Genomic DNA, 288,358 nt, shown 5'->3' with positions numbered 1-288,358 from the left:
GCTTGTACAGAAGAGGAATTCTCAAATGCTTTCTTCCACTTTTCTCGCACACTTGTTTCCTTTTTTCACTGTGGTCAACACAGAGTAGCTGTCTTATAAACAATAACCCAAATCAGCTGCAGATGTTCACCTCTGATAATGTCTTTACATTGCACACGTTTCCTGTCAGGACATGTTGTCTTTCTCACCACAGTTATAGTTGGTAGGATTGATACTCTGAGTGGCTAAAAATTTGTTTTGCATCCTCTTCTGAACTCTCCAGTCTTGGAGGATCACCTCTTGAATACATCCTTGCTACTACTCTTTCCAATATCTCCTTTCAACTTTAGGAGTGCTCATTCACAAGTGGTCTCTGGGTCTATCTCCTGCACTGCGGTTTCTGCAGCCCAAGACCTTCCCCTATCTGATCGACCTTTCCCAGGTGGACTGGCTGTCCTTCTCCACTCCTGAGCCTTATGGTCGTGGCTTGCCTATCTTAGTGGAGGATGCAATGTAGCTTGAAGACAGTGCTGCTGCAGCACACCCAAAAAACAGTGAAAGGAAAGCTGTACTAGCTCCGGGATGCCAAGGACTCCTCTGCAGGGGCTTGAATCCAGTGCTGGACCTGACTACTACTGCCTTGCAAAGACCAGTGCCACTTCAGGAGGTAAGGGTTGCGGCTGGTGCACGGTTCTCTGTGAAGAGGAAGAGAGAGTAAGGTGTTTGGTCTGAACTTGGTGTGCATGGAAGCAGCAAAGGGGAGGAAGTGCCTGGGGATTGGGTTGGAAGTGAGCCCACAGGGACAGGAGAAGTTTCCCCAAGTGCTATATGAAGAGTCAGCCACTGGCAGCATCACCAGCCTCGTGTGAGCTGTATGGTGGATGGATCTCAGGGACCACAGACACCTAACAAGCAGCGATGCTTACTACAGATGGCAGCTGTGTTCCTGATGTGCATTCACTGTTGGGAGAGGCCAGCATTGCTTCAAAAGAAGCAGAGATTTGAGTACTGAGGGAAAGAGAAGAATGAATTAAATAAATCAATGGCAGGCTGTGTCTCTACTAGTGAAGATGCCAGAGGCTGCCAAAGGGTGTCCCTGGGCAAGGAGACTCAGGCCTCTAAGTCATTCAGTTATCACAATATACCTGGCCCCACTTCAGGCTAAGGCTAGGACCAATCAATGACCACTCCTAATAGGAAGTTTGTGGACACCCATCCTGTTTTGGAAGGTGAGATGGTTTAATAATGTGAATATGGGCTTCAGTGCCTGAGAATGGTTTTAGTCACACTTAATTCACTAGCAAAATTGTAGCATTAGAGGTTGGTAAAGTTTCTGACACCTAAAGCAAACCGATCCTGGCCAAACTGCCTAAGAAATGAGAAATTCTGGGCATGGGGTTATTGAGCCAATCTACTGCATTGAGTGATAACTTGACTTGTTTGGCTCCTACCTTGTAATCACCCCAAGCCTGTATTTACCACCTTTGCCATGTACTGCCACAGCCTGCCTTTGTTTTTCTGACCAGCTGTGCCAAATACAGCTGTGGCATTTCTCAGCAGCCAAAGGGTGCAGTGTAGCAAGCGCTCATAGCCTAGGCACACCACTGGAATGCACTGGAATGCACAGCCCATGTTTGCAACCCAGCACTGGAACCTGCCCCTCTCATGCAACCCAGCAGAGACCTGGTTGCATCAGCTAAAGTGCCAGATGCATCCTCCATTGTGTCATCCCATGCTTACACTGAAGAAGTCAAAGTTTTCATTAGCACTGTTAGAGAGACACCAGCGGTCTGTGGTAGGTCAGTCCTTTCTTCTCCCTTGGCCAGCTCTCAGGGGAAGGACTGTCAGTGATGACAGGCACAGGACAGTCTCACTACACAAGAAAGCAGGGGAAAGTGTGGAGCTTGAAATGTTAGGAACATCCGGCCACACAGGGTCTTTTCAGGAGAGTCTGGTCTGAGATGACCCATAGTGAACAAGGTCTTTACCAAAATCCCCTTGTAAAAGGGGGCCAGCTGAGATGCACTGCCAGGTGTGGAAGTTTGAATGGGTGTTACAGCTTCTGGGTCAGATTTTGCTGCAATGATTTCTGGATGACAGGCATTATAGTAGAAGCACCAGTTGCTTCAGTGTAATTACCTGGGCTGTGAGCATAGGCTCCAGTAAGCACAGACTCCATAGGCTCAAGGTAAGGGAAGCTTGTGCTTCAGTTAGCCTCTATTCAAGACAAATCAATTAAATGCACAAAGAAGTCAAAATATATGCCTAAGATCCATTGAAATTGAATCCCATGCTTTAAATGATTTCTTGATCCTGCTTAGTCCAGTTGCTGTTTCAATTATTACCTCATGAAATCATTCTCTCCATACTAAGCTAGAATTACAGCCCTGTAATTTAGGGACCAGACTTTACACCTGAATGCCTAAAAATATCAAAATAGCTATTATAAACCGAAGTTATACAACTTGACTTTGCACCTCCGCTACACATAGTGAAGGAACAACAGGGAAAAAAATGAAGAAAAAATTATTAGGAGAGATGTTTGCCCTCCAGCTGGACTATGTTCTTGTAAAAGCAATTATCTGCGTCAAAGTGATCTAAACAGAGCAATCAGCAAAGGAAATTAAAACTGTCATTCTTTGACATAGAATACCACTTGATAAGAATGCAGAACAGCTGTAAGCTGGATGAGCCACCCAATACTTAATTTTTCATGTCCTTTTTACAGACTTCACAATAGTATTACTAGCCTATGGCTCTTGTCTGGCAATTAAATGGTTAGCGCTGGTAAATGATTTCTGCCATCTAAAAATGTATTTTTCATATTATCTTGAAAAACAGGATAAACTGTAACTGGTAACTGCTTTTGGAACGTGAATCGCCTTCTAAGTATTCTGAGAAAAGGAAATGCAATTTCCAGGCCCTAGTCCTAGAAAAGCAAAAACCGAAACAAACTCACTTGTGTATTATGTGCATGTTTTTAGAGATTAAGCTTTGTGCATTATTCTTTCCACTTCATCTAGAAATATAAGTTAAAGTATACTTTAAAAATGAAATGAAAAAAAAAAAGACAAAACCCCTCCAAGCAATTAAGTCAAACCCTATTCTCATTTTGGCCTGTCTGCTTACATAGTTTTAGAAAAGAAGATCTTGGCATGTGAAGAAGCTAAAGTTTTCCCATTTTAAAATGCTTTCTTTCTTCCATTTTCAGTATCCTTTCAGGCAAGTTTACAAGAACTATTTCCAACTTTCTTAGAGTTGCTAAAACACATTCCTCTGCCCCTCACCCCACAAAAAACCCCCACTTCATGCCCTGCATTGAATGGATCTTACCTTGACAAACATTTTCATTGCCTTCTCCTTCAGACTTGAAGATGCAAATAACATACAGGAGCCATGGTGCAAGTCGGGTAAGGAAATGCTCTCTTTGCTACTGCTCCAAAATGGAAAGAAAAATACCCTTCCCATCCCTTAGGACAAAATGGCAGTGCGAGTGCAGGCTGCTGCACCAGCCCGGGTACCGGTGCTGCCGAAGGGGATGTCAGGGGAGGATTCTGCCTAGAGATGGGCAGAGTGAGAGGATTCTCACCTCTTTTTTTTCCCCCTCCACTTGAGACTCCTCAGAAAAACTCACCACCTTTCTACTCTATTTCCCAGTCTCCTAAGGAAGGGAACTAAATTAGCTAATGCCATTTGTCCACGTCTGTTCTGTACTGCAGCATAAATCCAACCAGGAGGGTACAATAGCAACGTTACCAACCTCACACCATCACAGCATCACAGAGAGCAAGAGTCTTAATATATAATAAATATTTGTTTCTTCCTAAATTTGCTTTACTGGGTTTGAGCCTCTGAGGCATATTTAGCTGTTTTTCAAACTCTTATCTGTCAACACAAGGCTTGACAACTGCTTTATTGTTATTATTATTGTTATTATTATTATATGTGAAAGTCCAGTCCACCTTAAGGATTCTGAGGAGAATATGGCTCTTACAACGGTACCACTCATACTGGAACTCTTACTAAAGTACTGGGAGCTCATGAGTCTCTGAAGTGAATGAGGCTGTAAAGGAATGATTGCCCTCAGCATGATTGTAGTCATTCTCCCTGAAGATAAATTGCCTAAGGAGGAAAATACAAGGCAGCTAGATTTGCTATTGTATTTCAATATAAAATATGCATGGAACATTACTGGCACAGCAAAGTTAAACACCCTGTCAACCATAAGGACCTCAGTCCACCCTTCAACTGAGGAAACATCTTTGCTGGCATCAGTCTAGTATAGCTGGGGTTTGCTCCATAAAATCTCAAATGTTTCTTTTCTCTTTCTGCCATTTACAGTACTAATGCATTAATGAAAGTCATAACTTTCAAGAATTGAAAATTTCTGAAGAAAAGTATAATTCTGCTTCTTGGCTGCATTCAGAGTCTTCTGTGGTGTGAGGGAATCTGGGATTCCCCATTCAGTAATGTTCATAGTGTGTTTGGGAATTAGTAAATGAGTAGGGAGAGATTTTCAAAAGAATAGATAACAGCAATGGGGCTGTCTCCCATGGGTGTTACAACTGCTCTTGATTGAATTTCTGAAGCCAGGGTGCTTCCTTTGCTCTTCTCCAGTCAGCTGCCCAGGCTGATGTGGTGGTCCTGGCGGTAAGAGCCCTGGTCTCCTTGGGCATTCTCCTAGGCATAACCTCATAAATGTCACAGATGAGGAGGTGAGAGACCCGCCCAAGAGTGTAGGTGATCTGCCCTTAGGAGGAGACCAGGAGCTGACTGGGAGCCTAAACTCACCAGGGTTTGTCCTTTTTACACCTGAGCATTATGGCTTGCTGCTTTGCTGTTGTGCCCTTCCGCCTCTGTCCTTCCCCCATGGGACCACAAACTTGTTCTCTGGGCACTGCTACCATGCTTAGGAAAGACCTCGAAGGATTGACCCTCACTTCAAATTATGCAATAAAAGACTAGAGCTCTTTGGGACATCTGGTATAACTTCATCTTCTTGTCACCTTGTTACAGCCCAGAAGCCTCTGAGATGATTTGTCAGTCTTTTCTTCCAGCCTGGCACATTTTTCAGAGTTTATAAACAGCCACTTTCATCAGTGAGCCTGTCATGATATACTATATCATGAGAAGAACTACATAGGGACATTAATTTCAAACTACCTATCAAACAAAAGTCTGTGTAGAGATTCTCAAATTTTTTTTATGTCTCCTTGGTATTTTCTTGCAGTTTGTTTTGAGGTTTTGGAGATCAGTGTTGTACCTTTGGACCAAAGCAAAGGAATGGCAATGCAAGTGAGTCAGTAGACTGGTGAATAATCTTCTAAGTTTTTTCTTAGACTGAATTTTGATGTGCATTCAACCTAACAGATAGCCCCAACAAACAGAAACATGTGGTGAGATATGGATTTCAGCTGCAACAATTTCCAGATCTGGTTCATGCCTGTGCTGCTGATGGAGAGGGGGCAAAAGAAAGGGGGAAGAAGATGAACAGGGATGGGAATAAGCAATGTGGGACTGGAGGGGTTATTGCTATCTTTTTGTTCTGGCATAGGCCCTTTCTTAACATGTGGTAAGCTATAGCCTCTGTTTTAGTTAGCACTGAAGAAAGGGCTACTTTTCAGAGAGGACTCCTAAGAGGTGAAGATATGGGCAGCTTTGAGCTTGCGTGCACAGCTGTCCCCAGGAGAGACACCAGTGAAGTCATGGTGGTCCTTGGATGACCTCTGGCAGCCTGGGTTGGAAACTGTGCTGCTCAGGCAGGACAGAAACCAGGGCCTGAGCCAGAAGCCTGACCTAGCTACATCTGTGAGTGTGCAGTCATGCCTAATGATTGCAAAGTTGAATTTAACTCACTCCTATAATTTCAGCTGTGAGGACTGGTGAGGCTTCCCACAGCCGGTTTCTTGGCTCATCCTCTGGCAGTGGCCCAACACCAACAGTGTATTCTAACACGTCGCCAGGGTTTGTCAGCAGAAATTTAGGGAGAAAAACCCACCAGCTTTGCTCATTTTAATCTTTCAGAAGACGTTAGAGTGCTGAGCAATGAGGCTTAAAAGAGAAGAACAGCAAGAAGGAAAGAGTGATTGTTCACCATGACTGATGAAAATAACACTGCATATCCCAGCTTGAGTTTCATGGACTTGTAGTAAATCCATTAATCCATCCAGTAAAGAAAAAAACTCACAGTTTTGCATATTGCAGTATTTCAAATTCATGAAAGCATCATTTTGTCTTCACCAAATTCTACTTTGTCATGCTGTCTGCCACACAAATGACCCAGAAACACCATTAATTACCCAGGTCTCTGTGGTGACCAGGTCATGTAATCACACCTGCCTCCACTGTCACCATGTATCGCCTTTCCCTTGTCTGCTATTTAATCTTATTTAGGTTTTATTTAGGCTGTTTTACTCAGGTTCCCTTTCCTATTGACCTGGTGCCTATTGTCTGTATCTTGGGTTTTAAAATCTTGGGGGGGAAGTCAGCTTCCCAGTGAGTTATAGACTGCCACTGACCATGAGATTTACTTCTGGCTGGGGTCTCCAGACCGTCATGTAACATGTAAATAGTGAAAAGAAAAACACTATGTAGGTCCATCTGAAGGGAAAATTAACATTTCCTGAAAGCTGAGCAGGATAGCCTAAAAGTCTGAAAAACTCCGTTAACTCATGTTCTAAGTTAGTACTCAGGTACAATTCATTGATCTGCAGCACCACTGGAAGTAAATCAGACAGGAGGAAACAATTGGATAACATCCTACCCTCGCAATGTGTTTCTTGGGGATGAGACTTACTCCTATCTTCTTTTGACTCCATGAGATGAAAGGTCAAATTAGGTGACCATCTTGGAAACACACATCATTGCTCCAGTGCCTTTGTGGCGGTTCTCAGAAAAGCTAACACATGATTTTTTAGAAGGTATATCCTTTTTTCTGAGGGATCTTCCCCTAAAACCACCACTGAGTATAGAGTTGTGGTACTATGAGGTTTCCTTCCTCACATTTTTTTTTCTGTAGAAAAGCTGGTGATCCAGGTCTGTGTTACTATGAATTTAGACTACTGTACATGTTGGAGGGCTCATCTGTGTTTCACCATCCTGTTCTTCTACGATCGCACCACAGGAGCTACCACAGAAAGTGCCAAAAAGCACTTCATAAAAAGGGGAATAATGTAATCTGTACCATTTCTGCTGTGCAGTCTAAATCTCTACTGATCTTTATAAATGATCACCTTATTCCCAGATGCTCAATTGTTAAATGAAGGCTGGAAGGAAGGGTGAAGGTAGCAACCCAAATCCCAGTTTTCCCTGACTCACTGCTCTGTCCTGGCCATGTCCTCCAGCTGCTTCCAAGCAAGTAATGTTTTCTGCTGAGTCACAGTATTACAAGGCATTTTCCCCCTTGTGATTAATCCCTTCTTTAAACCAGAGAAGGAACAGCAAACCTGCTTCTGATTTCTGCTCTCTCCTGCCCTGGGGAAAGTGCCCAGGTCATGAAAAATGTGGATTCTCCTCTGTTTTGTATCACCTCCCCCTTTCTCTTGGCTTCTGCTCACACCCAGCCTTATTTCTGGGGTATGGGAACCACCACAGCTGCCTTAGTTATAACCTCCAGTTATCCCACTTACTATCCATCTTATTAACCAACTTCTGCTAGAGGATGGCTGTAAGTGCTTTTTATGGGGATTTTATTTGGTGTGAACTGCTGTGGTAGCAAAGTGCTTGTAGTACTTCTGGTGCCTTTGCTCCTCTTACTGTATGTTGCAACAGTGTGCACAGCCAGTTTCCACACACCGTCACATGTTAAATCACTCTTGACATCAGCGGATAAGTTTTCCAGAGCCTGCAGCCCAGCCCCTACCAAGCTGGGATAGGAATACGGGTCCTGAGCCGCATTCTCTCACTCAAGTGTTATGAAACACTTTGGACTTGTAACATCTCTGGGCTGACATCACTTCATCTGCAGAGCAAGGCCACTGAGGTGCGCACTGACCTCCAGAGGCATGGAGCTAGAGGCATCTATTTTCAGCAATAGCAAACAGTATGTGCTGAGTATGAGCAGGTCAGACTCAAAAGCAAACCATGAGGCTCAAACCCTGCTTTTAATAAACTGGGTGCCAAAATGGAGCAGTGATTTATGTTTCTATTTATCACATGTTTTAGAGAGAAAAGTGTTGGGGTTTTATTTTTTTGGAGCTAAGATTCTGTGGAAAACCTATCCAGTGAAATCTGTGTGCTTGCCCGTAATAAGATAACATAGTTAATGTCGCAGGACACCAGCATGCATCAGGCACCTGAAGGCACCACAACTTGGCCAAACATTGCAGTCTCGAGGTCTGTGTTTGTGGAAGGTGTTGTCACTTCTGCAGCCAGAGGGGGAAGGCAAAGTTACTTTCAGTTAGAGACTTGTGGCCAGGACTTGATTAAAAGTTAAAAAAATGCAGTACAAGTGGAAAATCATAGTTATTGAAAAATAAGCATTCATAAACACATTGGAGAGCCATCAAAATTTAGCTGTACTTGAAACACAATCCCTGATTTCCTCTGTACAAAGCTGGTGTCACAACAGCTCTTTTGTCATATTTATGCCATCCCCCCGCTCTCCCCAGCCGGCTGATCTTGACACAAGGAACAGCTGTCACAACACTGCTGCAAACAGAAGGTTAGGATGCATGGATGTCTGAGTGTGAGCTGAATCTACTGTATCTGAGGGCTGCAGTAAAGTTAGCTGGTCAGGAAATGGGGGGGAATGTGAATGAAATTTGGCAATTGTTGTTGTGAAATTTCCAAATATCCTAAACATGGACAGAAGAAGAAAGAGATCTGATTTTTTTAAACTTTTTTTTTTTCTTTCAGATTAGACCACCCTTGCCAAACATTGGACGTCAGAGAATCACAGAATCATTTAGGTTGGAAAAGACCTTTAGGATCATCAAGTCCAACCATCAACCTAGCCCTGCCGAGTCCACCACTAAACCATGTCCCTAAGCACCACATCCATCTACATGTCTTTTAAATACCTCCAGGGATGGTCACTCGACCATTTCCTTGGGCAGCCTGTTCCAATGCTTGATAACCTTTTTGGTGAAGAAAATTTTCCTAATATCCAATATAAGCCTCCCCTGGTGCAACTTGAGGCTGTTTCCTCTCGCCCTATTGCTTGTTACTTGGGAGAAGAGACTGACACCCACCTCACTACAACCCTCTCTCAGGTAGTTGTAGAGACTGATAAGGTCTCCACTGAGCTTCCTTTACTCCAGGCTAAACAACCCCAGTTCCCTCAGCCGCTCCTCATAAGACTTGTGCTCTAGACCCTTCACCAGCTTCGTTGTTCTTCTTTGAACATGCTCCAGGACCTCGATGTGTTTCTTGTAGTGAGGGGCCCAAAACAGAACACAGTATTCAAGGGGTGGCCTCACCAGTGCTGAGTACAGGGGGACAATCACTTCTCTAGTCCTGTTGGCCACACTATTTCTGACGCAAGCCAGGACACTATTGGCCTTCTTGTCCATCTGGGCACACTGCTGGCTTGTATTCAGCCGGCTGTCAACAACACCCCCAGGTCCTTTTCCACCAGGCGGCTTTCCAGCCACTCTTCCCCAAGCCTGTAGTGTTGCATGGGGTTGTTGTGACCCAAGTGCAGGACCTTGCAGTCCTGCCAATTGTTGAAGCTCATTCAATTGTCCTCAGCCCATCTATCCAGCCTGTCCAGCTCCCTCTGTAGAGTCTTTCTGCCCTCAAGCAGATCAACACTCCTGCCCAACTTGGTGTTATCTGCAAACTTACTGAGGGTGCACTCAATCCCCTTGTCCAGATCATTGATAAAGGTATTAAACAGAACTGGCCCCAATACTGAGCTCTGGGGGACACCACTTGTGACTGGCTGCCAATAACTTCAAGAGGCAATAACTTCAAAGCAATGAACTACTGTAAGATGTCATTGGAAGAGGTATGCTGAACGAACAGAAGTTCCCTGGGCAGTCTGATGTTGCAGCAAGATGTGATGCCACTGCAGAAGCTCATGGAGCTCTGTTCAAAGTGCTTCTGCTGTTTTCACATCCTGTTACATTTCAGGAAACCTTGCGCAGTCTCCCTGAAAATGAACAAAGTAGTTTCATTCTCATTACTTTGCAGATGTCCCTGTTTGGTTTCATTTCGGAGGAAAAAGAGAGGGTGAAGGGCCATCCCATGACCAGAAACCAGATGTACCTGCTGAGAACAAAACAGAGAAGTCACAAGCCTTGCAGCTGGCTGAAATGCTGGTGGCACTTACCGTATCTCCAGTGAAGCCAGTGAAGAGAAAAAAGGGAATGTTATCCCCTTATGTTCCTTCCCAGTTTCCTAAGCTCTATGATCTGATCTTTCACAGGCTGACAATGACTCACTGAATAACTGATCCAAAGGTGTTCAGCGCCTCTTGAGAGCCATGGCTAGTCAGTATAACAGAAGGGGAAACAGAACAGCTAAAGGGAAAATGCAAGACAGGATGGCAGTGACTTCTTTCAGAGTGAGGGCAAGAGCCGTTGTTCAAAGCTTTCCAGGATTGTGTAGGGTCCTTTCCCGCTTTCTTTTTCTATGAAGGAGACTGTGATGAACTGGAGTTCCTCCTGTGTGTGAAGAAACAGCAATGCCTGGTTGACTGTGTGGCTCCTAGCTGTAGCAATATTACAATAATTAATCAAACGGGTCGTCCCTAGTAGATTAACTACAGTCATTCCCTTCATTGTACAGGCAGGGAATTAAAAATGCAAACTGTCTTGTCCGAAAATACCTAATGAATTAGCATCAAAGCCCACACGAAAATCCTTGAGACCAAATGCTAATTTCAAATGCCCACATTACCAACTATATACATCTTCAAAAGTATTTAACCGATGTTTTGCATGCACCCATCTTTACCGATAATTCAAGCCATGTGACAATTTAAATTTATATGTCTAATGTTAGAATTAAAGGTAAAACCTCTCAGGCCTGGAGGTTAATCATGAAATGCAATGAACCTGAACCCAAGGGGTAATTCGCTGCCTGTTTTGTAGAGATGGTGTTTCAATGACCAGAGATTCTTAAAGAAATAACCATACTCTTGATGCTTCATCTGCTGAATGAGAATATGACGATTTTGCCCTGGTAACATAGGCTAAGAGAGATCCCATGCAGCTCTAATCAGAAAAGCAGCAGAGCACATTGCAATTACATAGCAGGTTTTTCCCAGTGTCACCCAGAACGGGACTCATTACAATTGGACTCTTTACAAAAACACTCTTCTTAATATTCACAACACTATTATAATTGACCAACAGATGTTTGGAGTTTAAACACATATTCATTAAGATTGTGATATGCATTTTGTCAGAGCAGTAAACATTATGGTCCACTCTTCCAGCTTCAGGGTTTGCTATGAGACACACTTGCTCTCTATAGTTTTTGAAAGGTACTGAGCTTTGTGAATTTTCCCTGTTAACATCAACTGTATCTCAAACAAGTGGGGTTTTAATAAGTTTCCAGGTCTTGCAGGCTAGAACAGAAGTGGAGATGGCACTCTCTGAAAGAAATTACAGGAGTTACAGTTGGAAGATGGTTAGCCTATATTGTAGTTCACAGACAACATCACATTCCTCTCTACAGTTGTGTATTCAGAAGTCTGTCAGTGCAAGTCTAATCTTTATTTTTTTTTAATCAGGTCATAGACACTAGCCAAAACTGGACAAGACCCTACAAGTGTTTTGGGTTTGTTTGGAAGAACATGGAACATGGCTGTGTCCTGTGAGCGTGAATGATTGCTTCATCCCAGTATCACTTCTTCCAGCCTCCATCTTATCTCCTTACCACGAACCATGCTATGTAACCACAGATTTTCAGACTGGTTTTGGGGCTTTGGGCCTTTCAGCAAGGAAAGTTGTTTTATTTCTTTGTCTTTTCCCCGAAGCTGTCATCTTTCCTAATTTCCTCGTACATCCAGGAGTGCCTCGCATCAGCACTGGCTGGCCTCGTGTCACACTGCTGGTCTTTGCTGATGAAACGTTAACATTTCTGTCCTTATGGATAATTCTCACTGAGGAAATCTGGCTGCTTCTTCTTCTTGGCCAACAACAAGGGTTAACTGAAAAATAAATTTGGTAAAGCTTATTCTGGGGCAAGAGGGCTGGGAAGGTGCTGGTTCCCCAGCACTGGGCAGTGGTGTGAAACTCCCCTAGTTCTCATGTCAGTTTGGTGACACTCACCAGGGTTTTGACAGCTCTGCGTACACCAGCAGCAAAAATTTCTGAGTGAAACTGGCCTGGCTCACTGCCATCTCTTAGGCTGTTGCTGCTGTTGCTGGATTTCCTTGGAGCCAGTGAGATCACAGCCCCTAAATGCTGCAGCTTCCCAGCAGTATTCTGGAGGAAAGGACCCGGTCACCAAGTCTTTTATAATGTTTGGCTTAATATCAATTGAAATGAAAACCAAATTACGTACACCAACATTCCCCCTGAAATAGGATGACCTTTTCCCACAGTGCTCCAAAAGCTGTGTGTCGTTGTTACATCTCCCTTTGACCACTGTGTGTGTTTTTCAGCAGTGATGGGCATTATGTCTCAGTGTCCTTAAGAGTATCCTGTACACACAGCTTGGGTATAGCTCTTGCTTTTTACCTGTTCTGACTCTGAAATAAAATTGTGCAGAATTCAATGCACAAAAAATGGTAGCTGTCCTGTAGAGATCTAGGTTTTGTATTAGATTTATTATGTCAAAGAACAGAACTCTGGCATCCTGGACTCCTGTTTTGAAAAGCTTCCAGTGAATCCTACCTCTCAGAAATCATGTTTTCATTAGCTCCCTAAATTATTTTGGAGTCACCGTCTTAGGAAAGACTTTCTCACTCCACTATTCCAGAAATGGTGCCTTCAAATACGCTTCTGGAAATGATGATCTAGCAGAAGCATTATGTTACTGGGTCACTGGACTCCCCCACAACAAGCAAGTCTTTTCATTTCTGAATGTGTTATGGTGTTTCTCTAGAATAAATCATCCTCATGTATTTCTACTCAATGTTGTGGACATTAAGATAGCTGGGTAGTTTTGGCACACAGAAAGCAGGTGGGTATTTCTGTGAGCAGATAGGAAGTAAGTTGCTCCATTAGAGTTGTAGTGGAGCAAATCATGCACCAAGGCAGCACAGGGTCTGGAAAAGCTCCCAGGCATTCCTAGTGTCCTCATCCCATGTAAGTCGCAGTTACAGAGACAAGAAAATCTCCCTAATAATGTTTGCTGGTTACCTTAGTCCCTTCCCATGTGCACTGTCTTTTTTCCAACCTTCTTTTTCTTGTGTAGCAGAATCAATTTGCAGCAAATAGTGTCTCTTTGATTGTCAGAGGTTTACAGGGGCAGTAGATATTTTGATCTTTCTCTTTGATTTAATACCTTTCCCTGGGTTTTACCCCACTGGGTAGTACTGCCAGCAGGGGAGATACATGTGTGCGAATGTGTTTGTCCTTTTTGGCTGGTTCATCACAATATTTTGGCTTCTAATCAGGCTGAATAATACAGTTGTATTCTGACTCTTTATTTTTATTCTCTCTTTTATTACCCTGAACACTGATGTAACTGTGACATAACTTTGTGTGTTAAGCTACCTGTTGTTCTGCCGTGATTCATGTGCTAACGGGTGTTCTGTTCGGACCGCGCTGGCTGTGTCAGGCTGTGAAGTCAGCTGTGAGCTATTTACCAGGAACGGCTTAATGCGCTTCTAAAGGATCTGCATGTACTATCTATTAGCAGCCTGACTCACCCATTTCTTTGGCAAAAAAACCCTAACTCCATGGCTTTTGGAAAAGACACACTTGAAAAATGTCTCCTCTCTTTAACAGAAGAAGCAGCAAAATTCATCAACAGTTGGTGTTGCCAAACTATTCCATTACTATGAGATAAAATAGTACAAGGATCACGCTTGGGCTGATTGTGGAAAAAATTATGACAATAGAATAAAACACATTTGCAACATGGAATACAGTTTTAATCACCTACAAGTATGCTGCATGTGTGCCTGTTCTGGAAAGGGAGTTCAGCATTCTTTGCTGAAGAACACTCTACTCTGTGGGCAGGCCAGGAGACGACCAGACTGATCCTCTTTGATCTCTACTTAACATGGGTAAAAAGCCCCCAGTTCTTTGCCTTCAAGGCACTGGGAGAGGAGGTTACTGGAAACTGAAGGCAGTAACAAAAGTATCCCACCAGGACCCCATACTGGTGATTTTTGCAGTAAATGTAGTGCCGGAGGTCATCGTATTTTGAAGTAGCTCTCTTGAGCATCTTCTGGCAGTATATTCATGGTAGCTCAAGGTTCAGTATAAAGTGCAAGACTTTCGTAGAGAGCTCTGGGGAGTTAATTGAGTACTTATTCTAAACTCAGTATTGCCATGATTATTTTAAAAGCTTAGGTATAGCAGGATGTAAGTATCTAAAATATCGACCTTACCTTGTTGGATTTAAGGTCTGACTCTTGTCCTATATCTTACGGTTAAAAAAAGCTGTTAGAACAGAACGGCAATACTGTATGTAGTCTTTCCATTGAGCGGGGAATAGAGAAGCACATGACAAACAGTTAATCTTTGGTACTAACAATATTTTGTGTTGATATTCATGGACAAAATAAAGGGATATGAAATGCACTGAAGACTAAACTGTCTGTGGAAGACTGCCATGCAGAAAGGCTACCAAGACCAGCAGTCATCTTCACATATAGCCTCCACAGGTTTAATTCATTCCTCTGCTACAGAGCTGAGCAAATGGTCCTTGCAAGCAGTTCAGTCTGAGTTTCCCCACCAAATGTGTGTATTTCTTCCAGAATGTATGGCTCATCCTACATCTCCTGGGAGGACAGGGGAGCTCTCTGGAGGACAGCCACAAGATACTCCCACGACTGCTCTCTGTGGGCTTTGCAATGCCTCTGCCCCGAGAGGAGGGCACAGGGAGCGGGGGGAGGTGGCAGCAATGGGGCTGGGGTGAGGGGGGAAAGCTGAAGAAGATGGAAGTAGATGAAGGGCGTGGGGTTACAGGTCCAGTTTGGAGAAACAGTAATGTACCTGCAAGGTGTTGAGTCTCTTAGCTGTACCAGAGTTGTACTAGGTAGACTTTTAGGACCATCTGGAGTACAAGGAATGTAAAATGGTCTCTGATATAATGCGAAAACAACTATCCCCAAATGAGTTACTTGGTTTGAAAAATTACTTATTATTTGGCAGTGGAAAACTGCTTGGAAGAAAACTTTTTAAAAAAATAGTTTATCAGTCTCTCATAATATTTTGTATTTCTTAGGAATGGCGTGGGTTTTTTGGATCAACAGAGTAGGATTTTTAAAATAGCAACATAGACTCCTACTACCTTTCTAAGTTAATCAGTAGTTTTATGCCAGGATGAATTCTTTTTATCAAACTTATATGAGGTCCTCTCTGGCTGCTCAGTGGTAAATGCCTAGGAAGTCCTAAGAATAAAGAAAATTTCCTGAGTCATATTTAAATAGCAGAACTAACTGTCGACAAAGTGATTGAAACATTTTTCTTACCTTAAGATATTTATGAGTTATTTTTACTCTTTTACCTTGCACAATATTGCTGTAAAACCTGCCTAGCAATTTTTTAGAAAACATCCTGGTTTTACAAATGTGCTTTAAACATCTTGTGAATTCTCTGGCTGCTAATTTTGATGAGTAAGATGCATACATCTGGCCCTTAGTCTTTGTGCAAAGTCCTGCTTTGTAGTTCAGCATAAGGTTCAGTGTTTAATAGACTTCTTATTCCTCCTTCTGTTCCAACTCACAAAAATCCTATGCTGACTCTTGAATAAGATGCCCTGGCTGATATACCATATTAAGGAGGTGAGATACTGTATATAGGAAATGCAACCTCCAGTTTATGTTTCAAAAAAGGATTTGTGTGCTTGCTAAGGTTTGTATATTAATAGCCAGTTTAGGTATATTGTAATGATCTTGAGTTTAATCCCTAAAAGTATTACGAGCTGTGCTCTGACTGTATTAAGGAAATGATTTTGGAAGCAACAGACAAAGAAGGGGCGAATTCAGCTGTTATTTGAGAAAGTGTAGTAGCTGGTTAGTCTGGGAAGTTATGCAGACATTGGCTTAAGATAGACATGACGGCTGTGAATTGTAGTGTTTTTTACCTACGTTCTCACATGAGGGCATGCGTTATTGGGCTTGTTCATCAAATTGTAAAATTAATAGCTTGCGCAATCCATGTAATTTGTTCCTTTTAAATTCCTTCCCTTCAAGTCTTGATGATAGTGTGTTCCAGTAAACCAACAGCAGAGCTTTTTTTTCCTTCCTGGTATTTGTCTGAAGCTTCAAATAATGTTATTTTAGCCCTTACAAATTGAGAGCAACCAATAGTAGTTGGACACATCTCTCGTTTCAAAGTTGGCAGACGACCCTGTGAAATCCCACACACGTACCTCTGCCAAGTGGAGCGGGAAAACAAAATGAGGGAAGGAAAGCCACCACTATACTGTACAGCCAGTTGGCGGGAGGTGCGTCAGCAGAATGACTCTCACTTGACACAGTCAAGTAGGAGACTGTGGGGGGCCACGTACAAATAATTAAGTTTATTTCTCCTCAGGGCTTTATTCACTGCTGGAAATTATATGTGAAATGGAAGAAGCAGATTAGGAACGAGGTCTGAGGGGACATTGTTTGAAAGTCTGCTCATACTGTAACCACCTTCACAGGAAGAGAGGTCCCCAGAGATTGATTTGCTTCTGCAGAACAGTCTTGACCCTTTTAAAAACAATAAAACAATGTTGAAAATTTTTTTTCTTGTATCTTCTTGTTTGGGTTTAGTCCTCAGAGCATTTTAAAATGTTATCTTCCCTGAAGTATTTTATAATAATTTAGGTACTGATTATACACTGCATATTAAGGATACAGCAGCTGTCCTCCAAGGTTTAAGATGTAAAATGAAGGTGTTCAAAATGACCCCCTCCCAACTGAACCCTAAACAAAATATTGAGAGACATGCTTAGTTCAAAATGAAAAATAAATGAAAGATTTTAGTTTGAAGAACTTGTAGACACATTAATTCCTGTAAGTGCTCAAAGGCTTTTTTTCCTTGGCACTGGAATTTACCACCAGTAGGGAAGGACTCAGGCATAGTTCCTTTTGTTACCTTCTGTACTACAGAAAGTGAACCACTGGCAATGTCTTGGTTGCCATAAGAAGCCCCTGCAGGCCACTGATAATCACTGGGCTTTAAAAGCTAAATCAAGTGGTGGTTTTCGTTTTCCAGATACCTAAAGCCGAAGTCATTGCAGTATTCAGCATCTTAGCAAAGAAACTGTGATATCTGAAGGAATGGAGACAGTACCAGAGGGGAGGAAGACCTGATTTCTTTGCCATTAATTCATTTGTGTAGCTGAAGCTGTCTTGAAATAATTTTATTTCACAAATGAGGCAACTTTTGTGAATGAAATATTTTATGAAAAATGTCACTATTTTTTTACCCAATCTATGGATAGCCTCAGGAAAAACTCTTTGCCTTCAGTTTCCCATGGGAATAATATTAATGCCATCTTTTCCCTCAGATAAATTCATATTTTTGAGGCTTTATAAGGCTGTGGTAGAAATCCTGTTGCAGTTAGCAGCTCTCCACCATTCCTGGAGTAGAAAACTTCAGGAAAGACACAGATAGTGATAGGTGAGAGAGGGATTATCTGTTGAAAAAGAGTGAAAGTGCTGAGCAACTGTCTCTTCTCCTGAGCAGCACTCATCCTGGTCTCTGCATGAGGTGAGAATCCCCTGGAGAAAATAGTTTATGTTCCTGGAAGTAAAGGCAGTCTCACTCCGTACAAACCCAGGAGGAGCCAGCGTGACCCAGGCCTGCTAATGTGCTTCTAAGTAAGCAATGTCCCTCTAACCCACTTACCTTTAAGTGGTGTGTAATATTCATCATGGAGAGTAGCCATGGACTTGAAGTGGATGAACCTTTATAGCATCTCTACAAAACACTTTTTAAAGGGCACATACGCATTCATTTTGCTTGAAGAATCAAAGTCCCTTTACCAGTAAAGAAAATGCTTTAAAAACAGCTGGAAGCTCTTTTTTTTAAAAAAAAAAAAAAGAATGAGTAATATTGGTTTCCATATCCTTTTTAATGAATATGGAAAAACTGATACTTCTGTTCAAATATATCCTCTTTTTTTTCATTTCCTACCTTAAGTCTCTGGAGCAGGTTGGCCAAGGTTTTCCCCATCTGGTAGAGTATCTCTTGGATGTCTCTGAGACCTGGCTTTGCAAGGTCTCGTGCTGAAGGGGCAGAGATGTTGATTCTTTGGCCAAGATCCTTCTGCTCTTCTTTGAGCGCAAAAGTGAACCAGCTAGTGAAGCTGAAAAGTTGGTAAACCGAAAATTGTAAAAGGAGAAGCAATCTAGCTAAAAAAGTCATAGTTGCTCAACTTTCACTTTGCAGTGTCAGTGTTTAGTTCTCTACTTACCTTCTCATCATTGTGGATTTTCGTAGAGCAAACAGGCCCTAAAATTCTACTTTGGTGACTCCTTTCCTTCCAAAATAAAACTAAAATTTTGGAGAGCAAATTATTAAGAAATTAATATGTATACTGTTCTTGTCATAGTATGTTACATATAATTGAAAAACTCCTTAGCAAAAATCAGTTTATTTTTCAAGCTCTCTTCACGATTTTTATTAGTAATGACAATGCAGCATAGACATTTAACTGTCAACATTTTCTTTAAAAAAGAAAATCACTATACATCATCAGTGGGGTGAAGGCAGATCCCATACTCTTTGGATGGATGACACCAAGGTAGTCTGCCTAATGGCATGGGATTACTCCACCTGGTTTATGTGCACTTTAAATCTGCTCTCATTAAAAGTCAGTGTCATGGTAAAATGAGAAAAATAAACAGTAAAATACAGTGATTATTTCTGCTGTTCTTCTCTTAAACATATGACATCAAAGTAAGGGGAAGTAGGAAGTGCCCCACATTAGTCAATCTTGTAGCTCAACAAAAGCTTTATCCTATTGCAATAGGAAAGCTGCAAACTTCCTTTAACCACAATGTGATTTGCTAAATGCTTGTGCTCTTACCACATACAAATGAACGGTATTGCAAAAGGTAGGACAGAAATTCTGAAAGATGGATATCCTGTTTCACTTGGGGCAAGGAAAAACATGCTCATATAAGAAAATGAAAACAGGTTATGTGGTAATGGATTCTGCAATTACTTCAAGAAAGCAACAGTGAACTAAAACCACAAGTTAGCCTAAAAAAAAAGAGTCTCTGCTTAGTGTTTTGTTTTTGTCAGAGCTCTTATTTTAATATTATTTTAAAAAATGCACAGTACCTTGTTGCATAATTAATTGCTGATCAGTTATACTGATTTGACAGACTATTCTAGCTGTCTCTAAGACTCTCCTACTCAAAATTGGATTTCTTTCCAAGAACTTCCACTGTCTTAAGCTTTATGATTTTTTAATTGTCTGAAACATTTGGTCACAAAACTTTGTTTTAAAGTGCTTTTTGCTCTATTTTGAACAATGGCATGATCCATTGAAATAAGTTTTCTAGTCTGGTGAAAATACGACTTTTTCAATTGCCCTTCTGAGACATGATTTTGGTGGATCAGCCTTTGTTAGAGGAACAATCTGCCTGCATCAGTGCAAAAATGGTACCCATTGTGGATGTGAAGCACGTGCAGGTACTGGAGACAGTGTGTGCTGGTGCTGAAGAATTTCTCTGTGCAGCAGATTCACGATGCTGGGACCCTGTTCCTTTGCTGTTTCTGATGCCTGACCTGCACTGTGTGTGTGCTATGACTATGTTATCTGCACCAAGCTTTTGCAGGATCTCTTTCTGGTGCCCTTGCCCTGGTTGAGCTCTGCTGCTATGGGACCACAACACCAGCAGAGATGCAGAATGGACACACCACTGGAAACACTCTATTTTCCAGGTCTTTTGTGATCAGATTTAGAATTTCATGGTAACAGTGGGCTGTGCTGGTCTAGCTTGCTGTTCATACTCTTAAAGTTGCACCAACACTCATACAGTGACAAAATCTACAATAGAAAATAATGTTTATATACCAATTAGAAGGAAACTGGACATTGTTTAAAAACACAGAGCTAATGATGGCTGTTCAGAGTATCTATTTATGCTAGATAGATAAGAAGGAAAACTTCACTATTGGTACAGACATAAAGCTAGACTATGTTAGCCAGTGACTTCTGCATCCAGGACTGTGAAATATAATCTTAAAATGAATTATTCTGCACTAAATATCTGTTGGAGTTCTGGAATGTCTTGTAGTGTTAAATGTAATGCAATATAATGTTAAATACCATATTTTTTTCAGTCTGTGGATGGCTAGTGAACACAGCCATGCTTTGAATGTGGATTAGTTATGTGCATGCATTTAATGAGATGTGCCCTAGTTTTTACTTGTCTGTAGTGGACAGGGCTGGAAAATGTGGAAGACAACAGAGCTTGTGCAACATAATGGATGGATGACGTTGAATTGGGAAAGAGATGCTGAGACAGAGGGAACAAGAATAGAAGTTTGTCTAGCTCAGGATCTGGAGATATCTGCCTGTGCCTTTACTGTGTCCAGCTGTGGCGGAGGACGTGAAGAGCTGGGGAGCAGAGGTACCGACATCCTTTTTGACAATGTCTAGGGCATCACCAAGCCCGTTTTCTACTGCTTGGCCCACCTGTGGCAGTGTACAGTGCACTTTGCACATCACGAGGCTCATTGGTTGCTGAAGGTTATTGCATTGCTTATTTTGAACTTTCTGCTTGTTATTCACCTTCTAGACGCCCCTACCCCCTGAGCTTGTACTAGAAGAGGCAATGTTTCACCCTTTTTGTACCATGTGTGGCCTTATAGACCTTTGAAAAATCCCTTCTCAGCCATGGCTTTCCCAGGCAGAAGAGTCCTAGCCTTTTTAATAATTTCTTATTTAGAAGCTATTCCATACAGCTGATTGTCCCCGTTAGTCCTTGCTGTATTCTTTTTCAGTTATTTTACCTCCTTTTCAAGGTGGAATTCTATGAAAGTATTCAAAATGCAGAAGCACTCTAATTGATGGCATAATGGTGGTTTCTGTCATATGCTTTCCAACAATTAATTTGACTGTTTATGCAGTGCCACTGGACATTCAATGGATGTTTCCACAGAACTTTCTGTTATAGCTCCAAGTTCTTATTGCCAAGCAATAATATTTAGTTCAGAGGTCATCACCCTGTTTGTGAAGTTAGGATTTTTATTTTCATGTGCACCACAGTCACATATATCTACTGAGGACTGCTTCTGCAGTTCCTCATACTTAGCCTGCATCTTTACTACCCTGAAAAAGTTAGTGTACATGAAATACAAGAAATTCTCTACTTAGAGCAATAGTCTGCCTAGTTTGTTGTTCTGTCTCCAACAGGGAAAATAGGTGATGCCATTTCATTGCCCTGTCAATTCCTTATTTATGGGCTATTGGCCCTGAATTTGCCTAATCTTTTTCCAAACCTGTTGATACTCTCTTGCCTCAGCAATTTCTCATGGGTACAATTTCCAGAGTGTCACTACTTCCATCATAAAGAAATAGAATAGTGTCATCAGCGGACATCACTACTTCAGTAGTCAGCCTTTTTCACACAATATGGGAATATATTAGACAGTACAGGCTCTAACACAAGCCTGTAGGATTTGGTTGGTGATTTTCCTCCACTGTGAAAAAGACTGGTTATTCTTATATGTGGTTTTTTTGTCTTCTAATCCTTGCTTAGCCATGCAAAGTCCTTCACTCTTATCCCATAGAAACTGTTCCCTTAAAAGCCAATGTCAAATGCTCTTTGGACATCAGAGTGGACTATATCAGCTGGATCCACCTAGTTAGTCTACATACTTGTAGACTTCTTCAAAGAACTCCAATAGATTTGTGAAACATAACTTTCCATTTGGAAAAGCTTTGCTGAGTCATTTTCAGTACATCATATGCATTGGTTTTCACCATTTATTGAACTGTTTCTTTTCTACCAGTTTCCCTGAAATGTGAGTGCTAGGCCTTAGCCTAACATAGCTCCAACTACTGTGGCTTTGAGGGAGTACATGGTAGTATATACACATAGTACTATATACATATATATGCACACTAAAACACATGTATTTTTATATATTTTTTATATGAAGCATACAACATAACAACAACATAGTGTATACTATTATATTATCATAAATTATGTGTTATAATAATTTTTATACATATAAAAAAATATATGTATTTTAACAAACTTTTTTCCCTTCCTACTGTAACCACATATGGGAATGACATGAATGGCATTTTTATGAAACTTTTCATGGATTTATGAAAGTTCTACTGGAACTGGGGATTCCCCTAAACATCAGACAACAACAACAGCCTACATCAGATCTCAGTAAAACCCACTGAAGAATTTGCATATAGTTGTAGAGGAAGGAATAGTACAGTGCAACAAGTATGACTCCAATGGCACTTCCATCATCACAATATCATTTTTTCCATGACTCATTAAAAAAACCCAAAGGGCCTCTTTTTAACCATACTACTATTAAACATTCATGGAGTTGAAGCAGCTGTTTGCTTCAGACATTGGGAACAGAAAGGCCTGTGTTTAAGGCATGCTGTGGCATTGGTGAGGGGCACAGATGGATCACGCAGTACATCAACCCTTCCTGGCTAGCAGATGTCCCCAGGAGTAGTGGTGTCCGGCCAGAGGCAATCAGGCTACAGAGACCTCCAGGTTTTTTTGGAGCTGGTGCCAGCACAGAGCCTGTCCCCAGCTCACAGCAGAAACCAAAGGGAGTGCCTGTTTGCTGTGGTTCTAGAATATTAAGGACATGCATAGATGGTCTCAGAAGGATCCAAGACCATGGACTTTGTGAGGAAGAACATTTTGATGCTAAAAGTGCTTACATGAGTAGTCACAAGAGCCTGTCTAGGAATCAGAGGTTCAGTCATAGCACTGAGCCTTGCTTGAGTCATGTCTGAGCTTTGCAGGAAATGGTGTGCATGCGTTCCATTTTAGATATAGCCTGATTATTTTTGTACTGCAAAGTACTATATGCAGGAAACACTTTTCTTTGATAAGTTCCTCATTTATAAAACTAAGTATGACTTTATTTACATTCCATTGTAATTTCCCCCTTTTCTTACTTAAATCGTTTGCCACTTTGTTATATTTTGGCTTTTACATTTATGAATGTAAAAGAAATATACCACCTGAAAGTAAAAGAAGTATTATGCAGAGGAACCTGTTTTCTGTGTCTTAGAGGACATTGAAGCCATTACGTAAGAAACTATAGCCTTTACATTTTGAAAGACATTGCGGCTTGTGAAGGAAAATATTTCATCACACTTAAGGAGTTGAGAAGTGTTAGTACATGAATAAGAAAAATAGTGTCTAGACATTACTTGTGTTTTTTCTCAGTGCAGTTAACCATTAACATAATTTGTTGTGTTTTATGTAATGAATGAAGATCCCATTCTTTTAGTAAAGGGGCCATCCAATTTTAATGCCCAGATATGCCCTTTACAAAGGCACTTCTTGCCTCCTCTTTTAACAAGTGGCTCCACTAAGCTGCTGCAAGTCTAATGTGAATCTGCATTGGCACTAGAAGAACAAGTTAACTGATTTAATGCATTGTTTATCTCCATCAGTTATGGATCTGAGGTACATTGGTGAGTTTTTTAGACTAGATATTTTAGACTAGATATTAGAAAGTATTTCTTTACAGAACAGGTAGTCAGGCGTTGGAATGGGCTGCCCAGGGAGGTGGTGGAGTCCCCATCCCTGGAGGTGTTTAAGAGTCAGGTTGACATAGCGCTGAGGGATATGGTGTAGTTGGGATCTGTCAGCACTAGGTTAACGGTTGGACTAGATGATCTTCAAGGTTCTTTCCAACCTAGATGATTCTGTGATTCTGTGAGTTTTAGAAATAGACCTGGGAAAGCATCAGGACTTAGTGCAAAGCTATCCACAACAAAGAGGAACTCTGCACTTGCGGGGTCCCAGCTGGGCTCATTCCCATGAGTGACTCCTTTGCTCAGCAGTGGACCCCAAAGGAACTATCCCCTCTGTTACTCCGAAGATATTCCCACTGAAGTGCACTCCTGTCTTCAGGTGGCAAAATATTTAAGGTTGATTCATGCATTTCATTGAAAGAGAGACTATGCTTTCCTTGAGCCTAGCTGTATTGGACTGAAAGAAGACTGTCCTGATGCTTTCCTCCTGGATCCAGCCAACATTGCCTCCTGCTCTGCTCTGCTGCTCAGATAAACGCAACAAAAAGAAAACTGGCAGAAGTAGTTTACTACTTTAAATAAAAAATAAAACCTCACAAGACCTTCAAGGGGAAACACAGAAACAGCTATACTGCAGGACTGGGATGCCTCGTCTAATCCAGTTTAGGAGTGTATAGTAAAATTTCTGGGATGGTCTATGGAAGCTGGCCTAGACAAAGCATAGATGAAGTCTTTCAACATATTTATGTTGTGCAAAGGAAACACTGTGCCTTGAAAAAGTTCTTGAGACCCAGAGCTTGGGATCTTGCCCTTCCCATATCCCCAGAACCAGGCATCTCATCAAGGAGGTCAGGTTAGCTAGCCATGATTTGCCTTTGAACAATCTATGCTGACTGCTCACAGTTATCTTTGTTAGCTTCATGTGGCTGGAAATGATTTCCAGAAGGATTTGCTCTATAACCTTCCCTGGACCTAAGACAAAACTGATTGACCTGCATTTCCTTAGGTTGTCCTTCTTGAAGACAGCTGTGATGTGTTTTTTCTAAACATCAGGAATCTCCCCCAATCACAATGACTTTTCAAAGATGACAGAGAGATGCTGCACAATAACTGCCTCAGGACTTTCAAGTGCATCTCATCTGGTCCTGTGGACTTGTGTCTATCCAATTGGCTCCAGTACTCCTTAACGGTATCTTCTCAACTGTGAGCAACTCCTCACTTTGTCAGGGCCCTGAGTGCACTAATAGGCTATAATTGCCTTGTCTGGTCTCACCTGGGACCTCCACCCACAGATCATGGGGCCAGGAGCTCTCTAAAGCTCAGTCCCAGACTATGAGTCCCTTCCTGAGCTATATTGCAGCTGTGGGAGCTGTTTCCTGGTGGTTATGAGTCACTATTTGGTTTTCCTGGGTTGACCTTGGATCTGACTTGTTACCTTTACCTGATGATCGCTGGATGGTTGATGGGACCTGTTGCTGTCGCTGCTCCTGCTCAGGGGCTGTGGGACCATGCCCCAGTGGTAAGATCCCTGCCTGTGCTGTCCTTACCCTTGGCTCACCCTCCCTGGTAGAGCAGCCCTCCCCTTGCTGTCTCCTGACATGGTCCTGCAGATTAGGCTAGCAGGATCAGGGAAATGGGAGACCAGATGGTAGACCTTACTGTTGAAATCGAAGGCCAGAAAAAAAAGCATTGAGTATTTCAGCCTACTCCATGATTTTTATCACTAGGCTCCCTGCCATACTACACAGCAGGACTGTGTCTTCCTTAGATTTCATTTTGCTTCTAGTGTACTTACAGAAGTCCTTCTTGCTGACCAACATGACCTCTACATGTCCCAACCTAGCTGAGATTTGACCTTCCTAGCTTCGCTCCCACAAATTCAAGCAAAGTTTCTATATTCCTCTTGTATCTGCTTCTACCTTCTGTGTACTTTCATTTTGCATTTGAGCTCAGCCAGGAGCTGTCTGACTCTTCCATGGTCCCCTTCTCCCACATTTGGTTCCTGCGTATCAGCATGGGCTTTAATTAGTTCAGAACTCCCCTCAACTCTCATCAAGGTTAATTGAGAGCTTTTGAGGCATTTCTGTGCAATCCAGATTTGTTTCCAGGCTTTCCTATAAAGTAGATGTCCCTTGCTGAGCAGAAAGTGGAACATTTGAGACATCAGTTCATTGTAAAAGATATCATGAGGCAGTTAAGGAACTAGTGGTGGACAGAAATATGAATGCAAAATCATAGTATGTACTTTCAGTGTGAATCTTATGGTTAAAATGCTAGTCTTGCCCAGTGTTGTCTCTTCTGATCTGCAAGCAGAGCTGCAACGTGTGGTCTTATATGCAGGGACTATTGTAATTTTTCAGTAGTTTCAGTCTACTCATCCTCTAACACAAACCAATTGGCTGCTAGCCATAGTGCCAGTCCCTGTCATGCTGTTGTGGGCTGGGATAGCTCTCTGGGGGACAGCTGAGGGTGACAGGAGCTTGAGCAGGGTTGTATGGATCCCTGTTGCCTTCCTCTGCATGTGGTGGTGGTGGATACTTGGGATGCAGCTGTGCAGTGGCTCCTCTGCATGCCAAGCACTTGCTGCAGAGCAAGGGCTTCAAACCCTCTTCTCCCAGGTAGCGACCTGCTACCTGGTACAGCTGCTGTAGCTCACCCCTGGGTGTTAGAGCAGCAGCTGCTCACTCTTTGCTGGCCCTGCCTGTGGACTGCAGCAGGTAGTGTTAACAAGCGCGCTGTCAAAAGCTTGTTAAATACTGTTAACTGATGAAGCAGCTGGCTTGGTGATCCTTGGTAGCTTTATGTAGATCCTAACCCATAGTCATAATTTTATATGAACCTTTATGGGAGGAGCCTTAACTGGTAGAAAGGTATGAGGTGACATTGATTTCCTGCCCATCTCCTGTTGCAGTGGAGACCCCCCAGTTCTGAACACACTGAGCCTGACACAGTCTTTGTTTTCAGGGAAAAAACCCCATATTGTACCAATATATATACCACCACATCTTGTCAACAAGAAATTCTTTGACATCAGAGAAAAGTACTGGTTACAGAAAACACAAACCCTTTCATGGCATGGGAGTGACAGCAGCACAGGGTGCGCTCAGCTTTTTTCAGAGGACTGGGAAAATGCCTGATTTCACACATTTGCTTTATACCAGCTTATGGGCATGGTGCAGAGTAGTGACTCTCATGTCCACACAATGATGTTATCAGGGTTTGCTGAACAATGCCTCAGGTGTCAGTTAGGTAGAAATGGAATACTAAGAAGTTGTATCAGGCCAAATTTGTGCGCACATGATAGATGATAAAGCAACTGGGAATAAGGACAAAATAGCCCTAATTTCACAGAAATAATGTTAAAAAGATGTTTCAGTTTGCCCGTGGTGAATTCCATGAAAATATTTTTCATTTGGTATTAGCCCAGTTTGTGTGAAAAACAGCTAATTAAAGAAAAAATAAAGGATGAAAAAACTTCTAATAATCTATTAAGAAACCTCTCGGGGTTTAAAGAGGTAATATGTACTTAATGGAGGGGCTAAAAATACAGCTGCATGTAATTATGACAGGAAAAAATTCCCAAAGTTCATCTGCAGAGCTTCCCCAACATGGTAGTCAGTACAGTATCCTTAGGGAGATGGAGGAGAGCAGGTTTTACATTACATACTTCACATGCCTTCTGACAGGACTGTTCCAGCCCCACTCCTCATGGGACCATAGACTCGCTTTTAACCCCAGCTATCCAGGTAAGAGGATCCATCTATCAGTCCCTGAGCAGCTGGCTAATGCAGCCAGCATTTCCACTTACTGTCAGCATCAACTCTCCACGGCAGCTGCTTTCCAGCCCCACCATATCTGAAGCTCCAGGCTTTTTGTCTTTTCCCAGCCCTGAAGCTTGGTGGTACCATAGTCAAAGTGCCCAGCATTTGTCAGAGGAGCAGTCTTTCAATTATTTGGACACTTGTTTTTTGAAGTACTTTTCTTATACCTCTAGCTATAGTATTTTCTTCATTATAAAAATCTTGAAGTCACTTTAGTTCTCATTTTAAGCTTCGATAATATTTTTTTTAATCATAGAATGGTTTGGGTTGGAAGGGGCCTTAAAGATCATCTAGTCCCAACCCCCCTGCCATGGGCAGGGACACCTTCCACTAGACCAGGTTGCTCAAAGCCCCGTCCAACCTGGCCTTGAACACTGCCAGGGAGGGGGCAGCCACAGCTTCTCTGGGCAACCTGTTCCAGTGTCTCACCACCCTCACAGTGAAGAATTTCTTCCTTACACCTAACCTAAATCTGCCCTCTTTCAGTTTAAAACGGTTACCCCTTGTCCTGTCACTACCCTCCCTGATACAGAGTCCCTCCCCATCTTTCCTGTAGCCCCCTTTAAGTACTGGAAGGTCGCTATAAGGCCTCCCCAGAGCCTTCTCTTCTCCAGGCTCAACAACCCCAACTCTCTCAGCCTGTCCTCACAGGGGAGGTGCTCCAGCCCCCTGATCATTTGTGGCCTCCTCTGGACCCGCTCGAGCAGGTCCGTGTCCTCCTTACGCCGGGGGCCCCAGAGCTGGACGCAGCGCTCCAGAACACCTCCGGGCCTGCGGAGCTGCACCGCTCTGCGCCCCGCTGCCGGCCAGGCTGGAACGAGGGCGGGCTGTGGCCGGGCCAAAGGTGCTTCCCCCTCACCCGCCTCTTCCACCGGGCTCCCCGCGTTCGGGACAGGCCGCGGGGTCGGGCAGAGCCGGGGAGCAGCGGGCGCTAGGTGGAGCCCGCCGGCCGCCATCCCGGCCCCGCCGCGCCCCGCCGCCGCCATCCCCCCGGCCCCGCCGCCGGAGGCGGTGCCTCCCCATCCAGCGCTCCGTACGGCAACGCACAGGGCTCGCCGTGGGAAAACGGACCGTGGGAGCGTCCCCTGCCTTCTAGAGCCTTGTGAGCTTATTTGTCCGCCAGCCGAAGGGATTCGAAGAGAAGGTGAAGCTTACTTTAATTAAAACCTGAGCGAGCCACCTATTGCTAAAAGTAAACAAGGGTAATAAACATTTAGGTTTCAAGAAGGCAGGTAGTGAGGTTATGGTAAGGAGATAGAAATCTAAATAGTTATAAATAATACTTAAACAGTATTATTTAAGTACTAATCACTATTTAAAACACCAGCCCACAATGACCAAAATTTTCACGAGTGTCTGATGTATTGAGTTACTCATCCAAACATATCCTCAGGCTTTGATTTGCCACAGGATGACTGTTCAGTGGTTTATAATCATTTGGTCTCCTTAAAGTATTTAAGGTCAGAAACCAGAATCACACATGTCATCAGAGCAGGTTATCCAAGGCGATATGGACCAGCTCTGGTCCCATACTGAAACACAAACAGCCTCGGGAAATGTTTCTCTTGAAAGATGTGATCCGGTCACAAAATCTAGGCCAAACCTTTATAGAACATTAGCTAATAGGATAGGGAAGAGGAGTTAAAGGGGGTTGCAAGAAACCTTCTGGATTAATTCAAAACCATTTTTTGTCCATTTCTCTTCCAGTGAATGGGATATAAGTGTCAGAGGAGGGGAAAAACCTAGGAAGATTCACTTGACAGAATGCCAGGTAGACTATATTAATAGAGACCAATACAAAGGTATTGAATGCCAATTAAATTAAGCAGAGATAAATTCAAAGTTACAGTGTTTTCAGCTATGGCCTTTGGTCAAATGCTGAATCATTTATGATCAGAGTCGGTGCTTTATTTGGCTGAGCGCCCTCTGAGGTGCTGAGCTCCCTGCTTTACCTTCAGCTAGAAGTTACTGGAGCTGGTGGAGGGAAAGAAAAGACATTCAAGTAATATCATATTAAAAAATTCTCTATAAAATACTACTTCTATGTTAAAATTAAAATTGAAAACTTCAAAAACATTGAAAATGCTATTGGAAATGTATCTGGATTGTTCTTTTGGGTGGCTGGTTGGCATCATCCTGTTTGATTGTTTGCCTTAAACACCAGAGGAGTCTTTGGCAGTGCTTGATGACAAGTGTATTCTGGTGGCAGCTTCTAGTCCAGAGGGAAAATTCGGCCACTCAAGCTACAAATCCAACTTGGTATTGCAGGAAATCCTAATTTCTCATTTTCTATAGTCAAAACTTTGTTTTTTATTAAAAAGCTTGGGATTTTGTTTTGGTTTTGTGTTTTTTGTTTTTTTAAATTGTGCTTTGGAATGTTGCCTGACTTTTTTAAGTGAATAGACAATAATTTCCTAGAAATAGTAGAAATTTCTCATAAAAATGTAAAGCCTTTCAACTACCCATGAAAAAAAGTTTTAACAAAATTTCTGGCTACCTCTGGGATTTGCTCCCTTATTTACATAGATAATTCTATACAAACTCAAGGGGAAACATGAATTTACCATATTTTTAAAAGCAGCTAAAACTGGAACAAAGTGCATAGGTATGTTAATAATACAGATGATGTGTTTGGATTTAAATTTACAGAGTGCAAAACAACTATCCAATTATTTGACATTATGGCTAAATTAATACATAAAAAAAGAAGTAATTGTTACCTCTGGAAAATTGGCTAGGAGTGTGCAAAACAGATAGCAAAGCTGGAAAGGAGGCTGCAGGTCCTTGGGTGATCCAGGGCAAGGCTCCATTGCTATCATGACTAATAGAGCTATAAGGCGACTGTTACAGACTGTAGCTGATCCATTGGTTCCAGATATGCTCAACAATTGGTATGTAGATATGCTAATTTACAGTATATTACTCAAACTAAAGGATGTTTTTACGCTTCACTAATAGTTCCAAAAGGTTATTATATTTGAGTTAGCAGAAAAGACAAAGACAGACCCTAAGTGGTGGAGAAGCTTTATTTTTATGTAATTTTTTGATTATTCTTGAACAATTCTGCATTAATTCAAAATAGTTTATAATCCACCAGGACCAGATTTGAATACCACACGTGCCAAGGCAAAAACATTGTGGTGGAACACAAGCCAGTGAGCAAGCCAGATTAGGCAGAAACTATGCGATGATGATAGAAAAGAAATTAAGGTAGGTTGGAAAGCAGAAGTGAGCTGTGGATAGGGATTTAAGGAGATGTGTTAACTGGCAATTTGCAATTGTAGCATGTGAAATGCCAGAACGTAACATTATAATGTAATGTTACATAGTATACAAATCAGTTCATGTATTATATTACAGATTATAATTATGCAACATTATGATACCAATTTTATGCATTATAATATTTTGTAATATTGCTGTAATTATATAATTGCAGCAAATTATAATGTTACGTATTACACTAATACATATGTGATTAAGAGCCTAAAGCATACGGAGCAATTCTGCAAAATTCTGGTTTTCCTTCCTGGTGGGCTTCTTGGAGTATTTGGGTGATTCCCCAAGTGAGGGGACCAAAACCAGTATATTGTCACTTCACCATCTTGCAGTTCTCACTTGGTTTTCAGCTTCTGCTTATCTCTGGCTACATTTAGCACTAGATGTACATAAAAGAATCATCTGCAGCTGCCAGTTAATGCTTTCAGTGGTAAAGCCTCACACTTGTAATATTTACAGTCCTGAGTTCACACCACAAGGCTGGCTCTAGGGTGGCTGAAATGGCAGGAGGAACTAGATGCATGTTGTTCGTCTGTCCCCATTCTTCTGCATAGCTGGTAAACCCTCAGCTGTCGGCTCCCAGCAAGCCTCCTGCTAAGGAAGGTATGCTTTGCTCCAGGCACTTAGAATGCATGTATCATTTTTACTGCATGCCTTACATGCAAAGTTGTTATTATTTAAATCTAAGATGACTTATTAGTAAGATTGTTCAATAAACACTGCTGCATAATTCATTGTGTACACTGGGAGCTTTTAAGTCTAATGTGCAACATAATGTACTGTGTGCCTTCAGTGGAATACAAACAAATACAGGCAGTTGTTCTCATTTTCAGTAGTGTTGTCCAAGTCATTAAAACATTACTGTTATTGTTATCCTAAGTTCTTTGCTCCCAGTCCATGTGGTTTCCCACCTGCAGTCCCCTGCTGGGGTCTCAAATTCCTGGAGAAAATGCAGGTGGAAGTTTTCAGCCTTCAGAAACGCTTCTTCAGTGCTTCGTGGTAGGGATGAGGTCCTTGGCCAGATCCTGCTAATGTGTTCACTCCCCACATTCATCATTGACATAATTTGCTTATCATAATGGACCCTGAAGGTTATATGTTGGGCTACTTCAGGGAAGTGTTCAATTTTTAAAAAAAAATTTCTTACGTAAATTGTGAGCTGCCCCCCACATAATAAATTACTTGGGGATTGTTTCAGTTGGGAAAGCAGACATTTCTGCTTTCTCCATGTTTTTGATGTTCCTTCAGATAATTTAATTCTTAAAGGTCAGAGTTTCCAAGGATGTGTGATTAGTGCTAGAACTCATTCTGATGCTGAGAAGATAATATTAAGAGTAGATTAAGATTTAGGTCAGCTGTGTTACTGATGGTCACTGTGAAACGATAAGAAGTTGTCAAATTCCCAGGACAGAAACTCCAAGGACCATGTTCAGGAAACTTAAACTCTACTAACTCTGTGAACCTAGTATTTCCTATCAGCTAGATGCCTCTGTCCTTGGATCAAAGTAAAAAAGCAATGAAAATATGAGAACAAGGTCCCTATGGGCTTCCTCTGGGGAAGCAGAACTCAGAACTGCCAAACTCTGTGAACTGTGTTTAAACCAAGAAAGCTATTAAGATAATCCAGGCACCCCCATGGAGAATTCCTCTGGAATAACCTTCTGGTTCATGGCTTGTTCGATTTCTTCTGGCTGAGTTTTGACGTTTCTTTGACAAGTTTTGGAGAGCTGCATCTAGCCTTGTTTGGCTGATGATAGAGAGTGCTAAAGCCAGGGACCCTGGGGGAGTGCCAGGGAGGTGAAAAGGGTCAAACTGTGAACGACCCTTGTTAGTTCTGCCTCTACACAGCGAGTGCACATAAAGGAAGAGGAAAGATTGTGTCTGAAGAGATGAAAACTAACATAATTTGTGAAGGGAATCCGTGTCTGAACTATATGTCACTCTTGCTTTCTAGTCTCAGATATGTCCTATAGCTTCTGCCAACATACTTCCAGTCTTAAGATGTAGGTACTGCTAGGTGAAATTGCTTGGCAGATGTTGCATTTCTGACTGACTGCTGTGTTTATGGTCATGCATCCTGCAGGTTGCTACTGCTGTGGAATTCACCTGTGTGAGACAAGCAATGAAGAGAACAAATTCTTTCAGGATGCCATGAAAACCAAACTGTAAATGGGATTGGAAAAACATCTTTAGAACACTGGGATTTTGCAGTAAAGTTTATAAAAAGTCTGGTCATGGAAAACCGAGACTTAACTTTGATTAGAATTAAATGAGCAATTTCATGCTGGTGGGGGATAGGCAATTGTTATTAATTATTCATTTGATCCATTTCAGAGTGCTTTGATCCTTGCAGAAGCAGAGTTGCAGTAGTGAGGCCTTAGCCATCTATGCATTGGATATTTATGATATTCTGTTGTGTTGGGTAGTTCTGGTTGCACTACTGAATACTGATTTCTTAGGGGTGTTGCTGCTTCAACTGCATCCAGGAAAAGAGATCCAGACTGCAGTCCTTTGTCTCTTGGTTCAATTTCCTTGATTACCTCTCTTCACCTTTCAGAACAGTAATGCACTGATGATGCTTTGGCTGAATGACTCTTATTTGAAACCTGTCTTTATTATTTTGTTGTTAAAGAACCTGAGCAGTTGTTGCGTCAAAACCTGGCAATCTTGCATCACAGTCAGCAGCAATAGCCACAAGGCAATCCAGCAGTTCCCATGACCTTATCCAAAATGTGTGATTTGTTTAACACTGTAGTCATGCAAGCAGGCAGGTATAGAAGGACTATGTACAGTCTTCCACCGCAGTCACGATGTGAACTCCCACAGAACTTCTTCAGCAGTTCATAAATGAAGATGATCTCCTGGACCATGTTACCTCCTTTCCATCGAATGCAGTTGTTGGAAGGAGCTGTCAGATTTGTGCATGAGATTAATACTCAGTGACAACAGTCTGGCCACAGGACTGGAAAGACTGATGCCAGGATGATGGGAACTCACAAATAAAATAAAAAAAAATTCATGGAAATGTCAAACACTGAACTGACACACAGGTTCTCTATTTCTCACATGAGGAGCCAGCCCATGGAGCTTGCTACCTGGGTGGGACAACCAAATTCAGACTGGTTTCCCATTCTCTGAACATCTCTTTCTACTCCTAAAGACAGTATCTTGCCTCCTCTCATTTCTTTCACCTCCCTAAAATTTTCTTATTACTTGCTGTTGGGAAGACAGATAGAAAAAAAAAAAAGTGCTGAATTAAGATAAAGGAAATACTGCTGTGAATATTGGAGACGTTGCTGACATTTGTTTATTTTAATTTATTCTTTTTAAAATAAGATCCCCCAATTTCAGGGAAGAAATCAAGATGGCTGAATGTAACATTAATAACATACAACAGGACCACTGTCTTCATTGGAACTACATGTGCTGGGTTGTGGAGTTTCCAACATGCCTGGATTCTCCAGAGCTGAAATGTCCTCATTAAGCTACTCTTTTGAAAAGGTAGCTCATGGCCTGTTCGTAGTCACTCCATGATGGAAGAAGGTAGATTTAGATTAGATATAAGGAAGAAATTCTTTACTGTGAGGGTGGTGAGACAGTGGAACAGGTTGCCCAGGGAAGTTGTGGCTGCCCCCTCCCTGGCAGTGTTCAAGGCCAGGTTGGACGGGGCTTTGAGCAACCTGGTCTAGTGGAAGGTGTCCCTGCCCATGGCAGGGGGGTTGGAACTAGATGATCTTTAAGGTCGCTTTCAACCCAAACCATTCTGTGATGACAAAAACAAGCAGGCTTCCCTGTCTGGTGCTCTTCAGCAATGGGTTTTCATCAGGCCTTTATGTAATGATGGTATCTTAAGTGTTAAAATCTCCTCTGCGGTATGTATATGCTTTCTTCTAATATTGACCACGGAGAAAAAAAGATGCAGACTTTGGAGGAAGAGTTAATATTTTTCTTAAACTGGTGGGTGGAGTTGAGAGAATTGAGAGAAGGTTTCAGGCTGTTACACAAATGGTTCTTAATCTTGATGGCATCCATGAGAGGAAGGAAAGATGAGAGCGGCACAGAGAACAACACAGAATTGGAGCCTGCAGTGGAAACAGAGACTGCTCTCTTTGATGAACAAAAAGGGACAAGGTGCTCCAAAAGCAAAAAGCCAGATTCAGATGCTGTTGTTTTGGATGGAGGAATGTACTGGTTATGGGAATGAGTGTTTTAGTTTTCAGCTGGATCAGTTTTTCAACCTAGTCCACTGCAAACGGTAGTGCTGACAGCAGAGAGGCAACAGCAGCATCCAGGAGCAGGAGAGTCCAACTCTCCTTTCGTGGCCACACCAGCTTATGTCAGCCTCCAAGGAGCTTGTGAGCCTGTGACTGCATGCTTTTGATGGTCACATGCAAGCTAACCCTGTATTAAGTGTTGCATATACTATGCCAAGTCATTTTAGTATCTAAAAGTATATGATGGCCAGCCCTCTACCCAATTTTAACAGTGTAATTATAACTTCAACAAGGTAGTAGTTGAAATAGGCTATGAAAAGAATTGTTTAGCTTTATTTTCTAAATTTCTTCTTGACCTCTTATGTAGAGGGGGAAATCACTTTAATCTGGTATTGTTTTTTACAAGTGTAAAGGTGTCTGAGAAGCTGAGAAAAGAAAATACTCATTTTCTCCCTATGCTCTGATAAACATAATTTGGAGGTCAAACCTGGCCATAAGACCTGGCTGACATTTTCTGCCTGCCTCAGAAAATGCAAAATAGCAGTTCAGGATTTGTTACTTTTTTTTTTTTTTTTTTTTTTTTTTCTTTGGAAGCAAGTTCTGTAGAAACCTTGAGAAACATCCATTATTCTATTTTGGAGGGACAGGAAGAATTGTTGCAGTCAGAAAAAATGATGCAGGGACCTTCAGGAATATCCTACCTTCTCTGCACTTTTCGTGCATTTCATGCATTTGTATGTTAATTGTTACTTATTATGCTCCTTTTCTTATAACAGCATTTCCTACTGAATTTGTTCCACACTATAGAAGTTATTTAGCTCATAACCACAGGTTTTAGGGATGCTTTTAGAGATCATTAGCCTATACTAATGACTGCTTTCAAGGTAAACATAAAATTCTTGTAGTTGGCTTTGGGGAGTCCATTATAGAGAGGTTTTCTGCTTAACATAGGTGTTCTTTGTTTTAATAACCAGGGCAGGCTGATCTTATAAGAGTCTGGTATTTTTTTGTTGTTGGAGGATTTTTAAACCACAATTCTTGTATCATTCATTAGTCACTTGAGGTGACATTAGAATAAATTAATATTAAAGTATTTAAATGTAGAATGAAGAGTTTGAAAAGTTACAGAGATTGATCACCAGAGATGCTTCATTAGTTGTGGCTCTCCATGTTGCCAGGCTGAGGTACTTCTCTTTCACCTCATTAGCAATTTTTTTCTTTAATGCTGACTGGACTGTATTCAGGCTGTGTGTATTTAATAACGGCTCCTATTGACAGCCTGATTTGCATGTGCAAACTGGAATACTCTTCACCTGCAAACTACAGCAATCTAGAATTTTACAAAAATAAAATCTTCAGGTGGCTTGATTTTCTCCTTGACAGAAGTTTACATTTTCAGGAGATTTCAAGGTGTGTTGGTGACATTGTTCATCCCAATCAAGAAAAGAGGCTTTGCAAAAAATCAGATTTTTGTAGTTAGCGTAAAATTCAGGAATAGTGGCACTAACTTGCTAACAAGGCCAAATTTTTTAGCCTTCTTTGATGTCAGCCTCATCTCATGTGCAGAGAGAGAAAGCTTCTTGGCTTCCCAAGAAGCTTGGCCCATCCTGAATCAGTAGTCCATCACATAGCAAGCCCACCTTGTTCACAGCTCTGAGGCTGGGCAGAGAAATCCCTCCTCTCCTGGGGATGTGCTCCAGTCCTGGAGCAGTCTGCAGTGGTGGAGCTGGGGCAGGGAATGGGTGCTGATGGTTCAGCAGATGGCTGAAAGTCCTTAATCCCAGTAATAATACTAACACAGCCACATGGTCTGGAGCTGTAGGAGAAGCCATTTTTCTAATGGTAGGCAATATCCAGAGTTTAGCTGGGGATAAAAAAGACAAGCTTTCAAGCAGTTAAGCCCTTTGCCATGTGCAGTGTTGAGGAAGACCCATGTAGCTATTCTGATCCCTTTACATGTTGACAAGTACAGATCAATCATGTCAGATACAAATGATTGTGCTTTTTGTGCTGGAATCTTGTCCACCAGCTAAATTAGGCAATGTTTGTGCTGTAGATGGCTGTCAGAAATGGGTGAGATTTGGTGCAGACCATGAAGGGAAGCACCTGTCTCCTGGGATGTGCAAGCAGGACAGGCATTTTGGCATCAGCACAAGTGGAGCAAGAGAGTCCCGGGGGACCATGCTTTCAGGACTAGTCTCACCTAAGTCAGAGACCAGCAGAAGGGGACAGAGGAGAACCGAAGACCCTCGGCAGTGGGCTGAGAGCTGCAGAGGGCAGGGGGGTGTCACGACAGAGGTGACAGCTATCCTGCAGTGTAGCAGGGAGTGCAGTGTGTTCACCCTGCAAATGTTGCTCTTAGAGAGCTTGGAGTTTCCCTTTATTCTCAATTTAGGACTACAGATGTGAATCTGAGCCTGGCTTTCTTCCCAAAAGGCTGTTTGTAGGGGTTTTCCTCTGGAAAATCTTCTGCTTCCCCCTGTTAATCCTTCCTGGCCCAGGGCCTGCAGGCATGATGCAATGCAACCTTTCTGGGGCACTGGGGCTAAATCTGCCAGGTCTACAGCTGTAAACCTAAGTACAGGACCACAAAATACAGCAGCTAGCAAATGGTGGAGGAGGTGGGGCAGAAAAAAGTGTCTGCCACTTCCAGTCAAGGCCACCCAGAGCTTCCCTGGATCTGGCCTGGCAAAGCCATTTGCACTCGACCGTCTCTCACTGACAGGCAGACAGAGGTGGTGCAGGAGGCAATGGTGGCTCCTCTGCCTTGGGGAGGTAAAACAGGCACACAGATGTAACTTTGCACTTCTCTGCCTCTGTTTCTTGTGGTTTTGGGCCAGTTTTAGTTTGTGATTGCATGTGATGCTGGCTTAATTTTCATTCCTTAAGTGCTTTTAAAAAATTAAAGTTATGAAAAATACACCTACCTGGGTTTTCTGCTAGGAATTGTCACTGCCATTATAATTATACCATATTTGCCCTCTTTAAATCCTTCATGGACAAGCTTCATGGTTTTGCATTTGCAGCTGTGCCATGTTAATGCAAAGACAGCTTGAAAATGAACCCAGTGGGTTCAATGCAGGCAGAAGACTGAGTGACTTTTGTTGATGCATAGGTCTCAAAGGGATGTAGGTGTCAGTGAATGGGCCTGATTTTTATTGCGTGGGCCCTGCAGGGTTTGTGATACGATAACACACAGCGCATGCTGCAACTGAGGCCCGTTTTAGCTTTTGCTTGATGTGAGATATTGAGGATGTTCAAATCCATAAACAAGACAGCACAACACATGTCCTTGAAACGTTCACAAAACATTCCCATGGCCTTTCTAGTGTCCTGGAAAGTGTGATGTGCAGCTGGGGCAAACACGACAGGTCAGGGAAGTTAGTAGGTTAGTGGTTTGCATGGTATGAAGGTTTAAGACGGAGGGGAAGGCTCCCTTCTCTGCTTCCAAGCATGTGGTCTCAGATGTCAGGCTGTGGGGAAATAAACCTTCCTGGGAAGTGAATTCTCATGGGGAAAGTCTTCTGCTCCACAAAGCTCCCCAGTCTAAGGGGAACAGAGCCGAGGCTTTGGTGCTAGCTACTGCCTAAAAAATATACAGTTTGATGCTGTCTCGGTGGACTCTATCACCCAGACATTAAAAAAACATTTTAAAATGAGCTTTAACTTCTGTTTTCCTCTCCCGTTCCTCACTGGAGAAAGATTCCTATTCCCAGGCATCAATTAAGCACATGCAGAATTATCTGGGGGATTAGTGAACACAGAGAGACCAGCAGGATTTCGAGAAGACGCCCACGGGAGGAGAAGGACTGCTGAGATGAACGTTTCCAGGAGATGGATTATGTAAAACTTTTTGCTTTTGTGAGGGAAATGTAGCCCCAGTTGCACAGGAGTGGTGGTGGAGATCACAAGAGTAGGGGGACTGAACCTTGGTTCAAACTGCGCAGCCAAAAGAAAGCTCGCTGACAGGGAGGAGGGAGTTTTCAGATCCTTGCAGCACCATCAAGTCTTCACATATGTTCCCTATCAACCCCCTGCATGAACAGTATGTGGTCAATACACTCTGCATGCACTTAGCTATCTTTGGTACTCAGCAAGCTAATTTGATTGAAATACTCTGCTTTTCCCCACTCCTGCGGCATAGAAAAGGCTTTTTATCCCTTAAATGTGACAATAACAAATTTTGGAGCCATCTCCTATGTGCCATTTCTGTGCCATGGTTTTATCAAAGGCTCATGGGTAACATTTGCTTGGGAGGTTAAAAAAATTGGCAGCGCATTACTGACTAATTGCATTATTTAAACTGGTGAAACAAAGAAGTTCAAATTCAAAGCTGAGGGACTCTCAAAGAGCTGCAGGTGTTTCCCTCTGACTTCTGTTTTGTTTCTTTTTTAAATTTATGCTGGCTGGCAGAACTAGTATCTATAGAATATAAATCCGGTTGGTTCCTACCTTCTTCTGCTCCCTCTACCCCACCCTGTACTGTGTTTATCACAGCTTTTCACAGGTCCATTGCACTGTGCCCATGTTTCCTCAGCTGGGCACTGCTGCTGACCCAAGTCCAGCAGGGCAGAACATGCTGTTAAAGGGAAGGAAGACCCTCTTTCTGCCTCTTCTTGAGAAGTGCATCTGAAGCATATTGCTATCTTCTTCTTGTCTTTAACTGAAATGTTGAAAGCGTTTGGGAATTTTTATGCAATGTCTGTTTAAAAGCTTTGGTGCCTTATTCCACGATTTCTGTTGAGAAATGTGAGAGGGCTTCCCAGTTCCTCAGGACTGGGACTGTATCCTGCCAGCATTTCTAGGGAGTGTGGCAAAAAAACTCAAGCATGCTGTAGGACATAGAAAAGCAAGAGCATGAGGCTCGTTGCAAGAAGGTTGCAGAAGAGGAGTGAACATATGTGCTGAGCTGCTCCACCTCACCCTGAGAGGAACATTAAGCAGAGCTCCCACTGGAGTGACAGGAATACTTTTAACAGGTACTTAGGCAGAGTCAGGTGCTTGTTAGTGGGGTTATTATCTGTCATAAGAGGTGTCAGAAAAGTTAATGTATTTTACTGCGGGGAGGTAAATGATAGCTACTCTGAGCAACATACCCTTCTATCTGCAGAGAGTACCTTACCTATTTGTAGTAATTTGCTTTCTCTGTTAAAGATTATACATACAATGTTGGGATTGAATACTAAACTAGTTGCTTTCTGGGTTAGAAAAATGAAGTGTTGGCATTACAGATAACTAACTACTTCAGCCACAAGAAAACCTGGAAATATTTCATTTGTCTCATGCTGATGTTGTGAATGTAATGCTTTCTTCTTGACTGGAATGGGCCCAATCTTGTCTAATGATTGGCTAAATCTACAGGACATCTCAGAGAGGCTGCGGCTCAGCTTGAGCCAGGGTTGATTGTGGGGGAATTTAGCTGCCTTCCTGTGTGAACACAACACTAAAAACATCTCTGTGATTGCTGAAGGAGCATCAGCCAAGAGGAGCACATGGAAAGGTGATCGACAAGGATTGCCAGTAGTGCCTGGAAATCAGTGTGCATAGGGATGGCACTGGGGCTCTGAAGCATAGGGAAGGCTTGAGTCTCTTCATAACGTTTTTTTCCTGTGCAAATTAGTATTTTTTTTTTTTTCTTTTCAAGTAAAGAAGTTTAGGAAAGAAAAAAACAATAGCAGAAGAAACTTGCCTAACTTTTCTTTCTTTCCCTTTTTCTCCTAAATGTGAGAATGCTGCATTCTGGGCCATTCCTAGGGTTTCTAGGTTTCATCTCATCCAAGACAATTTGAGCACAGATGATGAAGCTGATTTTATCTAAATTCTTCATGAGATTTTAATGTATTTTGTTATTGCTTGTTTTGCTGTCAATATAATTTTTAAAACCATACTGAAGGAAAATAATTGCTTTTATCACTTGGTCAAAATGTCGGTTGAGGTTGTGAGAACTTTGTCCGAATAAGTCCTAAAGGATCATGGCTGTACACTGTAAGTGCTTTGGATCAAACAACAGTTGCTTAAACTGTCTATGGTTTTTGTTGTAAGATGAGTTTCTATTTTTAATCACAGACCTGACCTGGAATTAGGGATCTCTGAACCTTGGGGCTACTTCCACCTGAACCTCTAGGCTGAGAAGGGCCTCTGTAACCATTGCACTACCACGGGACATAGATCAACCTTTCAACCTCAGGCTTACAGGGCATTAATTTATAGTGGCATTGGCACTGCTGGAGACATGTCAGCTTGGGAGCTGGACTCTGCTTTCAGGTCCTCTGTCCATGGGAAAGAGTGTGCTCTCTTCTTCCACTGTAAGCAGGTTAATGTATCTGTTTTAACTGATTTATAGTTTAATTATTAATATTTTCTGTTTCCTATTGTTACTTTTCCAGTAACACAGGTAAAGCCTGGGCATTGTGCAGAAAGCATTCAGCTGGGAATCTGCACAAGGTCACTAAGTGTGTTTGCATGTGCTTTTAAAGGAATTAGAGCTAAACTGAGCTCTGTATGTGGAAAACAAAGTGGAAAATGTGTATTCTGCAGTGTTCTTTTCCCAGAACAGTATCTTTTTAACAGCAAACAACAAAGGGCGCAGACATGGTTACTTTGTGAGCATGCAGAGGATGTGATATTGCTATTTTCTCATCGTGCAAAGAAAACAATCAGTGCTGCCCATCAGACCCTCCGGTATGGGCTCAACATTTGCTGGTATCCCTGGGCAGCCCCCAGCCACCCTTGTCTGCTGCTGGAAGCTTGACCTGTGCATTCTCGTGCAGGGCCAGAGTCAGCCCAAGGCACGGAGAAAGCAAGCAGTTCTCTGGGGCTGCCAAGGGCAGTTCTGCACTTGCATCTTGCTGCAAGAAGGGTAGATCTGGGAGAGAAAGGCTAGCTTTTTTTACCCATGTTTCAGAAGTGCTCAAGGGCTGGGGTGTTTTGGTAGCTAGGCTAGCCACTGCCTTCCTACAAGATGTGTGTTGCCAAATACCAATGGCTCTCCTCTTTGCACAGAAGCAGCACAACTTTTTTGGCTATTTGCTTTATTGTTTTACTGAGGATAGATGTCACATACCGAGTATGGTGACATCCACAGCTCTTCCTTTTTTCTTGTCCCTGATTATCTTCTTGTGAAAACTCCAGGAAATCAAACCATACAGTAATTAAACCCGTGCTAAAGTTTAAATGAAAGTGTTTAACCCTATTTGAATGTACTATTCTAAATTTTATGGAGCTAACTCCTTATTTGGGAAGGAAACTTACTGGGTTTTGGTGAAGCAAATGATAAATTTTCTGGACTTTTTGACTGTGTAACAATAGCAGGGACCTGGATCCTGGATCACATAAAGCAAGTAAATCTAGGAAAACATTTTCACCACAGTTTTGATGGTTCTAATACCTACTAGACCTATTTGGTTAAACTGTATTTAAAAATACATTTATCACAACTTGCTTATCAAGATGCATGTCACATGCATCGTCATGCTGATCAGCCTGAAATGGAGCAGTTTCTCAGCTGATAATCTGCTGTGCCACAAGAAGGGCAGGTTAGAAGTCAAGACTCCAGGGATTAAATTGTGGTCCCCTTGAAATCGATAGGCATCTTGCCAATCACTTTGGATTCTGCTCTGTTTTGCTGTTTCACATGGATTCTGTTCTTGATTCTTATCAGCGACTTGCTGTGGGACTTCAAGTTATTTAACTCTTCTAGTCTTTTACTTTCTCCAACAGTATTTCACAACCCTTTGTATTATATAAACACAGTAAGAACAACATGTAAAGACATTAGATATACTATTAAAAACATTAAGATGACCAAACATTCCTCTGCGATCACTCTCCTGACACACTGTTTTCCTGTTCAGTATTATGGGTAGGAAAGGCCAAAGGTATTTCCTGCATTGAGAAATATAATTTGCGTAGGAGAATATTTTCCATTCTGTGGGTTATTTTCTGAACTCTTCTCTCCACAGGTTGTGTCGGCAAACTCCTTTTGAGGTCAGCAGCAAGGCTGTGTGAGTAGAGCCTAAGGACTTCATTTGGCACTTGGTGCACATAGCAGGATGCTGATGGAAAAGGTGCGCAGACCAAGCTCTATAGCAATACGTTTTCTCCAGGCATTGTAGGACACAGCAAGCAATGCTAGCCATGTTGTTCCCTAGGAACTGAAAATCTCATTTCTTTCTCCAGTTGTACTTCTTACATCTAAGACAATCTACCTGCTGCCTGCTGTGGAAAGGAGCATCCCCTTTGTCTTTCACACCATCTTTGGCTGCAAGTCATACTGCTTCCCTAGCCAGGCACCTAGTGATCATGCCCTTGCTTGGTAAATTGGTTGGTGTGATGGAAAATGGAACCATGAAAACAGATGAGGAGGTGGTGGAGAGCAGGACCATCCCAGCGGAGCATGACGTTAACTGTGACATGAAATCATGCTCCCAGCATTATCGTAAAATTCAGCTTCTATTTTTCAAGGTACTTGTGTGCCTGAAATTGAAGGAAGCTGAGCGCTTGAATACCTTTGGCTACATCTACGCTGCTAGAGGCATCTGCCCCCAGGAGCAATCCCTCTTCCCAGGTGAAGGCACGTAAAGTGGCTCATGTCCAGAGAACAGCACCAGGGGACATCTCTGGGCCTTGCATGGTCATCGGGACGAGCAAGAAAAATGGACCATGTTCTGGCCATCCCAAGCGGATGCTGTTCAGGTAATGGATGAGCTCTTTCTCTCCAGAACAAGATAGCCTTGGCCATCTTCTCTCTTAAGAATAGTCACCTCAGTGTGGTGTCCCCTGAAGTGAGCCTGGGCATTGCCTGGGAGGCACAACTGGGCCAGGGGAGCCTGTTGAAAATTGGGCAGTGCTTAAGTTCATGTCCTGGCCCTGTTTAGCTCCCTAGTATCTGTGTTCCGTTCATGACCTAAGATGTCATTATTCTGCAGTACCTTTGCAGTTCAGAGTGCCTGAGTGAGTGCTGCATTGCAGCCTGCCAGATGCTGCTCTGGTAGCATGACACCAGGCTTCTGTATCCTGTGAAGTGGCAAATGGGCATCTGTGGGGTGTTTTCAGGTTGTGAAGCTTGCTAAGGTAGGTCGGAAGATTGATAGAAGAGGGAGCCACCAAATTTGTAATGGTTTCTTTCTTGCTTTCAGACCATGGGATGATTACTGTCAGCCAGACTGAGCCAGCTTTTGATGTATTTATGGGGTGTGGGTGATCAGGGCATCAGGAGCTAGGAAAATACATTATTTGCAGCATAGGTGCCCCTAGCTTTGTGTTGGTGGGTCTTTCTGTGCCCTGGGATCCTGGAATGGATGGAAAGTGCTGTGTAAGTGCAACACAACAAGGGGTGAGGGCAGCAGGACTGTGGGGGGAGGGAACTTGCTCTGCATGTTGCTGGAAGGTCCCAGGGCTGCCCGAGGTCAGCTGCTAGCACATCTGACCCATTTGGCTCTCTTTGTTTAAACTGAGTGAGAGCAGCAGCAGTGCCTCCCTCTCTGCCAGGCCCTGCAGGTGCTGCTCCATAACCTGAAGGGGAGAAAGAAGTGCACATTTACGGAAAGTCCTTTTCCCTCCCTTTCCTTTCCCTTTTAAGGCTCTTCGCCAAGCTGTGTGATTCTTATCTGGTCTCTGCAGAGCCTTTAAGTGAGGTCATTCAGGAAGTTTAATCCTGTACAATTGTCACTACATCCTTGGCTGTGCATTGTACTAGGGCCCAGCCCACTACCACAATGCATCTTACGACAGCTGAACATCTGTTTAAAAACTGATTGCCAAGAAGAAGTACTTGCTAAGCCTAGTTTTCCCTCTGGCTGTATGCATGCAGTTCAACACAATATTGTGTGACAGTGTTAAGAGAAAAAACAGAATTTTCCTCTTGGGATCAACTGATAAAGCGAAGTAAAATTATCTGGGAAATGCCATTTCTGAAATACCAGTGGCAAAGAAAGGGGCTGGCCTATGTGTGTCCCACTCAGCTTATTTCCCAGGCTGGCACCATCCAGGGCACTGGGTTGTAACCAGACACTGTGTGACATGGGATTTTTTGGAATGCTGGGGTGGATTCACTGGAGGCTTCAGTCCCCAACCACTACTGCTTCCCTTCCATGGTCGTGGGACCTTGCACACTCCCAAGGGTGTGCGCTCTTCCACTCCTTACCCTCTTGGACTGCAATGAAGGACGATGCATTTCTGCTGCTCCTGAGAGTGGGGGATGCTACACACATGTGTACACACACAGAGAAGTGTACACACACACACAAACACAACAAAAAGTCTTAGTTCTTCCCAGCCTCCCAGGACAGACTTTAAAAAAATGATACTCTGGAAGAAGAAGAAAAGAAGAAAGAGAATGATAATGAAGGGGGGGAATTGCAAGTCCTTTGCAGGGGAGAAAGAGAACAATAGCTGCTGGGAGAGGCAAGGGAGCAGGGGATGGGGGCATGAGCAGAAATATGGGTCAAGCAACACCCAAGGCCATAGGGGCAGAGTAAAGATGATGGGGCATGAAGAAGGCACAGTGTCAGGATGTGCATTTATCTGACAGAATAGTAAAGTATCCTTGGAGTCTTTTAATCTGTCATCTTCCTTTATTTGCTCCTATCCATCTGAGTTTCCTCCAAACATCTTAGTGGTGCAAGAATATGAAGAAGCCTAGGAAAAAATCCTACAAGGAGTTGCTTTTTGTAATGGTAGGCAAGTATTTGGGCCTGAAATGGCGCAGCTTGTGTTTCAGGGAGAAGCAAAACTCATCCCTGCTCCTGCAGGCAGGAGACCTAATGTGCTCAACCCAGAGCCAGCTCACCTGGGATAACCACTCTTGTTCAAGAAAGGTGGAGGTGGGCTGGTGTGGCCCCTCCTCCCCCACATGCAGCTGTGCCACACCGACCCTGCTGGCCCCTGGCCCCTCACTGGCAGGGTGGGCTGCTGCGGCTTGCCTAGGAGGGATCTGACATGAAAATTGTCTAATTTGGCATCTGTGATGAATAATGGATGGGGAGAGTTAACATAGTAAAAAAAAGACTTTTTGAGTCTCCTGAGGTAATAATCCATGCTTCCAATTTCCTGAATGGTCCCGCCTTTTGGTTCAGTAATGAAATCTATTTTTCATAGTTTGGCTTTTTGAGTTATCTGATTGGTTTCACTCTTTGCATTTGTTTAAAAAAAAAAAAAAAAGCTTTCTTTGAGGTTTTGCAGAATGATTGTGCAGTTGGATGGACAGAGGTGTGCATTTACATGTATGCAGAGCCTTCAGGATTATTAATCCTGGGATACTCAGACTTAACTCCATACAGGGCCAATCTCTTATTCTGGAATCAGCAGTACAGTTTATCTTGAAATAAGTTCCTCTTTCTCTGATTGTCCTTTCTTAGGGTTATTAAAGAGGAGAATTTAAAATTAGCAACATATACTAATTAATTTAATTTTCTTAATTTATGCACTTGTCTTGCAAATACAGACAAGCTCTAAGCAGTAAACAGTTGACATAAGCTGCACTATATAAAGGTATTTTCTATAATTATGATGAGATAATATATATAATTATATATATATAAAATTATTTGTGTCATCTCTGAAGAACTGAGATCTGTACTGACTTCACACACACAGAAAGATGCCTGCCATGCGTTGTCTGAACAGAAATGTCGGGGGGCTGAGCTCTCCAAATGTTGTCTGTGTGCAGATGTTAAATGGATGGCTTAGGTGGTGTCCCTAGATGAATTGTCTCTCTACAGCATAGAGGCATAATTGTGTGGCCAGGGACCACTACTGGTGATGTGATGTTTGCTGGCAGGAGGTATCTGTCTGTTCCTACCCTTACAGAACCTCTCTGGAGGACAAAACCAAACCCAAAGCCCTCTAGGGATGCCTCACTTATTTTGGGCTTTAGACATCCTGCTTTATAGGTATACTGGAGAGTTTGACACTCAGCTTTTTGTCTAAGAAACATGTGAAGGCAAACTTAAAGAAGGGTATAAATACTAAGGAGGACTAGAGATGATATCTAACATTATTTTTCCAGGAGGATTTATATTTATTGATGGCTTTTCTAGCCAGCATTTTCCTACCTCAACACAACCCTCTCAAGTACGCTTATGGGACTGCATGGGTTGCATTTTAGGGTGTTTATCTGTCTTATCTTTTGACATTGGCACAGATGTGTCTAACTCTGATTTTTGTGCAGAACCATTAGGAGCCAGCATAGTCTGGGTACACATCTTTCATAGCGTAATAACTCCCCTGTTGTCAATACTGCTATTCTATAGTACTTCTGTCATTTTCATGTTTTTGTGTCTCAGAGCTGCCTGAGCTTGCTTCTCTCTCAGAGTATCTTATACTGTTTTATTGCTTGTGTGGAAATCGTAGGCAAGGGAGAACTGCTTTCTGTGGGTGTAATATACCTCTTGCTTGTATAGGAAAAGTTTTTCTCTGCTTTGGAGTAGAATCTAAAGTCAAGAGGGGAGTCAGCAGATAGTAAAAGCAGCATTTTCAAAGTTTGAAGGCCAAATTCTGTCCTGATCTTACACCCTGTCTTTATTCAGATCTCACAGTTGAAGCCGAAGGGGATTGTACTGGCACAGTCAAATACAGAATATGCCCCACTACCCCTGAAATAAAAGCTGGCACTGATATACACTAATTAATCCAATAGTGCTTTTATTTAATGAGGTCTGAGTACCAGCATGCTAACAGAAGAAGCCTATTCTCTAAGTGCTGCTCTCCGAAGAATACCAACTTTTAAGTGCTACACACAATAGTATTTTATGGGTTACTGTTTTTCTCTTACAGTGCTGTAGGGTTTTCACATAGCAACGTGCTGGAGAACCAGCTTTACCTTGTATTGTGTTAGGTGCCATGACGCAGTTTGCTAGTACTTGACATTTCCATTTAAATGATGTTTATAACTCCACGAATTCTTACAGAAGTGGAAAAAAGAAAGAAGTAACTAAGAAAACCATCAGTATTAGGAAAAGGTATCCTGCCTCTTGTCTCAGAATGGCTGTTTGCTGCAGTGTGTTGGATGTCTTAGCATAGTGGCTCTAACGCTTGAAATACAGCTAGATTTAGCTGAGCTTTGGCTTCAGGCTAAATCTTTTGTCCTTCCTGGATGGTGCCTAGGCCTTTGAGGTTTGTTCCTCTCCCTGGCACACAGCCCTCACCTGACACGGAGAACATTTCCCGCCCCCCCCCCCCCGAGGTTGTCTGCACCGCTTTGGCGCTCAACAACCTTATCGCACCAACTGCCAGCGTCTGAACAATCCTTGGTCCTGGTGAGAACGATGTAGCTGTCTGGGGGTGGGGGGGAAACAACCATGGCCATGGTGGGGAGCCTGCCAGCATCTGTCCGACCTGGGGGTTGGCTTCACATCCTGCTCCAGGCAATGGTTTCACAGCTGGGTGAGGGGCAGACACGCCTCACACCGCAGGAAAGGTGGCTTGGTAGGCATCCGTTTTTACGGATTGCTCAGAGTCACATTTTTATCTGCGCACACAGAGCTGTGGTTATCGGCCGTCGCTTCCAAATAACTTGGGAACAAGACAGATTGGAGGCTTTCACCAGACAAGTTAAATCGTGCATCGGATCGGTTGGGTTTCTGCTCATTTAACAGCCGAGGTTTGGTTTATGGGGTTGCAGTGCCACTGATACACCTTGTGATTTATAGTCACAAAAGACCACTGAACCACTAAGCTGCTTAAAAGCTTTATAAATGTGTAATATGGGGAAGATTGATTAAAAATATGTGTCTGGATGCAAGTGGCATCACATACTGTGATTGTATATTAGCTAATTATAGTTTATTTCTCCTAGACCCTCATATAATGAATTCTCTAGCAGGCTTCTTTCTGGTATATCAAATGTCTTGTCAGGTCTTGTTTTGGCTTGAGCAATTATGTTTTCATATGTTCATATGTTTTAGTGTTTGTCCCAAGTGCCTTAGCACCACTGTTTACAGGATGCAACAGGTCCTACTTTTTCTCCCTAATCCCTACTCCTTTTTGCTTGCTTTATGATAAATATGTACTGACTAAAGGTGGCTGATTAACAGTAACATATACCAGAAATTTCTGCTTACCTATATTATACTTACTGCCCCTGAACTGCACCACTGTCAGGATCCCCAAACTGCTCTTTGTATGTTCTCAAGGCCATAACTCAAAGCAGAGACAAGGAGAGAAAGGGTTTTCTGTCCATTCCCCTCTTCTCTGAATTGTCCAGTTTGGGTGTGTGTGTGTGTCAGGAGTGGACCCATGGATCAAAGATGTCAGTGCTGGGGCCCCTGCACCTCTGCTGTATGCAATTTGCCCCTTCACTCCAAAGCAGGGTTAGTCTGGTTCTTCAGATGAATGCTTCAGTCATTCATTTGGACTTTTGCATTCCCAGCAAGTCTTAAAGTACATTTTCCTCTCTGCACACCTGGCTAAGTTTCCTCTGAAAGCAACCTAGTCCATGCCCACCAAAGCCCCCCTCCCCCCAAACACCACTGAAATGTGCCCCACCAGTATAAGTGTGGGGCTGCATGGCTGCTTTTCGCTACAGCCACAGCCTGAAACACAGACAGGCAGATGCAGCCAAGGGAGCCTAAATGATACTGGGTTTATACTAAATATAAGCAGTGGATTTTGTCAGGCTGAAGATAAAGCTGGCCTGAAACCACCAACCCATTTCTAGAGGACTAACTTCCACATCTCCCAACTAGCCAGGCTGTCCTTTCCCTTCTTGTAAAGGCTTCTTTATTGAGTGTGAAGTGCATGTATTAGGAATACGGGATTTCTGAGCCAGCTGAGCTGGCTTCTTGCATGTACTGGAGAGCTGTGCCTCCTGCTTCTTCAAACCATGGGGCCAGCCCCTGTCCACAGGGCAGTGTTTCCCTTGTGAACACACCTTTCCTTTTGTGCAGGATGGTGTGTTGCGTGCAAAAATTGCCTAAACCACTTAGCAGAAACACAGCAGCTTCTCTGCCACTGGGGGCTTGTGGGTCTTTCATCATCTCTGTGTTGGTGGCCTTGAGAAGTCTTAAGACAGCCCCAGTCTTACACTCCATGACGGAGGCATGACCTGCCCTGGGAAGGAAATAATCACACAGTCTGCTCTGCCCTTGTCCGGTTTGGAGACAAAGATGTCACTTCACTACAAAAGCGAAGAGGAAGAGGAAGGGTGACTGACCTCACCCAGCTGCAGAGAGCACAAAGGGGACAGAACTGTTGGGGATGAGCTCAGCTGCTCTGGGAACTTCCCTTCCCTGGCCTTTCTGAAGTCGTCATTGGTATCTCCAACCAACCAAGCAATCTTCTGTCTGACGCCTCCTGTCTGTATCAACTCACCCGCTGAGTCTGACCCAGTTCTCTCTCGCTCTCCTGGCACAGCCTTCCCTTGGCAGTGGGACACCCGGACCCATGCAGTGTACCTCCCAGGCTCCCTCTCCACCACTACTCTTCCATGTTGTGGCACAGGCCATCTTTGCTGCCTGCCCCTGTGCACACCAGCCTTTGCTTCACCTGCTGGTGTTCTGCCCAGGTACAGTTCAGGGTCTCTCCTTGGGTAGCAGTCTTGGATATGACTAAGTCTTGAGCTAGTCATGAATCTGTCCACCTGTTTTTCATTGGAAGGTGGAAGCTGTCTGGTGTAAGGTATAACACAGTCTGTGTCACACATACATTACTGCGGATAAGACAATTCCCGAAGAATCCAGATGTTCTGTGACTTTTTTTTTTTTTTTACTACAAAGTAATGAATGAAAACTAGGTTTATAACATTTAATTTTTAAGAACTTCCAATCTCCTTTGTTGTAGGAAAAAAATAAATTTAAAGGCTTGGTTTTGGCAAAAATAATATCAGAATACTGCATTCTACATCCAAAGGAATTAGAAACCACTAACAGGTGAGCTACAGACACATGTATGTGATTTGGTTGTGACAGAGAGCATCCCTTTGGATATTTGCTGCCTATTTTATTCCCATGGATTTTCCTATTTCCTTGGTTCTGTTAACCTCCCAGGGTGTGTGAATGTTGGCAGGCTATCAGGTGTGTAAATACCAGAAGATGAGATCAGTGTTAACTGGGGAAACCAGGAGTGGGAGGTGAAATAATTTTTTTTTTTTTCCTACAGTAGTGAAAAGGCTTTAGTCTTATTTTACTAATTAGCTTAGCTAATTAGAGACTGGTTTCGGTTTGTCCTGCTTGTGCATTAGTCATCTGATGGGAATAAGAGTAGACAGCCCAGGGAGCAGAAAGTCTTATCAAATTCTTTTACAATATCTCAATTGTCCTGTCTTTAACACACAGCATGCAAAAAGGTGCAACAGCAAATCTGTGATGAAGAAGTATGGTCAGTGATGTAAGACTCAGCAGTCATTTGCAAATTGCAGTTACCAAATCTTTGGTAGTAGAGGGTTTGGCTTCAGTAAATACTAAAATAAATTCAGGTACAGCTTCCAAGGTATTTTTATACTGTGAGATCAGCTACCATAACTTACAATGTTACAGCTGGTTTCTTTTTCTCTTCCTCCATCCCTTCCTTACCGTGGAGGAAAATTCTTTTTGAAGTCTTAGGACACGGTACTTCAAAGCAAAATTATAACCTTAAACATAAAGTTCCTGCAACTTGAATATCCCTGCGTCTTCTCAAGGTGACAAATTCTAATGCTATCATCACTAAGAAGATGATAAAAAATAATAATGAGCTGTCAGTCTCATCAGCTTTTTTAGAGGAGTGATGAGATAAATTGCAGAGTGAAGCAGTTAAAAGTTTGATTAAAAATGCATTTATTACCTTTTTGAAATCAATGCATGTTCCAGCAATGTTCCCCAATAGGCAGTGTGCTTTGAACAGAGCACTCTGCTGATAGATTTCTAAACCTACTGAAATGGAATTTAAATGTGAATATGCACGTGTCAAGCTCCAATAGGTGACTCTAGTAGCTAGAAAGAAATTGGTAAAGTTTATCCTCAAACACCACAAAAAACCCTAATATGTATTTTCCCAAATACTAGTCCAGACACTCTGAGTGGTCTGGTTGAGCATAAATAAGGTGAGGCTTCATCCTCTCCTAAGAGGTGGTGGAGGAAGTTAACACAAGTATTGTAATTCGTTCATCAGCAAAGTACATACAAAAATATTTGGAGTATAAGAATCCTTTTTTAAGCTAAACCTATTGCTATTAATAAGTGTGTTGAGGCTGCTGTTTCACTCTTTTTATTTCCATTCCAGCTTCTCCGTTTGGATTGTGTCAAAAGATGAAATTTTATATAGCCTTTCTCCTGGCCCCTTCTATCTCTCCTTCACCTCACCTAACCTTCATGTAAGAATAGATACACTGGACACCAGAAAGCTTGTATTTTACTTCCAATTTCATTTAATCCTATGCTTGATGATGTTGAAAATTCACAGAACCTCTAGAGATCTCTTGGGTTCCAGGCTCTACGTTTACAGTTTGCATGAAAGTAAAACTGCATGGGAAATACTCGGGAAAATGTATTTTCTCTGCTATAGAAAATACCTTTCCCTGATAGCTGTAGAATCCTTGATTAGTCTTTGTCTTTCACATCCTTTTTTAGGGATGTTATCTGTGCCTGGGTGGTGTATTTGTAGCAGGCTCCAGTGAGTGATTTATTTCCTACTGACTGTCAAAGAGGAAGGGTTGTATCAAGATGCTGATTGCTGAACTGTCCTGATTGCTTCGTTACTGGCATTCTGGAGGGAGCTGGGAGAGGAAGCCTGGGTACTGGTAGCCTCAGGATTGACACTCTCTAAACAAGCTGAAAAAGATGGGGGAGGGGGAAGAGAGAGGGATTTTCTTGCAGTGGATAGGAATTGGGCAGTTCCCCTGGCAACAAACTGCTGTTGAAGGCGAGTTTGCATCATGTGAAGGGTCCATGTCCTTGAGACCGGGAGGCCAGAACTTGCTCCCAGCTCTGTCCCCAGACCAAGCTGTGCAATGCTAGTGAAAGGCTTGGAGGACACACAAAGCAGAAACGTCCCTCTCAAGTTCTGCTCTCTCCGACCAACCACATCCATACCTATTTTTTGCCAGCCAGAAGACTGTAGGCATGGTATTATAGCTCAGGAGACCACAGTGGAAAGTTCAGGTTGCAATTGCCTCCATGGTGCTTCACCCTGGAGGTGTTTAGCGCTAATGAGCCTTTGGGTGCTGCAAAATATCTCTAGAGGACTAAGTGTCCCTGTTACCCAGGAAAAGGCTATTACCTGTGTAAGAGGCATGGCTGGGGCCTCGTTGCAATACTGCAGGTGGGGAGAGGGAATGGTTTTGTGGGGCCTGAGGACTGTGCCAACACAAATTGTGCCCACTGAAGGATGAGGAGAGCTTCCCTGTTTATCGCCAGCCTGGATGAGTGCATGGGGTATTTTACCTGCCATCTGCTGAACGTGGGAATCTCTATTCCATCAGCTCTGTGATCACACGCTGGTGGCTTAAAATCTGTTTCCCCATGTAAGGCAGAGTTTCTCCTCAGCACGCATGGTCTGGGAATAAAAAAGCAGCCAGATACCAATTTTATTCATTACTTCTATGCAAATTAACTACACAAATTTGTGGACACTCTCCAGGGCTAAATTCTTGAGCTAAACCCAGCCAGCTTGGGGGACCAGGGAATGTGTGGGCAGGGCTAAGCATGGGGTCAGAAGACAAGATCTCCTTCTCAGGTCTGGGGAGGTGGGAGAAGAGCTAACAAGTGTAACGATGGTGGAATCGTTCCCACGACGTGGGCAGCCGTGGAGGGAAGAGGAGCCTGCTGGGCTTTCAATACCTATTTTGGGAACTGGCTGTAATTTCAACTGCCTTCAGCACAGCCCAGGCTCCTGTCTTGAACGATCTGTTCCTTCACAACGGGAGGAAGGGATTGCTCTGCCTGCTATAAAAAATGATATGTGGTGCAAAGTTTTTTGGAGGTAGCATATTAATTAGAGACAATGACAATGGATGAATTGGTTTTAAAATGAAAGTGGCAGATGTAGGTGTAATTATTTCTCCCTTTTCTTTGATGTGAAGATATTTAAATGTACATCTTGTACAACTAGAACTGACCTGGGGTCATTCAGATGAGGGTTGCTAATGTAATGCTGTCTCTTTTAAGTCTAGCAATAACTGTAGTGACAGAGCTGTGGCTGAGCATCAGCATTCCCTCTCTAAACATGCCTGTTTTCAGGTATTTATGTAACTGCTGCTGAAATTTCCTCCTGATTGGTTGATGCTTGTCAGACCTATTGAAATCATTTCAGCAAATCAGGAGAAAAAATGTTCTCTGTTGCCTAGAATGGAAAAGTCTTTTTAAGTTTTGGTGTTTTTTTTTTTTTGTTTGGTTTTTTTTTTTTTTAAGAGGAAAACTGCAAATTGTTATAATTGAAGAGGTTACCCAGAGAAGCTATGGAATCTCTGTCACTGGAGGTGACAAGGAAACCTCAACAGGAGGCTGTCTAGGTGCCTCCCAGGGTCCCGTCCAGCCTCAGTGGTTCTGTGATTCTACAAACTGTGAACCTTGGCAATGTGATGGCAATGTGCTTTCAAAAACTTGTTTTAAAAATACAGCACTGGCGATAGTAATGCCTGCTCAAGATTGGCAATATGTCAAATGCTTAAAGTGAGAAGGGATATTTATTTGCAACCTCCTTACCATGTTGAAAGGAGCTGGGTTTTGATTGCAGTGCTGTACATCTGTCAAAGAAATCCCACCACATTGTTTAAGTTAGTAAATAGTGCATGTGTACATTGCAGTACAATTCTACAATACATATTCATAAAGCATGCTCTTAGTCAAGTAATGTTCCTTTAGGCATTATCTGAACTTATACTGACGTGATAAGCTGCTCTGTGATGCTGTGGATCTACGGATCTACCTCTCCCCATCCCTCCAGCAGAGCCTGCAGAGCGCCACAGAAATGGCTAGGAAATTTTCTCAATGGACAAAGTTCTACTTTTTCAGAAGAATTATGTCCATGTTTGCCAGGATTCAATTTGTCAAAACAGTAGTAAACACTAAATGACATGGTGTCTATTCACTATTTAGTATGCAGAGGGAGAGAGTGAAAACCATGCACACAATATGAGAAGGCTGTTGTGCAAGCCTTGTACATGGATGCATATGTACCAAGTGTCAATGCTGAGGTTAGTGGTTTGGCTCAGTGGACCTTCAGGTTCAGGCTACCTCATCTCCCTCTCAAACACTTTCCTTCCAGAGTGATGTTTGACTGTCCACTAGGAATGAGTTGTGTGGAGGAAAAGTTCGTGTTTCTCTGTGCCCATGTTCCCATTGTAAGGTATCCTACTGCTTTTTTGGCTCCAGCTTCTTTGGGAAGGTGTTGTCTTTCTAGTGGTGGCTGCTGCTTGCTAGTGATTGCTGCCGAAACAGTTGCTCTCCAAGCACCCCTGCAACCAAGATTTCATTTTCATGCATGTTCCTGCCATGTCTGCCCGCTGAGCAGCCAGTTAGAGCATCAGCAAAAGTGTGTGAATGCCAGTGCTGCAATATTCAGTTGCCTGCATGAAATAAAGCAATAATTCTGAATATATGAACCTTCTCCCACGGTTTACTTGATACAGCCTCAGTATTGGGTCAGTTCTGCTGTTGTTGCCTTCTAACGTGATTCTGTGCCATGTGAAATTATGCAGTCAGGACCACAGAGTATTATGTCAGCAGCACTTACATGCAAGACCGGGTCCAAACTAAACTGTAAAAATTGTCTTCCATTTCTTCGCTTCCTCTTTCACATGCCTTTCCCACCACAACTACTTCTTGTGTGTACCTTCACTAGGACAGGCAATGTGCTATTCTAATATTTCTTTATTCTATTCTGGTTTTTATACCACCCACATCAGTATGGTGTCTAACTATCACATACAGATTTGAAGGGAGAACATAGAAAAAAATGAGAAAAACAGCCCTGCTAATTAACATTCCTCTAGTGATGGAAGGGAGCGAAGGGAGAGAAATTGTTCTGTTAGCATTTAATTTTTGAGAAGCACTCAGTATAAAGGTTTTGGGAGGAACTTTCTAAATACTTTGCTTAATAAAGCGGCAATTATGTGAAAATGAGAATAGACAATGATTGCAGAGACAATGGAATGTGATTTCTGGAAAAAAAAACCCCAATCCACTATGCAAACTCAAGCCTGCTTATGTTAAAGACAGAATGGCATCGATGCAGCATTGATAAACTACACTCAAGGAAAGTAAAATACTAGGTAATGGCCCGCTGCCAGTCACTGTAGATTAAAAGATACCTTTTTGTTGTCTTTTGAAGTTGGAACAGAATGAAAGATGTTTTACTGAACAAGATTATAGGAAAGGACATTCCAGATAGTGAGCCCTTAATCTGGTAGATATGGAAATCAAAAGATGTGTGTGGGGGGCTACCCATCTATCTGCCTATATGTATGGTAGTCATTACTCAGCTGTGCAGTTGGAGTCTGGGGTAAATTAGCATGAGAAGATGAGAATGGAAGATGACTGTGGGAAGCAGCTATGGCATGTAGCTTCCCAACGTTATGTGGCAGTTCTTTGTTGTTAATTTTCAGAGAACGAAATGAGATTTTTTTCAGTGATTGTGTAGAAACTATGTAGACAAGATTAAAACAAATTGTAATTCAAGATATTTAGTGCCATTTCTAACAGCTTTTCTTTTGTCTTATTGTAATGTTCCAAATAAACACAGACCAAGAGAAAACATTTTCTCTCATTACAAACTTCTCCTACAATTATCAGTAGCAAAACAAATACTTCATTTCAGTAGCACCTAGAAAGCATGAATGAACTGTGATCTTAACTCTGTACTTCAGTACAAGCCTTCACAAGAACATCCAGTACTGATACACATTACCAGTTGCTTCTGAACAGAGAGAAACAGGCTGAAATAAAATAGGATACAGAATGTACAAAGACAGCACAGGAAGAAATGTAGCATACTGCAACATGATGTTGGAAATATTTTTATCATAGCTGTACATCTAGTTCTCAAAAAAAAAAAAAAACAACAACCCTCTAGTGCATTTTTTCCTTAAATTTGTATTTAAAAAACTGATTAGATTCAATGACTCCTGGTTCAGACTGAAGAAACTGGAAGAGAAAAACCAGCATACATAAAAGAATATGGGGTATTACCTTTTCAGTTTTAATAAATTCATGGGCAGCTTCAAGAAGCAATGATGAAAAATTATTCTAAGCGCAATTTATATCTCATATCTGCTGCCAGGTAAAAACAAATCAACAACTGAGACACTAAAATATGCTAGGTTAAAGTATAAGGAAATGAGGGCTTTTCCCTGCTCTACCCATCAGTCTATAATTGGAGTTTATACCTAAATAATACAATGGAGGGTGCATTAGAGGTAGCATGGGTTATTTATAAAACTCAGAAACATGTAGGGAAGGATTCCACCCTGGAAGTGTATAGTAAAGCAAGATCTGACTGAACAGAGCCAGGCTTGCCTGCACAGAGATAAAAACAAATATTTGGCCGATGGTACTGCAGCTTTTGTATTATTAAACATACCTACCATTTGGGGAGAAAAATATCTCTTTTCCATGTTGGAGTAGTCTGTTCTTCCTAGGGAATCCAGCTGAGTTTACTTCAATGTCTGCCTTGGATCTTGTTAGGGCAGATTTTTCTGTTACTATTGTTTGCAGCAAGCATGGGACGTTATGTTGTGGAGGGGGTAGAGGTATCCTTTGAAGCCTCCTTTTTTGTTGTTTTTAGGCTTGAGGGGGTTGCTTTGAAGGCTGGTGCTAATATATCTGTGAGCATGCACCATTGTGAGCTTCATTGATCTGAGTTAGTCTTGCCTGGGCTATATGAATGTCAACAACTTAAGAAAAGAATGAAGCAATTCTTTCAACCTTCAGATGTCTGCACAAGGGTTAGGAATTGCAGAGATGCCTCCTATGGTATAGAGGATATTGTGCAAGAGGGAGAATTTGGGGAAACAAGGTAATACTCATATATCCTCTGCCTCGTGGTTAGTGGGGGCTTGTGCAGGCAACAAATTGGCTAGAGAGAAGCAAGAGAGCTGAATAAGAAAGGAGCATGCCTGACATCAGAGAATCCACTTCTCTATGGCTGGGCAGATTGGTGCATGTCCATGAACTATCTCATGTCAAAATCCCTGTGTGTCCTCAAGCCATGACAGGAGTACACTGGAGGGCTGAGGGGATGCTGAGAGGCATTCATCTGAGGAAGACAGTCCTACCTTTCCAGGGGGACTTCCACGTGCTGCCTGTGGGAGAGTGCTGGCGTGCAGCTGTGTCCCTGGGCAACCCAGCAACATTGACCTTGGCCACCCTTGCTGGCTTACTTCCCACCTTGGCTTGAGGTTTGGATTGCTTAACTATCCCCATGCTACCACTTGCCTGCTGCAGGATGGGTGACATTGCAGGTCGGGTGACATTGCAGGTCAAGTGACATAGCGTGGGCATAAGAACTATGCAGGGACTATGTATAGAGGCCTTATGAATCTCAAGAGCTACATGTTTTCTACCCTTACAGGACTGTAGGGACCTTCAGGTCTTGTGGTCCATGAGGAGACAGCATAAAGGCACCAACATCAATTCTCTTTCTCTTCTGCAGTTCATCTGCTCCATATCTAGCCCAAATAGCAGGTGCAGCATGGAGCACTGTGCCCTAACTGCAGAATTATTTCCTTCTGCCATTAAAAGAAATTTTAATGCACAGCAAGCTCCATTGAAGTGCAAGTGAAGGGCCCATTTCATAAAAGATTTAGACACTGTCTCTGTGCATACTTTTGATTTGTACAGCAGGGAGCTTGCACTTGGGAAGAAAAAGGGGTGGGGGGAGGACTTTGCATTAAATGACAGCTTTTTTTCTTATCCATTTTGCATTCAAAAGCCCAAATATATTTTTTCTCTCGCTAGCCTTGATTTATGACCTTATAAAAATGAGATAGAATCAGCCCAGAAAGAAACAAAGGTTAGGTCTTCCCAGAGCCTGAAGCCTTTGTGTAAGTCCCTAAAGAACAGCTGTGCAAATTACATTTGCTGCTATCAGATAAAGTGGAGACAGAGAGCAGTTTTTCTAGCAGGATCTGGACAAGATTCCATTTTATTTTGTCATTTTGAATGCAGGTTTGATTTTGTTTGCTGGTAATCACAGCCTTTAATGTTACCTTGCTAAAAATGGCTATTGCAGGAGAACTCACATCGATATGATATCAGTACAGGCAGAAAGAGAAACATCCTGTTTATGTGAATGTCCCTAACAAAAGGAGTCAAGATCTAAACAGATAGAAGAGAATGCCAGTAACCATGAAACAAACTACGTGCCAGATGTTAGTCATGTTGCTTAGAGCACGATGAGAAGTTGATCAGATATTATGTTGATGAGCACAGCTTATGAACCTGTAGAGAAGGGAAGTAATAGTTGTCATTTGCATGATTAAAGGCTTGTCTAGTACTTCTACATTAAATCGTAAATAATTTAATTTTACCTGATTGTATGAATTAAAAGGTTACATTTTAAGGCATTCACTTTCCTTTCTTTACAAATGTATATAAAGCATTTTAAAGTAGAAATTAGTTTTATATTATAGATGAAGAGAGTCACAGAATCACCAAAAAAAATAAGTTGGAAGGGACTTATGGAGGTCATCTGGTCCTAGCCCCTGCTCAGAGCAGGGCCAGGTTCAAAGTTACATCGAATTGCTCAGACCCTTGTCTAGTTAATTTTGAGTATATCTATGGAGACCATTGTTTAACTACCTTCACAGTGTAATTGTTTTCCTTCCATCCAGTCAGAATTTCTCATTATGAAACTTGTGTCTGTTGACTCTTGTCCCTTCACTGCACCTCTGAAAAGAGGCTGACCCCATCTTCTCTGTAATCTCCCAAAGGCCCTGGCAGGCTGATGTTAGGTGTGCCTTGAAGCCACCTCTCTTCTAGGCATAACAAGCCCAGTTCCCTCAGCCTTGCCTCACTGGGCAAGTGCTTCAGCCCTAAATGTCTTGGTGGCCCTCTGCTGAGCTCACTCCATTTTTTTATCTCACTTCTGTTCTGGGGGATGTAAAACTGGATACAGTGGCTTCACAAACACCAGGGAGAAAAACGGTTTCATTTCACATGCTGACTATATTGGTTTGCTCTGTGCATTTGCTGAGGGTGTACTCCATCCCACCATCCAGGTTGCTGCTGATCTTTAACAGTGCCAGCACTGGTATTGCCATTCTTAACCAGATGCTAATTATACTGACTGTTGAACCCAATAGTCCAGCTTCTCACCCATCTTGTATTAGTTATTTCTGAAGTATGCATAAATTCTGCTACTGCTTCTCTCTCCTGTGATGGAGCAGAATATTCAGGACTTGCAGAATTTAACCAGCTGTCTGAATAAAATCAAATTCTGATTATTCAACCTGCTTTCCTTTTTGAGACTCTTTTTAGAAAGTAGCTGTATTTTATTTGTCTTGTTTAAATCTCCTTTGGATTTCCAGAAATCTTTGAGGAAGCAGAGTGTGGGAAGGACTAAGGCCTAAAGTGAAGGGACTGAAACCAAGACCAGCAAAGTATGGATCTGTACAGGGACAAGACCTGTATTGTCACAAATATATTTATAGCTAGCAGACGCTATAAGCACTCTCACTAGACGCTCTATACAGTTTCACTGTTTGACTAAGGAAGGAGACATTTCCCTGCAGAAGTACATGCTTTTATTCAAATAAAAAGTTTTCACAGAAGCCTTTGGATTTTGCTAAAACTTTTGATCAGGTTGAAAAGAATCACCTGACTTTGCTTGTTTTATCAATATTAGGCATATTTTTCAATAGTATCAAATAACCTTCTTCACTAAATGAGTAAGTAAGCATTATTTTGGCTTGTATTAAAGGATGCTAGAAACAGTAGCAGTGTTATTGTAATAAAATCACAGCGTATCTATTTGATAAACAGGTAGTGTAGTCGAAATGAAATAATTTTACAATGTGAACCCCAAATTAAAAAAAACCAGTGTTTCATGGGAGATTTTGAAATGTCAGTTTTCTGTTTCAGGTAGGTTTGTAACTTTCTGAAACCACTGAGAGCTGAGGTGGACCACATACTTCCAATATTCACAGTTCCTGACATGAGATTTCATGTTTTGGCCAGCCCAAAGAGGTGAAGGTACCTTATGCCTCATTGCTTGAAGCAGCATTGGTGGGTAGTTCTTAATCCCTGTGTTTTTCTGTACCGTAATCTGATAATAATGAACAGTTCTTCTGGGTCTTTATTGCCTGACATGTAACAGTGGAAGCTTCCGAGGTATACTAAGGTGACAGTTAAGCCTGTCCTAAGATGTGGTGAGGACTGTAAGTTGTAATAGCCACATTGCATCCTATTGACTACAGGCACCTTCATGGTGGTTTAAACTAACATATTTTACTTTGCAGTTGGGGCATGCTAAGAACATGCACGTGGTCAATTACTGTAATTCAGCTGATGGACTGCCTGTGCCACAGTTGTTTTTAACCTAGTACCTCTATCCATACCATTTTTTATATAAAGCTTTGCACTGGATAGCCTTTAAAAAGAAATGGTTGTAATGGAGATTAATTGATGTCAATGACATAATCCAGGTTGATGTGTATATAAAAGGCAGGGTGTTCATATGTTCTGTAGACAGTTTATAGGGGCAGTAATGGGTAGACTGCTCAATGATTTGGAGATACCACTGTAAAAGATACTTTCTTAATACCATTGTAAACATGTATAGAGATATACATAGGGAGTTTACATAAAGGGACATGCCAAAAAAAGTCAAGTAAGAGTAAACAAAATTTAACACACTTTCAAGGCGCTCGTGTTGTGTGAGTGCATCTGTGCACTATCAGTGTGTTCATTGAACATTTTTCTCAGAAACTTCAGCCTCAAGAGCAAAGGTAAGGTGACATTGTAGTACAACATGCTTTTCTAAATGTCTGTCAATGGGGGGTTAGATTTTAACTCTTCTCCCTATTGAGACTCTGCTGAATATGAAACGGTTTCTGGCTGGGCTGTTTAAAAGATGCATAAGGAGAGTCAGATTCGTGTTGGTGATTCATTTGTAAAACTTCAGGTGAGGGAGACAAGGAGCTGTGAAGAATTTCCAGCAGGAAAGTGTATGTGAAGGGGTTAGAAAAGTATTTCCTATATTGACCAAAGCCATCTTCATGGCTGAGTGTAAAAAATGCAGCCGTCACCCTGCACCGACTCCCGCACTGGCGTTTTACTACTGCCCCTACATTCACTAGAGCAGGCAAATGCAGAACACTGTAAACTGGGTCTTTGAAAGTCAGGATGTAGAATTCAGTCCTTCAGAAAGCAAAACACCATCAACAAAAGACAGTGATTGTGCTTTACGCCACCTGGGCGTAGAGAGAGAACACAATCATTCAGAAAGCCAAGTCAGCCCCACATGGTTCTGCTCCTGATTTTGCTAGTGAGATGTGAAACTGAAACAGTTGTGTTGTTGCTGATACAGAGGAAAAGCAAGTAGTCCACCTGTGATGACCTTGAAGGCCTGCCTCTGCTCCTGAGATAATTCTGTCCAGCCTGTTGTTTCTTCTCCTGAGTCTCATGCTGGGATAAAACAGGAGAGTGACAAGGGTGGGGTACAAGGGGACACAGCCATTGCAGCAGTGAGGGAGTCTCAGCGGCTTTTGAATACCTCCTGGCCCCTGCCTACACCAGCGCAAGTCAGTGTTGCGCTTCTATGAGAAGAAAGCAGCGGAGAGCAGCCTGTAGAGTTGCCCCAAAGTTGTACAGCATTGGATATGATGGAGAATGACTATTAAGAAGAACGCAGACTGAGTTTTATGACTGATGGAGTAGTCACTGAAGTCAATAGATGGTGAACATGAGGCAAATCCTTTGTAACGCGAAGTTTTGCCATGGGACAGTAGACAAGAAATGAAGCATAGGTGGGGGTGGTTTGTTTTTATCCAGCACTCCTGGTTATATGTTTACACCTTTTCAGAAATGAAAAAGAAACTCCAGTAAAAGCAAATCAAACAAACCCACTTGAACCCTTTGCCCTGGAGGACATGTTGGCAGAGAATCGGGGAAGAGGGTTGAGATGCTTCCAGATGTTCCAGGAAACGAGCAATACTCAGGAAATCAGAGAAGCTAGAATCACTCGCAGGGATGCATGCCAGAGACAAAAGCATTGTTATAACAGCTGAAATCTGTTTCTACAGGCCCCATTGAGCAGGGCATAAGTATGTACTTAAGCCTATCCCAAGCCAGCAAGGCGCAGAAATGTGGGCTGAAGTTCCAGCTGTGCTGCTGATTGCGTGTTGCAGTAGTATGATTCTCACTACATCCACAAACAGATTTGCTCTGCTTCAGCATTTCTTTGCTATGTCAGAAGTAATTATGTGAATGTGACAAACCTGAACTGGAACATGGCTTTAGGTTATCTTAAACTAACAAAGGCAAAGATAGATATTTACACTGCCTGATTCTATGCATCTATTTAGGTGCTCTAAGCCATGTGTTAGTATCCATATCTTTTCCTTTGGACATGCAGGGAAGTTGGGCTCTCAGGCTTATGTGTTCTGAATCACATTTTAATTAGATGACTAAAATGCTTGTTATACATATCTTTCAAAAAAGCAAAGTTTTAACCGTGAGCATGATTAAGTGTTGGAATCAATTTCAAAAGTAATTTCAATTTGTCATCACTTGCTGTCTTTGAGCTGAGCATGGATGTTTGTAAATATATATGTTCCTCCCTGCTTGTGTGGGGTTCTTGTGCTGCAACTCTATTGCACGTTCTGGCAATGTACTGAGCAAATTGAGTCAGGTCCATGGTGCGTTTTACCGTGCGTTCCTCCTGAGGGAAGAACGGTGTACAACAGGGTGACTTCTTGTGGTAGTAAGTTTGGCATGCCTGTGATAGCCTACATTTCTGAGAAGATACCTGGTAGTATTTTACCATAATTGCAGTTTTCTGCCAACATATACTGCATGCTAAAGTCAGATGATGGATTATCAAAACATGATTTACTAAAACCAGATTATAATCTACCAGGGACAAGTTTCCTAGCCATCCAGGAATGACTGTTAGATGATGCTCTGCAAGGTCTTGATTTCAGAAAGGTGATAAAAGTGACTTCCCAAGTAATAGCTTGGAACTTAAGTCCTGGTTTTCTAACTGCTGTATCTAGTGATTGCTTGTAGATGTTGAAGAAGAGCTGTGTGAAAGTTTCTGGTAAATCTGCAGTTTTCTCTCATTACTTTTTGAGTCCCCTGCTGCAGAAGGAGCTCAGATCACTTCAGATTGTTACCCTGGACCTTGCCTCTCTTCTCAGGAAAAGGAACTGAGTCCCTGAGACAGCTTCAAATGCTTTAGGCCGTTCCAGGAGTGTGAGAAAGAATGTTTACTGTCTAGCCGCTGACTAGAGGAGATTTTGCGTATACTAAAATGGTTTCACATTCAAGTCCTGGATCTGAATATAGACATTAAGCTTCAGTTATATAAGGCTACACCTCATCTTTGGTTATTTTATTTGTGAGCTTGCTTAGGAATAGAGTGGAGAAGTGTTGACCATAGTCAATAGCAGGCTGTTACCCATCCATCTGGCACACTTTGCATGCCAAATTGTGTCTTTGAGAAGACACTTTTCCTGTGGATTCCATGTGAGCTGTTTTTGTCAAGTGGTACATGCTTAACATGATGGAGAAAAAGCAACTGTTGTATTCAAAGGTTTTGGTTCATGCCCTCTCCTCAGCATGTAAAACTTTGTGCTGGTTGAAAGTAATGGGCCTGGGAGCCCTGATGGACTGCTGGGTATGGTGGTGTCCTTTTATGGACCCTTGCATTTCTAGTGCTTGCCTGATCGTGAGATCTATCTGCTCAAAACTGATTAAATCATCTGTGAATCACAGGAAGACTTGGGGTGAGATTTGGCAGCATCAGTGGAGGGAGGTGGGCAGAAAGGTTTTGTGGGAGTGTGGGACAGCCTCATTTTTTATTTTCTGCCACTTGGCACTCACATTTCATGCCTCTGATAGGGGAAAACATGCGGTGCCAGAAAGCTAGGGAGGCGTATGTAGATGGTAGGAAGACAGAGCCATATGGTAGTCAGTGTGCTGATAGTCAGGGGTGTCAGTGGTAATGCCCCACAAGCCCCTCATGATTTCCTTCAGGGAAGAAGACATTTGCATTTTAGCAAACCTCTGTGGTTGCTGAAGTCTTTTGGCCAAGAGAGAGGCTTTAGACTTACAGCTGGTGTCCTAATGAAATCATGGTTGTGATGCCCATAATTTTGATATCTGGGCTGGTGAGCAGCATCTGCCTAGCTACTTGACCAGAGATTATCTGTGACAGTCCTAAAGACGAAAGAGGGAAGAACTTGGCAGTTTTACTCCAGCAGTGTCACAACAGTGTTGTTGAAACTGGATGAACTGCCTGAATTATTTCACTATCTTCAAAATATCAGTGACTCCTTTTATGCACGCTGGAGTCTGTGGCAGTGTGTAAACAGGTGATTTTACTCCACCCTTCCTTTGCTGCTCCTCTCCTCCATTGTGCCTACCTGCTGGAAAACGCAGTGAATCCAAACGGTGTCCTCAGACTAAGTGCTGTTTATTCATCCGTAGCAACACAGCCTTCAGAGAACAAGTTAAACAACAAATGGCCTGTTTGTATATGGCTTACCTTAGTGTTTTCCCTGTAACTTAGGTAGGACAAAGGTTTCAGACATGGAGTCTGTCTTGCGGATCCTACCAAATAGTTTTACAGGCAAGTATATATCATTTTTTTGTGATGTAACAAAAGATAAATCCTGTTTGTTTAATTAAGGCACGTAGTTGATATCCAAGACAATGAACATGTAGGGCATCTATGGTATATGTTTACATGAGAGGTTTGTTAACTTTGGGTGATGTTATGCAAACACCTTTTTTTTTGGCATAAACAAGCCAACAACTGATATACTGATAAACAGCCAATCACAGGTACTGTGTAATGTATATGAAATCAATACAACTCTTGTTAGATATAACAAACTTATTTGCATATGGATTTTATTATGGAGCACTCAGTGACAGGGAATTAGTGGCAGTGGATTTTGGACTTTGCGAAGAAAAAAATATATAAATACACTAGCAGTATAGATGGGTTCTGCTCTTAAAAATCTGTGCAGCTTTTGGTAAGAACTGAATGACTGCGGAGCAGGCCTATAAAGTCCACTTTTAAAATTCCTTGCACTGTATGTGATCAATCTGCATTGCCAAGGATAATGTAAATGTTTCCTCCTGGTTTAGTTACATTTTATGCCCATTTTACAGAAGTGTGAGCAAAAACCCTGTGCAAAATTTAGGTGCCTGCAGTGCAGCTGCCTAGATTTGAGCTGCTTGCCTTAAATCACTTTATAGTCAGTGGATGTTAAATGTCATTTGTAAGACATGCTTTATCCAAAACACAGTGTTTGAATCCAAACCTACAAACTCCTGTTTCTCTCCATTGACAGGAAAGGGGGCCTGGTTGATCTGTTCACGTGTAGATACACTGTAGATAAACAAAACCCAAAGGTGATGAATCAGTATGAGGAACGGGTTCCGTTCCATTTTTCTCCATTTTGAAATGCATTTATTTGGTCTTTAATGAGATCCGATGTTCTTCAAAGTTCTCAAACAGAATAAGAAGTTCTCAGCTGTTCTCCAAGTTGGCTCAGCTTTGTCAGTGGAGCTCACAGGACAAATTGTCTGATTTTACATGACCCATTTAGTTTTAGTAATTTCTTATTCAGACAGCATTCTCACTTGCCAAAATAGAATGTTTCATGAATTACTTAATCAGTAATCAGTACTTACTGGCTGGCATCTTCACTGAAGGCTGATAGGAAGATGTTCTTGGTTGGTAATACAGGCCTAATATAAGCTTGGAGGGACTCACTATACTTCATCCTATTTTTATCAGCTTTCTCCAGCCACTTACGTTCCTTTTTTCCCAGGTGCCTTTTATGAGCTTGTTGAAAAACCATGGGGAGTGGGACACTTAAACCTTTGAAAGATTCACAACAGGTATTTACTCTCTCATTTTCTAACAAGTCAGAAGAGCCAAACAATACTAGAAATTGAGTCACTGCAAACCAGTAAGAGTAGCTTACTAGTCCATAGTTTATTATTACAAGAAAGCTACCTAGGTCTTAATTAAACAGCAAATTGGTCAAATGCAGTTTGGCAAGAATTGGGAAGCAGAAACTAAAAGATATAATTAAATGTTTTTCTGTTTTCTTCTTTAATGTCTCTTAGGGTTTTTTTTTAAGAATTGCTCCTGAGGACAATGTTTAGAAATAAGTGTCTAGCTGTAAACATCTGACTGTGTTGAGGCAGTCACATATAAGGTTGGGGCAATAATATATGTCTTAATTATTACCTTAAAGGTTTGACTGTTAATTACAATGTGGGATGCTGGGCTGGCTTTCAAGTTATATTCTTCACAAATTGTATTGCAAATGAATAAAAATACTGGAAGAAAAGGGAAGAATTGCTATTGTCTAACCACAACAGTCTAGGCAGGCTGCCATAAGAGTATTATTGAAGCTCTAATTCAAAAATTAGTCTCAGCTACAAATGTATTAGTTTAGCCAAGTCCTCTAGTTGGCAGAATGTCTTAAATTTCCTTTGATACATGCTGTTGTTTGGGCTGTTAGCTTAATACATCATTAGATAGTTTAGAAATTGCTTGTCCATAAGTTAATATGTTCAATATCAACTTGTTAATTAGATTGGTTTGGTATTTTGTTAGAAATAGCTTAACCTTTATGTGACTTTATAATTTTATTTCATTACAGTTACAGCTATAACATTGTTTACAATGGTAGCGTATCCAAGTATCAGAAAACACTGTAAATGTCTTGCAGACAAAGTACAAAAAAGGTCTTTTTCCAGGGCTTCAGTGAGAGGGAACAGTTTTTTCTCATGGGTAAGGAGAATTTGTCTTACATCTTTCTCATGCACAGGTCCAGAAAAATGCTGTGTGTTTACTGTGACTCTCCTCTGCCCTGTCATACGTGGCTGCTGATGTGGCTTGTCAGGGGACTGCACTATAGGTGTCTTGTTTTACAATTCTGGCTGCTCCCAGATAGCCTAAACACATTTCAGACAGCTAAATGCATGCACACCCCAGAACTAGTACTATTCTCCTATAGAAGTACACCTAGCAAGATCAAAAATCATAAACATTTTCAGCCTCTGTAGCCAAGGTTCTCACTGAAACCCCCCTCTCTTTAAAAACCAACACCATAATCTTACTTGGATGGTCTTAATTGGACCCATCAGTTTACATCCTAGGGCAAAATGGTTTGCTTTCCCAGTTTCTTTAACTCCCCAACTCCTGTTGCCTTTCAGAAGTCTCCAGGAGTGTCCATAAGCAGTTAGAGGAGGCTGAAGGAGGAAGAGATTGGGGCAGGCAGGACACAGCCAATTTCTTCTTTTCTCTAGTTGTGCTGGATATCCCGGCACAGGGAGAACTGTTTTGGTCAGCCACCTCTCCTTCCCCACCCCTGCCCCTGCTATCTAGTACTTTCTTGAATAGGTCATTACAAAAATAATGACAAGATAACTTTGATCATGTTTTCCCACAGCCCCTTTGAACAGTTGTCCCACAGGTCAAATAAACAGTCAGGAATCCCAGGAGGGCTGTTGAAGTGAGACTTGAGGGCTCATCAAGCTGTAACTCTGGACACAGAGCTGAAAATGCCCTTGTGTGGGTCCATTCAAAAGTCATTTACTAGACCACAGGTACATGCTTGCTGCAAGAGCACTTGGCCTTCCAGCACTGGCAGATGTGGAAGACAATATCTCTCCCTGGCCTGTGGCTTATGCCAGCAGCCTTGCTGGAGTGAGTCCTCCCTGCTCTACCACCACCCAAATGGAAAGGACAAAGCCACCTGGATTTGTCCACAGCCTTATTACCTCTGCTGGTGCTAGTCTGGCTGTACTTGACTACCTCTACCAGGAGGAAATGTTATCCTTAACAAAACCAGAGAAACCTATCTATCTAGTCACTGCTGCAAACCTACACCATCCCTTGTACAGTGGAGAGTGGAGACTCTCTTCTGAACCTGCGATCGGTCACAATTTTCTCTTCCAGTCCTCTGCCTTGCTGTTTCTGTTCAACAGCTGTGGTGCTCTTATTCAGCGGGAAAAATCAGGCACATTTAAAACAAAACAAAAACCAGAACACAACACAAACAAACCAAATTAAAGAAAATGTTTTAAAGAATTTTATTACTCTTAAGATGTTGTGAAATGGTTTCATGTTTAAAATGGTAATATTATTTCTGGCAATCGATCTCATGCTATTCTTTTGTTGATTTTTCCAACCTCTCAAGAAACTGGAATGAAAATATTTTACTGATGTTACTATCCCTGGGAAAAGCTTGTCAACATGGATCCAGGTTTATGCTGAAAACTCAAAATATTTGGCATGTGGTTTTGTATTTTCCCTTCATCAAAGAGATTATGTGAGGCTAAGGTCTGTTCACATGGACGCAGCGAGAGATACTGACACTGTACTTAAAGCAAAAGGCAACCTTGCATATATGTGTGCACATATATGCACATATCTCTTTGCAAATGATAATATAAGAAAGTCATTACTGTTGCATTATGGTAGCTCGCTCATATGAAAGCTGAGTGGACACTCTAGGGATGTATATGCTATAGGAACATGTCTCTCACTTCTGTAGTGGTTCTGTGAGCAGGGGGATCAATGAAGCCTGATTTTCTATGGATTTGTGTCTTGAGGTTGAGACCTTATCTGGACTTTCTAAGGTCTCATATGAAATGATGCACTTTTTACCTCAGTGAAGCATTAACCGCAGCTCTTAACTGGCTGCTTACTTTCAGAATACTTTTAAGGACTTAATAGTTTTTGGATTTCAATACCTCTGTCAAATGTGCTTGATGAGCTTAAGTGTTTGAAGATTCACAGAGAGGTCTCAGACGTACAAAGAGGCAGCACAGTGTCTTAAACCCAGTTTCTACTAAACCAGGCTAAAGCATCCTCACACTTGTACATATGGAGAAGAAACATAAAATATGAATTAAAACAGAAAACAGGAATTTAAACATAAATACAGAATTTAATGGCCAAGGAAGAAAAGATAAATATGCAGATTAACCATGAATCACACAGGGGAGATTTTCCATTAACTTTCAGTGAGAATTTAGCACCTAATTACAATTTGTCTCTTTCAAAATCTCCTACACAATCTCCTCTGGAAATGTATGTAAGGCTTCTCACAGTGAACATTTAAAAAAACCTAAAAATCATGCATATGCCCATGTGCCTGGAGGCAAAACAACTAGAATTTTGGTTGCAGCTGTCAGAAAAACTTCCCGATTCCATGGGTCCATTTATGTGTTTCTTTTAAAATTTTTAATTAAAAGATATTGATTTGTCATTTTGAGATTTCTGTGCTCAATAAAAAAAAAAAAAGAAATACTGAACAAACTCCATTGAGGATCTTATTGGCTTTGGAGTTTAATTTTGGCCTGTAAGAGAAAGAGCAATAGCTCAATGACAACATTGTTTTGACAGAAAAGGGCAGACATGAGAGCTTTAAGAGTTTTAATTTCCCTGAGGGGTCATAAGGTCCCTTGCTTCCAAGTATGTTAAAAAGACAAATCAAACTGAAGAGTTGAGTCAGGTTCATTAGCTCTGGCAAATCACAATTACCACAGCGAATACATTCTTTCTTGGGTTTGTATTAAAGCGAAAGTTTTGCTACTCACCAAACAATGCTGTATTTACATTAGATTTGCCATTGTCATCACGGCCCAGTGATTCTTAAAAAGGACCAAATGCCAAAAGGAAATGTGAAAGGAGATCCATTTAGGATTACAAACACCACCCTGCACACCCCCTTCCACCCTTCCTCTGACCAGTGTCATAACTCTGGTTCAAACAACCTCAGCAACAAACCCAGCGGCTCAGGATGCTCCCGAGCTCTCTCATCTTTGAGTGCTGAAGAGTCAATAGCAGAGACCACGTCCCGATTCCCTGGGTGAATTGTGGGCAGGACATGGGCTGAGCAGCCATTTATAGAAGCCTGGAAGAGGCGCTGGGGGCAGAGGGGCAGGTGGTTGTTTGTGCGATGCAGTGGGGGAAAGGGTCAGACGCTGAAGCGAAGAGGTTCACAGACTGTCAAGAGAAAACTGAGGGTTGAATTAATAGAGGCAGCTTCAGGCTTTCCAGATATAAGTCACATAAATTGTGAAACTATTCGTACATCTCCTTTATCTTTCACCTCTTCCCTCTTTTTTGTAGTTATTCTCCTGTTCTGCTGTCTTTCAAGTCACGCCCTGCACTGATCTCCTGCTTCCTCATCCCCTGTTCCCATTTTGGTATCTTTTGGTTGCTGAGTGTATGTTACATTTTGCAGGCCTTTCACATCTTGGAAATGCTGCGAGCAGTGCTTCTGAGCTTAAGTCACTGGATATTTGGTTTATGTGATGACATGGTACTAAACCAGCTGGAAATTTTTCTTTCAAAAAAAAAAAAAAGACTTCAGAAACTAAATCAATGATTTAAAAAAAAATTTATGCATGACCCACATACATGCCCCTGATGTATATGGCTCTGATAATCAATTTATGCTGTTTATATCCACAGTAAGTTGGTGATATCCACATTTAAAATGCAACTGAGATCTCACTCTTCGATCAGGTGGAAGGGAGCTAACAACTCAAAAGCCTGAAGCAAGTTACTCAGCTGAAAAGTGGATCCCTAGCAGCTCTGAGGGTGAACAGTTTGGTTTTTTTGAAGCTGGATGAACCGATGAAGAATTGCCAAAGCAGAAGAAGGTTAGAGGTGCCCAGACTTCTACAGGGTATCTCCAGTCCACATAGTGGTGCCTGAACGGTCACCTGCCACACTCACACTGTGGGTCAAGTGGTGAGGGGCATGCATGACCCTTCTTGGGACTGGGAAATGCGCCCTGAAACTCCTGTGAGGCACCGAAGCGGCAGGATGGTGCAAAGCCTTCCCCAGCCCTTCTCTTTTACAGGGTCATTGCACGTAGTGTGTTTAAAGCCAGAAATAAAAATTGGCCAGGCCAGGCTACCCCTTGTCAGGAGCTTGAGAGCTGGCAGGGTCTCAGAGCATGACACAGGCAGTCTGTGATTCACATGCATTGGGCCTGGAGTAATATTTGGCAAATTAAAGTTTGTAGAATACGATTGTCTTGAGAGCACGGGATGAGTCCCACAGAAGGAGACTCATCCGGATGTGGTACGGGGAGGTGCAAAGCTCGCCTCCCCCTGCACGAAAGAAGCAAAAGCAAAAACCTGCACGCTTGCTTTCTGAAGATATGGGAAGAAGAAAACCGACTCAGTTTCTGAAAGGGTAGAAAAGCATCGCCTCCTCCATCCCTACTCTGGCAGGACTGCCTGGGGAAGGGGAAGTGATGTTTGGTTGGTTGTACAGCGGGTGTTGTTGCTTTGGAAAAAACTTGTCTTCTTTTCAATGCCTCCTGCCAGGTCAGGGAGAGCAAATATTCAAAAAGGACTGCTGCAAGCAGCTGGCTCGGGATCACTGCCTGTTTCCTCACATCTGGCTCCTGCACCCCAGCACTCCGCAGTTCTATCCCTGTACTACCTATCTTCACGCAGGTGAGAACCGAAGTGGCATCTATTGATTATTCCTACAGAGTCAAGAACTCCTATAACTTTAAGCCTAAAATGAGTGTTTATTATGCTTTGTCAGGAAATGTCTGATTCCAGATAATTCTTTTTTTTTGCAATGATCTACTTAAACACATACAGACATGAAACAACTTGTATTGTTTTTACTGCAGTTCTTTTGATTGTGCTACACCATGAAAGAAAAACAAACACATTCAAAAAAAGCAGACGCTCCCAGGCCCCACATCTGTAAAGTTGCAGTAGAGTTGCTTAGGTCTCCAGACTCCATCCTGTATCCATTTAAACATACAGGTTTCTATATTTATATGAAGTCTCTTGCAAGCAAGAGAACAAAACCTTATCCAGACTTGACTCTGGGAAGTATATGCAAACCTAGATTTCTTGGTAGACGCACCAGAGAAAGTATCTTCTTGGTTTTGCTATATATCAGACCAAATTAAAAATGTTTAATCTGGAAAACTGGAAGTTCCCCAGTGCCTGCACATGGTCAGTGGATCTTTTTGTGTTACTGCTGGTGCTTGCAAAGGGCAGGAAATCCGCAGTCAGCCAGGGGCCAAACCTGCTGAGAATAGGAACCCTGTTCCCTCAGAGCCCTGCACTCCCTTCAGTGACAGTTCACTGAAAGCAAGATCCTCTGAACACAACATTTTGGGTGCAACACACTGTTTTGTTTTTTTTAAATGAAACTGTTTTGCCAAATGCTTCCTGACCAGATCTAGTTTTGCTCTCCCCCCCTCCCCACCCTTTTATGTGAGGAAAAAGAACAGGTATCAGACTCATTCACCAAGCTAAACTTTCTGTGACTTAACAAAAAAAGCAATATAATATTTAATTTTAAACAATTCCTGTCATGATCTTTCCCAAAACTGGAATGAGCCAAACTAGAAATAGAAAGACCTAAGTACTATCTAATCCATTTTCCTGACAACTGTTAGTCCAAATTATGTTATCCGTCAGCTGATTATTTTTAAATGGACTGCAGACCATATTTATTTCTCTTTCGACACTGTTTACAAGTTATACTTCTCTCGCTCAGTTAAAAAACAAACAAGAAATTCTGAGCACTGGAATAATTTTACCGTTTCTTAACATATTCAAATTACTTCTGGTTATACCCCAATCTATCACATTAACTCACACTTTATTGAGTTGTCTTACTGCTATTTGTATTGTAGCAGCACCTAAAGACTTGGACAAAGAACATGGTTCTTTTGTGAAGCCCGTACACTAAGGATCCATTATTCTTTTGGGTGCAGATACACCTCTCCTCATAATTACATCCTGAGCTGTGACAAAGTGGCTGCCAGGCAACACAGCTGTCAAAACCACATCGAAGGGCAGTTGGAGAGCACAAATCAAGTGAAATAATAGAAATGTTTGGGACACGAGGCATTGCACAGAGCAGCCAGTGCACTTCGTGCTCCTCATGCCTGATTACGCAGCGTGGCCTTGGCTAAAGCATCTTTAAGGCATAGTCCCACTTGCCCTTGTAAAAGGGCTGGCATTGATGTTGCCAGTTGGGGCTCGCAGATCTCCCTGGTGTTTTGGGGTTGACGGGTCTGCAGCACACTTTTCATCTAAGTTAGGGCTGTCACATGCCTGTCCCTTTTCTGTCTTTTGTGTCAGCAAAAGGCATCATATGATGGGCTGTATCACTCTACTAAAATAGCTGATTTTTTTTTCACACTTACCCTTTCAGATTTGGCTCATGTCATGGGCAATGATTATTAGTACCAGCAGGAAGAAGGTGGTGGCAGGATGTGGCTGGAGCAAGACCCCGTCCTTTTCACTGGTACCTGGGTTGGCCTGGTTTGCACCGCTCATGAAGTCATGCGCACAGGATGCAGTTAAGCTGGTTTAATGACAGACGGCTGCTGAATGGAGCAGTTCTGCTTTCCCTCACTTCTAGCTTTCTGCCTTCCTTGATCCTGCGGCTGTGTGGTCACAAGGTGGATCAATTCAGCTGTCTGGCCAATGGAAAATTCATTATTTTCTGAGGTGTTATTTTTCTACCAGATCAATCAGCTGACTAGAGTCAGATGGTTACCAGATCCCGTGTAAGGGATGCGAAGGGAGTGCACAGCTGTGGGTTGCAGGCAGGAGCAGCAGTCTGCTGTCAGGTCAGCACAGCAGAAAGGCCAGACTACTGCTGCTGCATTCAGGTGACAGATAACCCAGTGTCACACTGATGCTGGAAGGGGCCATTCTGTGTTTTGGTACCCTGACACAGGTTGGGCACATCTGCCATCTTCTTTCCACTATGGGTACCTCTGTGATCCCAGCAAGCTGGTTTAGGGAGCACATCAGTGAGAAAAAAACTATTTTTTTTTTTTTTTAAGGTTAGTTTCATGGTTAAGACAGTTTCCTGCAGGGCCAGAGGAGTACTAGGGTCAGTCCCTGAAAGCAGTGGGACGTCATGGCTGGGACAGGGTGACAGCTTTCCATAACGTGTCTGTGAGATTGGCTTGACTACAACAATGTCATTTACTGAGACATTCAGGTACTGGTGAATTCAGCCAGGAAGAGCAGGTCACCCTTATGTGTAGCTCTGAGGCAGAAGATGTATGTAAGGGGAGCCCCACCTTCCATTCAGTTCTCCGATCTAAATCGACAAGAATAGAGTCTAGCAGAAAGAAAGCAACAACTGTACCACTGAGGTAGAAAAGGCAGACTCCGGAGATTAAACAAAGCCCCTATAATTCAAGGTACTGAATTCTGGACAAGTGTCCTGAATGTATTTTTCTTCCTTATACAAAGAATAAAGGAACTGGTTTCTGGCATCGAGTGTTCCCTTCCAGGGATTACCTGAATGGCTGGAAGCAAGTCGTTCGCCTGGGATGAACGGCTCAGTTTCTCCAGTATCAATGCCGACATGGAGGGCAAAGCACCTCACTAGTCAAGAATCCACTGGGAAGGGAGCGGGGAAGACCTTCACTCCTTGCAGCCCTAAATAAGCCCTGGGGACCATAGGGTGAGTCGGGCAGTTGGGGACCCCGGGAGGCCTCCAGCCCAGGCAGGCTCGGCTCTGGGATCTCACCCCGCTGCCGGGGCTTCCTCCAGCCCGGCCTTGACAGCCTCCAGGAGGGAGCCGAGCCCGCCCAGCCCCTGGAAGAGCTTGAACCCCTCGCCTGAACCGAGCGGGCTGGCCACTCTCACCCGTGTCCGTCGCCCCTCCCCCCCCCCACCGGTGGGTCCGGGATCTGTGCTGGTCGCAGGCCAGCGGGCAGAGGTGGGGACACGTCGCGGGCGGCGGTCCCCGAGCGCAAAGGAGTTAACAGGACTTTCTGCCTCTTCCCGCCCGCGCCTCCTCCACCCTCCTCATTACCTGCACTTTATCACTGCCGGAGCGGCGGCGCGGGGCGGGAGAGGCGGAGGGGCCGGCGGGGCTTCCTGCGCCGCCCGGGGCTGCTCGTGGGGGCGGCCAGGGGAAGGTGTGCGAGTGCCTGCCTGCCTCCTGCCTGCCTCCTGCCTGCCTGTGGGTGGGAGCGGGGCTGGGGCGACGCGAGGGGAAGGCGGGCGAGCGGGTCTGCGCGCCGCAGCCCGGCAGGGATGCGGCATGGCCGTGGGCTCCGTGAAGATGCCGTCGCCGGGTGAGGGCGCGGAGCTGGCCCGCAGCTGGAGCCCCGGCGGCGGCGGAGCTGCCCACGACCCGCCGCCAGTGCAGCTGCGGCAGAAGCTGCGGGAGCTACCGGCGCTGCTGCGGAGCGGGCTGACGCTGCGGAGGAAGAGCGCTGCCGCCGCCGGCCGGGTGAGTAGTAAAGCAGCCGCCGGACCGGGGCAGTGCCCCCGCCGCCCGCCCGCCGGGGCCGCCCCCCGCCCTGCCCTTCGGGCAGGGCGGGCAGGGCGGGAGGCGGCCCCGGCGGGCGGGCGGAGGTGCCCGGGGCAGGCGGGGCGGCGCCCCCAGTGCCCCCGGCCGGGCCGCGATGAGGACCGGGCCGCGGACTCCCGGTGGTGGCCCTCGGCGGGAGGCCGCGGGGCAGGAGGGCTCGGCCAGCTCTGATCAAAAAAATGAAATATCAGTCTGGGGGAATGCGCGGCCCTGGCCCGACCCCCTGGTGCTTCCTGTGGCTCATCTCTTCCCTCCTTTTCCCTTCAGTGGGGACAGAACTCGCGTGGGCCAGCGCACGCAGTCGCCTGACGGGAGATGCTGCGCGGGTGCTTGTGCAAACGCGTGTTGAAGCAGTTGGACCTCAACGTGCCCCGAGCTTTTGAAGCCAGAGTGCCTTTCTGGGCACGCTCGGCCCCCAATCTCTCGCGCCTCCAGAGACTGAGGCCGTGGGGTCAGGTGGGCGTCGTGGAAATCCCTAGCCAAATTTCACTCGAGTTTACCCGTTCTTGGAAAGGCCAAATGCAGCCTGACACTGCCGCAGGTGGGAACTGCGGTGCTGGGCGGTCACTCGTGAAATCTCCCAGCGGTGACTGGAGCTGTATCACCGGGGTGGGATTGCCGTCAGGTCACAGCAAACCTACCTTGCAGGCCAAAACTGGACTGCAACCCACCATCTGAGTAGTCGAAACGAAGGGGTTGGGTTTAGCTGCATGGGGTTGGGTTTGTCTACGTGGGGGGGGGAATCAAGTGAGCTGCAGTGTGGTTTTGGTGCTCTGATAAATGCCTGTGCAGGGAGGTGGTGGGGAGAAGTCAGCGTGGTGTGTATTTGTACCCCCATCAACTTTGCAGTACTTTACCCATGTAAATAAATGCTTTCTCTGCATGGGGAAGTTGTTGTGAAATATAGTGGGGTGTGAATTTAAAACGAAACTTCCTGGGTGAATGCTTTGTTCTTAGAAGATATACGTGCAAGGAAGATAAATAGGATTAAGGTAGTATATAAATTTACAGCAGAACACCTACTTCTGAGTAATATTTTTATTCAGATTCCTGTTCTAGATTAATTTCTTTCCTCGAGTGAGTGTAACAGACTAATAAAGGCTAGTCTGTATGGAGATGCCTAATGATTTTTATTGTTCAGGTGATACAGTAATCCACATGATAAGTGTCCATATGAACACAGAGCTAAGGGGATTCAGCTAATTTTAAGTAGTCATGTCTTGCTCTGCCCTAACAAGATGTTTATGACAGATATCTTCCTTCCAATGCAGATGAGACCTTTTCTGAATTGAGTTTAGTTTGTTCTACTTTAAAAGCATATTACCAGAGAAGTGGAGTAAGTGTCCAGTGAGGAGGTAAGAAGCAGTGCAGAACCACAGCTGGTGACAGTGTCCTTTTGCAGGCAGGTCTGAAATTCTGTTTTAGCACCACATATTAATGATGTGTCAGGGAGACGGCATGCAGAGCAGGCTCAGGTTTATCCTCATGGTTATTCCTCACCGCTACTGAAAGAATTTAACAAGTGAGCAGTACAACAGTTACTCTGTAAATATTTGGAGTGGGTGAGTTAACACCCTGGTAAGAAGCCTGAGTAGCTCCGGGGTTGTGCAGCTCCTCAGATGTGTTTGCTGACGCCTGGTCCCGTCTTGCTTCATACAGTCCCAGCTGAGGCTCTGCCTGTCTTTGCTGATGTGCTGCGTTACGGACCAGCAAACACAGCATGACAGATTTAGTGGTGGTGTCATCTGCGGCTTCGCTTCCCAGTACCCTGTGGGTCATCTTGCAAAGTTTTTCTTGAACAGTCTATCCTGGTAGGAAGAAGGCTGGAGGGAGGATGGTGAGTTTGTAAGGCAGTCTGGAGTCAACCCAGCAGATCTTGGATCAGTGAGTGACGCTGTGTGGAGATGCTGTACGGCTCCAGCAGGACCTTCTGGCCGATGCCTTGCTCCTGTGTGGAGAATGGGACTGCTGTGCTCTGCCGTCTCTGGGTTTGAAGGGATTCTCCTGCAGCTGGAATTATTCAGCAACACAGGTGCCTAGTGGGGTGTCGTGAGGCGCAGGTAGTGCTAGGAGTCCAGTAGTGATGTTAATGTCACTTGTTTCCTTTGGAAGCAAAGCGGACACTGGGGGTGTATGGAGTGTCTCTTCCACACGTGCGATTCTCCAGGGAGCCGTATAGCTCTGTTAGCAGAGCCCCTTGTTGATGCCTGTCTGCTCTGGGCATGTGCCTTTTCGCCCCAGAAATGAAATTTTAGGGGCATGAGACTTCTCACATATTTCTATTTAATGTGGAGAATAACTTCAACCCTGGAAATGACAGTATTTGTGAGCGGGGAGGGATATGTTAGAATAATAAAATGCAGCATTTTTTTTGTACTTTCCCTTTTAAACATGACTCTTAAAAGTCTTACAGTAAGGTTGGAGAAAGGTTGAGTAGCATAAATATGAAACAAAGTTTCCTTTTTTTCACCTCAACAAAATATTTCAGGTTAATTCAAAGTTCATTTTTGAAGGGTTTTGTTTGCTTATGAAATCTCCATTCCCTCTATCCCTTTGAAAAAAAATTAAAATTTAGTCCCATCTTCCTCTCCAGTGACTTTTTCTTTGTGCTTTTTTGTTTGTTCAGATGCCAAGCTGAGTCTTATTTGTCCAGCTGGTTTCATCAGGAATGTTGCTCACTTAGGTGAGCTGTTTTCAAGTAAATGCTGACCAGCTGAAATTCTGGCTTGTTTAATTTCCTAGAAAAATATTATTACCCCTGAGCAGGGGGTCTGCCTCTGATGCTGACTTGCTGAGGGACCGCCTGCAGTGCAGTTTGCTTCCTCATCAATAAAGCAGGGATAATCTGCATGTGTTCATGCTTGGGGACTATGGATTATAAAATATAATGGAAATATTATGGGTGCTAAAATTGTTTTAAGGATGTACTTCACTGCATGCTGTTCAAATACTTCCTGTGGCGTGGGGGGGAAGGAAAGCATTGCATAGTAGAGGGTAGTATACCAAAAAAAAAATTTAATACATTTTGCAGACTGATATGGAATGGAATAAATTTTTTTAAATCTGTTTGGGCCTCTTGGTCCTTTGCACTAGACTGTCTGAAAATTGTGACCAGAGATGGGGATAATTGAAAATGTAATGTAACTAAATAAACATTTCCCTCTCAGTTCAGTGAACTCAAAAACTGGAGTACAAGTGGGTATTTTTGACTTTCTGTGTTGGGATACATCTGATTTTAATACACGTGAAGAATTTAGAGGTGGAAAACCACCTTGTATAATAGCTGCAGTAGCCATCCTACTTGCATGTTTGTGTGCTGTGGAACCACCAATACACTCTACTGCTTCAGTCACTGAGATAAAACTAGTCTCCGGTTCCTTGGCTAGGGAAGCCCAATGCTTTTTTTAAAGCTTCTGAAATTTGAGCTGGATGGAGGCCTTGTCCCTGACAGTGCTTTTTCTTGAATTCGGTCTTAGGGCAGGTGCAGCACAGATGTCTGAGACAGCTCTGGGCGTTAGGCTGCAGTTAGACTGCACAGTGAGGTGCAAGGTGTGGGTTTTTACTCCTCATCCTCTGCTTGGTGCTTCTTTGTTTCTGCTGGATAAAACAGCGGAAAATGATCCAATCTTTTGCTGTGCTGGTTCTGTGTGTGAGAGAGCTTGTGCAGAGGCAGAGGAGGGATCTGTTGCGGTGGGTCACTGTGCCCTGTGGAACTGTTCCCCTCTGCCATGTGCTTTCTCAAAATCTTTGAACAGTGGGACCCTTCTGTTTCCCAGTTTGCTTCCTTGAGGTATGTGTTAAGTGTACATGTAGTAAGCATGAGTATTTCAGTTATGAACTGTCTTTGCTCTTCTTCCTGGTGCTTGCCAAAGATGTCTTCTCCTCCTCTTTTTCTTGTAATTAGTGATGAAATACAGGTCCTTGCCCCCTGGAAGCACCAGGAGCATCAGTGGTGAGGTCCTGCAGGCACATCAGTGGAGCAGTCGCTACATCATGCCAAAAATCCTTTTCCCCACGCTCCACTGGACTCTTAATGGAGCTAATGCCGCTCCCAAGTGCCTCCTGAGAGAGCAGGGAAGCACTCAGAAGTCAGAGAAGGAATTACCTTGCGCACACAGAGAGACACACAGACATTTTTAATGACCTCTTCTGCTTTCTAGATTCACATTTACACACAAGCAAAATACTGTTGTTATATGTGAGCATGGATGTTGCTCTTTGTCACAGTAGTGGAGCTGGAAAATCCTTTGGACATCATGGTGTCAAACCCCATTACTCTGATATTGTGAAAGATCTTGCTGGCCTGTACAAACCTTCACCATGGGACATGCCTTTTGGCTTGCTGGAAGTTGAAGAAGTACCATGACTGTTTTATCTTCTGAGACCCTGTAATGACTTTTGTGAGGTTCCTAGAGGTCTTCCGCCTGGCAAATATTCTCAGACTCTTCACCTTAGCTCTGTTTTGAGCGACAACTTTGCTGTATGTGTATGTCAGGGTGTAAACTGGCTGTACGGTAACAGGTTGAAAACAAACCACAGGAATTATGGTATGGATGCTAAAAGTTTACATGAGTTCAGGGTGAGTCTGGAGAAGTTCATGGAAGAGAAATGTTTTGAACATACATAATCCTCATCAGGCACAGAAGGTTCCCGAGCTGAAAATAGCTGGAAGGTTGGAGCGTATTAGAGATATCTATCATATTTTCTGGCACTGGCAGTTGTCATGCTGTTGGAGACAACTCTTCTTTGGCAATGGAAAAAAAAATCAAATTATATTCAATCTGTTTTAATTAAATGAAGTATCCAAACCTCTCAACCTACATTTTGCTAAACTTTTATTCATCTCTTATAAGAAGCTTTCAGTTGCTTATGTCATTCAAGTTACTTTTCTCTAATCACTTCATCCTGTGACTGGGGAAACCATAGTGTCGTAGATGAGGTTTTCACAGGACATTAGATATTCCCTGATGGAAACTCTCAGAATTTCTAGTCCTTCTTTCCATGGCCACATTATGGTGGTAGTTGATAGTTACGTTTTCATTGACCCAAACATATAGATCTGTCTTGTACTCAGGTAATCTTCCCACCAACAACTGACATTTATAGCAGTCCATATCCTTGTTGGCAGCTCCTCATCTCAGTAATGCCTCAATGACCTTGTATTTCATGCTGCTGAATTACACTCTTTTTATAATATTTCAGTTCTCACAGTCACCTAATCTTCCTGTACACCATTCTGTTTACATTTGATTTGCCAATGCCTCCAATTTTGTGCCATCAACACATTTCATTAGCAACTTTATACTCATTTGACCAGTGTTGTTAATGAGAAGAAGAGTAAAAATCAGTAGAACAATAGCTCTTGTTACCTATGTTTATATATACTATAGAGGCTTTAATTTTGGAGTTTCTCCCGCATTACAAAGATGCGGTGTTGTAGTGTGTAGATGCTGTACTGGCTGAAATCAGCGCACAAAAATACTGGATTGGCTCAGTGAATCGAAAGTTCTGCTGTCAGAAGTATTATCAAAGTAGGCTGATTGATATTTGTGACATTTTGCTTTAAAGCCTGCCATAGAGGTTCTACTCAGTAACTTAACACCCCCATCACTTTGGCAGTTATTATGTGACTAAAAATAGTCGTGGCAAGTAGTCTTGAATTTTTCCTATTGTAATCAAGCTTATTATGTATTCCTGCTAAATGTATTTGATTAAGATAATTGCCTTTCACACTATCCTTTAACTTGTCAGGTCTGTGACTGGTGATACATGAAATGTTGAGTAATGAGAAAAATAGCTTAGCGACACTGACCACGGTAGCTGATGGGGAATTTCAGTCTCTTGTGTTTATTTGCATAATAATTTGTTTCATACTCAGTGTTCAGTGAATTACTAAATTGAGAATACTTCTTAATTAGGCCATGTGTTATGACATCTAAGAAATTATGCCTGGGTTTGATTAACTACAGTTGAATGAAATGGAAGGCAAACCCACTTTTCTGCCCTAGGAAGTAACCTAATAAATTCTGCAGAGTGCAATGTTATTTTTCTCCCTGAGGCTGGGGATTAGTCTGGTTGCCAGGATGATGCCCACTGCCTGCGGTCTTACACTGGCCCTGGATGTGAGGCTGGCAATGCCTGGGCTGACATCTCAGCTGCTTTCCAGCATCCCTGGGAAGGTCTGGGTGCCAGTGCATGGGGAAGAGGTGCCATCATGTGGCTCATGCTCATGGAAGTTGCATAAAATTGACATCGACCCCTTGACACCAGAAAAATGCAGCAGCTTGCTCTAAGCTATGGGACAGGTTCTGTTTACTTTCTTTGCTTTGGCCAGAGCATATCCTGGTAAGTCCCTCTTTGGCCCGAAGTTTACTGCTATAAAACACGGTCTTATCTTTAACCCTTTGCCCACATTGCAAATCAAGCTCAAGCTGAAAACGCCTTGAATCAATTTTGCCCATGCTCAGTCTTTAAGTGCTGCCTTTCTTGTGTTAGTAGTAACACCTTCAGTTAGGGACTCTGAAACAAAATATCAATCAGCTCTGCATGTTTTTGTAAATCTGGTTGAACAAGGATCTTGCTACTTTCACTTTTGGTTTTGCTCCTGTTTCAAAGGGACATAGCCAGCAGATCCTCAGATGTGGTGCTGCCCTGCGTGGCTTGGAAACCTATCAAGGAAATCTATGTAGGAAATAGGATCAACTCCATTGGAATGAAAAGGAATGTATATATTTGCAAAATTTCTGCTAGTGTTGCATCTTAATTAACGGCTCGATTTAAATGTGAGCTGATTGTCCCCTTAGTTATATATTTAAAGGGAAATAAAATTCACTTTGTGCAATTGTATACTTTAATTTGCTTGGTTGCAAACCTGCATTATTGGTTAATTCACGCTAGATTTCCCAGCCGCCAGGATGAATGAACAACACCGCACTGTACGATTATGACAAACTCCGTTAAGGTTTGTATTCAGCTATTGTTACTCGTATGGCCCCAGTGGTTTGAATTCCATTTGTGCCGTGAGGAAATTGCAAAACAAGCTGTGCATTTTTATGCTGATGAAAATGCTGAAAATAGACTGCGATAGCTTTTTTAAAAGGGGAAAAGAAAAAAAAGGTCAGCAGAATATGCTGTCTTTTCAACCTAACTCACAGAAAGCCATTGTAATAAAACAGTTTTATCCTTAATATATAACAATTAAAGTAATACTTCACATATGGGAAAGGAAGGTGCTTGTTCTTTATACTTATACTATGTAACTATATACTATATAACTTGCTTATTCAGTTATAGCGGAAGTGCTCCTGTTCACCGGTGGTTTCTGACCTCGCCTCAGGCGGGTGCTGGGTGTAACAGCCAGCGTATGAAGCGATGGGGTTCAGTACACAGACTTTTGGTCCGGCTCTGTGGAACTGCTTAAGGCCCTAGATGGGTCTCGTCACATTTCTGTGCCCGATCACCGGGCACCCAGATGCTGTAGGTCTGGTCACACAGTCGCCTCCCTGCGATGTGAGCCGTCTTCTATCAGATGTTCATATTAATGCTTAGAAAAGGAGCCTTAGCATTGGTTGGGGCTCAGTATGGTGCTTTACAACTGAAAATAAAATGGGACACCTCTTAACTCTAGGCAAAGCAGGAGCGCCCTGTTCTCTGTAGTCTCTCAGGGCTGGCTTAGCTGGCCCATCCATACATTGCTCTGCTCTTTGTGCACAAACTCCTAAACCATTTTTTCCCCAAATCAGGTTGCCTTGCAGATCCTGTAGAGTTCACATGCAAGGATCCACTTCAGTGGAATATTTTAGGTTGGTTTTTAGTATGTGCTGTATAAACTTTATCCATGACACCTTTTGATTTAAACATTTTTCATTATATTTGTGCTTTTGGCAAAAGTTTAAGGGTAAAAATGAAGTCATCGGCGCTCTAAAGTTAAAAGCTGTGGAAGCAGGATCTGAATATTTTCAAGTTCCAGGTATAAAAGGCAGCAGCTATTCATAATTGTCACTAGCTCTTTTATCTCGGTTAACTTACGGTTTGGCTTGGGTTAGTCTGACCTTGTAAAATGATCTACTTATGGCTGTTGTACTAAGCTAGGGTCAACTATTAATATTTAAATCCTACAGTATACAGTTTTCTCTGATGAATTCCTTTTTCACAAGATATTTTCCTGGAGAGGACACAGCAGGCTAACTGATTAAAAGTCAATATACTTTTTATAGTGCAAAAAGAAAATATTCTGCTGATTGAGGGGGAAAAAATGCTTCACTCTATATAAATACCAGTAGAGCTGTATTCATAGCATCAGTAAGGATTTTTTGCCTTCAATTTTAGAACTGAATTAACCCATTAGAGCTTAAAATACTACACGATTTCTAGTTTGCCTTTCTTAAAAGATTGATTGTGAGGAATGCAACTTTCTTTTTTTCCTTGATTTGGGGGGGCTGCCTTTCTTTTCTTGCTTCTTGAACCTTACACCTAAGTCTTTATATGCCTGAGACACACATATGGGATACATGAGCTAGAGCAATAAGGAAAGAAGTAGTTCAGAGCCTCTCCAGAAGTTTTGTTGCTTAATTATGGAGTGGGTTATATATGTGTGCGCTTTGTGATCCACTGGTAGCTTCTCCTGCAGCTGACCCTTCTGAGCATCTCTGCAGGTTGTGTGTCAGCATCATCACTGGGACTATGGAACAAGCCGCACCAAGCAAGGGGCAGTGGCTGCTTGCAGTGATACCACTGATGAAAGAAATGTATGTCAAACCATGCCCTTCATGATGCAGTAGATGGGATGCAGCCTGCAGGTCAGTATTGAGGAGCAGTGAACCAGAAGATGTGCTGCATTTTGGATTAAAAAAACCTAAAAAACCCTGACAGAAGATTGAGGTCCAGACCACTCATGAGCATCAAGAATTTATGATGTGCTTGGGGGAGGGGAAGGGAGGGAGGGAGACCAGGTGTTTGGGTTTTGTTTATTTATTTTTTTTAAATAATAAGCATTTAATTGTGGTTTTCTGGCCAAGTTTTGGCTGAGAGAATTAGACCCAGTGATCCTAAAACACTTTGTAATTTCAGATGGATGTGGTAATCATTTGCTGTCATAGACTGCTACTGCACTGTTAAGCAGATGCTCCATTTCATCCCATAGGTGAATGCACTTCAGCGATGCATGAATTGATTTTGAAAATATGGAAAGAAGGGGAGAAAAACAATGCACATGCATGGTTAGCTCTGAAAGTCGCAAAGCTGTTGTTTACTGGATGGCTGAAGGAGCGAGCTAAAAGGATCCCTTAGATCCGGTCTGGGTCCCAGCTTGTGTACAATCCAGTGCTTTGTTGCAGTTTGTCATTTCTGCAGTGCCTGAAGCCTCTTGGCAGCAAAAGCAAATCTGGGGGTGTGGCTGCGAGTCTGCTGCTGAATCTGTGTTGTAGGATGAACTGAGATTTGTGGTGTTTGTTAAGGAAGGCCAAACTCATGGGAGATGCAAGTCCTAAAGGAACCAAAGCAGAATCTACTAGTTAGCTGCCAAAGAAGAAAAGTGAGGATGCAGCATATCCCAGGCTTAAGTGTGTTTTGGTTTAAGAAGGATAAACTGTAATATCTGTCCATGATAGCACTGATTTGTGCACGGGAATTCTTTAAAGTAGTCTTCCTCAGCATTTTGTTGGAAAAAATTAGTTAAGAAACAAAATATAATAATCCTACTAGATTTAATTGTTATAAACAGTTTTGAAAACTCAACCAGAATTTGACTTCTATTCGCAAAGAATGGCATAATCGTGTCCAAAAATGGAACTTTGATACTTCAAAAACTTACATACACCATGCTTGCCCTCTTAAAGCTGTACTCTGTCAGCTTGAAGAGTGTTTACAAATAATTAAAAGACCTGTTCTCTTTATTCCTCAGTATCCACATGTATGAAAGAGATTGATAAAACTGGTCAGCCTGTTAGAGCATAGTCATTCATAAATAGTGTCTTTGTAATTGTCTTTGACAGCAAGTGCTGGAACAAAATACATAAAATGCAAAAAAATAATAATGCTAGTTAAATGAATACCTCTTTATTTACATTTTTTTATTGTGTTGAAGGATACAAAGAGGAACATTCAGCAGATATTTAATTTCTTGTTTTATCTCATTAAACAGACAGTCCCAAAACAAACGAGTTTCAGATTAGTTTTACCAAAGCTATTTATCTAATTATGGCTTTCACTGCACTTGAATGAATGGCTGCAAATCAATAGGTCTCTTAGGTTGCCAGGAGGTGCGTTAAAACTGGTGAGTCTCCAAGCTGAATAGCAGGAGTGATGTCTCTTGTTTTTTTTTCCATTGAGATGTCTGTCCTCAGTTCATATAGTGTATGCATAACCTGAGAATTTATCTGAAGCCCTGATTAAAAAGTCCTATTTTTGAGTTGATCATTTGCAATTCAATGTGGCAATAAATATTTACATTATACTGGTAGAGATTTTGCTAAAAAAATCCCAAATCAATTATTTCAGAGGAAACTAGTATAGATAAAAAACCATGTTGTAGTGGGTCAAGATGATAGCTCATCTAGTCCTGTATCCATGAGTTTTAACATTAATCTAACAGGTAAGAGTTTTAGCTACAAATGTAAAGTTTCTTGTGTTTTCAAGAGAGTTGTATAGTCTGCCTCCCACATTGGCTTTTTCTGGTTCCAGATAGCCAGAGGTGCTTACACTCTGATGCTTGGGGATTGTTACCATTAACCATTCTAGTTACAGCTTTTCATGTTATGCATATACAAATCCAGCCTTTTAATGAATCTGGCTAGTATTTTGGCTTCAGATCATCTTGAAACTCGCGTTTACAGATCTTCTGTGTGGGGTTTGGTGATAATGACTTTACAGGGAAGGAAATATACATTTTGTTTTATTTTGTTAATGAAAGCATTTCTTTTTGATCAGTTTTGAATATCCCACCTTTAATTTTAGTGACTAGTCTGTTGTTCCTATGAGGCAGGACACTTCCAACTTCTGTACAGCTTGTTTTTATATATACTTTTCTATAGTTGTCTTTTAAACCAAGCAATCCCAGTCTCTCTAGATGACTCTTCCCATGCTGTAATCATTTTTGTTACCTTGTTTTGAACTCTGTCTCATTCTGCAATGTCCCTTTGAACTTGTGATGGCTTGTGCTGAATGTAATATTCTAGATGAGACTGTACCACTGATTAATATAAATCATGCAATTTCCTCCCTCTCTCCATCATGTAGGCTTTTCATCCTAACAATTTGCTATCTTTTTAGAGTTCCTGGTGGCACAGATTAGTTCTTCACTGAAATGTCTTCATAGCCATTCAGATTGCTTTCTTTAAGTTGATATAGTTAATTTAAAACCATATAAGTTGTCAGCATTTTTTTCCTTCCATGGGCATTACTTTGCATTTTATTTGGATAAACATAATTTAACATGGAGTTGTCCACTCATCTACCTTAACTAGGTCCATCTGAAGTTGTCTATAGACTTCCGACTGTGACTAACCAAAATCATATAAGCAACATTTGCTTATCTTGATGCTGACATCACAAGTATGTTTTGTTAAACAGCGTTCAGCCTAGAGTGTAACATTGGGGCATCTTTGTATTTTCCTTTTCTTAATGAAAACAGCCTGCTTAATCCTGTTCTTGTCCTTCATTACTTCACAATTGCTTGATCAACTGAAGTATTTTGTCTTCCTAGGAAAGACTGCTTTAGCTTCTTTTGAGGACTTTTGTGTGTTAGGGTGCGTCTATACGATCTCTGTTGAAGCTGGAGGTACAACTGTAGAGTGTTACTGTGTAGATGGTCTCTGAACATACAAGAAAATCAGCTATATTATGTCAGTCTTGACCTTGTTACAACATACTATGTCAAAGGCTTTCCAGTTCTTGTAAGGAATGTAAGAATATTTATGACTCGTGAAGCTCCTGTTCGGTGGGTGGACAACTGTCTGGAAGGCTCTACACAGACTAGTAACCAGCAACTTTGTCAAATAATCTCTGAGCCAGGCTCTGCAAGAGTATCTCTTGGGTCTGCTACTATCAGTATTTTCTTTAAAAACTGTAGAGAATATGCTGTTAAAAGTAGCTACCTTTCCAATACATCAAAGAAGAAAGAGGGGAATAGTGTCTTTTGTTCTCTCTCTTTTTTTAAAAAAAAATATTTCTGCTTAGGCTGTATGGCAAAATTGCTACTAAGAACAAAGCTATCTAACAGGTAAATCACTGAAGATTTTTGAAGAATGTCACGTTATAGACAGGTGTTCTCTAATTTTGTAACACTCTTTATTAGAAACAGACACAAAATGTCCCTGTAGTGGACTTTTGCATTTAAGCACAAAAGTGTAGCTAACAGAGGAACACTGCTATTAAATCAAAGTAGGAGAAATGATGGCAGGGTGGTGGGAGTGGATAAGGAAACATTGCATTCTTTCATTCTGAAAATAAAAATAATTCCAAAGAAGCTATCCAGAGACAATAATAATTTATTTTTATAAACCTGGGTTAAAAACTGTCCCCTGTCACTGAAGAGCTAATGGTAAATTTTGTGAGACTTCCAAAACTGGAAACCTGATTTTTATTTTTTTTTAATTTGAGCTAAGCAAGAAAACAGACTGTATCTTTATTCCTTGCTTTAGCAGTTCTTGGTGTTATCTGACTTTTAGAAACAAAGCTAAATACTGAGGGTCTGTGAGTCATCTTCTTTTCAGCCTGAGCCAACTCGAGTTTCAGTGGATGTATGCTTGTTTCTTTATACTGTGACTTTTTCCCTCCTAAGTTAGTCATTGTTATCTCTTGGCACAAGCGGAGAAGTTAAAAACGTCAACAAGCATGAGGCACGCTAAAAACATGCAAACAAACCTCCCATGTAATCTTCCAAACCCCAGAGCATTCCCGTTCCCATTACTTTGTTGTTCATGAACCCATCTGATCTTTTGATTGTATCCTGGTGGAGGGAGCAGGGAGGTGAATTCCAAGGCAAGTGTTTACAGACCAGGAATGGTGTCCTGGAGGCTCTCTCCAGTTAACTTCTGCTGGTGTGTCCAGTGCCCACAACAGACATTATGGCAATGCATAGAGAAAAGGCAGCAAATAGATTAGAGGTGGAAAAAACCTTTTGTTAATCTTTTTGCAAGCTTTGCTTTTTTGAAGTCTCTGTGCGTGTATCTACATACCAAGAAGGTGCTGAAACTCTGTTTAATTGGGCTACAGTTACTTTTGGCACTTGAGACGTGACCATATAGATAGGTTATCCCCTAGGCTTAGACTGGCTTAGGTGAAATTGGTGAAGCCTGTGTGGTTTGTGATGGTGGTTCCACTGAGACAAGGACTGGTTTGAAGTCATCTCTAAAAAACTGGTGTGGGAAAGGATGGAGCAGTGAGCACGTTGATCATGGTGAGAATCAACGGTTCTTGAAGACAGTGTATCTCAAAATGAAGGTCTCTTGCAGTAAGTGGTGATTTGCCATCAATCTGCTCTAGTGCCAGAGTTTAACCAACAGCTCAGGTGTTCTTGCTGCAGAATGAACTATCGAGCTGGACAGGCTTTTGAGATTGTCACAGCAGAGGGGCTGGAAGAGTCTGAACAGGTTTTACCTACTTTGTTAGTGCATCCAGGCTGGCCCAGGCTTCCCTGGTGAATTGATGAGGGCAGACTCAACATCACAGCAGACATTAGGATGTCACCAGCATCTTAGTTTTTGTCAGTGTTTATAGAAACAGAGGTAGAGCGTCTCTGCTATTCTCTCACATATCAGTCACTGTGGTGGGGAATACTGCAGTATATTAATCTTTTGGATCATTTTGCTTCCCTGATTTCAGTCTAAATTCTCTAACAAATTAGCATCTTCCATGGGCATATTGCTTGAACCAACTTTTAAAGACAGCAGTTCCCCATCTCTCCCCCCTCTCTTCTCTCTCTCCCACCTCCTGCTTTGCGTAGGTCAGAAAACATTTGTTGACTTAAAATGATATTTAGTAGTGACTTTTAAATCTGGGTGGGCTGGTAACCAGGATACAGTGGGCAAGTGGAAGGAAGATAACAGCATATTGAAGCTATCCATGTTGCAAGCATTGGCTATGATGCAGAGTATTAAAGAGGAAGAAGGTTAATTCTCTTTTCCCCTAGATCTGAAAAAATGTGGTCAGTCTTTACCTCTGGCCCTTTTATTTCCATGGGACAAAGCACCCCTTCAAGGATCTTGGGGTGAAGACTCAGTCTGGTGAATCAGAAGAAGGTGGCTCAGTTCTGTGTTGCTGCTTTATTTTACATGGATACGTAAAGGAGGATCCTGGGAGAGCCCTGGTCAGTGGTGTGTGTGGTAGGGCAAGGAGGATGCAGCTCCAAGTAGCACAGGGAACGTGTGAGCTGCTGCTTAGTCTGGTGGTCAGAAACTCCTCAAATGCACTTTTTCCTTGCACTGGCTGCCAGGCCTGATTGTCTTCAGGTGGTGGAAATGTGACCCTGTAGAAAGGCAGCGATGTGTGAGTCCTTTCCTCTGATTGTACTACGGCACCAGCAGACTGTTCTGCTGGCTCTTTGAGGTTGCTTTGTTCAGGATATGCTCAACTATACTTTGGCTGTGAGTAATGCAGAGGCTATTCTACTCTTCTTTTATATGCCCCGGTTCACACAACTGATAAGAGTCCTTATGTTCACATTGTGTCCTTCAGCTTCTCTCTTACATGTTCTAATGAGTATTTCTTTAAAAATAGTTATAGTGCCACCACCGCTGTCTTCGGTGAGGGATGAGGTACTCTTCTGGGTTGTTCTTTCATATTCTGCAGGCGCAGGCTGTGGTTACTGCCTCATGTATGTTTTGAAACAGCCTTAAAAAGGTCACCCACAACTTTCAAGCCAACAGACTTCTGTTTTAAAGCAAAAGCTTATAATCAGTTGAGTAGGGAGGCTGATTAATAGAGTTTCACTGGACTGTGCCAACTACAGTTAAACCCTTATCATGATCTTCTGATACGTATTTTCTGGACTATCCCCATATCTGGTAGACATCTGGCCTGTTCTGTAGTGAGATAAGTAACCCCCAAACAGTTGCTCTGGAGGAGTAATCTGCCTTACAGCACCTGATGTACAGAGATCTTGTTGAAATCGTAGAGAATTCAATCTCTGTCAAGAGACACATCTTACACAGGCATGTATGTTCAACTTCACAACATACAATTCACCTCAGATCCCTGCAGTGCTGTAGTATTATGGACTTCTTTTTTTCCACTGCACACATTTTTCATGCTAATTTAGACTCTGGCACTCTTTTTTTTTTTTTTACTTATGCTTTTGAATATGGGAATAAGATTGACTAGGATATAGACATCATATGGTGGGGCTTCTGTTGGGATGCAAAACTAGATAATAGTTGCAAATGCAATTAAAGGTTAATTAATTCAGATAATTTGATCAGATGTAAAAATAGAAAAATCTTCTAATCCTTTGACTTTCAGATGGTGAGGTTTTTTTTCTGTTTAAGGAATAGTACCTTTCTTGTAAAGGAAAAAAAAAAGGTGCCTTTTTAATTGTTTAAAGGCCTCCTAATGCTTATAAGGAATGAAACAAAGGAATAGGAACTTCATGTTTTAAATACCAGGTCTAGTTTTGCTGGAGGGTTTTTTTCTGAGGGCTGGGAAATTACCAGAATTAATGACCTCCTGTGGGACAAGAGACTGACATGGGACAAATTGAAGGAAGATTTATTTATTTCTTTGTTTAGTTAGTTAGGCTGCTTAAAATCTTTTTTCCATATATACTTTCTCCACAGAAAGTTTAGTGCAACACAGTTCAATACTTCCTTTTTTCTATGATTTGAGTGGGGTATCATCACAGAGGGCAATAGTCTCACAAGAGTAGCTTGTCAAATTTTGTGGCTTTTTTCTTAAACTGAGTTTGGTTGAACATCTGTATTCTAAGCCTGAGGAGAGGTGCAGGGATCACCTGTGCAGGCCTTGTCTATTCTCGCCTATGCTGTCTTGAAAATAAATGATGAATGCAGAGAACCCTCATAAGGACCAGTTCGATTCATGATATTTTCAAATGTCTCTTGTTGGAGCAAGGTCCTACCCTTCAAAACTGTAGATCAAAATGAGAAAACTCCCTGGTACCAGCTGGAAAATCTCAAGAAATAAAGAAACCCACAGCCCTCAGAGAGGGATCGAGCTTCCACAGCAGTAGGAAGAAAGACATGTAGACTTAACTGAGTTTAGAGTGAGTAAATTTACAGCGCGTAAATTCAGAACAATGCAGCATAGACATGATGTGACATATCCATGTGCCTTAGTAATATCAAATGTGCGCAAACAATTGTTATATGTATAAAGAATGAAAATGAAGATATATATCAGAAGAAAGGCGGGTAATTAAAATTAAGGGTAAAGAATATCAGTAAGGAAATCTGCCTCTTTAGGGTGGAAGTCTTGCCTAACTTCAAAGACTGTGTTCTTTTCTTGAACCTATGTTCATGAAGAAGGTTACTATCTATAGATGCCTGAATTGTTTCTGTGACCTTATGGGGGTGCTGAGCACATCTTTTGCTTTCTTAATAGCATCATCTGCATGTGTCATTTATATTATTTGGTTATGATCTTATCGTACTAAGTAAAACTTGTAGCTGTTAGGTGCTTGGCACTAGAGCTGTTTTTCCATGTCTAAAAATTTACAAGACTCATCTGTGTCTTGCATCTATGGTACTTTCTGATTCTGTAACTTCTCAGTTTAGTGAATGCTAAATTTACCTAAGCTGCTTTTAGTGTTTGTTTGTATATGCTAAACTCCTGTTCACGTACTAATCCTATTCCATATCTAATGGTTACTGCACACCACTTCCCATGTTACTCTATGTGCTAAGTAATCAGGATTGAATGATAGGTGTGCAGTGGTTTCTGGCACACCGGCAGAGACTTTTGAACTGCCTTGTTTTGCAAGCCCCTCCCCATCTCGGAGATGACAAACCTTCCCCTGGAGATGGAGTGCACTTGAGTTTTCATTTGTTCCTGCTTCAACAGCTAGACCAAATGTTTTCAAGCACAAAAAAGATGTTGTCAGGGTTGGTGTGATCCCATTCTGCAGACTGTTTGAAGGTGCTGGTAGCAGAGCTCCAAGCAGTGCTGAGGCTCTGCCTAAAGCAGGTGTGTCATCCAAGGGAACAATTTTTTTCTTTTCTTGCACATTGAGTGCTTTTTAAACTCTCTGTACAGCGAGGCCTTGACTGCTTCCTGAAACTAAAATAGTTAAACTTTAATAGTTTTTCTACAAAAAAGTAAATTACAGCTGTTCTTCTGGAAGTGGTTAAGAACTCCCACTATCCAGTCCATAGTAGGCTGGCACTGGCTTGTGCCAAGAGCTACTGTCAGTGAAATTAATATTGTTCCCAAGAGGTCACATAACGGAGTGCTGCCAATACAAACAACGGCACTGCAGATTCTCAAACTGTTAAGGCTGTAATGCAAGCTTCTTTAACCAGAGCTTGTTCGCCCAGCTTGGAGGCTGCTCCTGCTCTCTGAAAACCTCAGAGGCAAGAAAAGCGTCAGTCAGCAGTTTTATTTATGATTTGTTGTGTTTTAAATGTCCTATAGGCATTTGAACTTAGAATAGGGCTACCCTGGCTACGTGGCAGAGAGCTGGGGTGTTTCCAGCCCGTAGCTGATAGCTGATCTTTACCGGTAGGTCTCAAAGTGCTTTGCAGAGCAGAATGGTTGGTCATGGTTGTTCCCATTGCATGGGAAGGGAAATGGCTTGCTGAAGGCTGCAACCACACCAGCTTCAGACGTGAAACTGAGGTACAATGCTTTGTCCAGTAGGTCAGTTGGTCTCTGCAAAATCAGAAACTCAGTTTTTCAGAAACAAGGAGTAAAGAATTTCAATGTCTTGTACCTGAAAGGAATAACTGTGCTCTACTTCTAGGAATAAGATTTGGGAAATTACCAGGTGGCCTACTTTTTGTGCAGGCAGTGGTAAAAGTGGAGCTTTTACCCTAAAAGGGTACTCATTTATACCCCTAAAAGGGACATTAAAGAATAGGGACATTAAAAACATCCCTTTGCACACTTGTAAAGCAATTCATGGACTATTTGTGTGCAGCTCATGAAATAAAAAAAAAAAAAGTCTGCCAGAAATATAGGCATTTTTCAAATAATAAACTAAACTGATGCAATTTACTACGAGGTATTTTCATAAATCATAATCAAAGCACTGAATTTTAACTTTGTCTTTTTGTACTTGAAACATTAAACATACTGTAGTTACTGAAATCTGTAAAACTCGTTCTTTATGTGCAAATTGCTTCTGAATAAATTAAGATTTTAATCGATTTTTTAAATTCAATATATATACACTTTGTATTGACATTTTTAGCTATTTATCGTCAGCATAGTTCACAGCTGATTTGCTGAATATTTGCTAATATTTGAAATTTTGTTCGTGCATCTGTGTTCACTGAAATAGCTGCAACAATATTGGATATTTTTTCCCTTCTGCTACTTGTTACAATTGTTGGGGCAGAGACAAGCATCCTTGCAGCAGGGTCGTGGGGGCAGTTCACAAGAAGGCTCCTGAGCCTGTACTGGGCAAAATCAAGTATCTAACCATGCTGCTTCTGCCTGCCACCAGAGAGGGAGCACTTGAACTTACATCTACATGATGGGTGGTTAGTAGTGACAGGTGAGGTGAATCGTTTGTTGAATTGATTATCTGCTTTAAAATTTTTATTATATTTAATCTCTGACAAATGTGGGTTGCTGAAGGCTGAGTTCTGGCACCAGTATTATCTGGAGTAATGTTGATGGCAGAGGTACATAGGCTCCTCAGCAGTTGAGACCTGGCACATTGGGTAATGTGATGGGGAGAAACTTTGGTGAAAGGCTAACATGAAAATATGTGATTTTAAGAGCCTTTTTTAAACATAGGGTGCGCCTAGAAAAGTGTTTCTCATTGCTCTACAGCTCCACAGGCTTCCCCTTCCATGCCTGATGCAGCTGGTTGGAGGAGCAGAATTAAGTTGTGTCTGGAACTGATGGTGCAGGAGAGAATTACAGAATAATTTGGGTTCAAAGGGACCTCCCAGAGATTGTCTGATCCAGCCACTGGTGCGAGCAGGGCTAACTTCAAAGCCAGAGCAGTTGTGCAGGGCCTTGTCTGGTCAAGTTATGAAAACTCTTGGAAGGAGATTGCACAGCCTGGGCATTAGTTCTTGTGTTTGACACACAATTTCCTCATGAAATTTCTTTATACTAATGCGTGCTTGGGAGTCAGGCTACCTGGCTTGCAGAATATCTTTGCCAAGTTGATGTGTGTCGTGGTTTGAGCTCAGAGGGCAACTGAGCACCATGCAGCTGCTCACTGCCCCCTTTCTCCCCAGCACTGAGAAGGGGAAAAAAACCCAAAGATGCTGCTCACTCCCGCCTTCCCCCCTCAGCACTGGGAAGGAGGGAATAAAACAAAAATCCCAGGAAACTGAAGTAAGGACAGGGCGGGATCATCTCACCCGTTAAGGTACAGGCAAAAAGCAGACTCGTTAGGGGAAGAAAAAAAGAACATAAATTTAATACAGACACTAACAACAACAACGCTTAACAGACAGAGTAGGTCTGTGAGAAGCATTACCACATCTTGAAAACACCTTCCCCCATCCCTCCCTTCTTCCTGGGCTCAGCTTTGTTCCAGATATCTCTACCTCCTTTTCCTCAGCAGTGCAGGGATGAGGGAATGGGGGGTGCGGTCAGATCTGCTGCTTCTTCCACCTTGGCAGGGAAACTTCTGGCATCCCTGCCCTGTTCCAGCGTGGTCCCCCTCTCACAGGAGACAGTCCTCCACAAACCAGCTCCGACATGAGTCCCTGCCACGGGTGTGTGGGTCACCCCTGTGTGTTGCAGTCCTCCCAGTGCCGAACAACAACAGCGGGGGCTTCTTCCCATGGGGTCCTGGCCTTCTTTGGGCATAGTCACCTACTCCGGTGTGGGGCCCCCCACAGGCACCAAATTGGTATCTGCTCCACCATGGGTGGTGGTGGTGGGGTGGCCCTGCCGTATCACCACAGGGTACAGGGGAGTCTCTGCTCCAGCACATCTCCTCCCACCTCTCCTCCTTTCTTCCACTGACCTCGGTGTTCACACAGATGTCCTTCTCACAACTCCTTCTCACAACTCTCACTTTTCCTCCCAGGTTCCCCTTCTTAAATACATTATCGCACAGGCACAGCGAATTGGCCCAACCTTGGTGCAAAGGTGCGTCCAACTTGGAGCCGGGGGAGCTCCGAGAAGCTTCTTACAGGGAGCCCCTGCTGTAGCCCCCTCCCCTGCTAACAAAAAACCCCCGCCACTCATTCAAACCAGGACAATGTGCCATCCTGCTTTCTTTTTTTTTATTTGAAAATGTGTTGTGAGAAGGTATTTTGCTGGCAACACAAGAAATGTGCCAACAGAGGTACTTTGTAAAGCTTTTAAGATATGCAGACAATTCACATTTTGCTACTACTGATCTCTTTTTTCACTGTTTTGTTGATGTCTTTATTTAGATCTATCAGAAAAGAAATGGTAACCTGTCACTGGGAACATCTTTTTAATTATAATGTGAAATATACAGTGCGCATTCTTTTGAAAGCTCCAAATAATGTATTATTAAATTATAACTTCCATTATTAGAAATATTAATTATTGCATAAAATTTTAATGATCACTAAAAAAACCCACCCACCTGCTCTCGTGTGCTACCCTCCAGATCAAAACCAAACCAGATGCTATTGGCCAGGAACACGATGGTAGATTACAAAGACAATCTATTGTTTAAAGAGAAATAAATGCATCAATATTGCTAAATTTTTACAGTGACATTTGTACAGTGCCTGTTTTGTACTGAAAAAAAGGGAGGATGCTGCTTTCATGTGAAATGTTGCTGACAGCCAGGAAGAGTGAAATGTACTGGGAAGCTTTTAAGGTAGCATTAGGAAAAGTATGGCTGAAATGGCAAACTAGAGCACAAATGCTGCAATACAGTTAGGTTAATGAAAGAACACGAATAGTCAATTAAGTGTACTCTGCATATTTTAATGTTATATAAAGCATGATAAAAAGCAGTAAAATTCTTATTTTCTTCTTTTCATATTTAATGAATTCTCATTGCAAACACTGTACTAGTACATGAGTTGAAAATATCCATGTTTTTTATAAGAAAGAGAAGAGAAAACTTGCTTAAGATCTGTTTCTATATTGTAAACTATGGCTGTAGCCCATGCAGTCTACAATTGATCTATGGAGTTAAATGAGATGGGATTTCTGTTTTACTTAAACTAATGCACTTGGATGAACATGAAGGTGGGAGGTGAAGTTCCCCATTATTGACACCTTTGAATTTTGTCTTGTCATTTTTTGTGGGCACAGTTAACTTCCTTTTTATGTTGACAGAGCAGAGATGCTGAGAATTTATTAGGCGTGTTTTGTGCCATCATTCCTTGGATAGTTTTAATTCAGCATGAACAAGTGCTTCCACTGAATACAGCTGTCCCTTCCTGCCTCCCTCCACGTCCCACTGCTTTTGCCTGTGCCCCTGCTGCCCGCCTTAGTAGAGATCGTGTTTGTACAGCTCCCCAGTGACCTGGTGGAGGGAAATAATCTGGGTTAAAATGAACTGTTATTTAACGACCCAGTTCAAAGATATAGGTCCTTCATTTGGATCAGGACACGGCTTCATAAATGCGCATGGAAGTACAAAGCAGAAGAGTGGTGGGGATGGGAAGGTGAAGCAGGTGGTGGAAGGAGAACATGACCGGCTTGTCAGCAGCCTTGATTTATGGTACTTTAATCTGGTATGGAAACGCATCATTAGCAGGAGAGGGGCCGTCTCCTTTTTTTAAAGAACATAAACTTTCTCTAACTCAGGTATTCCCCTCTGCCAGTTCACCACTTCTCCCTTTCTCTCAAACTGAGTTGGCTTCCATGTCAGGATGCCGCAACTTTATTTGAAGCATAGGTTATGGACAGAGGAGGTTCGGGCCAGTGTTGGTACCTTCCTGAAGCTGGATTTACCTAGGGCTTTTCTCCCCATAGTAGGACTGTGGAAGAGGGAGAAGAGCAACCAGGCAGTCCCGCTGTATTGTCTCCTGTGATATTCTTCTCTATTCTTAACTTCTTTTGGGTAAAGAAACTGGCATTGCAATCAAAATTTGCTCTTGTGCACTAAATTACACTCCTTGCTAGACTATGGAGACTTTAAAAGTGGATGGCTTGTGCCAGACTAACTAAAAAAGAGTTTTGTTTGAAGCATAAACTCATTCAGCCATATTTAGTTTGGCAGGTACTGGAAAATACAGAAATGCTTCTAAATGCATTGCTTTCCTGACTGCCTCAGAAGTAAGTCTTTAAACCTAAAGAGCACTGCTTGTCTTTTTATAAAGAGCAACCATTTTATTCACAGATCCCTTTCAGTTTTGGGGGAGGTGAGAATGAACCATGAGTTGTGGGTTTCCTTTTTGTGAAATAACTTATTCATATTCATTGCAGGTTCTTTTATACAGAAAACAGGTGAGAATAGACTCTTTGGTTTCCTTTCACTAATGACCCATTTGGGTTTCTCCAGAGAGCTTTGCAGGCTCACCTGGGAACCTTACATTGCAAGCTTTGCTGAATACAGATTAATCTTTTTCATCTTTTGATTCTACACCTAAGTATATGAAGTTTAAGATAATCAGGGGAAAATCTTTCCTTTAAAAAGAAGATCCTTTTATAAAGAGTTTTATATTTAATCTTAAATAAATATTAATGGAGAGAACTGTTCCATTGGTTCTTCTTCATTATCTATGAATTCTGACAGCAGGTTTCAAGAGGAGCCGTGGGGGAAGGTTGTTTGTTATGAATATTATTTGGCAGAAAGTCAGGCATATTCTACGGTTTCATATGAATGATATCTGCTGAAAGTCAGCTAGCTTCCCAACCAACTCTGCTTGCTGTGCCTTAGCAACCACGAGGAAAAATCTGCTGCCACATGGAAACGGATTGGGATTCATGACAACACTCCCTATATCCAGCCACCCTCAAACAATGGTAGCATTTCATCTACTAAACACGGCACCCCTGTCCTATTTCTGCTTAAACCCCCTGTAATTTAGACAGCAGCAAGAAATGTCAAGTGCAAGAATTTGAAGGTGGCAAAAGTGATAAGCCAAATTGTTCGGTAATTTTCTCTCCCTTCCCCCACTCCTTGCCTGGCATGAGTAAGCACTGGGAATAAATGAGCATTTACTCCTTCAGAAATTGCTGCTGCCTTGTGTTGCAGGTTGAGGAGGGTGTGTCAGGCAGGTACAGCCCAGCTTCCTTCCAAGATTCATGTTCAGATCAGGGCTGGAGTGGAAACTCTCTAATTATTACAGCTGCTTGCTTTTAGCAAATCTTTTTGAAGAAAAACCACAGGGTTCCATCAGTTGTAACAGTTGCAGTAGTTTCTATTGCTGTTATGGCATTATCACTGTCATGGTTTGTAATGAGAGAAAGAAATCTGTCTAGGAAAAAAATAATTACTTTTTGATTTGTGCGTGGAGTGGGAGAGAAGCCTGAGGGAAATTAAGTAAATACCCATGGTGGATTTTTTAAATTTTTCTTGAGCCACTGTATTGTTAGAGTTGAATGATTAGTAAAGAGAGAAAAGCACAAACGGATGATTGTTTTTGGAAGTGAATTTGGATTCAGCTTTATTTATGATCCTTTTCCATACGCTGTCTCTCATGGTTGGAACGTGAGAAGTTTCTAGCATGAATACTTGTGAAAGTGTATTTTAGGCTTGGATGCTTAAATGCTTATTGGAAATCTGGCTGAATGTATAATTTCCTTTGTGGTCACATTAGCCAATTTAGGATTCAGGTGTTGAGTATTTACAGAAATCCCCCTGTCAGGGAATAGAAACGATCTTATTACTAGGTAGTCTGTGCTACACCATGTGCATTTCAAAATGAGATGATTTTTTTTCAGGCTATTTATATTTGTGGAATAAGCCCTGATAGAGCACAACACTGAAACATTTGCTTAATTTTAAGTATACCAAATAATCCAATTTAGAATGCACAAGTGCTAGGCTGAATTCTTTAGGGACATAGTGATAGTGCCCTGAAACTATGAACAATTGTTTTCTTCTATTTGTATACAAAAATGTTCCTAGAACTGCTCTGCAGCATGGAGCTGATCATGGGCATATTTGCAAATTAAGCCCGGATCAAACAGACAAATATTGATGAGTGTGTTGTAAACTGAAAAAAGGTAAAGTTTGCTTGTGCATTGCAGACTCTTAATGTCGCATTATGCTCAATTTTTGGTAATGCATCCAGTTAAAAACATAGTTATTTGTAAAACTTGGAGTGGAAGCTTAAAAATTTGCTGGGGGGAAGAGCCCTAATTCTGTCTTTTCTCATTTCTTTTCGTTTTAATATAAATCCTGCTGTAAAAGATTTAGAAAAAGGAATAATCTCGATTAATAAAAAAGTTTTCTTACTTCCCTACTTTTTTTCTTGCTAACTGCACAGGAATATCAGAAGCTCTTAGAAGAAAGGCAAAACATTTGCGTCCCATATTTGAAATTATTATTTTCCTACAATTTCTATGGCCTCTTCTATAGTGTTACAGTGTGACTTCTAGTGTAGACAGGTTGCTGGCTGCTATCAGTGTACTAAATCCCAGCTGAGGAAGACACTTGAACTGGAGCTCCAAGCACTCTTGCTTTGTTTCTTTCTGAGCATGATGGTGATTAAATTGCTAGCAGATGTATGGAACATTGCTGATGCTACTGCGACTGCAGTGCTGGCAACGGCAGAAATATCAGCAGTTGTTGGAACAGCTTGGGCAGGAGGCAAAGCACAAGCAACTTGTAGGCAAGTCATCCTCTGAAGTTGAGATGAGGCCAAAGCAAAATCCCAGATCTAAAAACGAGTAGAAAATTCAAATGTATCTCCAAAAAGTATGACTGAAAACATGCTCTGTGGTATCTTTAGATCTTCATTAGAACATTAACCACGTTGTAGTAAATGCATAGTGAGTTGCTATAGTGGAGCCAGTTCAACACTCTGCTGAGTAAAGAACTAAGTGAGCATCTTGTGGTAAGATATAGCTTGACCTTTCCAATGGAGACCAAAATGTGCCTTCATTAGTACACTTTGCTTGTTGTCTAGTATGTCATGGGGGAATTTCTTTCCAAACCTTTCAAAAATCAGTTTGTGCTCATATATCAAAATATTATCATCAATATCTTTGCATGCTTAGCTTTAAATAATGGCAGAGATTCTCAACTTGTTTAAAAATAATGGACCAGTTGAAGCAATACTAACTTAAACCCAGATATAGACCTTGCATAATAGTATCAGTCATTGAATTAGCTACTGCTTTTAAAATTCTAGCTGGAGTATTTGATTCTTTGGCTAATAATTCCACGAGCCAGTCATATGGCTTGTAAAGAATTATTTCCTTCTGGTTGTTTTAAATTACTGGTCACTTTATTCTAATACTCCCATTCTTTTAACACCATTGCTCTACTCCCTGCACTTCTAGTGGTTTTAAATACCACAGTAAACTCCTTTATAATTTTTCCCAATTTCAGACTAAATTATCTGTGGTGTATTCAGATTTGAATCTTAGCAGTCCTATTCCATAACCTTATCCTGGGCCACCTGTCCCAACTTTCCTCTCCTGTCACATGCAAGTCATGTCCTCAAGCTAGGTTGCCAACCCTGTCCCTCGTTCATAATTCACACTCCTGATCGCCCAGACCAAAGCACCAGCTCCCTGCCTCTCTCTTCCTGCATCCCCATCAGGAAAGCTGAAGCCACCTATGCACACCTACTCCTGTACGATGGGAGGAGGACACCCAGCACTCTGGATCTGCTCCACATATGGTCTCCTGTCTGAGGACCATGTGTGCTACCACATCCCCATCTCCTCCCCAACACATGGTTTGGCAAATCTTCTCCTCAAGCTGGTGAAGAGGCACAGGGGGACACTGGAGTGGCAGTGCCTGGAAAACAGCACTTGGCATGGGCAGCAATAGCTGTTCCAAGGTAGTTTGCATGAGAGATGAGTTGTTTGCTTGATGACTAATGAATTTGCTTTAAAAGCACATTTTGGCTCATTCTAAGAGTTATTTGCAAATGTATTTTGAATTGGTGTGTGTGTGTCAAAATCATTTGGGAGGAGCAGCCTGTATTTATCAAATACCTTCAGGGAGGAGTGGTGCTTCCCCCAAACAGCAGCTGAAAGGTTGGGGTTTTCAAACAAAGCCTGGACCCCCGATCCACTCTCTCTTCTTCCTCTCTCTGGAAGGGGACTGCCCAGTTTGTTCCCAACAGCCAAAGTAGAGTCTGCTGAACAGAGGTGCCCTCAGCAGCTAAATATTTATTGAGGCAAGTTAAAAAATAAAAATAAAAAAAGGAAACAAAAAGGGGATGTAGCTTGGTAGCTAGGACATAAACTCCTAAAATTTGATGTGAATTTCAGCCTAACTGCAGTGAGTGTTTCAACATTATGCTGTGTTTCAACACAGGCTGCACTAGCATCAACAGGAAAGATCATTTTTTCTATTCCAGAAAGCCACTTCCACTTCTGTTTTATGTTCTCCTATGCATTTCCATTTTCTTATATTTGCAGAAATTTGATGTGTGTAGATTCCTGCATGGCAGGCTAAATGTACTCTCCTGGGCTCTCCAATGTTTTACGCTTGCTCCAAGCTGATACGGGTTCAGGCTGCTACTGACAGGAGCTACTATCCTGTCTTCCCTTCTCCCTTTTCAGGGCTGTGAATTCCCTCTCTCTTCCCTGCACCAGAGCTAGCACTGTGTGGTTTGAAGGATAAACTAGAAATTTTTTTTTTTCTCTACTAGTTTTCAGCCTTAGTGACCTTTTGCAGAGTCCTTGGAATTTCCTCCTTATATCTAATCTAAATCTACCCTCTTTCAGTTTAAAACTGTTACCCCTCATCCTATCCCTACACTCCCTGATACAGAGTCCCTCCCCATCTTTCCTGTAGCCCCTTTAAGTACTGGAAGGTCGCTATAAGGTCTCCCCAGAGCCTTCTCTTCTCCAGGCTGAACAACCCCAACTCTCTCAGCCTGTCCTCATAGGGAAGATTCTCCAGCCCTCCGATCATCTTTGTGGCCTCCTCTGGACCTGCTCGAGTAGGTCCGTGTCCTTCTTTCTTATGTTGGGGGCCCCAGAGCTGGACACAGGAGTCCTGGTGGGCTCTAACGAGAGCAGAGTAGAGGAGGAGAATCCACTTCCTCGACCTGCTGGTCACACTTCTCTTGATGCAGCCCAGGATACTTTGCCGTGTCATAGTCAGTTTTCCATCCACTCCTATTCCCAAGTCCTTCTCCGTAGAGCTGCTCTCAATCCACTCATTGCCCAGCCTGTATTTGTGCTTGGGATTGCCTCGACCCATGTGCAGGACCTTGCACTTGGCCTTATTGAATTTCATGAGGTTCACACGGGCCTACCTCTCCAGCCTGTCGAGGTCCCTCTGGATGGCACATCCCTTCCCTCCAGCGTGTCGACCGCACCACACAGCTTGGTGTTGTCAGCAAACTTGCTGAGGGTGCACTCAATCCCACTGCCCATGTTGCCAACAAAGATGTTAAATAATACTGGTCCTGGACCTCTGAGGGATCCCACTTGTCACTGGTTTCCACCTGGACTCTTTGAGTGTGACCATCCAGCTAATTCCTTATCCACCGAATGGTCCACCTGTCAAATCCATGTGTCTCCAATTTAGAGACAAGGATGTGTGTGGGATGGTATGAAATGCTTTACACAAGTCCAGGTAGGTGACGTCAGTCGCTCTTCCCTTATCCACCAATGCTGTAACCCCATCATAGAAGGCCACCATATTTGTCCTTCTTGCTGAGTTTGGTCTTATGCTGTCATGTAACTGCACTCTGCAGTAGCAGTATTTTTCCCTGGCTGAGGCTCAGCCATCCTCTGAATGCCAGGGACCGAGCCAGTGCAGTGCCAGGAGCTGTAGTTCCCATCAGCATCGATGGAATTAGCTTGCTGATGATAACGTCGTTAGCGCCAGCCTGGCAATGGAGCAGGGAAGGGGGGAATCAGTGTATAAACTTTGACCGTGCTGCTGCAGTGAGTGAGGCTTGTTGAATGAAAGACTTGGACAGAAATCAAGTGAAGTGGTGGTATGTAGGGCTGCTGCAGAAACAAAGTGTTAGCGATGTGCTGGCTAGGAAGAGTATGTGGGATCTGAGGCAGTGTTGCAGTCTTATGGCATCTTTGTTGGGTACTGGAGAGGGGAATTTATGTTATAGTATTTCCATATGGAGCTACTGTTATGTGTGGAACTATGCTAACATTTGTGATGAGTGTGGAAGGGTAAACAGCATTAGATGCTTCTGTGGTTCCTTGTCTCTTCCCTTCCCTTTCCAAAAATACAGTAACAAGAATATAGGAGGAAAAAAGCAGGTGACATTACTGAAATATGGATTCTGTAACTCTTACAGGGTGTGAAGGACGATTTTTTTTTTTTTTATGATTACAATATACCAAGTGTGAATTGAATCCTTCTCAAAGCGAGGAATTAATTATGCTGCCTACAAGTTGGAATAATGTGAGGGAGCACCACACAATCCTCCCATTGTGCTGCCAGTGCACCTGCATGTCTTCTGTTCCACTTCCAGGCTTCTTTTAGGAAATGTTTATTTGTGTCTTGTGTGGCTTGTAGTAGGACAGAAGTTGCTAGTAAGCATCAGATTAGACAATATCTTGTCTTTTAACACTGACAAGATATGGAAATATCATGGTGAGTAAAGGTGGGTAACCTGACTCTCACAGAGATGTTTATCCTGCCTCTGTTTGCCTTCCAGAGTTCTGGTTCACTGTTAATTTTATAACTTTAAATCCCCAATCTTTGTTGATCAGTGTGAAGGTTTTGGCATTTGCATTTCCCTGCTGTGAAGAGTTATGTGTCATTTCCCTTTCTATCTCCTCAAAGATGAATCCTCTCTAATTTCATTGAGTTACCCATTATTCTCGTACTACATGAAACAGAGCACAGAAAGTCTGTCTCTTCACTGTGCCATTTCATTATTTTGTATAATTACATTATGTCTCCTGTAATCTCTCCTTTGTAAGGTAAATAGTCACAGTCTTTTCTGTCTCTTCTCATATTGAAATTTATCCAAATCCTTTATTATTCCTACTACTATTATTGTCTGAATCCCCTCTAACATTGGAGCATCCATTTTTTTGAGATGCTGTTACCAGTGCAGCATGTGGCATGGCAGAGATAATGCTGAATTACATTAGAGCAATGTTACCTCCCCACTGGTCACCATTTTATTCCTCATTTATCCCAATTTTTTTTTAGCTACAGTTAAGAATTTAATTTAGAAGAGTGGTCTTCCTTGAAAAGTATTCTGTGACCCTGAGGTGTCTTTACTGAATTGATAAAGTTTGCTTTAAGAGGTATTAGAGTAGGTGTAATTACATTTTATCCCTCTACTACATGCTGCTTTTAATGTTGAGCTCATCCTCATACTGTCTTTTCATCTAGCTTTTTTTAGGTTTATCTTAAAATTCTTCACTGGCATTTCTGGTCTTTCCTGACCCAAATAGTTGTGTGTTGTCTACAGACTTTGCCACCTCATTGCTCACCTGCTTTACCAGATCAAGAATAAAAGTAGTAAACAACATAGAACTGAGTTTACCAAACCTTTTTCCTGATGTGAAAAAAATATTATTTGGAGATTTCAGTTAGACTACTCACACGATTTGATAAATTATTTTTATTTAGATTTTAATAGCTAAAATGCTTAGATTGCTGCTGCTTTTTTCCATACAAAACCCAGGATAAACCTAAAGCTCTATCAAATTGTCTTGCAGACCCTGTCCAGAAGAATTTCAAATCCCTATTTGGAAACTCCTTCAAACAAGGTACTTGTCAAGCTTCTTTACAATTCCATTTCATGAAACAACATATTAGGAATCTTTTTGCTTTGGTTCAACCTCTTAGCCATAGTTTTGAAGACACTTGTGAGTGTGGCCTGCAGTTAAATCCAGTTAACAATTTATAATTTGTGTGTGTTAGAAATTGTCTACTTCTATTACTGAATTTGCAAACTAAATTGTTGTGAATTCTGATGTGCACTCTCTGCCCAAACATTTAAAAAATTGCCACTGTTTAACTTACTTTTGTAATATTTGAGAGTTCTGATTTTGCATCTGTCAAGACTTTACTGTCTCAGGACTATTTTATATTCCTTGAAAGATTCCTAAACATAGGAAACAAAACAAAACAAAACAAAAAAAAAGGTGAAACCGCAGCATTTTTTTTCTTTCAAGTTAGTTATTTGTGTTACTGATGTGTTTTGCTGGAATGGTGAGGAAACATCACAACAGAAGCCTGAGTTAAATTCATCAGTAAGGAGTGGTATACAGAGTCCAGGTGGAACATGGTTTTATGGAAGATGGAGTTGGGTTCTGTTTTGATAGTCACATCTGCAGCCTTGAGGTGTAAGGTAGAAATCAGGTGTGGGTGAAGTCAGAGTTGTGTCCATTCTGAAAGACCACATCCTCCTGGCAAGGTATGGATGAACTGACCTGTAGCTATCGTAAGATACCTCCAAAGTTTCTGAACAAGAAGAAAAAACCTATGAAATGGTGTTTCAGTGTGTATTAGGCTTGTACTAAATTATTTAACTCAGATACTTATGGAATAATGTTTAATTTTAACTGTATTTGTGTGGTTTTTGCAATGGTTAATATAGTCTTTTTGCTTCGCTAGAGTAACACTTGTTTTCATTTGAACTTGTCTGTTGTTCAGAGGTAAAGCTGACAGATAGTAAAACCTCTGCTTTTCTAAGGCAGCAAATGTAAAAGTAGTCCAGGTCATTGGGGCATCTGCAACCCATGATACAACAGGGTATGGCAGAAGTTTGGGTGCATTTCCTCTGAGGCTTTGGCTGCTGGCTTGTCATTTAGCTGGGGAGAAGGCATTGCTCAGAGGGAGGGAGCAGACAGTGGCAAGGCAATTTACTACAGCAGGAATAAATCCCTGTTTGTCACAGTTTTCAATTTCTCTTTTCATTCAGATTTATGGAGAAAGTTCTTCCTGTGCTGGGAGAGCTCTCAGGAATATTTTTACTCTACAAGCATCTGACCTGATTAAAGACAGGGCGTACCTTACTGGCATTTGCAGGTAACCCAAGATCATTCATTTTAACCAACTGGATGGGTTTTATTTGCATTTGTCTATGTCCTGATTTGACAAGAGAGTAAATTCTGAGAGTGAGATTTTGTGTGTATTTACTAAGAATTGAAAATATTTTCTAAAAATATTCTTTAAAATCTCATGTATTTTAATACGTTTGTCAGTTGTCAGAAACCAGCAGTGGTCTGATTGTATGTCCATTAATTTAATTGCTCATGATTTCATATACAATTGTGTTTGTTATTTTGTTGAAAAGAAAGAGTATTAAATTTAGTTCTGGTCTGGAGTTACAAAAGAGATCAATTGGATTACTAAGATTTATTTACACAGTGACTTTTGCATGTAATTTATGTAATATTTTGGTAATGAAGTGATTTTCCATTTCTGTTGCATTACAGCATAAATGTTTCCTATTTCCAATTATGTCAAAATGCATAAGTCTCTATTATAGCACCATTCATTCATATCCATATTTAAGAAAAAGCCACAACTTTTTTTTTTTTTTATGATTTAAAAAGATAAGTTTACCAATAATGTGAAAGATTAAGTACGTCCTAGAGCAACACTCTAGGTCTTACACATATATCGTGTAGCTGTATTGCTTATGCCTATGCTCAGAAAGGAAATAAAATCCTGAGGCTAAAAGCTGGGTTTTATTTAGCTCTTACACATCTTTGGATGACTGTCTGTATGCAGCACAAATTGATAAAAATATTACATATTGTAAAGTGTTCCACATGAATTAGGTACATAAGGGAACTTACTCATATAACACGAGTTCCCTCGTAACGAGGGGAGACTTGCCAGAATAATTTCTTCCCTTGAAATGAATAGGATTACAAAAATTAGTAATTGAGACAAAGAGTTTGCCGTGAACAGAAGGATTCACTTTTAATAGCTTTAAAAAATAGCTCTTTATTATAAAAGAGCATTTTAACATTACTTTAGTGTAGGAAGTGATGTTTTGCTTATTTTCAGGAGAAGCTGTGTTGGATCAGAACTGGTAGACTGGCTTTTGGAGCAGTGCCCTTTTGTTAAGTGCAGATCTACAGCTGTTGGAGTGTGGCAGCTCCTCCTGGATATGGGCATTATATTATCAGGTTAGTCTTGATAGCCTTCTTCATGCTAGAAGTACTATCAGTTTCTCCTGCATAGGGTGAGTTTTTGATGGGAGGGGAAAAAAAAGCAGATTGATCCATTTTTCTTGACAGTTGTTTATTTTACTATCTCTTTGGTAGGCTCAGCTCTGTGACCTCTCATTTCATAAATACCAAAGATTAATTTCTTTTTTTAGGCAATTTCCTTCCTTTTGCCTTTGCAAATGTAATTGCCTATTACCAAGTTGCAAATGGTATGCGTGTCTTTTCCAGGCTATTTTTTTTTCTCCTCAAGCTTTTTTAGGTTTTTCACAAAACAGCAGCTGTTGAGTCACTGCAGATCATGACTTCTCTAGATGACTTCTCTAGCTATTAGTCATTTTCCTTTCCTCTCTCTGTTTTTCATAGTTTTAGGTTACCATGTATTGAGAGAGGATTCAGCTCCTTGAGATGGTGGTGATGCCAGGTTCTACCTGGCTGTCCCCACCTTCCCCACCAAATTTAGGGGTTGGTCCAGCTAATGTGGTTGGTGATAATTACACTGGAACCAACCTCTGGAAATCTGATGACCTTTACTTCTTAGCTGGGACTACTTAGGTAGCTCAACTCAGAGCATACCCCACCCTGAGGTCTGTGCTAAACTTTCCTCCTTGTGAAAAGGTGAGGTGTTATGGAAGATTTCTGCTTATGTATGCTGACAGTATACTTAAAGGTTTTCTTCTGCTCCAGCTACACTGATAGGATGTCTGATCATGCAGCCTCAATAAGGGTGCAATGACTTTCACTGCAGGAGCATGTGCTTTTGGCTTTGGACCCTGTCCTTCTATCCCAGCTCAATCCTAGTTATGCCAGGGAAAATGACAGCTATTGTATTGGCACATCATCTTACCCAGGTCTAGTCTACAAATCCAGTAGCCCTGAATTTGAGGAGAAGCTGGGATAATGGTGGGCTGCATCCCCATTACTAAACTGTTTACTTGTGCCTGGCCATTAGTGGGAACAGATTAGAGGCCAATGGAAATCGAGGCTTACAGATCTGACAAGTGGAAGGTTTTTATCCCCTAATTCTGAACTGATTCCAAAATTGATTAAGTACTCAGCAGTCTTAATGCTTGAATTTCAGGACCCTGGATATCTTCAAATTGAGGTTTTGGGGTTGTCCTGTTTGGATGCAGTGAGTTAGTATGAGAGGGCAGGATTGCTTCTGTGCTGAGTTTGCGATCCTTTTGCCCTGTGTGGTGGTGCAACTCGGCATTAAAATGCAATACAGGGTGTGGTGGGGTCACAGAACCTTTACATGGTAAACGTTTAAAGGCTATTTAATGTTATTTTTCCTAACAGTGGACAGACAACTCTATTTTCAAGACACTCATGCTTTCTACCAGTTCTCAGCGGATGAATGTACCTACCTTTTCTGTGAATTTGAGAAAGAGGAAGGATGGAAGAATGGAGTGAAGCTCCTCCTTCAACTACTGCCATTGTCTCCTCCCAGGATTGACATGTGTAATCTGTAAGTGTGCGTATACAGCTGTTTTTAACTTTTGCTGACTGCTTCGTAATTGGATGGCTTATAATGACACTGTTTACCCTCAAACCACCGTGTAAATGAGTCAGCTTTCTTTTCAGCATTGACAAGCTTTGTAGAGATAGGCTTTTCATCTGAGAAAGTCAGTGTGGGTAGATAAATGAAGGTATTTGACTTGGGATTTTTGGCATATTGTGGTTCTTATGCACTAGCTTGCTGACTCTAGCTTGCTATAGTACCTGGGTAAATGGCTTTATTTTTTTTTTTGGTTTCCTCTTACATTTGGAGGTTTGGCATGAATTTGGCAGCAGGCATGCTGTGGAGCTGATTGACTAGCAGATCAGATGCCCTTGTGCTGTGTCAGGATCAGCTATCAGATGGATAGAGAAGATGAGTAGAAACGTGGTAGCTTCAGTCATCTGGTTTTAGGTTGCTACTGCGTGTTTGCCAGAGCTCTGTAGTCTCACATTATTATCCCTTTTTCAGAATATGCTTCTTAAGAGTTTCGCTTCCTACATGTCTCATCTTTCACCTGACTGTTGGATGTTACCATATCCTCAGTGCTGATACAGCTGTGCTCTAAATGTTGCCTATTTAAAGCAGCTAGAAGGAAACCATAGTTATTTGTGCCACAGTGAGAGGCCAAAATATAGGAAAAAGGGGTAAGTGAGAGGTCTGGAGGCTCGTGACCCTTCATGCCTTAGCAAACCTGCAGGAGCTGGCCTGGATAGGCAAGTTGGGTTAAATTCTTTCATTGTCCCTAGCATGATGAATCCTCAAACCTGATACACTGTGGAGAACTATTACTCTTCCAGTACTAGGATTTTTTCTCTTTGATGTCAAAGACAAAACTTTCTTCTCTAAGTACTTTTCTTCTCTACATACTACATTTTAAAAACACATTCCTCAAATGTCCAATGGAAATATTTGAAAGGAGAACAAAGCCCAAAATCCCTGTAAGCTGTCTCAAGCCCAGCTTCTTAAATTCAGACACATTGAGCTGGTAGAAAAAAATCTCAGTAGTTTCTCTGCATGGCTCAGGGCAGAAACTTGATTCCCTCCTCTGTTGCTGACTGCCCTCACCAACCAGAAGTCGGCAGTTCTGGAGTGGGGATTCCCTTGAAAATGCATTTATTTGGTCAGCTTGGGTGAGTGTAGCCAAGTGACAAGGACCTCAAATTGGCTAGAGCAGGGGACTGAATGCAATCTTCTAAGCAGATGACTCATATGGGAGAAAAAATTGAATATTTTTGTGAAGAGAAATTCTTGTCTTCCAGCCTACTCTGGTGCTAAGCAGTTTGGCTGTCCCTTAGATATCAGGGTGATTTCATCTTGATTTCAGTAGAAATTCAGGTTTTCCTCATTATCACTGAAAATCAGGCCACTTTTCATGGTTGATGACTAGTTGTACAAAGGCTTTGAATCAAAAAGATAGAACAGATAGGTCATACTGATGTGTTACATGAAGGATGCTAGGTAGGAAAATGGGTTGAAGACTTTTTAGGTTTGAGTTAAAAATGTGTCCTGCATGCTGACTTTGGCCAGAGAGTACCACTGTTTTACAGTCTGCTTTGCAGTTTTATCATTCCAGTGCAACTGTCACTTCTAGTGGAGGATGATTCCTGTCACATGAATTGAACAATTATTCTTTAATGTACTTCTCTAGCTCCTTCCTGCTCACATTATTCAAATTTTAGTTGAAGTTGGATTCCTTTTGGGAACATTGTCACTGAAGAATTATTTTCTGGAGGTTTTACCTGTCAGATTATGAGGGTGCTTTTTAAAAAAAAAATATATTGAAGGAATCAAATTTTAAATAATGTATACTCTTGAGGGAATGTGATATTAAAGGGAAAGGAGGCTTTTCCAGGTTCAAAATTCTTCATGCTTGATGCAAATAATACACTTCTAAAACACAATCTGAAAGGGAATAGATGTTATGAGGTGTTTGTTAAAGTTATCTGACCAGGTTAAATAAACTCTTTTCATGAACAAAGAGGGCAATTCTAAAAACTATTCCTTGCAGTGAGTGTTTGTCTTTTCTCAAATATATAAGCTGTTTTGCATACCATTAAAAGCATAGTCTTTCATGTAATTTAATATTTTTGTATTCATTTCTCTGTCTTAGTTTTTCTCACAGTGTGTATTGATGGCATTAATTCTGTATATACATAGGCATAGAGAAATTCTTACCTTATTAGATTCCCTGCTTTTGATGAAATAAGAAGCAACTACCTGCTTGTGCACTGGAAGGCAATGCTGGACATCTCCTGGTGGTCCCAGGCACCAGAGGAGCTCAGTCTCCTCCATAGCTGATGGGCAGCAGCCTTGCCCTTGCCTGGACTGCTGGGTGCATCGGTGGGTCTCTTGTGGAGCACCATAGATCTGCTGTCCTGGAAGGAGTCTGTAGACTTGAATAGGCAGAGGCAGCTCTGGGAACGTCCTTCAGCAGCTCTTCTGGAAAACAGATTACATAAACATGGCCCAGTCTTGACTTGCTGTACAGATTTTTGATGGATTTGTATTTGGTTTTGGTCAGTATTAGCAGTGTTACCAAATAATACTACAGAGAGTTCTACAATGAAAATAGCATTCTGAAGCCAGAGACATGCTTATGGTTCCTGAATAAATGCTCTGTGTTGCCTTTTGACCTACATTAAACATAACATTGGTGGGAATCTAGCATGGAAGACAAGACCGGGACATAGCAGATTTTTAGCAGCTCACACTAAACTGAAGGCTGCTGTTGTTATGTGTATTCCACAGGACTGAGCCCCTGTAAATGTTGTCAAATGAGAATGGGACTGATGAAGAGGCCTCTTGGGGTCATTAAACACCCTATATTAATCACAGCCAATTCTACTTGAATAGAAAAGAAGTGAATATTGCAGTAGACTGGGAACAAAAGATCTGAACTGAAAGCTGTGCCATGGACTTCCTTACAACCTTGAGCAATCACTTAGGTGCTCATCCAATGGCTCCTGAATTTTTTCTAGTGACTGCAATGGCTTTGTATCAGGTGTTTAATCTTTGTGTGCTTCTATTTCCTTCTTTGTAAATGGCGGTGTTTATAACAACACCTAATTTTCAGAACCACTGGTAGACTCAATTAAGATTTCAAGAATGCACTGGGTATCTTAAGACTATTGAAATGTATCCCATAATATTTTTAAAAATTATTTGAAGGGAAGTTAACAAGGGATTTTTTTTCTTTATCTCATACTGCTTGTTATTTTCTTTTCAGAAGTGTTACACTATATTCTGTATCTTCTGTCCTGAAATAATTTACATTTTATTAATTTCAAAAAGTAACCATTCTTAAAAGTAATTTGTTTTTAATGCAAATAGCCAGAATGGGATATTCATTTAGTTACTGCCTTACGGAGTTCCCGGAAAGCTTTTGCTGAATACAAACAGCTCTTAGGTATCCATGGGTCTTTTATTGGATTGTAAAGCCAGCGTAGAGACATATGTAGTGCCTTTACATTGTACAGTTGAGGTCCAGACCCAGGACCATGGGTGTATCCATATTGCTTCCTCCATCAGTGGGTCGGAAAGCACTGTGGTTGCTTTCATGTGGTGTATAGCAATAGTTGTGCTGGACTTGACTTGTCTGCATGCAGATCTAGGGCAAGCATCCCTGCATCTCGCTCTGCTTAACACCCTACCAAGCCCACAGAGCACTGAGCTGTATAAGCATTAGGCTTGTTTGCCTGGGTTTTGTAGCTCCTGTTTAGCACCAGCCCTTGCTAGGCCTTATCTGGTCCCTTTTGAAAAAAACTAAGGTGATATCTGTCCTGATTCTGTTCCTCAGTATCCATTCTGTCTGTCTTTTTTCCATTAGCCTGGATATCATAATACACTCTTACTCTCTGATTCTGGAGACCTGACTATAATTTTTAGTATATTAATGGTTTCAGAAGTATTTGATGCTCATATGCAGATGAATACCGGGAGTATTTTTTAATAGAAGATGTAGTGACAAAGGCCCAAGATGGACATAGCTATGCTATATGCTGTTCTGGGTTTACAGATTGCATCTGTGGCTGTGTCTACTGAGCTGCTATCTTTTGGCTTCAGTTTAGAAGAATCAGGTCCTAGCCTGGTTCTGAGAGATCAGAAGAGACCAGATGTGTAGGGAAACAGGCATCTAAAGAGGTCAGTTATTTTAATCTCATTCCAAATTATAAAGAGAAAGACTGAATAAATCAGTCTTTGTAAATGAAACTGCATTCATTTATTTCTTTTGGGCTGTTTATAACACTTACAATGTTAAATCAAGTTTTTCTTTGAATAGGAAAGGCAGTTGTAAAAATAATTGTGATTACTAATCTGAATTACCATTTTGGTCTGAATATGCTTGCCCCAAAATGAATGCATGTGTGCTTTCTGACCTTAATTTCTTAATCAGGGAAAGAAATTTTTGGACATGGGGCGTAAGAATCACAATAGACCAGCTGTGTATTCCAGACATGTTGTCAGCTCTCTCCTTAAACACATCAAGGCATATGAGCGATTAAATAATTTAGTCAAAGATAGAAGCTTCTGCTAATACATGGGATTTACGTTTATTACACCAGCTGCAGTTTTGCCTATTGGCTCAGTTTGCTGGCATGCCACACTTCTTGAATACCATGAAAAGTAAAGATCTCAAGGGCATTTTCTTTCTTCTTCCTATAGTAATAACCCTATCATATTGGTATCTGATTGTCAATAAACCTTCCAAAAGGCTCGCAGGTGTTTTAGTCATGGAAATTAGACTGTTTTAAAGAAAAACACAGTCCTATCCCATGCTGTCCACAGCAGCTTTTGTGTGGCTTTTTCCACATGGACTAGACTTCTGTGACAGTTTCTAGGAAGGTTCTTCTTGCACTGCCCCACTTTCACAAAGACACATTAAGTCTCTGTCTTGTGAGTAACTGTCAAGACAACCTAATAGTGTTCTCAGCCGTTGCTTTAGTTTGCTAATTTATGGCTTCTTACATGTATTCTTTTCATTTTCACTTTTTTTTTAAATATCAAACTTCATGTGTCACATAATGATTTTGATGTTGTCTGCTTTTATCTACGTGAGCTTGCATTCCATAGGTGTTGCTCCACACCTTAGTAAAGATGGGTGGGCAGATGGGAAACTCTTTGCTTTGTTGATGGAGTATGTTTTTAGCAGAGCAAAATATGCATTCAGATAAGCAGCTCTGAGCTAAGAGGGTCCTGTATTCTCCAGTTCTTCATCATATTTTTATAGCTGAAGAATTCTCTCACTGTTTTATATTAGTGCAATCAAAAGAGTTCTTGACAGCAAGGGACAAAGGGTGTACTCTGTCATTACTGACACAATAAATTATTGTCATGTTGCAGTCATCATTTTGATGTGGAATCTCAAAAGCCCTTTTACATTAGTGCCTGTGGCTACACAGTTCCTTGCTTTCCAGGAATCAAAAGATGTTGAAACAGAATGAAAGAAATAATAAAATCTTATTTTTGTTTTTTTAAGGCCTGATCAAAAAATGGAAGATACAGCAGAAACCAATGCTGAAATTCTTGCTCGTCTCACTTCTGCGGTAAGGTCACTGCATCAAAGTTTGTACTGATCATGTTTGAAATATTGTCATGTTTTGGATCTTTTCAAATTAAAGACTTAGTGAGCAGGTGTTTGTAATGCAAACTACTTTTTTGTCTCTGAAAGGAGGAAGCTTTACTGAGGTCTTAGTGTGCAAGTCCAAAGCTATTAAAATCAGTCTAAACAAGAACTGCTGCAGTCTGCTCTCTTGTAATCCGTGCTGTTCATGGCTCAGAAGATACCAATTTGAAGGATCATGGTGCTTTTTCTGCCAGGTAGCTTACACTCAGGTCCTCTTGGTCAAGTGGACATCGGTGTGAAGACAGTGATGGGGTGGGGGACAAAGGGAGAGAAAGGGCCTCAGCAGCCCTGGCATAGATTATCATAAGCTTCTGAGGAGACCTACCTGGGAAGCCTGGGTATCTGGCTTCCTACCTCTGTTTACAGAATCACAGAATCACAGAATCATCTAGGTTGAAAAGGACCTTTAACCTAGCATTGCCAGTTTCCAACTACACCATATCCCTAAGCACTATGTCGACCCTACTCTTAAACACCTCCAGGGATGGGGACTCCACCACCTCCTTGGGCAGCCCATTCCAACACCTAACAACCCGTTCTGTAAAGAAATACTTCCTAATATCCAGTCTAAACCTTCCCTGGCACAACTTGAGGCCATTCCCTTGGTTAAAGAGACTCATCCTTTCAGGTAGCTGTAGAGGGCGATGAGGTCTCCCCTCAGCCTCCTCTTCTCCAGACTAAACAACCCCAGTTCCCTCAGCCGCTCCTCGTACGACATGTGCTCCAGACCCTTCACCAGCTTCGTTGCCCTTCTCTGGACACGCTTGAGTAATTCAATGTCCTTTTTGTAGTGAGGGCCCCAAAACTGAACACAGTAATCAAGGTGCGGCCTCACCAGTGCCGAGTACAGGGGTAAGATCACTTCCCTGTCCCTGCTGGCCACGCTATTTCTGATATAGGCCAGGATGCCATTGGCCTTCTTGGCCACCTGGGCACACTGCTGGCTCATGTTCAGCCGGCTGTTAATCAACACCCCCAGGTCCCTCTCTGACTGGCAGCTCTCCAGCCACTCCTCCCCAAGCCTGTAGCGCTGCTGGGGGTTGTTGTGGCCGAAGTGCAGCACCCGGCATTTGGCCTTATTGAAACTCCTACAGTTGGCCTTAGCCCATCGCTCCAGCCTGTCCAGGTCTCTCTGCAGAGCCTCCCTACCCTCGAGCAGATCAACACTCCCACCCAACTTGGTGTCGTCTGCAAACTTACTGAGGGTGCACTCGATCCCCTCATCTAGATCATCAATAAAGATGTTAAACAGGAGTGGCCCCAAAACCGAGCCCTGGGGGACACCACTCGTGACCGGCCACCAACTGGATTTAACTCCGTTCACCACAACTCTTTGGGCCCGGCCATCCAGCCAGTTTTTTACCCAGCAATGCGTGCAATCATCCAAGCCTCGAGCAGCCAGTTTTGCCAGGAGAATGCTGTGGGAAACGGTGTCAAAGGCCTTACTGAAGTCGAGGTAAACAACATCCACAGCCTTTCCCTCATCCAATAAGCAGGTCACCCTGTCATAGAAGGAGATCAGGTTTGTCAAGCAGGACTTGCCTTTCATAAACCCATGCTGACTGGGCCTGATCACCTGGTTGTCCTGCATGTGCTGTGTGATGGTACTCTGGATGAGCTGCTCCATCAGCTTCCCAGGCACCGAAGTCAAGCTGACAGGCCTGTAATTTCCTGGATCATCCTTCTGACCCTTCTTATAGATGGGCGTCACATTGGCCAGTTTCCAATCTGTTGGGACCTCCCCGGTCAGCCAGGACTGCTGGTAAATGATGGAAAGCAGCTTGGCGAGCACCCCAGCCAGCTCCTTCAGCACCCTTGGGTGTATCCCATCAGGTCCCATAGACTTGTGTTTAGCCTCAATAAACTCCATCATAATAAAAGCTTATCCTGTCTGTGCTAGAATTTGGTGCATCTTGTTTATCTTGCTGTAAGATCATTGTTCAAAGAAGCAGACAGAAAGACTTCAGAAGGTTAAGCTAGATTCACTCGATCTAATGTAATCTGTATGATGGTACAGAGTGCACCCTCAGCAAGTTTGCAGGTGGTGCAAAATTGGGAGGAATGGTCGATACACCGGATGAGTGTGCTGCCATTCAGAGGGACCTCAACAGGCTGGAGAGATGGGCCAACAGGAATCTCGTGGAGTTCAACAAAGGGCAATGCAATGTCCTGCATCTGGAAGAAATAACCTCATGCTCCTTCTTGTACAGGCTCAGGGCTGACAATCTGAAAAGCAGCTCTGCAGAAAAGGACCTGGGGGTCCTGGTGGAGTGCTGGTTGAACATGAGCCAGAAATGTGCCCTTGTGGCATAGAAAGCCAGCTGCCTCCTGGGCTGCATTGGTATGAGCATTACCCCCAGACTAAGGGAGGTGATCATTCCCCTCTACTCAGCACTGGTGTGACACATCTGGAGCATTGTGTCCAGTTCTGAACTCCCAGCACAAGAGACGTGTGGACATACTGGAGTGTATGTGAATGATCATGAAGATGATCAGGGGAGTAGAGTATCTGACTTACAAGGAAAGGCTGAGAGAACTGGGGGTTGAGCTTGGGGAACACAAGGCTACGGGAGGATCTTATCAATGTGTATAAATAACTGATGGAAAGGAATAAAGAAGATGGAGCCAGGCTCTTCTTGGTGATGTCTTCTGACAGGACAAGAAGCAGTGGCACAAACTGAAATTCAAGAAATTCTACTTAAATGTAAGAAAAAACTTGTCTACTGTGAGGGTGATCAAACAGTAGAACAGGTAACCCAGAAAGGTAGTGGAGTCTCCATCCTTGGAGATGTTCAGAACTCAACTGGATATGGTCCTGAGCAACTTGCTCTAGCTGACCCTGCTTTTGAGCAAGGGTTTGGGTCAGATGACCTCCAGAGGTGCCTTCCTACCTCAACCATTCTGTGATTGTATGGTTCTGTGAACATCACACCTAAATCATGGTATCAGCAAAACATGAAATTAGTGCTAGTTCTGTTTTGGGTACACAAAAAAGTACAGAAATGAAAGAGAACCAAGCAGGACAAAGTTGTCATGAAAAAGGCATGAGGATAAGAGCTATTTTAAGTAAAATGAATGAAGTACTATCTTGAAATTGCTGAAAAATGGAAGGAAAGGAGAATTTGTGCTATATTTTGTAAAGACAAATGTCTTTACAAAAGATATTTTATAATGTGTTTAGAAAGCCAGTGATTCTGTATGCTTATACAAAAAATAATGTAAAATGTGTGATAATAGAAAATTTCATGTTTTAAAATTGTTTTTTTATTTTTTGTTTTCTCTATATTCAAATTCCTTGGTTTTGCTACCATTTTTTCCTAGCTGAAAATAAAAGGGGAACTCAGAACCTCATTATCCTCCATTTTCAGTTTCATAGAGAGAAAAAATAGAAAAACATAGAACACTTATTGCAAAGTCGTATCTTTTCAAAAACCCACAAAACTACCAACTCTATAAAACATTGCCAGTATCCCTCAAAAAGCTTTACCTCTCAGAAATAGAAGAATAATAGTTTCTCATCAGTTAAAAAAAAGAGAAGCACTCAACAAAACAAAGTGACTTTCTGAGTTTAAGAACTGGATCTAACTATTGCTGGATACACTCTAATAAAATGCATATCCTTAAACATGTGAGTAATTGACAGGGAGTTAAGAATGCTTCACATCTAGCTTGCAAGGTCAAAGCTCTGAACTACATCCTGAGTGATTCCAGCAGCAGGGCACATGGGCAGGTTTTTTTTAAATGAACCATTTTATTGCTGTAGCTAACTAGCTAAATTAAAACTACACAGTTGCATTTCCAGATGGCCTGAGGCTCATCTATTGCCATGGTGGTGTCAAAAGGACTGATCTTTTCTTCTACATTTTCTGATTTTCCACAAAACTTGCAGATTTTCTAGTCTAACCCTGGAGAAAAGACATAAGACCAGAGCAGAATCCTCCAAATATTAGCATCTGTATATGAACTTCTCTCTCTTATCCCTCCAGAATATTGCTTTTCCTCCATACAGTAGACTGGGGTCTAAAGTACTCACTGCAAGTTTATGGAGAGCCTTTATATGTCCCAAAGGAATTTGAACCCTCAGCTTGCACCGTTCAGCAGAGGGCTGGACTCACCAGGATACAGGTTCTCAATTCTTTTTTTCCTGCCAGCTTCAGAATTTGTATGGAAAAAAAGAGTCCTGTGAGCAGAAGCTGGAAACTAAAAGTGAAGATACTAACCACAACTGGAAGTGTGTTCACACTGTCTTGCTTTTTGGCTTACTGAATGTTTACATATTTTTTACAGCATCAAACCAATCTTCCTTTAATTATTCATAATTCAGAATCGTGTTCACAATACTCTTCAGACTAGTGTTTCAGAAGTGAAAAAAACCCCACCAAAACCCTTACTTCCAGCCCAGCAATAAAGCAGTCAGATATTAGACTTTTTTTGTGCATTTCTAGGTTTGGAGGTTCAAATCTCATTGGTGTTTATAGTACCACTGTCTCTTCTGCTTTTCATTTTGCTTTTCTTGTAATGGAATAAAACATTCTGTGTCAGGTCAGAAGGATGCTTCTTTGTCAGCTTTTCTTTTTTGGGGACTAAATTCCCAAATTTTTAAACCTAAACTGATTGTGAAGATCCAGCCCAAGCAACATTGGAGGATTCTATGTGCCTAAAATATAAACCACTGTTTTAGCATCTGAAAGTGCAGGAAAAACTGTAAGCATGCATGCATGTAAGGTCTAATTATATATTTCCGCAACTCTGTGAAATCTATTGCTATTGCAGAGGGTGGAACTCACCTCAACTAAATATAAGTGTCCATATGGCAGGCATCTACATCTGAGCTAGCTTCCTTAGGCACTCCTTACAGCCAGGGAGCAGAAATAGGCACTTTTAGGATGCTGAATGTATGATTCATTTTGAAAATCTACTTTAGGGAGAAAAAGTAATGCCTTAGGCTCTGCTGGTAAGGTATGCACTCTCTATGAAGGGGTGACTAGCACACAGGCATCTGTACAAGTTTGGTGAATTCCCCTCTCCACCTCTTCTTCTTTACTGTAGCCTGGCTTTCTGTGTTGGCCTTTCTCTTATTACTTATTCCATACTGCTTTCTGTTACCAGGTGTGTTTTTCTTGTAGAGTTCCACTTTTCACATTCACTGCACAATTTGTGATTTTTAAAATATTGGGTTTTTTTGATGATTCAGCCAGTGTAGAACTGATTAGTTAGGGAAATGCACTCTTGGTTTTAAACAATGGTTATGGAGATTGTAGAAGATAATAGTGATAGCTGCGGTGAATGATGCCAAGCCAAGTGCAGCAGGGAAAAAACTGCAGAGGTTTCTTTATCATCTGAATTTGTGCATAATGTATGGAGTACACCTCTTTTACAAGCAGAGTCGGATATAAAAGACAAAATAACTTGTCGGGGGTCTCACTTTTTCTTTACGCTTTATTCTACGATGGAAGAAGCAGAGTCAGTCAAGATAACTGAATGGAGCCTACCGAATTATATGCTCATATCATATGCTCCATTACAATGAGGCACTGACAACACCGTCAAACTTAAATTGTAAAGGCAGCTGACATGCAGGCAGTGCAAAGTGCCATTTGAAATATGTTTGCATTGGATAATCTTTTTGGTCATGAATTTTTAAGAAAATGCAATAATTACTCCTGGGTTTAAAGAAGCATTCCAGAGCTATCACACATCCCATGTCATGCCCAAAAGAGCAGCTTCATATTCAATGTCTTGTCTGCTAAAACCAGAGCACAGTGGGATGGCTATGAGTGTTTCCACTGCAAAGCTCTTACCTTACCTTGGGATGGGACAGAAGAGAATATCAGGGTGTTAATGCAGTGTATCTGGGAAATACAGTTTTCTGGTACTTTAAGACAGCAGCCAATGCTACTTTTATTTAGAATCCATCAAACTATCATTGGTTGAGATGCAAAAATGTGAACTCGACTCTTTTTTATTTCAAAACTCTGCTGTTTAGAGCTTTCTGTTGCAGGATTTAATTTTGAGATTCTGTAAGCATTGCCACTTTGTCTCTAGATCTGAAGTCCTATTTGGCACATTGAAGTGTTTCCCAGGAGACTACTATAGGCAGAAAAAAGAGAGAGGAAAAAAGTAGAGGTGTTATGCTCTGTCTACTAGATGCACAACTATACCTTCTGTGATAAAATGACCAGATTCATGGACAAGAGAAGAACAGTAGTTGTCATTTACTTTTGAAAAATCTCTACATCTCTCCTTTGAAGATGAAAAGATTCACCATATAAATATGCCATTTGTATTTAATCAAGCAGAAGGTGTGGGTACCACTCTATGCACACCCTTGCTCTTTCATATTGCACAAAGAAAACTGATTAAGGTGTGGTAACATGCCAACAACACACTCAAAATGTTCTCTTTCAAACTTTCATAATATTTCTGTAAACACTGTGTGGTCAGCTGGTCTTTAAACTGAATCAGTTTTGACATCTGCAGTGCTACTCAAAATGGGATACTATTTAGGTAATGTTAGCTTTGTAGTGACAAGCTATATGTATAAACCAAATTTTTGTATTTAATATCTCAATGGTAGGAATAGCTCTTGCCTGAATCGGTATTTTACTTTGAATCCACATTATTGTCTTCAGTGTGATGTGCAACTATAGATTTTGTCAAACCGGCGGTAACTGAAATCCTGTTAGGAAGAAGTATGATAATGAGTAGCATGTGTGCAGTGAGGAATGAATGTTGTACATGGATTTCCATTGGTGTAATGATGCATAGGAAATGCATGTCCAGCAGAGGTGTCAAGTGCATTTATGCTAAAATAGACAAAAGCATATAGATTATGAAATATAGGGACACCAGACAAATCCAGAAGGATGCTCAGCAGTGCCAATTCTTTGTGATTTGAATGAGCCCTATGAGAGGGAGCTCAGACCATCAAGATGAAACCCTTTGATGAAGGAATGTTCGCTTAATATTAAGACTAGAGGAACATTTTTTTTCTCCTGCTTTAACTGAAGGGTTTTGCTCAGATTAAGTAATTCAGCTGCATTCCTGGCACGCAGCAAGCAATGAGATATTTTGCATAACATAGACAAAATACAGAAAAACAGCCTTTTTATTGCCTGTGATGTTAGCACTGTCTTCCAAACTTGGGAAGTGTCACCTTATAAGCAAAAGTAATACTGCAGATATAACTGCAGGATGCCACAATGCTGCTTTTTCTTCTAAGAAGATGGGTTTTTCTTTACAGTCCTGGAGAGATTTGCATTTTTCAATTATTTGATTGGGTTAATTGGTATGTTTACAACTGTTGCAGATTGTAGTGTCTCCTAAGGCTAATCCTGAGATAATGTATTTATTAAATACTAAAAGATAAAGATGAGACATCAGTGCACTGTTTCTTACTGTCAGTAACCTGTGAGAATAGATCAGGACTGGGGCATCGATATTGGTACCCCTCCTGCTGAGTTTAATGAAGGGAGAGGGTCCAAGCAGTTTAGCCATGAAAAGTCATGCTGTTGTCATTCAGAAGCAACTTGGGCTTTTATTGAAAATCCCACTTTAACTCTGGATAGCTTGTGTATATTAATTGCTGCAAGCAAACAAGCAAGCACACGAGTTGTTTTTCTAGAGAAGAACTGTTCTTTCCCAACTTACTTTTAGATTATGCTTACATTAACCATGATTAACAGTTCTCCAGTCATGGGAATGAGTGTACAGGAAGGAAGGAAGGGAAGGTTATACTGCCAGTTTGCACAATTGTGCTGGAAACAGGACGACATTTAAGAAAACTGTGGCACTGCCTTCATATTTTCCTGCTTGGAGTGGCAGAAAACTCTGTCCCTCTCAGTGGAGCAACATCAAGGAGTAGAAAAGATCCTTGTACCTTGCAAGGACAGCAGAAAAAGCTCCTTGGTCCTTTGCCATGCAGGAAGGAAGGATGCAAGTAGAGGAAGGATGTGGCCTCTGGTATGACTGCCTTCTGCCACATGTAGAGTGTGCTGCTGGGTGGCTGCTGAGTATCCGCTGATCAGTGGATGCTGAAGTTACCATTGTATTGAGATGTCCTGGGTGATTTTGTCTGTCTTTCTGCCCAGACCAATATAATATTAACTACTGTTGTTTCACGTTTTCAAACTTTTCTTCACAGTTGTGAGAGTGGGGTGTTGACAGTTGTTAGTAATTGTATGACTTCAGGGATCCTTCATGGGCTTTGTGCCTTATTCTGATCATACCACATGTCTTGTGAATGATGTTTTAAATTTCACATGCTCCCAGAAACTGGATGCCAAAACTCTCACTGCAGAATAGTCTTGAGCTTTGCATAGGTCTGTTAGACAAGATAGCTAGTATGCACTGCAGGAGACTGTACAGATAGGTAAGACAATCCCTAGAAAAATAGTTGGAATGTCCCATATTTTTTTCAATACTAAAGACAGACTGTCTTGGGAAAATGAGGGAAATTGGAAGAAGCTGGGAAGGTGTACAGAAGAGTCTGAGAGCATGGATTGGGCAGAGGAAGGGAAGAACTGAGGTGTATGCAGGAGAGAGTGTCTGGGGTGCTGTAGGTCAAGTGCAAGGCAATTAAAGCAGCTGCAGTGGGACAGATGATGGCAGTGAGGAAATATGAAGTATAAAAATAATGCATAATGCAGAATTTTACTGATAGAAAAAGAGGAACAGACCTATGGAAAGAAATGGATGTAGAGTTGAGCTGGCTAAAGGGACAGTAGCTGGTCGTGTAGAGATTATAAGGAAAATATGAAGAATGCAGAGACAAGAGGCTGAGAAAGGGAGCTGGCTAGCATGGCAGGGCTGTTTCATCACAGGCTAGTGAGATAGCCTGTAAATCTGGAAATCAGATAGCTCTTACTTCTGCATGTTCATTTTAAGCTAACTTTTGGTCCTGAAATGCTCAGCCGTGCTATTAGGAGAGGTTGTTTCCTCCTGAAAGCTCAGAAAAACTAATGTCAGTTATATACATGAACCTCAGCCAGACCTCAGCATGGAGAACTCGCTTATCCTGGAGTCACACCATAAATCCAGCATTACAGTGTGCTCAGCAGAGGCAAAGCAAACATTTAACAAGGAAAAGAAGAAGCTTCAAGTGTGTGCTTGTGAAAGAGATATGCTGTGCAAATAAATTACAGGTCAAGCTACTGAATTGCCCACTCCCTAAGGAATGTGCAGTATTTACATGAAATTAAGGTTAAAAAAAAAAATAGTTGTCACAGAATTCCCAGCTGAAAAGAAAATAGATTTACTAGGAAAAGTGTCTGGAGTTTCAAAACCAAGTACCTGCATAATTCCACATGCAGTTGACTGCTCCAAAGGATTGATAGCTGGTACCTTATGGGTGTTGTATTTTGTTTTGACTGTGCTAGTAATTATAACCATTCTTTCCTTTCCTGATATTTTAGGTACAGAGAGAACTGGCTGCTGTCATTGCTTTGAAAGCAAGGAAGTCAGGTGAGTCAGGCTGAACTTTAGAGGGGGTTTTGCAATGCTGTTCCCTTTTGTCATTTATTGGAGTATTTGAATTGTTACTGCTGTCTTATTAACATGGGGAAGCAAAGATAGGGGACCTCGTTCCTCTCTTGTTGGAGAATCTGTGTGTATCCGCACAATCCAATTACTGTCAAGCTTCACTTCCCATAGCTCGTCACATCTAATGACCTAGCTGATAAAATCGGAGTCTTACAGTTGAATGTGAACTTGGGTCTGTTTCTGGCCAAAATCACTATTGTCTCTGGGCTTGCGCTTTATAAAAGAAGCTTATGTCTTTATTTGACTTACATTTAAGAAAAATAAGTTGATAATTTTCATGTGTTTTCTTTTATGGCCCAGTATCTCATGCCATCTTTGCCGTGTTTTACCTGCCCAGTCAGGTGTATTTCTTTATGCAAAAGCACAACTTCATGCATGAAGGCGTTCTTTCCTGAAGACTTGTATATACGTCCATATGACTGTAGAGGCAAGTCTGTGTTATCAGGGGTAGTGGGGAAAGGCAAATGGATGATTGGAAGTCTCTGACAGTATAAGCACTTACAGCAAATGCTGAGGATACAGCGCAAAGACATTGAAATATGTGGTCATCTCAGCTCTGTCAAGGTTTGGTAGCAGAGCCACTTTCAGAAGGTATCTGCGTTTGATATCTGAGCTGGAGTGAAATCAAGGGAGCTAACTCTATACAGGGTTAACTCTCTGATGTCTTCATGTATAGTACAGTTAATCTGGCAAGGGTAAACTGCATGTGGTGAAGTGAGAGTTGAATGTATTTCTAGACTAAAACAGAGGTGGAGTTCCTTAAATTACTGGCATATTCCCAAAGCCACTGAGGTCTTCGGGAGCATTTTCACTGAGCATCTCTTGTGATCTTCAGTGATTTTGCTAGAAAGTGAGATCACAGATCTTTCACTTTTTGAGCTATTTTCTGACCTGTTAATAATATTGCATCATAATATCTGTATTTGTCTATCTGCGTTTTACAAGTACAGCACAAGTTATTACACACAACACACGCACTACACACAACATGGTATCTTAAACTGGAGGCACCAAGAAGATGTGGTTGGCATATCTGCAAATATTTCCTTGTGAAAATGTAAGTATTACAAAAATATTCTAGACATGGTTTGATGCATTTTTGTCTGGAAATAGAAGTACCCATAGGCTGTATCCTCAGTCATCTGTAAATGCAGAAAGTAAACACAAATCTAAGTGTGAATTCAGACCTAAATTGCTTCTGTGTAATAGTTTTGCTTCTTAAACTGCTCTAGTAGTTTACGATGTTAACACCCCTCAGCTGCTTGCCCTTACCTGGTATCACCCCAGTCCCACCTGAATTATAATGGCTAGACATGGAAATGCTTCTGCTCTGGTTCAGTGCAGAGAAAAGCAGGCTATTTTAAGGAAGGGCTTAAGGCAACCTTTTGTTTTGTTGTAAAATAGGCTAAGAGTATGGTGCTGTGTACCTTTTTACTCAGTGCTTATACAGTTCTAAGAAAACTCTTTCCCTGCTTCTCAGCAGTTGTGTTGGCAAATACTACTACTGCTACTGGCAATAAATAAAAACTCCATTCCCCAAAACAGTTGATTTTAACCTGAATTAGCCTCTTATTTCCTTTCAGTGGATAGCTACATAAATGGTTGTGTCAGTAGAAAATGGGATGGAGGTTGGATTAGGAATGAGCTGCAGGAGATGAAAATGAGAAGGGAGGATAGCTTTTAGAGTCTCCTTCATACTAGTGTAATTGCAACCCACACTGAGCAGGTAGAAATATTTTAGTTAAAAATCGGAGCCTTAAATAAACAAAGCTCCCTAAGGGGCTTTGAAGTGCTGACCAGTCTTTCCTAATACATTAATGTAAACACTTAAAATATCCGTTTAGATGTGAACAAAAGATACGTCTTTAGTCAGTTTAACGAGTGCATGCTTGTTGTTGAAATTTGCATTTCTTTATGCCTCATCTTGGATGACTGTAAAAAATGGCTACATGATCAGGCATAACTGTAAGGTCTAATTTAAGTTAATACCTTTACTACAGTAGGAGCAGAGTAAATTAGGGTGGTTGATTATGCTTTTTTATTTTATTGCTGATGGTTAAATTCACAGCATAGCAGTTACTGTTAGCAATCAAGCTATGGTATGCTGTGCCTGGTGAAGTGAAGCATATTTCAGACAAAGTACTTCTGGAGCTAAAAACCACAGTATCTTTCAAAGATACTGTTCTTCTAACCCTCTCCAAGACTCCATATAATTCCAGGAAATAAACCAACAAAGATCAGACAAAGCATTTATTTTGGCATGAAAAGAGTGGAACATGGCTATTGGGCCAGCTGCCCTGGGTGGCTTCCAGGCTGGTGTGAACGATGTGGGCGCTTGGCTCACCTGCCCTGGGATTCATGAGTGGGGTGTGCAGGCGATGGGCATGGTCCTAACCTGCTGGCTGGAACCTGCCTGCAGTGAGTAATTGGTTCATTAATCAAAAGCTTTCCTAGAGATTGACAGCCCAAAAGCCAAAGCTGTTGTGGAGAAGTTCCTGTACTGTTTTTGATGGTTTGGTGGTTTTTAAATTACAGTGTTTCAAAATACTTCCTCTAGATAGCTGGTTAGCTCTATCAGTAAGAGCAAGAAAGAGTATTTTTGCTTAATGCAAGGACTGTGTAATTTGTTCCTGAATTACTTTAATTTCTGGAAATACCTCTGCCCTTAGAGAGGCACTTCACAGTGATTTAATTGTGCTAGAAAAACTGGCTGATTAAAGCTTTCATATTACTTGTCTAGGGCTGTTGTAGTAATCACTGGGTTACTTTGCATGGAAAGTGCTATACAAGCACCCAAACGCCACAGCTCCCTCTGCAAGAGGTGAAGAGGGTCCAGCTAGAAAGGTTAGTTATGCTTGGAGGGGGGGAAACATTGCCTTTGGTTACCTGGCTGAAACAGTTTCTTTTTGTTTAAATGAAGCTTGGGTTTGCTACCTAGAATACCTATATGAGAAGTAGTAATTACAACTATTTCAGTTCTTGGGCCAGAATGGCTGTTTCAGAGGTTTAGACACTGTATCTACTGACAAAATGCTTTGAAAATGAAGGGAGAGAGCTGAGCCTGCTGTGGGGTAGGGCAGAGTATCAAATTCTTGCTCGTACAGGATCTGACTTGATGGAGAATGTTGGCTACCAGAAAATAAAAAGTCAGTAGAGTGTGGGGGAGAATGCCTTTCCCCAAGTTCTTCTGTTTTTACTGTAGGGTGGAAGAATAGGAGAAACACATAAAACTGACAGATGGCTGAAGGAAAAATACAGAACCTGAAAACTGAAAAACTTCTGCGCTTGGAAAAAAGCTCCGTTTTCATATTTAGATGTGTGCTGCAAGTATACCACTACTCTGATAACAAGGCATAAGCTGATAGAGAGGTACTTGAGAGCCCTTATGCAGGGGGAGCTCAGCATTTTTAGCTTCTTTGCAAATAAAACTAAAAAAAGGGCAAAATTAATGTCTGTAATCCTGAAGCTTTGATGGACTTCAGTAACACTGTTGACTGGAAGGCACATTTATTTCATTAGAATAAAGCTTTCATGATAAAGGTGGCTCAAGAGGGAGAAATGAGCTTGTGCATTTCTCTGTGGCTTATAAAAATGCATTAATATTGTTCTTGCTTAACCTTAGAAATAAATAGATTAAATGCTGTCTTCCTTGGTTTGGTAAAAGGTCTTGAAGAAGTAAGTAACTGGAGCAGAAGAGAAATTTGTTTTTAATTGTAGGCACTTGGCATTAGAATTGTTGTGTTTGTTTATACCTTTCTGGTTTCTGCTGGCTTCCACAAATGTGCTGAAACATAACAGAAATGCAGCCTCTCCTCTGAAGCTTTACAAGGGTTGGCATTTATCTCAATTGCTTGTCATGGCTCATGACATGTTTCTTGTATGTTAGAGATGGTAGCTAAAACAAGGATAAAAAGCAGCAAATAGCCTAAGGCTGGAGGCTTTAGCCGATAGTATAGCTACACAGGTATGTCTGAACCGATCAAAATCTGTCAGGTAGATGCTCTGAACTGGTGTTAATCCCATCCACAAACAAGACGCCTTGCATTTCTGTGCATAAACCCAGCTGCACCCCATGGCATCACCCAGCAAATTCCTTTAAATCTAACGGAATTTCTGTAACTTTATTTGTGCAAAGGCCCGTTAGTAAGAGCATGGCTCTGGTCCTTGTTTTCCTGAATACAGGGGCTAATTAAGATAATAGCTGACAGAGCATGGATGAGGTAGGAAGAGTGTGACTGCAGCATCTCCCCAGGTGTTGCAGGAGCAGCAGCAGGGCTGTGGGTGCTTCTCCATCCCACTGTGAAGGGCAGGGCACCCAGAAATGCCCTAGCACTTGCGTGTGTGTTTGCTCCCTCTTCAGAATGATATTCAGGTTTCCACAATATAGCCATTCATAAATTGACTAGCTCTATTTGTATTTTTAAAAAATGAGTCATTTACATTTTATTTATAATAATAATACTTTTGCAATGTAATAACTTTATATTTGAGATCTTCTGGATTACCTCCACCCTATTCTGACATATACGTATGCATATCCATCCTTCCCCTTTTCTTTTGTATTGCTTCTGTCAGGACTTAACTGCTGATGTGATTTGCTTAGTATTTTTATTTTAGGGCAGACGATTCAGTATGAAGCAGTCACTGGGGCCTGAGCTTTGCTGACATGAATGAAAAGCAAGCTGTGAACAGCTATTCCTTTTCCCAGCCACTGCGCCACCTCTACAGCACTGCTGTCAGAGCTGATTGTGTGACTCCACTCAAACACACTCCAGGCAATGTCAGCCCGGTTAAAAACATGAGAACAGCCAGGCTGGGTCAGGTTAAAAGTCCATCCGTCTCCAATCCTATGGTGAGTGATGAGTAGGGGGTGCTTCGAGTAGAGAAACGGAGCAAGTACAAACAGTCCTTCTTCTGATGTGCGTACTCAGCATCTACCAGTCTGTGCTAGAGGGATTTTGCTGTACCTGCACTGTTGTGTTAGGTAGCCCTTGGCGGCCCTTTTCTCCATTAATTTATCTAATTGCTTTTTCAGCCTGCTTATACTCCTGACCTTCATCATCTCTTGTGGCAGCGAGTCCCGCAATTCATGTGTGGGGCATTTGAAAGTGTATTTTTTCTTTTTTGTTTTAAACACATTCCCTATGACCCTCAGCCTGTTGTGATACAGCTCTTTGGTGATGGAAAGTGGTGAATAATCCATTCATCATCATACTATTCAGGATTTTGTGCACCTCTCTCATACCCGTGTGAGTTATCTCAATTTCCAGGCTAAATTGCTAGTCATTCCTCATACCAAATCTATTCCATTAAATCTGATCATCTTTGCTACATCTATTACATTATTTTCGAGATGGGGCAACCAGAGCAGCATGCAGCAGCATGTGCTGGAGTTGGCACAAAGTCAGGGTGGGGAGGTGGGGGGATGTGGGAAGGAGTCCAGTAAGACCCTTTTGGCAGCATTAAGCTGTTTTATCAGCTTAGTTAACTCAGGAAACTGCATCTTTACCATTCAGCACTTTTCTCCAAGTAGCACAGATTCTTGTGAGACTTCCTGGTAACTTTACTCCATAATAATTAGCAAAAACTTTGTCATTATACGAATGTCTTATGTCATTAGTTTCATTTACTTGTAGAACAGGGCCATTATATAGACAATGGAAATCATTACAAATTTGAATTAGATTTGTACACATAATTGGAAAGATGAGATTATAAATACATGATCAAAGGTCATTCAAGATTGTAGCAGTTCAGTGTTGTGTTTAAATCTCAAACATATTAAGTACCCTTTGAATTTACAGATTTTGTAAACAAGCAGATACACAGTATCTCTGGTGTAAAATGTGCACAGTTTATTATTTCTTACTTTATGCCACTGAAAAAGGGCATAAAAAGGAATGAAAAAACTTGGTCCTGTATACAGAATAAAGTGGAAGTCCTGTGCCGGAGAGGTGTGCATTTTCTCTTGTGGAAAAATTGATAAAGTTTGAAGGGTGGCAAAATGTTAATATCAGCAGGACCTTACTGATTTTCTATGTGCCCTTATATCTCTTTTCAGTGGGTTTATTTACTTAAGTAAGACCTTATTTCATTACAACTTTCAATTTCTCCAAGCATCCTCTTCTTTAAAGCAAGGGTTGAATTTAGCAAAATGTATGGAATAAGAGTTCTTCTGCAAGTGTTACTAATAGCATTCATCCTGGAGAAATGGCCACTCAAAGTAAAGGTGCAGGAGTGTCATGCTTCTGGTAGGTCTTGATAACTTTATCTTTACTTTTCCTCTGCCCATTGAAATGTGATTCAAAATAAGAGTTGCACCTGAAAACATAGCTAGGAATATTTTTAAAGTTACATTGTGCTTTAAGGATTTCATACCTTGAAGTAAGGGAGGTAATCACGTTGGCTTCTTTAAGCGATCTTTCTTAATCATTTTATACCTTACTGAAGGGAATGCCCACCTCTAGAGACCAATGTTTTGTTGCATCCCATGGGATTCTTCCATTACTCCTGAGATCAGGAATACCAAGAAACTGGCAGTGCCTCAGAAGTAAGGATCAGACCCCTTCCAGCCCTGGGAATGATGCTCATTGTGTTGGCCGGTCAGGAACACTATGTGTGACAGACACATACAGCTCCGCTGTGCTGAGGCTGAATCGATGACCACCTGCTTTGTGCCCACCCTGGGCAATGCTGGGGTGGGAAGTGCCCTGGACAACATCAGTGAACAAACTACACAGTTACGCTCACCAGCCTTTGTGTAGTCAACAGCTGATGTAAAGCAGAAGGGACTCTGAGCCTTGGAAAAAGAAGGAAAAGAGCTCCAAAGAGCTCTCTGGTGGGAATTACGCTGAGAGGGATTTTGGAACCTAGGTGTCTGCAGTTGTTGCAGAACTTTGGGCATAGTTCTTTCTGTGGGAGCTATAAGGCATAGAAGAAATGAGCAATGCAGAATAGCTCTGTAGGTGACAGATGTTTTGCACATACACAAAAAGGGATTGCATGTCCGAAAGACAGTAATTGTGAAAAAGAAAAAACAATTCCCAGGTGAATGTTTTGTTTCCAGTGCTTTGGGAGAGGCATTTACAGAGAGTTCACAGAATTTATTTATTCAGAGTCCTCTTTGTTTCCTGCTCTTTTCCTGGCCATGCCCAGAGGATGTTTCTATGGAATAGAGAGTGGTGTTTCACTTTGCACCAACCTGCTCAGCCACTGCCTGTATCTCCTTGTTTGATCAGTTCCCAGCAATCATTTTCCCTGTGCCTGCTGATCATGTAATGGGCTCTTCTCTACCCTTCCAACATCTCATTTCAGGCAACACTGCTATAAATACATTCACTGCCACTTGATTTCTTTAATTTTAAATATCATGCGCAGGAGAATGAATGTCTAAAAGCTCTGGGTAAAAGTTAAAGATTTCTGCATTCAGCCATCACATGGTTTTCCTTGAGCTGCTGTTGCTACAAAGAACATTGCTTTTGTCTCTTCCTGTAGTAATCCTACAGTGTTTGCAACTTTTTTTCCACTTTGTTTCTCCTTGATAAAAAAAGATGTGAGTTCCTATGTTCACAAACTGGGTGTAAAATGTGGCTTTTCCTTTGCATGTATCACGAAGTGACAGGCACTGAAAATCAAACCTCCCCTGGCCACATGAATCAACAGTAGTTGATTATCTATTAAAAAATAGCTCCCTTGTTTAGCCAGAGGTGTTTTACAAATTATGTTCTTCTAATGCACCACCACCTTGGATGACATATGGGCCTTCACACCCAGATGAAAGGCTTCAGTTCTGATAAATAAAATGAACAGAACTTCCTAACAAAACCAGTTGTACAATAATTTGAAAAGAATAGCAGCAAAGGCTCCTGGCCATAATCTGAGTTGGGAAATATCGGTGGCTTTACTTGGTACGCTCATTTTTTAATTTACAATGGCTATGTAACATAGGCAGGCCTGAGTCTCATTTAAACTGAGGTTTGTCCTTCCTGTGGTCATTCAGATGCAATGGAAAGGAACTGTGCCTTAATGGTGTGTGGATCAGCCAGACCAAATCTACATCTGTCAGCCTCCTTTCTTACCACACTGGCTTTGCTCTGTTTAGATTGCAGATTCCTACCCTTGCTGTTATCTGTTCCTTTTGATAAACTCTGCAATGAGAGGAAATGTTTTTGCATCATTTTCAGGAGTCCTGTTTCCTATTTGAGATCTGAGAAATGGCTTGTAGCACTAGGACCCTTGGGAACTTATTTTCTGCGTGGAAACTAGACCAGCATAATGGGTACCCTCTGTGCAAATTCAATATTACTTCTACACCTAAGGTCAAGCAGAAGTTAATGACAATTTTTTACATACAGAAATCAGTTATGAAACCAATATTACATTTCATGCTTTTGTCATTTTAAAACGAAATAAAATGCTGGAGTAATTTATATTAAATTGATTTAAACTACAAAGCATAAATATCATGAATCCCAGATTAGTGTTTGAGAGAAAATGGCATCATTGTCACTTGTGCAAAAGTTCATTCCCCAATTTACAGCACCTTTATTTCACCCCATGCTTGCTGTACTTTTTGAGATACAGAAGTGCTGAACAATGCTGTAAGCGGGAGTCTTTAATAATTTTTGCATTTTCTTTGTTTCTTTAATTAGCTGATTTACTCAGCTGATTGCACAGCTGTCTGGGCAACACCCCCCCAGGGGCCTGCCAACTGTTTCAGAGATGTAGTGTACTCAGTGAAGGGAAGTCTGTACAATAATTTGCATATATATATGCAGAAATAGTGGGAAGGAATGAGAAAGCTCAAAGGCAATTTTTGTATTGCTAATAAAAGGAAACATGTTAAAGATGAGCTTAAAAAGCTTTCTCTTTTCAGTAATTTCTGAGACAAGATTACAGTTTCATGGTAAATAAGGAACCAATTCTCAGTTGGAGGGTTTTATTCCTGGGATTATCGCTGTCTCTTACATGCAGCTTTTGGGGGTTTCAGAGGTGTTCAGTGCTTGTTGATTTTCCCCTTTTAATTTGGAAATAGGACTTGGAAAATACAGGAGTATGCACGAGGACCTGGTCTGGCTTAAAATGGTCCCCAAATCTGAGGTTTGTAAAGCATTTACTTACTGCTCATTTTCCTTTCCACCGCTCAGCGGTAGTGCTTCATGGAAAACCTAGAGGATCTGGCTTTTAGTTTCCCCAATGGTATCAGTATGAGTTATTCATTTTTTTTTCCACTCTGATAAATTAATAAGCATCAGCAAACATTATAACACTGTCAAACAGCTCAGAGCTGCCATAGTAACCAGCCTCTCTAGAGCTTGCTGTATACCCTCCACAAAGGATAACAAGGGATACCACAAGCTCCATTGTTCAAAATAACAATGAAGTTTTCAAAAATCATGAAATTAACTTAGAACTATGTGATTTTTAAAAAATGCTTTTTTGCTGTTTGTTTCTGAAAAGCTTCATGCTAGCAACTTCCTTTGGAAAAAAAAAAAAACAAAACATAAAAGAAACATGCCTCTCAAAAAATTTGGGATATAAGAGGAATGCTAGAAGTTGTGAGCTTCCCAGCAGCTGACGATAAATCAACTGGTGCAGGCTGCTGGCAATTCAGAGCACTGGAGCCTTCCCCCAGGGAATATTCTTGCAGATTCCTGAGGTCTTTTCAATAGTGATGGTTTGACAGGGACAGAAAAACAGTCTATAACTATCCAGCAGGGATGAGACAGTGAAAATCTTTTGGCTTGTCAAATAAACAAAGTTCTGTTCTGAAGTAGGCTCTTCACCACTTCCAAGGTGGTGTGTGTCTCCTATCTGTAGAGGGCACATAGGTGCCTTCTGCTTACTGGCTAGAAAAAAGAGATGCATATATGAATTTTGATCACACAGTACTGAAAGGATTGAAATCTTAAAGGGCAGAGTGGTTTGATGTTCTAGGATGTTAGCAGGTTAAAGAACAACACTAAATAATAAATGAAAAACCTTATTTGAAATGAAGGAGCATCACTGAAAGCATGAGGGATGCAGCCAAAGGGATGACTGAGCTTCACAGGCCCAGCAGAGCTGCCTCTGGAGGAGCTGTGGGGACAGTGAACTCCTCCTCACCCAGCCGGTGCCTAGGCTGTGCCCCTGGGCCTGGCAGCGTTGGGGCAGCTGGGATCCGGCAGGCTGGGTCGGGCTGCTCCCGAGGCTGTGCCTGACGGTTGGCAACGTGCTAAGCGAGTTCAGTCTTGGGAGCCGCCTAGGGCAGTGCAGAGGTAAATCGCATGTCTGCCAAGGGCCACGTTTATGGGCTCCCTGCCCCCAAAAGGCAGTCAATCCTCGTCCTGCAGTTGGATTTCACACCAAGCTCAAGGGCTGGAGCTGGAGCTGTGTGACACAAGGGATCTGGCAGCAATGGCGGCTTGCGGGGTGCCCTGTCCCCTGCCCTTCATGCTGCCTGTTCTCAACCAGGTCATCAGACCGAGCCAGGTTAAAAGTAATCCTTTGCCAGTTCACAAACCCCAAATGCTTGACGGTGGTACAGAGAGGGAACAGTAAGTACAGGAGGTGTTGGACAGCCAGCAGTGATGGGGAGCTAAGCTGGCCATGTGGGTGCCACCCTGAGCAAGTTGCTCACGGATGGACAGATGTCCCTGCCTGCTGTTCAGCAGCGAAATGGTTAACTGTGACAGCAGTCCTCTCTTAAGCATTTAAATAATTAGATTTCAAAGTTAACACCCTATTAAGCCAAAGGGAGGAAGTTCACACCTCTCCTGGTGTTATTGTTCTAGTCTGGCTGGCTGCAGCAGCAGAATGACGCTAGTGCCTTGGTTTGTGTTGTGAAGGTTATCTTTGCAGCCAGAAGGGGTAGAAAGAAGAAACTTCATTTATAGGAAAGGAAGAAAGCACAATACAGCAAAGCCTCTGGGAAGATTGCAAAGCTGTGGGTTCCAGGAGTTGGTTTATATGTGGATTTTATTTTTTTTTAACTGTCCTTTCCGCTTTCAGTTGGGCAAAACATTCTGCCATGTTGAAGAAGACGAAGTATTAAAATTAAATAATGTGCATCGTGTTATGTGACTTTTAAAAATCTTACTCATCAAACATAACTAATTTACCTTCAAGTTTGGGGACATACAGAACAGCATTTCATGGAGGCACTGCTCTGTGGGTAAACCCTGGCACCCTTGGCAGGATTCTTCCACAGGCAGAAGGTCCATAGTGCTGCAGGTGGCTGTTGTGACCCTCATTGCATGGCACTCTGGTGAGCCCTTTAGCATGCCTGTAATGCTTCATGCTGCTGAGGAAGACAAATCCCTTCCAATGTCTTAAATCTACATTAAACTTTGTATTGTAGCAGTAAAAGCGGGGAAGCACTGTTGGTCAGTGATGGTGACACAAAGGATGTGCTTGGTTCCAGTGTGAGTGATGGTTATATTCCCTTTCCATTCACACCCCTGAGTGATGGCTGGTTCTGCTGAGGTAGCTAGTACAAAATTATTTACTTCTGTTTCTTATTTCTTTGTTATTTTTTCCTGCTGATTTAATGAGCTGAAATGGGATTACTTAAGGACAAGGCTTTCCCCCACAAGAATTCTCTGTTCCAACATTAGTTTTCAGAAGAATCTGCTAGCAAAATCTCAGCTCTGGTCCGTGGGGGCACAGGGAACTCAAGATCAGATGATGGCCTTTGTGATCCTTAAATGATTATAAAAAATCAACATCCTGAATTCCCTAGGCTAATTTGCAAATGGACACATTTGAACTACACATTAGCACGCTAATGCTCATTTTACATCTTTTTCTTTCATTCATGGTGACCTCTCCTCCAAAGGAGAAATGCTGCAGGTAGAAAAGGCAATCGGTCATGCTTATGTTTCTTTGCATTTTATTCCTGTCTCTGGTCTCAAGCCTGAACCCAAATGTAACATTAAATAGATACATATAGATCAGGGTAAACCACCTTTGCCTTTCCCTGGTGTTGCTGCTTTGTAAGACATGCTGGGGTATTTGTATCAGGGAGCAAAGCTGGGTTTATGCTGGCGGAGAAGCAAGGGTTTGGCCCAGCTTCAAAGTTCACAACTTTTTTTGCATGTACATGCTACAGTTTTAGGGAACCGTCCCAGAATCAACTCTTGCTTGGAAATACTTTCCCATCCCACCCTAACCTTCCGCTCACTTTTCCTACAGTTGAATTTGCAACGTCAAGCCTTTTTATTGAAAAATAAATGGCCAGCTGACAGTAAGTGGGAAATTATCCTTGTATTCTTATCTTTTATGACAGAATTTGTGTTGCATGCACAAAAGCCCATGAGGGCAGTGCCTGGGCCAATTCAAGGGGTGTCTGTGAGTTGTTACGGGATTAGGAAGCACACTGTGTATAGAAATACAGCAATTTGTTTCTTATGTGTGTGTGATGATCCTCAGTAACATAAATTTCTGAATACACTGGAGTATGTTAAGAAATTCATGGCTTTTCTGTATTTTATAGACAAAATATGTAGTAACCTTTTCATACAAAACCCAAGAAAATATAATTAAGGGTTGTTACTTGTCTGTGTGGCCACATTAGCCTTCAAGGGACTACGTTCTTGTGATGGCAAAAATGTATGAGATGGTGTGATTCCTTCAGTATCGCTTCCTGCGTGTAGTTAAATGGTTCAATTATGGCTGGTTCTTATGGGTTTGGATAAGAGGCAGAGAGGACACAAAAATTAAGTTTGTGATGGAAATTTCATGAAACACAGGCCAACTGCTCCCTCTCTCCCAAGAGGGCTGCGAGAACATCAGCGCGAGGTCTGGGATCTTTTTTTTTCCTTTAAGAAAATATTTACTGGTTCTTTTCTACATTCCTTACACAGTCTAAACAACATCGAAGCCAAGGAGAGCTTGGTTTGGTTTATGAACTTTTTCAGCTTTTCTAGAGTTGGGCTGTGAAACTGCTGATAAAACTAGCTTTTTTCTTTTTTTTTTTTTCCTTTTTTTTTAAGCTGTTCACTTAGGGTACATCTAAACTGAGGTTGTTTTTTCATCATTTTTAAAACTGCTCATGCTAAAGTTGTTAACACCCAAGGATACCTGTATACATTGGGGTTGTGGACACATACCCTCTTTCTCTTTGTGCCAGGTAAAAGATATTACTGCCCTCAGCCCTGGGTGTTTGCTGCTTGTCACTAGCTCCCTGTCCAGATACCATGCCCTTGCTAATCTGCCAGCCCATCCAGGTTTAGCAACAGCGTACTGCTCCTCGAAGGTCTGCCTGTTTGCTTTGGTTGAAGATGCTCTGGTGTGCTTGCCCTGGCACTGGGCAGGGAAGGGGACATGTGTAACAGAGGCCGGTGACAAGAAGCCAGTTGGCAGCCACTAACCTTTTTCCCTGGCACAGCTGTTTGTGGAACACCCATCTGCTCAGGCTTGTTGGAAAAGTTGGCTGGATCAATGTAAATCACTTAAACCTGGACTCCTGGTCTTGTTACTAGCAAGGTGCCACTCCTTTAAATTCCGTAATTAACAGCCAGTGTCCGTGGGGATATTTTGCCCATCAGTGCCTACAGCAAATTGATTTTAGGAGAATTCAGAAAACTGAAAGGAGAGTTGGGGAAATGTGTTTCTGTTAACACAGCCACAGACTTAAGCAATTTGCAATTGCTCAAACAACTATTTTTTAGCATTCATTAATGCCTTCTGCTATTGCCATCTCATTCCAGTTGTTCTGACTAGCATTCGGCAAATGGACATCCTGAATGCTTTGTGTATCCTGTAGCGGCAGTGGGTAGAATGGGGTCATGCACATGTGGAAGTGTGCAAGAGGATGAGGCAGCTCTTGGGGAGGAAGGCTGGGAGGTGGGTTACAAGGGAAGGGACTGCACAGAGCCCTCAGCCTGGTTGGATGGAGTAGGTTGCCTTGGGAAACCCTGACCAGCACTAAGAAAGCTGGGGCCACACGGTGCTGTTGAAGTAATCACTCTGGTTGCTCCTTCATGGGGTTGTTACTTTTCCCACCTGAGGCAGAGATATGCCACAACGTCCAGAGCACATTTTGGTTTTGCCTAGCTTTAAATGCTGCTGGGATACAACCCCCATTATACATGCTTTCTGTTATAGTTATAGATTGGCCCTGTGTTTTGAGCATTCACCTTGAATTTCAGAGATTGGCTGGTAAAGTGATGTCAGCAAACCCACTAGTGAAGATTTATACCAGACCTTTGTTTTTCTTTGATAATGGATTGAAAGAGATCACTGAATGGAATAAACTGTATTGACAAAATGACTTTTTCCCCCTTTTATAATTACATTTTTATTACTTTTTTTTTAATAGCATAACTGTGGGGGAAGAAGGAAGAATTATATCCTATATGGCATAGCAATATCAGCAGAAATCCTGCAGTAAAAAGAAAATAAATCCATATGCTTTATTTTAGAGGTCAAGAACAGCCTAAAGTTACTTTTCTTTTAAGTTGCTATATGCTGCCTAAAGCTTTTTGTCTGCGGCAGACGCAGAGCACCCACTAAGACACACCAAGCCAGATCTCATGGTTCACGTTACATGTATTAGCTTAGCTGTGGTAACCTGGTTGTATGTCTGAAGATTCAGGCTGAGGGTTGAGGAGAGCTTAGCTGAGGGTGTACTGCTGCCTCTATAGCTGATCAATTCATCAATCAAATCCTGGGCTTCCTTAGCTCACAGACATAGTTTTAAGGCAAAGTGGGACTGGTGATATTTGTCTTAAACCACAGTTTAAGCGGTGCTGTGAGTTGTGGCAGTTCAGGTGCAGCCTGATGACCAGGGGTGAAGGAGAGAGGAGGAGGTGGACAGGAGAAAGCACACCAGCTGAATGCTCCTGCCCATCCATCAAATCCATGAGACTGGCGTGGTTCAGGAAATGGATCGATTTGCCAGCTCTGCCGCTTCAAGGATGCTTTTGTTGTCACAACCGCTATGACTACACTGGCAAATCATTCAATGTGTGCACAGGATCGATGATATTTGAGTATGGTGCTTGTAAGTAAATGAGTATGTTGTAAGGTAAAGTCACTTCTCATGTATTTCATTGGGTCTGACCCTCCTAACCTGCCATGTGTCACATTTCAGAATGGCTGAGGGCTTAATGTCCCACTAAAATACAGCAGGCAGGCATGTTGACTGGAAGGGTATCTTGGGCTATAGCTAGTAAAACTACCTATAGATACAGCTGTTTGCAACAGAAGTCTGATGTGTCTGTTCAAAAGTGGTCCTTGTTTCCTTAGCTAGGTAAACTAATAACTCTGGTTTCCACTTGTTCAGAGCTTACATGTTTCATCCAAACCTTTTTTCTTTAAAGTCTGGCAAAACTTGCTGGTCTTAAGCAATGTTAATTGACTTAAGTTACTGGTTTCTCTTATTGTGCCAGCAGCAAATAACCTTCAATAGATCATTTGCTACCATTTATTTCTGGAGATGACTTTCATGGATAATGGTGGTGTTTGTTAAGATTGAGATCACTTTGCTTACAAAGAATTTTCTAAGGCTGAGATGAGGGATAAATCTGCTTATTTTGTTTAGTCTGAATTGGATTCTGTAATATAATGAAAATAAAGGGATGTCTGATTTTTTTTTATTCTTTATGAGTCATCAGGTCTTGTAATAATGTATGGAAAAGGGGAGTTTCCTTAAATGCTACTGTTTTATCAGGACTAACAGTAGCAGGAATATAACTATTTAGTACTGCATTTTACTGCCTGGGAAAAGTATGGTATACCTTGTTTAGGATTTGTCCAAACCCAATAAGGTATACCTTTTAGGATTTGTCCAAAACCACTCAAAGAGTTAACTAGAAAGCTAAACTTGGAATGAGGTTTCTTGAATGGTCATCCTATTTGATCTAAACCAGGCCATGCTGCTTTGCTGCTTCTTGTGATTTAAACCTGCCTGCTTCCAATACATTCCCTCTTTTTATTTTAGCAATTCATCAAAATGAAGAAAACAGCAGTCAAGAAATAAGAGGACTAGAAGAGCTCAAGGATACCTCTGATGCTCAGGTAAATGTGCAAGATTAATGGTGTCTTGAGAACTTTTTCAGATCTACAAGTTGAAGGATCTGCTTTCAATAGCTCTGGGAAATGGCTTTTCCTCGATGTTCTGTGCAGGGAGCCTGTAGGAAGGAGAAAGTCTGCTGGATCTTGTCTTATGTGACTATTTAGAATAAGATTGATGGTTACTCTGGGAATTAATCCCATGATGTTGCAATTGGACAGCATTCTTCAACTATCTCTCTGCTCTTTTTAGATAATACACATAGCATATACCAGATGTGAGAATAAAATGAGATGTATTTTAGGAGGCAAGGGCATGTGACATTTTGATTGAATTTTAATCACTGTAAGTAGACATGCAATGAAATGAAGATACTTATTAGTCACTCGAGTGTAAGCAACAACCTTTTTCTTTCCTTCCCTAACTGCCCTCATTTACAACCAAAGCATACTTCTAGATACTGCTCAGAAGAAACTTAACTGCCTTTTAGAGTATTTTATTGTGGAATTGCTTATCCTTTTTAATTCTGTGAATCTTTTTTGATTAATCTCCAGTTCATTCAATCATTTAGTTCATGCATTCAAACTGTGCAAGTGTAACTATATTGCTCATTGTATTCGTACTGATTATTGCTTTTAATTTAAAATTGATTTTTCCCAGACTTGACTGTTTTTTTTTCCTTTTATTCCTCTTGCAAGTCTGATGTTCCCCACCAGTTGCCACCTTTTCTCCTTCCTACACATGCAACTTTCAGTTCCTGTCTCTGATTTATCTCCTAACACCTTGCCCGCTAAAACACTGTGTATGAGAGACAGGATTTGCACTGATGCCTGTGAGCAAGCCTAGCTGAAGGTGTACAAGCCATGTAGCCAAGTAGCCAAGTTAGTAGTAGCTATATCTTTCTAAAGGTAAGGGCTGTCTCCACCACTGTGAGCCCAGGAGGGGCTGTAGGCAGCTCCGGTAGCAGTCCTGGGCCATGGCAGAGACGTGGAAAGTGCAGGCAGAAGAGTTGGGGACCACACGGATATGCCTGCTGCATCAGCGTGCATCTGGGCTTTTCTAGCATACTCTTCAGAGTCATGCTCAAGCAAGATGTTTGGAAATGGCCTGCTCTTTTCTTAATTGCATACAATTTCAAATCTATTAAAAAAAAAAAAAAGTGTAGTATGAGCCCTAATGTGTGAGAATTTTGATTCCTGACTTTGATTCCTAATTCACATCAGTGTGGAGTTGAGGATCAGACTTTTAGAGCTCAGCTGTGCATTACAGCACTATAAAAAAACCCCAAGGGTAAATACTGACCTCACTGCACAAAAAAATCTGGCTTTCTGTTTTCTTTTTTGGGTTTCCTATATGCTCAGTTCTATTTGATTGTTGTAGTTTTTAATATTATTATTATTTTTTGAAAATGCGTTTTCACATTTCTGTCAGAGATGTAAAAAAAAAAGACCGCAACAACATGTGTGCTCAAAGCTCCTAAGTAGCCAGCTAATAAGATTACACGGGCAGATTATAAAAGCCCATAAGAATTTATTATTGGGATATTGATTCACCCAGCTTTTATTTGGCTGGAAACCAGCTTCTAAAATTTGAAAGAATTTGAAGCACATTTAAAATTAAACAATTATTAAGTGAGCAGTTAACAAAAGTGTTCAAGTGCCCAACTGGGAGGAGAGCAGGAGTGTTATCAGAGCAGCTGTTGTTCCAATTTGTTTCTCAGTGCCATAAAAACAACATCCTGCAAACACCGAATACAGTTTGGTTTAAGGGTGTGAATGATTTTTTTCACTTTAGTGAGACTGTGCATGTGACTGGTAAGTAAATGGTCTTTTGAGGCAGTGGCCTATGGTTTTAAGTTTTCAGGTTGATCAAAGGTGAAGCCAGTAATAATTAGAGTTTTTACCAGACACAGGAAACAGAAGTGAAGTGAAAAAAAACCAAACCATCACAAATCTCTTCTGTTAGCAGAGTTGAAAGGGTGTGGTGCCTGCTCTAAACACTGTTCTGTGGGGTGTAGGCTTGACTTACATTGGAGTTAGTTAACAAAACTAGTAGAAGTGTGGAAAAAATTCAGTACAGGGATTTTTAAAAGCAAGCATGGTGTAAACACTGTAAATAAAAATCCCATCCTGTGTGCCTAAGGCTGTCTTAATTCACCTCTGTGTCACTGCTAGCATATTCATTTATGGCCTTTGCAGAGGGAATATTTTTCCAATGTATGTGCTGAAACAGAAAATGTGTTGTCAGCATCTTTGCTTTTCCAACCTCCTTAGTGACTAATTTACTTTCCTTCCCATTAAACATCTTTATTTCATTTCAAATATTGCATAAACACCTTTAATTATAGTAATTTTGTGCCATGAATGGTAGTAAAGCCTTACTATAAAGCTCCTACGTTCTTTTATCATTCATTAAATTAAAGCCAGTTAAAATATGCAACTTTGTGATTTTCACCTTCACATAAGTTAGTACTTGTATCTCTGTTGGTGTACATGAGTTAGAGGACTAAGCACCAACATCGATTTTGGAGGATGTGTGCCTGCACAAAATACAAATCAAAATTGCACTTTGCGAGTAGGGTGACTTGCCTTTACCCTTTCGTTTAACAGCTTCAAAGGTATTGCTTGAAAATTAAATTTATATTGACAAGTGAAAATGACCGGTAATAGGAGACTCTATTAACATCTTCCCAACCAGCTTTTAGAAGCTGTCAACAATTAACTAATTAGTTGACCTGGATGCTTTCCTATAAGTATTTAGCAGAAAGATTTATAGTGGAAAGTCAGCATAATTGAGGAAATCAGAATGAAAAGTGAGGGATTCATATTTTTCTTCTTAATTATGAAAAAACATGTTTAGCTTTTTGTATTTCAAGTGCATTTATTACTCCCAGAGCCAAGCATGTACAATTAACTTGACAATACCTTAGCCCTCCTAGAAATTTTTTAGTTGATCTTTTATCCTCTGGAAACCCAATAAAATAAGTACATTTTTCACATTCTCTGCAATACTCTAAAGAATAGTTGGGGGAGGAGGGGACATGTTAAAATGTAAGATTTCTTCTTGGTAGTTATTTGAAACAGGACAATATGATTCTTTAATGAAATTGCCAGTTTGAATACAGACCCTATTTGTGGCAGGGCTAACGGGCTTGTATCTAGAGTTACTTCTTCCCTGGGGTGCTTATCTATGCAGAAAGCAATAATATGCTCTGTCTGAATACAGGCAGAAGGCAAGGGGTGAAAGAGAGCAAGGCCCATGTGTTCAAAAAGTTGTCTTTCTCTGGGATGTTTCTTCCACTTGAACATACTGAAGCCAACTGTTACCCCAAAACTGAAGTCCCCCTTTCTCATCTTAATATGGTTTTAACCATTGGGCTTTGCTTCATATACTGAAGATCAATAAGTGTTTGTTCAGCAGAGTGAACACTGTGTTTCTGTCGATGTCCATCTGACATTTGAGGTACAGGGACTCATAACCATCTATGCCACTCGTAGGTCATGGTCTGACTTATGTGGGTGCAATATGAAAGTGTGAAAAGTGCCTCCACAGTACTAAGATCCCAGATCCAGAGAGACTAAATCTTTGTAGTCCCAAAGCCCTAACAGGCTTTGAGTTGTCCTTAGCCTGGGGGGATTACAGTGCACAGATGTTATACTCTCTCCTAGAAGCATCCCAAAGCTAGTAAATAAGCAGGTTTGGCTCTAGTTGATGTCCCCAAGCCATCAAAGTGTTACGAAGTGCAGATATCAGACCGCAGCCAAGTCTGTGATGATCATCTGGGTTCCCGGAGTAAATTACTGGAGAAAGGAGAATTTTAGGAAACAACTCATCTGACCGTTTTTAAATGTCTACTGTAAAGTAAAAATAAAATTCTCTTCTTACATACCTCTTTTTCTCTATTGATTAAATGAGTCTGGACAACTAGTTCAGTATATTCTTCCACATTTGATAAAATCAGTCTCACTCCTGATCTGCAGGTGATAACAGTGTGTCAGAACTGGTTTATAAATCTATGTCCTCGATTTAGAAGATCAGGAGTAATCTCATAGAAAATGTAAGGATCTTCAGTATAGGTGCTGCAATTCCTTATTTTTTCAGTGGATTTCTGACCTTCAAACCAGTGTGTAAGTTAGTTATGTGAGAAAGCTGGGTTCCTCAGGAGGCTGGGAACTAAGCGTAGGACATGCAAAGCACAGGCTGTATCTGAAATTTGTTCCTTCGCCAGAGCACAAGTGCCTGATGCAGGTTTGTGAGGAGATGCCTTCATCCAGACTGGAGGAATGTAGGCATGTTAAAATTTCTTTCAGATAATTCAGTAAGGATGACTCTTTGGACTTGGTCGTGGAACCTCTTTTTTTCCACCAGCAGTAAAGCACTTATTCAGAAAGTGGATTTGTTTTCATCCTCAGCTGAAGAAACCTTAATCCCATTTCCCTTCTCCTTAGAGAAACCAGTGGACTGTAGGATGGTTTGGGTGGGCACTCTCACACCTTCAGCTGTCATGGGCAGGAGTTTCTCAAGGCCAAAGGATTGGAGCCTGCATATGGCACTATGGGTTAGAGGTCAGGGCATCCCTGGCTTTTGGTCCTGAATTAAGATATTTTGTGAATTTTGGAGTAGATACTGATTCAGTTAAACTCAGGATGAATAGTAGAAAGAAAAGGGTGGAGAAAGTGGGGGAAAAAGGTTTATTTGAAGATTGCCTTTGAAGTAATATAGCAATACCGTAGCCATGCTACATGCCTGGCCCTCCCAAGGCATATGCTGCTCCCATTAGGAAACACCTGGGCTAATAAAAGCCATGTGGTATCATCGAGCCAGGTCTCAGTTACGCAGCCGCTATATCCATGACCAAATCATGGACAGTGATATTAGCCACTGACTTTGCAGGGAGCAATTTAGCCCTCATCACCTAACTTTGGCTCTGGTATGCCCGTGTGCAGGTGTGAATCTGTCTTTTTATATATATGGCATTTTTATAAAACAACCAGTGCTGAATGTTTTGACAAAAGGCCATCCGCATAGCTTGAATAACTGGCAGAATATTAGCCAAAAAAATAGTTCTAACATAGTTTTTAAAGGAAATCTCATTTTCTTCCCTGAACAAAATCAGAAGATATTGATTTTTTATTTACAGAATAAATAAATGTGGTGCAACTGTCTTTTAACTCTTGAGGCTTGCATACATGAAAAATGGTTGAAGTGGGAGCCGAGGGAATTGTAGCCTGTTATTTTTAGGAGTGCCTTGTGTTGCGCTTCATTCTTTTTCCAGGGCTGTTCCTGGCTAACTTTCCCATGAGTTTTTAACCTCTTGCTCTTGTTCTCTTATGTAACAGGAAACAGCCTGACAGGAACAAATAAAACACAGTGTATCTGATAGTCACACTCAGAGGAGCAGTTGATTTAGTTAGCTCTGCCTTCGTTCCTCCAAAGTAGATACATTTGGAGATTCCGATGTGCCTCAGCTCCTCTCCACTTGTTTCCCAGGAAGCAGCAACTTGTTTGTGTTCAGCAAGCGGCACCGAAGTACCGCAAATATGAGAAAACAGATGCGTTTCTTTTAAGGTTGAAATTTGTGGCGGTGTCATGTCCTGGGATTGTGGATTTAAGTATCTGTTTGCTCTTTCTCCCACCCTTAAGGCAGGAGTTTTATGCAAGCTTCAGGGAAGAGATGACATCGGACGGATTGAGCTGGTCCAGAAGCTGGCGAGAGAAAACCGCCAATTTTTGCAGGCGGATAGAAAACTACCAGAGAAGGCAGAACAAGTAAGACATTTCTTGTTTGGATTTTTTGTTTCTTTCTGGTAGGGGAGGGAGATTTAGGTCACAAAACTGAAATAGCAAAGCTGATGGTCAGAATCCAGGGCACACATTAGTTATGGAGCTGTAGCTGTCCTCCTCTGGCATTTACATTTCTCTGAAGTGCATTCAGTTCAATAATTGTCAACACACTTAAATTATTATGTTGTCATTAACTGTCAGTTACTGTTATTAATATCTGATACACATAGGAAATAGCAGATGATTTCAGGATGTTTTCTACCAAATTGTTGTTAGTGATTATGAAATATTTGGTTTTTAGGGTGCATTTAAACAATGTGTAAGGTATATGAGTGCTTCAGGTACTCTAAATTACCTTAAAATTACTTTGCTGCTGCTATATTTGGATGCAAGTATTGGCTGGAGCTTTTCAGTGTGAACTAAAAAGAATGGTCTGGATAGGGAATTCAGGAGTTCCTTTAAAAAATTTGTGTTCTCAACCAAAAGTGACACTGAAGAAAGCAGCATTCTGTTTAATGCTTCTGAAAGCACTTATTCAGATGTTAATAACTGAATTGAAAATGCACTAAAACTTGACTGCTCTGCTTACAGCACAATGTATCCTAATTTTGTTCTCCTAGTAAAGATTTCTATTCTGATTACATATTCATCTAAAGGTGCCCAGGATAATAACTGCAAGAAACAACAAAAATCCCACCTAGTCCTCATGTGTCTTGCTATTATGTGTATGTAATTTATTCCATTTTCTGCTCACTGGACAGTAGAAAAAAGGCATGTGCTTTAGAAAAGAAATACTTTTCAGCTCATCTGCAAGCTCATTCCTACTGTAAGAGGTAAGGCTGCAGAAAGGAAAAGAAAAAGATGAAATCTTATTTCAGAGCTTCATGCTGTTCTGTTCGGCAGCATATAAAGTCTAGTCTGGTGTAGTTAAATATGTAATTGTATCAGTAGGTGTGCATGAGGGAGGAGGGTAACTAGCCAGGCTCAAATCCCTGAGATTGAATTGTTCCTCAGCTGATCCACTAGCCATGGACATCTGGCAAAATTTCCATATATCTTTAAACTGTATCTGCAAAGCACAATTAAAAGTTTAGGTGCTTAAGTAAAGATTTTAAGCCAGGGAGGGTTTCTATTGTGTTTCAGGATTTGGAAGCAAGATTACAGATGCTGTGGGCATAGGAGAGAGGGGAATGTTGGGACGGATACTTCAAAAATTCAGTGGGTATTTTTTCTTGTTAGTCCAGTCATTGCAAAGGGTGCTGTGGTGTCAGCTGCAGCTCTGTAGCTGAGCAGATTACAGTACAGTTCCAAAAATGGAAAGGAAAGAAGTGCTCAGCTTTTCTTCTCCTTTGAAAAGTATCGTACTTAGTAATTGCTGCTATTTAGGAGATGAGTGACTTCAGTTTAGCAAGAGCTAGAGCAAGTGGCTCATATCCATACTGAGCAATACAACTGTCACTGAGCAGTTACTGCTCTCCGGCAAGGACATGCCTTTAGATGTAGGACGTGGCAGGAAAGAGGAGAGTCACCTGAGAGATGGCAAAAGCACAGGTTGTCCCTCATGTGCCCTTATTTCTGGGTGGGGAGTGCCTTACAGCTAGTGATGGCAGTAACAAGTTGTGGTGTGCTTCTCCCCACCCTGTTCTGCACATTGCTGGTGGTTGGTGGGGGTGTGACATGGATTTTCCCTATGGTCCAGGCAGCCCATAACCAAATGTAAGTGAGAATTGCAGTCACTGGTGCGGGTGTATTTGCTAAGCCCCCAACCAGTCTGTTGGTTTCATTAGGAATAGTCACCAAAGAGGCATTACTGAACATGGTCTGTCGTAGGGTTCTTAGTTTAGCTGACTCAGGTAATTTACTTTCACTGGAAAAAACCCACGCTTTGCTGTGGTGGGGCAGTGGGTCACATACGTTCAGGAAGCTGTGAGCTTCCATCCCTTCCTCTCCCTCCCTTCCTCCCTTGTGGCCTGAGAGCTGCTCTGGCGCATGTGCAGGTGGCAGGATTTGGCAGGCTGGGCAGAGTTCACTGCTCCGGGCAGCCGTTCCCTCTCTTCTCCAAGGAGAAAAGCAGCAGGCTGGGCTGTAGTGAGTATGGCTCAGATGTGGGCTTTCAGACCTTCCCATCTCATCCTGCTGCTACAGAAGTGATGGCAGATTCATTGGCATCGGCTTACTGCCCAGTCCCTTGTGATCACTGTAAATGTTAGAGGAACAACATGTTCAGGGTGTGGTGTCCTTACAAAATTATGTGTAGTATGCCCATCTTTTTTTTTTTTTTTTTTTAAAAAGCATAGCTTACTCTTACATTACTTTCTTAGAAACACAGGGTAATGGGCACTCGATGTAAGCAGTAAAATGGAGTGGCTCTGCGTTCTCCACAGGACCCTCATTTCTCAGCAAGTATCCCTGCACTAAAGCTTTCACCAGCTTTCCCCCCTGAGGAGCTCAAACTGTGCTTTCACGGATATTCTGCCTTCCTCAAAGGGACAGCGTTTTGTCTATAAATGAGATGCTTGAACCCCCTGCCAGGCTTCTCTCCCCGCACTCCCAGAGCCGGCTAGCCGGGCTGGCCTCCTGGCAGCCCATCTCAAAGCAGAAATGCTGCTGGTTTGCAGGGCTGTGTGTTTCAGTCAGCCCCAGGTGGTGTCGCTGGGGCTTTGTAACCCACCTGGAAGTAAAGCTGCTCTTTCCAAGATGGCCGAGGGGGAATTTTTGCCCAAAGAATTCTGGTTTGTTCTCCTCTAGGAATATGCAAAAAAAACCCCAGCTTGAACACAGGCTTAGAATTGTGCATATGTGTAATTCCTCTCTAAGTGTACTGTGTCCCATGCACATAATGGGAAATGAGTTGGGCTCCTCTGGTGCTACCCAATGTGTTTCTAAAGCAGGTCTCTCCAGATTAGTACAACCTCACTCAGTTTTCCAGCATTAACAGCACATACAAATGTAATATGAGTGGGCTTTGCTGATTTTTGTACTTTCCTTTGAAGAAGGAAGAGCTCTCAGCCTAATCGAAGAATTTGGTACCCAATGACCCCAATAACTTTTTTCCTGTGCAGTGAATGAGGTGTGGAGCAGCATGGGGAGCTAGGCTGTGAGGTGTACTGGTGAGCCCTCCTATCATTCAAATAAATAATCACCATCTTCATCTGAGTTTGAGGACAGAACTTAGTGACTCACACAGGAAAGGTAGATGACGTGTGGATGCACAAGAGTCTGGTCCTCCAGAAGTTTTCGGGCAGCTAAAAGTACGTAAAGGTATTCTTCAGGGATAGTTGGAAGTTTGTGGCCCGCAATGGCCAGGTGAAGCATGGATTGGTTCGGGTCGCTGGTTCAGAAGAAGTTGAAATATGATTATTTTTCCTCAGAAGAAGCAGATGGTTTGGAAGAGGGAAAATATGTGGCAGCTGGGTGATTCACTGGAGGAAAGCTTAGTACGAAACTATGGTGGGAGAGAAACAGGATTCCTTCAGTTTGGATGTGTTCTGCAGGGTGTAAAATTGGGGTCTATATATGTGATGATTTTGTACTTGCATACATTTTTACCTCACACTAAGTACCCAGGTCAGAAAGTCCATACTGCTTGTGTTTCAGGTTTCTGGTATGCTATCATTTCTTTTCAGATTTATGATCTCGATAAGAAAGTGTTCTGAAAAAGTCCTATACTTAAATAAGTTTTGTGCTGAAACTCTATTATATGTGAGCTGCTTATTTGTTTTTGGCACTGCAAGCTTGTGATGACCAGGTTAGACAGGTATATTGAAATTGGTGTTCTGTAGCACACAGTGCCAGCTTCCTCCCTAGTGAATATAATGTTTGCAAAGTGCTCTAACTGTAATGGTGCTCACAGACTTGAAAAGGAAACAAAACCTAAATTATAGTGATTTTTTCCCCATTCTTACTTGCTAATGTGTTGGAATAAGGTTCTTAATTAAGGCACTCAACCTACCATATGTGTTAGGTTTCCTAAAACTTCAGTTTTACTAATGAGTAGAAAGTAAATAAGCTTCTAAATAGGCAGATAAGATTCTTCTCTGTGCTATTACATTCCTACAGTGAGATTCAGTGTATTGATAAATAAAATGAAATGGTTGTCTAAAATGCACAGAAATTATTTTAATATCAGATGTGAGCTAGAGTAAAAATAAATATGCAAGCTTGCAGTTCTAATTTTATCATTACATGCAAATCACACTCATAAGTCCAGGGAAATGTAAAACTGGATATTTGTATTTTTATGTTATTTAAACATTTCATTCCCTTAAAACAATTGCTTTGACAGAAAATAGATGAAAAATCTGTATTGAAATATTCAGCTGTAAAATGAGCTTGCGTTTCTGAGAAGTTTGCTTACTGTTAGCATTAATTATAATATAGAAAGCAAGCTCTGTATGTAATTTGGCATAGCTTTTTTTTGCTCAAGCATACAGTTGAGATGCATTTGAGGCATATTTGCACTGAACAGCACTTTTTTGGAACTCTTTTCAAGCAACCACAACTCAATTAAATAATGCCTTTGTAATAGATGTGATACTGTTTGTACAGTGTTTCCAGTTATTATTCCAATGAAGCGTTGCACTCATTAAGAAAATCATGTCTGTTTATAGTGTCATTGTCTTAGCAAAATCATGAAAGTGCTTTCCACCTCAGCAACATGGGGAAAATATTCTTTAGCTTATAGTACTGTTTTCGTAGTCAGATCAACTGAATAAGCTTTCTACAAATTGACACTAATGTGCATAGGAAATTTGAGATTCTCTCGTGTTCATTAGAGAACTAAAGAATATGAATTTCTTTATTCAATAATATAAATTATATTCTAGGCTGGGGCTCTTCCAGTACTTTTGTGCATCAATGGGGAAGGGAATGTTTCCTGAATACACATTGTAATCCCTTTGCAGATTGATGTACATATTAATTAGAGTTATGTACTGTTTAAAAGTATGTAAGTACATACAGCTTGAATGTATTGATTCTGTGGTTTAGCCAGTTCAAGATGAAAGAGATATATTATAGTGGAGCAGGTATGTTTTCAGAAGGACAACAGATAGTGCAGAACAGTTTTGTTAATTTAGTGGGTACTAACTTTTGTAATCAGCAGTCTCATTAAGAAGACAGATGATTTGCTCATTGAAGCAGGTTAGTGGTTGGGCTGAAGCTGTTAAAAGGCTTACAAAAGATGATTAACGACTCAGAGCCTCCGGTTGTATAGATTACTCACAACCAAGGAATTTCTTGAGGAAATTCCAGCCATGACACATCAAGGTTATTTTAGGGTGCACCTACCTGTCTAGCTGGACGCCTGCAAGGAGACAAGAATGAATGTCAGGACGTGTCCAGAGCTGCAGTTTTTGTTAGCTTGACAAAGCTGTGGCCTTGCACCGAGGTACTGTTGAATTGATGGTCAGTAATCAGGGCTCCAATGGAAAAACATTCTTTAAAACTATGACATTGAATGACATATGAATGCAGTCAGTGACTGAAATCTGTGCTTTACTTTTTAAAAAAGGTGTCGCTGCTTTTGTTGGATCTGCTCTGGCTGGGATAGATCTATTGGTAGCTTGAGTACAGTTTTACTGCTTTGGGCTTTTGGAGGCTATTCTGCATCTCCTGCAGAACTGTGGATCAAGTGGACATAACTACAGCACAGTAAAAGTTTTTGCACAAACTTTTGTGGCTTGAATAGCTATGAGGTGGTATAAATGTCTGAAGTCACTGAAACAGAATGGAGCACAGGAGCATCAGCACAGGAGTTGGTTATTTCCCTTCATACCTCTTAGATCCGCCAGCATTAGCAGAGAGAGCTGTACCAGGGTAAGATGATAGTTTGTAATTTTGACTTAGTCTTCAACTGCAAGGCAAGAAAAAAATGAGTCTATCAATAAAGTTGTCAGTTTATAGCTCTGTGTTGAGTAAGTAATTAAGAGGTAGGTACATGCTTGCTGTGGAGGTAACCTGAAGTTCAAGTCTCTGGTCTGAATCAGGAGGAACAGAGACTTGAATCTAGTTCTGTCATGTTCTGAAGAGAGTGTCCTAATCCAGACAGTTGATCTTTCATCTGCTGGAATGAATTCATAGCCCCAGGTGATCAGCTGTTCTTCATAAGCCAGCCTCTTTATCTTCTGAGAAGTAAAGACTTCTGCAGGTCCTAGGATATTTTTTTTCAGTGCAGAACAGGCACAGGCATCTTCTTGAAACAGAAGAAGTTTGCCAGAGATGAGGATCCTCCTGCTCAGACGTAGGACTGGGATCCTTTGGTTGCTAGGAAAGGCTTTATTTCCGTCTCTTGCAACCCTTTTGTTAAAATAGTAAGAGAAGTATTTTTATTTACTATATACTTTTAAGAGGACTTACTATTCCTTTTGTTGAGCCTTTAACGTGGCCAAAGTTTTGGAGGAGAATACCCTCTTGCCAAGGAGTGCAAAATAGCAGTGAGATGATGTGGTCCTTTTTCCTGTAAAACATAAAGCATTTGACAAGAGTCATGCTTGTGCTCACATGATGTGTTGTAAGCACAGTATAGGAATAGGTTGAATGGAATGCTCACTCTTTTCCTTTAAGTCAAGTTACATATTCCCGTAATACCTTCTTTCCTCCAGATGCTCCGCCTAGTGTTTAAAAGAAAAGAAAGCCTAATTTGCTCCTCTTTGATTTATTCTGTAACATTAAACTACTTTGTATAGAAGGAAATTCCACATACACGTTTTGCATGCTGGGCTTTCTTCGGTGTGGAACGGTGACTCATTCTTGTATGGGACAATACCATAGCTACTGGGCTGAAAGGGGTAAAAAAGGATATGTGGTATTTAGCAACCAAAAATCTGGGAGCCAGAACACTGAATTATTATTTTTGACTCCATCGGTTATTTAATATGTAACCTTCTTCAAATCATGTCACTTCTCTGCCCCTTTGTTTACCCAGATATAAAATGGGGTCTTAAACATGTAGGACCTTGAAGGGGTGCTATAAAACCTGCAGTGGTTAATGAATGTTGGTGGATTGCTCTGAGATCCTTGAGAGGTGGTTTGGGGATCGCAGTAAGCTGGAACTGGGTTGGACTTTGAACTGCTGAGGGCCAGGGGATATTTTTTAAAAACCTGAGCGTAGCTTTGTCAATGCCAAGCAGTTGCAGTCACTTCACAGTCTCTGGCTTCTCGGGCATCATTTTTGCAGCTGTGCCATCGGCAGCATCCCGGCCCCAACTGCTTGTCCCCATCCCTGTGCTGGTATTCCCTGTGCCATGCTGCTTTGTGAAGACACACAGGGAATAGTCCAACCAAAAAAGAAACTGAATACACCTTTCTTGTGGAGTTATTTTCCGACTGGATGGGTTTCCCTTGTGGTATGGGGATGTGGGTATGGGATGGGAACAAGACGTGCGATTCTGCAGCTGACAGTGAAACACACAACTTTCCTCCTTTATTCCCCAAAGCCTTGTGATTTACCAAATCCAGAAACTGAACTGGTTGTGATTTACCAAATCCAGAAACTGAACTGGATCAAATTAAACGTCCTTGCATTTTTTTGGTTGGCATAATTTTAATCTAGATCCTGTGTTTCACCATGTGGCTTCATGAAGGCTTGCATGCACAAAGAAGGGGGTGAATGACGAGTAGGGGTCAGCATCCAGGAGCAGGGAGAGGGCAGGAGTGCTGTTTTCTGTGAGCAGTGGGACTACTCAGTTCCTGGTAGCACTAACACTGAAAACATGGTTCCATGGTTCTGCCTGCTGCTCTGTGTATCAATGTGGAAAAGCAAAGAAACTTTCATAAAACTTTCTTCTGCAGGTTGTCATTGTCCTCTGCTTCTGTGTTTCTCTCCAGATTCTGAACCACTTACCTGCTTATGTTTCTAGGCTGTCCAAAGGCTTACGTAAAATTAATCTATCTTTTTCTCCCTCTAGAAAACTAGAATTTACCAGTTTATGAATTCAAAGCACCTGCTCCAGTGTTTTCCAGCTTTAAATTTACTGTTCTGTCCCTCTCTTTGTATGATCAATACATTCGATGATGTTCTGAATGTTTTTTTCTCCATTTTTCTGATTTATGACGTCGATAAACTCCCAGTTATGCTGATAATACAGTGGATGTATCCTGCCATCTACTTCTATGCTTGTCCTGGGAACGCTGAATAACAAAAGTGCCTGGCTCTCTCAGTCAAGTTAGGGAATTTGTTATCTAAATTCAGTAAGATTAAAAAGAGAAGTTGATAATGCTTTGAATAGGTACCATGCAAACTTAAGTCAGAAATTGCAAGCAGTTTCTGAAATTCAGGAGAAGTAATTTTGTCTTTCACCTTTCAGTGGTGCAGATCTCAGTCATTCATTATTTTACTACACTTTTCTCTTGGAATTGAAACCAATCAAGGACACCTGGCTTTGGCTCACAGTGTGGACCTGGCTGAGAGGAAACAGCCAAGATAACTGAAAAACTGTTGATAAGCCAGAAGCTGATGGCTGTCCACCACATCATCCTGTTTGGAAGCTGTCTGACATTTGGTGGCCTGCCCAGAGATCAGAGTCATGTAAAAAGGATTCAGTGCTTCACATGTCTCTTTTTTTTCTTTTTTTTTTTTTCCTCCTATCCTCCCAAATAAGTTCTGGAAGGATCTTCAGTTTCATTGAAGTGGAGATTTGGGCCAGTAACACAGAAGATACATGGCTAGTGTCATTAAACAGGTGAACACGTTTCTACATATCAATCTTTGTCCTGCTTGGAGTAGAAACTCTACCAGAGCCAATTCTGTAGTAAGATCTGCACTCTATGCTAAGGTCAGTGTGGTTCCAGTGGCAGGATGCTCTGGAGTCAGTAAGGCCTGCTTTGATTTCAGGTGCTGCTGTGCTGGCACCACAACCATCCCCAACTGCCAGAGCAACCTAGCTTTCTTCAGACATCTGACAGCCTGTGTCAGGACCTCACTGAAATAAATGTCAGCAGCATTTGTCGACATTTGTTCCTGCAGACAGGCTCTGGAGACCACCTGGAGCATGCTGGTGTGAAGACTCAGCCCTTCCCTTTCCTTCAGCTTCCGCCCCTGTACCAGAGTCAGGCTATTTGCACTGAGGGCTTTTTGGAAAAGGGGCACCTGCAAAGTGTCTATCTCTGCCTACATTGCTGAAGCCTCCTCCACAGTAAGAAAGGAAGGACAAGTTGACCTTGTATTTTTTTGCAGGCTTCTCTTTTTACAGGATTTATTTATTTAATCATGAGACATCCCTTAAATGTACAAATGTCCTTTTGCTATGGCCATTCTGTCACTCACTGTGCCTGCATTATAAAGCTTAATTCAGCTCCTGCTGATGTTAAAAGGTATTTTTTGGTGAGAACAGGGTATAGCCCTTAGGGTCTAATGCTTTAGTTGTGTTATAGCCTTGGAAGGTGGTGGCATTTTGCAAGATGTGCTTGACACACAGTCACCTGTGGAGAATGCTGATTTGGTGGCAGTTAATACACCACTTGCATTCATTTTTTCTGGTTCTATGTGACAGCTCAAAGAGCAAAGGAATGAAAACCCAGGCGATTAGTGATATTTTTGCTGACTGTCTTCCTCTAAATCAAAGCAGGTATTCCCCTCTCCTTCCTCGACTAGTGTTCCTACCACTGTGTGCACCGCCTCCTATATTCTAATTCACAGCACGTGAAAATGAGGTCTCAAGTGGATATGCATGGATTTCATTTTAACTACCCAGTGAAAAGTTTTAATTAGATGTTTCACATAGAAACATGAAACAGGGTTTGAAATTAGCAATGACCTTGCGGCCTTCCTTGAATATATTTTCTGATACCATGTGGCAGGCAGTGCCCAGCTTTTTTTGTCACTGGCTGGAACGTGCACATCCGAGCGGGGAATGCTCTGACGTGTGGGAGCAGCAGCAGTTGCTGGGTGCAGGAAAAAGTACTTTAGCCTCATTTGGTGACCTGGAAAATAATAGAATGACCTAACTCAGGAAGAGCATGAATAGCAGCTGGTATTTCCTTTAACAGCTTGCTGGAGATCAAACCTTAGAAAGATTTCCAAGCTCTGAACTCGGATAAGCCCTGAACAGGGGGTGATGCTGAACTACACAGCCCTGTTTGATCAAGGGAAAGGCATACAGCTCACATCTCTTGTTGGCTGTGCTGTGCATCAGCTCTGTCCCCTGCCAGCCTGGCTGACACTGTTGTGTCACCTGGAGTGACTGGACTGAGAGCAGCATCCCTTAATTTGTCTCCATTTTCTCTGGGAGGTGAGGGGAGCAGACCTGTGTGTGCTCTATCAAGAGCAGCGTTTCTACTTAGATCAGTCCTGGGCGGAACAAAGGAGAACCTGCTCTTTTGGTAGAGTAGGAGACGAACACAGAATGAGTATATGCATCACCTTTTTGGTTTGGTTGCAATATCACAGTGTCTCCTCCCTTTTTAGAGGCACTAATATTTATCACATGAATACAGTATCAGTTTAGGCCTTTTTGCCAAGTACTTTTGATATTTCGTGTAGGGGATTATTCACCACAGGAACCTTTAAAACATGTATGTGGATACAACTACAGCAGTTACATTGATTTAGTGTTTGCAAAATATGCTGTTTGGCTGTATTTAGCAGGTTAATAGACAGAATTGATGTGGTCAGGGTCAGGACAGAAGACACTAATCAGAGCTCGCTGGAGTGAAGAGGCCAGAATTTCAGTTCTCACATGCAAAGCCTGGCTGTTCAGGTTTCAAGCTAAAAACCAGACATATTCAGGCCTGGATTTCCTTGTGTGGAAATCCAGCCTTCCATGGCTGGAAAGTGTACCAACACTCTGGCTTTGTCTCCTCATGTGTGAACCCTGAATCTTTTCAGTGGAATTAACACATTGATTTAGTCTGTCTAATCTATCAGTCTGTACACAGTATCTATAGCGAGCTAATCATTGGGCTATATTGATTTCGTTTTGCTTTCCTAGATTTGATGAGCTTGTGTAAAAGAAGCATATGGCTTCTAAACAAAACTTCCTTCGTAGTGAGTTATTTACTCCTATTCTCTGTAGAGGCAGAAGTAGTAAGTTAAGCCTGGGTGGAGGATTGTCCTACCTGCTTTATCACTGGCATCGCAAGATTTTCCAGATGAGTTTGAGCAGTGCCCAGTGCCCCACTGGGAACCCATCAAATCCTGCACATTGCAGGTGATGGCATCCTGCATGTGGAGCCTTTCTCAGGATTTCACAAAGGGTATGGTAGAATCCTCTTCCACCAAGAAACGTGGAGTGCTTGTGGTCCCCCAGTTCTCTTTCTGTAGAGATATGTGCCTATGTATGCATATGCTGTACATATTTATTCATTAAACAGACTGCAAACAATTGCTAAAAGCAAAGCTGATTGCTTACAAGGACTACTTATGGAATCTTTTTTCACATTGTAGAAAAAACTAGTCATTTACACACAGTCTCAGTTGGTAACATAAAGAAGCTGCTTTCTCCTGGTGACCCATCTGTTCTGACACTCCTTTCCTCCTCCTCTCTTCAGATTGCATCTGATTTTCATCTGGCAGTTTCTGAAAAGTTTCAATCTCCTTTTCAGTTCTTCAGATCAAAACCTGAATCTCAGGCACCACATTTGAGACTTGTACAAATTTCTGTGCCCCTACCTCAGGGACATCAGGGCTGTAAATGTCACCTTTCCCCTGCTCTCCATCCAGTGCCTGCTGATGGAAAGAGTGATAGATGCAGGCTGTCTCTTCACTGGGTTATCCTGCAGATAACTCTTTGTAGGTACACGTTACCATAGCTGCCTCCCTGAAGAGGAAGGGTGGGTGGTGAAGTTGGGGTGTCAGATGGGGACTTGGGAGCTCCCTGTCCTGCGCAGGCTTCCTCCGAGACCTTGGTCTAGTGACCGAATATCTCTGTGTCTCAGATCCTCCTTAATACATGGAAGTGCTGCTTCCCTGCTTTCAGGAGCATTGTGAACACAGGTGCTCAGGATGCTCTCCCACATTGATGTGGTGCTTGAGTAGTTAGGGTGCACTGGCTGGTTGAAGGATACTATGGATCGGTTGAAGCAGCTTCCATTTTAAAGTCTGAACAGATTGCTTCAGGTGACAGGTTTTTAATGTGGCCTTCATTTCAGGAGACCCCCTAAAAATCTGCCTCTCCAATTTCATTTTAGACATTTCCTTGTAGGAACCTACGCAGGAACTGAAGGAACATGCTCCAATTTTACAACAGAGCTGCGGGTGTCTGTGCTAATTTGTGTGGGATCCACAGCCATCCGTAGAACAGAGTTGCTCTCTTCTTGCACTGGGTGGCCGTATTCTCCCTGTAATTCATCTGTTCTCACTCTCCCACCCTCAGCTGTTACACAGACACACTTATGTATACGTACAGATATGACTATTTCTTCCCTGGTGCAAAACTTAGTTTTGTACTCTGCAGGGAAAAAGACTACAATTCCACTACAACATTTTCCTTTTCAGCTGCTCTAGCAATGCACTTAAACTCTGTCTAATATTTACTGGTTAATCAATTGACACATACTGTTTTCACTGCAGTGATATGTAAATAGTAAATATTTGTATTAGACAAAAGCTATACAGTAAATCATGCATATACCTATTCTTTTAAAACGTTATTAGTTTTTAATTTGTGTGATGTTCAATATGTATTAAGGATCTCCTAAGAATAGAAACAGTAAAAAAAGTAGCAATTTACTCATTTAATTATGGTAGAAATTCATATCTTACCTGCTACAAGAAGAAGTAAAGGTTTAGTGTTCCAGGAGAAATATCAAGCTGTAAAAGCTGCTTGACCATTGTAATATGAAAATTAACTATAATCTTGTAGGCATTTGCAATTTCCCTTGTAATTCATTAACGCTGCGTTTTCCGGTATTCCAGTGCTCTCATGTACGGAAAAGATCTGCATCAAATGGTTGGGAGCCCAGCCTGCTTGAAAAAAATCCTATTGATTAAAATCTAATAATACTTCCCATTCTGACGATTCTTCATTTGGGCAATTTTGCTAATGCAGCACAACATGTAATATCAGAATGCCTGTGTCACTTTTGCTTTTATAACAAATAATTTGTTCCAGTCCTTTTTACCTTTTTTTCCCTTCTGATTTGCCATGCTCCCGTTAAGTGCTTGCTACAGCAAAACCTTCTCGCTTTCCTACCTTAGACAACATATTTAATGAACTTTATCTGTATTGCACTGTTAAGGGCAAGAAGCTAGCTCTAAACAGACTAGGGCTTTTACGAAAATGAAAGCCCTGAAGAGTTGCTTCATCATGGGAAATCACCGCCAAATGTCATGTGAGCTCTTGCTTTCCTGGCACACACAATGTAGAGAAACATTTTCATTTTTAGCATCTTGACATTCAGCTTTTTGACATCTATTGCTTTACCACATTAAAATGCATTGTTATGAATTTGCTTATATTGAAATAACAATTGAGATAATATAGAGATATAGATAATTAGAGGCTTAGATCATGCTGTACAGAAACATCTTAGATCAAATAAAAAACTGCATTTTATTTTTAGCATAGTCTAATTTTTAATAAGCTAAAGCTTAAAATCTGATGAATTGGCAATGATTTTGTGATTTGATATTCAGACGGAATGCATCCTGAATACCAAATGAATGAAAGTTACTGTGGACTATCATTGCTGCATTTTTTATTTTGACCTTGAAATCCGGGTTAATTTAGTATTTTCCACATTGCTAACCTTGAAACACAGTAACTGGAAAAACAGTGCTGAAGGTTAACACTTCAGTTATCATGGGGGAACAGCTTGAAGTTTAAGGGGGTGGAGGAGAATTGTCTTCAAGATCTTCAGATAGCCTGAAAGTTCTGGTGACTACAGCACTTTAAATTATCATTATCCTAAAAATGTGCTTCTGTGCCAGTGAAGCCTCACATAGCTAAAAGGAATGGTGATTGGGGAATGGGGTTTAAGTAATGTCAGGAGAAAGGGGATGCCTGAGAAGCTGCTAATCAAATCTTCTGTTGCTGTGCAAACATATCCTCCTGCATCGTGGATGTGTCTCCTCACAAAATATCCTCTGGCACATTTGGTAGGTCAGGTGAGTCGCTATGTGTAAAGGTTATACCTCTTACAGCAAATAAATGCTTATAAGCTTAAGGTTTTGTCTCTTTCTTTGCTAGTTGTTAACAGGCAGCCACTGCACCAGTACAAACTAAGGGTAGATGAAGAAACACAGAGAGCATTTCCTCTGGAATACATAGAGGTATAAGACAGAGACAACAGGGGGGGTTTGTCTTACTGAGTGGGTAGTTACACTGTTAACTGCACATTCATTACTTAAACTGGAAAAAAAATCCTAGCAGAGATCTTCAGGAACATTAGATTGTGATCACTTGCATTTTAATGGAGCAGAGGAAAAATGTGAGCCACTTCTGCTTAGGATCATCTGAAAATATCATTCATTTTATTAAAAATCTAACAGAAACCTAATATTTTAGATACCTAGGATTTTAAAGACTTTGTCTTTTTTTCCCCCAGTCAAATAATTGTGGTCACTGTGTTTCTGATTGCAGTCTCCTAATCCTCCAATATCTGTGTTAAAATTCAAGGCATCCATAAGGCACAAGTCCTCCTGACCTAGTGCTGTAGTTATGACGATGCATAAAATAAATCATTGCAATTACTGAGGCAGTCTCAAGCACTTAGTAACTCAGGCGATTGCTTCTTGAAACATGACTGAACTGAAGAAAGGATCATTAGTTATTTCCCTGGAGTACTTGGATATTGTAACCCTCTCCACAGGGTTCTATTAGGGAGTTAAGACCTGGCCATTTGTTCACACATCTCATTTTATCTTTCCTTTACTCAAATGCTCTGTGACAGCTGATGAATACCAGAGCGTGCCTCTTCTTCACCCACGGCATCTCCTTGCCTGTCAAAGTTCAGGTCAAATAGCAAATGACCAACCGGGTGGGAAGGAAGAGCCCAGCAATGACAAAGTAAACAGATTTAAGAAGTCATTACGGGAAGGACTTATGAGACAGGCTGACTTTCTGAGACATCTGACATATAAATAATTTCCTGAATAAGGAGGAATAAACTGGTTATATGAGATCTCAAGCTTATACACAAAGAGTATAAACCTGTATAAAGCTATATAAATTGTATAAAGCTATGAAGGTCAGGGAGGAATCGAAGCCAGAAATGGGGGAAGGCAGGTCAGGATCAGAGATACACAAGAGTTTAGGTTTTTCTTGGGTGACATCACAGATGTTGGCAGGGTCTGAGTGGTCTGTGCTATGCTGTCTAATGGTAATGGGATGTGTTGAGAGGAAGAGAATGGGACCAGGAGAAGATACAAACCAGTGGACATTGGCATCCCCAAGTGGAGCCCTTGCTGGCTGAAGAAACCACTGTGTATACAGTGTGGTATTGCAGTGTTTCTCTCTATCTCTTTGTATAGGTAACATTGCTTCAGGTTGCTCAGGAGGTCAAGAAGGATGAGATATTTTGAGAGAGGAGAAAGGGAGATTACTTAAACTGGTGTTGATGCTGCTCCAGGTGGTGAATGAAAAGGATGGGGAAGGGAGCCTTGTGTGGGCATGATAGTGGCTGGAGAAGAAGAGCTAGAGAAGGGCAGCAGGGAAGTGCAGTCAAAGCCCAGCAACTGATGGGTGTTTGATGATTTATGGATGGGACTGGCAATAGAGCAACATGATTTGAGGGGGTTGTTGTGGAGAGAGTTGTCTTCATTAAGAGCAGGGAGGAGGGGAGGCCCTCTCGAGGAGAGGTTGTATGTTAGCTGCTGATAATATCTGAGCCCGGCAAGACATGCAGCAGCGTGGTTTGGGGCTGATTCAAGGGTAGATCAGATGTCCTTGTTCTGGGGGCGGCAACATCCATCAGAAGGGTGTGGCAGATGGCTGGAGGCAGCAACAGCTCCAGCTGCCTCAGCGTGATGTGCTGCTGCACGTCTGGCAGCTCTTCATGCTGTCAGGAAGACTTTTTTTCTAGTGCGGTTGTGAATGGTCTTCTGATGCCAAGGTACAAAGTGAGTTTGAGAGCTACGCTCTGTCATTTGTAAGGTTTCATGGTCTTGATTGAAGAAATTCCTAGCAAAACATTCAATGTTTAATCTGTTTTTCAATATTTGTTCCTATTCTAATGATAGATCTGTTAGATTACCTCATGCAAAAATGACAGTTTGGATTACTTCTATCAACTTTTTGTAGAAGAGAGTGAAATTGTGCATGTTCCTCCACAAAGGAACCATTCTGTGTGGAGGAGGACATACAAGCGCATGGATGAGTGTTTACTCAAGACGCCTTGCATCTCATTGCAGATACCATGTGATTTACCAGTTGCCATGGTAATGATGCATTTTTCATTCTATAACTTGAATAAATGTTGAGATTGTCCTTGGTATAACTACCTTACCTGCCTCCTAAAGTTGGGCATGATTGTATTATCTAAAGAAAGCACAGATGGAACTCCCAATGTTCATACTTGAATAAAATTTTAGAGCATGTAGCTAGTTAAGAAACAGGTACATGATTCCACCTGGAACAAAATAAAAGTAACTTAATATGTGAGTATTTAAAATCATAAAATGGGAGGAACATAAAATGTTACTTCATAATGTGGTGACTGACATTGTAAATTTTTCTGTAATTTTTAGTGTTTCTGACACTTTGGGTTTCTTCAGTAGATGAAAATTTAATTAAATTTATGATTTTACAGTATTATTCCTACACCGTCATGCAAGAAAGCACTTTTCTTCTTTTCCATGTTGTAATCGTGCAATAAAATTTCTTTATTTTTTGTGTGCTATAACCTCCACTTTTGAATGAATTGCTGACAACAGCTGGTTAATTGTTAACCTGCTCTTTCTTACCTCCCTTCTTCTTTTCTTTTTAACTTTTGCTAAATGTGGACAACAAACCTTGTACCAAAGCAAAAAGAAAAAGGAACCTTTAATTTGCTTCTGTGTATGTGACATTAGAAAAAAGTATCCTGTACAGAAGCAGCCTGATTTTTCTTATTTCTATAGTAGACTACTCATTGACATCAATAAGTATTTTATCCTACATAATAAATGCAAAATCAAATCACATTTCCTGCTATTAGGTGGAAGGAGTGAGTTTTATTTTTCCTTCTAACTCCTTTTTCCTTTCTTTTTTGTCAGCCTTATTGCACGCTCTATGTATTGCTGTCTACTTATGATATGTTATCAAGTCTGTAAGTGATTAGTTGGTTAGCTATTTTTGAATGATTTAGATGCATGAATGAATTAGCAAGAAAAGAACCATTAAAAAGCATTAGTAAAAAGGCTGATCATTTCAGGATGTTTTGGAGGGAGTTAAAACCATCACCCAAACCCAAGAAAACTGTAGTCATATAGTGATTCATGCTTTTGTCAAAATAAATCACCTCATTATATTTAACTTAGTTGAAAACAACCACCAAAACACAGGATGTAAACTCTACTTTGTGACGTCTACTGTTGCACTAGAAGTTAAATCAACTGGCTTTATTTTAAACAGTAGCTTTGTATTTTTTTTTTTTTTTACTCCTTTACTCAGTGTTCTTTTACATGTGCTGTTTGAAGACCATGTTAAATGTCAGTGTGTTTGAGAGAGTTTGATTCTGGAGTTCCTGAGAATGGGCTTGAGCTTTATATAGTATTCCTGGTTTTAAAGTTTATCTTAAGCCTTTTGTGAGGCTAGAACCAGCTCCTGGCCTTTGTTGAGTACTCTCTCGTGAAAAATCAGCTGCATCCTTCTGTGAGCATAAGGCTTCAACAAAAAGGTATATGCTTTACAGTGATAAATGTAATGAGCAGCACCTCAGTTTAATAGACAAATTTTAATATTCCTAGTTTGGAGTCCTGGTTTATAATGTAGATACTGTATATATTTTATTTTATTTTATTTTATTTTATTTTATTTTATTTTATTTTATTTTATTTTATTTTATTTTAATTAGAGTAATGGCATTGGCAGTATTGAGAGGTGCTATGGACATAAGGCAAGAGGCAAAGGTTTCTCTGGTAGAGAGTAAGTCGATAAGTCAGTTTTTTAAAATAGTATTTTACTTCACACCAAGTATAAATTGGAGTGAAAGGCTAAGAAAGGGATCAGCAGTCTTGTCTGTTTGACTTAGAAGTTGTGTGTGTCCAGCACTGGTAATTAGAGCATTATAAGGCTGACAGTGTCATATATTTACTGCTATCTCTTTTTCATTCCTTCAGGAGACCTTATTTATCACTACGTCCCTTATAAAGGCTGTAAGGCTTTTGTACATGTGTCCTTACCAAACTGAATATTAGTCTACATTAATAAATTAAATCCGCTAATGTTAGTGAGCTATCTTCTGCAGTTTTCATTCTTATGTAAAAGCTGTATGGAGGCTGTAGAAGCCAAGTTCCAACCCCACTGGATGTTAATTAAGTTCTTATCTAGTTAGTAATTTCTTGAATTTCACCCTTCTGATGTTAAGATTATTCTCAAGTATAATTTCTGTATATCTAGTCAATCGTCTTCCGTTCATCTTTCCCTAAGGCATATGACAATAGTAGTGTGTGTTATCAGTCTTGGGGTATCTGGGTTAAGTCTGCAGTCCTCCACAAATCCTCGTTAGTCTTCCTCCCTTCCTGGCCAAGACATAAATCCTGCAGTTTTTATCTCATTTCCCTCATGCTTGTCACTGTAGCTAAGGTTTGATCCACTGACATCAGTGGAAGACACACTTCGGTAGCTCAGGGGATTGAACTGTTGCTTCATCTACATATGCAAGGGAGATGTGTCTGGTGCTTGAATTCTGTCCTCTAAGAAAACTAATATTCTTGGGGGGGGGGGGGGGAAGTTTCCATTCTGCTTCTGGTGAAAATAATACAATTGCAGAACTCTCTTAGGGCAGAAATAGAGATTTAATTTTCCTGCGACTTACTCTGGAAATCTTGGGACCTGGACCTCCAGGCTGTATGTAGCTCCAGGCCTGATGAGCTCCTGGAGGGCAGGCACTGCAGAAGCCCTGCCAGCCTGGGGCAGGCAGTATGTGCCAGCGGCCGGGGAGCCCGGCAGGCTGCTTTCTGTTCAAACTGACATGTTCTGGCACTGTTTCAGTTGCAGTGAATCCACTTTTTTTTTTCAGTAGAAAAAAAAGTTGTATTGGAAAATTTCCAACCAGCTCCACACCCCACCACATTGATTGCAAGCCCACTGGAAGGGGTGGTTGGCACCTGCCTCTTTTGTTCTACAGTCACATTAATTTGCCCTGGTGTGGTGCAGGTTTTTCGACAAATACACGTGCTCTAGGCCTGCAATTCTTCCATATCCAGGTATTTTTGAAGTAAGTGCTGCCCTGCCAGCTGTGAGAGAATGATAACAATACTGTCCTCGTGTCTTTTGTCTCTCTCTCCCCACTCCCTCCTCCTTTCTTTTCCCCTCTGCTTTTGTATGCTTACAGAGAGAAGGTCTCCTAGGTTGTCCTTGCCAAGGTGGTAGCTCTCTGTCAGGCTGTCAAACTTATCTACTAATAGCTATGAAGAGCATGTGCTTCAAGAAAGCGAAAACCGAAATGCATAGCCTTCAGTTGTCTTAAAAAGACATTTTTCATTATCTGACAAAGAGTTGTGGAGTGTTAAGGTTATGATATCATTACTTCGGTGGTTGTTACACCAGTAATTTTTTTTTTCATGTTATTTTAGAAAGTGTGCCCTTTTCCCTATGTTAGACATATTGTTTCCTTTCATTAAAGCCTGATCTGTAAAAGTGCCCTCACCTTAAATGATGAGGTAACTGGGGGCCAGTCAGGGGTATGGTCAATTTGATCTTGATTTAGGGCATTTCTTGCTACTAATCTGCTATAAAATGCCATGTGAGGCTCCTCTTTTCTCACTCCTTTTGTCTTTCTTGAACTACACAGATTTTTTCATGTTTTATAAGTGGCCTGCACAATGAAACCCCAACCTCGCTTGAGGTGGGACCACCGCTTGGGAACATCATGAGACTGAGCTTTTTTTTTGCCCTAGGACCTAACCGCAGCCTTTCCGCTCACATAAGGACTCACATTTAGCTGTGCCCTATTCCCATGAGCGGTTTCTTTCTTCTTAGTAATAGGGAAAGCAGAAATAATCCTACTCTCAGCAGTTTTGGGATTACAGGGAAAAATTGAGTTCCTTGATGTATGACTGTGTAGGGATATTAATCTTTTCCCTGATGCCTGTTGTCTGTCATCTCTGTCTTACCAGCACTGTCCTTTTGACCCCTCTACAAGGGTAACTTGTTATTAACGTTGCCTTTGCTGCAGATACTTGGTATGCAGATGACAGCACCAACAGTTTTTCTAAAAGGGCTTGTTCTGTGCATTATTGGATGTGATATTCAAAATTGTCTTCAGCAACAAAGGATTTTGATTTTTCTTTCCGTGCTCTGGCTCGTGCTCATTTTACCACCATTTGCGAAGTTGATAAATTCAGAGGAGGTTATGTTGAGTCAAATGTTGGCTCTTTGTTGTGCATCCCCGAGACAGACAGCTCAGCGTGAGACCACCGGGAAGTTTTGGTATGATCCTTGGGTGCCCTTTGCTGGGAGGGGTGGTGGTCGAATCATTTAAAGCATTTTATAGACTGGTCAGAAGTCGCTGAGAGCCAAAACAAAATCACTGTGTCAAGCATTTTAACGTCATTAGCGGATTTCTGTTTCTCCCAGCATACTGTGAATTAGCACATTTTTATGAAAGTAGATTTAGCAACTGCAGAGGGAAACAAAAATATTAGAGTACAAAGAAGAACTGGAGAAAAGTTCATGAGAAAAATAATAAAATTTAATATGAATATGCCATGAGCTGTATTTTGTAAGTGAAAATAAGTAACACAGCCTTGTGTAAGAATTTTTTTTGATTCTTAAGAATTGCCACATGGGAAGCTGCTGTTCATGTTCCTGCAGTCCTGTAAGGTAATTTTTCCCTTGAAATTTGGAAAAAAATGGTGATCATGCAACTAACTACAAAGTAGGCAGTCCTATGGAAAACATTTTGTGCTTTGATAATTTAAGTAGAGGTAGAATAGTAGCTACTTTTTATTTTAATATTTTTAGAATAAAGAGAGGGTAACCGTGGCAGAAGAAATACCAGTCTCCTCCTTATACAGCTTGGATAAACTGTGCTGGTGACTTTGAAATGTTTTTCTCTTGCTGTAGTTGAATCAAGGCTATTAATGCAGATTTCGGTCTGTCTCAAAACTGAAATACAGCAACATATTCTGAGATGGATTACCCACAGAGATCAGAGATATTGTCGTCCATCTCCACTTTAATTGTGATGTGTTCATTTCCATTTTCTTGTCAAATAAAGAGGAATAGCCTCTAAAGAATAGGGTCATTTTTGTACGTCTGTTTGTACTTTGGTGACTTTAAATCCAATTCTGCTGTCTCCACAATAACTGATTCCAGGGCAAATCATAGTGAAGTGTAAGCAGGCAATCTTCTTTAGTCTTTGATAGACGCTGTCTGAAAGACTGTCTGTTACAGGAGAAGCTGTTAATAGAATGGTTTAAGATTTTTTTTTAACCTTCTTCCATGTTTGTAATATAAATATGTTTGAATTTTATAGCTAGAACTCATGTCATTGTCTACTACTAGCTTTGGCAAATGCCTCACATTGTAAGACTTCATTTTCAATTGCTTCTAAGAGTTGTTGCATCTTATCTGCTTATTCTGAAAGGTGTCTGCCTCAGCCTATTTAATTTTTTAATGAAAAATGCAGCTAACATGGTTCAGAGGCTGCTAAACATAAGGTTTTGGGTAAATACTGCTTTGCTGTGTTAAAAAAAATCTGGCAGTAGTTCTCTGAAAGGCTCTTATGGCCTTCAGACATATGTCTGAAGTGGGATCTGAAATCCCTTTGGGGAAGAGTCCTTGTTTTTTTGCCATCTTCATAAAAACCCACCTAAATCTGGCCCAAGTTGGAGGCCAAAAAAATGCAGTTTCTACATGCTTTGTAAGGAGCTTTTAGAGCTTTGCAGGTTAATATTTGAAGGCTCGGTAAGCTCTGAGCATGCTTCAGCCTGAGCTGCGAAGGGTTTTCTTTACGGCTGTAGCTCTTGGCTGTTACAGCCAGGATCTGCTTGTAGGATGTAATGAGCCTGGACAGAGCTCTGAGCTACAGCAGCTGTAACCCTGTAACTTTTGGTGTGTCCAAGCTAGTTCTCAGTGGGCAGGTTTGGGGACCTCAGTGTCACACTGCAGAGGCAGGCGCTTCCAGCCTTTGCAGTGGGTACAGCAGGGTCGCAACAAACAAGGACGTTTTGTCCCAGCTTTGACCCATTCCCACAGCAAATCCTCAATATATGCCGAACAAGGCAGAGCTGTAGCGAAGGAGCAGGACACAGTATTTAAAAAAAAAAAAAAAGCCTTATTCAAAGATGCTAAATTAAAGAATACCAGTCAGGGTTTCCCAGTTTTCAGACTTGACGTTTCTGTCTTTGTCATGTTCTTGTAATTCTTCTTTTGCATAGGTAATATGCTCCAGGGTTTGATTATAACATCCAAGCAAAAAGATACCTGCCCAGGAAAACAATCAGTCTTCTGAAATGAAGATCTTGTTATTTTGTGGCTTTTTTCCTGCTCTGTCAGCTATTTGAGCATCTTCCCTGAACTGCAGTGGAAGCCTGTTTACACTTGTGCTTCTGAGCCCCCTTCCAGCCTCCACTCTTGTATTTCACACCTCTCACATGGAAGTATTTGTGTGTGTGCAGGGAAGCTCCATGGATTCATTAGGGGAGGACGGTCTCCTCTTCGGAACATGAACAGGCCCGGTAATTCTTCATGTATGCCTTTTCCCATACCTCTCAAGGGCATGCCCTGGCACCAGCATAGAGGCAGAAGTGATCAGCATTATCTGATTATGTTGAGTCAGTTTTACCAAATTATGCTATGAAAACAAAACGTTCCTGCCCTCCGTAACTCCTAGAGGAGGCAATTTCTGTGTTACTTAATGTGATTTGGAAGCAGATAGCCTGTGTAAAGTTTGCTTTCTTGCATGTTACCCAAAGAAAATTCACTTTGCCTTTGCTTGGTTGTTTGACAGCAGGAAAATCTGCAGACTCTGTTTTCCATCCTCCATTAAGTTTAGTCAGGTTATCTCTTAATTGCTGTATTACTTCTTTACCTATTGGAACCAACAGTGTGGGACTCTCTCTGGATCTGGGGTTTGCCAGGGTAGCTCAGGGTCTGGTCCCTTTTTTAAAAAAGCAGATGGAGAGATGTTGAAGAAAAATTCTGTCATTGGGAAGTGCCTGTTTTGCACTACTACTGAGAGGTGTTTCAAACTAACAGGTACTTCAGTAATGGGTAAGATAAAGAAATAAATCTTTACACAGATGTCCTGTCCCATGGAGGAATGATGTGAAAATGCACTTTCTTTTCAGTGAAGCAGGCTTCTGAATATACTGTGTCCACTGTAGAGTGTACTGTTTTTTTTCTGTTAGCTGTTAGAAGAGCTTTTTAACACTGTTTCTAGCAGTGGATGTTTTTTGTAGGAAGAGGGGAGGTAGCACATTCTGGGTGTTGGTTTCTAGTTAATTAAAAGGCCAAACTCAGGAATTCAAGGGACATGGAAATATCCCTGACTGATACCAAAGTTATCGGTTGCTTTGGCCAGAGATAGGCTTCTTCCCGGCCAATTGCGAATAACCCAGAAACTTAACATCTTCCATAAGGAAGCTGGACTGTCATGGCTGTTTTCAACACTACTGTACGTGTCTCTGCTTTTTTCTGCCCCAGTGGTAATTCAGAGGGTCATATTCTTACTCATGCAAAGTGTAACCTGCACAAGTTAAGACCCGCTAAGCAAGGACTTCCAGCTGTTTCATTCCTATAAGCATATAAATATTTATACCACCCCAGGGTTCCTTTCATGCTGAAAATAAAGGTAGCACTTGTCTGCTGTTAAAATATATTACCCAGGAGCTAAATGGCTTATCTCAGTATTAGGAAGATGGATGAGAGGAGTGGAAAATTGACGATAATATTGGTTGGAAGATCTACCGAATCCAGAGGGACTTAATGTTTACTTGAAACTCCTGCTGGGAAGTGACGTAGAGGTTGATAGTGCTGTATTTAGCTATCAAGAGATGATTAATTAAAAGCTGTAATAAATGTGAAATATAATGGTTGACACACACAGAGCTTCATGGACACTAGCTAAATTTCCTAGTAATGGACAATGTGCACCAGGGATTGATTATAACATCCAAGCAGGATGCAAATGGTGCTTCTGAAGGCACAACTGAGACAGACAGGGAGAGTCTGCACAAGTGACTTGCTCAAGGCCACATGTGAAGCGAGGCAGCGATTCACCTCTGCGGCATCTCTGGTGCTTTACTCCCTCCTGTCCCACCCCTGCGAAAGCACGGGTCCAAACATATTCTGACCCAGGCTGCTGGGAGTCATTTCCCACCCTCTGCACTGGGGCAAAGTAAATGCCAAATAGGCAGCAAGGGGGGCTCAAAGCAAAGGTACCAGTGTAGTGTCACCCGACTGAACTGCGATTCTCTTGCTGATCTGCAGCACGACCCTGCAGTGGCCTCTCTGCCCCAATTCATCTGCCTGGCTGTAAAATGAGAGAGCTGGTAACACTGAGCCGCTGTGCTCCTGCGTGGCTGGTGCGGGTTGCTTAAACAAGGGCTGCATAAAGGTCTGAAAAAGTGCTGGGAGGCTTCATATGATGAGAATGTCTCTTGAGTCAGTCTGCTGACTTTTAGGGACTCAGGATGCTGCCTTGCTCTTCAGTACACGCTGCTGTCACTTGGGGGCCCCTTACATCCTCCTTCTCATCTGCCACAGGATTTGGATGGAGCATGCTGAGAGCAGCCCGCTTTTCTTCCAGCAAGAATTAATTATTTCACAGACCATTCAAGATTCTGATAAATGAAGCGTGTCTGGATATCATTTTAGAGTAGTATCTGTAGTGAAATCAGAACTTGTAAAAATTGGGAAAATACATAGGACTTGTCTGTGTTTTGCTTTGTTGCCAGGTTAATTGTTGTTGCTTGTGGTATGATTAAAGGGTCTGACTGAACACAAAAATATGTCAGGCATAAGTGGGATTTTAATGAAATAATTCTTCCCTTAAAATAAAATTATTTTTAATAGAAGATAGCAAAATAAAGAAATTCTCTATCACTCTTTTTTTTTTTTAATTCATTATTATAGGTAATGAAAATCCAAATTGAACCTGATTGGCCTTGGTTTTGCACTTGATAAAATAGATTGATTTTTTTCTCTTCCTTGAAATTGCTAAAACAGGCAAGGACAAGAGGAAGAGCCTTACAAAAATCTCACCATTGGGGCAGTTTACACGGTTAATTTACATACAGTTACCCAAAAGGTTTTTGGAAAATGTTTCTGCTTGGTGAGATGCCGAAGGGGGAACACCATCTTCCAGAACAACCATTGTTAATGTCCTTTCAGTATGAGAGAGCTTTCACCCTCCTGGTGCTCCCTGTTGACTTGCTGCCAGCTGCTCGTGTATGTAATGTATATGGGTATGCTTAAAATCCTTTCTCATATATGTAGAAATCGATGGTTTGTACAAATACAGCACCATCAGCATATATGCCCCATATGTGCTGCAGTTTGTAATGTCAGTGAGCACAGGGAAATGAGGATCGGAGCTATTTCAGAGGATGCCAGAGAAAGGACAGAGAAATGGAGAGATTTATTTGTTTGGATAAACCTCCCTGTTACTGAATTGCTTCAATGCTGCACCTGTTTCTTGTTCTTCCTCTCTTTCTCTTTTGCTGCTTCTTTCATTGCAGCTTTCCAAATATGTAGGCAACAAAAAAACACAGCCGGTGAAATGGAAGATTACAATTATGCATCAGTATTCCTGTAACGCGGCTGCTCAGTAATGTCCCCTGGGAGTGTTACAATGAATATCTGACATTAATTGGCTCAGTACCTGTATGTCTGACCTTGCAGAAATTTAATAGATCAATTCTACATGTTGTTTACTGATAAAGAAAACTTCTTCAGGGCAGGGGCTGCATATTTGGACATGTGTGTACCACACTGACGACCAGAAGCAGCAGACTCACTGGGTCTTGGAATAAAGAATAAAATAATACACAGAGGGATCATAAAGTGGTTTCTCTCCCTTGTTTTGCCAAGATCTGTTCCTCAACAAATTTTTAGCCCACTTAAAGTCTTTGTCACTGGCAGGTACCGCACACTTGATGCACAAATGCTGTTTTTTCTCCTTTTCAGTAGTACATGTATTGCCTTCATATGTGTGTTTGACATACTGAACGATATAACTAAACCAGGTCAGAACGACAGAGGCAGCTACTACTGGCTGTACTTGTGTTGCAACAGCCGCCTCTTTCATGTCACTCACCCTGCAGTGACTGAACCTGCCAGGAGGATGAGGATGTCGCAGGGGGCTGGGAGCCGCTCTTCAGCAGTCGCTGGGTCTCAGTGGGCCCTGCTCGGTCAGCAGCAAACCCCCCTCTCCCGCGCCGCTCAGTCAGCTGGCTTTAGCTGCTCTGGGGATGCGGGCTGCGTGTGCAGAAATGGGTGATTGTTCAGCTCCCTTCCCTTTCAGGGAGAGGAGAGGGAGGAAGTCAGTGTCCAAATCGCAGCTTAGCCGAGATTCACACACGGGGCGGCCACTGGGCTTAACTTTCTGTGGGGGTGTTTGTTTCCTCAAGTTAAAAAGCTGTTGAAAAGGAGGGAGATCTGTACTTTAAGAGATGCTCGGCGGCATACACCGCACGCCTGTCCCGCTGGGTTTATTGCCTTTGTTGAAGCACAGGAGAGCATCTTTACAGAGGTGTGTTCCGCTTCTCTATTACTGGAGTGCTCGGGAGCGCTTGCCGCCTTCTGACTATTGTTGCCTGTCCCCTGATTTATTTGACCGGCGGCTGGGAATTACACAAGCCAGCACCTCGGGGACAGGGAAACCCGCACACACCCAGCGCCCCCCCCAACACACGATGCCGAGTGCCGCTCCCAAAGGAATCCCGTTCCTCCCCGCTGCCCCGCAGTGCAGAGAGCCCCCTCCTCGCCTTAGGCCTCGGGCGGCGGGCACTGACCGCGCTCTCTCTCTCTCTCTCTCTGTCGCTCCCCCCCGTTCCCCCCCCCCTCCCCTGCGCACGGAAGGCGGCCGATGGCGGCGGCGGCGAACGGGCGCGGGAGGAGGCCGGCGCGGCGCTGGTGCTGCGGAAGGTGTGGTCACGCAGCCCGGCCCCCGAGCGGCGCGGGAGGTAAGGCTTCCGCGGCTCCGGGAGCGCGGCGCTGGGCCGGCCGCCACGGGCTCCGCGCCGGCCGCCGGGCGGGAGGGCGGACGGGCGGGCGGCGGCGGCGGCCCCCCGGGGGGGGCGCGCCTGAAGGGGGGTGGGGGGGCGGGAGCGGGTGGCCATGGGGAGCGGCAGGGTGCGGGTGCCCGAGGCGCTGGCGGGCCGCGGCGGGGAGCGGCCGCTGCCCACCTTCGACGTGCCTTACTTCAAGTACATCGACGAGGAGGATGAGGAGGACGAATGGAGCAGCCGCTCGCAGTCGTCCACCGAGGATGACTCCGGGGACTCTCTGCTTTCCGACAGATACGTGGTGGTGTCGGGGACGCCGGAGAAGATTTTGGAGCATCTTCTCAGCGACCTGCACCTGGAAGCCGCCCAGGACAAAGAGACCGGTAAGAAGCGAGCCCGGCGGGGAGGCGGCGGCGGCCGGGGCAGCGCCGGTTCCCGGGCAGGAATGGGGGAAAGGTCCCGGTGGTACCAGTGCCCCCGATGCCGGCGGGGGGGGCGGGGGGGAGGTCGCTCCCGGGCGCCCCCGGCCGAGAGGCGGCTGCCAGCCCGATGGCAGCGTGGGGAGCAGCCGTGGGCGGGCGGCAGTCGGGGGGTGGGGGCAGAGCGGGGCGCCCGGCCCCGGGCAGGCACGGCAGCACCGGGCCGAGCCGCTCGGCAGCCGCCCGGACTTAGCAGCAACTTGCGCCGGGTTTATGTTCGGCTTTCGCTGCCGCCCGCTTCGTACCTCGCCCGTCTCTCTTCAGGCTGAGGCTGCCATTCCTCGTAGCCTGCAGCAGTGATTATATTGATCCGAATACTTGCTGTGCACCTCAGCCTCCTGGCTAACTACTCGTCTTGCCACCACCCCAGTACTTTGGCACATGTTCCGTTTCATAAGCACGGCTTATAAATTTCCTCATAACCCAGGGCACAGCGTAGCGCCCAATGCTGTACTTGTGTGACTTCAACCAGAGACTGTAGTTTGCTCCAGCCTAGAGCAATTATTACATTGATCGGGCTACTTGACATGCAGTTTAATTTTCAGCTGGATCTCGTGGCTGTATGCACAGCTTGCTGACACCAAGAGCTCCTGGGGTAGTTTATCAGAAGCGCCTGCAACCTGCAATTCATAGATAGTTTTAATGAAAGCGACCAGGCTGGTGAGATTTTCGGAGGTCCCGAATACCGAGGAGCTGAGGAAGGCTGTAAATGGAGGTGTGCATTTGGTCGTTCCCAGTGGGGTTAAGATGCATACTGCTGCCTGTATATATCTTTCTCTGCAAATGAGATTACTGAGAATAAACACACTTTAATCCTTTTAAGTGACTGAAAATATAAATAACATCTGTGATTCCCCGAGGAACCTCAGGATTGGGTTCTCTTGAACAAGTCATTAGTTTAATGTGGGACAATAGGCATATTCCTCGTGCTGATGTGTGAATGCCCCGAAGAAACGTATAGAGTGTCTGCTGATGATGTTATTACGGTGTTTCTAGTGCAGCTTTTGTCTGCCTAGACATTAATATTTAGTGCAGAGAGAGGCTGTGATTGTTTTCTTTCCGCAGATGCCCTTAGACTAGTTTTGGGTGTAATTTACTTGAGCCAGCTCTTTGGCAGTGTAGTGAGGGTCCTTTTTTGGTCCTTTAAGGTCAAGTGTAGGATCCAGAACAAGTTTCTCCATTAATGTTTGTCATATGCAGATTGAGGGACATTAGCTGCCCGTCTTTATAGTCTGCCTCATCTTTTTTTATAAGCTCACAATCTTGCTGGAAAACAATTAGACTTCCACTAGTGATAGGCATTATATTTTAGTGTTTATAAGTACAAAGCACTCCTTACATAAAGCATTAGATGCTGTATACATCCTCAAGTATGCTACCTTTCCCTTCTTTTCTCTTTGCTCTCTCTCCCCTCACCTGCAGACTGTTCATAAGCCTGTGCTTATTGTTATAGAGAGGCTGGTAAACTGCCCTCAAAACAAATGCTAAACCGCTACTTGCCTGGTTGTTAGCAGATGGTAATGTATTTAAAGGTTGACTGGCTTCCCCTCACCTCTTCTGCCTTATCCTGACTCCTTTTAGAATGAGACAATTAGCTCTGCCCTGTAGCCAGGGTTAACTGGATCCCAGGGACATAACAAAGTAGCTGTGGCTTCAGTTTTTTGCCATCACAAAGAAGTGTGCTAAACCTTGCCCAGCGGCCCTCCAGGTCCTCAAGGGTGGTTCATCACACACTGTTTTCTTCTGACTTTATTAATCTGGTAATATAGAACTTCGTCAAAATAAAAGGCTCTGGGAGTTATGTTTCCTGATATTTTATGTGGCAGATGCCCCTGTAATGGATTTATCAGCCTGTTTTGCAGACTCAGTGGCATTTGACATGAGGAAGTACGGGATATCAACTGTAAATGTGTACATCTTTGTGTGTGCACCTGAAGGCATCCTTCTGCTGTTTGTGTGCTTGGATTTGCTGTTCTTTGTATTTTTTGTAGTTTCAGTCTGGCCCATCTAAGAGGACGCTTGAGTTACAAAGTCCCGCAGGCTTGTGTTTTAGCAGGCATAGCTTTGTGGAACATAAAAGGACGATGTTGTTGTACCCAGCTGCTGCTCCTGCTGTCGCTTTGCCAGTTCCAGGATGACTTCCCCGGCCTCCTGCTTTCCCTGCAGCCGCCAACCCGGTTTGCTTATTTGTGTCTGTAAAGAACATGAGAAAGAGCTGTTCTTACATACGCTGGTGCGCAGGGGGCTGTTGTTCTGTTTGACCCTTTGCACTGCTTCCCAAGGACGGATGCTCTGCATGTTTTCATTCCCACCCTTTGTATAACAAATCATAACTGCAACCCTGTATGGTCATTAAAATAAAAATCCACTATTTCCTGGGGCTAGCGTGGTCATGGAGCACTGCTTTTTATAAACGCTGACATGGCTGAATGATGCGCCATGGATTGCTCCCAGCCATCCTCCATTTTCTAGCCCAAGTCAGCAGGTACTGCTTGCAGCTGGAAGAGTAAAGGGAAGCTTTGGGGCTGGTCTGGAATAAATCTAACTGGGGTCCAGCCCAGGCCTCAAGCCTCACTTCAGCTGCTGCTAAACCTGTAGCAAGATACCTTAAGCACTCTGCTGCAGCATCCTCTGCTATAATAAGCAGGTGGGGACCCAACCTAAAGAGTTGTCCCATTGTCTGTGATGTGGCTGAACACTTCTACAGCAACCAAAGACAGTGAAGAGGACACGGCAATGTGCACAGCTAGACTAGTCTATTGCTCAGATGACTTCTGTAGGCAAGGATGTCTTGAAAGCCTGAGGTTTGCAAGACATTTTAAGCTTAATGTACTTAATAACTGCTTAATGACTGAGGGTTTTCTTGTGATGACTATGTCAGGGAGTCTTTGCGAGTTCTTGTGGCATCATCGTAAATTTGGGTTTGCAAGTAACAAAGGCTTGCCAACCTTCCATCTCAAAGGGAGAAAGTTTTCATCTTGCTGAGTTATTATAATCTGTAATGTACCAACACCCAAGAAGACTGTTCTTGTTTCTTACCATGAGATGGGTGGAAATTTTAAATTTCTGTAATGAACAACTTTCTGAGTCATCTCTAAGATTGTTGGAATCACTGGGGAATGTCTGCTGAGTGTGTACATTAGGGGGCAGTTTGAAGTGCTAAGAATTGAATAGGGTGAGACAATTCAAATATGTCAATATCCAGGCAAAAAATGCAAGGCATACCTCCTGGGCGAATCCTCATCAAGGATGGGGATTTGAACAAGTAATCTCCAAGAGGCCAAATCTTAGTGTCTCGGGATGGGATCTCTAATCCCTTCCGCAAAAGCTTTTATTTTGTGGGCATTAGCAGCATTTCCTTCTCTGGATGTTATCCTGATCTAGTCTTTGGAGTATCCTCTGACTGATCTCTATTCAAACATACTGTCTTGCCTCGTGGTGGTTTCATTCAATGTTTGGCAGCCTCTGGAAGGACACAGTGATCATCACATCCACTGCTACTTTTCCAGGCCTGCCTGGATCCCTCACACCACTTCCTTCAGGCCACTGGGTCATCTCTCTCAGGCAGCTTAAGCAGAACATTGCTGAACCAGAAGATAATCTCCCTCATCACTTCTGATGACACTACCTGCCTTTTACCTCCCTGCTGTGGGATTAATTTTAGGGAATGAGTAGGGAGAAGAAAAGATTGATTTGTGAAGGTCTTTGAGAGCAAGAAACAGTGGGAAATGGGAGATCTGGAGAAAGGATGTAAATGAGGAATGGCATGACTGGAGCAATGTGATGGTGTTGGTCTTAACTGATGTAGCTTTTCAGTGGTCTGGGTGAAAGGGATTGTGGCAAGGCGGAGAGGCGTGGCCCTTCTGTTAGGCTATGACAGAAGTAAAGATGGAAAATGATGAAAGGCTTGGAGAAGGGTTAATGAGGCAGAAAAAGAGGATGAATCCTCATGACATAGCTAAAACAGATGCAGAAAGGGGTTAAGTATGGTATGGATTTCTTAGGAGTAGGAAAAATAAGGAGTAATGACCTTTGTACTGTTCTGTGTCACCTTTTCCAGGACTGTGTATGATGCTTGACTTAATGGGAACTCTCCTCTGTCACACAGAAGCAGTTTTAGCTTTAGGATCATAGCATAACATCTAGGAGGGGCCTTCAGGCCATGTCTGTTTGTCCTAGAAGCGCTGTGTAGTAAGGGTTGCTTCTGTTTAATCCATTCTGTTTCTACACTTGCACCAATAACACTGTTTTGATGTTGGGTAGTGACACCCTCTGTGGAACTGTGCATGACCTTTTAGGAGAATGGAAGTGTCTTGCATGAGCTGATAGTAGTCATCTGCTAAATGATGTTGCAGAAAAGGAATATAGCTCTGCTTTTTCTAGGTGTTGTCTTCTGTTTAATAATCTAAGAAAAAAAGCTGATTGCTTTTTGATATTTTTTGTTTGTTTGTTTCTTAGCTATAAAGGATGTTAGGGCTTCTGCTCACTGTGCTTTATTACTCGTGAGTAGAAGGTGTTAAAAAATGTACCCCTGTGACTGCCACACAATCAACCTAAGTGTATCTGATGCGTGTGGACTGGTGTCAAGGAGAATAAATGTTTGCCCAATGCTTTGTGATCCTATCTTCCAGCTTTTAGGATAGTGAGAATAAATGCCTGCTAGCCCTTACTCTCACCAGTCCTTTATAATGAAGTGTTGTCTGTCATAATTTTGAGAGATTTTTGTAAACTTTTCCCAAAAGTCTTAGGAAGACTTGGGGAATTGTGTGGGCTAAACACATATTACTGCCATGCCCATAGGAGAGGCATAAGAGTTTAGCAGAGTGCATGGAGCAGTATCGGTGTAAGATTAGCAGAAAAGCTAAAATAATTTCTCTCAGTGTGAGAGAACCTGGGGAGGTTCTCACACAGGACCATTGCTTCATGCAGCATGAGTCTAAACTGTCTCGAATTGGAGTGTCAGTAGATGTAGGTTTAGAATAAATCAATAAAATGAATGGTAACAAATCACCAGGATCAGATGTTACTCCCCAAAGACTTCTAAAGGAACTCAGATATGAAATTGCTGAACTCCTAACAGTGGTGTGTAATCTATCATATAAATCAGCTTCAGTGGCAGAGGAAGGTGGAAAATGTGATGCCAATTAAAAGAAATGGTTCTATTTGGGAACATCTAAGCAATGAGGTTGTCATTTTACCAATACATTATCCCAACATAAACTGGCGCTGTAGTCAAAAGAAGCAGCTTAGCCGTCCCTGACCACTCATTCCTGCTGCTGCACTGGTCCCTCTGTGCCTCTACAGCCTGTCGTGTGATTCTGTAGCAGACCCAAGTAGGGAGCAGGTCCTTGTTAATATCAACCTAAGAAATACTAAATTATTAGTTTTAAGACAGATCAGTCTCCTGATCCGCTTAATCTGTCAGTGGCACAAAGTTTGCTCCTGACACAGGGAGAGGGTAGCAGGGAGTGGGAGATGTGCAGATAGGTGAGGACTGGTGCCTTTAGCAGCTGGACTTGCTTGCAGGAGTTTGATTAGATGCAAAACTTCAGCATAAAGTTATGACTGTGCTGGGAAATTGGGTGGCAGTACAGTAAAAGTAGAAGGAAGAAATGCATGCAGAAATATTGTACTGAGGGAAGGGAAATATTTGTGGGGTTTTTTTTCAGAGATAAGTCAGATCTTGTGTATCCTGTAGAGCTGTTAAAGATTTGAAGGAGTATAAGGGTATATATGGTCTGGTCTGCCTATATCTTACATTTGTATTTCCAGAATGATTTTGGTAAAGTCCCTTGCTAAAAAGCCTTAAAGAAATTGAAAGATCCTTTCAGTAAGGATGAAGATGCTTTTCAGGACTGATGATGATGACTTAAAAGAGAGAAAACTAAAGGTAAGAGTAAATTGTCAGTGTTTAAAATGAAGAGAAGTCACCATTGAAGACTGGGTGCTGCTGAATGTGGGATGAAAACTGAGGAAACAGCATATGCTGATAATATGGTTGAGGGTCTCATGATAAATGAAGCCATGGCTTCACCTTTGGTAGCCATGCAAGGTTATGTTCTTGTACACCCTATTATCCCACCTCTGACTGCTTGTTTGAGCTGTCGTGTTGTCCTGTTGTCATACTGACAAACTTTGCTTAAGTGTCTCTGCAAGGTGAATTAGATCAGGAAGCTGATCCAACTCAAAAATAACCTCATGAAAGTAGTAAGAATGGGGCAGTGTAGGACTGGGAAAATAAGTTGAGAGTGGTCCCCCTCAAACCAGCCCTGTGGCTGAAAAAAGATGAAAGGAATAAAAATCTGCATGACTGCGTGATAAAATTGCAGATGAGATCTAAGTTTGAAAAATGCAAAGTAATGCATTTTCTAACATGGAGAAAAGGAAATCCTTATTATACATACTCAGCAGAGGGGCTGAATTGGCTAATATCATGCATAAAATAGGTCTTTGGAGATAGCGTGGATAGTTCTTGGAAATTTTTGATCAGCGTTGATCAAAAAGGCAAACAGTATTTGAGACGATTAGGAAAGAAGATGAGCAAGAACCGTAGTTATACCATCATATAACTGTGTAATATGGTATGTATAATATGGTTCCTTCTTCTCCCCTAGATCAGTAAACTTGTAAATGAACTATAAAAAGCTTGGAAAGGGCAGCAAGGGTGATTAGAAGTATGGATTAGATACATCTAAGAATAAATAGTCTAGGTCTGGTCATCATAGAAAAGCAATTTCTGTAAAGAAGGCATATGGTGATCTATGAGACTATGAATTGTGTGGCAAGGGAGTATAGAAAGATTATTCATTGTTTCTCATGCAGGAAGTGTTCTGTAACACAGTGAAATTATTTGGTTTATAACTAATAAAGAGAAGTTATTTTCTGATATGATGCACATCTAAAATGTGAAACTCATTGTTGTGAGGATTTTCTGGAAGACAAAGATTGGAAGGGTTTAAAAACAAATAAGGCAAAATTCTGGCAAAAACTCCATCACTGATATAATTTCCCATTTGAAAAGTCTACACTGCCAGTTGCTGGAAGCTAGGAGGGTGTATCAGAGAAAGATAACTCTGTATTTGTCCTTTTTCTTAGGTTTTTTCTTCCCCTGGGCATCCTCTGTTGGCTGTCAAAGACCTGGTTCTATTTTATGGAGATCCTCGATCTGATCCAGTGTGTCACAGCACGTTGCAGTTTGGAAGCAGTTAATCAGAATCTAAGGTTATAATAAGATACTAGTTCCTTCAGGTAGGACAACTGAGCGAGTTATCAGTTCAGTTGGCAGCAGACAGTGAACAGTTTTCTGCTGAATGGCTTTGCAAATGGCGTGGTGGGGCCTGGAGCTGGGACAAGAGAAGCAGGAGCCCTGGGGATAGCATGAGGTTGGGACCAAGGCTGCTGGCAGTGACACTGCTTTCTGCTCAAATGGGAAGATCTGACATTGTCCAGTTGTCCTCCTGTTCATTGCCATGTAGCCCCTTCTCCTCTGCTATACTTGGTTTGACCTTGTGCCAAGTAGAAGTAGATCTAATATCTTACTAGTTTGGTTTTGGTTTTTTTTTTCCTTCCCCCTTAGCTAGGATTATTTTCTGTCACATTAGTGAGCTGAATCAGCTTGCAGAAGGAGTGCCATGTCTGGGGTTCACTGCAGACAGCATGTCACACGCAGCAGTGCCTAAGCTAATAGGAAATGCCAGAGAGGAGAGTATGTCTAAGATGCTGTCTCCTGGCAGGAGCTCAGACAGTTATTTCTGGGAAATGAGGACTTGGAGCCTGAGAAAGGTTTTGGGTCTTTTTTTTGTACTTGGGCACTAAAGCCTGTTTAGGACAAACTTCTGGAAAGGCAGAGTCCAGGAATGCTGCTCCTGGATTGTCTCACCATTATATCCAATGACTGGGAAACTAGAGGCAGCATGAGGAATGAACATCCTTAGTGATCAGGACTCTCTCTGTAGGCACTGCTGGTATTTTTTCAGTTCATCACAACAAATACTTTTCATGGTGTAAGCACGCTTAGCAAAGTAGACCTTTTCAAGAAGGGAAAGGAACTGAGGTAGTCATCAGACAAACACATGGTTTCAGCATGCACAGGAGCACCTAGGCACCTTTGGGCATCTTAATCAATTTTTTTTGTACCCTGTGCAAGAATAGCTTGGGGCGATGGTAGGGCCCAAAGTGTTTAATGAGTTTTGTGTTTGAGTCAAATTTGTAGAAGAAAAAGCTACCCATTATGTATGATAGTCAATTGGACCATAGTATTCTTAGTTCCTCAGTCTTTTATCTGTAATCCAGTGGTTCATTATAGCTAGTTGTCACTTTTTGCTATGTGAGAAAGTGATAAGGAGCTGTCATGAAAGCCTGGTGTGAAACCATTTATTATGAAGATGTGCATTGCAGACAATATGAGGGGTTTTGATTATCTTAGTGGTTTAAGCAGAAAGGAATTGGGAAGTGCAGGTCTGGCAGGAGAACTTTTTTGGGAGAGAAAATCAATAATTTTCTTTTGACAGTGAAAAAGGCTTTTAATTTTTATATTTTTTTAAGTCGTGAAAGGCAGAATGTGTTAATGTATTGTACTGCAAAATAGACTTGGGCGTTACAAACGTTTTGGTGAGGTACCTGAAAGACAAGTTGTTTTGACGCTGGGAATTTGGTAAGGTGTCTGGAAAGCTAATGTGACATTGAAGAGTTTTAATCAGTTATTTGTAAAATCTCTTGTGCTCTAATGACATTGGAAGTCTAGGTGGTACGATTTATCAAACCAGTGGAGTAAGTATTTCAAATATATGAAAGGATATATGGTCATATATATCTCTAAATTAACAGATGCATTAAGTAGCTGAGATTTATAAAGAGACATGTTTGTATATTTGAGAAATACTTCTGTAGAACTTTTTTCAGGATGGTGCTTTTGATAATTCCTGATTGTCTGGTGGTGTTAAGCCAAGAAGTATGGAAGGGATAAAAAATACTTGTAAGGTTTTGTTTTATAAAAATACTTGTATTTTAGTGATAAAAAGAGTAGCAGAGATTGCCTCTTAGTTTCTGCATTAGTCTGAGTCCAATCACTTGAGTGTGGCTTGTCAGCATCAAATCTAGCAGAAATAACTAGTGTTCCCAGGTCAGAAGGCTGGGACTGAGGGCCATAAAGGCAAAAAGAAAAACTGAGTTGCTGCATAGTGGTGATGCTAGAGATCTCTCTCGATAGGGGAGATGTTATCTTAGAAGTACACCAGCCACTTGTGTTGATTCCCATCTGGCCTAAACAGTGCACTGGAGGTTGGGTCGGTTTGATGGCTGCAGGTCTGGAGACGAAGCAGGCCAGATCCCTCTGTTGCAATTAATGTCATGCTGGCTCTAGTGAGCTGTAGGAACATCAAAAGCAAAGGAAGTCAACGTTGACTTGGCAAACAGTCATAACCAGATTCTGAAATGAGTCTAAACTGTGGCAACTCTTACTGAGTTCTGTCTACTGGAGATCCATTCCCCTGCAGCAGTGGGATCAAACCAAGTGTGAAATGTATGAAGGGAGAGGACAACCCCTACTGTGAAGGTGACACAACTTTCTAGATCTCTCAGCCCCCAGATACAGCCCTGTCCTCATGTTTTCCCAGAATGTGTCTCATTGAAGCTGACTGGTGATAAAACATACTGAGTTATCTCAAAGCTGCTGTTTCTAGTAGAGGAAAAGTGAGACCTGATTTATAAGAGGGTAGTGTAAGAGGAATAGCAACAGATGGTGTGGGGGATGGCAGGTCAGTTAACTGTGAGAGTAGGAACTGGAAATGCAAAACTGAAATATCAGTGTTGCTGCTTCGTATGAAATGTATGCATGTCCTGTTCCTTCAGTGGGAGCCACAGACCATGCAGTCCTTCGGGAACCCCAACCATGGGGTCCTTCACCACAGGTCTCCCATCTTTCCTGGGTATTTACTCCTCACCACTTGTTCTTTTCTTCCTTTTTAAGGCTTTTTACTGTCAAACCCTGGCCTGCAGACTGTTGAAAAACTGGACACTGTCTTCAGTACTCACTTTTTGTGTTCCTTTTCCACAACACAGAGATTCGCTGGCATAAGTAGGGGTGTTTGTCCATTAATGACTCCTGTGTTGCTATCAGCACTTAGTGTGATGGCTGTTAAGTTGGAAGCTCTTCTCAGAATACAGCAAAGCACTCCTTCCCAAGAGCAGACTCTCTGTAATGTTACAAAACTCGGAGATGGTGCTCCGAAGTTCAGATTTTTTTGGGGAAGCTTTCACGGAGTGGGGGAGTTTTTATGGGAGAATGCTGAGAACATAAAACTGTATCTTGACATATTTTTTGCATCTTTGAGTCTGAGAATACAGTTCACGCGCTGTCTTCAGGGTTTGAATTCCAGTCTTTCCAGTGCTCAAAGTTGCTATAATACAAAGATTTTCTTGTGAGATTAACATTTTTTTGAGGAATATAAAGAGCGTGTTCATTCTCTACCCACAGGGTGGAAGGATGGATTCACTGAAGACCTGTGCTTTGAGCTTGTGTATTAAGAATCTGAAAGAAATCTGTTCTTCAAAGCTGCTTTTTTCCCCTTTTGAACTAAATTTACTCTCATTCTGTTAATTCCTCCTTCCCCCGCAATCCTTCTTAACATGCCCTGAGTTCAAACGGTTTCACGGTGTTATGGAAGTGGCAGCCTTGGTCTTTTTGGTCTCTTTTGGCTATAGCCAAACTACAATTATCGTTACTTTCCTAACCTCCCTGTCATGCTGTCTGTTACTACTGTTAGGTGATAACTTTGTTGTACGGTGTGCTGATGCAGTTGTTTTCTTTCCCACCTTGCCATTTTCTGTAAATCCCCGTGCTTGGAGGACACCCAGGGAAATTAAAAACAAAAAGTCACAACCCAAGGTCTATTTGTGAACCATTAATTGGAATGGATTTCTGCCTGTTCCCTGATGCATAGTGCCTGATCAGGGTTTCTGTGGGCTCTTAAGACCTCCCTTAATAGCTGCCAACACTGAGCTGCACTACAGCACCGAATCCCTCTGCTTACTGTGTAGTTGAAAAAATGCAATTGCTTGAAAAAGCCTGTCTGTGGCATTGGCAAACTGGTACCAACACGTTCCAGATTATCAAGTGCAGCGGAGCTCTGCTCTGCCTTGTCTTAATGTTGGCTGCTGCCTTCTCTATCATGTCCAAGGAAAAAAGAGGGGAAAGAGCAGCTGTGGCAGCAGCTACTGAAGGGCAGATTTGCTGTGTGCTGGGTGAGGTTGACAGGAGATTCTGCTGTGGTTTGTGCTACCTTGCTAGGTTTTGATTTTAGTGGGCAAGTCACTAGATCAGCTGTTGGATGTAGGAATAGATGACTGTAGTAGGTATACTTTTGTGAGAGCAGAAGAACCTGTCTAAAAAGGAGATAATAGAGCAGAATGTGCTTGGCATAAATTCAGAAGCTTTGTGCATTAGCTGCAATTGATAAGCTCATAATGCAGGCTTTAAATTGAAGGAAAGGCCTGATCCAGTTTGGTATCAGTTGAGGTATATAACACCATTTAGGAGAGTCTATGTGGTTGGCATTGGAGACAGTTCTGCTTGGTTTTTTAAAGTCAATTTTGATCCTTTCAGAGATTGAAATAGGAGTAAAATTACAGCACTTTGACAGTCAAAGGTTTCTCATGAGATGTCAGTTACCCTCACAGAGTATAGCTGGTTCTGGCGGAAAGAGTTTTTCGGAATAGCCTCAGTTACTGCAATAAAGTAAATTGCTTGTCCCATCTTTTAGACAAGGTGAAAAAGACTGATGTGAGTTGTAGCTGTGGCAGCAGCTCACATCACCGTCTCCTGAGCCAGTCTGAGATCATGAGATGACCTTGTCTCGGTTCAGAAACGTTTGTGAGATCCTTCCGAAACCAGATCGGTACTCTCTCTCTGAAGTGAGTGTGATGGCTTGTTTTCAAGGACACCGAGCACAAAAACATTCTGGGGTGGGAGGACGGGGAATATAGATCAATGTAAATAAAGTGGCAGTGTCGATGGATCTAATTTTGATGGAAGCCAATAATAAAAAACTTGGGCTTTCTTGTGACAGCATTTGGGATGAATTGTGGTTTTATTCCTTTGCTTGAACTTGAGTTTTGTTGGAGATACAAATTGCCAGAATTGGGGATGTATCAGAATCAGGGACTGCTAGAGGCCTTTATACCTCACCATGTATTGCTTTTCAGTTTCTTTTCTTTTTTCTGCACCCTGCATCCCCCTCCTGCCATTATCCCTCCTCCTCCTCCTGCCCACAAGGTTCTACCGGTTCCTTAAGCAGCCTTTCTTTAACCCTCCCTGCGCCCATTTCTTAGGATTTAAGGCTGGTTGATGTCTCTCTAGGAACCACTGCAGCTAAAACCAGAAAGCCAGATACTGGTTTTCTTCTTTCCAAGTTGTGAAATCAGAGCCCCGCCATCAATACAATAATGAAACCCTTGTTGGGTTTCATTCCCTGCCCCGCTAGGAGACTTGTCCATGGGATTTTGTTTGTTGTTACTGTTAGTACATCATGGGGATGCACAGGCACAAGCTGGAAGCAAACAAACAGCAGTGAAAAACAACCGCAAACAAACAGCATTTGTCAGATCCCTATTGTCAAAGGGGTTTCATTCAAAGTCTTAAAGCAGCAGTGAGCGTGCAGCGTTGCCTCAGAGCATGGCAACCGCCAATAACGGGCAAATGCAAACATTTTGGCTATTAAGGTGACTACAGCTTCTCTTCTTACTGTTGCATTGCTGCTGTAGACATAACTCTGTAATGGGCAGGTGAAAAATTTCCATCCTGGTATGTGGCAGGGAGGCAACAACTGGATGATTTAGGAATTCAGGACACACACACGCACCCCACTTCCCAGCAGGTGAAATGCCTCCTCACCTTCAGCTGCACAGACACGAACAAAGAGGTTGTGTAGGGACGGCTGAGTAATTCTTAGGACGGGGAAACAGGTGCAGACCTCTGGCCTGCTCAAGCCCAGCCTGACTGTGAGGAGGCAGCCCTGGCTGTGCTGTGGGCTCCTCGCTGTCCTCTCCCCCCCAACCCAGAGAAGGGGTGTCCCCCTGAGCAGGGCCTGGTAACCAAAGGGACGCTGTCTGCTCCCTCCTTGCTCTCCTTGTGTAGGGCTCTTGGGCCACACACAGCTTGCAAATGCTTTGAGGATGGTGTCTGTGCCAGACCTGCTTGCTCTACCCATCGGGGCTGCTTGGTGGGCAGGGAACCCTTCCCCAGGGCAGTGTGAGACATTGGGGAGCCATTGCCATTGTGGGGCTCCCCTGTCCCCTGGACTCCCGAAAGTTTGCTGTGGGCAGAACCCGCAGAACACACACAGAGATTTTGGGATGTGGTCAGTTGGGAAACCTGGGCATGTTGGGTAGGCTAAGTCTAAACCTGTAGGCAGAGGACAGTCTCTGCCAGCTGAAGCTGGGCTTTTCCCATGTGTTCCCCAGACCTTCAGTACTCTCCCACGTATTTCTCTTCTGTTGCAAAGTAGCAAGAAAGCATTTTCCTGATGTCTATCCTGGTGCGTTGTCACTGGGTTGAGGCGAATTTTGTTAGAGTCTCCAGCGTGATGGCCCATCTCTCTAGGCAAAAATTTCGGCATATCTTATGGGCTGCCTGTGCAGCTTATGTAAATATTTTGAACAGTTTTTTTTCTTTGATGTGTGCATACAGATTGTGTTAGTATTAATGTGAATCTGATCTTCCTACTCGCGTGAGGCTTTTGACATGCAGATGGGCCATAGGGCATTTGATTTAACATCTCATTTTAAAGGATTGGATATTTGTTCAGGGAGTCAAGGTTAGTAAGATGCAATTTGGGAAGTTACAACTATGTTCTTGATTACAAAGGAAGATAAATCTTCAATAACAATTTTCTAAAAGTGTCTGCAAAACATGAAAATGCCATCAGCTTTGCAAGAAACTGCTGTATTGGATTCTCTTAACAAATGGAGAACATTCACATCCTCCTAGAGAGTATGGTCATGTAGGTCTGGGATGAGGGAGTTTACAGGAAAGGGCAGGAGCAGTTGTTATTCATAGTGTTAACAAGAAGGCCAGCTCCTCTTCTGAACCCCTGTGACTTAGGGGAGTCCTGAGTATGAATCAGGGCAGAAAGACTAGGAAAGTGTGTCATTAGACCATGTACAAGCTCCACTGAGGTCAATGCTTGTCAGGATTTTGTGTTCCTTACTTCAGAGAATGGCAGCTCCATATGATCAATCTCCCAACTGAACAAAAAAAGGCAGCTTTTGTATTAAAATAATTAGATGATGTTAATAGTTTTTGGATACTCTCACTGCAAATGGGAAGTGAATGCACCACTTCCCCTGCTAATCTGTGAATCCAGAGATTCACAGCGTTTGGCTTGACTATTCGTGATTTATTTACATTTTAAAATTCAGACATAGGCATGTGTGTGATGATTTATTCCTCCTTGTAATTGAATACAGTGATTAAATGAGCTTGCATAATGTACTTCATTGTCCTTCTGGGATGTGGGCTGCTGTGTCTTTAAAACAGCAGCTCCTAATGGAATTGATTCCAGCTCCTATATATTTACTGTAATCGGCGATGTGTTTCTAAAAACTTATTTGGAAAATTGCTTTTAAATATATGTTCTTATATAGGAAGTATTTAGCTAGTTGAAGAGTGGTACGTAATCTAAAGTCTTCCTTTAAGATGCTTTGCTACCTTCTCTGACAGTAGCATTACTGTATTTTTACACTTTAGTAAAAATAAATACACACTCGCTATTTTATAACCTCAGAGAAGCTATAGGTAGTGTTACACCTAGCAGAAGTGTCTACTGGGCTGCAGCCGTGGACAAGTGATTGTAGTCTGAGCCTGCCATCATGTAATTGATGATTTTTCAGACTAGCCAGGGATGATGTAAAAAGGATGCTGCTTCTTAGTAAGAAAAAAAATTAAATGGGTTTTTATAATTGGCCTTAATAACTAACTGAATAAACAAAGCAGTTTAATTAAAAACCCCCTTATTTGCAGAAACAAATGCAGAAAGATAATGACTTATCATTTTACATATATACAGGCATTCAGAAGCCACAGTGTCTGTGACTGGTGCTATACAAACACAAAGTAAGAGACAGTGCTCTGCCCTGGGAATTTATAGGGTCAACTAAGAAGACCCAATAGCCTGGTGCAGCGGAGAGATGGGAAGTCTTGCTAGAGAAACTGGGTGCGGACACAGTTTGCAGAATTTTAAATAAGGAGGATATCTCAGTGATGCTAGTAGTCCCAGTGTTAGAGATTGTATCTTTTAATCAAAAAAACCCGAGTCCTACCGACGGCATCTTGAGGTGCTATCGCTGTATCTCCTTTGGCTGAGTTACTTTATGTCTACAAACATAGCTGTGCTTAATGGCAGCCTTTACTTCAGTGAGACAATAATTTGTCTCTCTCTTTCTTCTACAGATGCGCTTATTCCCATTACTTATAGAAACACAGTGTCTTTGAGAATTTGTTGTTCTGTCTCAAATTTGGTTGAAATTTGTCAACAGATTCAAAGGTCACAAGGTAAGGGAGAGCAAGACTGACGGACAGCTGGACAGACAGTTCAGTTGCAAAAGCTGTTTTTCTGCGGAGAACAAGAAAGAAGAAGAAATGCTGAAGGAAAGTAGAAAGTATGCTGTTGTTAGCCTATTTAATTTGAAAAGGGTTTGGAAATTTAATAGGGATGGGTGATTTGCAGTGGGATCACCATCTGAATCTCACAGTTGGTAGTGTTGGCCTCACTGGCAGTAAGCCAAATGCACTGGTATTGTCTGCATGGGACTATGGAGAGATGAGCAGAATGAGAGTGAGGCCACTGGGTTTGTACTCTCAGCCTTTACAGGTACCTCCTGCCTCTGCTGAGCTCGTGTCTGCCTCCCTTTCTCTGTACACGGGAAAAATAAAGCACATTTTATAAAAACTGCTGGCACTTATGGCCAAAAAGAGCTATAGAGGTGAAACGTGGCAGCAAGTGCTAGTCACAGCCAGATGTTGTTATGTGTAGTGGTGAAACATGGTCATGGAGCAGATAAGCCAAGAGGCCCAGTTTAATACAGTATCCTATCTGTTACTGCAGTTTGTGTTTTTTACCTTTATCCTAAACACTGCATTGGATTCACGTATGCTTGTGCAGAAAGGTAGGGTGTACATCTTGGCCAAGGAGATTTCTCTGTGCCCTTTGGAAGTCCAAGGAGCAGCTGGCAGTGTTGATGAAGGGGTGAAAACTGAACAAACAATTTTTACAAGATACAGAATGTACCTCTTGCATTAGATGTTTTCCAGTGTGTGCATGAAAGATATAGTGTCTCATAAGACTTGGAAAAGAAAGATGCAAAAGAAGAAAGCTAGACTATACCACTCCAAAGTTATGCCTGAGAGTTGTATTCTGCATGTGTTTTTTGTGACTAAATCAATAAATAGCACTAAAAATCAAAATAATGGCAAACGTGAATTTTTTCACCTTTAGAAAATTACCCCACTGGGGTTTTCATCCAGTAATTGCTTAATATCCCTGCTTTATTTAACTGAGATAAGCAAGGCTGTCAAATAAAATCCCTGAGTAATTACAGTACAGCTGAACCAAGGGTCTAACGGTGAGCTCCCCAATGAATGTAAACAGTTTGAAAATTATCAGAATAAAGGTGTTCTTTCTCAAAAGTGTAACATTGAACTACTGTGTATTGCAAGCAGCCAAAGGTCCTTGCACAAGAGCACAGTTCTGCTGCCATAGGGAAATACACAGGTATTTTAATACTCACAAGCAGCTGAACTCTGGATAATGTCTGTTCCTTGTGTCTTACCCCTGTATGATCTTTAACCATGCAAGCAAGAACTTATGTTATTTCTTTCATTCTCCTGTCAGAATAGGGTTGTACTGACAAACCCGATAGTTTGAAGTTGTTAGATGTTCTTAATACATACACAGACTGTGTACAAGGCATTTTTTTTATTGCTGTCTTCCATTAAGTTGTAATAATGAGAAAAACTGTCTTAAATTACATGTTAACTTGTCACTGGAATGATTTGCGTGTCTCAGTATAGCAAGTACAATTTCAGGTTCATAATTTAAGGACATATATCATGTAAATAAGTCTACAGTTAATGTAACATTTGTTTTAACTCCACTGTCAGGAAATTCATCAGGTTTTTTTGGAACCCATTCACCACACGGGGAAGCAAAATGCAGGTTCCTTATGAGTGCTCTGACAATTGTTCTGTTTTTGTGCTGTGAAGCCATGCTTCACTGCCTCAGAGAGTGGGGAGGAAGGCAGGTGTGGAAATGTAAGATGCAAGTACGGCCCTGTTTTCGGTTTTTGGATTCTTTTGGGTGTTGTGTCCCTGTTGCCATCCTCCTCCCAGGACAAGAAGGTCTCTGCTGTGCATTGTAGGTGTTTAGATACTGCATAAGTTATTTCAGAGGTATCTGAGAAGTGTGTGCCCATCAGCCTGAAGTGTTGTACACCTTGGGGTGAAATGCTGGAAGTGTCATCCTTCAGCGATGCAGTGACACTGTAGTGTGCTAATGCCTGTCTGGGTCTCCTATGGGGTTTGCAAGATGTATTCTCTCCTCCTCCTTGCCCCCTGCCCAGCCAGAGCCTGTAACACATCGCAGCCATGCAGCACCTTTGCTGGGCCTTTTGCCTCCATATGTCAGAAGATGTCCACAAGTGAGTTGCTGCTTTTGAGGTTTCATGACAGTGGGCAACAGCTGCATGTGCAAGACCCTAACCTACTGTGTGTGACCCAGTACACCAAAAATGTCCCACCACTTGACTCAATGCATTGCTCTTTCACATTCTGGAAGAAGTGCATGGTCTGTACATTAGTCTAGTGCATGTTATTGCCATGTTATGCAGAGATTTGGACCAAATCCAACAGTTCTTGCTCAGATGAAAATGCCATCATTCCCTTTGTAAGCAGTTCTGCCAAATCTACAGAAGCCAGGAGTGTTTTGCCAGTGGAGGCTTTTTTGTGCTAGGCTTCCCTGAAGAGATGCTGTGATGTTTATTGCACATGCTCCAGTGCCACATGTTGGGGAGCTTGCACTGCTTAGCATATTTATGATAATTTGGCTCCCAGGGGCAAACAAGATTCTTCTTATATCTCCTTCCCCAGGCCGAAGCACAAAGAAATTTCCCCTTGCTGCTTTGTAGGGGGAAAATAATAGATCAAAGCTTCTCACTAAACACTTTTAAAAATACACAGTGCGGATCCATACGTTTCTATTCCCTCAAGGGACCTATTCCTCTGGTTGGTATGGAAAGCAGTTAGCAGCAGGTGATGGGGATAACACTGCACACTGAAGTGTAGGCATTGCACCTGACCTGCAGAGCTTTAGATGTGGCATTGCCACGTGTGGTTTGACCTGTCCTTTATATCCATATTATGTACAGTATGGACTGTATTCTGGTCACTATACTGTAGTCATTGTAATCTGCTGTATTTTGGAGCCTGTCATAAGGTACTGAAGTTAAAACCTTTTGGGCTAATAGTCTTAACTTATCTGAAAATAATGCTAATTAAGATTTTTTTAAAAAATATATATATATTTTATTTTGGGGTTGTAAACAGAAAATTTGATTTCATGTTCTCAGAAATGTCACTGAAAAGTAGGCTCTTTTAAAGTGTGTCTGGTTGAAAACCCAGAAATGAAGAACTGACAATCTTTTTTTGAAGATGTGATGATATTTTTACATATAATATTAGATTTGAAGAGTACTGTTTCTTAGGAGTAGATTTCCCAATTCGGTGATGAGAAAGACATGCTGAACTTGAAACTTTGTTCTTCTTTAATGCCATACTAGTGTTGGACAGCAAAGATGAAAAGTAAGTACATCTTCCGTTATATTAACTCTCTGAAAGTCAAATGTCTAGTCTAATTTTAAAGTTCCCTTTAGACTCAAATGTGAGCTGAGCTGGTGGACCCGGGAAAAGGCTTGAGCAGCCTCGGAGGGGTGCACCTCGGAGCACCCACTTGGTAGGATCAGGCTTGCAGTGGCAGAGGGAGCAGGTGATGCAGACCCTTTTTGTGTGCTGTCTGTCGCTGAAGGATGGCTGTGTGTGACATTTGTGCTGCCACCAGGCAACTAGAGGTCCTGCTGGCCCCACTGAAGCACTGACAGCTCTCTGTGGCACCTGAAATTGTGTCATTGTGGGGTCTAGGGAGCATTGCATCTCTCTGGGTGTCTGGAGAAGAGGGCGATGTCAGGGATGCAAAGAAGTCTAGGTGGAAGACAGAAGCAGAGAAGTAGCAACTTGCCTTGCACTTGCTCATACGACTTTCACAGAGACACGCTAGTGACAGGGGTGCCAGGCAGCGTGCGTGCTGGAGGTGAAAGCCCAGCAGCATGCTGTGCTGTTACTGCTTGTTACTGTGCCTATCAATTCTGCCCCATATGGCAGCTGGACCCCGGGCAGAAGGGTGAAAGGGAACCATTAAATCTTTTATCTTTCTGCCTGCTGCTCCAGGCAATCCTGGCCTGGCTGGCTTATTTTAAAAAATTGATGGAAAGAGAGGATGGGTAGGATGGGTTTTTCTCCTAAAGTACTTTGGGAGATGCCTGAAGTGAACAAGGAGTGGCTGCCTTCTGCAGTGAGGCTTGTGTGAGCACTTCATGTGTGTTAGAATACCTCAGTTTACGGTCAAGTGAAGTTTCACTGCATGGAAGGCTTGAGTGTTTTAGTTGCTATAGTCAAGGGCTTCTTTTAACAAAAAGTAGCAATGTCTTAGGGTGACTGCTATAGGCAATATTTCTAATAAATACTTCAAAATGAATAAGGCATAGTGGATTTGCCCAATAATTTCGAATAACCCCGACCATTATAGCTGCACATTAATCACCAGGGCTCCCTCCCACCTGGGGGGGTGGAGGGGGGGGAAGGGCTTCAGATTTCTATGTGGAAAAATTAGTGCCTCATTAAAGCTAGACAAGTTTGACATTTGCTCTCTGCCTGTGGTTTCAGGGCTTTTTGTCCTTCAAGCAAAATACGAAACTGCTCCAATACATGTGATAGCAGCAACTGGAATGCAACTTTAGGAGGATCTTTGACCTTACCAGACAGAATGTGTTTGATTCATTCTGCAGATGTTAAAATACTGCCAGAAATTTCTAGGAGATGACCTTAGAAATTATTCCTAGTTCTGACTTTTGTGCTCTAATAAATCTGGTTGTACAGGTTAAATATCTTGCCCTTATGTATTTTCTTTTCCTAACCTAGTGCCAGAAATAAATGGCTTTCTCTTTATTCCTTTGTGCATTGATTTCTTGGTGCTTCAGTGGTTAGATGACATAACTACTATAATTGTTTTAATACATTAGCAGCAAATTATATATCGATGTTCTTTTTTCCATTGACCTTTCTTTCTCAACATAATTTTCATTTTTTGCTTCATGCTGTGTCCATGGTGGCATAGCATTATTAGAGGATTTGATTTTGAATTAAGGGCTAATCCTGCAAGGTCCTGAGTGCCATTGCCATCTGCTGAATGCAAGGGAGATCTGGGACCACTCAGACGTGAGCCAATATCTTGCTAGAGCAGATAGTAATGATAGCTGTTTGCATTTAGTGTTTGTACTCTGAGATGTCGTGACAGTTTTAGTAAACTGCTGTGGAATTACAGATTGAGAAACTCCTATCTTTGAAAAGAGTTGCCCTCAAATCGTTTTTCCGTTTCTGCAGAAAAAGCAATTTTCTGATTACAACTACAACTCTCTGGACATGCGTTTGCATTGCTGAAAGGTTTCAGAGCATTGCATAGTATTATGTGAACCAAAACATGCAAAAAATCTAAATGTAGCAGTGTCTGCCTTGAGGTGTGATTATAATTTTTCTCATTTTATGGAAAGGAGTAAGAGGGGTGACAAGAATTTGTTAAGCTTAAGAGCTTTCAGCACAGAGAGGCTGAAGAACTGAAAATGCTATGTTGTAGCCCTCATTTAGTTTAATTTGAACTCAGTGAGTGACTATCTAAAATGGCAAAAAATGTCTACTCCCCATAGAATAGTAAGTAATCAGCATGTGTTTTACTCAGACACAGGGAGCTCATCTGTCTGTTTGACCAGCTGTAACCCCATCTCATAGGGCTGCTTTTCTTGATGATTGTGAGAAAGGCAAGTTTTAACTATTTCTGAGCAGATGTGGTGTTGCTAACCCCGTCAGTGAATATTTTATTTGAAAAAAATTATTTCCGGAACGTGCTTTGAAGTCACAAGGTGTATTAGCGTTATTGAGCCCAGCTTTTCAGTCATACACAGGAAGATAAAAACCCCAAAGCATTCAGTTGATTTGGTTTGTTTCTTTCCCCAAATATACTCTGGAGGATGAGCCTCACTAAAAGTTAGAGAGAAGTGACTGGTCCTGCAAGGTAGGGATGATGCAGTGAATATAAAGGAGAGCAAACTTTGAAGTTGTTGGTGTTTTTTAAATTCAGAATTCTGGCTAATGCTGATAAGTGTATTAATATAAGGTGATGTCAGGAGCTGACCATATGGTCATCCCATTGTCTTTGCCATAATCGCAAATGGGAAATGGCATCGCTGAAGAGTTTTAGAATTTGTTGTATGTTGTCTAAAATACATTTCTCTCCCTATCTTTCTCAAAAAAGTCTCCCACTCCCCCACCCAAATACCAAAGAGGTCTCATTACAGCACAAAATTCAGAGTTTGCATTGATGTTTGGAAAATCAATATGTAGCTCCCATTCATGTTTCATGCTGCTGGAGATCCTGCGTGCTGCTCACCAATACATTATACTCAAGTTCTAATGTGCTTCAGGATGAAGATGATCTTATGATCTCCTTCTGTTTGGTATGTGTCTGAAAGATAAATTGAGCAGTAAGGGCATTTAGAGGTTGCCTCTGCTTGGAAAGCAGAGACTTTAGTGGGTAGTTTAATTCTCTCATAGTAAAAACCACAACTGCTGTGTACCATGAGTAAGTATTGCTAAACTGACACTAGAAAATTGCTGTAAGAGTAGTTTTAACCTGTGAGTTAACTGTGAATTCCAGTGGCTTTTTCATTCAGGCAATCTTTCTTTTTTTTTCCTTTTTTTTTTTTTACCCCCAGTCTCCACACAGGTTTGGCCTCCTCCAGCAAATCCTTGGAGAAAGCTGAATAGCTACTTTGCATAAAGTGGAAAAAGACTTGCATTCCAGTACTTTATCTATATTTTCTTATAATCCGATTTAGTGGGGAATACAAGCCTGAAAAACCCTTAAATCTTTCTGTAATTCTTGCACAACCATTCACAGTGGATTTGTACAGTGCAAAGTGGAAGAGATTTGGGTTCAGAATTGTGATAAATTTAAAGAAACCCAAACAGATGACTTGTTTTTCTTTGCAGTTTAACAGATGTCAGTATCAGTACCCTGTCCCCAACTAACAGTATGTGACATAGCAGATCTGCAGATAAAGGAATGGAGAGTCTATATGCACAGTCTATATGTTTATGCTCTTCTGTATAGAGGAAGTTATCTTTTGTAAACCATGCAGTTAGAAGAAAAAAGATTGATGCATAGCATATTTAAAATCCTGTTGGTTGCCTTGTTTTGCATAGCTTTAATTTTTCTTAATATAAGCATGTAATGGAAAGAACATGGAAACAGAAATGTTATAGAGTAGGAAGAATAGGGTTTGAAAAGTTGCTGTTTATAGTCCAATATGAAAAAGAGAATGGTTCTTGTCACCTCAGCAATCACAGTTTGTCACTGAAAGTGGGAGGACTTGTTTGGCTTATTTTTCACCTTTTTTTTTTTTGTTGTTGTTGTTGGTAGCTACTGAGAAACAGCAAAACTAAAACTGTTCAGGATGTAACAGGGTGATCAGAAAATCAGGGCAAACTCGAATTTGTCTTCAAGTTACCTCTTCTGTGGGTGTAAAGGGATTAATGACTCGGGGCTGGCATTAGGAATAATTATATTTGGCTTAGGTGGACAGGATGTCTAATATTAGCGATAGAGCAATACTTAATACAGTTTGAGCTATTGAACATGTTTGTAATGTAAATGTGTATACAGTGTTGTTTTAGCTGTGATGGTCTAAAGACACTGGTTGGTGCACATGCATACTAGTAAATAATATGTGGACATACAAATTGCTAGGTGGGTAGTTAGAGAGGTCTATCTATCTGTAACACTGGAATATTTCCCTACTTTTCCTTCTTTACTCATTCTGTGTGATAGCTAAACTGAAATATTTGCTTTTTAAAAACTGTCCTCAAATGTATTTAATTTAATAAAAAGAATTTAACTTCTACTCCACTTGACAAAGGCATTTCCTTTAGATTAAGTCTCTTTCAATGTTTATATAACAAATTATTAGTGTGATGCCTGATGCTCCTGATGCCTTGTACCACTGTGATAGTTTAAAAAATTGCTCAAGTTTGAGAAGAGCTTACTGTGCAGTGTACTCCCTGTCCAGATTTGTTAAATGTGCATCATGGATGACTTCTTGCTGCAGATCTGTATTCTTTTCTGTCCTAAGGCTTAGTAATTGATACCCTGCCTAGAGAAGAGGGTGGAGAAGGAAGAAAAGAAATTGCTGAAAAATCAACTTTGATGTGTAAAGCCCTGTGAGAGAACCCCGTTCTACCCTTCTGGCATTTATAATTGTGCCATCATATTGAGTTAATATTTGTAGAGTTGCCCTCTCGGAGAGAAAGGGTATGATCTGGTTAAGAGGTAAGCAGGCACATGGAAAGCAGCAGGGAATCCTCTGTATTTTTTTTAGTACATGGGAATATATGATGTGTCATTTATCCAAATATAGGACCATTTATTGTCTCTGGGACTCTAAATCCCCCTTCCCCACCAAATACACCGTCATTGCTGTTGGCTGTTATCACCACATACATGCAATACAGTTGCAACTTCTCATGTATTGCTGAATCCTTTAGTTACCAACTGAAAGCAAAAGTTCCCTGGGTAATTCACGTCCCATGTCACATCCCGTGTCTACTGCTCTTTCCACCCCCCAGCCACCCTGAATGTGTCTTGCAGAAGGACTTGTACATCGCAGAAAGATGGGAAGAGTGGTACTAGCTGCTCCCAACTGGTATCCGTGCTGCCTTATTTCACCTGGGGAAAGGAGGGGACGCACACAACCTGTGAGAAACTGTCTCAGCAGAAGCTGGTGTGAATTGATTATTTAATAGCGAACAAGCACAGTGCCTGCTTTTTTATTATTTTTATGCCTATGGTACTCGTGCACATTCGGTGAGATTACTGCCTAAGGCTGCCCCCAAAGAGCTGCAAGAACAGGAGCCCACTGAAGTCATGCTGGTTCTGTTGCATGTCTTAATGAAGCTTTAAAATGCTTGAAATTGTCTTTGAAATGAAATACTCCATAGCTGCAAGCTAACTGCATACTTTGTAATAATTGCTTAGCCAAATAAAGGAGGAACAAAGAAAAATTAGATTGATGGCTAGAAGAAAATGATTAAATAAAAAATTCATGAAGAAGAGAAATTTAAAAAAATAGCATAGCATCACAGGCTTTTGCACAAAGACTTACCTTCCAATGGGAGCTTTTCTTTTCCAAATATTACTGTGCATTTTATTCTCCCTGTTTGCTACAAATACTAGAAAAACTTTTTCTATGGGAATAATGGTCACAAATTTATGCAGAAACTGGGACACAGTGTAAAATTTTAAAACAGAGGTATGCATTTCACTGCCATTCTGAGTGGGGTTTGGTGCACTGTAAATAATTCATGATTTGACTGGAATTGCCTTTTTTTTTAACTCTTAAATCAACTGTGACTAAACAGAAAAACCCCAGAAAGACTTCTGTTCATAATTATCAGCCCAAATTGTACACTTAGAGCCCTTCCTCATTCAAATTTACTGCTCTTAGTAGCCATTAGTAACAGAATGAATAATTTGCTGTGAATAAATTCTCTCATGGTTAACTTTTCTCTCTGATGCAGGTTAAGACCAGCAAATTATTATTTGTGGGCATGTGTTAATGTCCAAAAGTATCTGAGTAGTATGCAATTATTTGTTTTGAACAAATTATTTTTGAGGAATCAGTACACCCTCAGATTTTGTGTCCTTGCTATGGCATGAAAAAACATTCTGGAATGATTTTAAATTACAGTACATTTAGGAAGAAAATACAGAAAATAGTTACAGTGAACAGTAGACATCAAGGAAATATCTACAAGCTAGTGCAGGCATTTTAAAATCTTTAAGTGGTGCCTGGTAATAGATATTTAATCTAGGAAAAGCACTTTCATTGCTTACTTGTTAAAGTAGTTTAACAGATGAGTGAGGCTATTAATGAACCACATGTAGAATCTGGACTTCTTTTGTTCAAAACATTTCTTTAGCTTTTAAATTTCTAAACAAGTTCAGAGGCAGTTTGAAGAGATCCAGCCTATATACAAGTTACAGGAATTGTCATTTGTGAACTTTTCTTCTTCTTAGCATTTCATCTGCATTGAGAAGAAAAGAGGAATCACTATGTATACATATGTGCAACTTTAATTTGGCTGAGTGATATACCTTGTTTTGATGAGGTTGTTAGAAGCCAGAGACTGAATGGATGTATGATTGAGCATGCAGAGGGAGATGAACAGAGGGCTTAAAACCAATTGTAAGTTATCTGAACAAACATACAGTTTTAATCTGATAGCAAAAAAATATAGTGAAGGGCATTAGCAGTATCTGTAGCATAGTTCTTACAAAAAATTTAAGCAAAATGGCAAACACTAAATCATAGCAAAACCAGCCTTTTTTCCCACCCCAACACTTTGGGATGCTTGAATAATTGAAGATAGGCATCTGGAAAGCAGATGATCAGGTAATGAAAATAAACTTTTTAAGGTGGTATTTTAACACCAGTTAGTATGATAAAGTCACTCTATTCTGAACAATTTCAGAAGTTCATTGATAAGCATTGCAGTTTTGCTTCAGCTAGTACTTAATTTCTGAACACATGGCTATGTATTGCTGAAACTCTATACAGAGTAGAAAGTTGGGGAAATAATCTGTTGTGAATGTCTCTGTGACTCCATGAGTATCACTGCACAGTCGCATAGTTTAGTGAAGAACTAAAATGTGGTTGTTGATTCCAAGATCAGCTGTTTCCAAATAAATGTTTGTGAAACCTCCAACTTTAATAGCTGCATTGTATCATCCAAAAGATGTGCACAGAATGAATAGATGACCTTTCAGATAGAGAACAAGCTGTTTACAATGTTTACAATGTCTTTTCATTTACTGAGACAAAATACTCTTTCTGTGCAGAGATAATACTTTCCACCGTTTTTAACAATGTTGATGAAATATAAAGAATTTAATTGTTTCATTTCTGAATGCAAGGGGTTTTAGCAATGCATCTTTAGATCAGGACTCTTTCTAGACCAGCTGTGTTAAATGGATTGATCTAGCTAGATTTTATTTTTTTTTAAAGACAATGGAGGTATTTGAATCCCATGCTCACAGCTCACGTTAGCTATCCATCCATGTGATATCCACATAATACCTGGATTTGAATGATATATGGATGAATTCTTACTGCCATCCTGCACTGCAGCTATGGGTCAATAATTTACTGACAAGGAGGTCCAAGGCAGCTGTAACTGAAATTGGTCTAAATTACTGTGAAATTGCAGCCTTGGCATGGAAAGCTGCCGGTATGCTCTCAGTTGCACACTCGTACATAAGCACTAGCTTGGACAGGGACAGATCACAGACAAGTAGTGAGAAGATCAGGATATAGAAATCAAGGCTCAGCCTTATCTTTCTCATGTGAGGTATGGTTTGGCCCTTAGTCTTTGCAGTTGTAAATCCACCACTTAAATCACAACTGTGTAATTGGTACTAACTAGTAACGACTCGTTGTACTGGTAAAGTATTTTTTGCTCTGCAGTATAACCAGAATTACTTCTATTATTGTTCAGTCTCTGTCAGTGTTCCTGTTCTTATCTGATAAAGCAGGTGGTGCAAACCTGTTTTCTTGTTAAAGGGAACACAGTATATCTGCTGGAATTCAAAGAAATACAGTGAACAGGAATTCCTCAAAACTTGAGGAAAATCTTACCACTTTTGGGAAGAAAAAAACCCCAAAAAACCAAGCACAAACATTTTTATTTTGAGGTTAAAAAGACCAATATAATTCTCTTGTCTGTTTGCAGAAAACTGAAGATTTTGTTTTTATGAACCAAATACAAATTCATTCCTAGATCACACATCATATATGAGTAGCTTACTAAAATTGGAAGCAGGTCCAGTAAGATCAGGATGCTCAAGAGCTTTGCCCAGGCAAGCCCTGAACACACCTGATGGTGAAGATTCTGCAGTCTTGTCTAGGCAACCTGTCCCAGTGGTTGACCCTCCTTACAGGAGGGAAAAAAAAAAAAATATCCCTTGTATCTAGACAAATTTTCCTTTGTTACAATCTTTTTGTTGAAGGTTGCCCCTTATCATTTTGCTGAGTGCCTCCAGGAAAAGTCTGGCTTGGTCTTATCCCTGCTCTGCCACTGGGTTGTTGAAGACCACCATAAGATTACCCTTGAGCCCTCTCATCCTAGAGCAAACCCAGACCTTTCGGCCACCTGCTGTGTGTGGTAAAGATTTGGAAAAATCCTAGAACTAGTGAGGCATGGGAAAGAGGAATGAGAAAGTGACACTGAGATCCAAACTGGCAGTGCCGTTCATCTTGACAGCCTGAGGTGCTACAACTGCAGTGGGTAGAGTTACTGTTAGTAAGTATCTTCAGCCCGTTTTGTAACACTGACAGAAACCAGGTGGAGAAAAAAACCTTCTGTATTGTAATTAAATAAACCTTAGAGAAAACTTCCGAGCAATTACAGTGATGTCCACAAGACTAACCAGCTGAAGATTGGAATATATCTCATGGTTCTCAAGTACTGTGCATAGATGTTATCACAGTACATGGCAATCACAGTTTTCTCTTTCCTATTACTAGAAGCTTTTATTCTGAATTTTCAAAACAGTTTAGCTGGTGGAAAGGTTGCTTTGCTTGCAGCAGAGCCAACTGGCATGGTGGTGTTTGCGATAAGGACTCTTCCTTACTGATTCCTGAACTGTGGCTTATTTTGCGTTTGTTGGTTCCTTGAGAGCTGAGGATGTGCTTTTAAAATAAAGGATCTAATCTCTGCAGTGTCAACATATTGTTAACTGCTTGACACTTAGTTTGATGTATTCTGTATACTTTGGACCTTTTTTTTTTTTTCTGGGAGGAGGTCCTATTCCTGCCATGCACACTAACAGGAGTAGATACTCTCTTCTTCCTCTCACTAATGTATTGCTTTTTTTGTCTTCCTCTGCAGAAACTCTCCTGGATGACTTCCTTCTCACGTACACAGTCTTCATGACGACTGATGACTTGTGCCAGGCACTTCTGAGGCAATATCCTTTTATTAAGTGTTATATTAACAGGAGTCACATGATTACACCTAGGTTTATCTATTGTCAAGTCTTATATCAAACGTAGTAAATTGCATGCCTGGGATAATTAGTTTTGCTCTTTGCATATTGGTGTTATTGAAATACAAGCCTGCATGATTATTTTGAGGTTGCATATAAAAAAGGTGAGAAAAGAGTACAATTGTCTAATGTTTACTATGGTGTGCTTAGAAGGTGGGCAGCAACTGAGATTTTGGCACCCCAAGGAATGCATGAACAAATAGTAGAAACTTCAGAAGAAAGCAATGGGAATTACCAGTATTCTAGAAAAAAAAAAAAGACCTACAAAGAAGGACTGAAAGAATTGGGATTGTTTTGCTGAAAAAAGGGAAACTATAAATGGGAGAATCTTTCATGTTCCTAAAGAGGAAGGGAAGAATCTGTTCCCATCTCAATGCCAGACAGGACGAGAGGCAGTGAGATTAAATTGCTGTAAGACAGTTTTGTGTTAGATGCTAGGAATTTTTTTTTACATTAAGAAAAGAACCACTGGAGTGGAAAATGTGTGAGACAGTAGAATCTTTGATATTGGAGAATATTAAGAAGAAGAAACTAGAAAATATATTCCAGAGATAGATAACACAGGGTATACCTGAGCCTATCTTAGAGACTATTTAGGGTGGACTTGGATGGACTAGTTTAGGTGATCTTTCAAGGTTTCTTCTCCAGTCCAATTTTCATAAGGCTTTATGATACTTGGAATTCAGTTCACATCTGTAGCTTCCCAAAGTTCAGGTTATATTATTTTCATAACTCAAATGGGTTATGGAGGAAAATATTCAAACTGAAAACACGAAGTCCAAATTTGGATATGAGTTCCCCTAATTGGCATGTGCCTGTAAAAATAGAGAGATATACACATTCACCTATTAAAACATTTAGAATTTGTGTAGCTGAGGAATTAATAAACAGAAAATTCCTGCTCTGAAGTCGAATGTACAAAGCTAAAGCTGCCTCTGAATAAAACTGTATCCAAAACATACACATTTGTGTATGTGCATACTTCACAAGAATGCTTGAAAGATACATTGAAACAGATGCCTAACTCATAGCAACAATGCAATCTTATGTCTGTTGGTTTTGTTTAAAGATAAATAAACCTTTATGACTGTTATAAAATAACATTTAAAGTGGGGTTAAAACCTATCCAGACTTATATGTTAATTCCTAGAATACCTATATCTGTGTAATACATTTCAGAATATGTGAAGAGAAGAAATGAAGAATAAGTATTTTACAATCTCTGCTCCTTTTATCATGTGATACAGTATATAAGTCTAACTCATTCTGAGATAAAGGAATTTTTTTCTTGTATTTCCAATTACTTCCATAAGCTATGAAGCATTGTTTGAATGGACTTGTAGCTATAAAATGAACTTGCCTTGTTTTTTTTTCTTCCTCTTTATCTTTTGTGGTGAAAACATCATCTTTTTACCTATTAAAAGAAAGAATAGCAAAGGGACAGGAACAATGTACAAAGTGGGTATCTTCTGTCATTTGGTGTTTCTGCTTTGTGAATAGAGAACAATAGTGGAAATAGATTCTTTTACTTTTTTATTTTAATAGTGTTATTTCTGCAGACAGTGTAATTTGTGCAGGGAAAAAGAAACTGACTACCTCTGCCTGGGTTTTTTGTTGTTGTTAATGATGCATTGTCCTCCATTCATGTTGGCATCTGTGTGCAGGACAAAGGTTTGTTCCCAGTTCTGCAGAAAAGATATGACTCAACATTGTATAATTCCTTTTGAATTGATTTTACTTTTATAGACTTGCCTCTCAAATCAATAAAGGAAAAAAAATCCTGTTGACACAGGGGATGAACTGACATTTCTATTACTGAGAATTTCATTCCAAAAAGTTGATGAAACTCCTAAAGCTCCAGATGGGATAAAATATTTAAAACCGAGGAATGTAGTGAAAAAACCGTTCGTTAGCAAATGAGATGATTGCAAAGTCTTTTCCATCACTTAAAAAAAGTTTCAGTGAGACCTTATTATTTGTTCCTTAACCTGCCGTACCTATTGTGCTAAGAACCACCAAGGAAAAGAAGATGAGACTGATGTATCCTGTAGGAAACGAAAAGTCTTGCATTTGGTGTCTCAGTGGACTTCTCTCTACAAAGACTGGTTACATGAAGATGAGCATTTAAAACAATTCTTAAAGGTATTGAAACACTTTCTGATGCATTTCAGCATAATAAACACACTGTGCCTAAAAAGCCCCAACAACAAAATCTATAAAGCATAACTTTTCATACTTAAATTTTCTCCATGAAATCTATAATATAAAATTATTTACATGTGTCTTCCTTGAATGCCTTAGAGATAGTCTGTTTGACAGAAAATCTAATGTCAATGCATTCAATGTCAAAAACATTACTTTCAGATATGAAATTTATCGAACTCCATGCTTTTTAGAAAATGGGAAAAGTTAGGAAGAAATAAAACTACAAAGATGTGGAGGTTCCTTGGACACACTGGTTGTAACGTCTGCCAGAACAGGGTCTACAGTCAGTATCCAGCAGATTACAGACAAATAGAGAGTTTTGAGGTCCTTGTAAGAGATGCTAATTTGACTGAGGAGTGAAATGCTATTCCACAGCGTTTGTCAGGTGCACATGGAGAGCAGCACAGCTTTATGTATTTTTAATAAATAAAGTTATGTCCTTACTTATTAGCAGTGATCTTCTAATCTTTCTGAATGAGTTCAAAAAGCTTTTATAATTCCCTTCTAAATTTGCAAATAGTCATGTCATCTCTGACCCAAGATCCATCTGGTTGTTGATTTTACTTTTTTTTTTTTCCCCTGGTGGTTGAAAGATGAAATTATTTTAGGGGACTTTGAAGCAGGATCTTCCACCATTCCTGATGAGACTACTTGTCTGCAACTGGAGATACTCCTATGGGCCTTTTAGTTCTCTTCAGTCATTCACTGAAGACAAAGGGATGAAACATTGAACTAAGTTTGGAGAAAGTCTTGAGCTTCCTTTTTTTTTGGTTTTGTTTTGTTTTTGGAGTAGGACACACTGCATATGGAAGCAGAGACCTTAGAATTTTTTTGTTTGGTACTAGATGTGTGGTGCTGTACTGGAAAGGGGGCATCATTCCAGTCATCAGTTAGTTTTGCAGCTATTTTGGTGCAGGGCTTGTCTTTCTGGCCATGGAGGTGTGTGGCTGTGTATTGTCACACAATTTCTCTGCTTAAGGCTTCTGTGCAATATTAAATAGCAGTGTTATTAATGATGGTTGAAGTTACACTTGCAAAAACAATATGTAGGATTGTAGGCCAGAATCATTCATGCTGAAATTTATGAATGTAGGAGTGTTAATTGGGCTAAAGCAAACCTGATGACTCAGCTCATACATGTGATCCTCATTTTCTTGGAAGGGAAAGAGAAAGATCTGTGTGCAGATTCTGAAAAAGCATACAGAAAATATTTCCCATAATTTCAATCATGAAAGCCGATTCAGTTTGTTTACCTCTTATCTGAGGTAGTGTCTTTTACATTTAACTGAGGTTCCTGATTGATGATATTCAGATAATTCCTGCCCCCAAAATAAAAAGTAAGGTTTATTTATTTATTTATTGGTTTACAACTAGGAGTATGTTGTTACTTGTTTGTGAGAGACTTAAACTCAATTTAAAATGCGTGGAAACATGAGGAAAAGAGAAGGAGAACATTCTTTATTTTAAAAGTCTTAATCAAATGAACCTGTTTGTTATCATTCTGGATAAGTGATGATGGTGTGGTGTGTCCTCCTGCTTCAGAATGTGTTCTTCTGACCTAACCTAGATTTCATGTAACAGCCATGAGTGTTGTTTTAAATCTTCCCATTTGTGGACGAAAGAGAGTCAATATTTTGCCCTCTTGCTTGCTGATGATACGCAAAGAGTGCTTCTCCAAAGTCAAGCTGAATATTGACCAGTCTGGAAATTTAAACAGGAACATTCTCTCCTTATGGATCTTGTATAAATGTAATGATGAAATTTGTTTTAGTAGGCTAGTGCCTGAATTGATTTAGACAGCTGATGTGATGCCTAAGATTTATGTTTGAGTTGTCAGATGTTTGCAGATACTGTTTTATTTTGTAGACGATATACAGGAATGTGTTAGATGATGTGTATGAATATCCCATTCTTGAGAAGGACCTGAAAGAATTTCAGAAGATACTTGGGATGCATCGTCGTCAGTAAGTATTGATTATATTTGTGATCAAGTCTCCTTTTATTTAGAGTGTAATTTATTTTTGTCATCATCTGCTGTAATTCAGTAAAGATAAAGTGATGAGTGATACAAGTATATAGTCATTTTTGCAAATCATCTCTTCTTTAAACTAAAGCTAGATTATTCAATCTTCTCTAATGTTTGTTGGGTAGTGTGTGTGGTTCAACAGTCACTCCCATCAATTTTAGTTGGGATGACTTGCAAGTAGAGCGATACTTTGTAGAAAAGCTGACAAAAATTCCCTCAGAAGTTGTGGTCTGTGACTTCAGATGGTACCTTCATTCTCATTCTCTCTCTGCAATCTGCAGTACTGAGAAGTAAATATCTTTTGCAATAGTTGTCTCAGTGTTATAATTTTAGTGATAATTATGGTATTTGTAAAAGATACTTCCTTGGCATGTTTTTCCAACAAATGGAGTTTGTTTCCATGGTTTGGCTGTTGGGGAAGTGGAAAGAGCTGTGTCCCTGAGGGTGACGCTGACTGCTTACCCAGGGGGCCCTAGCTGTGTCCCTAGCTGTGTTCTCTGGCAGCTTAGGGGCTGGCAGCATAGCTTTTCACTACACTGATTGTGCAAGTCACAGAAAAGTATTCTGGCTGAGCCAGATGCCCTTAGCTTTCCTTGAAGGAGTTCTACAGCCATTCTGCGGTGACCATTTAATGTTAAAAACTTGTAAACTTTGTATGGCTAGAACTTGCTTTTCCTAAGCTTTGGCTGGAAAGAGTAATTTGGATTTTCCTTTTTGTTTCAGCACTGTAGATGAGTATTCACCTCACCGAAAGGTAACGCAAACTTGATTGCTGCTGGTTGCTAGATAACTTATCTCACTTTCTTCCCCTTCCCACTTCCCTCTCTTTTCTTGGCTTCTCAACTGATTGTGACCGGTGGCCAAAAACATGACAGAATACATCAGTGAGGTTAGACCTGCAACATTGCTTATGGATTTTTTTTTTTTTCCTGCCAGTGCAGCCTGGATATCAGCTCTGTGAACTAAGCTGCAGTGGCTGTGACAGTATTAGCATCTTAACAAGGTTCTCTGGGATGTCAGAATTCAGGGGAGGCCTGGGAGCATGTCCCCACCAGGCTGGAGAGATGTAGCACCCTGGGCAAACCAGGCTGAGCACAGGCATTGACATGGATGTCAAGTAGGTAGAGCAAAGGGGGGATTTGTTGTGACAGGGACAGAGAAAGAAAGAGAAGAACATGAATCTGTCTATTTAACCGGATGGAGAAGATGCAGCCGGAGAAAGTTGGTGTACAAACTGCACAGAGGTGAATTGCTGTGCTCATCAAATTTACTGGGCTGAAGCTGAAGTGTGAAATAAGCTTAAAATGTTCCTGTGGAAATGTGGAAGGCAGAACATGAGATTGTAGTGAAATTGCTAAATAGGCTGATTGGTACATAGGAAACGTGTATAAATATATAAGAAATAGGCTCCAAACATGACTACAGAGAACCTTGAATCATGTAGACTGCTTAGCCTTGGCATGTCCTGTTTCCTCCAAAATCCCCACCTTGGCCATTATTTAGTAAGGCAACTCTTAGTTTACTGATCCAAGAAAGGGTGGGTGGATTTCCTATACAGAAACCTTTTTGGCCAGACGTATGGGCTGAATGCTATGTTTTGTGAATTACTGCTTTGTAAAGGGCAGGGATGCAAAGAATCACTGTTGTCTCTCTCTTCCCCCCACCCCCACCCCTCACAGAATAAAACCTTTTTCCACCAATTCAGTCTAAAGGAGAACTGGCTGCAGCACAGAGGAACCATGAATGAAACAGAAGAAAGTAAGTGTGATTGAAAGAGTGGAGGAAAAACAGCAGAACTGTTTCTCAAGGGTTGCCTATAATATGAATTTTTTAAACTGACATACAGCTTCTGAACAGGACCTTAGGGACACAAAAAAAGAAAGATTTGACTTAGTAAGGTTACCTTCCTGCCTCCTACTTTGCAGGGTTCAACAGTGACATGGTATCTCAAGGGGGTTTTGTCCTGTCTGGTTCCTCCAGCAGCCCTATAGCAGAGCTGTGTGCCTCCCAGCATGGCTGGCAGCCCATCCACCAGGCATTACTCCTGCTCCATTTCATGCTCTTGGTCTCTTGATCTGGATCTTGGTTGTGAAAGGTGAATGAATATGCCTATCACATGAAATGGGCCAGGATCTGCTAACTCTGGGAACCCGCCTTAGTTCCTTCTCTCCTCGAAAATGTCTCTGTGTGGAGTGCAAGGTGCCACTTCACTTTAATGTCAACCGTTTCAAAATGCAATTTCCCTTCCTTGCTACTAATGCAATAACACAGTGAGGCTGTCACCCTCCTGTAGTGCCTGTATGAGGAAGGAGGCAGAGGGAAGGGTAACACTGTGTGCAGGGGACAGGCAGAAGGACCTCCTACCTGGGTCTCATCATTTGATGATATACCTTTGTTTCTCACTGGGAACAAAACTCCGGAAGTTCACTGGGAGTCAGTATATTTTTAGTGCTAATTTGTGCCAGAATAAAAACTGAGCTCCATCAATGCCAAGTCTTCCCGCACAATACATGCTGCTGATAAATATCCTCTTTCCGTTCTTCAAATGTAGGTTTATTTGAGGTTTATGTTATCACGGCTGCATCTAAAAATGTTATTTCCAGATGAGAACCCTCACACTCATTCTTCTTAAAAAGTTGGACACAGCTCATGGGTGAGTGGGGAGGGAAGTGTTCTGGCACCAGAGAGGGGACAGACTGCGTGGCCATGGGAACAGGAAGGGCAGGAGCCAGCAAGGTCAGCCGCAACTGGGTTAAATTGCTTTTTTTCTCACTCTTCCGAGAGCATGAGCCACAGGAGATGATGGATTGAAGGAATGAAATACCAAAAGTGGAGTTGGAGAGAGGAGAGACAGATGCTGAGGGTGGACATCTGAGTTGGTGTGGTGGAGGTCTGCTGACTGATGGTGTTTGTGGAGGATGGGTCTGTCCAAGCTGCACCGTGCCACTTGACCAGAGGCATTTTATCCCCTAATGTAGGCATTGCCAGGGTGACTTGCAGCCCATGACTGCTTCCTCCCACTGGCATTCCCTCCTGCACCTCACGGAGGAGCAGCACAGGCTCCTGGAAGAGATGGCATGGTCCATGCCAATAGATACCACAGATAGGATGTTGGAAAGGTGTGTGTGGCAACAGGCTTTGGGAGAGTCAGTACGATGGTTGTGCTTGAGGACCTGACCTGTGGGTTGGTTTAGTTCAATGTTAAAGGATATGACAATAGCCTGGTTATAAATTAACATTGCTGTCATCATGCCCTCCCAAATAACAGAGAGGAGGAGATTTCAAACAAATTCACTGTAAGCAAATTGTGTCGCAGTCTGCATATGGAGTCCAAATATTCCTGTCAGATTTTTTAAAATTTATTTTTCTACCTGGTAATTTAGAGTGCAATTTGATGTCTCTATCTTTTCATGAGTTATACCTATTCTGAAGAGATATTCTGCCATAGGATGATCATCTGATTTACTGTCTGTCAGCAGAGACAGGTTAAGAAAAAATTATAAAATCAAATTGCTTTTCTTCCCTAAGGCTAAATGTTAAGTTCCTCCTTCCTTCTCAACTTCATGTTTTCTTTTCTACAACACAAAAAAAAAGATATTCTCGAGGATAGAGTTCTTAACTGCTTCTGGCATGGTCTCTGTTAATGAAAGCGCCCTGAAGCCATGAAGATTTGTAGGACAAGCAAAGAGCTATTGCTACATACATCTGTCAATAAAAATAATAAAAAAAATACAGCATTTCTGGAGAAGAAAAGTTTTATCTTATGCTGACATGGTAGCAGCCTGTCTGCAATAAGAAGTGCTAGAGTAGAAGGAAATGGAAAGTTTAATTAAGCATTGAGGTGAATATGAACCCAAGAGTTGTGGCAGTCATTAGCAGATGTAATTTTTGAAATATTCATGCAAATCTCTATCTCTGTTTCTTCCCTTTTAAGTATGGCAGCTGTATTTCAAAGAACTGGCTACAGCAAACTCGACAAAAGATGTAAACCTAAAATTCTGGCAAGCAAGAGTACATCCCTTTTTGTAGCAGAAACAAAGTACTAGCTGAGCTGACCACAGCATTACTGCTGGGAATCTCCCTCCCAGAGCCAAACCGACTCATGGATTTCAGTGGAAGTGATGAGAGCAGGGAATTTCTCCAAACCAGTCCCTTTTTATGTGAGCTGCAAGTGATTCAGGGAAAGAGTTGTCAGAACTAATTGCATTGCTCTTTGGGCAGCCTCTGACAGTGCTAAAATGCTCTGGCAATGCAAGTAGTTTAGATGTCTAGACAGATAAGCTAGCAGGAGTGGGTGAAGAACGGAGAGCACTGTTCTTGCAAAGCTTCTTCCAGGTGCAAGTGGAGGTCTGAAATAATTTCTGCAGCAGATATGGAATATACTGAAAGCACGATGATTTATCTGGACCTAAAAGGAAGGGAGAAAAGATGGCAACAGCTAAGTTTGCAAAGAAGATAGGCAATAGAGGAGGTTGTCCTTAAATAGGTATTGCTGTGGGGATCTCTGTTTCCATTTGCTTGCCACTCTCATTTCCCAGGGAGAGGAGGTGGGAAGGGGGAAAATGGTGATGTTTATGCTTAGTTTCATGTCCCTGTGGGTCAGGGCGCAGCAGCCGCCCTTCCTGCAGGTGCAGCAGCCAGACAGCTGAGGCACTGCCATGGCTGGGGCTGTGAGATTCTCCCCTGTGCTGTTCAGGTGTCTCTGCCTACTGCTGAGCGTGTCTGTCTTCCTTTGTGCAGTTTTCTGCCGTGTGTATATAACAGAGCACTCCTATGTCAGTGTGAAAGCTCAAGTATCCGCTTCAGCTCAGGAGATACTGAAGATTGTAGCAGAAAAGATCCAGTACCCGGAGGAGGAGTTGGCACTGGTGACAGTCACGTTCTCTGGTGGTAAATAACTTCCTTTCATTTGATTACTTACCTTTTAGTGCATCATGTAAGGGAGGGCTGACATTTTCTGCTACAAGGATACAGCTGTTCCTGTGCAAGCCCACAGCTGGATGACCACGGGAACAATGAGGAGCTGCTTCCCAGAGAGTCGTTTCCATGGCAACAGCTCATTTTTGGGTACCATCGGATATGGCATCTCCTCTCTGGGAAGGGAGTGCAAAGGACTCTGTCTCCAGCAGTACTGCAAGATTTTATTTTTTCCCAACAGATGAATCTCCTACTTTTGTATTTAATTAATTTGGAAGGCAATGAGGCGTGGTTTGCTTTAAAAATATAAAAGGGAATAACAAATATACGTGTGGCTGTTTCCTCATTTATGGCATGGGTAATGAATATTCTCCAGCAGAAAGGAGGGAGACATATATTTGCACAGTTGAGATACTGAGAGCAATCTAAGCAGTATTTTGGAAGCAGTCTTGCTTACAACTGACATTTTTTGCCCATTATTTTAGTGTTTCTCATTGAACAGAAAGGCTTATTGTCTTTTTTAAGGAAGACCAGACTGATCATAGGCTGATACTAGGGATCAGCCAGATCCTCAAGATTTTCTTTGGTGTCTGGCAGGTCTCAAGCTCTTTGCTCAGATTGTTTTGCTCATTGTGGTGTATGATGTACTCTTAGGTAATACAAAGGAAGGAATTTAACTAGGTGCATAGAAATGCGAAGCTGGATCTACAAAAAGGGGCTAAGAGTGCAGAATATCTTGGCCATATTCTCAGATAACATTAGTTGGTGTTGATCCCCTGGGGCTGATACATTTAAGGATGCACTTTTAGAGATATAGAACTCATTGCTACTTCTTTGTCAGTCTAGTTAAATGAAATATACACAAATGCTGTCTTGTTCTGTTTATGTACTTGATTCAGAAGTGGAAGGTCACATTTTTCTCCCCCACGCCAAGCTCAATTAAATAACCATTTCTTTTCAGGCCACCGGTGTGGGTGGCAGGGAGATGGTGCCCTGCTCCGGCTATTGAGAGCCTGGGCATGGAGCAGCCACATGGGAGCATTACACATAGGTGTCCTGGCCAGCTGGCTACATCATTTGCAGGCATGTTCTTTTTACCCTTGTGTGTGCCCAAACTTGCCTCCAGTGCATTTTACAGCACTGCAAAATCACTGTGCTGCTGCTGTTTTTCAGGTCTTGCGCTCCTGTTCAAGAGCAGGACAAGTTTTGCTCTGATAGCAATAAATCTGGTGCTAACTGCCGACTTAGCTAAAGGAAACCAGCAATTCATAAATAATGAAACATACTATTATCTTTAGACCACATTGGTTCCCAGGAAAGCCACAGAATAGAAGTGGTTGCCACTTGGCTGTTCAATAAGAAACAATAATTAAAATGGAGGTACAATAAGACTGTCATTTGTACATGACCATTGTAACCCCTAAAATTTTATTTAGTCACGTTGCCTGAATTAATTGGAGATACCACAATTTCAGTATCTTTGTTCTTACAAACACCAGCCTGCCATGCTTCTTTTTTCTTTGTTTTTTTGCTATTTGCATGACTCTGAACTGTTGTGTGCATCCACTTGGAGGGCAGCAGTATGAGCATTGGAGAACGTGTTTTTATTGTACTCCTGAAATGACCAAACAACTTCTTTTTATTGAAAATTGCCTTGAAAAAACATACTGTAGTTCAACATAAATGTATCTTGGTGTCAGCATGAGCGTGGATAAGGGAAAACAGTCTGAAATGATGTTTGGCACTCAGACTCCTCCTGGTCCTACTCCTTCCTCATGGGCAATGAAAAGTCCAGGGTAGCTATCAACATGCCTGTAGTGCTTTTGGGTCTGTGTAATACAGTTGCTGTAATCAAATCTCATGTGTCAGGTCTCCAGAAGATTACTTGGAGCTTGCAGGAAGAGACGGTTTTCCTAGGGCACTTTAATAGCTGTGTTCTGGGTTTTGCTTTATTTTTCCCCACACCTTTCTCTGGTGCATCTAAGGTTGCTCAGAGCTGAACCAATACTCTGGAGTGAAGAAGAAAAAAAAAAAAAAGTCCTTTCTCTTTGCTACCAGTTTGGTGTGTCCTGCTCTTTTACTCAGATGTTTCCTAAATTAATTACTTTAGGTCTAGAGGTATTTCTGTAAATACTGTATTATAAAGGACTCTTCAGCTCTGTTCCATGAGGTGCATTTCATGGTGTTGGGATCCTTTAAACTTCTTCTTCTGTTGAATGTCTGTGGCTACTGATGACATCTCCATCTCTGCTCTTGTCTGCCAGTGACACACAACAGCTCGGTCTCTGGAGGCAGAGACACTTTGCCCTAACAAAAGTCACTACATTTATAGTAGATACACTGAGTTGAAATGAAATGTTCTGTAATGCTTAGGGGGTTAGACTAGATGATTTAAGGGTTTCTTTCTGTTCTATTCTATTTGAAGTCCAGGTTGGAAGCAGATGCTGGAAGTTTTTGTGCTCTAGTCCAGCATCAGAGACATCTTGTCTTTATTGTGCCTGAACAGTGTGGAGATGATGGTCCCCATAGGGACTGGATTTGATATTTAGTTACATTCTAAGAAGTTGATGTGGCGTTACAAATATATTTATAATGTTTTTCTCATTTATATACAGCTTTTACTCCTTTTCTGAAGCTTTTGTGCTTTTGTCTTCTATTTTTACAGAAAAACAGGAACTACAACCAAATGACTTGGCTATCTCAAAGTCTTTTGAGTCATCAAGTCGTATGTTTGTCTACCGAAAAGATCTGACTGATTCTTTGGTAAGGATCTGTATTGTATACTTCCCACTTTTTATTTGTTTGACTCCAGATCAAGACCTTAATGTTCGTCTCAGAGGGCTTTTTCAATACAGAATTTATTTTTTGCTTCCTTAGTAAGGCTTGCTGAGCTGCTCTATACCTGAAAAAAAAATTATCTTGCATTAACAGCATTTGACTGAACAGTAATAAAATTTGTTTATCAATTTCAAATAGACCAAAGCTTCTGTACAGCTTAAATTGTTCGATCCACATCAGCGTGGAAAAGCTGACTTGCGCTCGTACAGGACTGGATGGGATGAGGATTATTCAGGGCTGCGTAACTTCTCCCCCCACCCCCACTGTGCCTCTGTAACACATAAAGTGGCTGGTACATAATCATACAAGGTGATAGACAAACTCCATGGAATTAGTACATGTAGAAATAGATGTCGTGTGAGTTCTACCAAAATTACTGGGCATCAGTGGGACCCCAGTGTTGTGGCAGCCGTGTGGTCAGTCTGTGGCTGGCATATATCACTGGCAGTATGTCCTGTCCCCTTCCTTCCGTCTGGCTGTCTGTCTCTCCATCCTCTTGCTAGTGCTGAGGAGGGGAGCGGGTCGAAGGGCAGCAGATCTCTCATTCCCTCTGTCCTCAAACTGGGATTGCAAACTCTCTCCACCCATGATTTCCCAAAACCTCAGTGAGGCAGGAACAGTCAGGCACTCAAAAAATTACTCTTTCAGTAGTTTTCTGATAATTATGCAGTTGTTTCAAGGAAAGCGCAGGGACATGGCAACTGACTTCTACGTGTTGTCAGTGCTGCTAGCATCTGTGCATTCATCCTAGGGATGAGAGATGTCTATTTACATTTTGTTGGATCAGTGTGCCCTGAAGAGCTGACACGCCACTATCATTGTAATCTGTCACCCCTATTATCTGTGGCATTCTAGCCACCTCTAAAAATGTGAATATTAAGGGAAGATTTCCAGTGCAGACAGGTGACAGCCAATCTAGTTTCATTAGTTACACAATAAAAATCGCAAAACTTGCTGTAACTGTCAGAAATGTAACACCAAAGTAATGGCTTAACTGATAAGAATAATCTTTCATCTTGGCAGATGGTTCATGTGCCAAGTTTCAGACTGATGAAGTAAAAAAACCCAAGAGAAATGCAAACCTTTGGAAATCCAAGCTAATAATGGAAATGTCAAATGACCCTTAATGCCAGCAGTACCAGTGCACTCCACAGTAATATGCTGAGTAACTTTTATGAATCAGGACCCACAGTATTTTACTGTTTGTTGGTGACTACATTTAGAGTAGATTAATCATCAAATGTATGGATTTATGTTATATGTCAAGGTGGATTGGTGGGCACGTTGTGTGTATTTATTCTAAATCTGGTGTGTTTGCAGAATGATTCTTTTATAATACAAAAATTTCCTGACGTCTTAATTTAGATTAATTTTTCTGATGGTTTCAGGGATTTTATTTTCATTATGCTGTCTGCTTGGTCAGTGTTTTATATTCAAGGTTTAGAGAAAGAGAGAGAGAGGGAGAAGGCCAAGTCCCATAGAGTCATTGATCCTATTGACCCATTTCCTGTTTCAAGCTATTTATTAAATAGGCTGTAACTCCTTCATTCTGATTAGTGGGGGGAAAAAAACCCACAGAGTGCACTTAGAGAAGATTACTTAGCTCTGTTTGGTACCTTGGTCCAGTAGTTGTTTCATTGCAGAACTTTTGGCATTTGCTGAGGATTTTTTTGCTCTTGGCTATTGATTTAGAACCCATTTGCTGAAAATGAGGAGTTGCAGCAAAGGTCGGTGAGAATTTTGGGAATCAACACCTGGGATCTTGCCTTAGAACTAACAAACTTTGACTGGAGCCTTTTCAATGCCATTCATGAGGTAAGAAGCACTATGTCCACTTCCAGGTATATTACTCTCATGTAGCACTGTGCCATTATGATGCATTTTGGAGCATCAGTATTCCTTGATGCTCAGTTCACCATCATGACAGCATGATTTGGCAGCTCTCAGTAGTCGTGGCATTGAATCAGGTCCAAGAGATGTGTTGCAATCCTTGATAACTGAAAAAATTTGTCAAAGGTTTGTAACTTCCCTGTGCTGGGGCATCTCATATGTTCCCTGTATACCTGATGGGTTTTATTGAGATTTGCCTCAAGAGAGTAGAAGAGCAGGATTATTCTCAAAAAACTGTCTGTGTGAATATGTTATATATGCAAATTGTCCTTTGCACTTGATAATGTTCCAATAAATATAGGATTCCACAAATAGGTTTCCTTGATATCACTTCAACCACAAAAGAATTCACTATTTCAGCAATTTAGATGGTCACATTACTGTTCTTGTTAGGTTTCAGTGAGATAAAAAATACTGGGCAGGCTTTATAAAACGAGGTAATGGCCCACTTCAGTGCCCATTGGGTTGTTTAAATGACTTTGATAGGTTCTGTTGTGAGCTGCTGAGTAAAATACACAGTTAACAGTACAAAATGTCACTTAAAAATATCATTCACTGAAAAGCGTGTTGGCTTTCTGAGAAAATAAATGGGAAATTCCCTTGCTTCTCATCAGACGCTTTCCTTGATCTTTCATTTCAGGTTCTTTTATTCAGGCTAGACACTTGAAATCTAGAGCTGGCCAAGTGGGTTTTTTTGTACAGAAATCAAGACCCACACCTCTGTTGATGAAAACTTGGCCATTTTTAGGAAGAAGTTTGAATGGAAATTTTTCAGATTCTGAAATGGTGTGATACAGTTGGTTTTTCATACTGGATCAGAAGTGATAAAATACAGAAAGATATACATTGTTTATGTCCTGTACCTGGCTGTAGCCAGAAGTGGAACTGCAGGAAATCTCACAAGAAAAGCATGTCTTTCAGGATTTCCAGTCCACCTGCCTACTGTAATAAGCCTCTAGACTTTGCTAAGCCAAACCTGACCCTCAATCATTTGTGATTGGCTTATGGATAATGAAAAAATAACCATTTGTAACCAGGTCTTGTTTCAAAAACATACTTCTAAATAATTCATAATTCATTTACATTTAAATTGTTTTTATATCCCTAATAATGTTGCCAATGTCTTCCAGCAAGAGCTTATATACTTCACATTCAGCAGACAGGGCAGTGCTGAAAACACTGAGAATCTCAGTCTTCTGCTTCAAAGATGCAACGAGGTCCAGCTTTGGGTTGCCACCGAGATACTCCTTTGCAGCCAGCTCTGCAAACGTGTACAGCTAGTCAAAAAGTTCATCAAGATTGCTGCCCAGTAAGTTGATAAAGTTGTAACAAAAAGTCCTTGAATTCACATGCTTTATTTGGGGAGAAGTAGGTGCAAAAGCAAAGAAAGAAAACTAATGTCATCCTATGTTTTAATAGTGTAGTAAGCATGCCTAGATGAAACGGTTCATAAATAACAACAGAAAACACTGGCCAAAACTAGATGTAGTACAGTATATGCTGCTCACATCTTCCCCAGCAGCTTAGCTGCTGTATCTGCAGCATCAACTGCAAAATGCCTGATGCTGCAGAGATACCTCCTTTCTTAGCAGAGATAACCTGAGGACTGTCTTACAAATTCTTTGAGCATCAGCACAGTTATTCACCAAAGACTACAAAAACCCAAAAAACTCTGTTATAATCTTGAAGATCCTACCTCTAAAGAGGAAACTAGCTGCAGTAAGCTGTTGCCCTATGTAATCCTCACTGGAGTGCTTGTCTGTTTATTGGAGGTGGGATGCTTCATCAATTAGATTTAATGGTCTATTACTAAATAGTGTTGGCATTTATTTCTTGGAACAGAATACAGATATATACTATACACAGAGAGTTCTTTTCTCTGTAATCACTCTTATTTTAGTAACCAAGGAAATGGTGCAATTTAAATATGTGCAACCATTCTCCTCGCCTCTCTACTTGTTGGTCTTCTGCAGTATTTGAATATGCATGTTCATGGAAAATGTATAATTTGTTCCCTTCATCGACAGGGTTGATTTAATTTGCAAGGCACTTACATAGAAAGGACTGTTCTCTGCTGAAGCAGTGCCTTTGCTGAAATGAATTCTTCTAATCTAATCTAGTGTAACTCATAAATGTGATTTAATTTAGTTTGCAAGTTGTATGGTATCCAGTAACACATTCATTTTCTTCTGTATTGATGGCCAAGTTTGGTCCAATTACATAAAAAAATGGCTGATCTGTGTGCATGGCTTGCACCACAGTAGCATTAATTTGCATTCCAGGAAAAGTTTCATCTCTGTTCCACATGAGTAGGGATATATTTGTCACCAAACTGAAATGTTGCTCTATTTGAATTAATTTCATCTCTGTTAAGTGAAAAGCCAGAGTTGTGGAGACAAATACAGTTCTCAGTAAACAGAAGACAGGCTCTCCCAGGGCACTGTGGAAGCACCCATCATCATAGCATGTACGTGGTGAAATAACGGATACACAAATAAGTGAGTGTGTAGTTTGCTCGGGATCTTCTTTTAATCAGAAAGACAGCTTTCTAAAAGAAGACATCATATATCATCAATTCTGGAAGAGTTGATGAAATAGGAATAATTACGGTGGAAGGACTGTGTGCTAAGTAAAGGACTCTCATCATGAGGCACAAGCCAAGCAGGCCTGATAGAAGGCAGAGAGGCAGGGAGCCATGAGCAGCTCTGGCTGCTCCCTATTCTCTGCTCCCAGATTCAGCCAGGAATCTGTGTCTCTTGACTTTCAGCTTGTCATCAAAGCACCTGGACTAAGATCTCATGTCCAACGCTTGTGTGCTTCACTGTTGAGGAACACCTGACGAAGGAAGGCTTTTACACAAGTGTATCAATACATAAAAGAGAGACAGAGTTTTTGAAACACAGATACCTACACTTCTGTTGATGAGCTAGTCTAAAATAGAAAACAAGTGATTTGATAGAGAAAATGAATTAGTGTGTTGTTAGAACTGAACATGTTGAGGACTTAGAGAAATAGGACAGCGTAGGGTTAGAATAAATGGGTTACAACAGCAGCTCTCTTGCTTCCCAAGTAGTGGCTGACTGTAAAAGATGCACCTTCTATATGCAGTTCTTTGTGAGAAATGGGCACATCCAATAGACTGCTTATCTAGGCTGTGCTAGACATCTTTCTTGTTTTGGAATTAGTTACCTTTGGGAGCTGCCTAACTCTAATGATAAAAGGAGTCTAAGCAACAAAGTTAGGATTAACTTTTAAGTCAGCTGAAGTGAGAAATATACCATCTCAAGATGGTACACAGCGATGAGTAAAAGCTTTATAAAACTTGTAACAAGCGCTGGCGTGTTTCTAGTCTAAGGCCTCAGCACATACTTTTCCCTTATGATAAATCCCAGTGAATGCAGTGGATTCATTTGTACTTAAAATTATATTAAAAGAGGATTCTCACTCTCTCACACACACACATAGGTATGTTTATAGTGGTTTATAGAACCTGCAAGAGAAAGGGGAAGCTTTTTGTTTGAAAAGGACTTAATATTTCAGGATTTCCAATTTTCTAATGGACTAGAAATAAGCAGGGTCTGATCTTATATAGTAAAATGTCAAAGAATAGAGGTATCAAGCAAATTCCGTAGGGACCTGTATTGGAAACAGTGCTAACTGCAACTAATTTATAGGGATATGTAAATTGAATGTTAATCAGATTTTCAGACAATAAAAATGATGAGGGATTGCAAATGCATTGGAGGATAGAAAAAAATGAGCTAAGAAGTCTAGTGGCATGTGCAAACAGCAATAGGATAAGATTTAATTTAAGATAGATGCAAAGTAATTCAGTTGGGGAATGCTAATACTTAACTGAAGAAATAAATGCATGATTGTAAAGAACAGTACTGTGACAGAGGTCCTTGGGTGATAATAGATGACAAATTAAGGGCAAGGACAAAGTGTGATGCTGTTCCAAATAAATAATTTCATATTTGTTTTATACTTGCGTAGGAGAAAGGTGTAAGAACTTAGAGCCTAAACAGTAATTATGTTTCTCCTTCCCTCCCCACTGTCTCACTACATCTCCTTGGTAAGAAGGAAACACATGAGAGAAAAGTTAAAATAAATTGCAAAGAATTCAATGAAGGAAAAGTAGATTGCAGGACCACAAAGAGAAATTGAAGGAACCAATGTTGTACAATTTACAGAAAAGATGAAAAAGGGGATGAAAATATGTACAATACGACAGAATAGAGGTCAAGGAATTATTCTCTATGGTAAAGGACAGCTTGAGAGTAACTTGAACATTGAAAAGGGAAAATTACTTCTGACAGCAAAGGGAAAAAATAATCTGCCAACAACAGTGGTGATGAGACAGTGGAACATTTGCTAAAAAATTCTTAGACACCCCATCACCTAGACTGCAGGTGGTCGTGAGAGGATATTTAATGAGTTCATTATGTGAAAGACGATTGTACGTTAGTGCTGAGGGTTGAAATGGGACTCAGTAACCTAGGATACCTGTGCATTCCATTTATCTGAGTACAAAAAAATCAGAATACAGTGTTCATATTTTTATTCCACAGCTGTAAAGCCCAAAGAAATCTGAATTCGTTCTTTGCTATTGTTATGGGTCTCAACACTGCATCTGTCAGCCGGCTGTCTCAGACTTGGGAGGTAAGATACGTCTTTGTATCTTTTAGACCCTGTCAAAACCATTTCTCACAAAGGTTGTATACTGTTGAATTACCTTTTCTTTCTAATTACTGGTTTTTCATGCTGAAATCAAACATGGAATGAGTGTTGGTAGAGAAACTTCTCTGTGACTTGAAACTTTAGATACACAGCTATTCAAATAAAATAAATATGTCCTTCCAGAGCTTTTAAATAAGAACAAACCAAGGAGACCTTACCCTCTTTAAAAAAAAAAAAAGAAAAAAGAAATCAGGTAAATTATCCTAGAATTTTAAGTAGTTGTCAGAACAGAAAGTCTTATACAGGTGGCTTCAAACAAGCAATAACTTATTATGGAATTATTCAATTAAAAAAAATTGCAAAGTAGAAATAAACCCTCTTTAATTCTTCTTTATCAGCTCTTTTGCAGCTGCTCATCTTGACTACAAAGTTAGGAAATAGGCCATGAATAAGGAGCACACTGGAGAACAGTGATTATCTGCTAAGGAAGCTACCAGTTGCTAGACAGAGCATGGGATGTTTAGAGGAGGATCCCACTGGGATCTGTGTTTATTTTGTGGATTTGTTTTTCCATCCAAGTAAATTATTGAGTAGTAGTATCTGCAAGCTTACTATATCTGCTGATGAACCAAAAATTGCGGAAGGAGTACTTTAGTGTGATGGGGTGAAGCCTTATCCCTCCCCCATGTCCCCAACACCACAAGCAGGCAGTACTCAAAAAATATCAATCTGTAATACAAAGTGACAGAGAATGGCTGTGATCTCCTGCCATGAAGACACTCTTGAGCACCAACAGCTGAAACCAAACAGCCATCAGAGACTTACAAACTGATCTAACACTGTCCAGAGCAAAGTCTTCCCTCTTAGCTGAAATCATGCAGATGGAAACATCACTGCACATGTCAGTGGCTTTGGCACAGAGAGAAGCAAGGGCAGTGACTGCTTCTGTGGAGAGAAGTTTACAGGGACTGAGATAGGCAAGGAGGAGCTAACTTTAAATAAAGGTAAAATAAAAATTCTGGAGAAAATTACATACCTGAGGATAACAATACAGAAACCCCTTGTCTCTCCTGTTTCTAAAATGTCCCTCTAGGGAACATTTGCCCTTGCCTGCTCTTAGGTGTTGCCTTCATCCCATTTCTCTGGGCTTTGGTAGGAGAGTGGAAGGGATGAGGTATTGCATCAAAGGCATCCGGTGGCAATGTTGTAGATCTCTCCCACACAGAAACACACAGAACTCTGCTGTGTAGTGAGACCTCTGGAGATCATGTGCTGCTGGTGAACTTCTCTCAGGAAAAGCAGAATATATTGCTTGTCGGAACAAGGAGTGCATCTGCATATGTACTGTTGTAAATGTCACGTTTCTGTGTGTAAAATATTTATGAAGTCACGTGCATATATTTTTATTTATAAAACTTTACTGCATGGGAAGTTTCAAAAGCAGAAGGTTATTTGCATTAGTAATGCGACTTCTAGAAAGTAGAGCAATGTTTATAAATTAATTATAATTACTTACACATGTAAATGAAACCACCTAAATTTAAGCAACCGTTTAGACACTAAATTATATTGGCTCTGCACTTGAATTCTTAAACAAGTAGTATACTCCTAAGCATATTCTTCTACTTTTTTTTTCTACAGTATGCTGTGTTTTAATAACCCTAACTTTCCCTGATTGAAGATACTAAACATATACAATTGCAGTTCCATGTTCAGTTATTTTAGCATTTTCAGCACACAGCACATCCACTTAATCTTAATTGTTCTAAATCTCTTTTCTCTTGGTAGTGTCACTGTGGCTGTCAGGGTCTAGGGCCAAAGACAAGACAGGATTTGTATTAAGAGGGAATATCTTTCACTAGACTAACTAGTATGGTTGGAAAAAGCAGACAGGCTTTAAGGTCCACACACCATTCTTCAAGTCTGAAATACCAGCAGCAACATTCAAACTGAAGAACAATTGCTTTGAGTATAATGAGGTGAATCTATTAAAGCATCTTAGAGATAAAAGGAAGCGGATGCTTGTGGGGCAGAGTGGGTGTTATCATATGGGGCAAGAAGTTAGTTTGTGCTTAGGCTCCCTTGGAAGGTGTTTTTTAAGGAAGGTTCTCTTTCTCTGGCACCAACAGGTGCCAGTAGTACCACTGGTCAGCCCTGGGGTGGTGTATCAAACAGCACTGAGTGTTACGCCTGTTCATTTCTAGAACCCATGTTTTAGGGGAAGATTGATTGCAACAAATGATTTAACCTGGATGCAATCACAGTATCTGAATTCTCAGCCTGTGTTACTGCTTCTAACTTGATATGGATATTAAGGTAAATGCAGCAGACATGGAAGCTAGGGAAGAAAATAAAAACAGCTGCTAACAAGCAGTTCCCATAAAAGAAGGATGCAGGTCCCTGAGGTGGGCTGCAGGGTCTGGTGCCTCACTGGCATCGCACTGAACATGGTCTGTAATTAGGGCTCTTGGAGCTGAGGGGCAGAGGTTAACTGTCCAAGAAAGTGGCCCATTGGTACTTAGAGCAGATGCTCCACACATGGCAGTCTCTGGGAAAAAATGTCTCAGCATTTTTCTGCCTATGTGTGTTTGGGGTTTTTTTTAATCAAATTTACCTTTTTTTCCTGTTTTCTCCACTTCAGAAAATTCCTGGGAAGTTCAAGAAACTTTTCACTGAACTTGAAAGTTTGACGGTAAGTACGGTGTTGGCAGCAGAATGGCATTGCTTGTCTTTACCTGATTTCCTTCTTCCTAGTTTATTTGGAGGCTGCTTGTTATTATCTGGAGCTGGAACTTGTCATGTCAGATCTGTGATTTGCTGAAGGCCATGCAGCGCTCTAGAGCTCAGAGGTGGTCTCCAAACACAAAAGGAAAAAGGCTGTATTCCTGACAGCTGGACAAAGGGCAGAGAGGTGAATGTGGTGTTGGTTCCCTAGCATCAGTTTGGAAGCTGTTCTTTTGCTCTGGTGGTTAATCAGCCTTTATCCAAAGCAACGTGCCATGGATCAGGAGAAGAGGGGGACAGCTGAAGTTTAAAAAAAAAAAAAAAAAAAAAATCAAAATCTGAGGCTAAGGGTCTTTGTCAGCATTATCAAAGCTGAATAAACAAGTGTTTCCTCTGGCTGTCATGGAAGCGGGTGCATGGTGAGATCACTGCCTGGCGCGGGGAACATGAGATCCAGCCTTTAACGGCTGTCACGCTTCTGTACTTGGAGTCTTTTATAAATTAATGTGTTTTCAAGATTGTGTGTGAGCTGGTATACAGAAACATTCATTTATATGGGAAATTGAGATGACTTTTTGAATTACTTACACAACACCACTGAAACATACTCTCTTATTTTCTTTGAAAATCTTCAATATGCTGTATTGATCCGAGAGCAGTTTTTGTGGGGATTTTTTTGTTGTTTGGTGGGTTGGCTTTTTAAAGAAGAAATTAATCAACAATACATTCTGGGATACATTTTGTGCCAGATTGTAAGATGAAGGGATTTTGCTAATAGAAGTTTGTGGGGAAATTACAGAGCAGTCCCAGTGAATCTATTCTGCAGCTTACTCCCATTTTAGCACTGCTTCATCTAGAGGAACGTAATTGCTTTTGTTCCTTTTACTGTTTACGTTTCCTGTTCAGTTTAGTAAGTCACCTAGCTTAGAAAACCTTTATCTGCCTTGTTTCCTGAAGAAACCTTTTATGTCTAAATCATGTTCAGATCATAAGCCTATAATGGATTTAGAATTGCTCTTTTTATAGCCTATTGATTTTTCTCTCTATTACCTAAATTGTTTTGTAGGATCCTTCTCTGAATCATAAAGCTTACAGAGATGCATTCAAGAAAATGAAATCTCCGAAAATTCCCTTCATGCCCTTACTTCTGAAAGGTAACGTTAAAGCTTGGCTGCTCTTCTTCATTGTGGTTAATTAAAATAAGTGTAAGCTGGCTTTTCCTTCACGTGGCCTTATGATAATTATGTGGCAGTTGTAGTAGTATCTACAAGATAGCAGTTGGTCTGGGTAATAAACAGCTGCCTTTTAAGATAGGGGGAAGATGGAATTTTCGCACAGGTTTTCAGACTTCAGTACCTTCCCATCAGGCATGAATAGAGCAGTGCGCCGATGCTGTGGCCACATCCTTTTCCATAGAGAAGTGAGACCTTGCAAGCCCCGGAGCAGGGCTGCCCAGCTGTGCTGGGAGCATCCACACAGGTGGCCTCAGCCATGCTGCTGTTCAGAGATGCTTGTCCTGCCTTGCCGGGGTGAGCCTACCTGGTGTCACCCTGAAGGCAGAACCTGTCTGTCTATCCTGAGAGAAAGGGATTTTCAAGTCTCTTGTAGGTCTGAAAGAGATAAATAAAATCTTGCTATTAAAAAAATTATTTTAAAAAATCTGTTAAGATAAAATACAACTACTTGCTCAATGCAGAGAACTGGGCAGCTAATTAAGTGACAGGTATTTCAAATATTCCGTTGTCTTCGAGTCATTAATTATTAATTGCCTTGTCTTTGAACATGGCAAATTCATTTGATTATTCCTGTATTCTGAAAGTGTTCTCTTTAGGCTGTTTATTCCAGCCTGCTGCTGCTGAGAGTTTAAAATGTTTGAAGATGGTTCTCCAGATCAGTTGGTGACAGTTCGGGAGCCATCAGGCACTTCCTCTCTTTGCACGCATCAAAGGAGTTTGCATTAATTCAGATGGATACGATTATCAGGGCTTCAAAATCAATATTTTTTAAGTGTTCTCAAGTATGTCTTGCCTCCAAACAAAGGCAGCAAACATAAATAAGTAACTTGTAGCAATGATGTTTGCACAGCACTACAATATAGTGTGTAAAAACATGTGCGTAAGCAGCATTCATGTCTCAAAAATGTATTGGAGATAGCAAGAAGACTTTGCACATTATTACAGTAATTTTCTTCAATACAGTGATCCATAAGGAGATGTTGCCACGGTTGGTAATTACCAAAGTATTGCACAGTATGTAGGACTTCATGTCAGGCATGTTTGTATTAACACTATTTCCAAGACCAATAAAATAAGCATGGATAGCATAGAAATCATTCGTAATGCAACAAATGACAGTATTTCAGCATAAGAGAAACAGAAGTAGTTTCTAGAAAAACTGAAATCATTAATAAACTTTAATTATGAAAAATAACTTTAGAGTATTCTTTTAAAGTTAATTAAATACAGAGCTCTCTTACAGCACACAGATACAACTTCTGAAAATCAGGCAGATTTTTCAAATGTGTAATAAAATACTGTGATATACCCTTACAACCTAGCTCGGATGCAATTTTCTGCTCCGCTGAATTTATCTAGACTCTTAGTTGTTGGCTGCAAAGCAAATTTCTGTTCCTTCCACCCTCAGAGATATACACGTTGCTGTCATTGACTTAAAAAGCTGTGTGGAAATTTCTGCTTCCAGTAGAAGTTCTCTATTAGACGTGACTGACAGTTTTTAAGTGCATTGATACAGAGACAAGTAATGCCTGTGTCCTGAAGCCGTGTCCTTTTCCCGTCCCTTTCCCAGAATGCCCCAAAGCAGCCCAGCAGAGGAGGTATAGGGGGCTCTCTCCCTCCTTTCCCCTGGATTTTAAGGATCCTCTGCAGGGGCAGGGAGGTGCTGATGGCATCTGCACTTGCTCAGCGTGGCCGTGGCCGTCGCCGGGAGGCAGCCCCCAGCCCAGCTGCCCTGGGGGTGCGGGAGTTCTCCATCACCCCTCACACAGAGCTCTGCCTAATGCCTCCCAGCCCTGGGTTTCCACCAGTATGTGAAGCCATTAACATTTCTTTTCTAAGCAATTACAAAATGCCCCTCAGGCACAGAACAAGTCTTTGAAACAAGAGGAAGTAAATCAGGTTGGCTGTTTTGGGGGAGGATGAAGGTGGTGGGGTGACAAAGCATCCCCCAGCATCAGTTGCAGGTTCCCAGTCCTAAAATCCCATGAAACTAGGGAGACCAAGTGGTCATCAGAGGGAGTCCTAGAGATGAGCACAGGAGAAATGCTGAGATGCACAGTTAGACTGGTGGGTTGGGGGTTGGCACCTCTGCCAATGTTGCCGTTTGCCTGCTGGCAGACACAGCTGTGACTTTTAAGAAGGAATGGTATAGGAGTCCTTTCTTGTTACAATGGTGCTATCTCCTCCTGGTACTACTGGGTACCCACAGATCCAGGAGAGAGCTGATAGGGGACATGGTGGTTGTGCTCCTGCTAGTATTTTCAGTAACCTGGAGGGTGCACAATCAGAGTCAGAGCTTCAGCCCCCTCTGGGAATCTATCCATGTCCTTGATGCTTCATGTCTGAGATAGGTCACACTTTGTGTCATAATATGCATTATAAAAATGGAGAAAATGACCTCAAACTACTGTTTTAATTGTAATCTTAAGTTAGCAAATTTGTTTCACGTGATATTTCCTCTGCTCCAGTTCATTACACTGTGTTCCGCTCCCTTCCTGGAGCCAAATATAGACCTTTTCCTTTTCCTCTCACTGACCTTTTTGTTGCCTTTATAAATTCTCTCCAGCAACACTGTGTAAAAGTGTTTTTTCCCTAACCATAATGCTTATTTCAAGGCTTTGAACTTCAGTTTGGTGGCTTCTGTTTAACCTCCCCAGCTGGCCATTGCTGTAGCCTGTGTCTCTGGAGAGGATGTTAGAGTCATTGTGTCCCACAGAGAGAGAAGAAGGGGTATCAGAGTCAACTCCAGCATCTGATAGCTTTGCCCCCATGGAGCTCTGGGCTCAGCAACTGGCCAGCCGCAGCCCAGACACAGCCAGGGGCAGCGTGGTCAGATCGGTGCCGCAGGGTGCGGAGAGCAGGCATGCCATGCAGGGCCATCCCTCTGGATGCCCCTGCCTGCTCCCAGCCATCCTCTGTATGATATGCACCCCAGAAGTAACACAGACCAGGTTTAGTAAGAAATCTAAGAAATTTAGTTTAGTTTGGTAAGAAATCTTCCACTTGAAAATTCTCTTGTTACAATGATGTGTACATAGTGGTGTTATTTAATAATCTCTGCATGTCATCATTATACCAGGCTTTTGTTCCACTGTTATAAGGTATTGTGTCAATCCTTAATGGGATATTTTCCTCTTTTTTTCTTTTTGTTGCTGTTTAGTCATTTTATTTCTTTGTTTTAAACAATGAAGCTCTGAAAAATAATTATTTTTCCTTTATTTTTTTCAGATGTAACATTCATCCATGAAGGAAATAAAACTTTTCTGGATAACCTTGTTAATTTTGAAAAGCTGGTAAGTTAATTTTGTCCTTCCTGTTTTTGAAAGAGATTCACGTTTTCTTCTTCCCTTTCCCTTCCTTACCTTGTAAGACAAAAAGGTTTTCTTCTGGCTTAGTCAAGAAGAAATGAGTGGGAAGAAATAAACAGGGCTAAAAAGAGCAAGCAGGATAAACCAGCCAACAGTCTATCTCCCCTGCCCCTTTCCTCTGCTCCTCTCTCTTCTCACTCCTTCGCCCACTTCTTTGTAAAATGGCTAAGCCAGTGGTGGCCAGCATCACTGCCACACAGTCTACTCTTTTTTTTTTTTTTTTTTTTTTCCCCAGTGAGATCTATGCCTTTGCACCACCTTGTAGACTATTTCTCCTGCTTCAGCTTCCTCTGAATTATGTTTATTTTTTTTTCTCAAGGCACTAAAGAAAAGGTTTCTCTAGTATATCACTTGCCACTGGTTTGCTAATTCCAGGGATCTGAAATGAAAGCAAAATTTTTGTTCTAGGTTAGATGATGAAGAAAATAATGACTAAAATCTGAATTAAACTAAATACTTAAAGTAAATACCACTGTAGAAGGGCACTCACTGACACTGTATCTTTGGCCACATCTACTCTAGACATATGACATCTACTCTGGCATGATATTACTGATAGAGGTTTGAGTTATCTGATTTACATATTTCATTTCTTTGTTGATAACATTTTTGTAGCACTGAAAGCCACAGTTTATATATATCTGAACAGTGGTGGAGTGGAGAAACATTTGGGTTTTTTGTTGGCCTGGAACATTTGATCAAGAAAGCAAAATGTTCTTTCCAGTTGCTCTAGATGTGCCACGGGACTGTTAGTTCAGATGGCTGTGCCTGGTGAATTGTTCCCAACTATTTTCTCCATGGGTTTATACTTGTTTGAGAATGAACATGCAACCATGGAGTTATTGGTGAACCAGATGTTGAACTTATTTTCACATCCTATCATAATGTATGTTGTCTTTCAACTTGCAAGCAGATGTAGACTTTGACTTTTGAACCTGAGCTCCTCTTTTTGTGTTTTCTATTTGATTTCTCTACCTTTTCTTGTTGCAGAGTTTACAAGAACACTGATTTGCATTTGATGAAAGGTTTTCTTGTCCCAAGTCCATTAACTGTTTGACCTTTAGGTGTTTGCATAAAACTCATTAGCATGTTCTTCTTCATTGCCTCTTGGAAGTACATCCAATTAACATGTAAATTAAACTAGCTCTTGATGCACAGTAATTGTTACTAAAATCCCCCCCCTGGCCCATATATTTATTTAGTGAATATGTAGGATCTGATTCTTGTTCCAGTCTTAGCCAGAGCTTGTTAGTTTGTTTGTTTGTTGTTTAATCATGTATATATTTAATGTATGTTGGGCTTGCTGGGTAAGATTTCCTATCTTTTCTGTCACCGTTGTGTCTCCAGAGGCAGTGGGAGCTTTGCTAATTGACTTCAGTGAACCAGGATTTCACCTTTTCCATGCAAATGGATAATGGGCATTTTAAATGGGGGGGGAGGGGAGAGTCTGAGGTGATGGTGCTGGGGTGAGGGTTGTTCAAACTGACACTTCCTCCAAATTATTAGTCAGATCATGCCCTCAGGAATGTGCTGTCTCACGGAGACCTGTGTACATATGAATGCAGGCAATAGTGCAAGCTTAGGAAGTGGGTGCTTAGGAGAGATTTCAATATGAGTATAGTGGAAACTCAGGCAGTACATGTATTACATTGGTTCATTTGGATGCTAAGGTATTTAGTCAGTGGGCATGAACATACTAACAAGGTGCATCACACATGATCACGTATACATCAGTTCATGTTTCTTTTCTAATTATAGGGGCTTTGTCTCAAGGAAGAACATCTTCCTTGGTGCTCTATACTGTGCTGAGCACTTTCTGGCCTCTGCTGAGAAAAATTAGGATTGACATTGAGTCCTGCTTGGTTTGGATCAAGCCACTGAACCTCACCTGCTAATTTGCTGTTGGAGAAAAAGAAGAAAAGAATTGTTCTACCATAGCAGATTACTGCTTTGGGGAAGGAACTTACTCAGTGTCATAAATGCATAGAATTTCTGCTTAGGAATTTCAAAGCAAAGATGGTTTCTCATGGTTTCATTTGGATCAGTATTTTGAAATATTTCATTTCTGCATTAAACATCTCACTTGAGGGAGGACTTGTCAGTCTGAACCATTGTTTCTCCCAGCTATATCAGTTGGTTTAGTAAAAGATAATTCTCTCTCCCTACAATCCCTTCTTCTTTTATATTCTTTGACCATCATGGCCTCAACAATCTTACCGTAACTGAATTTGATTTGACATGACATGGTTGCAGTGAAGACAAAGTTAATTCAAAATATAAAGAAGGGAATTTGCAAAGAGAACAAAATGAAATGATCTTTTGTCTCAGGAACGTTACCTAGTTTTAGCAACAGTTCAAAGGATCGCAGTGGTTTATTTAACTCCATGTTGGATAAATAGAATAGTGTTAGATTGATATTTAGTACCATACCCACTTCCTCAACTAAATCTGAAGGAATAAATGAAAATATGGTCTTATACTGTTGCATCTCAAGATATTTCCATCGTATTTACTGGGCTGCTTCACTGAAACGTGGCTTCTTCAGGTTTTTTTCTCCAGTCAACCATCATCAATATTTTAGCAATGGCTGGTCTTAGCCACATCCCAGCAAACTAATACAAGTCAATGGGCGTTACCGTTTTAAATAACACCTTCTTACCTAGCACATTCAGCTGTAAAAGACTGTGTACATGCAGCTGAAGATTCTCAACCCCCACCCCCCAAATATCTGTGCAACTCCCAAGCCTGAGTTTTTGCTGTCCTCAGTTAGAGTGTTAATGATCCTAGGTAGTTGTTAGCCTGAAAAGCCACAAGAAATGTGTGTTACTCATCACACTAACACCTGTTTAAACAGTCAGGAAATAGTATTTGCTTTGCCGATGAATTGGCTGATTTTCAGTGTTACAGTTGGATCCCAGAAAGTTGAAAAACAGACAGAGAGAAATGCCTAATTATGTTACTAAAGTCAGGAGATTTGGGATTCTGCTTTAAGAGAGCGTTACAGAAGGAGGTTCTTCTGTTACCAGACCTTCACCTTCAGAAGCAAGTGTTGGGATGGACCCCCACACTACTGACTACAAAGGAGAAACAGCAAAGAATGAGAGTGTGTGTAACAGTGGAGTCTCTCTTCTGAAAGTCAAATGCACAGGGCATCACAGCTGCAGCACTGGTGGAAGTTGTCGTTCCCAGTACTTGTACTATTGATCATGAAATCTAGATCATCTCATTAGAACTTCGTTATAATCAGTGCAAGTACATCAGCACAAGAGACTGCAGGATTTCATGGCAAATGAAGCACAGCGGGTAACAAGAAAAACTGTTTTGATTCACTCAGGGAATATGAAGTTTCTGTTAAACGTGCTCTTGTGATAAGCTTTCTGTGGAGGAGCCTTGTAAGCCGCTCCCAGGATGTTGAGAGATGAGCTGTTCCATGTCATTCTGGTCTTAAACATACTCTGCTCAAGACAGCTCATCCTTTCAGCCTCTGATTATTTTTGAGGGAGATGTGAGAAGCGCATCAACTGTTCCCATGAGGTATTATATCATTCCTGCTAACTGCAATTTGCTTAAATTAGTTACTAGATTTGGTGAAGAGTTGCAACAGAAGCAACTATAAAATAAAAATAATACCTCAAGAACTTTATGGGCCACATCTAGTGAAAATGAGCACATTCCACTGATTTATAGTGAACAATTCCAGTTTTCATAAGTTGAAGACCTGAGTCTGAATGAGAAACCAAACTTAAACTTTCTGCTAGCACCAGCTTTTCTTAAAAGAGTATAGTCTTATTTGGTATGAGTCTGCAGAGATGTCAGGGTGCTTGCTCTGCAGCATTTAGGCCTATCTGATACTGGTGCTTGATTGTTCTAGGTGTTATACAAGTATACACTGAGGTGTAGTCTGTGCTACAAAGGGGCTTACAGTCTAGCTAGACAACATGTGAAGATCAGGAGAGGTTCCAGACTACCAAATGCCCTGGATAATGCACTAAAGCTGGGGGTTGAATCGAGAAGCACCCACCCAATCCACGGGACTTCCCTGCTGTAGGCTTTCAGTTTAATAAAAGTCACAGGAACAAAAATAAGCAATTGTTTGACTGTCTTTCATTACAACCTTCCATGGGCTCTTAGGGAGTTGTTCTCATTTAATCTGTGTGATACCAGTAAGAACCTTTTAGACTAACCCTGTTTCATGATACATTATCACTAAGACAAAGAGCAAAGTCTCTCTCCTGCTGTCTTCGTTTTATACCTTGCTATAGATGCTTTTTGCTGTACGATGTAGGGCAAGGAGATTTTTTTCAGGCTTTTCTAATGCCCGAATCCATCTCAGATTTTTGCACTGATGTTTTATATCTTGTCTTTGCAGCACATGATTGCAGATACTGTTCGGTCATTGAGACATTGCAGAAATAACCAGTTTGGTGAGTAGCCAAAATTTGCTACCTATTTTGCCTTTGTACAGCCTTGAGGGTTTTTTTTTTCCTGCTTTCTTTCCACTTGCTCAGGTTAACTACAGCAGCAAAACATGGTCAACAATTATTTAACCAATTGGCAAGAGGGGGCATCATTGTTGGAAGATCAACATAGCGGTAACCACAGTTGGATGAAGCTTTACTTTACAAACTATTTGTAGGAACAGCTTCCAAATTTTTTATCAATTATTTTTCTGCAAAAATTATCGCCTCTTCAAAATACTGTGTAAGAGCTGTGCCAACTGCACTTAGTAATGGAGGCCTCTGAGTACGCTGCTGTTTCTCTCTTTCCCAGCTATAGCTCAGTTACCTCAGTCTCCTGCTAGTCTGTGTGTTTTGGTAATGGATTCACAGCTGTCTTGGCTTCCAGTAGCTAAAAGATGGTATTCATCACCACAGCTTTTCACTTGGTTTTTCACCAAGAGCTATTGTTTGCTTAGCTTGGGTTCTTAAGGACATTTTGCAAAATGATAGATGTCTTAAAGATACTAAGATCCTGTGGGTTTCATGAAGATAGTTGACTAGGTAGAAAAAAGGGGGTTGTGTTAGTACCTCTGGTAGGGGAAGCCTGCAAATAGAGCTCTGCCTGCTTTGGACACTGGAGGATCTATGCTGATGGGAATGGTCACAAGTGCCTCATCTGCACAAAAGACTTTTGTGTGTTTCCACCTTATTAGCCACCAGAGAATCCAACCCTAAGGGACCATGCCAGAAGACACTATGTCATTTTGTTCTGCTACTCACAGAGGAGAAACCTTGTTTTTCTCCTTCTCAGCATTTCTCATTCTCTGCACAGAGGTTAAACACAGGAAGAGGACAAACACAACACTACTTTAGGATGTGGTTAGTTTTTAAGCCAAACCCACTAAACATGTCATTTATTGAGGCCACTAAAACCTCTTTTCCAAAGAGAAGTTCAGAACTGTGCTGCAGCCTTGGGGAAAAATGAGTTTGAATAATTTCTTTTTTCCAGCTGAATTTTCAGCATCTGTCAGCATGGACTCTGACAAAAAGAATAATAGTAATAATTTTGTGTATAAATACATGTACCTTGGAGAATGATAGGTACTGTTAAGAGCTTTGCTGAACATTTGCTCTGTAGAATTACAATGTGTACATACAGTCTTTCTTTTAAACAAAGGCTGCTCAGTATTATGGTTCTTGTGTTGTTTTGAGATACATAAGAGAGGGAGGGGGGAGAGGGAGAAGGATGTGCCTTTTGTTTTTATTCTGTTAAACCAGTTACTGAAGGAAGTATTGATTAATCCAAACCATGCCTCTAAGTTAGAATGTCTCTTATTTGGCATTATAAAATGTAGCATTGGTTCGTTTTTATGATGTGAATTTTTTCCAGCTTCTCTGCAAATCTTTTTTTCTCATTTTTTGCCTTTTTTTTTCCCAAGCGGTTTTGTAAGTGTTGCAACATAAATCCAAGGTTAATACCTGAGATTTATCATATAATCTGGTAGTTTGAAGTACGTGATTGTTATTTTATTTTACCACAGACTTGATTTATTGTGAAGCTGGCATTTAAAAAGCAGCTTACACAGACATCCCTGGAGGCACTTTTTTTTTTTCCTTAAATTCGTTTAGGCATGAAATGAATTCACTGAATATTTATTGAGACTTTATGGACAGTTTCCTTTTCTAGTGGGCTTATTTTGCTCTCAGGGACGTGAATCTTTCTACTGCATCAATTCCCAGATTGGCCTAAGAGCAGCAGGCATCTCACTGTAGGAAAGAATTCAAACAAAACTAAGCAAGGAATATTATTATTGTTTATGAACTGTATCATGTGTATTGAGCTTGCAGGCCAAAATCTTTTTGGATTAGAAACTAGTTAGGTTCCAAGCAAGACTGAAATGCCTTTTTAATGGAAATAATACTTTTATATCCTAAATCCTGAAAACAAATAATAGCATTTTCAAAACCAGGCAAAGCAGCCTGAGAAAATAACATAATTCAAGTTTTTGTCATTTCAGGTGTTAATGAGAAATACAAATGTGTTTTAGTATGTTCAGCACAGCTGCTGGGATCCTATTCCCTCAGAAAAAAAGGTCATCTCTCTATCCCGACACAAATTTGTCATGTTGTCCTGTTCTCTCCCACATTTCTCAAGTTAGATAGCTGCTCAGAAATAGCTCCTAAAAACAGCTGCTCGGGAGCCCTATTAGCAGCTGCACGCAGAACTGGCTGCATTGACATCCCGTGTTACCTACGCAGCATCATACAGCGCTCTTCAGAAACAAGTGGGATGGTCGGTTCCTGGAAAGCTTCTCATGTAGCTGGAGAGCATGGAGAAAAGGATGAAAATGAAACAAAGGAGAGGGAGGGAATGTGTGAGTTAAGCTGATTGGTTAGGGGAATTTTGAGGGGTTTTCTTCCTTAATTTATGGTAATGTTATTAAAAATTCCTTGAGGACATGGACTCGAACGGAGCTCTCCAACCTTCATTCATTTGTCAGCAGTCAGCAACGTGTGGGAAACATATTTCATTGCTTTCTCTGCTTGTCTTAATGGTCTCGTAGCCATGGGCTTAGCTTTTCGTTTTCTACTTCTGGTGGTCACCAGCCATGCTGGGGGATTTCACAGGCAGCAAGTTCACACAAGCCAATGTCAGGCACAAAGCTTGTAACAGAAAACATCTGCTATTCAAGCCACCCTTCAATTTGTCTGTTACACAGCTAATTCTTCTTGCCGTGTAAACTCCCATGAAATGACAGCATGACTCTCGTCTCTGTTACTAGATCAGAAATCAAAAGCATAACAGATCAAAACGCGTGGGCCTGTCAGAGCAGCTTTGAAGAGCTTTCCTACCCGTCTGCTGCGCTGTCACCTTTCACCTGCTCTGAAGAAAATTATCCGGGGCCTGCTGTCTTATGTATTTGTGTTAAGGTTGTTTAAAAGTTACAGGCTGGGTTGCCCACTGCTGCTCAAGGTCCCGTTGTGCTGCCAGAGCTGCACAAAGGAAACCTTGAACCATCCTTACAGGGGACGGACTGCCTGTACTGTTAGCAGGAGTAAATCTTCCACTTGGGAAGTCAGCTCCTTTGTGCATGCTGGCTGCCCAGCATTGCCTACTTCTTTCTTTCTTCTCCCCTTTTCTGTATCTAGCTGTTGCCTCATGCACTGCACTTCAACAGCAAGTCCTTTGGATCACCAGCCATCTTTCTTGTGACTGTTTAGTACCTGACAGGTTGGCACAGCTGGGACTTGGTAAGGCAAAGGACAGAGAAACACACAAGGCATAGCTTTCTGATCCATCCTCTTTCTCCTGTTTTACAGGCAATGAAGTTCCTTCGAAAGAGCATCATGAGCTGAAGCCATACGTCCATCACCTGCATGTCATCGACAACCAGCAAGCTCTGTTTGAGCTTTCTCACAGGATAGAGCCGCGAGTGTGAGCGTACACAGCTTCATATAACCTTGTAACTGCAGCACTTTGAATTAAGTGAATGTTTATGCCAAGCATGTTGCTTCCCTATATGAGAACAGTTTACTGAGTTTTATCAGTAGCTCATACAACATGTGCAGGAAAATCAGGCAGGAGCCAGCAAAGGAGCTGCTCACAGAGTTGCAGGGCAAGCTTGGTGCCATCCCCGCTGGTCACCAGCATGGAAGGGAGTGGAGCAGCGTCCTTTGAGCTCAGGAGCTTGGTTTCTGTGAAAATATTGTTCGGTCCAGTGTAGCTTTCAATGCAGATTCTGCCAGTATTAGAATGAAAGAAATCATCGTGTCACAGCAGCAAAACATTTCAGCAAGCAACATGCCACAGGGGATTGGTTCTCAGTTCACCGCAGTACGTACCTCACTAGTTCAAGGTTGCCCAAGTATTGTTGCCAAAAATACTGTGCAATCCATGCAGCTCCCCTGAGTCGTATTTGAGATAAGTGTGGACAACCAAGAATGGGAATATAAAAGATCAGCGTACCAGATGAAACTCAAGAGTGCATCGTGATGTGGAGGTCAGCAGTAAACAGTTCATGCTGTTATGGCCCCTTAAGAATCTTTCTAAAACACACTGTAAGCACCAATCCACTTTGGTTTCAGTTTATGGACACAATTGTTTGTACACTGAAAACATGTTATTTCCTTCCCTTTCAGTTATCTCAGATACAGTACCAGCTCCTGCAGTTAATGTGTTATAAATTACTATAGCAGGAGCTTTGTTTTCTGCTTGGATTACAGCCTCCATGGTGTCTATTCAGAGGCAATGCCTAGATCCACCTGCATTCCTAACACCTCCTGGAAATACTCTTCCAGCAGGTAAAATTTCACCTAGCTTGCACACACTTCTAGTTTTTAAAGAACAAAAGGGTACACCTTACAGGATACCAGTGTAATTACCTGTATACACACACCGGGCTCTCAGCATCAGGGTCCCTTTACTGTTTCTGTCCCTCTCACACCCCTCCCCTAGCCATTTTTCATGTAGCTAAATGTACTACTTCTGGGTGTGCACTGAGGCAGCATTTCTAAAGTCTTGTCTACAGTTGACCTACATCTAAGCACCACCGTTATGATAGCTCTGGTTTTCAGTGCTAAGAAGTTGCCCTGAAATAACTGAGTGAGTGCCACAGCAGTGTGTTATGCAGTCTGGCACGTGTTTGTACACTGACTCACGGTAACAGTCCCTTTGCAGAGCAGGGATGATACACTGCATTGCTTGCCCATCTCTATTGTATGTTTTCCACATGAGGAAGACTTGCAAGAAAATGCTCCTTTACTCAAATGTGGGAATACTGAAGTAGCATGCTCTTCTTCATCATTGTGTTATCTCTGGTTTAAAGGGATTTAAAAAAAAAAAAAAAACAGCTTTAACAAGTAGTCTGTGGGGGAATCTGTAGAATGCATTCGGTTTTCCCATCTGTGACATATTGTATAGATCTATTGTAAAGGAAACAGATGTTTCAGAAATGTATTTGCTTGTACTTTGTTATTATCAAATACTATATGATTTTTTTTTTAGAAAAAAAAATCTTCTTTTTACCCAGTAAAAAGAAAAAAAAAATAAACTCTTGCTGGCCATGGAGTAAAAATTTCCTATGTTATTCTGTAGATGTGACTGCACATACTGTAAATAACTCTTTTGTGCAAACAGACCAAAACTTGTTCAGATGAGGATACTAGCTGCAATGGGCTCCTTTTTGCAGTGTAAGAACACAAACCAGATACAATTTGCTGCTTGTGTAATTGCAGTTCTTCCTCTGGCTACAGCATTCCCCGAATCCCCACCCTAACCGCATTACTTGGGTGGTTTGCTGGGTTTTGAGCTCCCCCTTGTGAAATTTTTTATTGTGGCATTATTTTTTGGAGCCTGTATGTAGACCAGCCTGCATGCTTTAGATCATGTGGTGTAACACTAGTCCATACGTTGTTCTGTTGAAATCTGTGGGAGAGGGAACATTAGAAGGTATTCAGGGTGAGAAAGTGGGACTCTCTCAATTCACTGCACTTGGCTCTGTGATAGTTTTGGTAGTTACTGCTGGTGAAGCAGCAGTGGTGCCAGAGAAGAATAAAAGACAAGGAAATTAAAGAAGGGAGAAAAAGAAAAAAAAAAAAGAAGAAAGGTGACTCTGTGCTCAGACTTTGATTTGAAAGCATACTAGAGCTACCTTGAAGGCTTCTCACTCTGCCAGTTCAAAATTGTTGAAGTAAATGGATGGGTTAACTTGTACCAGTAGGAACTCTATAATAAATGAAGTGTTGTCTACCCCTTGCAGCTGGCATAAACTCGGTTTGAAGGCACAGAGCCAGCATTAACTTCGTTATGTGTGTTGTGGCTAATTAGACTACTGTTTAAAACTTCACAAACTAGTTTTCATAGTGGCCTGTATAACTTGGATATAAATTTCTGTTCTGAAAGGCCAACATGGGTGCATCAACTTCACACTGAAAATATGGATCTTCTAACTGTTACCGTACAGAAAAGGCAAATAGCCCAAATCTGTAGCTAATATGTCTAATAAAAAAAAGGCCCCTCAGAGTCTTTGTTGAATGGGTGAAGTATTGCAGAGCTGGGCTGCAGGCTGGCAAGCAGCTTGAAGGTGTGGTGGTTGGGAGAACTAGAAGTAAACACTGTGAAAGGGAAGGGGGACACTATACAGCTTTTGCCAGGGTCCAGCACTGGTGATACTGTGTGATTTTTTAATTTAAATTCTTCAATAGGGCAATTACATTACATAGGATAAAATCCATGAATCTTGCAAGTTTAGTTTATCAGAATCACACCTGGGGTTAAATAATCTGCATATTTTCTTTAGTAGCTAGGAACAGTAATTAGAGAGGACAAAGGAAAAAGCTGGGTCACTCTAAACCTCTTTGGTCTGGGATTTTGTTGCATCAAATTTAGATGTTTCTATAACACAGCTTTTTGATTCTAGCCCCATCTCAGAAATAAATTGCTTTTGCGTGACAGTGGCAAAAAAAAAAAAAAGAGATGTTACCAGAAATAACAAGACATGTGCTGCTGTAAAATTACAAAGATAAATGTAAATACTAAACATTTTAGCAGAGTAATATTTATTTGCATAGCCTATTTATTGTCATCTTATACACTGTTAAATACTGGGATGAAGTCAATGAGGTGAGGTAAGAACAGCTGCCTGTTCCGTTCTCTCTGAGTGCCGTAATGCTGTCAGCTTGCATTAAAAGTTAATAAAATAGAAAACCCCAAATCAAGGTATTTACCTAACTTCTCAGGGACTACAGCTAGTAGTTATCCACCATTATGAGACCTGGTATGTATGAAATAATCTGATTTACCAGAATTAATGTTGCCAATGTTTTCTTTTTCATATTCCATGCTTGTCTGCCTCTGTACATATTATTGTGTCGTGTATTTATGAGAGCTAGTAAGCAATAATTTATATGTCAAAATGGCCAAGCAATACAAGGTTAAAACTTGTAGAAGCAACTGTTACATTTATCTTGCATTTTCCAGTGTTTTTTAATATTGCTTTTAAAAATATAAAAACTACCTTAATGAAGTCTGGGCTCTGTGCCTTCATGCCTATCACATGTACTTACTGTTCTAACTGGAGTATTTTACTTCCAGTCATGTAGTTCCACAAACCCTCACTGCATTTGCATGGTAGATGCAGACCCATGTAGAGGCTCAGGAGCCTGACCCTGTTCAGAGCTGCTCGTCCATCTCTGGTCAGTGGGACTCACTGGTACCAATGTTTCAGAAGCAGGGATGAGGTTAATGGGGTCTCAGCTGTGCCTTGTCATCACGGTGCAGTCTGAGGGGCCTGGAGCCACCATGAGAAGTCCCCATGGGAGAGGTAAGGTGTAACTCTTATCTTCATATCCTCCAGAGTCTGCTTATCGGCACCTGATCCTCTTACTGAGGACAGCAGATGCTTTTCCCTGTCGTCAGGCATCCCTGCCGGTGCCGTTTCCTCTCCCACTCAGCTGGGCTGCAGCACAGAAGGCAAAACCCATGATGGGCTGCAAGTGCTCTGTAATGCAGCTGAGGCTTGTCTTGTCCTTCCACCCTTTCCACCTGCAAACCCTGAGAACCACTAAGCCAAACCTGGCAATTTCACACAGAAATTACACTTGGTACTTACTGTGTGATGCCTGCTCAAAGTGCTTTACGAATAGGCTCTACTTAATTCTCTAAGTGCCTGCACCTTAAATAGTCTTAAGCCTGGCCTACAGAGTGTTTGTGGCAATATTAATACAGGTAGGGAGAATTTTAACTGGAATAATTAAAACAGTACAAGCCCAAATTGTTGACACAGCTCTATAATGATGTTTAAAGGTACTTTACAGACAGACATCCTTTTCCAGATCCAGCTGTGCCAGCTGAAGAATCTGTGTCCCCAGATGTTCATCACCGTCCCTTCATTGGAGATCATTGCTCCCCACAGTGTAGCCCAGATGGAGACCTGGGGAGTATCTCCTAACCTGTTGCAGTTAGTCAGCTGGATTACTTCAAGCCATATGTGGCTGCAAGCAAGCAGCTAGCTCTGCACTGAAGGGCTCTCCTTCCATCCATCAGCCTTGCCAGGAGGTTGTCACAAGAAGCTAGAGTGACTATCTTTAAGACAATTTGCAAAGGGGAAAGTGTAGAGCTGAGGATAGCTGCCTTACAGCTCCAACTGTGCTAGAAGAGCCCCAAGAAGAGGCTGCTGCACTCCAGGTGTTGTTCCTCAGACCATCTTTCTGAACTATTCTGACAAGGGGTCCTCCACTTCTGTCAATCAAAAGTAGCTTTATTAGCAAAGACCTGCAATTTAAGATGCTCAATGGACTCTGAATTTAACTGAAGTGGTTAGAGAGTCCTGTGATGAGCCATTCCTGTGGGAGCTGTGTGAAGGTGAGATGCAGCAGCTCTGGAGTTGCAGTTTGCTCTGGAGCCAGCACAGTCCTCTGTGCAGAGTGGGACTGACCTGCATAGGGACAACTGCTCTACCCTAGGTAGAGGTGATTGCCTCTGTGGAAAAAAACCACTCAGCCTGAAAAACAAATGTCTCGAACATTTGCTGTGTTTCACATCCCAGCGGGCTTTCATGCCACACAGACCATCTGCCCCAGAGTCCTGCTCTCTTCTGCCGTGGGGTGGCAGCTGAGTTACACACATGGCAAAACCAAAGAAGGTAAATCTTCCTCTGGCTCTTAAGTCTACCTCTACACCTACAGGGACCACCATTTCACACTGGTGAGTTGTGTGATGGCACCCTACATGTGTGGCTACAATAATACTGTGAAATACCTGTAGTTTTATCAGAGTTAAAAGATTTGTGCTATGCATTTAATATAAAACCTGGGGAACTGAGGAGGCCTGCAAAGATGGGCCAAATAAAAAATTTTTGAAGCAAGGGGAGAAGCATTCTCTGCATTCCCTCTTGTCTGGAAAGTCAGTGGGTTTCATAAGACCCTTGTAAAAGTCCAGAAAGCCCAACAAAAGTAAGCTTGAGCAGCAGCCCAGCCTCAGATCCTTTAAGAGATCAAAGAATGGAAATTATATAGTCTGCACAATGTTACTTTTCACTGCCTATTGCAGTGGTAAGCAGTTGCACTGGTTGTCTTCCCCAGGAGGTCTGTACTGCCCACTTACTTGCAGAGGCATGAAGATCTTTGCAAATCCGTGCATTTTGCGATCCGGCTGGGATTTAGCATGTTTTTTTCCATCCCTTCCCTATCCCAGGCAGATTATGGGAGGAGGGAAAGGGGCATCATCTTGAAAGCCTTGGAAACCTTCCTTTGCTCTAAAGGGTGCTGCTGACCCTTTCCAGGTCCCTCTTCCCAGGGGGAATCCTTAGGGTAAAAGCAATCCTTGTCCTTACCTCCCCACTGAGAAAAACACAACAATCCTAGAGAAACTAGGCAATTAAAACCTAGGAAAAAACTCATTTTGGAATCAGCAAAGAGAAGAGCCATTCAGGAGGTTACATAAACCGAGCAGGTGAGAGGGAAGCTCTTCCTTTTTGTTCTCTGCATGGGTCTGATTGATTTCACCTGGATATTTGCCTGTTTAAGTTGTTAGTTTGCAGGGAGAGGTGGATAGTGCTGGGTTTGTGTGTAGATAGGATTATCCGTGGGCTGGCTTTAGTGATCTGTATGGTCTCGGTGCTACTAGTTCCTCTCTGTAAAGTTTTAGCTCTCATCTCTGTAGTAAGGAGTCAGAGCGGTCCTAAGAATCAGTGAATCAGCATAGTTTAGAGTGGAATGTAATTGGAAAACCAAACTTACTTTACCCTTTTTAGCATGAAAATGTGGATTTAGTAGTGTAAGTTTAGAGAAGCATGTAAGACATGAAGATGTTTTTAAGCAGAACCAGATGAGCTAAACCACACTGCAGGACAGTCACTGGGGTAGCCTGCCTTGAATAGATGGGTCGTAAATGATGATTTGTGCAAGGAGATGGGTTATAGATTGTGTGGTCTTTGAAACAGGTTTTCTTGCAGAAAGTTGTCAGGGCCTCTAAAACTTGAGCAGCTTGGGTTTTTGTCTTGGTCTCCTGCTGTCACTGTCACCAGTGCAAGTCTTTTCCTGTCCACAGTGACAGGAAGAGCTGGTTTGGAGCGACTGCTGGTGCTCCAGGTAAGGTTATAATGAAATAATGGGTAGCAATGGCAAACAGTCTTTTCATAAGCTGCAATAATTAGGCATGAGGTAAATGGCACTTCAACAACAAAAACCAAATCAAAAAACCAACCAACCAAAAAAAAAAAAAAGAGGAAAAGTCCTGCCATTGACCCTGCTGAGTGTGGAGCCGCCTCTGCAGGCAAATGAGTTAGACAGGAGTATTACTTAGCAGGGAGAAGTGGTAGAACTCTCCCATTTAACCGAAGTGGTGAAGTGCCCCTTGAGAGAGGTACTACAAGCTATGACAGATGGCTTGAAAGCGCAGATGCGTGCTTTGCTGGAGGGGAATTCACCAGCAAATGTAAACAGGGATGATTCAGACCTAGAAATGATAAAGGGTGGTGAGGATCAAGCCCCCCCTCAAGCATCTCACTGGTAAATTACACAGGCTTTTGACAAATGCTTGTGAGAGCTCTCTGTAATGCTAGGCGAAGGTTTGTGTTGCGTCATAAGCAATTAAGCTGTTACTGAGGCCATGTGGGCCTGATTCCTGTGTAGACTTGCCCCCAGCCAAGTGTGATGGTTGGTGGGGGTGACTGCAGTACAGACAAGTGTCTGCTGAGGAATTCGGCTTAGCAGCTCCAGGTGACAGTCCTTCAGCTGCAAATCCCTCAAAAGTTTGAAGTGTGCAAGTTACGTCAAGCAGCTTGGAAAAACTTCCATCAAAATAAGGCCAGTTCCTGTCGTAAGGGTGTCTCTCCCTTTCATTTGGAAAGACTGTGAAGTCAAGTTGACCTTCTACTGATTTCTGTTGAGTTTTAAAAACTCCACATGCTCAAGCATGTGCTGTCAGGCTGAGTCCCTGCCTATGCTACAAAACTGAATGTACTTGCTGAGACTAATTTGAAACACTTTAAAGCAGCAAATAAGTGCGATCTGCTTTATCTGCTACTGATGATGGGCTTCAAACAAGGCCAGCACCTCTTGTGGTGCAGCACCAGAAAAGGACAAAGCAGGGCTGCTTGTGTTGGGTGCCCTGTCACTCACAGGAATGAAAACTGTTGTGGCTGATGCCACCTGCCAGTGCTGACTTTGACTCGAGGCTACAGCTACATGTTCCAGCTTCAGGGCATTGCTGGTTGGAGGCCACTTTTTAAGTCCAAACAGACACTGATGTGATAGTAAGAGCTAGCAGAGAGGCATAAGCCATGACTGGCAATGATTTGAACAAGTCCAAAATAGCAGAGGCAGAACAGGGGAGGACTGTTAGGGGAAAATAACATGCAACTCTGAAGAAAATTCTCATGTGTGTAAAATGCTTTTAGACACCCTTGTTTAGTGCTTATTTGATGAGGTTTATTTCATTTTAAGTGAGGTAATTCACTTTTAAATAAGAGTTTCTGCTGAAGAGTATTAATGTAGTTTAGCCAATCAAATTTTATTTCCTGCTTTTTGCTAACTCGATTTACGCCTCAGAGCAATTTGAGTGACTCCAGGGAACTTGGTCTGGCTTTGTACAAGTGCAAATGAGGAAAGACTTAGGCTAAATGTTAAGATTTTCAGAGGACATTGAGAGATAGTAACGTGGCAAAGGTAGTCATTATTTCCCAGAAATAACTAGACAAGAAACTACCAGAGCCATGTGTTACTAAAAGACAGGCAGAGTTCTTATGTGCTCTTTGTGGAGACGCTCCCCATCATCATTTTGACCCAGAAAAGGGCTTTGGTTGGCTATGGTTGGTTGTGTCAAAAGTTGCTGACAGCTAGAACAAACTTCCAGCAGCTAACCTGCTCTTAGAAAGATCTTCCCTTTCGAAAGCTCAGATACAATTGACATCTAGTGGTGAATTCCTGTGCCCAGAGAGACAGTTTATTGCTTCAAAACTGCCTGGGTGATCTCAAGGGACTGCAGGACATAATGCAACAGTGAGAGGCTCCTCTGTCATCTGCGTGGTCTGCTGGCCCCAGTTTATTAGATTTGTTGACTCAGATTCCCATTTAAGTGGACTGATGGGGTTATCGGTTCAGCCTTTTTGTTCACGTCTCCCTATGGATTTAATTTTCAGGCTTTATGATGAGAGTGCGCATTCACTTAGGACAGATGCTAATGGGAATAAAGACTGCTGCCTTCTCAGCTGTCAGTAGCCCCCGGAGTCAGTGTCTCATCCAGACTTGTTGGCTGCAGTGCCCCAGCATTTAGTCTGGGTTAGCTTCTCCAAACACACTGCAGAGTTGTCTGGGTGCATTTGACAAAAGCAAGCAAATCCTTTTAACCCATTAAATCCCATTAACCACCTGGTGGGTTAATGGCATGAGGCTGAATTCACTGTTTAAGCAACAGTTTTGTGAGCCCAAGGAGCGGGTTTTCTCTGGAAGGTGCTGCTGTACATGTGCTCCTGGCAGTCTTGGTGATAGTTTGTGGCTATATTCACCCAACATTTGATAAGGAGGAGAGCTGAGCAACTTAAACTGCTTTGTGTAGCTGTGCTGGGCTTTGATCCCAAATACCGTGTGCTGCAAATGAATTGTACTATGAAAGACAAACAGATTGCTCTGGAGATTAGAGCTCTTACATGCTGCTGTCACCAGGGTGTGAGGCAAGGCTGTGCTGTTGTGCTGGCTTGTGTATCCTGGAGCAGGCACAGAGCATTGTGCTGCACTTGGGGAGGGGGTTTTAGGGCTGGTCTGCTCTCCCTGTGCCATCATGGGTCATGTCCTCTTCACGCTGAGCAAACCACCCCAAATTCTGCATATCTGCAGTATCCCCATGAGCACAGCTAGGGCCAGCCGGCTGGAGCTGCCATGTGCTGTCACAGGGAAGCTGCAAATAGGTAAGACAGCAGAGCATTTGGGAATCAGTTGTGTTATAAGCTGCTAGTTGACAAGTCAATGACTGCTAAAAGGAGCAAAATTCAGAAAAGCTGAACATGTCTGCTGTTGGTCAGGGACAGCTGCAGACTGTAGGGACTCTGGGGAAAGTCAAAACCAATCAGATTTTGGTGTGGCTTGGTGAGGAGGAGGACTGCAAATTTGTCACATATGTATCATATAGTTGTGAAGAAGCATCTAAAAGAGTCAAATATTTCTTTAAGCTGTAGCTGTTTGATAAACACACTCAGCAAAAGGCTCCAAACAACTAATACAGAAGTATTTTAGGAAATACCTTCCTGATGAGCTGACATCAGCTGTGAGTTGGGACTAGGAAGAGCCCCTGTCAATCATTCCCACCACTGCGTTGATACAGCTGCTGCTGAGCCTGCACGCTAAGCCAGATCGTGAACCTCGGAAATGTTCACATCCAACGCAAACCTCCTCTACATAATAAACCTCATATCTGAGATACACACACGACTTGCTAATTATACTTTATCCTACTACTGGGCCTAATGCATGCAGTTCATTACAGGTCTCCCTAGAGACTAGTCGCTGTGATATTGTAACTATGGTCACAGTGACAGTCACTGATCAGTCTGGGGTGATAACAGGGACTGTTAACACTTACTCTTCCCTGGACTCGGAAGAAGAGTGCTTATGAACAGCAGCTAAAAGAAATGTCAATAAAACTTGTTCATTTGGTGCCACTCAGAGGGCACATAGAAAATGCTAACCAGTTAAAGTCACCAGGAGGCAGAGAGGAGTTGCTGTCTCTTGTTTCACAGATGAAGAAACTTCATAGAGAGGCAGAGACACTTGGCCAAGGTAACATGGAGCTAGGACACCAATTGCTTTTCAGCTGTTCTCGAGTGCTTCCAGACCATTGGCACTTCTCCTGTGCTTGCTTACTAAACCAATTATACAATGAAAAAAAGCCAATGAAGGCAACAGAAGTGAGAGCCCAGCAGAGACAACTTGGAGCTTGAGCATGACAGGGCACGGCACACTTGTGACCACTCCTCCCGGCCAGCCACACATCGCCTCCCTGTCTCCAGACAATTGCTCAGTTTTCTACTTGGCACAGCAGCTGTGGTGTTGCCTGTGTGAGCTGTTCAGTCCATGCACTTTGAGGCTTTTCACGCTTTCTTTTGAGGAAACGGGTATGACTTGGAAAATCTACCCCTCTGGATTAGAGACCCCCTTCTCAAGCAGGGTGTCTGGCCCAGCCGGTGAACTTTCCACAGCTGCTGCTCCTCTGCAGCCCCTTCCGCTCCTCATGGCTCACTGACGGCTGCTGGAGAAGAGCAGCCATCAGCTGGGAAGAGCCTTGGGAAACTGTATTTGTTTTATGAGTAGGGAAGGTGACGTGCGTGGAGGTAGATGACACAGTCCACAACTGCAGGTGTGCTGGGGGCATTTTGGAAGCTGGAGCAAGGTGCAGCACCTTTGTCAGGCTCCTCAGAGCAACCTGCTTCAGTAGACATGGAGTGCCCTCTCTCTGGGGGCTGTTTCTGCTTCGAGGGCCTCCTTGCTCGCTGCAGGCAGGCACTGTCTCCAGTCTGCCCCTGGCATCTTTCTCAATGGCTTGCCGTTAGCAGTAGTTTATTCCCTGGGTCTCTTACTCTGCCAAAATAACAACCAGCTCTTAATGGTTTGGGATTCACCAGTATTTAGTTTATTTGTTTTTTTTTTTCTATGAATCCCTTCACTGAAAGACGGTTACTTTTGTATTCCTAGCTTGCGGTATCTCAGGCTGAATGCCAACAAGAGCATATTGTGACCAAAAACCAGGTAACTTAACCTAGAAAATCATGTCCTGTTCTATGCACAGGATTGCACCATCAGTTGATTGACAGATGAGAGAACTATGAGACTAAATTCTGCTTTTGAGCTTTGTTCTCCTTTATGCCAGCAGTCACTTCTGGAGTAACAGGCAGTACTTGTGGGAGCAAGAATTTGCTGCTGATACAATTCAGGGGAATGAAGCAGCGTTTTAAACCTAGTTTCTAAAGAAAAATGTCTCACTAGCTTGCCCTGTCTTATTCCTTGTTAGCTTTCTAGGTACTTGAGACATTTTTAATCAAATCTAGAAGAGTAATAAAAGTCTCAGAAATAATTATATGCCCATGAGGGAACTCAGAGGGCAGCTGGGAGAGACGAGGGCGAGTCAAACAGGAGGGTGCAGCACTGCTCCTTGTCCCCATGGTGCTCTGCGGCCAGCAGGAAGCCAGCTCTTGCCTGATGCACATTAGCTCTTGCCCAGCAGAAATTTTGCAATTCATAGGAATCAGCATGTGGGCACGTTTGAGCAAGGTATCATTGATACACCTTGCTTTTCATCCTGGAGGTTTAATGTCTGGTGGTGCTAGCAAGGCATTGATCCAGGGCCATAATCTAGTTCCTGCTTTTACCACCCTAGGCAAGTAATTTCTGCTGATGTTCCTTTGTTCCACATCACAGTCCTTTCCTCCTGCCTTTTTCCAGCCTTGCCTTTTTGTACACCCTGCAAACAGGATGAATTGTCTCTTAGTGTCTCAGGCAGGAGACTGACCATTTGTGAGCTCTGTACATGACACTGATAGCCTAGTGTTACTCCTGCCCTATTCCTAACCAATTACTATAAGCAAAACCAACAGTGTCATTTTAGATATTTAACTGGGTGGTGGTGGTGTAATTTTTTGTTTGCTTCCTTGCTTTTTAGGTCTTCAGTTCCAGTATGGAGAAGGGAGCAGCTGAGGGGAGCAGAAATTGAACAAGTCCTATTTCTTTACAATGTAAAGATTAATGCTTGACTACCTTACAGCATCTTTTCTGAAACTCACTTAAGGAGTATAAGCAAAGTTCTTCAGGACATCCAAAAGGAAGGAGCCACTGAGGTCCTAAATGTTGTTTGGCCAAACAAGACAATTTGAACATACCAGAATGGCACCAACCTGAGGCAGAACTGCTGTTACACAAAGCAGATAATAGTACAAGTGTACTTTACGACAAAGACATATTGGCTTGACTTTTAATCAATAAAGAGATGTTTCTAGCTAGAGCAGGTTGGGAAGGAATCAGATCAAGTTTCCTGTCTTGATTTCAAATACGTAATGTGGAAGTGAGCTAAAGTAATGCGAACTGAAGTTTGGGTAGTGGTTAGTTGGTTTTCTTGTACAAAAAGGAAACAGGCAGAAAAGATCCCACCTCAGCTCAGCGTTGACGAGTTGAAGGGGAGTCTCGCAGTGCCATCTAGGGGCTCCGATGCTTGAGAGAGGATTGCATATGCCGAAATTCCCACTAGCTGGGAGTTTGCAATGCGTTTTAGCTGCTCTCACCTTGGCAAGGGCAGTCCCCAAAACGAATGATATCTGTTCATTACTCAGCCTCCTAATCATATGGGAGAGAACTATACAATATTATAGAGACACGCTGTCAAAAGACACATATGTCTGACCCCTGGGAGATTTCAATTAAATTCCACATCTGAAAACCATGTGGATCAGTATTTACTATCACCTTAATCTGGCTACAAACAAGGAAAGAGTGATCTTAGTTCTGGCAGGGAGCTGGATCAGACTTTTTCTCCACTCAGCAGCAGGGTCTTGGTATTGAATGGCCCATTTATCTCCAGGAAAGCTGGCCCTCACCTCATTCTGCTCTTATTTCTATGGCCTGGCTTCACATTTGCTTTGCTGAAAGCACATGGGGAGACAAAAATAATTTGTGGGTGAGGTGAGTGTCTATGGCAGAATTTGATTTGGGGAAGTGGCAACGCCGTTATCTTGGTTCATTTGAAGAAAAAGTGCTGGAACAAAGGTATCATATCAAATGTAACTATAGCAATGCTAGTGGCAGGAATGACTCTGGATTGTAATGATTAAACTAGAAGTGTATAACATCACAGTAAGACATGGGCATTTGGCATCCTAGGCTATTCCTCAGCAACCATAGCAGAAAATGGTTTAGGCTCTCATTATACATTAATAATTTTCCCTGCTCTAATTCTGTGAGCAAGAATTAGGGCATTCTTCAGAGCAGCATGATATTTGGTGTGTTTGTGATAACCGGTGTGATGTCTATGAATAGGGGTAGCCAGCAGGTTCCTGATGGCTGCTAGACACGTTCTCTGGACCCCGTTTGTTCTCAGGAGCCTCTGTACTCCCACTGCTCATGATGTGATCAAAGTACTCCCAAGCACAGGCATGCTGGACATGGCAAAAGAGAGCAGGTAACATGCTATAATGAGGATCCTACTCTTTCCAACATGCTTTTTTTTTTTTTTTTTGGCACCTGGTTAAAGCAGAGATTGCCTCTTATTACCAGAAATTTAAAGTTAGATTCTGTGAGATTACACACACTTGATTAACCTTCTTTACAAGGAGATGAAGTGGAGAAGTAGCCTGTGATATTTGTCTATATGTATAGTTAAATTCTGTCAGAGGAAATATTTAATCTTGAGCTTAATATGGCATGGACTGTAGCTGAATGAGAAAGAAAAAAGATTAATTTTCTGAAGTGACTCGCGGTGTGCTGAACACTGGTAAGGAATTTGTCAAACAGAGCAGCGCAACAATGACACCTTCTGTAGAACACTGGAAATATCATGTCTTATCGTTTCAGCTTCCGCCCTTGGAAATGTCTAACCTATATGCTGGCAGAGAGCTGCTCATACAGCTTCTCAAGCAGGCGTCTCTATGGAGAAGTGGCTTCCCTGCTGGGCTGCGCAAATGCATCCCAAGCTGACAGGTCACAAGCCACAGCTTAACAGTAATGGGAAGTCTTCTGCAAAAAGATTAGAAATGTGAAAACCCTTTTTGGTATTCCTATTACACTTCTTTTTAATCCAAAAGCATGCTTAACTCTAACAAGTGGTAAGATGAGTTCCTCACCTAAATGGCTTCAAGTTCACAGCAGCCTGCATGAGGGCTCCAGCACTACATTAAAGATGCTTTTAGACCACTTGTTAAAAATATTCCACTGCATCATATTTCCTAAATTAATTTGTTAAAAGGAGAGAGCACAAGAGGGAGCCAGACTCTGCATCCTGGTAAGGCTCTTGGCTGTGTGGGAGGGGGCAAGGGGAGTCTGGGACTTGGTCCCTGTGCTCTGAGCTCTTTCTGTATTTGTTCAGTGACTCCAGCCTGAGGTGCACAAAGTCCTGTGGAGACTAGAACGAGCCTCCAGGACTCCCCAGACCCCAGTGGTGCCCAGGGACTTGGACCACAAGTCAAACCTTGTGCCTTTCCCTCTGACATTGAGGGAAGTGGCAGAGGAGTGTCCCACTTGGGCCAGGTAAGCTGCAAGGAGGTGGCAGATATGGCTTTGATCTCCTTCCTGCTGAGAAGGAAACACAAACCAAATCTCCTGTTTTGTCCCTCCAGCCATTACATTCTCACAGTGCAGGTGAAAGGTGGAAAGCACCTTGCAAGATGGAAACAGGAGTACGGGTGCTGTGGGGGGATTTGGGGTGGCAGAGTGGTGCTTGCTCTCTAGCAGGGTGCCTGAGAGGTGCTGGCGTGTGGGCACAGAAGTCTCATGTCTGAGCCCTCTGCCTCCTGGTCTGCTTGTGGTCAGCATCCACATTGCTCTGGAGCTGCCCTTCCCAGTGTCTGGAGCTCCCGATACCCTGCCTAGGCAGCCAGGGTGACAGCCAGCACTGATTTGGGAGGCAAGCCTTAACTTTTAAGCATATGGGATTTTTACTGGCACTGGTTTTAGCTGATGTGCCTCAAATCACTCTTGAAGGGTATGACAGATTTGGGAGTTGAACTTCTGCACCCTGAACAGTGCCTTTACCGCACATCAGTCCTTCAGCTGCAGTGCTGCATGCTGAAATAATCCTCTGCAACCTCTGCTTTCTGGTAAAGCATCATGTAAGTCCTTATCTGCCACTTAGCCACTTTGCTGGGTTACTGAAAAGAGCATGAAGAGCTCTGTTTAAAAATGGAAAAATCAACCAGATTCCTTCACATTTCGTTGTCAGATATCATGAGGTTAAATCAAAGGTTTAATACTTTCACTGCTACCTACAGGATGTTACAAGGTGAATACACCCCAGGGCATAATATGGGGTGGCTGTATAATGGGACTGCAGGGTGTATAATCCTGTGTACGCAACCCTTACCATGCAGCTCCTCCAGCACAGAGGCGTCAGGGGCAGCTCTGCTCTGTTAACACCATTTCTTCCATCTGAAACTTGTCAGAAGGTTTAGACCAGAATCTCTAAAACTTCTTGCAAGGCAGTCAGTGCTTACTTATTTTAAGAGAGCAAAATTAAGAACTCAAGCTCTGCTCCACATCATATATCCTCAGGAATATTTTTCAGTGTAGCTTGACTGACTACAGCAGTGCTAGTTCAGATTTTTTTTTTGTTTACTTTCCACATAATCCTTCTGCAACTGAGAGGCTTGTACAGTTAAGGGGTAGATAATTTAATTATTTTATTCATATGTATTAGACTTCTTAAAGACTCTGTCCCATCATGCCCCATGTAAACGAGTGTCACTTCACACATCAGGCGGCATTAATCAAATTTTACCTCTGTCTCCATGACCTGCCCTCCCTTCAGTATACCAAGTATGATGAGGATTAAGCTGAAAGAAAACTGAGAAGAAAGCATTATTTGAATGGTATGTCATGTTTTTCATATCAGATGCAATGTCAGGAGAAAGTTATTGCAGTGGCTGCTATCTGAAATTTAATACGGCGTTAGCTACAAATCTATTTAAATTTGTGTAGGTGAATTAAATTTCTGGCCAAGTCTTTGTTGACATCACTGACACATATGTATTTCAGCACCTTTTGGATTTTACCCTTTCGCTGCAGAAATTTAGTTTTTGAAACTTAGCCTCTTCCTACCTCCTGGCTATGTGGCCCATGCACTGCTGGCCCATCGCCTCTGAGGAGCAGCCTGAAGGCTCTTCCGGCACCTTGTCTTGTTTTGTTTTGGTGTGGTGGTGGCCCTCGTTGAGAAACATTGGCCACCTCGCAGACAAGAATAAAATCCCATTTGGGGCTAAGCAACATCTATCATGTTCTGAAATTTCCTTGAGGCATGCTATATTTACATTTAGATGTATATCTCCTCCCTCTCCTAATCCAGCACACACAGGCGATTGCACATCTCTTAATAAAGAAAGGGTGAGCTCTTCATAGGAGCCCAGCCGGGTCAGACCCTGGGGCTTTATGTTGGTGCTCGGCAGGGTGCCTCGCTTGGCAGGGGTAGGCATCCACTCAGCCACACAACGTATAGTATGCATTGTCACCTAAAAAAGAGCATTAATTAAAGGGTGTCAGGAGAGGAAAAAAAAAAAAAAAAGAGAGGGTATCTTTTTAGGGGAGAGGGAAAGTAAGGCACATATTTTTTTAGGAAGAAATAAAGACACTTCTAATTTTTGGAGGGAACGTTCCTTTTAGAATTGCATATCAAACCTGCCTATTTCCACGCAATTTGGCAGGGTAATGTTTGCAGACAACACTGAAAATTGAACTGCTTCTTCTGGTTTGTTTTCTATATGTAATACAGCACAAATCCTGTTATGTGCTTTCAGATCCAACCTGCTGCTCTCTACAAATGTCGTGCACTGGCAGTAGGAAGATGCTGCAGTATTTAGGTAAAATTATGGCTGTTTTCAGCAGAGACAGTTGATTTTTGTTCATTAGATGCTGTGATACAAAAGTCTGAATTTTGTATATATGTACATATACATATGCAGTATATACACGTGTATACATCTTCAAGGGAAAAAAGAATCAAATCAAATAAGTACTTGGTTTTTTTGAACTGCTAGGAACTGGTTTGTTACACAGCACAGCAAGTTTGCTAAAAGACAGTATCAAGACTACAAATTAGATTATCTACCAGTAAACTAGAAAGTCAAAATTCCTGGGATTACCCACCCCTTTGAGCAGTGCTCTCTGCACCAAATTACTTGGTGGGGCTATGCTCATCTCATCCCACCGAGCTGGAGCTGTAAGGGCAACCCTCCGGATGCCCTTCCCCTGCCTGTGGGGAAGGAGGGCAACAGGGAAGAGCATTTGTTTTCCTCTTACTGGTTTTTCTTTTCCTTCCCCATCTGTGTGGTTGTGCTTCTCACGCCTCACTGAAACAGCAAGTTTTCGCAAAGTGATTTCAAGATATTCTGTGGGAGTGCAATAGGATCACAACCAGCTCTGCAGTTTATTCAAAACTTTTCAGGTTATGTTCTTCTTCCTACTTCCAAGAGTTTAATTTTAACAAAATACCTACAGTATTGACTATTGGGGTTAAAGCTAGGCAGCAGTGCTATCTTTGACTTGCAGTTTTTGCATAAGGATATAGTTTCCTTAATAAATGTGGCTGCAAATTTTCAATGCTGCCAACAAGGCTGAAGTCAGGTTTGCATTAGCAAAATACAGTATTTTTGGGTAAAATTAACTTCTTTCCATTTCCCCTTAACCCCACTATTATAAAACTACTGAGATGCTGAATACTAATTTCTTTGTTAAACATATTATTCTGTGAACAGTGAAATTAATGAATCCTGCTTTTCAGTTAATTAAATTGACAATTTCTATGTTAATTTCTATACTTTCAATCTCTTCATATCCACTACAATAGAGCCTGCTTCTTCCCCCCATGTCCCATTTTATACTCAACCTCCCCTCTGTCCTTGGACCTGATTCTCCCCGCCCCCCTCCCAGGCGTGAGCCTCCCCCAGGGCGCAGCACCCTCAGCTCTTTGCCAATAGCCATCGGGGAAGTGATGGCCAGGCTGCCTGGCTGGACTCTGGCTAGGACAAATCTGACAGACAACGGGGTGGACCTCACTCAACAGTTTTTCACGGGAAGAGGGAAGATGTTAACTTGGGTCTCTCCCTTCTCTCCAGCTGCAACTTTTCAGAAAATATATGATAAATTTATATGTCAAGTTCAACTGCAGTTGGCAGAAGAATTCATGAGTTAAAATCGGGGGATTGAGCGGTAAATGAATTGTATGATTGCATCAGTCTCCTTTCTTTAGAAAACCAGACTAAAATGGCTTGGGAAGCCCAAGCCCTGTGGATACGTGAGCATATGAAGAGCATTTGGAGAACTGCTGGTGGCATACTGACTGAAGGAAATAGATGAGTAAATCAGGGGGATTGACACTGGTAATGTAAGGAAACCTTAAGAGAAATAGGTGTCCTGAAAAAAAGTCTGATGAGGGTGAAAAGTAGTGGCATAAGGGATGGGAGAGGAATTCAGTCTTCCTCCAAACAGCCATCCAGAAGCTTACGGTTTTTGTACATGCATTTGAAGTTGTCTTTAAAATTGAAATGATACCACACGCACTTTAAGTCTTAGTACTTTCCCAATGGAAGTGCAAACTAGGAGGCAGTTTCTAGGAGAGATAATAAATACATATGTATTTATGATTTAATTTTTATTAATTTCAAAAAGCATGTTTGGAGTCTTTCAGATTTCATGTAGTGCTGCACAAGGAAACTGTGAAATGATAAAGCTCCATGTAACCCTCATGGAAGTACATTTGTGGAGCCATTCCTTTTTTCTCCTCAAATGGCAGCCTTGGTGAAAGCGTATCTCTTGGGCATAGTATTCAGCTTTTTATTAGCAGCTTAGAAATATGACAGTGAGACACCCAGCATGGCAAGGGAGTGGGAAAAATGTGAGCTGTATGTCAGACAGTGACAGGGTCTTCCTGGGATTTGAGTCTGTGCTAAAATATTTCTGCTTTTTCCTTTTGTTGCCCCCCCTGTGATGTATCTGGGCTCAGGGGGCTCCTTGGGCTGGAGTTTGGGCTGTGACAGCTGGCTGAGCTGTATTCACACAAACAGCTGGCCCTTCTGAGCTCTGGTATAAAAAAAGCAGCTTTTCAGTATCTTTTTGGTGAAATAGCCCTAAATCAGTGTGAGCAGAGCAGAATGCAGGATGTTTTCATGGTGGGAAAAGTAAATGAAGATGGGCTGTGTTGGGTAGCAACAGACTCACATTCAAGTGCTGCTGGCCTTGAAACCCGTTTCCTTTGTAGTGACCCAGGTTGTCTCCTACGCAACCAATGATCAAAGCAGGCAATCAGGTAGGAATAACTGAGGTTTTCAACTCTGTTTCCACTGACAATTTGGGGACATTTTTGTAAAATCCTTCCTAGCATTGCTAACAAGTCCTGTTTATAATGATTTTGGGGAAGACACCTTTTCATCCAAGTACTTTTTTGGCTGGCTGGAGGAGGCACATGCCAACTTCCCTGTTGAACTCACCATAAAAGCAGGATGTCTTCTGTGTTGACCGGGCTAGTTATCATCCCTGAACCTCCTTGAGTAGATAGGCAGCATACATTAAGAGAGGCGAATCAAATAACCTGTGACTTCCCCTCTTCACTGTTTGCAGGATTAGTGTATTAGTAACTCTACGACAAACTGTACCATAGCAGCTCTGTGTTCAAATCCTCCTAAAAACCTCTGTGGGGATTGAAAGGCTTCATAACAGTTAGGAACAAGCAATATGACATTCCCAGTCCCAGGTGTACAGTCTGTTTTGTTCCTTTTTCAACCTTCCTGCTTATAACCGGTTTTGTACAGCACACTCCAGGGATGCTTGGCCATAAGTAAAGATAGCTATATATTTCATTAAAGTAGGTGGAAGGGCTGAAGGTATAATGCCAAATGGACAGGAGCAGTGGGACTGGAAATGCTGAAAGCTTTTCTACTAAAGTGGCAATTTATTACTTACACAATTTGATGTTGGTAGGGCTTTCCCAGGAAATATTTCTTTAAACCCTAAAATCCCCAAATGTTTCATATTATATATGTTTGTTCATAATAGAAAACCAAGAAAGTGTGGCAGACCTCTTTATGCACTTAATTATGTAGCTGATGCAAGTTTCTTTAATTTCCAAATCTAATCTGCATAGATACAAAGATCTGGAGACTTGTTCTTTAACCAAGGGGGAAAAAAACAACAGAGGGAGTAATTAAACCAGAAAAAGTATATACAAATAAGATAGTATCTGACAGAAAGCCATGGGGGGCATCTTTCTTTGTAATTCTTTTTTTAATGGCAGTATTTAAAAGAAAAGAGAAAAGAGAAAGAAAAGTCACTAGGAAATATCTAAGCATTGATTTTTAGTTTGCAATAGCTAAGAAGGGTTTTTAAAATTATTTTTACCTTGTGTTGTCCCATTTTACTCTTTTCTTTAGCTCTACTCTATAAAAGATTAAAAAGATTCTTCAGAGCTGCAAGATATGGAAAAGGTAAATCGTTAACATGCCTTGCAACTTCCTGGCATACTCTGTAAATCTGCACTAGGAATGAATAAATGCCTGGATAAACATGTACTCAATAAGCACTAACTTATATTGAATGCATGTGGCCCCCTATGAAATCCCATATTTGTTGCAACTGGGATGCTCACACCTTTATTTTCTCTGAAGAAAAAGGACTCGAGTGAGACATCCTGTGCCAGAAGCTTCTGGATTATGGCATGATTAGGACAAAATGTAGTAGAAACAGACAATATATTTTTTTCCTTCCTGTTGCAATGACTTAAACAATGAACAGAAACCCTGGGAAAAAAAACCTGTTGCAGAAATGTTTGATTCCTGAAAGGCATCTTTGCAAACTGTAGCACTAGCTAGATACCATGTGGAAACTGTAGTACTAGACTGACAATAAACAGGACCAAATCTCTATGTCATTAGCTCATGTGGAGACTACTGAGGTTATAATAACGCAGCAAACCACAATATGATATAAACAAAGAAGTCCTTTCTTACTCTTAGGCATGCAATAATTCATGCCACTGAAGGCATAGTGTTTTAAGTTTCTGTAGAAGGATAGTAGCAAGGTATCTCACAACTGTAAAATTAATGTATTAAAAGGTCATTGGCTGGATTTTGTGTTGATTTTATCTGACACTTAGAACAGTACCTGGCGTATTGGTTGACTGAACAGCCCTTTGAACTAGTGGAAGTTTTTGCAGAAATTAATTAATCAAATTAATGTAAAATTTGTTAGTAGTTCACAATCCTCATCACATCATTCCAATCCCTAGTTATCCCAATTGCAAAATCCATACTCTAAATGTGTTGAGCTTCCACTTCCAGCTTTTAGATCTTATTATTGCCTTTGATTGTTAGTTTATTACCACTGTTCTACAGGGCACTGGTCGTGTTTGTGAGAGAGAAATCCATGGATTGGTAAATGCATAGAAACAACATGAGACTGAGAAAAGTCCATGAACTAAAAATGGTTTGGGGGTAGAAGACTTTAAAGAGAAGTATCGTAAATTTGCTCCATCCTCATACCTTCTTTTTTAAACATCCACATCTGGTGCTGTTGGAGAGATGATATTTACCTGACCTGATGTTTGTTTTGATCTGTTCTGGCTGTTCTTGTAGTTCTCCTATAGGTATTTACAAGTTTTGTTAAGTAACACACTAGGTTTTTATCTGTTTTGCTCTTTGAATATGTAGACGGTGTTCTCTTGCAGATTTGAATGCAGGGCACTTGTTTATTCATTTTAAATGTGGGTCTTGAATTACAGAAGAACTGTAGGTAGTGTTTCAGTAAGAAAAACAGAATATAACTTCTCTACAGCTATGTCACAGCTGTTTCTTGGTATATGCACAGGCCACATTAGCTTTTTGCCAATGAAGAAGATATGCACATTTTCACTGTCCACCAGGACTCCTAGATTTTACCTTAAGTTAGTGTTTTGCCAGAGCAAATCCCCATTCAGTAAAGACATACTGCATATTTTGTTTTCGGATTTACAAATACAAATGTATATTCCTCGCTTATGCCTCTTTTGCAAACCACTCAAACTGCCCTGTCTCCATGAGCACAAATTGGCACTATCTTTGTCACAGAAGGATGCTGTGGAAGGTGGTCATTCACTATATGTAAAAAGTACCACCTGCACCTGCTTTGTGTTTTTATCTGTTAAATGACTGATCCATAGGTATTTATGATCCTCCACCTCTGAATTGTCAATGACTCAGAAACCCATAAAGCTGCTTTGACATAGAAGGTCAAAAGAGGGTCCCCTTTGACTGTTTGATCCTCATTAAGAGTGGTTTTCTAATTATTCTAATTACGCAAATATTTCCATGAGGTTTAAGAAATGCCTGTGAGGTGATATTTATGCTGGGAGATGAATGAGTCCAGTTCTTTCCTATCTAGGATCCTAACACTGGTACCTGAGCAACTGAAGAAATTCTTCTTGTGTCTCCTCATTAACTATGATTGTAACTTCTCAAAATCTTGGTTTAGGTTAAGTGAATGCATCTATGTTCTGCCTTTTACCATGCTTTGGATTTTCTTCATTTATTTAGCTTAAAAAAATTAGATTCATCTGAGATCTTTTTATTCTTGTGGGTTCTTTCAGCTCCAAAAGATAGTTTTGAGTAAAGGACTGAAAAAACACCTTCTTTTAGGACAGAGGGCTCTTCATGCCTATGCTCAAGAACTTAATATAATGAGCTCAGAAGTCTTTTTTGTTACCTTTTCAATGAGATACAAACAGCAAGTAACGCTGAGCTAGCATATAACCATAACAAAAGTAAAACAGTTCAGCTAGCCAGTTAGGAAATGGCTTTAGATACTCAGGGCCTTTATTTAACATTAGCAAAATTTTAATGATAGCAGATGAAATTATTTTTGTACCTTTGACTTTACTGGGGGTAATTTTTATGCTATTTTTTTAATGCAAGTATTAAATACTATAAATATTAACTATTTTAATGCTAATACTGCTGAGAAAAATATCTCATTAAAATCAGTGAAATACATTTTGGACACAGAGAAAAGAAAGATTTAAATTCTACTTTTGCATATGTATGTCTTCCCGCTAGAGCTATCAGAGATAATTTTGCTTAGATCTGCATAAAATATGCATCTTTGGGGAACTTTAGTTGAAGAGCTGTGTATTCTGTCTTGATAAGCATTGTGTATGTTATGTATGTTTTGGGCTTGGTAATCCAGTAGTCATTTCTGTGATCCACACAAACAAAATACCCAAACCAATAAGGTAACTAAACCTTTAATTACTGTAATGTATGTACCGAGCATTTCTCCTCCTCCCTACTTCCCTTTGCCCAAACCATCCTTAGTTCCCCTGGGCATCATCTACCAGCTAAAGCATCGAATCCGTCACAGCGCACTTAAACGGCTGCAGGAAATTTGTTTTACAAGGCTGGTTTTAACTGAACTACCTGCTGTGCACCACATTGCTACTGTTTGTGAAATGAATGATGGGAAAAGCAAGTCTGTGATTTCATTTGTTCAGACCGATTAGTCACACGTTGCATATGGTATCATTTGCTTGTCACTTAATGACTGACCAGCCTGCCTGAATCATTAGTGCGGCAGTGCAATGAAAGGAAGACATAAACATAATGATGAGCTCAAGGAAGTGGAGTGCTGTTTTACCTAAAAGAAATGGTGCGCAGAAATCCAGCACAGCTGCAGGTGCTCCGACGACAATGTGGGAAGCAGTTAGCTTCCAATTTAGCAGAAAATTAAGAGCGAAAAAACTGTTATTTGTGAGAGAAGATACTCATGGCAAGCAATCATCCATGCTCTATATCCACAAGATGAGCATTCAGCTGTCTTTGTCGTGACTTAAAACAATTGGTATCTTGGGCTGCATTCAACACCAGATTGGTGCTTATTATCTGCAGTTTATTCTTTCTTGGGATATTTTGTAAACCCCCCCCTTTATTTTATGGTTAATTTGCTTGCTTGAATGTAAAGCCATTTAAGCTGAAAAATCTGGATTGTGGTTCATCATTGTGCCAGTGCTCTGAGCTGTGTGATGCAACATAATTGGCAATTTTCAAATTCATAATCCATTTTGTTTCATGCATACACACACACACACACACACACACACACACACACCCCCTGTCACCCCATCTCTTCCAATTGGTAAAAAGGCGAGATTAGAGCATGCAGATTCCTTCAGTCAAATAACAGGAATCAACAAGACACATGTTTTTATAAAGTTAAATCATGAAATCCCACAAGCCAAGAGAACATCACTCCCAAAGAGGAACTAGTTTTCTCTTCCAAAAACTTGGGAGAATTCACGGATCTGAAGTATCCTCATTCTTAGCCAGGCAAGGCTGTTGCCAGCTTCAGCAAAGCTTCACATTGTGCAAAAATACTGGAAAATCTGAAGTTTTTAATTATGTAATTTTTAGTGATTTTGGTAGTAGGCTACCGAGAAAAAACATGTTGGAGGGAGGGACTGGAACTTTGCACTGAAAAGGAAAACGCAATCATTTCTTAAATGCATGGCTGTTTATGCTGATGCACATTGCTGTTTGTTCAGCAGAACTTGAAATTCACTTTTTGTAACTGATGATAAAATGCAAAACAGGGAAAATGCAGGCCCAGAGTCCTTCTGTAAAAGCATTTGGGTTTTCCTCTCCTCTTTCATGTCTAGCCTTTGTTCCAGGAGAAGCTTTCACTTCTCTGTGCTTGCTTACAGGACTTGGAGGCCAAGATAGTTTTTGTGTCTCACCATCTTACTATAACATATGGTGCTGGCAGGGCTGGTTATTTTTTTTTAAGGTTTATTGCTTCAATAGTAACTTGGGTTTCTACAACAAACTCTGTCCTGCCTGAGCTTGTGATTTTACTACTTCCTTGTGCTCCCTTTCTGTTCTCACCAGCTGGCCACAGCCAATGCTCAGCTCCACTCTATTTCCCCCAGCTAATGGCCAGCCTCCTCGCCTGCCAACTCTGCCTGCGATCCACCGATTCCTCTCCACCCATTTCCAACAATCCTGTCAGCTTGTGGCCTCTACTTCATTAAACACATCCTCTGGTTTATCAGCAGTGAAGGATTCTTTATGATGCTGGGACAGAAATAGTCTTAGTCCACCAACCTTTTTCCCCCCAGTGCAGTAGGTGCCAGATCTCCAGGATTTGACAAGTTGCACCTACTTGGGAAGAGATCATGATGAACTGTTTTCTTACTGGATGTCTGTTTGTTAACCTCAGTATGCAAACCTTTATATCTGAGGAGGTTAATTTCACATAAAATTGATAATGGTATTAGAAACTTTGAATCAAAATTTTTCAGTGGGTATTGTAGATCCATACTTCCCTTATTTGAAGACTTACAGAATTTCCCAGTTCTGCTCAGTCCAAATTCATTAGGCTTATGTAAGCAGAATTTCTCTGTTTTCTGGCAATCTGCTAATCTGTTCTTCAACGTGAAGATGCTGCAACCTTTAGACAAGTGGTCACAAGTGACTACATGTCTTTTGACAGCTGAGTACTCAGAAGGCAGATGGAAAGTTAGCAATTACTAGGAAAGGAACTGAGAACAAGACAGAAACTATCATTTTCCTGCTCTGCAGACTACAAATGTGCTTTGGACATTGGGCACCATTTGGCTACCTAGTCAGTCATAGACAGGTCAATAGAAGATGTAGAGAAAGACAGCAGAAATCCCAGTCTTGAGACCAAGATTTTCATCTGAGAAAAGAGACGCCAGGGTGGAAAACAAGAGATCCACATGAACATAAACAGTGCAGATTACTCTGATTTTCTTACCATACAGGAGTAATGTCAGACAGGACTTATAAAACTAATAAAAGGCAGTGCATGTTCATCTGGCACATGGAGCTGTTCTCCAGTAGTTGCTGTGGAAGCCAAAGCAGGAATTTAAGAAATTTCACATAACTTTTTGCATATGCTTGCAGCTGGTTGTGTCTCTAACTGGCAAGGGAGCAGCATCTCACCAGCACAGCATTGAGACAGGAAAAGAAATGCAGCATTTCATTCAGAAACAGCTCCAAAAACTGTTCAGTTATCTACATTTAATGAAAAAATTACTTTACAAAAATGTTGAATGTCTGTCTTAAAGACACGCATTCGTAAGTACTGCAAGGTAAATTCTGTAAAATCTGGCTAACCAAACAGTCGTTTAACCCAAATGTTATAATTGTGAAAGTTGTAAAATATTTAACAGAAGCTGGCTCATGTTGAGTTTGCGAGTTTCATGTATTCAGATGGTGAGGTGCAGTCTCTGCATCCTAATTGACGGCAACAAACTCACACTGACAGCTGCCTGTGTATAATGACTCATATTTAAGAAATGTTTTTACAGTTGATTTATTTACTCATTGAATTGAGAATATGTCTGGTGGCAGAGTTCCTTTTAAAAACACAGTTTCTTTAAAAAAGCAGTGGACTAAGCAAAAGAAATATTGCAGGATTTACAGAGCATCTTCAAAATCCTCATGAGAGACCCTTCTGATCTCCTCCACCACTTTTTATGGTCACCAAAATTCAGGTAGGAAGCAACCAAAGCTGTCTGCTAACTCATCACAAAAAAATGATATGGAGTCAAAGAGAGAAAAAAAAAAGCTCAAGGAAAAATATTTGGATGTTCTTGTTTCAAACTTTATTCAGAAATTTATCTGAATTTAATTCAAAATAAACCAGTGCACTGTCCCCATCTTTCAAGTCTGACGATACAAAGCACTCAGCAGATCTCAAAATATTTCTGGTTTGTTCTTAGTTCAGTTGGAACTGTCCACTATTCAAATCAGGATTTTTTTTTCTAAATATTTCTGTGTTAGTCTCTGGTTCAGTCTTCAAAGTCCATATCTATATCATCTTTAAAATTGTTTATGATCAATATGTGAGGAACTTATCTCCAGTGCTCAAGCCCTGGCTTTCTGGGAATAATGGACTCAAAATCAAACACCTGGTATGCCATACATTCCACATTGACAGAAAAAATAGCCAGAAGTCCTAATGATGAGCGTTTCTTGATCAGTTTTGTTCATATGACAGTCAGGCAAATAGCCACTGCTGTTTTGTTTCCTACAAACCAAGAGAACTTGCAAATTAATCTCTTTCCTTGATCCCTGTCTTCATCCTCATGAGCGTGGCACTGGGACAGCCAGCAAAATAAAATGGCTGCATATAGGATGGTTTTACAACTGATGTTCTAGAAAATGTTGCACTCAACATTTTTCTCTAAGGGCTTGCTATTTTAATTACCTTTAATTCTTCTGCTTTTAAAAGAAAGTCATTAAGACCTGTCAATAATGTTCAGAGTGAGTTTCAAGGGAAACTGTTAGTGTTAGAAATGTGACTTACTGGTTAGATAGACTAGACACCATGAAAGCTGTAAAATTTGGACATGTATTTCTGGAGCTTCATGAAAGGCCTCTGGAATTGAAGCATATTAATGTAGACACAGCCACACTGGAACTAACTGGTTTTCAGCTCCGTTTCTCAGGAATCATAAAGAAGAGAAAAAATGTGTGAATATGAAAATTAAACTGATAAAAATGAGCTAACTAGGTTTTGAAGTTCATGAAAATAGGACAGAAAAAGGGGCTTTGAAAAAAAGACGGGGGAGATGAAGAAATGGAAAGCCATAGATGTGTAAAGGAAAAAATGTACTTCAGTAAAAACTAAATAGTGAAACATAATTTCTCTTAATTTCAATTGCTGTGACTAAAACAATGAAAAGACATATTCTATTTAATTAATAAAAATTATTAGCATTCAGCAAAATTTGGGCTATCTGGTGGAAAAGGAAGTTTTCATTTTATATGGCTTTTAACTTGTTTTTACTTTCCTAACCAAGGAACTGTGAATGACATTCTTTTCCCCTACCAGCAAGTAGTAGCAAAACAGCTTCAGATCAACTTTCAGTATATTACATATCCCTCCATAACCCATCCTCCTCTTGCATTTAGACAAAGAAACAAGTAAAACCAGTGTGTACATCCAGACCCTTGTTTTTCTTTTATTTACTTGAATTCAGAAAAAAGTCATATAGAGATTAACACTGTGAGCCAGCATGGGGACTAAACAAAAACTGGAAAAACAATTATACTGCTGCTGCTGGCACTCCTGTACAATGCTCAAATTGCATGGTTGTCAGTGCTTCCTGCCACATTTTGTTTTTTATAAGCCACTTTTGTCTTCAGTTAAAAGCATTAGTGTATTTTGCATCTATTCCATATTCCGTACCCTCGTAATTTAAATCTTTAGAAAAAAAATTAGGTATTTGAATAAACCTCTTAAGCATTGAAAGTACTATACAATAAGAAGTCATTACACACATTATTTCTATATCCAGTCCAATTCTATAGCTACATGGATATATCCTACTGGGTAGCTCAGGGAAGTCTGAGTCCACCAGACACGGGTAAAATGCCAGCATTGCTGAAGCTATTCACTCCAGAACTCCATAAAGTTACCCAGAGAATCTGTGGCTGCCCCCTCCCTGGCAGTGTTCAAGGCCAGGTTGGACGGGGCTTTGAGCAACCTGGTCTAGTGGAAGGTGTCCCTGCCCATGGCAGGGGGGTTGGGACTAGATGATCTTTAAGGTCCCTTCCAACACAAACCATTGTATGATCCTATGATAACATAGGAAAGTCTTTAATAATCATGCAGTCTGGTCAGTAAGTGGTCCACTAGAAAACCTGTGTGGCACAAACTGTTTATGACCAAGATGTTAGGAGGCAACTGAGCCACCCTGCTCTTGGAGCTGAGATGTCCATACAGTATCATCTGGAGAACCAAAGTAGTCAACACAGCTTTAGTGGTCATTAATTGTGTCTCTTATTAGTTCAGAAATCTAAATGAACAATAAGAAAAAGTTAGGAGATGAAGAAGGACTGTTTAGCAGAGTGTGGTTGTCCATCCATATGACTGGAACCAGAGCAAGAAGAAATGCCAGATTTGTCTGGGACACTGGAATACTCTGTCAGATACCTGAAGACAGTTCTCCAAGTCTGATAAAACACTCCTTATTGATGTTCTTCTTTTGCCCATGCCAATGGGCAAAAGGTTGAAGCCGTTCACTCATTTCCCAGGCTTGTCTTTCTTTACCAGTGGGTTACAGCTACAGAGCCACGTGAATGGGACTGCCACACTCTCTCCCTCCTGAGCTGTTGTGCTTTACACAAACCAGTCACGAAACAACAGAGGCGTGTGGTGCTCTGCCCCAGTGTCCTTTCCTGGGTGATGGGACAACAGTATTTCAGTGTCTGCACTCCAACAGTTGGGTGACAAGAAAGGCTGACTATACCTCTATAAACAGGTCACACTAACACATGCTTTAATGTTCCTGGTAATAACACAAAACAACCCTAACCTCCAGAAAAAAACCCAAAAAACCCACAAAACCGGTGCTCCTCCAATCTATGCAGCCTTAGGCCACAGGTAATGGAGCTGGAAGCCAAATCAACAGTTGCCATTGTTTTACTCATCTAAGGATTTTTAATTAATTTTTAAAAATTAAAAATATAAATGTTGTTTTACAAAGTGGTACAAAGTTTGCACACTTCCAGAATACCTTACAGCACAGTGGTTAAGGCATAAGGATGAGAGAGGAGGGGGAAAATCCCAGAGATATGAGAAGGGGTTTAAACTTGAGCTTCCTTTATTCTGGGATTAATGCACAAGTGACAGCTCCTGAGAAAACAGGAGATACTGTTTCCTCCTCTTTTGTGAATCTGTCCCTTCTTTTCTTTCAGGAGCACCCAAGGTGTTTCATTAAAAGCTGAAAGGAATGTTTCCAGCCAGGTGAATTTTGGTTTGTTTGTTTCAGTGAGAGGAAAATAAGAAAGTTTGATCAGAGAAGAAATAATCTATTTGCACAGTCCCAATCCTGCATTTGTTCAGTTGAATTAGTTTACCTTTCTTCTCTCTTCAATGTCTCCAGGAGTCAGCCTATACATCCGCCGTGGTGAAAACTAAATTGGTGGAGTGGCAAAAAAGAAAGCTCAGTCATCACAGGAACCCTTTCTGTGCTGCAGAGCAATAGCATCCATGGCCTCCTCTGCAGCCACAGTCTCTCCATTTTCACAGGCAGCGTTTCAGTGAAGGAACTGAGAGGAAAAAAGGTGCCCCTGCTGTGGCAATGAAAAGTCAAACAAGGCTCCGGAAAAGAATAGTAGTTCCAAGAGGGGGATTTTCCCACAGAGTAAATTGTTTGTAGGGATCCCATGGCTACATTGTAATGGTCCTGGAGGCAGCATTCTTCCTGGTGGATTGCTGTTGTGAGTCAGCCTAGCAGGAAAGGGAGCCTTGCAAGGAGCTAAGCAATCATTAAACTCCTTAACTCTCGTTCATTAGTCAGAGTTATGCTGATTTAACAAGACCTACTTCTGTAGCTGTCTAAATTCTCACCTTTAAGAATCTGTTGAAAGAAAAATCTCCCTCCTTCCTCCTCCTTAAGATGGTTTTAAAGTCATGAAATAACAGAGAAAAAGTCTTTATTCTGCTCTAAGGTAGCTGCCTTGTGCAGTGTCAATATTGATTTTGATACCAGAGCATCCTCATCTCCTGCTTGGGCCCTGCAGGAGTCAGCAGGAGTCTGATTCTACCTGCACTCGTAGGAGCATAAATTCAAGCTAGCTTTTACATCGGTGAAGCTACTCCAGATCTAAAGTAAGGCCTTTTAGAGAAAACCATAATGACAGATCTTTTATTCCCCGCTGCAGATCCCAAGGGATGAGCTGCAGCCTTTGTGGAGGGCAGGGTGTCCCACTGAGTATGGCTGGGGCTTGGGAAACCTCACTTCTGTGCAAAGCTCTGCCACCAGCCTTCCAGGGGTCCAGTTAGTGCACTCTCATGTGGAAATAACAACAACACTCATCTCTTGTCTGAGGAGTTTTGAGGTCTAGATGCAAAAAGCATATTATGCAGGTGTGGCTAAAAGTATGTGAAGTTAGGTGTATAATGTGAATTTTGTTAGTGAGAACTTCCGTGTAAACGCTGGTTTTCTCTGTTTTTAACCTTCATGTCAGATGCCAAAGTGGAAGAAGAAAAGCAAATTAGCTACTCTCTTATTTAGTTTTAGTTTGTCTATGTATTTAGTTGTAGTTACATATCTATCACATATAGATATATTATTCTATCTATCTATCTATCTATCTATCTATCTATCTATCTATCTATCTATCATGTAGTTATATATCTAACATTACAGTACCTCAATGGTGGAGATGTGCAGTAGCAACAATACTGTTTCAGGATGCTATCAACTGGCACACTGCATGCCTTTCTATGGAAAACATATCTGATAGTAATTACATAAAAGAAAAAATATGTTTTGTGCAAATTTCTTACTTGGAGACTTTTATTACAAAAATAAAATTAGATAATGTGTCAAATATATGTTATGCAGCAGGAATATAAATAATTAGACATGACTGATGAATTAAAAATTACCTATGAAATAACTTAAAGGTGAGTTGTCTTCCATCTGACTAGATGAAAATATCTAAAAGTTGCACTGAACTGAAAGAAGAATTAGTAAAGTTGCTACAACTTCTGAGGACAGCAAAGGATGAGTATGTCTGTGAAACAATAGTGCAAATGATAATTTGAAATTGATATTGATACATCAGACACTATATGTGTTGTAACAGATGGTACACCAAATGTATTTGATGTGAATGTAGGGTTAATTACAGTATTTGAAAAAGCATTTGGACACCCATTTTTGGCATTTCATTACAGTGGGCATCAACAAGAATTGGAGATGAATATAATTGAGCAAAGCTTGAAGAAATGAGCATATTGCAACAAAAATAGTAAACTTCAGTATCTTATATGTAGTGAGCAATCAACATTTTCAAATACATTGGAAATAATCAATTTACTATATTCCAGACTGGTGAAGCATAACGCTATATGGTGGTTTAGCTACTGGTGTGCAGCTCAACATGCCATTTATTTTTTGGAGAAAGAGAGATTGCACTTGGCCTCCAAAGATCAGAATAATTCACAGCTGCCTCGTCATTAAAGGCTCATGACCTAATGGTTTTGTTTATTTTGTTTTGCATTTGAAACACATTCTAAACTTCTCAAGGAAAGTTGACACTGTCCCACATGACACTTGTCTCTGAATTGGAGAGATATGGATTGGATGGATGGACCACTTGGTGGATAAGGAATTGGCTGGATGGTCGCACTCAAAGAGTTGTGGTCAATGGCTCGATGTCTGAATGGAGAGCAGTGACGAGTGGCATTCCTCAGGGGCTGGTATTGGGACCAGCGCTGTTTAACATCTTTGTCAGTGACATGGACAGTGGGATTGAGTGCACCCTCAGCAAGTTTGCTGACAACACCAAGCTGTGTGGTGCAGTCGACACGCTGGAGGGAAGGGATGTGCCATCCAGAGGGACCTGGACAGGCTGGATAGGTGGGCCCATGTGAACCTCATGAAGTTCAACAAGGCCAAGTGCAAGGTCCTGCATGTGGGTCGGGGCAATCCCAAGCACAAATACAGGCTGGGTGATGAGTGGATTGAGAGCAGCCCTGTGGAGCAGGACTTGGGGGTATTAGTGGATGGAAAACTGACTATGAGCCAGCAATGTGTGCTCGCAGACCAGAAAGCCAACTGTACCCTGGGCTGCATCAAGAGAAGCGTGACCAGAAGGTCAAGGGAGGTGATTCTCCCCCTCTACTCCACTCTTATGAGACCCCACCTGGAGTCCTGTGTCCAGCTCTGGGGCCCCCAACATAAGAAGGACATGGACCTACTCAAGTGGATCCAGAAGAGGCCACAAAGATGATCAGGGGGCTGGAGCACTTTCCTTATGACGACAGGCTGAGAGAGTTGGGGTTGTTCAGCCTGGAGAAGAGAAGGCTCTGGGGAGACCTTATAGCGGCCTTCCAGTACTTAAAGGGGGCCTGCAGGAAAGATGGGGAAGACTCTTTATCAGGGGGTGTAGGAATAAGATGAAGGGTAATGGTCTTACACTGGAAGAGGGTAGATGAGGAATAAATTCTTTATTGTAAGGGTGGTGAGACAGTGAAACAGTTTGCCTGGAGAAGTTGTGGATGTCCCCTCCCTGGCAGTGTTCAAGGCCAGGTTGGACGGGGCTTTGAGCAACATCGTCTAGCGGAAGGTGTCCCTGCTCATGGCAGTGGAGTTGGAACTAGATAATCTTTAAGGTTCCTTCCAACCCAAACCATTCTATGATTTTATGATTCTATGAAATACGGATTTCTGGGTACTGGTATACTTTCCAATACCCAAGCTGCATTTAGGAAGCACAGAGTATTTCAGAATAGTGTTAACACTAACAGAAAATTTAAAAGGATAATAGATTCTTTAATTCAGCCTCTCACAATAGATTTAATTAGTTTTGAAAGCAAATAATCTAGTTCACCACAAATCTAAACACACTTGATTGAAAACATTTCAGAGTTCCATTCTAGTGAACACCTACAAGACAAAGGTGTCTTCAATTTTAAGTGAAATTCAGTTTGGAAAACAAAATAATCAAATTCAGTAATCAAAAATGAGTGATCTGAGAACTTGTTTAGGAATTCTTCAATGTGAAGCAGCAGTGGTTAATAGGGTCAATCTTGAAAATAGAATTCAGGGCCTGAAAATACTTGAGTAGTTGCTCAAAGACAATAAGATATTTGTAATTACATATGTCATTATTTGTAGAGCAACGTATCACAGAGAAGATCTTTTCAGCTATGCAGTACATGAAATTTGACACAAGAAACTTCTACAAGAGAAATGTGTGTGGTATATGCTGTACTGAAAACAATTAAGATCAATTGATCTCAATTACAGTGCTTCCTACAGAAATGTGAAATAGAAAAATATTCTCAGCCAGGGAGGTAGTATTGGTCTTACAGCATCTCTGGATGAGTGCACAAACTGCAAGAGTGAAACAGTTGCCATTTGTCAGGAGCAAAACCAGTTGCACCAGTAGTATCTGTAGGTGAACTCCCACTCCTAAGAGACACCCTGAGCGGTGATGTGTGGTTTACAGATGTACAAGTGCCATATGTTCTGCCACATGCTCTCCCTGTTGGCCAGGCTGGGTTGTCCTCTCAGCTGGCTGGTGGTTGGCACCAGTCCATCGCCCAGCTCCCACGCAGTACAGTCATCAGGGAGAAAGACCTTTCAACCGTAACTATGTTCATTGAAGTCCCCTGAAGTGAGTCACCCATCCTGGGAAGGCTTTCCAGGTCCTACAGTGCAGCAAAGAGAGCGGGGATGCCACAGAGAACAGACATGGGGAAGGCAAACACAATTCACCTACTCTATACAGTTGAGCACAGTAATTACAGACTTGGTGTACAGCATGCTTGTTTATTTGCTGCTTTATATCACACACTGTATAATAGCCTGCAGGAATCCTTTCTGCCCCTAATTCAGTCTTAATTAAGATTATGCTTTTACCTGGGTAAACAGCCAAAAAAGGTGTTGAGAAGAGTGGGTGGAATAAATAAATAACGCGGTTCATTAAGCCATTGCCTCAACTGGTATCAGTCAAACTCATCATACATCTAAAACTTTTGAATGGCAATGAAAGAAAATGGAATTTAGCAGGATTTTGTTCTGGGTATGGTGTTGAATCAGTCTGACTCTCAACCCAATTATACCAATGCTCATGGCCACAGAGCACAGGTAGGCAAAAGCGTGTGTGCACCTCTTGGTGCCTTATGACCAATCCTGGCTCCAAGCAATTGTCTGTTTTTTAAAGATGCTGTTACTTATTTTTTAGATCATACAGAATATGGATTTACAGTAAAAATTAGGTAGCAAAGAATAATTCCCAGATGTTGAACACACCTGCTGGTCTCTTCCTGGTAGGTGATGATGAATAAATCAGGTAAAGCAGCTCGGATACAAACTCACAGGCTGGAGCAATCTCAAACATCACATCCATTTATGAACCTGAGGTCATCCAAGGCTTTATCTTTGATAGTTTCTGTTCTTAGATGACAAAATGTAATCAAAGTGATATAATGGCTTATAAAAAAGGAGGATAGGTCTTTTTTTTAGCCACGGCAATGGCTCTTCCACTTAAAGGAATTAAAAAAACCCAATGAAAAATGCCAGTACATGTTCATGCAGATGTGTTTATATAATTCATTGTGCAACATAGGGTACTTTGTATCTGAGGGGGTGGTTTGGCTTCCAGGCAAGTAAATAGAGTAAGCCAACACTTATTTCAGCTTGGTAGGGCGATGAGGAAGAAGTGTTTCAGAGAGACATCTGCTAGATTTTTTTTCTGGAAAAGTGAATGACTATAAAATATTTTTTTATCCCAAAGTCCCTACTTTATTTGGGATGATAATAATGATGTGTCAGCTTGTAATTACGGATAGAAGGTGGTGTATCATGGAAAGAGCATCGTGTTATGCACTCCTCCACTGTCTTCTGCCAGCTCATGGGTTGATAGTGTAGTCGCAGTCATAGCTATGGGACAATGCAGCTTTGCTGTGACTGGTGACCATGTAGTCACTACACATGGCTTTGTTTCTCTAGCTAATGCTGGGGACAGGTATAACACTGGCCAGCTGGGTAATTCCAACAATGGAAACCTGCATGAAGCAAGAGATCCTGGAAAATCTCGATCTCCAAGTATTTTGCTTTTCCAATGGTCTTTGTCTTATTTCCTTTATGTCACTGTTTCCTTTCCACAGTGACAGTCAGAGGCAAGTAACCTGTCATTATGTTTTGAGGCCATTAAAGCATTTTCAGTAGTATTAGGCAAATCTACCTACAAACAGTGACTTTATTTACCAGAAAAATGGTTTCTAGGGAAACCTGTTCTCTGTTCAAAAGAGAGAGAAGAAAAACATGCTGTTCATTAAAATGGCTCATAGCAGACCTGCTGCAGGTGAGGGTCTCCTGTGCATTTCCCTTACCACCTTACTTCTCGGGGGAGGGGGGGGGGGGGAAGATGGAACCTTTCCAAAGACTGTGCATGGTTCGAAGGTTTAACCCTCAGCAGAGGTGTGCTTCATGATGGATTTTTAAAGAAGTGTCATCCTGAACATCATCCTCTCTGAAAGTGTTTTTAATACAACTCTTTTCAACAGTGATGAAGAAAGAGAGAAAAAAAAAAAAAAAAAAGAACAACAGATAGCAGTGTACACTCCATTTACAAAGGATTTGATGGTGGATTCAATACCTTCAGGCTTTTTTGATAGTTCCTATTTGGATAGCTAAGCAACTTTTCAAAGCAATAGGATAACATATTCTCCCTCCTGCTTCCTTCCCATGTTCCTTGCCACCCTTTTCCCCAGTCAGACAGCTTTCACTGCCATTTCACTGTGTTCCCAAGAGAAGGCACAGAGGGGTGAGGGGTGCTTTCTGCCCAAGCCTCCCTAAGACTTGAGCACACAGCTGATGCCTTGTGAGTGCTCCTGGATATGCCTAATGTTCTCTGCTGCTGTGTGTATGCCAGTATTGTAGACTCCATGAGACTTCCTTTGTGCTATGCCTTTGCAGAGAGTCTAGCATGGTGGCACTGGCCTTAGTAGTCCTCAGTGCCATCCTGATGGTTGTAATTCCTAATTGCAAGCTCCACACAAGGTCCATCACCTTGGTGGCCCTGCAATTCCCCTTCTCTCCTGTGGAGTGTTCAGATCATGGCCCTTGGACATGATGAGCAAAATCATACTCCTTGACAGGACACAATATTTTGTATTTTTCTAGCCAGTCGTGGCAACAGGAATCTCCAAAACTCTGCTGGCTAAAAGTAAGCAGAGCATTGTCTTCCCTCTGCAATCAACTTTCTGTACCAGGGACAAAAAATATGTATGTGGGGCAAACATACAGCCCCTGTGTTCTTAATATCTCCTCCCACCCACAGAGTACCAGCAGCCTTCCCCAGGAGTTTTTACTACTGAATGGAAACAGTAGCTGAGGATGGACCTGTGGCTGAGGACATGGAGTCTACCAAGAAGTTGAGGTCAGTCCCTAGCACTACCACTGTTTTTCTGATTAGCTTTCACAAGTCCCAGTCCAAGTGCTCAGCTTGGCAGAGTGGGACAGGAGTTGCAGCAACGCCTGGGCTGCAGCATGGGGCTCTCCCCAGACCCACCTCTCCAGGGTTGTAGAGGCAGCCTCCCCAGGCAGAGGCATGACCATAACATCTCCTGACTTCTGGATCTGAAGGTCAAGGAGACCTTCAGCTGTGCAAGCACCAAGGCTCTGGGTCAGCCCCTGGGGGTGCTGTGGGGCTGCACAGCCAGGCCTGGATAAGGGCAGAGCTCGAGCCCACCACAAGCAGGAAGGGCTGCAGATTTGCTAGAAGATGGCAGAAATCAGTGACCCACAAAGTCCTTCCCAGACCCATGGTGTCCTCCATGTCCCAGAAACCTAAAAGCCCTGGGGCTCTTCAGCCAGGTTTAGATGGGTGAGTTAAGGACTGCTAAGCAATCCCTGCCTCTATTTAGCTTGAGAGAGATTAAATTATGTTTCTCACTCTATTTTAATGTATTTAATGTTTATTTCTATATGTGCATGAGTACTTAATTTAGCATAATTATTGAGATGAATTGCAGCTAACATTACAAGAAAATTGTAACTTGTCATAAAACAAGTGGGCCATATTGTAACAGAGCTGTTACCACACAGAAATGCTCTGCTAGAATAGCTTAATAACACAAATAAATCCGCACTCCCCAACACGATACTTCTTTGGGGATTTGATTAATTATTAGGAAGCAAAATGGCTAACAAAGTAGTATATATAAAAATATCTTCTCACATCAATAAGATTGTAAATTTTAACTCTATTGCATGACAGCAAGTGTAAGCAAGAATTACACACAATGTAATGAGCTGAATGAATTAATATGCTTAGGGCCTTTGTTGCTAGAAATACTTTGTTCTGTATTATAATCAGCCATTGTAACTCTGCTCAGCTGCAATTTAGGTTTCTCCTCACAGTTTAATAAGTGACAGACAAGCATTTGTGGCAACAAGAGCTTCCAACAATGTGCGTCTTCACAGCTTTCCCCACATGTCTGAAGCCTGACCTTCAGATCCACCATCTTTTCCATGTTGTAGGTTGCTCTGGATACAGTTGCTGCTTTCACCTCTTTTCCAGTTCTGATCCCTGCCTGCTGCAGCCCCATCCGGGTTGTCCTTAGCTCCTACGATGCTCCCAAGTACAATTTAGCCACCCAGTTACATTTTATGGAGTCAAAGAAACCAGCAGTACTGAGCACATTGTCAAGATGTAGGGAAGAATTTCCTATGCAGATATCCCTGCAGGGATTTGCTCACCAACAGGCAGGAAAATCTGAAGCAGATTCTGGAAATTCAGCCCTGATCTCCTCAGTGCCAGCCAACTGGTTTGAATCATGAAGCCCATCCTTATTCCACTCATCTAGCAGGAACAGAAGCTAAAAGGTGACGCTGCTGCTTTGACTCCTTAACCAACATGTGTTGGAAAATTACACTGATGTAAAAATTCGTGCAACCACATGGGCTGTGTCTTTCCAGGTGGATTATGATTCAAATCAACCCAGGGCATCCATGACAAAGATTTGTTATCAAATGGTTGTTTATTCAGTGCATCAAGTGACTTCAGTCACTACAGAATAGATGGGCCTATGAACATTAAGAAGATGACCAGAGCATCCATGCAAAGGGTTTGCTTGACTGACTGCTAAGAATTACTCTTAGTAAATGATATTTTTTCTTAACACTACGTCTAGCTCTGAATACAAGTTTTGTCATCAAATGTTCAAGAAACACTTCTCAGCCACCAAAAATCATGAACTTAGCTTAAAAGCCATGAATTTGGAAACAACATATCTTTTGAGCTTTTGTATTTCCTTTCTGCTTGGAAAATGTGGGTTTAATTTAGTCACAGCTTCAATCTTTTCTCCCCAGAAAGGAGGGCTGGAAGTTTACTTTTTTGTTTAAATAAGTGGTTTGCAGTGCAATCACATTAAGCTATTGAGCTGCTATATGAAACAGATTTCTGTTATGGAGTAAATACTGAAATCCCCACAAAGACAAAATAAGAATTAATGGAACAGGCACAAGTTGCACAACATAACTTCTTTGCTGTCACCAGTATGACTGTATGCATACTGCTTCTTTTGGATTTTTTTCTTCTGTGGGCTTATAGTCACCATTAGTGAAACAGGGTAAGCACACAAAACCTGTGCTTTTTTTGCCAGGACACTTACAAAAAGTTTCCAATACTTTTGCGAGAATAACGGTTGGATGATATAGAGTAGCCACCCAAATTTATCACCTGAGGCTTTACCCTGGGCGCAGCTCTCCATGGGCTGTGATCGTGCCCCTGAAGTTTCTGCAGACAAGGCTGCCATGGAGTCATTAGACCCAGACATTTGTCCAAGCTGTGGAGGACGCCAGCGCTCTGCTTTGGCACTCTATTGCATGGGCATCTGGTCCTAGTGTTGCTAAGTGGCTGATTTCACCAAGCCATTCATGTGTCTCCACATCATTCATTTAGTCCAGAAGTGGAGAAGGATAAAAAAGGCATTTTATAGCAAAAAAAATTACTATTATGGGAAACACAATCTCCCCATTCAGAAGCCTTTGTGTTAATGTAGGAAAGCCAGCTATGTGATTAAAAAGATATTTTAAATTAGCTACATTTTATTTCCTGCACCTCTGCTGTTAGGCTTTTTGTCTCCATATGTCTAGCCAAAGTTGCTGGAAATCACATTTTATGAATGCATCTCCAGCTTCACTCTGTGAATTCTTGGTTTTGCACCCAAGGTGAAAAACCCAGTGAGATCCACACTGAATTTCACCTTTGTGTGATGGATGCATATATAAGCGTAATGCTGCATGTCTCAGTCTTCAAACGGGTTTAATGAAATGGCTGATGAAGCTGACTATTTCTACCACAGCTGTGCTTTCTGCTCCAGCTATCCTTGGGACACATCAATGCCCAGTGCAACAGTACTTGCCCCAAAGTGTTTTCAAGCTTAATAGACAAGGCAGGGGAGGAGTAGTATGATCCCTGTTTCCAGGGTCAGGGCCCAGGGCTGATTTTCACTAAGTAGAACTGGAGCTTAAACTCATGTCTCCAACCTCCTAGGCTGGATCTCTGATTTTGTACTACCATGCTAACTAGAACTCCAAAAACCTCAATCCATTGCTGCCAGGAAGAAAAGATCAACTCTCTCAACCCTGGTGGGGGTTTGATGCTTTCAAGGCAAACCTAAAGAGACACAAAACAGCAACCCAGCTTAGGCAACTGCACATTGAAAAGGACTTTTACATTTAGCCTTTTGGGGTCTGAGAATCACTTCATTATACATTTTACCTACATATGATAAGAAAAAAAGGAAACACAGGTGACATTAGGGTGATGTTGTTTTTTCCTCTACTTTTCAGTAATTTCTGCATTTTGAGGTCCATTGGATATTCAAGGAACTTGTACTGAAACAAGATATGTAGCATATTGAAAGTCTTCCATTGTAAGACAAAACTTCACTAATGCTTGTTTTCAAAGATGGGCTGATCTTCATGAGAACAACTAACAACTCAGCAAGATTGAAGCCAGATGACCTCATGGAAAAATAAAGTGTTTCATGAATTAGGATAGATCCTCTAGAGTACACAAGATTAAATTGGCTACTGCAACAGATCTCAAAATACAGACAGCCCTCTGCCACAGTGTTACAACATGAACAAAAGATTAAGAAAAGACACTTGAAAAAATAGGTGATCATCAAGGCAAACAACTTAATGACACTGCCAACTTTGCTGGAGCAGTGAACTGATCCATAAGAAATGTTGATCTAACACAAAAGACTTATGAATGTCCTAAGCTCCCCCCACCTCCACTCTGCAGTGCTCCGCCCAAGTCAAATTCAAAGTCATGGGATTTCATCTTCAAGGCACTGACTAGCTCAAATGTCACCCCAAAGTTCAGGACTGTCTTTGACAACTCCCAAGGACCATCCCAAAATGTTCCACCTCAAAGTCCTTGAGTGAGGATAAAAAAGAACGAGTACATGCACGTGACAATTTTCCATCATGTTCAGTCTTCAAACTTCATAGAAATGTGCTAGGGTAAGGGCTTAATGTATCTTTATATGAACCTGTGAAGCACAGACTTTGGGCACCGTGCATGGGCTGAAGCTTCATGGATTTCACTAGTCATGTGTCTGAGATCTAACTCATGCTCAGAGAAATGGATTATACCTCTTTGGACCACTTGTGGACTTCCAGGAGCTGCAGATGAGAATTCAGGTCTGACAGATAAGGTAGAGTATAGCAAAATCTGCTCTGCATCATCAATTGTGAAAAGAAGGACTCAAATCCAGACAAATGCACTGTGAGATCACCCAAAGAAAAGTATTTTGGTCATATTCTCTGAGCTAGAAAGATATCAAACCAACTTCTGCTAAAGCAGCAATTTTTGCTATGATAAGGGACACCACAGAACTGACTTAAGCTAAAAGTAAATATGTGGTAATGTGATGTGACTTGCTGAGTTTATGTTACACCTTGCAGAGCATATCATATGTTTAAGCTGGGTTCTTTAAAGAAAAAGAAACAATAACCCAAATTCCCCAAGATTTCAGCATCTTGCCAGCAAGATCATGCCTTGGTAAAAATGAACAACTCATTTCTAATGCAAGAACACTGGTGTATGTACATAAAAGTATAGCTGGTGAGATGAGGTAACCAAATGTGTCTGCAGCTTTGCTGGTGAGAGGAAGGAGACAAGTTTCATGTGCCAAAATTACCATCCAAGCAAACAGAGTTTCAGTAATACAGAAGTGTGTGCAAGATAGCCTGAACTAGCCTCCTACCTACAGATTTTGCTGCTTCAGTAATCTTTAAAGACAAACCCAAACCCCAAACTTTTGCCTCTGGCTCTGTGCGCTACTGTTTTCTCCCTGCCATCACACTGAGCTGCCTTTCCCTTGTCCCCCAATACCAGTCTGCATCAAAAAACCAAGCTGGTTACCCTTCACTGAGCTTTCACAGCTCCAGGTGTCTGTCAGACATGCTTTGGCTGCAGCTGAGCTAGGTGAAGAGGCCTGAGCTGTAACAGAAAAAAAAAACCCCACAAGCCCTTTGAAGCCCTCTGCTCTTAGAAGCAGTTGGACTGAAACAGGATGTTTGTCTGGTCTCAGGGCATGCTGGCAGTCGCTATCGCTGTCTGGTTTCCAAAGTTTACCCTGAAACCGTGCTGAGATGAGCTGGGCTGAAGGCAGTAGAAGAATCTGCCCTCAGTAATGAAGAGCTGAATGGGCAAAAGAGCAAGAGAGATGATTCGAACATGATGAGGAAAGGAGAGAAAGATGAAAGAAAACTTCTACCCAGATTTTAAAAGCCCTTCTGACTCCAAAGGGGTTTTATTCATGCTAACAAGTGTGTCCTGCCTTACACTTTTAATCCTTTTAGTGGACAATAGCTTACTCATGGGTGCAGAGATACTCATGATGACTCCAGGGAAACCCAGTGTACGTCCAACCAAACCCATTAGCTTATGTCTGAGACTGTTGTGCAAATGCCACAGTGTTATTGCTGAAGCCAGCAGTCACCTGCAGCTGTGTGGCATCAGGCCCAAGGTAAGAAGCTTTCGCCTGGCAGGGCGCCTCAATGCAGCCTCAGCACCAGCTGGGCTGGAGGCACACGGCTGTCACCGCTCTGCAGTCCTGCTTCCGAGGACGGCCTTTAGACCGGGGTCAGTGCAGAGAGCACGCAGCTCGGCTGGTCCTGGACCTGTGCTGATGCTGTGCCACTACCTGAGCCAAAAAAGCATGAGCTGTATGGGAGAGGATGAGGAGCATCACCCAAGCTGCCACAGCAGTGGCTCAGGTCTGTTGTATTATCCAGGTTACCTGATTTTTCTCACTCGCTCGCTTTCCCAGAGAGCTAGTAAAAAGTTAACCTGAGCAAGCTGCGATGGTGCTCTCTGGGCTGCTCAGTTTTATTCTGGTTTGCCCCAGTACTCTAACCCTTCTTTTTTCCCGTTCTGCTCCCTGGTTGCTCAAAGAAAGGAGTCTTTGCTGAAGCCAGCTTTGAAAAGCTAGTGCCAACCTGTTTTTGCTTTGAGCCTAAATGAACAAATGAATAATATGGTTACACAAGACTGGCTGGGTGCCATCAGTCACACACAGTAGCACGGTTGTCTGGCACCCTGCAGAACTGGCAATGGTGACTGGAAAAAACAATAAAGACATTTATATTTTTATTATGGAGAGATCGGCTGAATAACATCCTGGTGATGTACCATAATCCCTTGGCTGTCAGAGAAACTCAGAAAGGTCTAGACTCTGATGAAAAAAAGTTAAAGCACATTAGCATTCAGCAATCAGGACAATACTGAAGCAAGCAAACAAAAGCTATCTAGACCTTTAAGATATGACCCTTTCTCTCCCTCTCTTTTTTCGATATTAATTTCTTCCTTGCTTGTCCCAGCTGTTACCTGTAGCAATAGTGGAGCATTCCTGGTTTTACTTTGGTCACTTACAGTGCTGAATTCTTCACCACATGCCAATAGCTAACACAGTATATGGCACGCGAAGCATGAAGTTAAAGACTGTTCTGAGCCGTGGTATTCAAACTGGAGGTACTCCAGAGCATGAAGACATTAAGGCTCAGGTTTTTAAAAACAAATCTCATTTGAGGTAAAATGAATTCAAAAAAGGCCCTGAGGACCCTTGGAGTGGAATGATGTGTAGCCTCAGATGAGCTGCGATTGGCCTCAGCAGAGCCAGAAGACAGATTTATGAACCCTTCATCAGCAAGAGTCCCCTGGGTTTTCCAGGCTGAAGGACCAGGGCTTTGGCTGCTGCTTTTCCCCAGACAAGGGTACTGCCATGCACCTGGACGCATGTTAGCTGTTGGCTGCCTTCCCCCCGCCTTTCCCAAGGAAGAGAGGCATGGTGGCAGAGACAGATTCCTTTTTATGCCACCAGATCTTCATCCTTTTTCCAGCAGTTTGGAAGTGGAGGCAAAACTCCACTCTCCAAAGTATAGACAGAGCCAGGAGGCTGCTTGGGTGTCTGTGCCTGAGGAGATGTGTCCTGCATCACACTTTCCTCCTAAAGGCCCCAGTCTTGGTACACACCTCAATATTCAGAGATCCTATAGTTTGGGCAGTATGTGGGCTGGGGCATCACCTGCCTGAACCCACTATTCCTCTTGATAAGGTGGCTGTAAGGCAACTGGTGAGACAGAAGGTCAGGCTGAGGGATTGAAACGAAGGCGGAGGAGGGAATGGTAACCGACAAGCTTTGTATTTTTATTATGTTGTGCAGCTGTTGCTCTTTGTCTTCCTAATGTTGTTGATCTGCCTTTGTCTTTTTAAACTGTAAATTCTTCAAAGCAGGGTTTATTCTTCATTCTCTGTGTGTAAAGGGGATGCATATTGTGTCTAAATAGCATGTATGATACAGAGGAATACAAGAGTATAGTATTCCCTGCCTCAAGATTATCCACATTTCTGTAAAACAGAATGATCTCCATTCCTTGTCCTAAGCTGTAGATTTGTCCTACACATATTGTTCTAGGACTTACCTTAGACATCACTGCATTTGCATATACAAACATTTTGCAGATGAAAAAATGCCAATTTCTGCCTTTTTAAAAATCTCTCAGGGGAAGTAAAAGTTCCCTGTGCTACCTGGAAGTGCACAGAAACCTCTACCTTGGGCCCCAAAAAATAGAATTAGGCTTGATATTTAAAAACTGAAAAGTGCATGGGGAAATCTAAATCAGAGCAGATAGGAAGAAAGGGTTAATTGCCACAAAGACCAGCATAATCATGACCACATTGATTGTAGTAAGGTTTTCATTAGCAAACAATTAGCAACACCTACACCAAATAAAATGAATTTCTAAACAACAGGTAGTAATAACAAAATACACTCCTTAGCCAAGAGTCATTAGAAGGTAGAGAAGGATTATCCATAAAGAGAGGATTAGAAAAAAGAGAAACCCCTGATGTAGCAAAGGGAGCCCCAGCAGGCCAGCTGGCTAGATTGAGGTAATAATCCTGCATTTTGTCAAAGAAATAATAAAAGTAAAAAGAAAGATCAAAGCCAATAAAAGAACCCCTTCACATGATACAGTGTACTTTGGATAAATGCACGTGCCTTTTTAACAATCTTTTCTAACAGGCAAACAAAGAAGAATCAGCAGTAGGGTTCAGTAATATTTAAAGAGACCCAGGAATTGATAATGCTGGTTTTATACCCATGTAACTCCACTGGCTTCTTGATTTATACCAATATAAGTAGGAGGAGAATCTGGACCCATACAGTACAGTACAGTGTGCTATAGGACAAATTGTTGCTCCTTGCTTCTCTGACTGCTGGGGGGCAGACTGAATGAACTAGTAAGTCTCTTCAGTTTTCTGGGACTTTTATGTTTTTCTTAGGAATGTTTTAGATCCCAGTTATTTTCTTGCCTTAGTACTAATAATCATTGTTCCATCTGCTTAGCACTGGGAAGAGCAGAGTGAAAGTTTGCCTAGTTTGCCTGGAAGGTTTTCCATCCTTTCCTGAAGCAATATTGCTATGGCAACAGGTAACTCCGCGAGGAGGGAGAAGGAGTTCAGGGACCAGAGGCCAGGTATGCAGAAACCTCTTCTCTGCGTAACCAAAGTTCTCAGCCCCAGCTGGGATGGCTTAGACAGATACTCAGTGTGATAAATTAGACTCCAGTGGTCTGCCCTGGGCCTAGCTTGCCTGTCAGTTTCACAGGACCCGGTCTAGCAAAGCCCAGGGAGTCACACCAGCGCATGGCAGAGGAGTTCAGCGGTGCGGGTTTTTCAACTGAGCATCTCAGATCCAAGGCTTCCTCACAGGAGTTTCGGTAAAGTTTCAGGCTGGTGAACCTAGCCTGCTCGCCCCTGGGATCTGCCTTGGCTAGTGTCTTCTGTGTGCCCCCTCGGTCCTCCCGTTTGTAGCATCACCGAGCCCCAGGCCGCCCCCCCGGGCCCGTTAGTGCCCGGCGCTCCCCGGCACCCACCGAGCCCCCCTGGGCCCTCGCAGGCGGGTTCTCCCGCACACCCAGCTCTGTGGCCGCGGTGGCAGCGAGGACACCCTCCGGCCCACTTACCTACCTCCCGAAACCCCGGCCAGACCCTGCTCTTCGGGTCTCTTCCAGGAGATGGCACCATTGCAGCACCCAACGGCCCGCGGCCCGCCCCAGGGCTCCCCCTCGCCAGTCGCAAGCAGAAAGTGGGAGATCCCCGGGAAACAGGGCTTGTCTTTTTCCTCCTCCCTAGGAGGGTTGGGTTTTTTTTCAGGTGAGTCTGAAGACCGAAGCGCTGAAGCAAAAACCAAAAGCAGGCACCAGGAAATTTCACCGTGAGTGGTGAGAGCAAGTTTAGCTGGGTGTACCCAAGAGGGAGGTTTCATGGGGAAAACGTTAAGGAATGTCTGTAGAAAAAAGTAGTTGAATCTTCTGTGGTTTGTACCACACCTTGCACATGTGGCTTTGATCGAGCAGAGCGGGTTCGCATCTGACATAGGTCACTCCACGTGGTGCGAGGAGGATGAATGGATTATCTCCTGCCCCATGATATATCCTCCTGACAACCCTGCTTTGTCTGCCTGTGTCAGCTTTCCATAGTGTCCTCAATCACACGGCGGTGTCCGAGGCAGCAGAAGCAGCTTAAGACAATATTGTCTCTGCCTGCTTGTTACTGCGTTGCTGCTGGAGGTTGTCATCCTAGCAGCCACTGTCACAGAGCCTGTGTGTGCACCCAGCCGGGTCCAGGGCAGAGCCATCCCAAGGGCTGCAGCGGATTGTGGGAGCTGGCATGGACTGTAGCTACTGCAGCGCCTCATCTATGGAGAAACAACTTCTGGACCAAAGGTGAGAGATGAAGAACTACCAACACAGCACTCACCTGCAAGCCAGTGCCGCATTGCACCCCATGTCTTCTGCTCATAGGACTAACTGCACAAGCGTATGCTCAGAAATAGGAAAACATCTACCAGATTCCTTCAGCTTCTACTGTACTGAAATTGCAGGAGACTGAGCTTCACCTGCTCTCACAGCTCTAGTTTACAATGAGGGACTAAATTAACAAAAAGTGCTAGTGAGAACAAGTCACCTAGATACACTGAGTTGATCCATGCCATAAAGAACCACAAAACTGTGATCTAGAAATGGGCAGGTTACTAACATGAAAGTGAAAACAGGGTTCATGTCCTACCACAGAGCTTGGGCCATGGTCCCAGAGCCAAGAGGATGCACTGCACATCTGTCAAACCCCACAACCCCTATAAAGAAGAATGGATGTTGCTGTAGTAGTGATGCCATGCTTCAAGCTTGTCCTTTCTGCATGCCCAGTGAACCACAAGCACCACAGCCATGCCAAGAAGAGCCCGCCTATCCTCTCCTGGCCCACCTGAGACCCTCACCAAAATCTCCTCCAGGTGGAGTGTCTTTTTACACTGCTATTCACATGCATGGGAGGAGAGAGCAACCTAAGAAATGAGCAACTCCACCCTCAGGCAAAAGTTTAGGCACAGTCTGGACTAGGCAAAACTTCCTGGAGATTTCCTCCCACTCTGTTCCTTCCTGTGGTTTCTCCTGGAGGAGGGGGCAACCAGGCCCATTATTTATTTAACACCAGATTGCTCAAAAAGAGGTCTGAGCTGACTGTATAAAGAAAAGTAGATTTCATTACCTATAGTGCTTCTCATTTCGGAGGAGCTTGTATTGTTACACAGTTTGAATTGTTTGACAATATAATTATTGTTATTAGTCCATAATGTACACTAACAGGTCTGGCGGTGAAAGGCTGTATATTAACGCACAGTAACTATGTTTCTCTGGAGGGGGTTAAACAAAACTGTAACTAGGGTCAAAGCTATGCCTTTGCCTCCAGCTACTAGAAACCAGACATACTTGCTTAAATTTTAATTACAAATTAATCTAAACAAAAAGTTGGTACATTTTGCACTGGAGGGATAAATGCTAATTTTGCAGCTAACCAAGAAATATCTAATATGGGAACACTCTAATGCTAAAGGTTATTGTACTTTGCCTTTGAAAATACAGCTGATAAGATCCTTGAATTGGAACTGAACACTAAAAATCAGGAAAGAATGGCATAGCCCAGTGAACTAATTTTTACACCTTCTCTCTTTCTGAAGGTTCAGATAATTTCCTGGCAAGGGCTGTTAAACCAATATTTTTTTCTTAGTAAAGACTGACAAGTTTCTGGAGCTCTTCTATAGCTGCACTAGTTTCTGGGAAGGAGAGATAAGCCCTTTCCTATTTGCCAAACAATGATGGCAAACAAAGTGTTATTCTACAGGAAGCAAAAGGCTTTTTTAAAAATGTGGTTTATTTGTTTGGCTCAAGGTAGTTGCCTGCTAGACCAAACAAGCAAATACATTTTGCTCACATTTCTCTATAACCCATGTTCCAGTGCAAAGTATAGGCATTAAAGTACAGGTACAGAACTAGTTTCAGAGTGACTAGTCTGTTTTTTCATAGGAAAAAGTTTGTGTGCTAATAATGCTGGAGATACAGCACGTTAGTAAGAGCCTTGAAGGTATTCCTCCTACCTAGGCCCCTACCAGGGGAGAAGATGCAACAACGTGTGGTGGTGACTGCAATGTGCCATCCCTTCTTCTGGGTTATCAAAAGCACATAAAACATGATGCTTCCTGAAAAGAAGTGGTACGGTTCAACAAACTAGTGAAACTCACCCAGAAACTGGCAGGAGGCAGAAGATGGAGATGGTGGCTAGGGTATGTGACTCCAAGAGATGGCCAGTCAGATAGATTCTTGAAGGATGTCTGTCAAAATACTAGTGCAACTTTACTTTTAGCAACACTTATATTTAGGCCAATACAAACCTTCATGCCTCCTACTCTATTCAATATCCTGCTAAATGTACCTTTTGCTTCCCTACAATCAGTGAGTTGCACACACACAAGCTGGTTCCTCTGCTCCAGCAGAGCTGGAACTCATGTTTCTTTGGTCTATGCTGAATGTCTTAGGCAGCCATGACATAGCTTTGCCATTGAGGACCACCTTATGCCCTCACTGCTCAACAAGCTTTGCTGTAAAAGCACCTTAGCACTGCAACGACCAGGGGGAAAATGTATGCACGATGAGATGGTTGCTTCATGACCTGGTTATCTTGAGGGAATCTTTTCTCCTGATGGGCTCTCTTGTGAGCGAGGACAACCCCAACAGACAAATTTGACAAATGTGAGTTTCCTCAAATCACGGTTTTGCTGGTGCCAAGCCATTTTGAGATATATTACTTCTGCTGTGGCTGTCACCACCTCCTCTTTGCTGGGGTGTGAGAACTCAGCTTCTTCTTGGTCTGCCAAAGTCCCACTTTCCCAGTCCAGCTGTATCTGTTACCCTCCCGATGACGAAAGGAGAATTGCCACCAAGAACCCATGAGAGAAGAAAGGGAAGGGGCACTGGGCCAATGTGTTTCTGCAGGGGGGATGTGATCAGTGGAGAGAGGGAGGAAAAAGGAGCTAGGCTAGGCCAGCCCCCACTTTCTTCATGTCCTTCCGAGGGAGACAGCTAGTGCCCTGCCAGCCACACAAATGAGGGCAAGATAAGCTGGAATTGGACCAAAGCTGCATGGGGAAAGGAGGGAAAGGGAGAGAGCTAGTGCTCATGCAAAACTGTGCCCATTCTTGTATCTCTATGGGACTACAGGGAATTAGTCTTTCTTTTCTTTGTGTTTCTGCATGTTTCCAAGGGAGGTATTATTTGAGAATAAATATTTGACGTGTTTGGGTTCCACAAAGACGGTAGAAGTGTTTGTTCCTCAGCCATCACCTGGGTCCTCGCTTTCTTCGAGCAGAATAGGTGCAGAGCCTGTCCTGGAGATCAGCCAAGCCTTTTCATGGCATGCTTCCCCATGGAAAAATTTCAGGCTCTCGTTACTGTTCGTTGCAGCATGTTAGCAAAGAGCTTATCTTCTGTCCTGAGTGATTTAGTGGATTTGGTGACTGATTTGCCACTTCTGTAACAGGAGCTTCCCGAAAGAAATCTAAGCATAGTGATCTGTCTCTCCATAGTCTGTCAATCAACCTGGATACATGTTTTTTAACTGTGTTGCCAGTTGCCTTGAGGCCTTATCTTGTTAAGCTCTGCTTAAACACGTAAGAGGTATTGTCCCTGTCACGAGGAGCTCTCTAACTAACCTGATATATGTAATGCTATAACATGTAGGCAAAGCATGAGCCAACTACTAAGGATACATAACTGTTCTCTTTGGATTTCTGCTTGTGTTTTAATTTCCCTCAAACTGTTCTCCTTTCTGGCTGTTCCTCTCTATACTAGACTCAGCCAGTACCTGCTGCCTTATGAGTTGCTCAAAAATACATTCAGTGTAATATGCATGCATATGGGAGAGGGGTCACTGAGGACAATTGAGTGTTATTAGTATTGGGAAAAGACTGGCAGTATCAAAAGGCTTCCCCTGTCCTATGCATCTATCTCTTGCTCCTATGGGGGAAAACTTTGTGGTTTGAGAGCATAACTGAGGTCACAACACCTCTTGAACCTGCAAATATTCCTTGTTCTTATTACATCTTTTATTGCATCTCCTCCAGAGAAAGGGATGTATTTTTCAAACTGTGGGTGACAGCTGCTCAACAGAAGACACAAGGAAGAGGAGATGCTACAATAGCACAGGGAGTCCTGGAACTGAGGTTTTGTCCCCCAGCAGCATGCAGGAACTTCCGTCTGTTTGTGGGGGATGTGGCTTTCCCTCACCAATCCTTTGAACTATAATTTTACTGAGGGCAGGTGAGAGGTGTGTACAATTCGCTTAATTACTACCTTACCCTCCTCTGAAGTGTGGAGCAAGATTTATTTGTAATGAGTTCACTCCTATAACAACTGAGGAAAAAAAAAAGAGAGAGATCTTAACAAAT

The 288,358-nt window shown here is 41.7% G+C and overlaps 1 protein-coding gene and 2 long non-coding RNA genes across 5 annotated transcripts; 2 read left to right on the top strand and 1 right to left on the bottom strand.

Annotated features, from left to right (window-relative positions):
• Nucleotides 1-71,655: 71,655 nt before the first annotated feature.
• On the top strand, nucleotides 71,656-75,561 carry LOC141928644 (uncharacterized). Its single transcript, XR_012624817.1, has 3 exons — nucleotides 71,656-71,841; nucleotides 72,517-72,648; nucleotides 74,381-75,561. It is a non-coding gene; the product is annotated as an uncharacterized LOC141928644 (long non-coding RNA).
• A 476-nt stretch (nucleotides 75,562-76,037) lies between these two features.
• Nucleotides 76,038-240,825, top strand: RAPGEF5 (Rap guanine nucleotide exchange factor 5). Of its 3 annotated transcripts, none has more exons than XM_074837131.1 (26): nucleotides 76,038-76,429; nucleotides 106,364-106,414; nucleotides 107,572-107,678; nucleotides 108,669-108,790; nucleotides 110,129-110,297; nucleotides 115,807-115,873; nucleotides 125,367-125,415; nucleotides 141,416-141,492; nucleotides 147,131-147,256; nucleotides 174,379-174,482; nucleotides 174,819-174,907; nucleotides 203,322-203,400; nucleotides 205,476-205,620; nucleotides 207,550-207,647; nucleotides 208,433-208,463; nucleotides 209,389-209,467; nucleotides 212,450-212,599; nucleotides 215,292-215,389; nucleotides 217,157-217,279; nucleotides 218,485-218,663; nucleotides 221,926-222,016; nucleotides 224,676-224,726; nucleotides 225,825-225,912; nucleotides 229,222-229,286; nucleotides 233,731-233,785; nucleotides 237,122-240,825. In XM_074837131.1, the coding sequence occupies exons 1-26, from the start codon at nucleotides 76,238-76,240 to the stop codon at nucleotides 237,238-237,240; spliced, it is 2,604 nt and encodes an 867-aa protein (XP_074693232.1). In that variant the 5' UTR covers nucleotides 76,038-76,237; the 3' UTR covers nucleotides 237,241-240,825. The 3 variants fall into 3 exon arrangements, with proteins under 3 accessions (XP_074693232.1, XP_074693248.1, XP_074693241.1); XM_074837147.1 differs by lacking the exon at nucleotides 76,038-76,429 and adding an exon at nucleotides 78,339-78,347; XM_074837140.1 differs by lacking the exon at nucleotides 76,038-76,429 and adding an exon at nucleotides 85,276-85,308.
• On the bottom strand, nucleotides 147,162-163,947 carry LOC141928647 (uncharacterized). The gene is made up of 4 exons (XR_012624819.1): nucleotides 163,655-163,947; nucleotides 159,972-160,172; nucleotides 152,561-153,568; nucleotides 147,162-147,235 (listed from the first exon to the last, which is right to left on the bottom strand). It is a non-coding gene; the product is annotated as an uncharacterized LOC141928647 (long non-coding RNA).
• Nucleotides 240,826-288,358: the final 47,533 nt, after the last annotated feature.

The sequence above is a fragment of the Strix aluco genome, chromosome 1, assembly GCF_031877795.1.
Source record: "Strix aluco isolate bStrAlu1 chromosome 1, bStrAlu1.hap1, whole genome shotgun sequence".
Taxonomy (NCBI): Eukaryota; Metazoa; Chordata; class Aves; order Strigiformes; family Strigidae; genus Strix; species Strix aluco.
Note: the sequence above shows the minus strand (reverse complement) of the source record. Positions and strands in the feature narration are given on the sequence as shown.

What these genes read in the sequence shown, in the direction of transcription:
- RAPGEF5 (XM_074837131.1), top strand. Translation starts at nt 76,238, where the DNA reads ATGGCCGTGGGCTCCGTGAAGATGCCGTCGCCGGGTGAGGGCGCGGAG. An exon ending in TATGGGCATTATATTATCAG is followed by an intron (nt 108,791 to 110,128) that starts GTTAGTCTTGAT and finishes TTTTCCTAACAG; the next exon opens with TGGACAGACAACTCTATTTT. An exon ending in TTTTCAATGCCATTCATGAG is followed by an intron (nt 217,280 to 218,484) that starts GTAAGAAGCACT and finishes AATGTCTTCCAG; the next exon opens with CAAGAGCTTATATACTTCAC.